The following is a 288,358-nucleotide window of genomic DNA, read 5'->3' on the forward strand; positions in this document are numbered from 1 at the left end:
AGTACACATGTGGTAAATTCAATTGATTGGACATGATTTGGAAAGGCACACACACCTGTCTATATAAGGTCCCACAGTTGAGAGTGCATGTCAGAGCAAAAACCAAGCCATGAGGTCGAAGGAATTGTCCATAGAGCGCCGAGAGAGGATTGTGTCAGGGCACAGATCTGGGGGAGGGTACCAAAAACATGTCTACAGCATTGAAGGTCCCCAAGTACACAGTGGCCTCCATCATTCATAAATGGAAGAAGTTTGGAACCACCAAGACTCTTCCTAGAGCTGGCTGCCTGGCCAAACTGAGCAATCGGGGGAGAAGGGCCTTGGTCAGGGAGGTGACCAAGAACCCGATGGTCACTCTGACAGAGCTCCAGAGTTCCTCTGTGGAGATGGGAGAACCTTCCAGAAGGAAAACCATCTCTGCAGCCCTCCACCAATCAGGCCTTTATGGTAGAGTGGCCAGACGGAAGCCACTCCTCAGTAAAAGGCACGACAGCCTGCTTGGAGTTTGCCAAAAAGCACCAAAAGGACTCGCAGACCATGAGAAACAAGAATCTCTGGTCTGATGAAACCAAGATTGAACTCTTTGGCCTGAATGCCAAGCGTCACGTCTGGTGGAAACCTGGCACCATCCCTACGGTGAAGCATGGTGGTGGCAGCATCATGCTGTGGGGATGTTTTTCAGCGGCAGGGACTGGGAGACTAGTCAGGATCAAGGGAAAGATGAACGGAGCAAAGTACAGAGAGATCCTTGATGAAAACCTGCTCCGGAGCACTCAGGACCTCAGACTAGGACGAAGGTTCTCGTTCCAACAGGACAATGACCCTAAGCACACAGCTAAAACAACACAGGAGTGGCTTAGGGACAAGTCTTTGAATGTCCTTGAGTGGCCCAGCCAGAGCTCGGACTTGAACCCGATCGAACATCTCTGGAGAGACCTGAAAATAGCTGTGCAGTGACACTCCCCATCCAACCTGACAGAGCTTGAGAGGATACGCAGAGAAGAATGGGAGAAACTCCCCAAAAACAGGTGTGCCAAGCTTGGCTGTAATCGCTGCCAAAGGTGCTTCAACAAAGTACAGAGTAAAGGGTCTGAATACTTATATAAATGTGATATGTTTTTTATTTGTAATACATTTGCAAATTATGGAGTATTGTCTGTAGATTGATGAGGGGGAAAAAACTATCTAATCCATTTTAGAATAAGGCTGTAACGTAACAAAATGTGGAAAAAGTCAAGGGGTCTGAATACTTTCCGAATGCACTGTAATGATAATCATCTATGAGAGGAGCAGGCTATGCAGACTGCAGAGGTGACTTGTTACTTGCATTTACCATTGCAACACAAATATATCTGATGTTCCAAGGACAGTTGATCTTGGGTTTCCGACCATCTTTGACCACAGGAGGCAAGAAATGACAGGATGTTCAAAGGTCTCAATTTATACTTGTTGATAACAGTGTTACTGTGTCATTCATTCTTTGTAAGGAAGGATGAGCTATCATAACATTTTCACTGTCACTCACACACTTTACAATATGTGTGTTATCATTTGTTATTGTATTTGTAGTAATTATATGTAATTTTCACAAGTGTGTGGTGAATTTTCTTTTAACTCTTAGTAAAAAACTTTGAAGTGGTAACACGTCTTATATTCAAAACATTTTATTGTGCATTCATTTTTGTTTGGTGACATCTTTCACCACACAACCGTTGTCCAAAATATAAGTTTACTGTGAAATACCATGAGAACATTGATTTAACCACCAAAACACAACATACAGTGGGGAAAAAAAGTATTTAGTCAGCCACCAATTGTACAAGTTCTCCCACTTAAAAAGATGAGAGAGGCATGTAATTTTCATCATAGGTACACGTCAACTATGACAGACAAATTGAGGAAAAAAATTCCAGAAAATCACATTGTAGGATTTTTAATGAATTTATTTGCAAATGATGGTGGAAAATAAGTATTTGGTCACCTACAAACAAGCAAGATTTCTGGCTCTCACAGACCTGTAACTTCTTCTTTAAGAGGCTTCTCTGTCCTCCACTCGTTACTTGTATTAATGGCACCTGTTTGAACTTGTTATCAGTATAAAAGACACCTGTCCACAACCTCAAACAGTCACACTCCAAACTCCACTATGGCCAAGACCAAAGAGCTGTCAAAGGACACCAGAAACAAAATTGTAGACCTGCACCAGGCTGGGAAGACTGAATCTGCAATAGGTAAGCAGCTTGGTTTGAAGAAATCAACTGTGGAAGCAATTATTAGGAAATGGAAGACATACAAGACCACTGATAATCTCCCTCGATCTGGGGCTCCACGCAAGATCTCACCCCGTGGGGTCAAAATGATCACAAGAACGGTGAGCAAAAATCCCAGAACCACAAGGGGGGACCTAGTGAATGACCTGCAGAGAGCTGGGACCAAAGTAACAAAGCCTACCATCAGTAACACACTACGCCACCAGGGACTCAAATCCTGCAGTGCGAGACATATCCCCCTGCTTAAGCCAGTACATGTCCAGGCCCGTCTGAAGTTTGCTAGAGTGCATTTGGATGATCCAGAAGAGGATTGGGAGAATGTCATATGGTCAGATGAAACCAAAATAGAACTTTTTGGTAAAAACTCAACTCGTCGTGTTTGGAGGACAAAGAATGCTGAGTTGCATCCAAAGAACACCATACCTACTGTGAAGCATGGGGGTGGAAACATCATGCTTTGGGGCTGTTTTTCTGCAAAGGGACCAGGACGACTGATCCGTGTAAAGGAAAGAATGAATGGGGCCATGTATCGTGAGATTTTGAGTGAAAACCTCCTTCCATCAGCAAGGGCATTGAAGATTAAACGTGGCTGGGTCTTTCAGCATGACAATGATCCCAAACACACCGCCCGGGCAACGAAGGAGTGGCTTTGTAAGAAGCATTTCAAGGTCCTGGAGTGGCCTAGCCAGTCTCCAGATCTCAACCCCATAGAAAGTCTTTGGAGGGAGTTGAAAGTCTGTGTTGCCCAGCGACAGCCCCAAAACATCACTGCTCTAGAGGAGATCTGCATGGAGGAATGGGCCAAAATACCAGCAACAGTGTGTGAAAACCTTGTGAAGACTTACAGAAAACGTTTGACCCGTGTCATTGCCAACAAAGGGTATATAACAAAGTATTGAGAAACTTTTGTTATTGACCAAATACTTATTTTCCACCATAATTTGCAAATAAATTCATTAAAATTCCTACAATGTGATTTTCTGGAGAAAAAAAAACGGAGTACCACAGTATGAGTCATAATACCCATAAGACCTGGCAGTAAAACCCGGAAATGGTTCCAATTGTTTTTCCACCATTCATTTTTCCATAGGGGATTTTAGAACTACTTCATATAAGGTCTGTGTTTTGTGTAGACTTACCCTGGCATGATAACCGCGCAAATCTCTCTTGGACAAGGTAACTTTTACCAATATATTCGCCTGTAGCCCCCAAAAATGAAATGCTTATTAGCCGCCAATGTGGCTTTCATACAGAACTACACATCCTGTCACAAGCTTTGATGTCATCATTCAAGACCCAGGGTGGGGAAAACCTCCACATTTCTCCATGCAAACTCTCATCAACAAGTAGCAAATTTTGGCACTTTCTTTATTCTGTAATATGCTTTTTCTTATTCAATTATCTCATTTAAAATATTTGGTTATCAATTCATTTAAATGGATTGCCAGTAGTGTAATGTACTCAAGTAAAAATAGTTCAAAGTACTACTTAAGTCGTTTTTTTGGGTCTCTCTACTTTACTATTTATATTTTTGAAAACTTTTACTTCACTACATTCCTAAAGAAGATGATGTACTTTTTACTCCATACATTTTCCCTGACACCCAAAAGTACTCGTTACATTTTGAATGCTTGTCTAATTCAAACACTTATCAAGAGAACATCCCAGGTCATCCCTACTGCCTCTGATCTGGCGGAATCACTAAACACATGCTTTGTTAGTACATTATGTATGAGTGTTTCCCCCTGGCTATCCGTAAATAAATACATAAAAACAATAAAATGGTGCCGCCTGGTTTGCTTTATATTACATTTGTAATGATTTATACTTTTACTTTTGATACTTAAGTATATTTAAAACCAAATACTTTTACTCATGTAGTATTTTACTGGGTGACTTTCAGTTTTACTTGAGTCATTTTCTATTAAGGTATCTTTACTTTTACTCAAGTATGACAATTGGGTACTTTTTACACCACTGTGGATTGATAAGTGATGACGAAACATTCAACCACATACAAGTGCACACATTAACTTACACAACATAAGTGCACTTTACCTATAGTAGATTTTCTCATTCACGCAATCGAAACACTTATGGATAAAGATAAACAACTGACCTGAATATTGCTACACATGTAGAAAACAAATAAACATTACATTCAGTTTCAAAACAGTAGTGCAGCCATGAAATTGTCACTCTCTCTTGCACCTGCACTGCCTGCACTGAATACATTTGACACAGGCAGGGAGCACAATTTTACACAAAACCAGTAACACGTAAAACAAACTCAGAAACCTCAAAAAAATGGATTCTTTATGAAATTACTAATAGGAAATCATGTACATTTACTCAGAAAAAAGTATCTATGTGACTTGTAAAATAGTTTTCACCACAGCTAGCATAAAGCTAACATACACTCACTCACTCATTAATTCATTCATTCTCAGTCACGTTCTTCACTCACTCAGTTTGACACAAAAATAACACATACAACTTTCCCCAAACATGATCATCCCTTTACTGGTTTGTTACCCAGCATGTTATGACGTTCTTTCGATATTAGAAAGTTAAAATGTGCTGTTACCTACCTGTAGTGATATTGAGAAACGGACACAAAAGTTATTGTCTTGACAGTTCTGGCACTTTCTTTATTCTAAGGAGTGGTGCGCGCATGGCCAGAACTGGTTGCTTTCCCCATTACCACAGTGCAACAGCGCCATCTATTGGACTAAATACTGCTAAAGCGTATAGAAAATAAGAGTTTGATAAGACACAAACTTTTTTTTTTTATCAAGGGGTGTCTATTTTTAGTGACAGTTTTTCAACCTATTACACTAACAAGCTATTTTGGTTAGGTCAATGATCTGTGGTTAGCTAGATACTTATGAAAATTTGCTAGATAATCACCGACTGTAGTTATGTGTACAACGCACGTTACAAAGCATGTTCCTTACAGGTAAAAAGAAAACCAGCATAGGCTAGCATAATGACTGTTGTGACCTTTCATTATTGGCAAGTCCTTTGTGAGCTAGCCAGCTAGTTAACTTTAGCTCACGGTTTGTGTAGTCATACTTTTTCACGTGGTGACATGCTATCCCACCAGGTCAGGGATATAGCCAGCTAAATATCGCCTGGTGGGCTAGCTAATTAGGCACCTTGGTTGTCTAGTTGGCTATATTTGCTAGCCAACGTTGCACCGTATCCCACGGTGGTGTAGTCGGACTTACCCGACAGGCGGTGACAGGCTAGCGAATGTACCTAACGTTAGCGATTAGCGCTAACTAGCAAATGTTAAATATCCCTGACCTGGTTGACTAGCTAACATGTCACCACCACTGGGGAAATGTCTGACTACACGAACGATGAGCTAACGTAACTAGCTAGCTAAACTTTAGCTAAATATCCTGGTGGGCTAACATTAGCTAGCATGTCATCTCGTAGAAAAGTGTGACTACATGAACGGTGAGCTAACGTTAACTAGCTGGCTAGGTAGCTCACAAAGGACGTATGGGCTCAATGTTTTCCCATACAAAACACAAATGGTTTTTGTTCCATGAGTGCATCTGTTGTACATGACTAATCAAATGACCTGTGAAGTCAGTTGTACATGTCAGCAGGGATGGAAATTAAGCCTGAGGCTAGTACTTTTCAGACTGGGTTAGTAGACAATGTGCCAAACTAGCCCGACACAGCAGTGAAATGGCTAGTAGAAAATGTGCCAAACTAGCTTGACACAGCAGTGAAATTTTGCCTTTACAAACATCGCATGCCACTAACAGTGTTGCACAGATTTAGGACCTGAATGCTAGTAGAAATTGTGGTCTGCTGGCCATTGCCCAAAATCATTATGTTCCATCCCTGCATGTCAGTCCATTTCAGACGATCCCCCGATTACTGTTGGTCCTCCTCGGTGACCTCACGGCTGAGGGTTTTAACTTTCCTCTTGAGAATTAGAATCAGAAGTACAGTCTAGCGCAACACAATACTTCACCTCTTCGGGCAAATAGTACCCTAGACTGTCCTGATCATCTAGTTTAGCATTCCAGATAATTATTCCATCCCTGCAGAAATGTGCTATCCACATAGTAGGATTTTAGATGTGCAGATAGACCAAAACTCTGTCTATTTTACCGTTACTACAGCCAAGTCTTTTGGTTATGGCATTTTAATATAGATGTTACCATTTTAGTAATCAACTTAGCTAGCTAGTAAAATTAACTTTTTACTTTCAGATGGGCAAACTGGAAACACAGTGACAACACTCTGGTCTGCAGCTCTCATTTTCTGTTGGGAAAGATAAATGGCCCTGTATTTACCAGAAAAGGAAGCTCATCCACCATGGTAGAAGAGGAAGATCCAGACTGTTGATTGGGGACAAGAACAAACAATGAGGTATGAGGATTGGGTGTTGAGGGACCACTTGTCACATTGTCCAAGGTGTGTTTGTGTTATGATAAACAGTGTGTTTTCTGTCCAGATAAAGATGGCGATACAGCATTGAAAAATAAAAATACCTACCACTGACCAAATGTCTCCAGTCGAACAGGAGTGTATCCCTCAGACCATCCGGTGCATGGACATCCTGTGCCAGTGTGATGCGAGTGTCCTGTTGTGGAGACTACAGCACATCGGGCCTGTGGACGGACAGGTCAGTAGCTCATCAAATATGATACAATATTGTGTAAAACATTGAATTTGTAGATGCATTGACATTTTTACTTTATGTCCCATTTTCCCCATATTTTAGACATGAGGCATGACATGCAGAACATCAAATCAAATCAAATTGTATTGGTCACATGCGCCGAATACAACAGGTGCAGACATTACAGTGAAATGCTTACTTACAGCCCTTAACCAACAGTGCATTTATTTTTAACAAAAAAAGTAAAAATAAAACAACAACAAAAAAAGTGTTGAGAAAAAAAGAGCAGAAGTAAAATAAAATAACAGTAGGGAGGCTATATATACAGGGGGTACCGGTGCAGAGTCAATGTGCGGGGCACCGGCTAGTTGAGATAGTTGAAGTAATATGTACATGTGGGTAGAGTTAAAGTGACTATGCATAAATAATTAACAGAGTAGCAGCAGCGTAAAAAGGATGGGGTGGGGGGGCAGTGCAAATAGTCTGGGTAGCCATGATTAGCTGTTCAGGAGTCTTATGGCTTGGGGGTAGAAGCTGTTGAGAAGTCTTTTGGACCTAGACTTGGCACTCCGGTACCGCTTGCCGTGCGGTAGCAGGGAGAACAGTCTATGACTAGGGTGGCTGGAGTCTTTGACAATTTTGAGGGCCTTCCTCTGACACCGCCTGGTATAGAGGTCCTGGATGGCAGGAAGCTTGGCCCCAGTGATGTACTGGGCCGTACGCACTACCCTCTGTAGTGCCTTGCGGTCGGAGGCCAAGCAGTTGCCATACCAGGCGGTGATGCAACCAGTCAGGATGCTCTCGATGGTGCAGCTGTATAATCTTTTGAGGATCTGAGGACCCATGCCAAATCTTTTCAGTCTCTTGAGGGGGAATAGGCTTTGTCGTGCCCTCTTCACAACTGTCTTGGTGTGTTTGGACCATGATAGTTCGTTGGTGATGTGGACACCAAGGAACTTGAAGCTCTCAACCTGTTCCACTACAGCCCCGTCGATGAGAATGGGGGCGTGCTCAGTCCTCTTTTTTTTCCTGTAGTCCACAATCATCACCTTTGTCTTGGTCACTTTGAGGGAGAGGTTGTTGTCCTGGCACCACACGGCCAGGTCTCTGACCTCCTCACTATAGGATGTCTCATCGTTGTCGGTGATCAGGCCTACCACTGTTGTGTCGTCGGCAAACTTAATGATGGTGTTGGAGTCGTGCCTGGCCATGCAGTTATGGGTGAACAGAGAGTACAGGAGGGGACTGAGCACGCACCCCTGAGGGGCCCCCGTGTTGAGGATCAGTGTGGCAGATGTGTTGTTACCTACCCTTACCACCTGGGGGCGGCCCGTCAGGAAGTCCAGGATCCAGTTGCAGAGGGAGGTGTTTAGTCCCAGGATCCTTAGCTTAGTGATGAGCTTAGAGGGCACTATGGTGTTGAATGCTGAGCTGTAGTCAATGAATAGCATTCTCACGTAGGTGTTCCTCTTGTCCAGGTGGGAAAGGGCAGTGTGGAGTGCAATAGAGATTGCATCATCTGTGGATCTGTTGGGGCGGTATGCAAATTGGAGTGGGTCTAGGGTTTCTGGGATAATGCTGTTGATGTGAGCCATGACCAGCCTTTCAAAGCACTTCATGGCTACAGACGTCAGTGCTACGGGTCGGTAGTCATTTAGGCAGGTTATCTTAGAGTCCTTGGGCACGGGGACTATGGTGGTCTGCTTGAAACATGTTGGTATTACAGACTCAGTCAGGGACATGTTGAAAATGTCAGTGAAGACACTTGCCAGTTGGTCAGCACATGCTCTGAGTACACGTCCTGGTAATCCGTCTGGCCCTGCGGCCTTGTGAATGTTGACCTGCTTAAAAGTCTTACTCACATCGGCTACGGAGAGCGTGATCACATAGTCATCTGGAACAGCTGGTGTTCTCATGCATGCTTCAGTGTTGCTTGCCTCGAAGCGAGCATAGAAGTGGTTTAGCTCGTCTGGTAGGCTTGTGTCACTGGGCAGCTCGCGGCTGTGCTTCCCTTTGTAGTCTGTAATAGTTTTCAAGCCCTGCCACATCCGACGAGCGTCAGAGCCAGTGTAGTACGATTCAATCTTAGCCCTGTATTGACTCTTTGCCTGTTTGATGGTTAGTCGGCGGGCATAGCGGGATTTCTTATAAGCGTCCGGGTTAGAGTCCCATCAAGCTCACCCCACGAGAAGCAGTGCATGATCAACGCCATCCTCAGCAAGGAGATCTGCTAGAAGTGATGTTCTCTCTCACTCTGGGGGTAAGACATAATTTAAACATCACAGATATAAATTCGCACTGTGCCCATGATAAAATGAAATGTAAATTGTGTTGTACTACTGAATGAAACTGTGAGGGGATGCACTCAGACCAGCCTGTGATTGAACTTACGTTAACTATATTACTTTGGTTGGCTGCTTTGAGCAAAACTTGAATGTTATATAACCTTTTCTAATAACCTATTGTTTGTGTATGATCTTTATTCATTGTTCACTTGTTTTTCAACAATGTCAGGTACAGGCAGAGATGACTGGGGCCTTCAGCAAGTAAGACACAGGGGGTAAGAAATCATCTGAACCACAGATATAAATTCCCACTGTGCCCATGATAAAGTTAACCACATTACTTTTATTTGTATGTAGTATAACCTATTCTGGGAGCCTAGTGTGTGTGTATGAACTATGTGCAATATTTTTGGACCATTTGGACCACAGGTACTGACAGGAGGACAGGAGGAGCAATAGGAGTCTGTCAGAGGTTTCTGGATGGGGATGGTGATGGAGGCTTTGGTGGTCCACACCACAAAGAAGTAGGTGTCCCTTCCAGTAATGTGGAGCTGACCTTGGACCTGGTGCCAGTAAGGATGGTCTTTACGGAGGCGGTAAGACCCTACCTCCTTGATATAGAAATCCTTCAACTTCACTGCCTCTTCAATGGTAAGGTCCCTTGCACCATAGGGACACTTGACTTCCACCACTGCTGTGGCACCACTGCTGTGGTGCCCACCAGACCATCTGGTGAGGCACCCAGGATCCCAGACTCTGTGACCCAAAGCCCTGACTCCTACAGATCCATCCCTGTAGCCATTTTGAATGACTTGAGGCCCTCCTCTTCGTTATCTGTGCCCCACTTTACAGACAACACCCCATCCAATGACTGTGATCTGAGGACCCTTTTTAGCAGCGATGGAGTAATGCGCTTGGCCCTAACCACTGCTCCATAATTGCTGGCCCTAACCACTGCTCCATAATTGCTGGCCGTCAACCTCCCTTCTCCTCATGGTGTGCCAGTTGGGGTTGGTGCGCCCTTGTTTTTTAACAATGTCCGGTACAAACAGGGATGGCAGGAAGGGTAGCGAATGTTCTGGCTCAGGTTCAATGAGACATGACATTCCACTGAACCTGCCCCGGATACGGTTCCTTAGCCATTGAAGATCCTCCTCTGTTGGATCTCGGGACAGAGGGTTGTAGTCTTTGGCCGGGTACAGGTCCTCCACTAACTGCACCTGGTTGGGCACGGCTGGCTTCCTCCAGTGGCCTTCCACATCCGTACGGCCGATATTGTGAACTGCCAAAATAGGCTGCATGGCTACACTTATGAGCTCCACGGAGGCATTTGCATGTGGTAGAGAGAATCTCCTGGTCACATATAGACACCTGCCAAGAGGAATGATGTTAAGTGCCACATGTCTTTCAATGCATGACTTTGAACACATTGAGATGCATTTGTTGTAAGAAATGTGATATTTAAATAAAGTTTGATTTGATTGATAACATTACAGCTGTAGAATATTTAATAAACTGTAATTTTCACGAGGATAAGTGCAGTTTTTCCCTAAACTTTTAATTGATAACTTGGGATTTTATCACTTGGCATATAAATCGTATAGTGGGAAGGATCCTATAAATCAAGACTGTGTGAATAAATAAATACTGTGCCTTTGAAGATTTGTCATGCAACTACAATACAGGCTGGATGTCTAAACAAAGTCAATTCTGAATGTCAATAGATTTTTTGATTCATTCTCATCATTGACAACATTCTAGGACTGAGTTATCACTCATCTACATCTGGTATCCAGGGTAATCTGGTTAATGATTATATAGTTGATTAAGTGGCTCTTTCCTTGTAGAATGTTGACAGCTGTATAGAACACATTGTATTGCTAATATGCTCAAACTTAACTTAGATACACTCACTGACACAGGATAAACTTTATCCCTCATGCTGGCCCTGACCAAACCAGTAAGTTGCCCCTCACTATAGCTGCTCTTCTCCACATGGCCAGACTTGTAGTGGTGTTCTCCCCTTTTAATGCTCTTATGTTCATCCTTGAAAAATGCCATAAGGTCTAAACTAGACACCAAAGTCGACATACTGTACAAACACTTATCTTGGCTGATTTTTTGATCTACTGCTCTGCTAACTAGCTAGCTAAAGTGTGGTCAGTGGCAAGCGAAGACAGAGAAAGGGGATGGAAGAAGTTCAACACTTTATTCAGTTCATTTTAATACAGCTCATGGATTGGGCACAGGTCTCTGATCACGTTGGTGAACGGTAGCTGACAGTGTTGGCTAGAGATGACGTGCAGGAACTTCCTGCAGGAATTTTTTGTCTTGCTGCGGTTTTCTCTGTTGCTAATTAGCATTTCAAAATGTTCAGAGTAAATTGAGGCAAAAATATTGATAAAACTCACCTTGTCCAAGAGAGAATAACACGGTTATCAAAACGTCACACCAAGGTAAGCCTACACCAAACACATACTTAATTTGAAGTGCTTGTAAAATTCACTATGTGAAAAATGAATGGTGGAAAGACGATTGGAACCATTTCTGTGTTTGACCGCAAGGTTTTATGGGTATTATGATGTGTCCACTGTGGGGCTCTATAGAAAGCAATAGTAATGGCATATTTTTGTAGGCACTAACTCAGCCATGGCTTCTTGGCCAAAGCCTACGGGGAAATTAATGGAGTTTTTGGATAAACGCTGAAAATAAGGTCTGTGGTAAACATAGGCTTAGGAGATCTTATACGTTTTGTTCTATGAGATAATCTTCATCAGCTAACGTCACTTTTTGTGAATTTTGAAGCATTTATGTAATTTTGAAAAAGTACATTAAGGCTTCATAATTCATAAAGGTCATGTTTACTTAGCTACTGATATTATCTCATAAAACAAAACGTATAAGATCTCCGAAGCCTGTGTTAACCTCAGACCTATTTTCGCGGTTTATCCCAAAACTTTATTCTTTCAAATTAATTTTCCCCATAGGAATGGCTGAACGAAACAGAGTTTTTTGGACTACAAGCTGGCGACATCTATCCAGTCAGTGTGAGATCTACATTTACCCAGGTACCGCCTATTTTGAGTGACCGACAACTTCAATGGTATGTTATGAGACGAATTTTGTTGTCCAAACAGACTTGCATGATCATTGGGGTGGCTGAGCTGCGAGAGCCCTTTGCCGGTACCTAGAGGACTGCTGCTAGCTGGTGAACTAGCACTAGCAGCAATTCATACGATGTTTCCAGCTAGCAGATATTCAATTCAAGGTAAGTTAGCTTGCCAGTTTTTCACACGCCTGTCAATTTCCATATGTTCTCTGCCTCGCATTTTGACACGTATTGGTCCCCATAATTTGGCAATGATAATTATCAAAGGTATCTATAATTTGAGAGTGGCATGGACTAAGATTTTCTTAGTAAAGATGGTTGACATTAGCTTTGTGGAATCTTGAAACGCTAGCTCCAGTCTGGCACCGTCGTTGCCCAGTTTGCTAAGCTAGTTAGCTAGCTAGGTAGCTAAGCTAAATATAGGGCAAAGTCGAAATCAAATTTAATATAGGTCACATTAACGAGTCTTTTGGTCAGCCAATGTTATTTTAGTAGGTGCAAAACTAAAATACATTGGTACATTCACTCTTTCAGTGTGCGTTTTGAACTAATATTGAACGAAATTAATATCAATAGCAATGCACTTTTAAAAGTAATTGGCTTGCTAACTACCTAGCTAGCTTGACAGTGAGTGTCAATATTGACAGTTGTGACGTCAAACTGCTGACAAGCCAAGGCATGAATCATTTGTCTCGGAAAGCTAGCCATATTTGTTGACAGCTATAGATAACTTAACTGGCTGATACCAGTACTCTTTTGCTGACAATCTCATTACTTAAATAGACTTGGTTTACATGCCTATTGACAATTGCACACCAGTGGCGGTTGGTGCCGTTCAAGATTAGGGAGGACAAAGAAAACACAAAGAAACAAGTATATGGCCTTATTTCTATTACAGCATATTGGATGACTGTCATTCATATACTGTACCATTCACCCAGCTCAATCTAACATAGATGGATATACGCTTCTATGTGATACTAGAATTTGCCCTATACCCATCATGAGGTTGCTACAACCTAGCCTACAAATGAAAGTTCATAATGTAGGTGCACAGGTCGAGAGACAAATTGGAGTAATCAAGGTGACATAGTGACACATTCAATACCGACCTTGCACACTCTTGCCTGCATCTAGCTGATCTGGGGTGTAATTAGTCCAAAACGAGAGTTTCTATTGGACAAATTCAGGTAGGTCCCTCCCCGTTTCATTCCGTTTAAGAAACATTTTGCAACAGAATCGGCGGAGTGAATACCCCCGATCACCCACACACACACAGTTCACTTTCATAGCAGCCACATACAGCATGCATCAACATCACTTTGCTTGTTGTTGAATTCCTTCTCACATATACGCGCTCTTCTCCTCTCACCTTTTCCCTTCGCTTGTGGACTTCAGTGCACAACACAATAGCTGTCTGTGACCAGGTGCAAAAAAACTCTCCAAGCCAAACCTTCATACCATAACCACTACATAGCCTACATCGATGTTACCATACTAACGTTATAGTCAACAAACTAGAACTTAACGCGTTAGTAAACCCACAATCCATCTGTACAATCACGCAGTACAGTGTACAGCAAGCAGTTTAGCAGTTACACTGGCGGGCCCCAGTGGCAATAAATTAATAAAACCGAAAGCTTAGCTTAACTTGGAAGAGTTGCAGTGTTGGATAGCCTTAGCCTGCTAGCCAACGTAAATAGCATTCCTCTCTTTTTCAGCCAGGTTGTTGAGTAGGCTAAATTAGCTGCATTAGCTAAGTAAGTGAAAGGTAAACTAAGAGAAAAAATACAACAATGTAGCTATCTCTCTCTCTCTGCTGCTTCTCCTTAATTTTTGAATAAATTAATTTGTTCAAAACTGTTCAGCTATTGTCTTTCTCTCTCTTTGAGTCAACTACTCACCACACTATATGCAGTGCTAGCTAGCTGTAGCTTATGCTTTCAGTACTAGATTAATTATCTGATCCTTTGATTGGATTGACAACATGTCAGTTCATACTGCAATAGCTCTAATAGGTTGGAGGACGTCCTCCGGAAGTCGTTATAATTACTGTGTATGTCTATGAAAAGGGGTGCGAACCATGAGCCTCCTTGGTTTTGTATTGAAGTCAATGTACCCAGTGGACGATGAAAAATAGCTGTCCACCGGCTACACCATGGTGCTACCCTAGAGGCGGGTGAGGCTACTGTAGACCTTAATTGCCAAACAGTGTGTTTTAATCAGTTATTTGGTGACATGAATAATTTACTATAGTTTTATCTAAAAAATTATATCTTTTTTTTTTATCACTATTTTTATGAAATTCGCTGAGTAGGATGGTCCTCCCCTTCCCCCTGTGATAAACCTCCACTGCTGCATACACGCCCATAAAAATCTCATAGGCTGCTACGCAGAAGAATAGTGACACATTCAGTTGCAATGTATTATACAGTGTAACAGTTCTGCTGTATGACCCCACTTGAGTCATCAAGATAGCTGTAAACAAAGTAATATCTTGTTATTTCTCTCCTTCAGTTGTGATCCATCATAACCAGTGACATGAATTGCCCAGGCCACCATGAGTGTACTTTTAACTATGTGATTGTTAGTACTGTACATAAGGTAACTTGTGTACACACTCTGAAGCTATACAGTAGGACCTAACCTTATCAGCTTCCTCGTCAGTCCCAGTTGGCACTGACCGGATATGCCTTGTTTTTTTGCAGCCCATAGGTGTATACGAGCATTGAAAACAGTGCAAGCGGAACATGCACCTCCACAGCTCTACACATGGAGACGGAATTGCTCGTCTGCAGTGATGCCTCGCATAACATCACACTACACAATCTGTCCCAGGGATAAAGACCCACGATGGGAAGGTACTGTGTAATCCTCCTTACCCTTGGCACACTGTCTGAAATGGAATGTGTTATATTATGCAAGACCCAAACACCTTTGTTTTTCTCACCTTATACCAATGCTGATAACATTTGAACTCATCTCATATGTGAGAGGCGGGGAATATATTAGGTTTGTCTTCCTAAAACAAACATATGTGCAGTGTTTTCCTCTAGTGGTTACGCACTCCTTTTCAGCCGGGTACTTTTTTACAATTCGTAAGTCAGAATAAAAGTCAGCTGAGCCCTCTCCCGCTAGAATGAACGATATGAATTAGCTAGGCTACTTTTCAATTCTCAAGTCAGAAAAAAAGTCAGCCGAGCCCTCTCCCGCTAGAATGAACGATATGCATCTAATAGCGATCTATTCATAGGACAGGCGCCTGTCAGTCACAAAGTGAGCGATGACAGGGAAACATTTACATTTTAGTCATTTAGCAGACACTCTTATCCAGAGCGACTTACAGTGAATGCATACGTAGTTTTTTTGTTTTTTGTTTTTTTGTCCATACTGGCCCCCCGTGGGAAACGAACCCACATCCCTGCCGGCCAAACCCTCCCCTACCTTGGACTTACCTTAGACCACTGCGCCACTCAGGAGTCACTGCTGGTTTAAGTCTGCTGTCTGTCCCACTTCCCGGTACCTGTGTGTGTGTGTGTTGTGTACGCTGTGGTTGAAGTCAAATGTCTTTACCCGGAGGAGCATGATGCTCCTTCATCTATGTGAGTCAATTTGCATGTCCCATATAATGTGGTAACGATGAGTTGAAATCCATTTAGCCTATTGTTTTCTGGTAAAATAATGTATTTTCTTTAGCGTGTTACATATGCAGCCACGGAGTGCTGGCACATAGGCTTACTGTGATTTGATTGACGAACAGCAAGCTTGACTAGTTTATACATGCTGTCGAACTGACTGAATAAAATTGATCTCGTATACAGTATCCTTGTCATTCATAAATCATACAACGTAGTGATTATATGCCCATGGTATCACATCGGGACAAGTTAACAAACTATCTAGTTTGTATTTTCGATATGAAGCCCATCGGGACTTGCTAGACAGTGAAGTTAAAGTGAGTGCTCAATCTTCCTTTCATCAGACCAGAGAATCTTGTTTCTCATGGTCTGAGAGTCCTTTAGGTTCCCATTTGTCAAACTCCAAGCGGGCTGTCGTGCCTTTTACTGAGGAGTAGCTTCCGTCTGGCCACTCTACCATAAAGGCCTGATTGGTGGAGTGCTGCAGAGATGGTTGTCCTTCTGGAATCTTCTCCCATCTCCACAGAGGAACTATGAAGTTCTTGGTCACCTCCCTGACCAAGGCCCTTCTCCCCCGATTGCTCAGGTTGGCCGGACGGCCAGCTCTACAAAGAGTCTTGGTGGTTCCCAACTTCTTCCATTTAAGAATGATGGAGGCCACTGTGTTCTTGGGGACCTTCAATGCTGCAGACATTTTTTGGTACCCTTCCCCAGATCTGTGCCTCGACCCAATCCTGTCTCGGAGCTCTACGGAAAACCTCATGGCTTGATTTTTGCTCTGACATGCACTGTCAACTGTAGGACCTTATCTAGACAGGTGCATGCTTTTCCAAATCATGTCCAATCAATTTAATTTACCACAGTTGTACTCCAATCAAGTTGTAGAAACTTCTCAAGGATGATCAATGGAAACGGGATGCACCTGAGCTCAATTTCGAGTCGCATAGCAAAAGGTCTGAATACTTCTGTAAATAAGGTATTTCATTTATTAATTTTATAGCAAACATTTCTAAACCTGTTTTTTGCTATGTCATTATGGGGTATTGTGTGTAGATTGCTGAGGATTTTTATTTATTTAATCAATTTTTAGAATAAGGCTGTAACGTAACAAAATGTGGAAAAGGTCAAGGGGTCTGAATACTTTCCGAAGGCACTGTAGGTCTACTGATTTAATCCAAGTGTTGACAATGGAGTAGTCAAGTGCTGCTTTCAACGTAGCAAAGCCCATGATCAACATCTGCTTCATTCTTCAGTCATACCTTTTATTGAAGATAGCAGAGAAAATGCCTCTTAAAAGGAAGCTTGAAGCCTTTGGAAGTCGGCAGACTCTTACAAGATTCTTTAAGAAGAAGTTGTTAAACAAGTATTTTTTTTTGAATAAATGACATACTGCAATTCAAAGAGTTGCAAACACTTGTTGAAATTATTTCACTAATTGAACTGATGTCGTTCTATCTCTTCTCTTAACACGTATGGACCCAGAACTTAATTGAGTACCTACCCGTTTATTTTAGAGACCCATTTCAAAAAGTGCCCATCACACAATTTGTTTGATTTTTAAATTGAACCTTTTGATGTATTTATTTTTAAAGAAATTAAGTAAATAACCCAAATTCTGTTTTGATAAAAAACATAATTTGAAGAACAAAAATTCAATTCATATCTTGCAGTAAAATACTGTAATCTCGAAGACAGGTTAAATGTAAAAATAAAATAAAAGTTTAATGTTCTCTTACTTAATAAATAGTCCTGATCTTTTAGGCATATAATATTTATATAAACGAACAATACACTGAATTCATACATTTTCAGTAATTTAAATTGTAAATACAATACCACAACTAATTTGTCCAATCAGGGAGGTAAACTCAATAAAGTTTAAAATAATTTCGCTGTGTATTTCAGACGGAATTAAGGCATTAGAATGTACCAGAGGCCACGGCAATAGAGCTTGTTCGGCAATCCTGGGGGATATTGTCTGTCAACTTTTTCTATTTGGCTGGCTACTCATGTGCTTGTGGAAAACACTATTTGTCCTTAAATGTGCATCTATGGGATGCTGTTGCAAGTTAACGCTGATGTCAAAACTACAAGTTTCCACTTTTGACATTTTAGATAGTACTACATACTAATATTCCAGTTTGTCTTCATGGAGGCTTGTGTAACCTTGCCCGAGACCTGAAGACTTGCGCGATCTCCCCCAACATAATGACTAGGCTGTAGCTCAGTGGGCTAACACATTCTTGTGCCGCTCAGACGACCGAGGTTCCAAACCCAGTTGGTGACACATACCTATTTGTGTGTGGCGTTTTTGTCTCTGTGCAGGTGTGGAGATGGAGCGGTTTGCCGACGAGGCTGATGTGGTGATAGTGGGAGGGGGTCCCGCGGGGCTGTCGGCAGCCATCCGGCTGAAGCAGCTGGCCAAAGAGCAGGAGAAGGAGCTGCGCGTGTGTCTAGTGGAGAAAGCGTCTCAGATCGGAGCACACACCCTCTCCGGGGCCTGCCTGGAGCCAAGCGCCCTCAACGAACTCTTCCCAGACTGGAAGGAGAGAGGGGTATGTTAGTGTCATCTCATCTGTCTCTGTGTGGAGTCAAGTGTGTGTGTATAGGGTCTATAGGCTATCTGTCTCTAGCTTCAACTGTATCTGTTAGGCTTGGGCGGTATACCACGCAATGGTTTTTCAATACCGTTGAAACGATTTATTTTACATTTATTTATACATGTGAATATTTGTAGCAATTTCTAAAGTAAATACCTGCAGTCAACTTGTGCAATACATTAGGAGATAAAGAAGATTGCGTTCATTATGAAGTTTACAGGTAGTTGCTCTCTGTACTTTTGCTCCGTTAATCTTTCCCTCGATCCTGACTAGTCTCCCAGTCCCTGCCACTGAAAAACATCCCCACAGCATGATGCTGCCACCACCATGCTTCACCGTAGCAATGGTGCCAGGTTTCTTCCAGACGTGACGCTTGGCATTCAGGCCAAAGAGTTCAATCTAGCTTTCATCATACCAGAGGATCTTGTTTCTCATGGTCTGAGAGTCTTTAGGTGCCTTTTGGCAAAATTCAAGCGGGCTGTCATGTGCCTTTTTTTTACTGAGGAGTAGCTTCCGTCTGGCCACTCTACCATAAAGGCCTGATTGGTGGAGTGCTGCAGAGATGGTTGTCCTTCAGGAAGGTTCTCCCATCTCCACAGAGGAACTCTGTTAGAGTGACCATCGGGTTCTTGGTCACCTCCCTGACCAAGGGCCTTCTCCCCCGATTGCTCAGTTTGGCCAGACGGCCAGCTCTAGGAAGAGTCTTGGTGGTTCCAAACTTCTTCCATTTAAAAACGATGGAGGCCACTGTGTTCTTGAGGACCTTCAATGCTGCAGAAATGTTTTGGTACTTTTCCCCAGATCTGTGCCTCGACACAATCCTGTCTCGGAGCTCTACGGACAATTCCTTTGACCTCATGGCTTGGTTTATGCTCTGACGTGCACTGTCAACTGTGGACCTTTATATAGACAGGTGTGTGCCTTTCCAAATCATGTCCAGTCAATTGAATTTACCACAGGTGGACTCCAATCAAGTTGCAGAAACATCTCAAGGAAGATACTGAATACTTATGTAAATAAGGTATTTCTGTTTAGTTTTTTTCGCTTTGTCATTATGGGGTATTGTGTGTAGATTGAGGATACTTTTTTTTGGGGGGGGGGATCAATTTTAGAATAAATCTGTAACTTAACAAAATGTGGAAAAAGTCAAGGGGTCTGAATACTTTCCGAATGCACTGAATATCTACAGAAATAAGACAGATCCTGCTTCTATTGCCTGTTTGAGTGTTTGTTTAATAGCCTACTGATTCCGTGAGCACCAAGCCTCACGCAACCACATGTCGGATAAACAATTTCACAGATTTGGCTGATTTTCATCTTTGCAATGCTGTAATAAAGGCTTTACACTTTTGTTTCATTAGAACTACCTCTCTGGTATTACTTATAATTTATTTAGTGTTTACACTGTTCCAAACAGGAAAAACACTAAGTAATGTCATTATCATTAGTAGACTTATTATAGCAGCCTTGTATAACCACCATCGATCGAGCTGTAGGCCTAAGAGCGCATCCTGTTTAGTCCTAATACCGTAACTTACTTAGGCCTATATTTCAATACTTAGGCTACTGTATGAATCAATCATTCATTCATTCAAGTCATCACACAGCATACGAGTCATTCATGATTTTAAATTCAATCAAGCATTTTAGTTTGAAAATAACATTTATTTTGAATAATTAGCTGTAAACAATAAATAAACCGTTCCATTTTGGCAATTGCATTCACGAATGCTTGCGTTTAGTCTTTGCTGTAATAAAGCCTTTACAACAACAACAAAAAAATGTTACAACAGACTCTCTGGTACGCTTATCATTTATTTAGTGTTGACATTGTTCTAAACGGTCAGAAAAATTATATTATAATCTAACAGCACCTGTTTGGCACACACGCAGTGCTTGCTCCTTAACTTATTTTTCTTGATCTCCAGTATTTTCCACAACTAGTCAAATGTATTCCACACATCTGACTTCCCCTTTACCTCCTGAGCAACCAGTAAACAAACATTCCCCCATTTCGAGTTTGTCATGTCCTCTGCATCCATTTTGCTGTCACGTGTTACTGTGTTCAGAGTTTGTTATAACCAATTTATTGATGTGATTATGATATGCTATACGTCAGGCCCTATTGGTCAAGTGCATGTGATGCATACATGTGTCACGTAAAGAGAGCAAGGGTTAAGGTTATAGGGAATATTTGTCCTTAACAAATGAGGGATTTCGGTAACAGAACTTTTCAGTCAGAAATGGCTGTAATTATGTTGCAGCGTCATCAAGACGGACAGCGTGATAAACACTGATGTTCTGTGGTGGTTGCTGCAGCAGGGATGAGAGGGAGACAACGGGTGCTAGTCACACAATCACTCGCTGTTTTTTTTGTTTTTGTTTTTTTTACACTGCAAAGCAAGTCCAAGCCCGGCCCGCACAATCAAATCAATTGTGGTCAGAAGCCCTCTAGTCGTTTGTGTGTCTTAATTATTTCGTCAAACAGTGAGCTTAAAGCATCAGATATAGTTGATTAGATTAATACACAGCCCTACTCCACTCGCTTGCTTGCTCATGTGTGTATTCTTTCTTTTGGGTAATGTAGGTGGGCAGCGATATCAATAATTAGCTGGCAAGCCTTTAGGGTTATCAGGCAAACCTACTTTACTGGTGACATGCACTCGGGGCAAATTTGAATATTTCTGCAAAACTTTGATCTATGTGCTAATATTTTGATTTTCCTTATTTTATTCTGTTAGTTATAGCAGAGTTGGAGTCAGTGGGCCATACACAGTCATGAATTGAATTACACTCCTGTGGAGATGTGCCCTATCTAGTTCCACTGAGAGAGAGAGAGATTTATAAATGAAATGCACTCACATCGGAGGGCTGCTTCAGCAGGTCTGTTGAACATGTTCAAATGTCATTCAGAAGAAAGATGCATTTTCACACAGAGTTCACTCCGCAGGAGTTTCTTTCCACTGAGAGAGATTAAAATGAAATTGTCCACAACTCTGCTCTCTATTATTGAAGTATTGAGCACGTCAGTCTAAGAAAGGTTGTTAGTCTATGAAAGGTTGTGAGGGATATGCAGCATAATTCCTTGTTTTATTTTTTCAGTCTCAGACATTACATTTAAGTAATTTTAGCAGATGCTCTTAACAAGAGAGACTTACAGGAGCAATTAGGGTTAAGTGCCTTGCTCAAGGGCACATCGACAGATTTGTCACCTAGTTGGCTCAGGGATTCGAAACGGCAACCTTTCAGTTACTGGCCCAACGCTCTTAACCGCTAGGCTACCTGCCGCCATACCTAACTGCAGACATAACTATCACAGTACATCACAGACATAACAATGAGAGTACATCACAGTCCTAGACAACACTATTGTACTACCCAAGGGGACATCTTGCAAGCAACACCTAAGCTAAAAATAAAGTGTTGATGTTCTGTTATTTGTGTACTCTTCTCTTAGGCACCCTTGAATACACCAGTGACCGAGGATTTGTTTAGCATTCTAACCGAGAAATATAGAATCCCTGTCCCAATGTTGCCAGGTAAAGGCACATGCATGTTTACATGACATCTTTTCAAATGAAAACTCTAGCTTGTCACCTGTAAGCTCTGTCCTAAACATAAAGCTATTATGGTATTAGCCTTGACTGTGCAGTTTTTGTTTTTCATTCTATTAAATTTTTTGATTTTCCCATAGGTCTGCCCATGAACAACCATGGGAACTACATTGTGCGGCTGGGTCACTTTGTACATTGGTTGGGAGAGCAGGCTGAGGAGCTGGGAGTGGAGATATACCCTGGCTACGCTGCTGCTGAGGTGAGCACCGCCCACCATTCATGACAATTTCAGAAAACACAGGCCATTTTACTAATATTGGCGTGACAATACCATTTGACAAGGTACATTGATCTTTCCTCGAACGTCAGCTTTTTCTCAGTAAACATTTACATAATTGTATGCCATTGACCAGATATACAGTCGTGGTCAAAGGTTTTGAGAATTACACAAATACTAATTTTCTCAAAGTCTGCTACCTCAGCTTTGATGATGGCAATATGCATATACTCCAGAATGTCATGAAGTGATCAGATGAATTGAAATTAATTGCAAAGTCCCTCTTTGCCATGAAAATGAACTTAATCCCCAAAAAACATTTCCACTGCATTTCAGCCATGCCACAAAAGGACCAGCTGCCATCATGTCAGTGATTCTCTCGTTAACACAGGTGAGAGTGTTGACGAGGACAAGGCTGGAGATCACTCTGTCATGCTGATTGAGTTAGAATAACAGACTGGAAGCTTTAAAAGGAGGGTGGTGCTTGAAATCATTGTTCTTCCTCTGTTAACCATGGTTACCTGCAAGGAAACACGTGCCGTCATCATTGCTTTGCACAAAAAGGGCTTCACAGGCAATGATATTGCTGCTAGTAAGATTGCACCTAAATCAACCATTTATCGGATCATCAAGAACTTCAAGGAGAGGTTCAATTGTTGTGAAGAAGGCGTCAGGGCGCCCAAGAAAGTCCAGCAAACGCCAAGACCGTCTCCTGATTCAGCTGCGGGATCGGGGCACCACCAGTGCAGAGCTTGATCAGGAATGGCAGCAGGCAGGTGTGAGTGCATCTGCACGCACAGTGAGGCGAAGACTTTTGGAGGATGGCCTGGTGTCAAGAAGGGCAGAAAGAAGCCACTTCTCTCCAGGAAAAACATCAGGGACAGACTGATATTCTGCAAATGGTACAGGGATTGGACTGCTGAGGACTAGGGTAAAGTCATTTTCTCTGATGAATCCCCTTTCCGATTGTTTGGGGCATCCGGAAAACACCTTGTCATGAGAAGACAAGGTGAGCACTACCATCAGTCCTGTGTCATGCCAACAGGAAAGCATCCTGAGACCATTCATGTGTGGGGTTGCTTCTCAGCCAAGGGATTGGGCTCACTCACAATTTTGCCTAAGAACACAGCCATGAATAAAGAATGGTACCAACACATCCTCAGAGAGCAACTTCTCCCAACCATCCAAGAACTGTTTGGTGACGACCAATGCCTTTTCCAGCATGATGAGCACCTTGCCATAAGGCAAAAGTGATAACTAAGTGGCTCGGGGGAAAAAAACATCAACATTTTGGGTCCATGGCCAGTAAACTCCCCAGACCTTAATCCCATTGAGAACTTGTGGTCGATCCTCAAGAGGCAGGTGGACAAACAAAAACACACATTCGGACAAACTCCAAGCATTGATTATGCAAGAATGGTCTGCCATCAGTCAGAATGTGGCCCAGAAGTTAATTGACAGCATGCCAGGGCGGATTGCAGAGGTCTTGAAAAAGATGGGTCAACACTGCAAATATTGACTCTTTGCATAAACTTAATGTAATTGTCAATAAAAGCCTTATGGAATGCTTGTAATTATACTTCAGTATACCATAGTAACATCTGACAAAAAGATCTCATAACACTGAAGCAGCGAACTTTGTGAAGACCAATACTTGTGTCATTCTCAAAACTTTTGACCACGACTGTAGAATGATATTTTGAGCCAGCTCCGTTTTCATGCCCGATATCGATTTCACTGTGATATGTTGACGTATCGTGACTGGCTTTCATTGATCGTTTTTGCTTGAGGTGTCATTCTACTTTCAAAAGTGTTTAATTTCTGATTTTGTTTTTAAGGTTTTGTTTCATGAAGATGGAAGTGTGAAAGGAATTGCCACCAATGATGTGGGCATCGCTAAGGATGGTTCGCCAAAGGTAATCTTATGCAGATTTATGTCAATAAAATTGACTTATCACTGTACAGAAAGTCTAAGTTATTTTCCTTGGACAATCTACAAATGTTTTTCTCCTAGGTATGGTCATTTTGTACAGTAGAGTTTGACTGTAAAAACTGAGTTTCATAAAAACAAGGAAGAATCAGCACTGAATAGAATATAATTTGTTTTATGAAAACGACAAGTAGCCTCATCCCTGGTGTATCAGAATAACATGCTCCTCTCCATTTGCCTCTGCAGGATGTGTTTGAGAGGGGGATGGAGCTCCATGCTAAGGTGACCTTGTTCGGAGAGGGCTGCCACGGCCACTTGGCCAAGCAGCTCTACAGGCAGTTCAACCTCAGGGAGAACTGTGAACCACAGACCTACGCCATTGGCCTGAAAGAGGTAAAATTCCAAAGCTCCTATTGGTTGAGAAATAGTGTCTTTGTATTTGGACCGAATTAAACAAATCATCTGTTCTGTTTTTAATTAGTCATACAATACAGATATCTTAATGGAGTCAAATCAGAATGTCATATTCATTACATTTTTGTCATTTAGCAGATGCTTTATGCATAACGACTTACATGAATGGTGTTATTTTTCTGTCTAACCAGCTGTGGGTGATTGATGAGAATAAGTGGAGACCGGGCAGAGTGGAGCATTCGGTGGGCTGGCCGTTGAACAGGAACACGTATGGCGGCTCCTTCCTCTACCACCTGAACGAGGGCGAGCCACTGGTGGCCTTGGGCTTTGTGGTGAGTCCCGGTTATGGTGGCCATTTTGGCTCCTTGCCATTGTCAACAGGCAAACTACTAGCCATGCTAACACTTGGAAATGGTCTAAACTCTAAATGAAATAACCTTTGTAAAACTGAGGTCAGTGTATGTCAATGCACTATACTTCTACCTTATCTAATTGGCGTTTTTAAGGGGATGCTTCTCAGCTTATCTTGTGAAGCTTAATTAGGCCAACTTGGGCCTAAAGGGAAAACTTGGGATATGTGATAACTCAAACTTTTATGAAGATCATACATTGAGGTCAATGAGAGATTGTAGCAAAAACGGAATGCCGTGTATTTCCCCACTTCCAGGTTGGTCTTGACTACACCAACCCCTACCTCAGCCCCTTCAGAGAGTTCCAGCGCTGGAAGCACCACCCCTTCGTTGCCAAGACCCTGGAGGGAGGTAACAGAATCGCCTACGGAGCCAGGGCCCTCAACGAGGGAGGCTATCAGGTGTGTGTGTGTGTGTGTGTGTGTGTGGTGTGTGTGTGTGTGTGTGTGTCATGTGTATGTTACTTATGTATTACTCAAAGGTGTGTGCGGCTCTGCCAAGGTTTCCGTTAGCCGGTAATAGCCGGATTTCCGCCGATAAATAAAATCGCTGCCGGCCAATTGTCCGGGAGAAGAAGAAAAATCCCATTGCGAAGTAGTGCTTTTTAACCTATTCATTGATGGAAATACCAGTCAATGGAAATACATTTGACTGGTCATGCTTATCGTTCTATAGGTTAATTTGCATAATTCTGTGGAATTAAATTGGCGCGTGTGTACAGTGTTTTATGTATCTTATTTATCACATGCCTACAGCATACAGATACAGAACCTTTGAGCGGAAAATCTGTCAGACAGCACGAGAGCTGCTGCTACAGCATCTCAAACAGAAAATGCATATGCAACGGAAGGCAGGCTTCATCAGCGCGTCACACACCACTTTGCAATGAGCTGGAGGCAGTATGCATTTTGAAAACATATACTTAAACCTGAACGTTTTATTACATATTATGAGGCATGTCTTACCTTGCTTCAAAGTAGCCTAGCCAAAATCAGACCATATCCGTAGAGGCAATTATTTTATATCAACTTTCTCTCATTGTCCAGTAGCCAAAGGCACAATCCTAGTCATATTAGCAACCCATACTAGTTGTTGCATATTAGAGCTCCCCTCTTTCAACATTTCAAACAGATATTTTCATCTCTGTCACATGAAACCGCTTGCATGTGTGGTGCACTTTGACAATGGTGTTTTCCAATTGATTGCATTATGGAACGAACATTCGCGCGTAGCCTTACTGCCTTGTGCGCGTTGCTGCGTTTATCTAAAAAAAAAAATACTTTATCAACATTTTAAGCTAAATGTTCAGATCTGTTGCATCAGACTCATTGCTTTTTTAAAAATTTTATGTAGCCTAGGCCAACTGGTTGTATGAATTTGGGATCCATCGTCCCACAAATGTCCCAGAGTCTGTTTGGAATAGGCTGTTTCTTTCTCGAAAAGCTGACCAATAGAATAGGTCAACTTTTCTACTATGGGGGATAGTAGATTGACATAGGCTAGTGATTTTGCTGTTCTTTACTCATCTTGTTGGCTGAGGAAAAGTACATGTGGACAGTTATTCTAACATCTTCAAAATGTGCATCAGAATTCGGTAAGAAGGACCACACATCGTTGCATCCTCAACTTCCATGTTCTGTTAATAATCTAAATGTGATTTCTGTCATTCTGAGCACCGTGGATGGAAACCCTAATCAGGTTATGCACCCAATGCATATGGGTCTGATAACTTAAAATGCTGCCTGTCAAATGTCCAGTGCCACATTTTCGTAATGGAAACCCTGCTCTGTGCGTGCTTCGGTGACAATGTGTGTCTCGGCATCAAAAATGGGAAATGCATTAATCTTATGTCAGGTTTTCCACTGGTTCTTATTCAGTGAAAGCATTTTACCATTACATTCAAGATTACAATCTTTACCTGTCTGTTCCTCCATCCAGTGCCTCCCTAAAGTGACATTCCCTGGGGGGATGCTTATCGGATGCAGTCCGGGCTTCATGAATGTACCAAAGATCAAAGGCACCCACACGGCCATGAAGAGTGGCATGCTGGCCGCAGAGGCCATCTTCCCCAAAGTCACAGCCGAAGACCCATCATCTGAAACGGCAGGTAGGTTAAACCAGACCAAAACCTTTTCCATTTAAATGCTCCCTCACACACACCTCTCGCTAATTGTGAGGTAAAGGCATATTTCTACACTATAAAATATGCAATGAATACACTATTAAAGAGTGTAATTTGTTAGTAATTTATCTCTAATGCTAATAGGGAAAACAAACATGCTAATTTCTTCTCTCCAGTGTGTCATTTATATATGTACATGAATGGAAATTTATTTTATTCTATCAAATACACAAAAAGTAAATGAGCAATTTCATTTGTGGGTGCAAGATAATCTCTAACATTTTACTGTCATCCGAATACAATTATACTTCTTTTCTGGTAATTTGTCCTCCAGGACTTCACGTACCGGAGTATGAGGACAATTTGAAGAAGTCTTGGATCTGGAAAGAGCTGTACGCAGTGAGGAACATCAGGCCGTCGTTCCACAACTACTTTGGACTGTATGGGGGCATGGTCTACACCGGTGTCTTCTACTGGATACTTAGAGGGAAGGAGCCATGGACACTGAAACATGCAGGTACAACATATTGATGTTTTGTATGACATATGCATCATGAAAAATGTTTGTTTCTGTTTTAGCCAAGTTGTTATTGGACAAGGCAACAACTCAGTTTTGCTAAATGCACAACAAAATTGTGCACTCATGCTGAGAATTGCCTCAAGGAACAAACCAATGTTGTTTTATCTGGCCTGTAACCAACTGAGGTTTGATAACTCTTTTACCCTAGGCTTGGACTCGGCCCAGCAGAAACCGGCTAAGGAGTGCACGCCCATCGAGTACCCCAAGCCCGATGGCAAGCTGAGCTTTGACCTGCTCTCTTCTGTGGCTCTGAGCGGTACCAACCACGAGGGGGACCAGCCCCCCCACCTCACCCTGAAGGATGACAGCATCCCTGTGGCCAACAACCTGGCCATTTACGACGGGCCCGAGCAGCGCTTCTGTCCAGCAGGTACCACTGATGCACATTTACAAATCCTACCTCAGCCCATACACCATAGGCACTTCATTTAGATCTGAAAGGGTTGGATAGGTATAAGCAATAGGTAATTATCAATAAAACGTTACAATACGGTGCAGAGCATACGATCTGGCTGTTGGGGGGCAAGGAGACCCCCAGCTCCGCTAAAATCATTGACAATTACGTGCCGATTTTCAAGGGATTGCTAAATAAATGTTATAGCTACCTAGCTAACTATTTGGCTTTAATATAGTCACCTCTTGAAGAGCATAGTCAGATCTACACATTTCTGATTATTCCACATTTAGCTAGCTCTATCATCAGTGCTTTTCATGATCAGTAAACATGAATTGATCATGTAATTTTAGTGAGGATAGCCTATCCATTGGCATGTAGCTAGCTAAGCAAACAATGTGTCATTTAGTTGCTTCATCAGATTAGGCTTTTGGAAATAGCTTGACATTGGCAAGTCCACTATTGTCATCACCACTATACAGTGGGGGAAAAAAGTATTTAGTCAGCCACCAATTGTGCAAGTTCTCCCACTTAAAAAGATGAGAGGCCTGTAATTTTCATCATAGGTACACGTCAACTATGACAGACAAAATGAGGGAAAAAAAATCCAGAAAATCACATTGTAGGATTTTTAATGAATTTATTTGCAAATTATGGTGGAAAATAAGTATTTGGTCAATAACAAAAGTTTCTCAATACTTTGTTATATACCCTTTGTTGGCAATGACACAGGTCAAACGTTTTCTGTAAGTCTTCACAAGGTTTTCACACACTGTTGCTGGTATTTTGGCCCATTCCTCCATGCAGATCTCCTCTAGAGCAGTGATGTTTTTGGGGCTGTCGCTGGTCAACACGGACTTTCAACTCCCTCCAAAGATTTTCTATGGGGTTGAGATCTGGAGACTGGCTAGGCCACTCCAGGACCTTGAAATGCTTCTTACGAAGCCACTCCTTCGTTGCCCGGGGCGGTGTGTTTGGGATCATTGTCATGCTGAAAGACCCAGCCACGTTTCATCTTCAATGTCCTTGCTGATGGAAGGAGGTTTTCACTCAAAATCTCACGATACATGGCCCCATTCATTCTTTCGCTTTACACGGATCAGTCGTCCTGGTCCCTTTGCAGAAAAACAGCCCCAAAGCATGATGTTTCCACCCCCATGCTTCACAGTAGGTATGGTGTTCTTTGGATGCAACTCAGCATTCTTTGTCCTCCAAACACGACGAGTTGAGTTTTTACCAAAAAGTTCTATTTTGGTTTCATCTGACCATATGACATTCTCCCAATCCTCTTCTGGATCATCCAAATGCACTCTAGCAAACTTCAGACGGGCCTGGACATGTACTGGCTTAAGCAGGGGGATACGTCTCGCACTGCAGGATTTGAGTCCCTGGCGGCGTAGTGTGTTACTGATGGTAGGCTTTGTTACTTTGGTCCCAGCTCTCTGCAGGTCATTCACTAGGTCCCCCGTGTGGTTCTGGGATTTTGTGGTTCTTGTGATCATTTTGACCCCACGGGGGAGCCAGGGGGAAGGTATAATAACACAGGCAAACCAAGCGCACTTATGCAGAAGTTTAGCCTGGTTCAGGCTACAATGTCTGGTGTCCTTTGACAGTGAAGGGAGTTGAGAGAGGGAAAGGAAGAGGAGCCTCTAAAGAAGAAGTCAGAGAGAATTTGTAGGTGACCAAATACTTATTTTCCACCATAATTTGCAAATAAATTCATTAAAAATACTCAGTAGTATCCGGTCACCACCCATACCAGCCGCCAAATTCACTCATACACACAGACCCCACCCCATGCCACCGAAATGCCCAACAAAACATAATAGTTCAATGGAGCCCCCTATTGGCTCTCCACTATTTATACATTACTTCCATAACCACACCAGTCATGGTCTGATCACCCATCAAACCCCATCACATGATCAAACAACGGTATAACCTTAAACTCATATTCTCTACTTTCTCACCCATTACGTACGTCTACGTTCGGGTGAGCAAGTTCATACATATACATTTAGAAATGTATAGGTACCTCTCAAATAATCGCTTCGTGGTGTTTTTAGCCAATTCTTAATTGACACAAATCACTTCTTAGTCTTTCCTGACTCTCCAAAAGCCATACTCTCGCTGTCTCCAGCCCCTCCCCTCGCGGTTCTCCCTCCTGTGTCCAGTCGGAACAGGTTTTGTCTGTTTTTCGTTTTAATTTGTAATATTTGTCCGTTATTTAATTATTTAAAGTATGTCTATCTATTTATTTAAATCAAATTATTCCCACCTAATTAGTTAAAGTCGGTGCATATTTATATTTCAACGATAAACCAAATTATTTCAGTCTAATTATTTAACCAGTATTTTGCAGGGTCAAACATCAAACGTTAAATTAAATAATAAACCAAATTGCTTCAACTTAATTATTTAAAACCAGTATTATGCTGTGTCAAACATCAAACGTTACAGTTCAGTTATATCAGTTCAAACGTTTCAGTTTAGTCATACTAGTTATTCATTATTCTAATTGTTATTAACGGGTTATACGGTTTAAGCAACCACAGACTTAACTCCTAATTCGTTTTCTATCAAGGTATACAGGTTTATTAATTTTAATAACCCGCATTCACTCTTTTATTACACTGGTATCATTCGCACTCTCATGCATACAACACCCTACACTCTAAAGTGTCCCTCTGATCCTAGCCGTATCTAGCCCTCTGATACGTGTCAATAGCGTAACACTATTAAGCCAATAATTCCCTACGTCTCCAGTTCTCACCACTGGTGATCCTAGCCTGGAGTCGACTAAAATGTAAGTGTCCCTCTGATCCTAGCTATATCTAGCCTTCTGATACGTGTCAGTAGCGCAACACTTTTAGACCAATGATTCCCTATATCCCACAGTTCCCACCCCTGGTGGTCCTAGCCTGGGGATTTCAGTATTTTCCCCGATCCTAGCCGTACCTAGCCCTCTGGTATGTGACGGTGGAACAATACTCTATAATACCATGGTTTAACATCACATTCACCACAGGTTTGCATGTCACAATATGGTGCTTATCTACTCATAATAATTTGTATAATAATTCATAATTTAGTTCACTTACATCAGACAGGTGTTTCACAAAATTAATTTGGATAAAGCCAATGTGCAGAACTTTAGTTATATAACAATAGGTGTCTGCTTACCTGTTTTTAGTAGTCCGGACTCTTTGTGAAACACACGGTCCAATGACAGAGATGTCCAATGGGCCGGACAATACCCAGCGAAGTCCCTCTACCAGATCACGTCGGTGGTCACCAATTGTTAAGTTGCGTCAATTCAAATCTGGTATTTGAACAAAAAGAGGTCAATACACGTCTTCTAAAATAGACTAGTAATTTAATTAATGCAAAACACTTCAATGGTAAATATGATGTTCGTGATATACGGGTCCACTGAAAAAACCACGAGGGCAGTCAGAGAACTGGTCCATTGTTATAAGTTCTTCTTTAAATACTCTGACAGAGATAGTTCCCGCTCCCTGCTGGCCTATCAGAGTAGAGACTGAACGTGGTTTAGACTTACTCAGCCTATCGTTGGCGCACAGGCTGGTCCCAGCCCCTTGGCGCTTCACTGTTGCCAGGTGTCAGTTGTTTTCTCCACAACTTGTCCAGAGAGTCAGCACTTTTGCAGTACACATGTCCTTGAGCAGTCTAACAAAGAGGCTGTGTGTGTGTCACAAGTCTTATCTCATCCTACCCCCTAACGTTCCTCACATTAATCACAGCTTGTTATGTTAAACAGTCTATATCAGTTCAGCACAAACCTATTATGTTTAATCATTAATGCTTTCTTATTAAGCTAACAGCACATCTAAAATAAGAGAATAATTTCCCACATTACGTTACAGCCTTATTCTAAAATGGATTAAATAAAACAATTTATTCACCAATCTACACACAATACCCCATAATGACAAAGCGAAAACAGGTTTTTAGACATTTTTGCAAATTTATAAAAAACATTAATTTAAAAAAACATACCTTATTTGCATAAGTATACAGACCCTTTGCTGTGAGACTCGAAATTGAGCTCAGGTGCATCCTGTTTCCATTGATCATCCTTGAGATGTTTCTACAACTTGGAGTCCACCTGTGGTAAATTGAATTGATTGGACATGATTTGGAAAGGCACACCTGTCTATATAAGGTCCCACAGTTGACAGTGCATGTCAGAGCAAAAACCAAGCCATGAGGTCGAAGGAATTGTCCGTAGAGCTCCGAGACAGGATTGTGTCGAGGCACAGATCTGGGGAAGGGTACCAAAACATTTCTGCAGCATTGAACGTCCCCAAGAACACAGTGGCCTCCATCATTCTTAAATGGAAGAAGTTTGGACCCACCAAGATGATTCATAGAGCTGGCCACTCAGCCAAACTGAGGGGAGAAGGGCCTTGGTCAGGGAGGTGACCAAGAACCTGATGGTCACTCTGACAGAACTCTAGAGTTCCTCTGTGGAGATGGGAGAACCTTCTAGAAAGACAACCATCTCTGCAGCACTCCACCAATTAGGCCTTTATGGTAGAGTGGCCAGACGGAAGCCACTCCTCAGTAAAAGGCACATGACAGCCTGCTTGGAATTTGCCAAAAGGCACCTAAAGACTCTGACCATGAAACAAGATTCTCTGGTTTGATGTAACCTAGATTGAACTCTTTGGCCCGAATGCCAAGCGTTACATCTGGATGAAACCTGGCACCATCCCTACAGTGAAGCATGGTGGTGGCAGCATCATTCTGTGGGGATGTTTTTCAACGGCAAGGACTGGGAGACTAGTCAGGATTGAGGCAAAGATGAATGGAGCAAAGTACAGAGAGATCCTTGATGAAAACCTGATGAAAAATGTAATCAATTTTAGAATAAGGCTGTAACCGAACACTGAAGTTAAGAGGTCTGAAAACTTTCTGTAGGCACTGTAATAATAATTGCAGTTTACAACTTAAATGTATTCTGTACATACATTCCACTAGGGCTATAGCCTAATACAGAGTCAGAATGGGAACAAATTAAAAGCATGCAAGGGAGGCTAAATGACCAGTGACAAACTGAGCTACTGGGTGAAGACTAGTGCCTATGTCTGCAATGAGTCACATTTACTGGAGTACCACAATCTAAAACAATGTTGGTCCCCTTTAATGCATAACTGCTTGGCCTTGCATTCTGGTGCAACACAAACATCCACGTCATATGCTATTTTCTATCTTTCCTGTAACAATTTCTAGAGTATTCCTCCAGTACATTGATGTTCACCTTGGCTGCGAGGGTGTGTCTGCAGCCTCAGCAGCATGTTGTCCAGTCTCTCCAGCCCCTATCTGTCCTTGACACCTTGGACAGCTTCTATTGACTGCCTGGTGCACAGGTGACATGTCTACACCGTCCTCCTCCTCAGTCGACCAGTGTCCTAAAGACAATATACAGTATATAGGCCTAATAGTACATAACAATAATACTTTATTGATTGTTACCAGGTAGACCAGGAAGATTTAGGCTAGTTATGAAAGTGACTACCAGCCTGAGCGTTCAGAAGTTATAGCAATTAGCTAGCCAAATATGTAGCTAGTTAGCTATCTAGATGACAAATAATGATATGGGTATCATACTTTACTCGTAAAATACCAATCCTACAGGAGCCTTCTCTTGTGGCTGGCAAGCTAGAATCTGGCAAGCTACTGTAGAATTAGACATTAGCCAGTTAATTTTAGCTCTTAGCTAATAGCAATGACAAATGCTCTTCAATTGGACTATGAGCATTTTATTTTGTACACTTATCAAAGACGACAACATAAAGACGAGCGCTAAATCAAGTAGATAGCTACAGTAACGTTAGCTACCTTGCCTCGTTTTGGCTGACTGCCTACTACTCTGGTTATCAGAAGTTCATTTCACAGAATCATCTTATCAATCGGAAAAAATATTATAATAACCAACCAAAATGAATTGTATACAGTTACTTACCTTAATATTGTTGTCCTGATCTCAATTACAAAGCTGTCAAAGTTAGGAGAACCCTTTCAGGTCCAGTGAAGTCGAGGAGCCTCCCAGTGGCAACGCTCACTTTCAGTCCCTTGCCAAAACTCACAATTTGCTCAAACCTGCAAATGATGCATTGGCGTCAATGTTACTATGGCAATTCAAGATGGCACTACCCATACCTCTATTGAATTTGGTTGAATAACAAAATCCAAAAAATAGATGTTTGTTAAATTTACAGTGGATTGAATACATCTCTTTACTTCCTAAGAGTTTCCATTCCCCTTAAATGACGCCCTTCTTTCCCCCCTGCTAAATGTGTATGTGACCAATACAATTTGATTTGACTAGGTGTATACGAGTACGTTCCCCTTGAGACTGGAGAAGGTATGAGGTTGCAGATCAACGCTCAGAACTGCGTCCACTGCAAGACGTGTGACATCAAGGACCCCAGCCAGAACATCAACTGGGTAGTGCCCGAAGGCAGTGGAGGACCAGCCTACAACGGAATGTGATTTTCTTTTCCAGGCATATCATGAGGCACCAATTGTAGCAGTGAGATCAGAAAAACGATACAGACCCTCTCCGTGGAGATGGCTGCAAAAACACATTCAGGGCTTGCTGCCAAGACAGCTTTTAGAATCCGATACTGTGTGCCTAGATATGAAAGATGTCACCATATTCTTTCAATATGGGCATATAACATGTACAGTTTTCTGAAAGAATAATGCTACTAAAAAGTATTTTAGATGTGTATGCCATGAGCAGAAAAAGCTGCATTGACTGGATATGGATATCTTCTAAATAGACTAACAACCCACACTTGAATCTGTGCCTACATTTTCATTAGCTATTGCAGGTACCATTAGCAACAACAGTGTATGATCTGAGAGATACTGTACATAGTCATTAGTGGGAAAAATGTGTTGGTGAATAAACATTTGCCATGCCTCGGTGTCAACTTAATCCACAAATCACAACTCTCATTGAACGTACAGGTAGAATTTAATTGCACTGCATACAGGTGGAGTAGGCAAAGTCCAGAATTTGAGTCTTAACTAACCAACCACATTTCATCTTATGGCTTATCTTAAACATTCAGACAAAGGGATATTACAGTAGTTCTTTGTAAACATGAGTATCATTGACAGAACAACCCTCCAAATAAACGAATAGTAAAATGCAGACAGGGTTGAGCTTCCTCTTTACCCACACTTCATTTTCGGCTACCCTTATGTGCCACTCATAAAACATAAAAGGAACTTCCAACAACAGCCAATATTATACAGTGATGGTTTTCAATTGGGACCTGTATTGTAGCTAGCTGCCTTACAGAAATAACTAATTACTGGCGAGTGGACTTCAAGGGTAGGCCTATATCAAATGATTGTCTGATGATCTTCATGCAAACATTTTTGCATAGATTTGCTTCTCTTTCTCCTTTTCCTCCTTCACTTTCAACTGGACTCTCTTCATCTCGTTTCCGATCGCTGTCAAAGGATGAACAAGTAAATTCACTTGTCAGGCAAGGAAAACAACCTATCACGACAAAATTAGCAAATCTATGTTGCACATTATGTCATGAAGGGGTTTTGTAAATAAGTTATTTTGATGAGCATCATACTGCTCTCACTATGGACCATTTATTCTCAGTTATAGTTAGCCTTTAGAATATTGAAAAGAACACATGGCTAAATTTACACAGGCAGCCCAATTCTAATATTTTTTCCACTAATTGGGCAATAGATTAGACTTGGGCTGCTTGTGTAAATGCAGCCATAAGGACACATGATCCGCTGGATTGATTGTTACCGTAAAGAAGCAGTACCAACCTTTGTCCTCTGGTGCTATTTCTTGAGCTTTCTTCAGATCACTCTAATGGCAAAAGGTGAGAAACATTTCAGTGAGTCGACAGACAAGTCAAACTCCAATGAGCCAGTTATTGACCACTTCCTCCAATTCTGGATTTAAAGCTGGAATCCTCAGTTGCTACATCCATTTTTGGACGTATAAATTAATGATATATATACCCATTTCATTCTTGAAGAATATAATTTATAAATGCCTCATGAGCTTAGTTCAACTGTCGTACCCCATTAGAACCCAAAATACATGCTTGTTTTATGCCAATGTTTGTAAACGATGTAAAACACTGTATAGCTTCAGAACGTGGTTAAAATGATAATGTTGATATCATGGATGGTCAGTCCTTAAATCCATAGCCCTCTCTATGCATTTGAGTGGTTACATTTCTCCAGGCACATCCCTCAGCTTTTTATCAATACACAGGTGGAGTGACCATTTTGTTATTGTTTCAATTAAGGATTCTAGTGTTAAGAATCGATTCGCCCCAACTCTTTTGATGGCATGTTTTAGTGCAAATAACCCATATGAATTCTAATCAGTGGGGGAAAATATCCTTGTACCATAGGTTCCAGTCCAGAAAGAGAGCACATTTTTGTTAGGCTGGGACCAAGGCTACACATTCTGAAGTCAGATATATGGTTGGTATGATAACAGTGTATATCAACTTTTTTCTTTACCATGGCTTTACTGTACTCCTTCAGTCCCTGCCAGGCCTGGGCCCTCCTGAACAGAGCTTTAGTGTTTTTCTGGTTCAACTCCAGTGCCTGAAAAACAAACACACAGACTAAATAGTGACTGTTCTGCACTTCTGTGTTTTTTTCCCTTTCTAACACTGAATAAGAATGTATATCTACAAATGTAACTAGAAATATTACAGTACTCTACGAAAACAAGTCCTTAGTTGCATTCACAATCAGTTCCATACTTCTATAGTACTGACCACGAATGGCCTTTGAATCTTTGCAATTATTAAACAGTTGTACCGTAGCTTAGTGGTGGGAGCGTGATAGGGCTGGCTTCTAGGATTTCGGCTGGCCTAAAATACTTTTTCTTTCCATTTAAATTGTTTGCATCATTTCTAATCCCCCTTATTTAAAAAAAAAATCCCATGATTGAGTAGGTCTGACCCCAATTATTAGACTGGTCGATATGCTGTTGGTTGACCAAGATAGTCCCCTGTAGCTCAGTTGGTAGAGCATGGCGCTTGCAACGCCAAGGTTGTGGGTTCGTTTCCCACGGGGGGCCAGTATGAAAATGTATGCACTCACTAACTGTATAAGAGCGTCTCTGGATAAGAGTGTCTGCTAAATGACTAAAATGTAAAAATGTAAAATTTCTACAGATATTGCCCTAAAAATAAATACTTTACCCAAGAGTATAACGATATTTCCCATTGACTGATTGTGGTTTTTCGCATCCCTGAACAACACAGTTTGTAGGTCCATCTGAACCCTGATATTGTGACATAACCATTCCTGGACCTGACTCCAAAAATGAGCCACTAATGGACAGTTCCAGAAAAAAATGCTCTATTGATTCTGTTTCCTGGTGGCAGAGTCTGCACAGGACTGACTGTTCAATGCCTCCATATTGGCCTAAAATACTTACCTCGTCGCAGCTGTCCATGGCTTCCTGCCAGAGCTGCATTTTCAGTTTACAGGCAGCGGTGTTGAGAATGCAGCTCACCGCCGTGGGCTCCAGCTTCGCCTGGGCTTTCTCAATCTCCTGCTCGTCTCCGCCAACCGCCAGATACCTGGCAAGAGACACGTTTCACCATTTAGTCCTTTGCTAGGCTGGTCCCAGATCTGTTTGTGCCATTTGGCCAACTCCTATGATCATTGCGCATTCAAATGCATGTCATGCTGTGACACAAGCAGGCCTAATACACACACATACTGTAAGTCACAGTGAGAGTGGAGTGAGCCCTGGACAATGTTTCACCTGAGAGCTTTGGAGTACTTCTGGATTGCAGACTGCCAGTCTTGGTTCTTGAAGAAGTTGTTCCCAATATTCTTAATATCCTCAGCAACAGACAGGACTTTGTCAACCTAACCAAAAATACTTTTATGCTATTTTCACAATCAGTGCAGCGTCAGCATTTCACAATCACTGCAATGCATAGTTCATGACACTTTTCAATTTGACAGACTAAATCAATCCACATATTAGGGGTGTGAACATTTAAACGAAATTGGGATCCTTATCGTTAAGAAACACCCCTAACCACAAATCACAGTGCAGTTATCACAAAGCATTTTATTTTCCTTGTTATAGCCCAACTAGACAATAGACTATAAAGGCCTGGGGAAAGTTGTTTAATTTAAATAGAACCAGAGACGAAGAGGAGAACTTTAGGCACATTTTTGTGAATTTGCGAGACATGCAAGACAAGACATTGCGAGATACAGATTACCAAGACATATGCGTATGGTTCTTTCAGCCTGCCCCCTCCTCTCTCCCTCGCACTGGCTCGCCTGCTCTCTCTCTCTTTGCTAATGATGCCAGTGTGTGTTCAGTCTTCGGTCTGTTGCGTGTAGAACATCCTACCCTATTCATTAATGATAGGCCCTGCTTTACTGAAGTTGTGAGACATTGCAAGCCAAGACATTGCGAAATGCAGCATTCCATTGCAAGATACAGCTTTTAATTGCCGACAGATAGGCCTAGTGCACGGTTCTGACTGTCTGGCTGGTGGCCGACCTGCATATACTGTGCCCCTCCCCCCTCTCTCCGTCCCTCGCTAGCTCGTTATAAAATATGTGAGTGTTTGTGTTCTCGGCAACTAATCATTCTCCTCCGTTCCAAAAATACTGAATCTTAGTAGTCGATTCCTATCGGAATAGAATTTTGACACTCAGAATTTGGAGTCGACTCTCCACCACTACGTTATTGTCGTTGACATTTGGGAAAATGGCAGAGAAAGACAAGCGACAGCAGCGAAGTCCTGTATGGAAATACTTTGAGAAGTTAAATGAGAAGGAAATGCAAATGCGAGGTGGAATTGAGGTACAGTAATGGTAGTACAGGTGCAATCAGTGTTTCCCCTATATGAATTTAGCAGTGGCGGCCCACCACTCCAAAATATGGAAAACTCTAAAAACTAGAAAGTCAGGGACTTACTGTCTAATTCAGTTTAGACTTCCCATAACAGAGGCCGGTAATGTGTTTTAAAGCTGGAAAAACATAAAACTGTCGACATAATGAAATGAGACCACACCACTCAGTGCTATAATACCATCTGCTAGTTTGATCATATCAGGCATAGGGGCAGAAACAGAGAGGTAGCAGGAGTATCTTCAGAGAGAAAAATGTGGTAGTCCTACTAACATCTTTTAAATCAACGTCGGAGTCCTCTGGGTAGTCTGGATGGGTGTCCCCTGAGCCATCGTTCGGTGCTAATCCCCAGTCGTCTCCATCTTTATGCTCACCACACTCAGCAATTACACATGGCTGTGGGGAAAGAATCAGAGCAGTACTGTAAATGCATGATGCGCATTTCACAAGTGTCACACACTACAGAAAAATACTAGGTCATCTACCTGCTGCAAGGCAAAACATACAGCTTGCTGCTGCGTTAATGTCCCAATACAACCTCTGAAGACAATGTCATCACACACATTACACCAAACTCCTGCTACTGAATGTTATTGAATGTGGCAATAGAGTGGTAGTTCCTTTCATTGATTTACCTTGAGAGGTGTGTCCTCGTTGGTCTCTATGGCCTCCAGTGTTTTCACCAGCCCCATCCCCTTCAAGACTTGTCCAAAGACAACGTGTTTGCCATCTAGATGAGCAGTGGGCACAGTGGTGATGAAGAACTGGGAGCCATTGGTGGCGGGTCCAGAATTGGCCATACTCAGCAAGCCATCTTTGTCGTGCTGGAGAGGAGACAGACACCCACATGTTAATTCAATGATGACCAAGAAAACAGAAATGCTAAGGTTATGATAAGGGCCAGGAGTTTTTCCTATAACTAAAGCCCAGACTTTATACTGGTCAGGAAAATCTCCTATATGTTATGCCGTGCCATTATGAAAATCCTTACCTTGTAATGGAAGTTCTCATCTTCAAACTTCTCCCCATAGATGCTCTCTCCTCCAGTGCCGTTCTGGTTGGAGAAATCTCCTCCCTGGATCATGAACTGCTTGATGACTTAAATTGATTGACAGCGTACATGTTAGAGGTCATTATCTATCTTACTGCAGTTTGTTACCATAAAATGTATGTATTACTGCATTATTGATGTGATCTATATATAGCTATGTGTAGGCAGGGCAAACCAGTTTAGGTGATTTCTGGTATATCATCAAAATAAATAAATCACAGCACGTGTTTGGACTCATTCAGCATTTTTTACCTGATTAAGTACAATACCATTGGAAATTAATTTGAAAATTATGCTGTCGCTGCTTGCTGTTCACAAGACTTTGATAAATAGACCCTAGTCCAGCTGTAAGCAAGCAGGTAAGATCTGCTGGCTAACAAACAGTGGAAATCCAGTATACTTACTCCTGTGAAAAGGACATCCTTTGAAATGGAGTGGTTTCCCGGTGGTTTTGCCAGTTCCCTTCTCACCAGTACAGAGTGCTCGAAAGTTTTCAGCAGTTTTGGGGACAACATCAGCAAACAGTTCGAACACGATTCGGCCAACTGGTGACAAACAAAATATAGATATAGCATGACATTGTGTGGATAGCTGGTCTTTATACATGCAATTTCAAAGTAGATGTAGTAACTCATAAAATAAGCCTTTTAGTCCTGAACTAGCTAATCTGGTAGATACTGGTGTGTTGACCTTTTATGAAAGACATGACAGCACGTGCTTGTTACTTCGAACGTAATGTATCAAGCGAACGGAATGAATAGTAACAAAGTAGACTAACTGGTTAAATTCAGACAGTAAAACTATCTAACAATACAAGCAGCTAAATGGTTCAAAACAGCATGCGAATTGCAAATATTTACTAATATAATTGGTCGCTGTAACGTTAACAATGTAAGACCATGATAGCTAGCATGAATGCTTTTTCTAGAAACCACCCGGTGCTGCTAGCTAGCCATTAGCCTAGCGGGTCCAGTTGAATGACTTAAAGCCCTTTATTGAAAATATCCTAACCTCTTTCACCACCAATGTCTACATCAAAGAAGACACGGGGGTTCTCTTTGTTTGAAGGCTTGGTCACGGGTGTGGCGTTAGACATTTCAAAAATTCTAAATACCAGCTAGCTAAAGTTACTTTCACCGTACTCCTGGTTATCAGCGTGTCGTCAGCAACACTCAAAAATAACTTCCGGGTCACCGAATTTCGGAAAATTTTCCAAATAAAAGCCCCCCACGTAATAGTATGAAAGTGTAATTAACCTGTGTTTATTCATTATATATGGAACATTGTCTACACATTAATAATGATTCATATTTGTTCATATTTAAGTGACATTTGCATTAAATGTGGCTTTTAAAACATGTTCCAAGGTCAAATAAATGCCCCCAATGCAAGACTCTTATAGAGAGAAAACGATTCTAGGTGCCGAAGTAAAAGTGGGGTTAAGATTACTCACTAGGGTCTGTAGAATCTGTATATGGTGTTACTTCATGGGGGACTGAGGTCTATATGCCCAGCAACACTTTCTACTCCACCCACACCATTAATGTAATAAACTATAGGCCTATAAATTACATATTAGTTTATAGAGAAAACTATTCTAGGTGCCGAAGTAAAAGTGGGGTTGGGATTAATCACTATTTTTGTTTAACATTTAGTGAACCTTGATTTAACTAGGCAAGTCAATTAAGAACAAATTCGTATTTACAATGACAGCCAACCAAGAGGCAAAAGGCCTAATGCGGGGACCAGGGTTGGGATTAAAATAGAAATGTAGGACAAAACACACATCAAGACGAGAGAGACACCGAATCTGGTAAATAATATCTTGCGGCGTGTGAAGATAATGTGTCTTGAGTATAATTTAAAGTGTTGAGACAAGAAGGAGGGGAGAGGTGTGTGGCGAAGATATGTGCGTCTCTGTCCAGAATGCATGCACTCAGCTCTCCAGAATGTGCTCCACTGTCTCCTGCCAATTCATTGTTTCATTGTGTGAATTGTTTGCCTTTTGATTATTTATTTTTATCAGTTCTCCATTACATATGTAACCAGTAGGCCTAGTAAATGTACCGTTAATCCCCATCATTTGGTTACATTCATTTCCGTTAATGCATGTATTACAGTCATTTACCGTTCTCGTTCTTGGAGTGGAAACGTTGTTTGCAGAGTTCACGACCTGCTACACTTGTGAGAAATACGTTTTGGTTTATTTCATAACCATCATTTACTTAGTTGATGATGGAAGTTATAGGCCTACTGCTGCATTGGCCTATCTCTGAGTTCCATGCTCTAATTTCTTTAGCCACCAATGGATCAAGGTGTATCAATGTATCCATATGGCAAAGGCTGGTGCTGTTGCATTAGTTGAATTTTAACTAAAAAAAAAAAAAAATCATTTTAATTCAGATTTTTATGATTAACCAAGTGACAATATTTTTTGTAACGAAAACGTTATTATTAAAATGAAACTGTTCCACGAAAATGCGCAGTTAAAAATAATCATAACTGCCATGCAGACAGGTAAAAATTGTAGGATAAATTGTAAGCTTCCCCAAACTTGAAACTCACAAGCTGCCTATGGTCTTTAATATAACATCCATTATCCTCCTTAAAACACTTCAGCGAGAAGGCCTTTCTAATTGACCTGGCCCGGGTATCCTGGATGGAGTATGAAAATGTATGCACTCACTAACTGTAAGTCGCTCTGGATAAGAGCGCCTGCTAAATGACTAAAATGTAAATGTAAATATTGACCTCATTCCATCAGTAGAGGATAACTGGTTGTTCTTTAAAAGTGCTTTCCTCTCCATCTTAAATAAGAACAGATATAGCCTACTGCATTAGCATCGAACAGCCCCCGTGATATGCAACTTTTCAGGGAAGTCAGGAACCAATATACACAATCAGTTAGGAAAGCAAAGGCTAGCTTTTTCAAACATAAATTTGCATCCTGTAGCACTAACTCCAAAATGTTTTGGGACACTGTAAATGGAGAATAAGAGCACCTCCTCCCAGCTGCCCACCGCACTGAGGCTAGGAAACACTGTCACTATAATCGAACATTTCAACAAGCATTTTGCTACGGCTGGCCATGCTTTCCACTTGGCTACCCCTACCCCGCCCACCAGCTCTGCACCCTCCGCTGTAACTTGCCCATGCCCCCCCCCCCTGCTTCTCCTTCACCCAAATTCAGATAGCTGATGTTCTGAAAGAGCTGCAAAATCTGGACCCCTACAAATCAGCTGGGCTAGACAATCTGGACCCTTTCTTAATAAAATTAGCCACCGAAATTGTCCCAACCCCTATTACCAGCCTGTTCAACCTCTCTTTCGTATCATCTGAGATCCCCGGAGATTGGAAAGCTGCCGCGGTCATCCCCCTCTTCAAAGGGGGTGACACTCGAGATCCAAACTGTTACAGACCTATATCCATCCTGCCCTCCCTTTCGAAAGTATTTGAAAGCCAAGTTAACAAACAGATCACCGACCATTTCGAATCCCACCGTACCTTCTCCGCCATGCAATCTGGTTTCCGAGCTGGTCATGGGTGCACCTCAGCCACGTTCAAGGTCCTAAACGATGTTTTAACCGCAGTCAATAAAAGACAGTACTGTGCAGCCGTCTTCATCGACCTGGCCAAGGCTTTCGACTCCGTCAATCAACGCATTCTTATTGGCAGACTAAATAGCCTTGGTTTCTCAAATGACTGCCTCGCCTGGTACACCAACTACTTCTCAGATAGAGTTCAGTATGTCAAATCGGAGGGCCTGTTGTCTGGACCTCTGGCAGTCTCTATGGGGGTGCCACAGGGTTCAATTCTCGGGCCGACTCTATTCTCTGTGTATATCAATGATGTCGCTCTTGCTGCTGGTGACTCTCAGATCCAACTCTACGCAGACGACACCATTTTGTATACATCTGGCCCTTCATTGTAAACTGTGTTAACAAACCTCCAAACGAGCTTCATTGCCATACAGCACTCCTTATGTAGCCTCCAACTGCTCTTAAACACTAGTAAAACTAAATGCATGCTCTTCAATCGAACGCTGCTTGCACCCGCCCGCCCGACTAGAATCACTACTCTCGGCGGGTCTGACTTAGAATATGCAGACAACTACAAATACCTAGGTGTCTGGTTAGACCGTAAACTCTCCTTCCAGACTCAAATTGAGCATCTCCAATCCAAAGTTAAATCTAGAATCGGCTTCCTATTTAGCAAAAACAAAGCCTCCTTCACTCATGCTGCCAAACATGCCCTCGTAAAACTGACTATCCTACCGATCCTTGACTTCGGCGATGTCATTTACAAAATAGCCTCCAACACTCTACTCAGCAAATTGGATGTAGTCTATCACAGTGCCATCCGTTTTGTCACCAAAGCCCCATATACTACCCACCATTGTGACCTGTACGCTCTCGTTGGCTGGCCCTCACTACATATTCGTCGCCAAACCCACTGGCTCCAGGTCATCTATAAATCACTGCTAGGCAAATCCCTGCCTTATCTTAGCTCATTGGTCACCATAGCAACACCCAACCATAGTCTGCGCTCCAGCAGGTATATCTCACTGGTCATCCCCAAAGCCAACACCTCTTTTGGCCACCATTCCTTCCAGTTCTCTGCTGCCAATGACTGGAACGAACTGCAAAAATTTCTGAAGCTGGTGACTCTTATCTCCCTCACTAACTTTAAGCATCAGTTGTCAGAGCACCTTACCAATCACTGCACCTGTTCACAGCCCATCTGTAATTAGCCCACCCAACTACCTCATCCCCATATTGTTATTTATTTTTCTAATTTGCACCCCAGTATCTCTATTTGCACATCATCTTCTGCACATCTATCATTCCAGTGTTAATACTAAATTGTAATTATTTTGCACTATGGCTTATTTATTGCCTTACCTCCATAACTTACTACATTTGCACACACTGTATATAGATTTTCTATTGGGTTATTGACTGTACGTTTTGTTTTACCCCATATGTAACTCTGTGTTGTTGTTTTTTATCGCACTGCTTTGCTTTATTTTGGCCAGGTCGCATTTGTAAATGAGAACTTGTTCTCAACTGGCCCGCCTATAGAAATCAAATGCCCGTCCAACTGATTCGTTCTGGGGACCGGCCCTGGCATGGATATGTGCTGAGAGAAGGTTAAGGGCAGATAAAGCTTGTTGGACACTAAGAAAACTTTGTTGTAGAGCGTTTAACACAAAATCCGGGAGGGGCCAGCTGAGTATAAGACTAACATCTGAAAATAAATAGGCGAGAGCGCTTCCTCCTGCCTGAGCTATGTTGTCATAGGGTCTGTACAATCTATATATGGTGTTATTTCATGGGTACGGAGGTCTATATGAACAAAAGGGTGCAATGGGTTCGCACTCAAAAAGATGTCGCTTACAGCTTACTTAATTATTCAATGTTATTATTATTATTTTCACTGCATCAGGGATAGCGTACACAGACGTTTCGGCTTTACAGCCTTCTTCAGTTTGTAAGTAACATTTTCTTTTAATTCAAAACAGCATTTGTAAAGAACAACGGATGAGCAGCAGGTGCTTCAGGGTTGCCACTCATCTGCCAATCAGGGATGTGGCTTTTCTGGTCTATCTGTATACAAATTAGTCACAAATACCCTATAATTCTGTATGTATGGGAGCGGGCATGCAGGGCAACTGACAAATCAACCGTCCCAGGTGTCCGCTCACCTAAATACATCATATCAATTCATGAGATAGCCCACCACAAAGGACACCAGGCACAGCCGTTCATAAATATGTGGAGCCAACTCATAAACAATATCCAAAATCTGATATGGCTTATAGGAAGGAAGTGAAATCTAATTATTTGTTTAAACCGTGTGGAGATACAGAATTGAATTGATATATCCACATGTCTTCTCTTTGGAGTAATGTGTTGTCATAGTCACCTCCTCTATGTGGTGGATAAATGTTTTCGATCCTGACGCAAGGCAATTCATTAACATAATTATTTTGTTCTATAAAGTGTCTCGCAACTGTTGAAGTGATATCTTGACATCTAATAGTGGATTTACGTTCTCCAAGGCCTACTTTCAAGCCACCGGATGTTTTCCCCAATATAAATGTTATTACAAGAACACTAACATATAAAACATATTGCAAGTAGTGCAAGTTATACTTAAGCAATAAGCCCTGGGGGGGTGTGGTATATGGCCAATATACCACGGCTAAGGGCTGTTCTTAGGCACTATGCAAGGCGGCCATATACCACAAACCCCCAAGGTGCCTTATTGCTATTATAAACTGGGTACCAACGTAATTAGAGCAGTACAAATAATTGTTTTGTTATGCCCCTGGTATATGGTCTGATATACCACGACTGTCAGCCAATCAGCATTCAGTGCTCGAACCACCCAGTTTATAAATGACTTTATCTCATAGGTCCTAGAAGTCTGAGGGCATTCTAAGCTAGAACATTTCCTTATGGTGCTAGAAGAGGTACATGATCTACAGGGGAAGCATCCTTTATCCTCTCTGACCACATCTGATTGAACCAATATGTTTGATAGATTTCTTGCTCTACTGACAATTGAGATGTACAAACTACGGCATAAGGGGACGACCAGCGGATGAGAGGCAATCTGTAATTTCAATTAAGACATTAATGAGCGAGCTGGACGGACATATATAACTATTTGTTCAGCCCTTTTGAAATGTACAGCGACATAATTCAGAACATGGGCTGTTCTTACAGTGTTCTTTCTCCCTGTACACCAAGTCAGAACCGTAGGATAAATAAAGGGGGCATATAAGCAGACAATGAAAGCTCTTACAATATTAAATGATGACATTTCTCTAAAACAGGTTATAGGCTACATGTGCACCACCAAGTCGGAGCAGTAGGCTAAGTTATGAGGGGAAAAGGGACCAAATTATTAGGGTGAGGCACATGGGCTATGTCGTGGAAATTCTAATCAACAATGAGGAGAGACAAGGTCTATTATTTTAACAATCTAATTTCCCGTAGGGTAAAGTTAAAACACATCAGATGATACAGCGTCCCGTTAAGCAGAACAAACACCTTCTAAAATTAACACCCTTTCCGGAAATCTTGTTATTGTTAGGGCGGCAGGTAGCTTAGTGGTTAAGAGCGTTGTGCCAGTAACCGAAAGGTCGCTGGTTCTAACCCCCGAGCCGACTAGGTGAAAAATCTGTCGATGTGCCCTTGAGCAAGGCACTTAACCCGAATTGCTCCTGTAAGTCGCTCTGGATAAGAGCGTCTGCTAAATGTAAAAATGTAAATGTAACCTGTTGCATTGATTTAGTAAGAATATAAACCTGTTGATTAACAAATCTAGAACCTTCAACAAGTTGGTGTTGTCTCATCAGCTTAATAGTCAAAACTAACTGTAATCCACTTCAATTACTTTACACTGTTCCACGTAATGGAAACAGATTATCGGTTTAGAATACATTAACTGTTTGCTTAAATCACTGGTGTTACCCAAACTATAGAACTGAGTAATAATAATGATAAATTATCAAAACATCTCCGCATTCAACTTAGTCAAAACGCTACACCAAACTTAACCCACTTCATCCCTTACAGCCTGCTCGAGTTCAAATGATCCATAAACAGACCACTCTGAACCTCTCAGAATACTTTGTACACCCCTTACATACGTCTACGTATGGGTGCGCAAGTTGGTATATTATTATTATACATTCCATTATTACTCATCAAATCTGTAGTAATAGATTATACACACATACAATTTGTCATATCTTCATATATTCACAGAATCTATACATAAGATTAGAAATCTTAGGTACTCACATCCACCACTCCATGTGCGTTTTCAACGACTCTCCATCACCACAAAGCAGCTCCAAACATACTCCCAGCGGAAAAAAAACTCACGTTTCCCGGACGCTGCCCTGCGGGTCATGGGAATAATGCTCCACAGGTATCCTCAACGGTTCTCTAGACTCACTTGCCGCTACTGTTCTAAAATAACATCATGCGCTCAATACCACCCCGTGATATTCTATGATGGGCAGTGATGGACGGAACCAAAAAAAAAAACACTATACAGTATATCGGAACTTATTATCCAAATTTAAATAATCTTATCATGCACATTTCTATATCTTATTATCCAAATTTAAGATTAACACTTATTTCTACACTCACAACTCTCATATCACATTCACAGAATACCACAAAGACTCACAATAACATCTAACAATAGTAACCCAGGGCATAGATGTTTACCTCATTTATCAAAACATTTCCTCAAAACAGGGATGTAGCTCAGTTGGTAGAGCATGGCATTTGCAACGCCAGGGTTGTGGGTTCGATTCCAGTATAAAAAATAAAAATGTATGCACTCACTAACTGTAAGTCGCTCTGGATAAGAGCGTCTGCTAAATGACTAAAATGTAAATGTAATTACACATTATAATTTAAACGTCACCAAGTCAGATACCCTTGCAAGGTGTCACCTGCACTCTAGTTCCTCGTTCAATACATTAACCTCACCAGTCCTACTGTGATCAACCCAGTAACACGGATCTGGACTTTTGGTTGCCCGCAACTGGCTAATTTAACAATTATGTCTAAGGATACCTCACTTAAGAACAATCCTATCAACTCAACACAATCCTGCTAGTTAACCCAGCTGTGGCCCCCTTAAGGAGGACCTCGCTCTGGGCATACAACAGGAGCTTTTCTTATTTCTTTTTTTCTTATCTTTTCATCACTTATTGATAGATTGTCCAAGCTCACCTCTCAGTACTATGTTCGGGATCTGGCATCCACCCGAGCCCGCTTCCTCTCAGATCTTAGGCGGGTCAACAGGTGAAGGTTTTCCCTGAGATCCCAATTTCTGATCTCCTGTGCACAGTTTACCCAGGTCTTCAGCAGCGGTCAACAGGTGAAGTGCAGATCCCATCCTCGTCGCCAAAATTGTCATGGAAATTCTAATCAACAATGAGGATATTACGTTATTCAAAACGTATTAATAAGGTTGGGTCGAGAGCTCTGACATACAGACAATGCAAAGGTATTTTATTGCAACAATCTACATGACAAACAGCAGATGGTTAGGATTTGTATGAAATAAATGAATAATTCACAGCAGACAGTATCTGCTATGAAGACTGTTCTCATTGTATGGAAACCAGTGTTTGGCCCCCAAGACAAGGTTCTTATCATCATTATATTATTTATCCATACCCGAGCCATCTCTCCCTGGTACCTTACATTACACAAACACCGACTCATTCTATGAAAATGCAGGCTCAGTCAGACAAGAGACATCTCCCTCTCACACAACATTAATAATTAAATGGAATGTGACTGTTAGTTTTAGCACCTAGCCATCCCTGAATCAATTGTTGGCCCCCCGTGGGAATCGAACCCACAACCCTGGCGTTGCAAACACCATGCTCTACCAACTGAGCTACATCCCTGCCGGCCATTCCCTCCCCTACCCTGGACGACGCTGGGCCAATTGTGCGCCTCCCCATGGGTCTCCCGATCGCGGATGGCTATGACAGAGCCTGGATTCGAACGAGGATCTCTAGTGGCACAGCTACTAGAGATGTGGGCAGTGCCTTAGACCACTGCCCACACATTTTCTAGAGGATTGAGGTCAGGGCTTTGTGATGGCCACTCTAATACCTTGACTTTGTTGTCCTTAAGCCATTTTGCCACAACTTTGGAAGTATGTTTGGGGTCATTGTCCATTTTGAAGACCCATTTGCGACCAATCTTTAACTTCCTGACTGATGTCTTGAGATGTTGCTTCAATATGTCCACATAATTTTCCTTCCTCATGATGCCATCTATTTTGTGAAGTGCACCAGTCCTTCCTGCAGCAAAGGACCACAGCATGATGCTGCCACCCCTGTGCTTCACGGTTGGGATGGTGTTCTTCGGCTTGCAAGGATCCCCCTTTTTCCTCCAAACATAACGATGGCCATTATGGCCAAACAGTTCTATTTTTGTTTCATCAGACTAGAGGACATTTCTCCAAAAAGTACGATCTTTGTCCCCATGTGCAGTTGCAAACCGTAGTCTGGCTTTTTTATGGCGGTTTTGGAGCAGTGGCTTCTTCCTTGCTGAGCGGCCTTCCAGGTTATGTCGATATAGGACTTGTTTTACTGTGGATATATATACTTTTGTACCTGTTTCCTCCAGCATCTTCACAAGGTCCTTTGCTGTTGTTCTGGGATTGATTTGCACTTTTCGCACCAAAGTACGAAAAGACAGAACGCGTCTCCTTCCTGAGCGGTATGGCGGCTGCGTGGTCCCATGGTGTTTATACTTGCGTACCATTGTTTGTACAGATGAACGTGGTACCTTCAGGCGTTTGGAAATTGCTCCCAAGGATGAACCAGACTTGTGGAGGTCTACAATTCTTGGCTGATTTCTTTTGATCTTCCCATGATGTCAAGCAAAGAGGCACTGAGTTTGAAGGTAGGCCTTGCAATACATCCACAGGTACACCTCCAATTGACTCAAATGATGTCAATTAGCCTATCAGAAGCTTCTAAATCAATGACATCATTTTCTGGAATTTTCCAAGCTGTTTAAAGGTACAGTCAACTTAGTGTATGTAAACTTCTGACCCACTGGAATTGTGATACCGTGAATTATAAGTGAAATAATCTGTCTGTAAACAATTGTTTGGAAAATTACTTGTGTCATGCACAAAGTAGCTGTCCTAACCGACTTGCCAAAACTATAGTTTGTTAACAAGAAATGTGTGGAGTGGTTGAAAAACGAGTTTAATGACTCCAACCTAAGTGTATGTAAACTTCCGACTTCAACTGTACATATGGGTTTATAGAGAGAAACCGATTATAGGTGCCAAAGTAAAATTGGGGTTGGGATTACTCACTAGGGTCTGGAGAATCTATATATGTTGTTATTCCATGACGGACTGAGGTCTAAATGCCGAGTAACACTTTCTACTCCACCCACTCCATTCACTGCAATGCAATACACTAGGCCTATTGGTGATTAGTTACTTTAAATACACTTTAATGACCTAGATGAACTTAATGATGATGAGCCAGTTGTGTCTTTTATATATTTAAATCAGCTCAAGGCCAGCCTTGACCTGTGCCCAAAAAATGCATCTTGGCCTGACAAATAACGTCAAAGACTTAAAGTGGAGCCATTGGACACTATACGGTACAAATATTGCACTGTATAGGCAAAACGATCCATTGTGTGTCCAGAAAACCAGGGTCCAGTCTACTCACTAGAGTCCCTCGAATACAAAACAGCCAATCCCTTCTTCAAGTAAACAGATGAGGTCCATCAATGCCAGAACAGCAAGGCTCATTAACAGCACCTACTCTGAGGCCGGTGAACTCATGTTGAGCCTAAATCATACTTATGCATTGTTGTACTGTCACTTTAACTCTCTGCTGACTAATTCAGGACTATATCTACATTTTAGTCATTTAGCAGACGCTCTTATCCAGAGCGATTTACAGTTAGTGAGTGCATAAAAAAAATGTATACTGGCCCCCCGTGGGAATCGAACACACAACCCTGGCGTTGCAAACACCATACTCTACCAACTGAGCTACACGGAGCTCTAAATGACAAAACAATAAATTAACTATTTTAGCTTTCTCTTTGTTTGCTTCCAGTGTGAAATAAAACGCCATTCCAAACCAGACTTGCAGTCATGGCGTGCCCTATAATGTAGGTAAAAAATTCAGACTATTAGCATGTGATTAGGTGAGTACTAACTGCTTCAAAGAAACAATGGAAACTGCTGTATGTGATCAGTAGATGGGGTGTTAACTGGCTGGCATACCTGTAAATGACCCACATTATCCTAATGATGATGAGCAGGTTGCAGACTTTATACATTTAAATTAGCCAAGGCCTTACATGGTCAAACATGCATCAGGTCAAGCGATTTGGCTAGACAATTTTTTTTTTTTTTTTGTATCATAGTAAGATCATGCTGCTATAGATTAGTATCACTCCAATTATGCCTATAGCTTATCAACGGTTATCACCGAGGTTAACAGCGCTTTTCTTCAACCCATCCTGGTCGCAATTAATCAAAAGGTTTGCATCTTGGATATGGGTTTTTTGACTGAAAGTAGCAGGGATGTGGGTTCGAGTTTTTGTGATTGTGTGACATATTATTGCCTTGTGCTCACCAGATAAAGGTAGACTGGACCCTGGTTTTATGGACACACAATTTATACTTTTGCCTGTACAGTGCTATATTTGTACCATATGGTGTCCATGTCTCTATTTTAAGCTATTTCACCACAGTAAAAAGTCCAACAACACTTGTTATGACCTTGATTTTTGTTCAGACTCACCTGTTTTGGATTAGAGGGACTCTAGTGAATAGACTGGACCCTGGTTTTATGGACACACAATTGATTGTTTTGCCTGTACAGTGCTATATTTGTACCGTATAGTGTCTAGGGGCCCCATGCAAACCTATTTGCTCCACCTTATAATATTATTTATCTTATATAAATGAGTAATTCTCTTTCGTTCAGATTTCCCTCCATGTAGTTATACCTTTTTTACATAATGCAAAAAGATTATCACGCTGCAGTTAGCGTTTTACCGCCGACTTTTATTTTGATGGCAAAAATCCAAAAACCGGAAGTTTTAATGTTGCTGCCGGGAAGCTAATGTTGCTGACTTGAAACTAAAGCGCTTCAATCTCGGATATCGTGAAATTTAATTTCCTATATTTAGATGCGCAGATACGTTGTAAAACCGGGAACAACACTGCTGTCTACTGAGTTGGATGTGGATTTTTAAGGAGGTGAAACTACCAAAAATTAGTAGCTTTTCCAAAATGTTTAACTAAAATATGTTATATCCACATTGTTCTGTGCCCAATCCTAAAGTAGTGAACCCCTTTGCCTAATCCCATTCCATTCAACCACTGCTATAACCTACCTGAATAGTAGATATGTCCCAAAAGTGTGCATGTGAATATGTTGGCCATGTATTGATAGAAAATCACTAGAAAAATATATGCAATTTCTGTATTGCCACAAGAGGCCTTAGAAAGGGTCAGCTATTAAATGGAGGCAAGATTACCACCAAATTGAAGTTGAGCTAACAATAATATGTTGGTGTGCCTCATTACATGACATTTGGAATTCTCCGGTGCGGTAAAGGCTCCTTTCCCAATCTATTTGAGTCAGCAGCAGTTATCTGAGCTAGACTTTGGCGAATGTAATTGCTTTTGCTCAGGGGATGGATTATCTTCACACACACTTGTTATCAAAAGTTAGAATCTTCACACACACTTGTTATCAAAAGTTTGAATCTATGTCACAAGACAGGAAAGACCTGGGTCCCGGACCTGTGGTATCCAATATTGGTGTCCAAGTCATCCTTGGTGAATTGCTGTTTTTATTCTCGAGGTTCCCCATGTAGAGCTAGCAGAGCAGAACAAATCTTTGAGTACTTTTAGATAAGTGGCAAAACTTTTGAGATTTTAAAGCAAAGCCAATGGACTTAACCAAAAATGTATGGTTTACATTTTGCTATACTTTCACTTTTCAGACAAAACTTGGGAGATATTTTAATCTCATCAAATCCTTGTTTGAGGATTTAAAGAATTGCTAATTTACTGTAAATTGTTGCTGCACACTCCCCTGCGTCGGAGGACCCAGAGGTGGTGGTCTCACTTGATGCAGAAAAAGCGTTTGACCGCGTTGAGTGGGATTACCTAACAGCCACCCTTTATAGATTTGGCTTTGGCCCCAAATTCATTGCGTGGATAAAGATTCTTTATTTTTCCCCCATGGCTTCGGTACGGACTAACAACTTGTCCTCTGACTATTTTCCCTTGCACACGCGGATCCAGACAGGGCTGTCCACTCTCCCCCTTGTTGTTTGCTTTGGCAATCGAACCTCTCGCCATTGCATTACGCTCTAATGATGCCATTCAAGGAATAATCCGGACGGGCTCAGAGCAGAAAGTCTCGCTATATGCGGATGACCTCCTTTTGTTTATCTCTAACCCTGATACCTCATTGCCACGCGCCTTATCTGTTCTTAAAAGGTTTGGATCAATCTCAGGGTACAAGCTGAATCTAGGCAAGAGTGAGCTTTTTCCTGTAAACAAGGCTGCTTTAAAGTGCTCTTTTACAAGCTCTCAGTTTAGGATTGTCCGGGATCAATTCACCTACTTGGGAGTTAAAGTGACAAGGAAATATTCAAATCTGTTTCAGGAAAACTTGGTTGCTCTAGCAGACAGTTTGAAACAATCTTTTGCTTTTTGGAATGCGCTACCTCTTTCTCTTATCGGAAGGATTAATGTCATTAAAATGAGTGTGTTGCCCAAATTTCTATATTTATTTCAATGTCTACCCATTTTTATTCCAAAATCTTTTTTATTTCACTGGATCAAACATTCATGCATTTTATTTGGGATGGCAAGGTACCACGGATTGGTAGAAAACATTTACAGAAGCCTAAGTCATTGGGGGTTTAGCTCTACCAAATTTTCAGACATACTATTGGGCTGCAAATTTCAGAGCCCTTCTGTACTGGCTGCAGACTGATCCTACTGGCCCTAGACCAATCTGGGTCCAGATGGAGTCTGAATCGTGTAAACCTGCTGCACTTTCTTCTGTGTTGTGCCTGTCTCTCCCAGTGTCCCTAGGCAAAAGGTGTGTCAACCCAATTGTAAAGCAGTCTCTTAAAATTTGGAATCAGTTCCGCTTAGCCTTTGGCCTCCGAGGCTTTTCTCTATCAGGCCCAATCAATCAGAACATTTTATTTCCTCCATCTTTGAATGATGGGGCTTTTGACATCTGGCACTCACTAGGCCTCTCCTCACTAGCCCAATTATTCTTTGATGATACATTTGCCTCTTTTGCTCAGCTACAGGAAAGGTTCAACCTCCCCCAATCCCACTTTTTCCGCTATCTCCAGACTAGGAACTTTGTCAGAGCTAACACACCTGAATTTCCCCATAGGCCTGTGAATACAGCTATAGAGAGCATCCTGGAGCTGAACAAGCTTCCTAGGGGCGCAATTTCAGATGTATATACAATCATTCATGACTTACAGAACCCTTCTTTGGTGCCTTTAAAGACTCGATGGGAAAAGGATTTGGGGGAGGAACTTGGGGAAGACACCTGGGAATCTGTGCTGCGCAGGGTGCATTCGTCCTCTTTTAGCACTAGACACAGCCTCATTCAATTCAAGGTGGTTCACCGTATCCACTGGTCTGGGGCCAGACTTGGAAGAATATTCTCTGATTTTGATCCTACCTGTGTCAGATGTAAAATTGAACCGGCCACACTGTTGCATATGTTCTGGGGCTGTCATAAACTGTCAGGTTTCTGGGAATTAATATTTAAATGTTTCTCTGATATATATAACACTGTTATAGATCCCTCTCCCCTTACAGCCCTTTTGGAGTACTGCCCATAAGCACCCCCTGTCAAGAATCCAGTCGGACACTGTTGCTTATACAACTCTTTTAGCTAGACGGCTAATACTACAGAACTGGAAGATGGCAGCTCCCCATCTTATAAATATTGGGTGAGAGACGTGTTGTGCTCTCTGAAACTAGAAAAAATTAAATTCAATTCACGTGGGAACCCCAAACTGTTTAATGAGGCTTGGGCTCCATTCCGGTCTTACTTTAAACAGTCCATCCTCGGATAGCATTCCTATTAAAACCAAAATAAGTCTGTATTTGACCCCCCTGTGACTTAGGGGTTGGATGAGCATTTCTCTGTGTTTTTTTTCTGGGGTGGGGGTGGGGGCATTAAGGTTGATGTGCTTATTGATTGTGACCTGCGGATGCCTTGTTCATCTCGCCCGGGCAGAGACTAAGGTGTGAGCTTGTTTTTCCCAGTTATTTTTATTTTCTAATTCTGTTCACGCCTACATAAAATTATCAATATTCATTTTTTATTTTAAAGCATTGTAACTTTTTATTTTTGGTCCAGTGGATGATTGGTCTGTGGCCTTGACTGTCTGTGAGTGGTTGCATTTCTCCACCCCATCCCTTAACTGTTTACAGGAACAATGGTGAGGTGTTTGCTCTGTCCCTATACTATAGATTGCCCTTTAACCTTTTGTAGCCTTCTGCCTGGTGTGTTTAACTTGTCTAAAGTATGGTATCTTTAAAGTTATTATTATTATTATTATTATTTTTTATTATTTTTTATTTTTTATTTTTTTTTATTTTATATATGTATTATTTGTACTTTTGTCTAGTTGAGTATATTATTTATATTGCTTTGTCTTGTCTGTGTGTGTGTAAAACTTAATAAACAGAGTTCTCAAAAAAAAAAAAAATTGTTGCTGCACAGCTAACTGCAAAATACACCAGTGTAAGGGTGTGGTATAGTAGCCTACTTGCAGTGCTCCTAAACCGTTTCAGTGAAATAGATCATGCAAATTACTCACGAGAGTTGTAATTGAGTACTGACAGAGAGTAAAATGGTTTTATTCACTTTTGTATACAGTAGGTGACAAGGTGGTGTTTATCAGACACTTGGTCAGGTCTTCAGGACAACACAGCTGATTGAATCATCTTCCGTTCTTCACCCAAACTATTTCAGGGGAACTAATTTGTGAGGCACCTGCAGCTTTTCTCTGAACGAGTTAATCTCTCTAGGAAGGGAAAAACAAAGAAGCATTTATGAGTTGTAGGTATTTGTCAGGCAAAAATATCATAATAACCCTTCATAATAATCCTTCTAATGAATACTGTTCACTAAAAATACTACACACAGAAATGGTCAAGCATGATGTGTGGTTTGAATGGGTTCATTCACCGACCAAAAAGTGCCTTGCAAAATTATTCATAACCCTTGGATTTCTTCACATTTTATTGTGTTACAAAGTGGGATTAAAATGGATTTTAAAAAATGACAAAATCAACCATCTACATAAAATACTCTAATGTGAAAGTGGAAGATAAAAAAAAAAACTTTTTAAAAAGATGAATAGAAATTAAATAACTAAAATATAGTCGTTGCATAAGTATTCAGCCCCCTGAGTCAATACATGTTAGAAACACCTTTGGCAGCGATTACAGCTTTGGAGTCTTCTTGCGTCTTTTAGAGCTTTACACATTGTGCAATATTAGCCCATAATTCTTTTCATAATTCTTCAAGCTCTGTCAAGATGTTGGGGATCACGGCTGCACAGCAATTTTCAAGTCTTGCCATAGATTTTCAAGCAGGTTTAAGTCAAAACTGTTACTTGGCCACTTAGGAACATTCACTGTCTTCTTGGTAAGCAACTCCAGTGTACAGTAGATTTGGCCTTGTGTTGTAGGTTATTGTTCTGCTGAAAGGATAATTCCTCTCCCAGTGTCTGGTGAAAAGCAGACTGAAGCATGTTTTCCTCTAGGATTTTGCCTGTGCTTAGCTCTTTTTATCCTGAAAAACTCCCCAGTATTTGCCGATGTCAAGCATACCCATATGATGATGCAGCCACCACCATGCTTGAAAATGAGGAGGCAGTTACTCAGTGATGGGTTGGATTTGCCCCAAACATAAGTCTTTGCATTTAGGCCAAAAAGTGTATTCCTTTGCCATGTTTTTTTTTTGCAGTATTACTTTAGTGCCTTGTTGTATACAATATGCATGTTTTAGAATATTTTATTCTGTATATTTGTATTATTCTTTTCACTCTGTCATTTAAGTCATTGTTGTGGAGTCACTACAATGTTGTTGATCCATCCACAGTTTTCTCCCATCACAGCCACTCTGTAACTGTTTTAAAATCACCAATGACCTCATGGTAACATCCCTGAGCAGTTTTATTCCTGTCCTGCAGCTCAGTTCAGAAGGACTGACACTTTGATGTGTCTGGGTGGTTTAATACATAATCCACAGCATAATTATTAACTTGACCATGCTTAAAGGGATAGTCAATGTCTGATTTGTTATTGTTACCCATCTATCAATCACTGCCCATCTGTATGAGGCTTTCCAAAAGCTCCCATGTCTTTGTAGATGAATCTGTGCTTGAAATGCAATACTTGACTGAGGGACCATACAGATGTGGTATGTATGGGGGACAAAGGAAGGGTTAGTCATTAAACAATAATGTCCATGTAACTTATTATGTGATTTGTTAAGCAAAATTTGCCCTCTGAAATAATTTAGGCTTGCCTGAAGATAGGGGCTGAATACTTACGCAACGACTATATTTTAGCTATCACATTTTTATGAATCTTTAAAAGATGTTACAATTTTTCTTCCACTTTGACATTAGAGTATTTTGAGTAGATTGTTGAGAAAAAAATGACAATTAAATACATTTTAATCCCACTTCGTAACAAAATAAAATGTGAAGAAATCGAACGGGTATGAATACTTTTGCAAGGCACTGTATCACGCATGGCCCTGAAACTTTATAATGAATTTGCATCACATGTTCGAATTCCTCAAATGCTGTGGCTATAGTTTCATAATACAAAAAGTGACATATCAAATGAGAGGTCAGATACGCCCTGAGAACAAGGCCTATGCAGAAATAGGAGTGCGTGTCAAAAGAGGGGCCCCTCATCCTCTCCCTTACAATTGGGTTTACTGGGTCAAATATATCTTCCGTTATGCAATGTGTCCTTCATACTGGTGTTTGAAGGGAGGAAATGTCCCATTTCTGTAGTTAATGACTTGCCTGTTGAGAAGGAACTGTTTGTTGTTATCTGGGATGTAACAGTCGTACTTGTTGTGTGTCCATGCGAGTTTGCTGCGGGCTCCAACAGATTGCTTATCTAGAAAGTGGGGCGGTGCGTGCCTGCAAAAGTGGAAGTGGTGAATAATGGATGGAAAACAGTGCACCTACGTTCACTCAACACTCCACAAGCCTGCTGTGATGCTATCACTTTCTCATTGGAAATGTGCACAGCGTGCAGGTAAAGTGATTCTGACTGGCTGAAAATAAAATACATTAAATAAAGTGTGGGTTACCACATGTGGGGCCTACCATGGGTTTTGATATCTGTGGGTGACTCTGTCCTCAAGGGCTGAGCAGAATTCAGCTCTCTGTAGGAACAATATGGTCTGAGTCACTTTGTATGTTATAACATTTGAACGAATATAATAAATTGTCACAATTTAAGTGGCTTGTCTTAATACCGATGTAATGCCGGCATCAGAATGAGAATGTGTCAGAATAGGGTCATGAGTCATGACAACTTTGAGAATCGTGATTAGAGTATTGTTGTCTTCTGACAACATTCAAGCACTGTGGCATAATTTGTTGAGAATCATGATTACAGTTTTGAGCATTGTGACAGGTGATCGTAGTGCTTGACTTAGACTGAAATAGGTGCCGGTTCTTATTTTGGGTGCCCGTACTGTTTACATTTATAGATGCAGGAGCTCCACGATACTTTTGAGCTAATATTCTATAAGAGGAACAGGAGCTCAAGCAGTAGAAAATATGAGGTGCCGGTACACAGCTCTGGTGAGCTATGACTTCATGACTACAGTATTCTCTTATGACATCATTCTGGCCATAGTGACAGGTGAGTATAATAACCATATCATTATTAATTAGAATAGTAGAATGGACATTAACCTTATTATGAAGGTCCAAAGGTCAGCCATGTTGGTCAGGGAGTTGGTCAACCATGGTTTGCCAGTGCTGTGATACGATATTGTGTAAAACAATGAATGTGAAGAATGTATCTGCACTGTATGTGTGTTAGCTAACTAGCCAGCCAGTTTTAGAGGAATGATCCCATTAATTTTTCAAATGAACTGCCAATATGCCAACATTCCATTCAAAGAATGCAGTCCATCCATAGCCATACACTGGCTCAAATCAGTTGATGATAGGACTTGGACAAGTTGTAAATGCAACAAGTACTGATATTGTATCATATAATAGCACTCACATAAAACCCATATAAACTGTATTTATAATTATATGACAATATTTTAGGTTGACTATAATTCCATTAACAAATGTTGATAGATCACATGCCTTACTTTTAATTTCCTGCATAAGTAAAAGCAGGAAATGCATCACCTATGCCTCTCCTGCCATTCATTCCAATTAGACTGGTTTTGGATTTCTCCCTGACCAAGATGGCTGCCATTTTCACCCCATTATGGAACTTTGAGGGCTTATGACATAGCCCCTCTAGTAATTTAAGAGGATCTCTATGATTATAAAATCATGATTACACTATTGTTTTGTGACAACATTCTTACCATTGTGGCAGGTAACATCAATAATGTTACCATGAGCCATTTAAACATGCTGCATGACTTTTCAATGAGAACAAACTAACTTGTCTTAAACATAAGACAATACTCATATAGGTCTTGATAACACAAGGTTACATTTGCATATGTTGCATTTCCATTATGTCATACCACAATAAAATACATGATGCGGCTAATCTACTAAATGTTCAACAAGGTCGCCTAACTCCCTCCTTTATTAATAATCTAATTAACATCCAGCTCACAGGCTTCATTTGGGCCCCACCTTAATTTGCATATTGCTGTGCAGCGTCCTACTGTTCAACAGCTGGTGATATTGCATGCCCCATCCCACCCCTCCAATGTAGCACTGTTTGGGCATGGGGGGTGGGGTGCAGGGAGCAGGCCGGCACAGGTAATTCAAATCGCTTGTACCCTCAGGTGACAAAGGGCCATCGCCAATGTAGCGGGGAAAGTCGATCAATCTTGCCCTGTAGTCTCCAATTCCATCTGGACCTTATTAGAATCAACATAGTGAAATGTGAGAACCATTCATAAAATCGTGAGCAACACAGAGCCCTAGTCTAAAGGTTTGTTCTATCCGGAATCCTTGGGACGTCCATACCCTAAACCCTAACCCTAACTTTAAACCCTACCCTAACCTTAACTCTTACCTAACCATTACCCTAACATTAACTCGTACCTTAACCATTTTAAATGTGAACTTCCATGGGGTGACGTCAGAGTTGGGATGTCCAAAGGATCCCGTTTAGACTTTTCCCTAGTCTAAAGTAGTGCCCTAAGGAATAGGATGGTAGGGTGGTTTCATTTTACACACAGAGAGTGCATTTGCCAATGAAAATGCTGTGTCAAGTATCTCTCATCCACTCACCCCAGCAGTTTCTTGTCCTGACCTATCTATATGTCATTGAAATCACAAAATACCAATATTCATATCATGACAGACCCCTAATGTATAATTTCCAAAATAGGCCTAATTATATACACCATGAATAAAATGGAACATACTGTAGGCTACACACAATAGACTATGTAATAAGAGGTGATTGTTGTAACCTATTTCTACCCTTGTAACATTCTACATCAAACCCAATAATTATGTGACACATACCTGTAAAAAGCATCCTTTGTCCATAGGCTTGGGGGAGCCTTCCTTGTACCATTTTGCTACTCTCCATTGGAACTGTTATTTTTGGACTAGATACCAGCACCGGGTACACGGTTAAACAGCACGCCCGCGGGCGATAATGTGAGCCCAGTGCGCGCTGGTCATGGGGTCAGTGAGCTGTTGCCATGCGACTCATGGTTGTCACAGTGTCAGTGTTTGAATGCTTTAGTGCCGCGTTCTCGTACTAGTCGGAACTAGGAAACTCGGAAATGTCTGACTTGCTGACTCCACCTGCCGTATTTAACGAACTAGCAAGTTGGACATTTCCGAGTTTCCTAGTTCCGACTAGTATTTGAAAGCGACATTACTTAACTCGGTTGTGTCATAATGACCTGCAATTCGGTGTCCAATTTTACAAAATGTAAATGTACCATGGTCCACCAATTTTTCTTGAAAACCTTGAACAGCACTGGAGCATGTCAAATATAACACGTTGTTAGAATATAGTAGAAATAAGTATAATATAATTAAATGGAATTGAATAGAATAGTTTTTTTTCTCATTTCCTATTCATACAGTTGGCATTTTCCTCCATAGATCAAAGCGGAATGAAATTCCAGTCAAATAGAGCTTCAATAAATAGGCCCCCCAAACAATTAATTATAACAATGAATTATTCCTACATTTGCATTTGAGTAGCCTATTTTCTCCTTGAGTAGCCTATCTGTATGTGTTATTCCACTTTCTGTCATTGGATGGCGACAAATGATAGCTTTGTAGGCCACAATGCATTGTCCTCCGGCTCCATTTTTGGAAATGGACTCGCCCATTAGCCTCCCCTTGTGTCAGTCACCATGGTGGCATACGGCAGAAAGCTGTGGCGGCGGACCCATCGTCACTTTTAAACCCATCATAATGCTTTTTTAAAGGTTGCCTTTGTGCATGTAGCCTATTCATTTATTATAAAAAATGGACAACCGGTTATTGCCAGGATAGATTAGTAGTTTACTATTTTATTTGAAGGCGGATACATGGAATTGTGGCAAAATCAAGAATGCTGAAGATACATGTATTTGCTTTTAGCGTCGGTTTAGATAAAGGAACAGTTTTTCCATAATACAACTGTATAGCGACAAATCTACTGGGATTTGGATTCAGGATTCTTCGAGCCGCACCTTAATAGCAATTGTTTTCGTTGGGACCGGTGGCAGCCTTTTGGTATCGGTTTGGGGACAGAAGAAACCCCGAGGCTCACATTGTGGCCTGGCCATTGTGGCCTTTAGACCACTGGAGTTCTCTTATTAGTGGTTAACAGACTCCGATTGTGGCTTGGTCTGTGAATATCCAGACCGCAAATATTTACAAATTGTCAACAAGATAAGCAATTTAATTATTTTAAACTTGTCTTCAAAACAATGGCGTCTTATGTCGATAACAGCTTTCGTCAAGCTGTGATGATGAATCCGGCAGAAAGAACGCAACAGGTCAGTATAATTATTTGATAAGCCTTAAAATACTAATCTCGAGATGATGTGAAACCACTCGGTTACTGTGACAGTGTTCTATCATTTCCCGCTGCCACTCCTTCGCTACATTGTTACATTATTTCAATGTGTTGCCATTCTGCTACAGTGTTACGTATCCTGGCTACATCCCGCTAACGCTCTATCAAGGGAGATAATCTCGAGCTACTTAACATAACAGGATTTGATAGTAACCCAGCCACTTAACGTTATGTCACGAATTTATTCAGACCTGGCACATCAAAGCAAATGTTTCCTGTTTTCCAAACGGCTATGTAAACATTCGTAGGCTACATTGTTTCACAAATAGTCAAATACCAATTTGCTAGATGTAAATTACGATTTTTAAGAAAAAACAAACCTTCAAATCAATTTTTTTTGGTCACATGGGCCGAATACAACAGGTGTAGACCTTATAGTGAAATGCTTACTTACACTAATGCTATAGGCGTAAACCAAGTCTAAACAACCCTTAAATGTGTCATTAGGCATATTGAGCTTGCATGGACATTTGATACAATAGTGTGTGTTGATTAATAGACCATTATCAATTCTGATGTACACTTTAGGCCTCTCCTATAAGTGATTTGAACATTCAGGATTCCTAATCTGTAGCCTCTTGTAGGCTATATCAGGTATTGGCCTGTATTGCCTTGATCATGACTCTCAGTTCCCATTACATTACACATAAGAGTCATTGGACAAAGGCGTTTCTGTACAGGGGAATTTTGTTAAGAGCCCCGACGCTCAGTCAGAACATAGTGTCAGAACATTAACAGGCATTGCTTGTGGTACGGTTTTGGAAGCATAAGGATCTTTCATATTAGCAAAAAAAAAAGGTTAAATTGATAGACACCTTTTTTTAATAGGGTTAGTGTTCCCACATGGTAAAATCTCCATGTCACAGCGCTTGTTTATGGAAAACAGATGGAAGACAAGCGGCAACCACCTGCGCTAATTGGCTATCTAGCATGCCCCGAACACCTGTGTGTAAGCGTAACTCAGGAAGTGTAGTTTCGTTGGGTAAGTGTAGTTTCGTTGGATGGCGGCACCCATAGCTGTATGAATCTGTGCAAAACTGCTACATTAAGTGTATCTTGAAAAAGTATGAAAAATGTATGCACTCACTAACTGTATGTCGCTCTGGATAAGAGCGTCTGCTAAATGACTAAAAATGTAAATGTATCTTTTATTTGAATGATTCTTTCTCGCTTATGAAAGATAGGGCCATATGTTTCGAAAGCCGTATTGCAAGCGATCATTATTAATGTTTCTAAACTTTAAAATACAGCGCCGGGATTGTAGTTCACATGAGCCAGTTGTGGGCGAAGCTAACGGCTGAAAACTGTAGGGAGAAGGCAGAATGCCACCTAGAGTTTACAAGGGCTATCTGTAGCCTAATAATGTACTGTTAAGGAGTGTTGGCGAGCCTACCATTACGTCTTAACATCCAAGGACCTTATAATGCATGTTATGTTGGAGGGAGACTGGCTCTGGGAGCCAAAACAGTCAAATACTCCATCTCAACATGAATCGATTTTTAATTGCGATATGCTTCTAGAAACATAAAACCCTTCACTTTGATATCACATCAAAAATAATTTCACATGCAAAATATACACTTACAGTACACTGTTTGAACCAGGTTTAACACCGTTGTAGCTGACCGTATTTTTCAGTTAAACACTTTTCCTTCCGTTACACACAGTTGTTCCCTAGCAAGATAGATAGCTAATTAGCACAGGTGGTTGCCTCGGTCTTCTGTCCGTCTTCCGGCTAAATCCATTTGAATTCAATCAATTTTTGACTGCAACCCTTTTGACTTGAACGAAACCTTCCATACATATTCCATTGTAGAAGTGCTCAGAAAGTGATGCCAAAACATTAGAGGTAAAGGTTGATCTATCAATTAGTTAGTGTTTTTACTGATATCAATTTGTTTATGAATGATTAAGTGATTAAAACTAAAATCAGTAACAGAATTTCCTAAAAAAAAAACTGAATTGTGTACAATCATGGGAAATCATAGTAGTCACAAACCACAGTTGGGTCACCTGCTACTGTCCTCCCATCCCTGTCCACTGGCAGACTGTCATGTTCAGCTGATAACACTGGACGTGCATGGACGTTGAAAAGTAGTTGACATTTGGTCAGTCCGCCCTGGCCTTGATTTCAACGTCCACAGATGTCCTTTTTTGGTCTGGTCCGGACCTGCCTTAATTTCAATGTCCACAGACATCTGGACCGGCCTTCATTTGGCCCAAACATAGACGTCTATGTTTGACAAGTTGGACAGCACAGTACAGTGAAGTAGGGCACACTAAAGAAAAGTAGAGGGTAGTTCAGTATAGTAGAGGAGTAGAGTTCAGTACAGTAAACATTAGAGGATGGGGAAAGGGGATACCTAGTCAGATGCACAACTGAATGCATTCAACCAAAATGTATTCCGCATTTAACCCAACCCCTCTGATTTAGAGAGGTATGGGGGGCTGCCTTAATCGACGTCCATGTCATTGGCGCATAGGGCACACTAAAGTTGAGTACACTATAATGTACTGTACTGAACGATACTCTACTTTACTGTATTGTACTGAAATCTACTGTACTGAACTATACTCTACTTGACTATACTAGTGTTGCACGGTATACCGATACTTTTTCTATACTAGAACATACCAAACATCTATACCAAAAACTTTATTAATTCACTTAATTGGTCTCTCTGTCACATCTCTCCATCAGCCAAAGATGATCTATTGTCTCAGCGAACACTGTGTGTGTGAATAGGGCTCCAACGGGCCGCACCCGTCTTGCCTCGTGATTGACATCATTACTGGTTAGAGACAGCGCACTTTTATAAAATAAGCTACTTCTATGCAAATATTGATCAGTACAATAAAAGTCCCAAATGGAAGGGAAACAGATTGTTTGTCATTTGTAGCCCCATGAAAGCAGCCAAAACAAGCTCCATCAATCAATGCACGCCCACAGTCCTATTGAATATGCGTTCACCTGTATTGTGAATAGGTCTGGGCTACATCTTGATTCACCCAGTTTATCATTAGATTTACCATTCAAATAAATGATTACCATTATGTTATGTAGTTAGATTGGTGATAACAAAGTCAAATTGATTGTATAATTTATTCATCAATGGCTGTCTCTGAAACATTTTGACGTAAAACATTTCAAATGTAATGCTATTGAACTCAAAACATGCCCAACGATTGAACAAAGCAGTAGCTGAGTTTGTCTGGATCAATTACCAATATTTATTTTGCTGTGGTATCATTTTGGTTTTGAGTATCACAATGTTACCCAGTATCGTGATACTAAACCTGGTATCGAAGTCAAAATTCTTGTATCATGAAAATACTCTTCTGTGCTGTACTGTACTTAAAAAAAAAAAAAAAGGTATTTGACCATTTAAAAAAAACAATATAACCACACGTGGATACAGTACAATGCCATTAAAATCATCGAGGATGACACAAAAAAGTTACACGTATTTCCATCGTTGTCCTCATGAAAATACATAAAAACAAAATATACACAAGATTGTACTCTACTGAGCTGTTATCAAACTTTGCATCTGCACAGTTCTTCCAGTAATTGTGTTTTCATAATGTCCTTGTGCATAGAGTTGTATGGTTCGTTAAACTTTGAAATCAATGGATTTTGTTTGGCATACATTTATAAGTGAAAAATCTGTATCTGCACAATTGCACTACCGTGGAATTGCCCCCATGCAATTGTTTATTGCAATATTTTCGCTTCTTATTCCCAGCACATTTCAACCATTAGGCAATGGGCCCTGCGGTTTGATGGCAGCAAGAGATACGCACAACAATAGCCTAGAGAATCGATAGTCCAACAATTAAAATAGTGGGTGAGCTGATGGTGACACAGCCACATGTTGATGTATCTGTCTATCTGACATTGAGGAAACAATTAAACGGCTGTCAAGTGTTATCATTGATAACTCGTTAACCGTGTGCTAGTATGCCAACACATTTCATGCATGTTTCATTAAACCTCATAGTGGTGGTGCATACCATTATGACATGAGTAAAGAAGTGTTTGAAAAATGTGGACTGACCACAGTCACCACACAAGTTCTCCTTGAAATATGTCCAGAATGTTTTGAATTATAACTTGACAGGCCCCCCTTGCACTTTAGTTTTGGAATTGTAACTTGTTAATCATTCAAATGTTCAGCTAGTAGTGTCCCCCATTAGCAACTGACAGTATTTGTCCTATTGGAGATGGCATGGCTTCTTGGGATTAACACCGGGTTCGGACTGGTGTGGATTTGGCCATCTTAAAGCCCTAATCGTGACCTGGCGTGCATGGTGGTAGCCTACTGAGACAGTGTGATTTTCCATGGCACTGTTGCCTTCGCTTGCCTAGGTTGCTGTTCAGTACTTTGTGGCGAATGTATTACACAAACCACCATATACACACACAGTATGATTGTTTGATAATGCGTTATGTTGATTGGGCACCTACAATATTTTTATTGGGGAAATGGAGAGGAAAGATTAAAGCTATAATTAGAAACGCACAGGCTACTTTTTCGCCTAAGATGCAGGAGCCATCCAAGAAGGGACAATGAGTCAAAGGCTTGTCTGCTCCTTGTAATTGTTTAGGCAGGGGCAAAGCCCATGAACACAGTCAGCAAGACCTCTGGCTAACAGTGAATCATATAGCTCAAACGTCAGAGCTCAGACAGTGTCCTTGTGTGCTGGATTTAGCAAGGGATTAGCATAGTAGTCAACCAGTGGCTAGGAATATCCAAGTGAAAAGGCAGTGAGGAGAAGAAGGTGGAGACAGGAGCCCGGGAGGCCCAGAGAGAGGGTGGAAGCTTGTTTCTCTCTCTAGTGAACAGCATCCTGCCCGGTGTGCGAGTGGAGAAGCAGGCCGGCAGGAAGGACTGGCTGATGGCAAAAGAAAGGAGAGGACATTTTTTAAGTGACTGTTTTTATGCTGCTTGTTTGTGTGTGGTTTATGGTTTGTGACTGCCGTCCTATTTTGAGCACCCAGTCAGAACAGAAGCATGTGAGACGGGCTTTGATTGAGAAATAAAACGGATTGCGAATCACTTTTGTCTCATGCTTTTGTTAGCTTAGCAGTTCGCTTCTGGGTAAATCCATTTGAATTCAATCACATTTTGACAGCATCCCTTTTTATTTAAACAAAACTTTCCATGCATGTTTGCCCATGGAAGAAGTGCCAAAACATTCTGGAGATAAAGGTACTCAAGGTTGAGCTGTTTGGCATACCCCACCATACCATGAGACATCACTGGAAAAGATCAACGGTTAAGTTTGGTATCATTTAAAAGCTTATAGAGATGTCAAACAATTTGAGTATATATATATATTTTTAAACCTTTATCTAAAAACGTTTTTTTCTTTTTTCTTTCCCATATGCCATATGTTGTAGCTTAGTCCCTATTTCACATCACCTGAGTATTTTGTGTTGTGCCCACCATCGGTTGAGACAACATTCTCTTGAATACAGGGTGGGTGTTATTTCAATCTTAGAAATATAATTCACGGGCCTCCCAAGTAGCGCAGCGGTCGGGAGGCGTCACTACAGTCCCGGGTTCGATCCCAGGCTGTGTCGCAGCCGGCCGCGACCAGGAGAACCATGTGGCGGCGCACAATCGGCCCACCGTCGTCCGGGTTAGGCCGGGGTAGGCCATCATTGTAAATAAGAATTTGTTCTTAACTGACTTGCCTAGTTAAATAAAGGTAAAAAAATAAATAATAATAATAATTCAACTCAACATTATCTGATGTGTGGACCTCCAACCATCTTCGTGGGATCATTTTGAAAGTAGAAATGTAAATGTTATTCCCATTTTAGTACATGTATCATCACTTCTACAATGTGAGACCATGGGACTATAAGGTTCTATTGGACATGTTTGTAAAAAATTAGTTAATAATTTATATACAGTACCAGTCAGAAGTTTGGACACCTACTCATTCCAGGGTTTGTCTTTATTTTTACTATTTTCTACATTGTAAAATAATAGTGAAGACATCAAAACTATAAAATAACACACAGAATCATGTAGTAACCAAAAAAGTGTTAAACAAAAATATTTATATTTGAGATTCTTCAAAGTAGCCACCCTTTGCCTTGATGACAGCTTTGCACACTCTTGGCATTCTCTCAACCAGCTTCATGAGGTAGTCATCTGGAATGCATTTCAATTAACAGAAGATTAACAGAAGATAGCCCTATTTGGTAAAAGACCAAGTCCATATTATGGCAAGAACAACTCAAATAAGCAAAGAGAAAAGACAGTACATCATTACATTAAGACATGAAGGTCAGACAATCCGGAAAATGTCAACAACTTTGAAAGGTTCTTGTAGTGCAGTCGCAAAAACCATAAAGCGCTATGATGAAACTGGCTCTCATGACGACCGCCATTAGAGTTACCAGCCTCAAGTAACAGACACATCTCAACATCAACTGTTCAGAGGAGACTGTGTGAATCAGGTCTTCATGGTGAAATTGCTGCAAAGAAACCACTACTAAAGGACACCAATAAGAAGAAGACACTTGCTTGGGCCAAGATACACGAGCAATGGACATTAGACCGGTGGAAATATGTCCTTTGGTCTGATGAGTCCAAATGTGAGATTTTTGGTTCCAACCGCTGTGTCTTTGTGAGACACAGAGTAGGTGAACAGATGATCTCCGCATGTGTGGTTCCCACCGTGAAGCATGGAGGAGGTGTGATGGTGTGGGGGTGCTTTGCTGGTGACACTGTTATTGATTTATTTAGAATTCAAGGCACACTTAACCAGCATGGCTGCCACAGCATTCTGCAGCGAAACGCCATCCAATCTGGTTTGGGTTTAGTGGGACTATCATTTGTTTTTCAACAGGACAATGACGCAACACACCTCCAGGCTGTGTAAGGGCTATTTGACCAAGAAGGAGAGTGATTGAGTGCTGCATCAGATGACCAGGCCTCCACAATCACCCGACCTCAACCCAATTGAGATGGTTTGGGATGAGTTTGACCGCAGATTGAAGGAAAAACAGCCAACAAGTGCTCAGCACATGTGGGAACTCCTTCAAGACTGCTGGAAAAGCATTCCAGGTGATGCTGGTAGAGATAATGCCAAGAGTGTGCAAAGCTGTCATAAAGGCAAAGGGTGGCTATTTGAAGAATCTAAAATATATTTTGATTTGTTTAACACTTTCTTTGGTTACTACATGATTCCATATGTGTTATTTCATAGTTTTGATGTCTTCACTATTATTCTACAATATAAAAAAATTGTAAACATAAAGAAAAACCCTTGAATGAGTAGGTGTGTCCAAACTCTTGACTGGCAGTGTATATAATAGATCTTTAAATGGTTCTTCATATGTATGTCTATTTAGTTAGATTTCTGAAATGTTAAGTAAAAAAAGAAGAAAAACTAGAAAGTTCTCTGCATAAACCCATTTGAACTTGGCGCTATAAGGTTTTATCTGCAATCCAATCGCAAGCCTGAACAAATACAGACGGACCAATCAGAACACATGTCTTTGCCATCTCCCTCTATAAGTATGGTGTAGGCTAGTCTAGCCATAAAAAAACAACAACTGTCAGAAATCTTAAAGTAAATGATGTTGTCACATCGTTGTTCAGAGATAACAGTTATTTTTCTGATCATAATACATTTCTTAATCTATACTGAACAAAAATATGAATGCAACATGCAACAATTTAATCGATATTACTGAGCCCACGTACTGGGGAGCCAGGCCCACCCACTGGGGAGCCAAGCCCAGCCAATCAAAATGAGTTTTTCCCCACAAAAGGGCTTTATTACAGACAGAAATACTCCTCAGTTTCATCAGCTGTCCAGGTGGCTGGTCTCCGATGATCCTGCAGGTGACGATGCTGGATGTGGAGGTCCGGGGTTGGTGTGGTTACGCGTGGTCTGCGGTTATGAGGCCGGTTGTACGTACTTCCAAATTCTCTAAAATGACATTGGAGGCGGTTTATGGTAGAGAAATTAACATTCAATTTTCTGGCAACAGCTCTGGTGGACATTCCTGCAGTCAGCATGCCAGTTGCACGTTGCCTCAACTTGAGACGTCTGTGGCATTGTGTTGTGTGACAAAACTGCACATTTTAGAGTGGCCTTTTTTTGTCCCCACCACAAGGTGCACCTGTGTAATGATCATGCTGTTTAATCAGCTTCTTGATATGCCACACCTGTCAGGTGTATGGATTATCTTGGCAAAGGAGAAATGCTCACTAACAGGGATGTAAACAAATTTGTGCACAACATTTGAGAGAAATTAGCTATTTGTGCATTTGACACTTTGCGTTTATATTTTTGTTCAGTATATTTGATTTGTTCTGACTCTATCTTGGTAAAATAGTGTTATTCTATCATTTATGTATTCCCATAGCTATACTTTTCCTAAACTGATTCAGAAGAGTCATGGCTGAACCCAGATTGACATTTCAGAGCCAAAAGGTTCTATCTTGCGATTGCACCCCCCTAAAAAAAACGATTTACATATGATTTTGAAACAATGCGCTTTAGGTGGAAGAAGTAGATTAATGTGTTATGAAATAAGAATTCACTACAAAAGTTAATAAAAACAGACTTTGCTATTGCGCACCACTGCATAGAAGCCAACCATGGCTCACTTTCCTCCCTGCGCTTTGTAGTCATAGAAGACGTCCAAATTTCACCCAAGAGGTGGTGACATCATTCGTAAACTAAAATGAAGAGAGGCATTCTGGCAGTACTCCTTAGACAGTGGATCCTAAGGGGCTAAACGATTATGTTTTCACTGTCCTCATTTCTATTATGTTGTTGCCTGGATTTTTTGGGTCTCTGTGTCTCCGGATTCACAGACACCCAAATATCATCTGTATATTTTGACATGGCCTATTGATTAACGAGACACACTATTTATTATTATTATTTTGTGCTATAATTTGCCATTTACCTTGAAACATAATTATTATGTTCTTACATTGTTGTCTCAATGGGCCACTACGCTATAAATAGGAGCTAAGTGCAATGGTCAGGTCACTCTGAGGAAGACGTCAGCTTGACGTTGAAACATCAGTCACCTAGGTGTTCGCATCCTGTACAATTGATTTATTTTAGCTCACTTTAATCCATCTCAGCTTTTTTTTGTTGAGCGCTCCAACTCCTTTCTAACTCAAATTAGTATTTTTGGAAGTTTTTCTTGGTAAGCCCTTCTCATGATTTTTGTCATTGTTGTTGAACACCCCTCCTTTCTTTGTTTACTGAAGCGTGAAGGCCCACCTGAACTCTCACTACAAAACAGTTCTGAGATCTGGGATGTGAAAACTTTTATGCTCAATATCTCCGAACTATGCTTTGTGCAGATAGAACCTTAAAGACCCAATGTCACTAATGGGCAAGCAGGAACCTTGTAGTTTGCCCATAGAACATATAGCATTGACTATTTGCTAATAGGATAAATGCTTCAAACACCCAGTCCATGAACACAAAAGCAACTTTTCTTGGTCTCCTTGCTCCGCTAACCCTGTGGAATTTAAGTGATGTCACATGTTATTCTTATATTGAAAGTGGTGGCCGAGCTCTGGCTAAAGTGGTTACACACATCACGGTTACATTTACGTATTCATCACATTTTAAATACAAAGGCAACATATTTCAAGGGAAAAAGGTGAAGAAAAGCACAAAATGCACCAATGAACGATGCCCACGCTAGCTCAGAGCACAACATTTAGGCTAAGGCAGTCCCACAATGACTAATGTATTTTAGCTCATAATGACAAATGAAATGCTTACTTATGAGCCCTTAACCAACAATAAATAGTTTTTAAAAAGTAAGTTAGAAATGTTCTAAATAAAGGGAAATTGTAACACAATAAAATAACAATAACGAGGCTATATACAAGGTGAACCGGTACCGAGTCAATGTGCAGGGGTACAGGTTAGTCGAGGTAATTGAGGTAATATGTACATGTAGGTAGGGGTAAAGTGACTATGCATAGATAATAAACAGAGAGTAGTAGCAGCGTATGTGACGAGTGTGAAGGAATGTGTGTGTGTGTTGGCGTGTCAGCGTAGTATGTGTGATGGCGTGGTTAGAGTCCTGTGAGTGTGCATCGAGCCTGTGCAAGAGAGTCAATGAAAAAAATTGTAATAAAATAAGGGGGTCAATGCAAATAGTCCGGGTAGCCATTTGACTAACTGTTCAGCAGTCATGGCTTGGTGGTAGAAGCTGTTAAGGAGCCTTTTTGTCCCAGACTTGGCGCTCCGGTACCGCTTGCCGTGCGGTAGCAGAGAGAACAGTCTATGACTTGGGTGGCTGGAGTCTTTGACAAGTTTTAGGGCCTTCCTCTGATACCGCCTGGTACAGAGGTCCTGGATGGCAGGAAGCTTGGTCCCATTGATTGACTGGGCCGTACGCACTACCCTCTGTAGCGCCTTGCAGTCAGATGCCGAGCAGTTGCCATACCAAGTGGTGATGCAACCAGTCAGGATGCTCTTGATGGTGCAGATGTAGTTTTGAGGATCTGAGGCCCCATGCCAAATCTTTTCAACCTCCTGAGGGGGAATAGGCGTTGTCATGCCCGTCACGATTGTGTTGGTGTGTTTGGACTGTGATAGGTCCTTAGTGATGTGGACACCAAGCAACTTGAAGCTCTCAACCCGCTCCACTAAAGCCCCGTCACTGTGAATGGGGGTGTGCTCTGCCCTCCTTTCCTGTAGTCCACATTGAGCTCCTTTGTCTTGCTGATGTTGAGGGAGAGGTTGTTGTACTGGCATCACACTGCCAGGTCTCTGACCTGTTCTCTGTAGGCTGTCTCATCGTCGTCGGTGATCAGGCCTACCACCGTTGTATCGTTGACAAACTTAATGATGGTGTTGGAGTCGTGCTTGGTCACGCAGTCGTGGGTGAACAGAGATTACAGAAGGGGACTAAGCACACACCAATGAGGGGCCCCCGTGTTGAGGGTCAGCGTGGAGGATATGTTGTTGCCTACACTCACCACCTGGGGGAGGCCTGTCAGGAAGTCCAGGATCCAGTTGCAGAGGGAGGTGTTCAGTCCCAGGGTCCTTAGCTTAGTAATGAGCTTGGACGGCACTATGGTGTTGAATGCTGAGCTGTAGTCAATGAACAGCATTGCCACGTAGGTGTTCATTTTGTCCAGGTGGGAAAGGGCAGAGTGGAGTGCAATAGAGATTGCGCCATCTGTGGACCTGTTCGGGCGGTATGCGAATTGGAGTGGGTCCAGGGTTTCTGGGATGATGGTGCTCATTCACCCCCCCCTCATCTCCCATGAGCATTTAGCTCATCTGGTAGGCTCTCGTCACTGGGAGCTCGCGGCTGGGTTTCCCATTGTAATCCGTGATAGTTTGCAAGCCCTGCCACATCCGACGAACGTCAGAGCTGGTGTAGTAGGATTCGATCTTAGTCCTGTATTGATGCTTTGCCTGTTTGATGGTTCGTTGGAGGGCGTAGTGGAATTTCTTATAAGCGTTCAGATTAGTATCCCGCTCCTTGAAAGCGGCAGCTCTAGCTTTTAGCTCAGTGCGGATGTTGCATGTAATCCATGGCTTCTGGTTGGAATATGTACGTACGGTCACTGTGGGGACGACCTCGTCGATGCACAGATGAATGAAACCGGTGTCTGATGTGGTATACTCCTCAATGCCATCGGATGAATCCCGGAACATATTCCAGTCTGTGCTAGCGAAACAGTCCTGTAGCATAGCATCTGCTTCATCGGACCACTTCCATATTGAGCGCGTCACTAGTAGTGTACTTCCTGTTTTTGAGTTTTTGCTTGTAAGCAGGAATCAGGAGGATAGAGTTATGGTCAGATTTGCCAAATGGAGTGCAAGCGAGAGCTTTGTATGTGTGTCTGTGTATGGAGTAAAGGTGATGTAAGAGATTTTTTCCCCTCAAGTTGCACAAGTTTCAGTTTTCCTGCATTAAAGTCCCCGGCCACTAGGAACACCGCCTCTGGATTAACATTTTCTTGTTTTCTTATGGCCTTGTACAGCTTGTTGAGTGCGGTCTTAGTGCCAGCAGTGGTTTGTGGTGGTAAATAGACCGCTACAAAGAATATAGATGAAAACTCTCTTGGTAAATAGTGTGGTCTACAGCTTATCGTGAGGTACTCTAGCTGAGGTGAGCAAAACCTCAGAACTTCCTTAATATTAGACATCGCGCACCAGCTGTTGTTGACAGAGAACCCCCCCGATCTTACCGGAGGCTGCTGTTCTGTCGTGAGATGCACAGAAAACCCAACTAACTGTATATTATCCATGTCCTTGGTGAAACATAGGATATTACCGTTTTTTTATGTCCCGTTGATAGGATAGTCTCGATCGGAGCTCATCCAGTTTATTCTCCAGTGGTTGCAGGTTTACATTTAAGTCATTTAGCAGACGCTCTTATCCAGAGCGACTTACAGTTAGTGAGTGCATACATAATTTTTTATACTGGCCCCCCGTGGGAATCAAACCCACAACCCTGGCGTTGCAAACGCCATGCTCTACTGAGCTACATCCCTGCCGGCCATTCCCTCCCCTACCCTGGACGACGCTGGGCCAATTGTGCGCCGCCCCATGGGTCTCCCGGTCGCGGCCGGCTACGACAGAGCCTGGATTCGAACCAGGATCTCTAGTGGCACAGCTAGCACTGCGATGCAGTGCCTTAGACCACTGCGCCACTCGTTTGCCAGTAGAAAGGTGGATTATCCCCTCGCTGACGCAGTCTCGGCAGGCATCCGGCTCGTCGACCTCTGTAATGGCGTCTCCTCTTCATACGTGTGATGGGGATTTGGGCCTGGTCCAGGAAGAGCAGTATATCCTTCGCGTCCGATTCATTAAAGGTAAAATCCTTGTCCAGTTCGAGGTGAGAAATCGCTGTTCTGATGTCCAGAAGCTCTTTTCGGTCATTGGAAGCGATGGAGGAAACATTACATACAAAGAAAGTTTAAAACGGCGCAGAACCCCTCTCAAAATAGCACAGGTGGTCAAGAGCCTGTAAAACGGCGGCCATCCCCTCCAGCGCCATTCTCTTCAAATGATGTGAAATCCGTGACCTAGTGGGCAGCCATTCGTTTTCTGTAACAGACAGTAGCAATAGAGGACAGGCAAATAATACGGCTGAATTCCTCATTTTGCCTGGTTTGAATTGTGGTCTACATTTGAGTTCCAGGTACTAGAGTATCTCACTGGAATACCAGGACGTTGTGTGCAAGGGTGCTCGTGTTTGACTGTTAGTAAACAAATCTAATAATGAGAAGGCCAATGAGGTAGGCCTATCCTCTATATTCAAATCCACCACAGAGACTGGTCACAAGCTTTGCAATTTGGCACACAATTTGACCACACTGGACTGCTAGAAACAAATCTGAAGTGCCACTCTCTTGCTACCTTGTCTGTACCGCTCTGATTACAGGCTACTGTATAGTTCCATCTCTGCATTACAATCTGTTGGAAGTTAATTGTTTCTACTCTGTTCTTAACAAAGGTAAGATCAGAATCCATTTGTCTCATTTTAAGGCAGTAATATCCAATATGGTTAATTATGAAATATCTGGGATACCTATACAGTGGACTAAATAATAGGCTAAATCTAAAGAATACATAGGCCTATCACTTGCTAATACCACTTGCTCTCTGTGTTTCATAGATATCTTTCAGATACAGTACTGTTATTGGAGAAGGAAAGGTGCAAATCAAGCATGAATATTCAACATAACCTTCATTCAATGGACTGGATGCTAACCAATAAGCAGTTAGCATCCAGTGCGCCCTCTGTACTTTCTTTCATCTTCTGGTCTAATGCTCGTGTGTGGAGGGCACACTCCGGGTAATGCCCCTCCACACAGTAGCTTTGAAGTCTGCCTGCTCCCATCTATCACATTGCAAAACATGTTTCTGTGATCTGCTTCCATAGATTGTACACTTTGGTCTGCAGCCATACTTACTCAGGGCAGTACAAAGACAAGACTTAGCCCCTGTTTCTTTGTATGTGTACTCACTCCTCTTGGAGTGAAAACACAATTTTCCTTGCGCTGCATGATTCCCATATCTGTCAGTGCTTGAAATATAGATGGATCGCAATTTCTTTGACAGTCATGCATTTGTCAGGCATGACTCACCGTCATTGTCTCATGGCAAAGGCATGTGTCAGATCCTTATGCTCGCGTGCCTCATGAGATATTTTTAAACGCAAAGAAAACATCAGACATGAGTCAAGGCCCCACAGTGTAAGTTCCATTGTCCTTCACTGCAGAATGCAAGAGATCAACATATCACTGAACACTACACGCTTTACATAACTTCCATTGACCTTGGCATTGCGCAAAGGGTGGAGAGAGAATAAACCCATCCACTTGCCCAGACACGCAATATTTACATTTTTGCTATTGTATTACTTGGCTCACGCTGTGCTTGAAATTGAATCTAATGCAGAACGTTATAGCGTTAGAAGAAATCAAGCACCAGAATGGCTTATGATTGAAAATTGCCTTTTGGCCTCGATCCCTACTGCACAGGGTAATCCTTCCTGTTTGTGAACTGGCCAGACATGAAGTGGATAGAACAGTGAGCTGATTAGTTGCCTGATTAGAAGTCTGTAAATCCAAAGGGGCTATAGTCCTCTATAGAGCTAATGCTTGTTTACAAAGTTTTCCATATTAGTGTCAAGGGTCATTGTCTGGGCACAGATGAAATTGTATTGTACTGGCCAGTTTTTGTCTCGACTTTTGGCCAACCTGGGTCACCCTATCCATTTGCCACTTTCCAGTTGTTGGACTACCAGCAGAAACCTTTGCCAGATGTCCACTCCTAACATATTGGCTCAAGGAGGCTCATTATTTAGATGAACTACCCTAGCACTGGTGACTGGATACATGTTGCGCCTTTTTAGTGTCTTTGAATGATCAATGTCTAAACAAACACTAAGCCAAAATGCATGCTCATCCTTCATCCCTCAGCCTACTTGCCTGAACATTTAAATTTGTCTTCTGTCTTTATACGAAACTAGAGCATTGATTGGGATAGTTCCACTATCTCTTCTGCGCAGATAAAATCAAAGCAGACTATATTTTACTTCCTGCTGACATTATGATAAAGACATCCGATCTGTCTTGTGAGTGACAGTCACAAATCTTCAATATGCTTTTGACCTATGCTCTCCCTCGCAAGTAACAGTGGAAAGACCGATCTAGCCTACTAGGGAGTGAAACTGTATTGCCCTCCCTCCATCTCTCAACCGGCCTATGGCATTCAGCCAAAGTGTAAACTAGCCTCCCTATTATGCGATGATGATAAGCTCATCTCTGTACAGCATTAGAGTTGTGACCTATATGGTGATCATCACATTTCTGTAGGTTTGTTCTAGTCGAGCTCCTGAAATGTGAGTTGATTTGCTAGACCATCTGGTGGATTAAGCGTTTCTCTCAAAAGTGGAGATGTTAACCGCACAGCATGCTATCATGGTCATCTAATTATCCCCAACTTGAAATGGACACAATCACTACTCATTCATCTACCTTCATAGCCAATGCGTGGTGTGGATTCTGTTGCAAGATGGCTACAGTGCATCACCCAGGGGGTTGCTAGACATCAATGTTGTATGGTGGGGGAGTTTCTCTTCCCAGACAATGTAAAGGGCTTTGAGACCTAGTCTAAATTAATTAAGTTGGCTTGTCATACCATATGCTAAGTGTTGTATCCACTGTGCTGTGGAGGGTATGACTGCTTGACATGTGAACAGAAAAAGCTGATTCACATCCGTTTCTTTACGAACTAAGCACAAGCATGAACAGCTGCCTTTTGTTAATGGATGCCATTGTCAAAAGAAAAACTGCAGGAAAAAACTAAAAGGAGGTTTTGACATTTTATTAAAGTAGACAACTGGACAATAAAATAATGGGGCTGGGCATTTCCATCGAAAAGGAGCCATGAGCGCCAACGTGAAGTTCAAAGGAGCATATCAAATTGGGAAATTAAGGCATAGATTAATTTTTCTACCATTTCTGTAAAGACAAATTAGGCATAAGGAAAGGCTTTGATTTCTGAATAAACCGATGGAAATGGGATCTTAAACATCTGCCAGAAAAAGTCTTAAGGTATCAGAAATTCATCAATGCACAACATTGTTGACGTAAAGACGCCTGCCAACTAATATCAACACTTATATTTAGTTTTGGAGAAATTGTTGACCTTCTGTACGTTTAAAAAATATTGCCTTGTGCCTTGTAATTCCGTTAGCAAAAACCCACATACTGTATCTTTGAGATTTTCTAATGTCTACATTATAAGGAGGGAGGATTATGAAAGTTCACAGAAGTAACAAGTAAAGGTAGACCTACCAATTAGTTAGTGTTTTTACTGATATCAATTTTCTTTCAGTTATTAAGTGATTAAAACTCGTAATTCCGTTGCCAAATTGGTAACTGAATTACCAAAAAATCTGCAACTGAATTGTCTACAATAGGAAATCATAATAGTCACAAACCACAGTTGGGTCACCTGCTACTGTCCTCCCTTCCACTGGCATACTATTATGTTCAGCTAGTAACGGTTTCTTTGTCTTTCTGTTGTCTAGTCAAACCAAGAGCATTAAAACAGTCTGAGTCTGCACAACTGCTCCCTCTCTCTCTCTACGCCTCACTCACTCACTCACTCACTCACTCACTCACTCACTCACTCACTCACTCACTCACTCACTCACTCACTCACTCACTCACTCACTCACTCTCCCGTTATTGTCACCTCCCCAGCTCTCACTGACACATACCCATGAACCCCCTTTCTTTCTATTCACTGTAACCAGCATTCTCACCCACTGAGCACCGGACGTCCATGGACATTGAAAGTAGTTAATTTGGTCAGTCCACCCTGGCCTTGATGTTAACGCCCTCATAGACTGTCTTACACGTTTAGATAGCACATTACAGTGAGTAGAGTACAGTACAGGGCAACACTTTTATTTGGATTGTTCATCTGTAACATTTCAACTATCTACTAACCCTAACCTTAGAAAGCAGTTGCTTATCAACAGATAGTTTGTTGATAGTATGACCATCTGTAGAGCATCTACAGATGGAAAATCAAGACTATCCAAATAGTGTGACCCAGTACAGTGAGTAGAGCACAGTAGAGTATACTCCTGAGTGGCGCAGTGGTCTAAGGCACTGCATCGCAGTGCTAACTGTGCCACTAGAGATCCTGGTTCGAATCCAGGCTCTGTCGCAGCCGGCCGCGACCGGGAGACTCATGGGCGGCGCACAATTCGTCCAGGGTAGGGGAGGGAATGGCCGGCAGGGATGTAGCTCAGTTGATAGAGCATGGCGTTTGCAACGCCAGGGTTGTGGGTTCGATTCCCACGGGGGGCCAGTATAAAAAATAATAATAAATGTATTCACTAACTGTAAGTCGCTCTGGATAAGAGCGTCTGCTAAATGACGTAAAATGTAAATGTAAAAATGTAGAGTAGTCTAATCCAAAACAGTACAGAAAAGTAAAGTACAGTATAATGTACTGTATTGTACTACACTGTACTCTGCTGTGCTGCGCAGTGATGCCCAATCTTGTGAAACATGAGGTGAATGACATTCATATCCATAATTATGCATTTCTGTGTAGTACAGATCAGGGACCCATGATGTCATTCCGTTACTGTAATGCCGTTACCGGGTGTAAATCCACTTCACTTAATGGCATTCAATAACCAAAATAGATTTTTCCAAACTAAAGGTGCCATGTCATAGCTGACACCCCATTATTTCTGCAGACATATTTGAACCTTAATTCTGAGCAGATGTTTAAGAGTTTTTGGAAAACGTGGTATCATAAAAACCTGAGGGAGATTTTACTGTAATTCTTACATCTGTACAGTTCTTCGACTAAATTTGTTTTAGTAAATTTTACAAATAGTTAAGTAAGCCTTACAATATATAGAGTTGTATGGTTTGTTAAACTTTGAAATCATTGGTTTTTGTTTGGCATACATTAAAAAAATTAAAAAACTGAGTCAAAGCGTAATTCCGTTACTTTGGAATTGCCCGCCTACATCAGTTGTTGTTGTTAAAGTTATGCATGCTCCTTAGCGAAATGTAAAACGATGAAGTCCACTTTTGAGTAATCAGCCTGCAACATTTGTTTTCAAATTGCCTACCCTTGTCATTTAGGCTCCAATTGCAGTACTAAAACGGTAACTAAGCCCAGCATTGTTATATTTAATCAGCAATGAGAAATCCTCAGTTGTTCCTATGGTTTCTTGTGCACTGCACAGCGGATTGGAATCAAGGTGTAGGGTATCCCTCTATTTGAAACCCTATCTGTGTAATAGGTCCCTGAGGCATTGTCTGACCTGTGGCTGGTCACGTTTCCAAGACCCTGTCCCTCTTCTTCACATCGGAGAAAATATCCTGAACCTCCGCTGCCCCGGTCAACTGTAAGCGCTGTTATTGTGAAGTGGAAATGTCTAGGAGCGTTCTCTGTAGTGATGAATCACGCTTCACCATCAGGCAGCCCAACGGACGAATCGGGATTTGGCAGATGCAAGGAGAACGCTACCTGCCCGAATGCATGTGCCAACTGTAAAGTTTGGGGAATGAGGAATAATGGTCTGGGGCTTTTTTTGATGGTTCGGGCATGGCTGCTTAGTTCCAGTGAAGGGAAATCTTAACGCTACAGCATACAATGACATTCTCTACTATTCTGTGTTTCCAACTTTGTGTCTACCGTTTGGGTAAGGCCCTTTCCTGTTTCAGCATGACAATGCCCCCGTGCACAAAGCGAGGTCAATACTGAAATGGTTTGTCGAGATCAGTGTGGAAGAACTTGACTGGCCTGCACAACCCTGACCTCAACCCCATCGAACACCATTGGGATGAATTGGAACACCGACTGCGAGCCAGGCCTAATCGCCCAACATCAGTGCCCAACCTCACTAATGCTCTTGTGGCTGAATGGAAGCAAGTCCCTGCAGCAATGTTCCAACATCTAGTGGAAAGCCTTCCCAGAAGAGTGGAGGCTGTTATAGCAACAAAGGGGGGACCAACTCCATATTAATGCCCATGATTTTGGAATGAGATGTTCAACAAGCAGTTGTCCACATACTTTTGGTCATGTGGTGTACGCTTGTAATGACACCTTCTCCAAGTCAACATTGATTTTGACTGCCTCTGTGACATCATTCAAGGATGCCCTACCTCTGTACTTTTAGGCTGAAGGGGAGGACGGTAAATCCTCAAGTGTGATGCGCTGTAAATTGCATGATGTACAGTGAGGGAAAAAAGTATTTGATCCCCTGCTGATTTTGTACGTATGCCCACTGACAAAGAAATGATCAGTCTATAATTTTAATGGTAGGTTTATTTGAACAGTGAGAGACAGAATAACAACAAAAAAATCCAGAAAAACGCATGTAGAAAATGTTATAAATTTATTTGCATTTTAATTAGGGAAATAAGTATTTAACCCCCTCTCAATCAGAAAGATTTCTGGCTCCCAGGTGTCTTTTATACAGGTAACGAGCTGAGATTAGGAGCACACTCTTAAAGGGAGTGCTCCTAATCTCAGTTTGTTACCTGTATAAAAGACACCTGTCCACAGAAGCAAGCAATCAATCAGATTCCAAACTCTCCACCATGGCCAAGACCAAAGAGCTCTCCAAGGATGTCAGGGACAAGATTGTAGACCTACACAAGGCTAGAATGGGCTACAAGACCATCGCCAAGCAGCTTGGTGAGAAGGTAACAACAGTTGGTGCGATTATTCGCAAATGGAAGAAACACAAAATAACTGTCAATCTCCCTCGGTCTGGGGCTCCATGCACGATCTCACCTCGTGGAGTTGCAATGATCATGAGAATGGTGAGGAATCAGCCCAGAACTATACGGGAGGATTTTGTCAATGATCTCAAGGCAGCTGGGACCATAGTCACCAAGAAAACAATTGGTAACACACAACGCCGTGAAGGACTGAAATCCTGCAGCGCCCGCAAGGTCCCCCTGCTCAAGAAAGCACATAAACAGGGCCGTCTGAAGTTTGCCAATGAACATCTGAATGATTCAGAGGAGAACTGGGTGAAAGTGTTGTGGTCAGATGAGACTAAAATGGAGCTCTTTGGCATCAACTCAACTCACCGTGTTTGGAGGTGGAGGAATGCTGCCTATGACCCCAAGAACACCATCCCCACCGTCAAACATGGAGGTGGAAACATTATGCTTTGGGGGTGTTTTTCTGCTAAGGGGACAGGACAACTTCACCGCATCAAAGGGACGATGGACGGGGCCATGTACCGTCAAATCTTGGGTGAGAACCTCCTTCCCTCAGCCAGGGCATTGAAAATGGGTCGTGGATGGGTATTCCAGCATGACAGTGACCCAAAACACACGGCCAAGGCAACAAAGGAGTGGCTCAAGAAGAAGCACATTAAGGTCCTGGAGTGGCCTAGCCAGTCTCCAGACCTTAATCCCATAGAAAGTCTGTGGAGAGAGCTGAAGGATCAAGTTGCCAAACGTCAGCCTCAAAACCTTAATGACTTGGAGAAGACCTGCAAAGAGGAGTGGAACAAAATCCCTCCTGAGATGTGTGCAAACCTGGTGGCCAACTACAAGAAATGTCTGACCTCTGTGATTGCCAACAAGGGTTTTGCCACCAAGTACTAAGTCATGTATTGCAGAGGGGTCAAATACTTTTAACATTTTTGACATGCGTTGTTCTGGATTTTTGTTGTTGTTATTCTTTCTCTCACTGTTGAAATAAACCTACCATTAAAATTATAGACTGTCTTTGTCAGTGGGCAAACGTACAAAATCAGCAGGGGATCAAATACTTTGTTCCCTCCCTGTATTACAGAGCATCATTTTTTAATAGCATTACCTCATATATCTGTCGTAGACCTGGTGAATTGACTCTTGCCTGGCTTGTCCTCAAGCTGCCATCCACTGCCAGAGGTTTCTCCCAGATGGCCTGGAATTTCCTTTGCACATAAACTGTTCCTGCTGAGAACAAATGCTTTGCATTAATCATCTTGTCATCATTAGTAGTCATGTTGCCTATGTGGTATGTACATAGTGTTGATGCAATATGGCCCAACAGCTAAGAATGTGGTCTTTTTTGTATAACACAATATTAGTAGTGCTTTCTCCTGGTAGATGTTTGTGCAATCTGCTTCTTTAGAAAAACATTGGGTGGAGTTATTTTGTTGTTCTCTCATAGAACTAGACAGACGGTCAGGATGGAGCTGGTGTTGCTGGCTGTCTCTCTGCCTTAAGGGCAAAGTGTGCTGCAGAGATGAGCATCAGCTGCTCCAATATGACCTCCGCTGTAAGAAAATCAATGGCAACACAATATTTATGGATTGCCATGATGCTAGTTATATGGTTAAAATCACATATCTGTTCACTTTACTTAGAATAGTTCTGTGGTCCTCCCACTACGACTCGGGAACGCATGCAGTTTATTAGGCTACAGATGAAATACAGTGGAGAGAAAAAGTATTTAGTCAGCCACCAATTGTGCAAGTTCTCCCACTTAAAAAGATGAGAGAGGCCTGTAATTTTCATCGTAGGTACACGTCAACTATGACAGACAAAATGAGAAAAGAAAATCCAGAAAATCACATTGTAGGATTTTTTATGAATTTATTTGCAAATGATGGTGGAAAATAAGTATTTGGTCAATAACAAACGTTTCTCAATACTTTGTTATATACCCTTTGTTGGCAATGACACAGGTCAAACGTTTTCTGTAAGTCTTCACAAGGTTTTCACACACTGTTGCTGGTATTTTGGCCCATTCCTCCATGCAGATCTCCTCTAGAGCAGTGATGTTTTGGGGCTGTCGCTGGGCAACACGGACTTTCAACTCCCTCCAAAGATTTTCTATGGGGTTGAGATCTGGAGACTGGCTAGGCCACTCCAGGACCTTGAAATGCTTCTTACGAAGCCACTCCTTCGTTGCCCGGGCGGTGTGTTTGGGATCATGTCATGCTGAAAGACCCAGCCACGTTTCATCTTCAATGCCCTTGCTGATGGAAGGAGGTTTTCACTCAAAATCTCACGATACATGGCCCCATTCATTCTTTCCTTTACACGGATCAGTCGTCCTGGTCCCTTTGCAGAAAAACAGCCCCAAAGCATGATGTTTCCACCCCCATGCTTCACAGTAGGTATGGTGCTCTTTGGATGCAACTCAGCATTCTTTGTCCTCCAAACACGACGAGTTGAGTTTTTACCAAAAAGTTATATTTTGGTTTCATCTGACCATATGACATTCTCCCAATCCTCTTCTGGATCATCCAAATGCACTCTAGCAAACTTTTATATATATAATCCTCATCTAATAATGTGATAGGAAGATAGTAAGCTAATTTGTAGACAATTTTGTAAATGTTCACTTCAGATGCCTGCCTGATTCTCAAATACAGACCAAAGAGTTTATTTTTTTAAATAATGGAGACCAGAGGTAGGTTATACTTATCATGCAATTGCCTATCTAGAAAATCTTCATAATTTATATACCCTCTTTAGTATTTGGATAAAGAAAAACATGCTGAGTTGGAGAGGAATCATTTCAGCAGGTTGGAGAGTAATGAGCTTTGGTATTGTGTAGGGCTGTCCCTGAAAAAAAAAGAAAATAATCTTGGTTGACCAAGAGTCTGTTTTTCCATATAGACACATCCTATGTGTTTTAATCAAATCAACTATATGCACTGAGCTTGTCTAATGCTTTAAGCAAACTGTTTGATTAAATAATTAAGAGCGACATGACTAGAGGGAGTCCAACTGCAATTGATTTGATTGTGCCACCTGGCTCAGACTTGCTGTGCTGTATAAAATATAAATAAAATAAAAAGACAGCGAATGACTGTGACTAGCGCACCCGTTGTCTGTCTCTCCTCCCTGCTGCAGCAACCACCACAGAACATCAGTGTAATAGTGCTGTTCATGTTGCTGAAGCTGCCATTTCTGACTGAAAATGTATGTTACCGAAATCCCTAATTTGTTTAGGAAAAACATTCCCTATTCCCTCAACCCTTGCTCTCTTTATGTGACACATGTATGCTTCGGATGCACGTGACCAATAGGGCCTGACCTATAGCATATCATAATCACATAAATAAATTGGTTATGACAAACTGGATGCAGAGGATGTGACAAACTCGAAACGAGGGAATGTTTACTGGTTGTGCAGGAAGTAAAGGGGAAGTCAGAAAATACTGGAGATCAAGAAAAAGAAGATAAGGTGCAAGCACTGTGTGCATATTAGGCCGACTACTCTTGGTCGATCAACATTTTTTTTGGTCGAGGACAGCCCTAATACACTCACACATACACCTCTCAAAACACTCCCCAATCCACACACACACACACACACACACACACACACACACACACACACACACACACACACACACACACACACACACACACACAGTAAATCCTGACCACCAACACTGAGCAGTACATAGAGGCATTTCAATTGCTCTACCTTCCATGTCAAGGTTACTTTCCTCCTGTCACCAACCATATGTTTAGTGTATTTCAAAAGGGGCTCTGACATCTGGGGGTTATCTGTGCAAGGACAACATGTTCCCAGTGATTTTAGGAGCAGGCCTGAAGCGAGATGCCTTTGCTAGTAACCAGATGACAGTCGCTAGAGTTCCTTCAACATTCCAGCGGTAATGGAGCTGGATCTCTCACCAGTCTCCTGTCTCTCACCTCTCTACCCGAGGGTATAATTGTCACCTACTATGTATTGTCAGTATAAAGGGGCAATGGCACTTTTGTTCCCAGTCTTTTAAAAACGTTCCTCATTGTATGCTGATGGTGTATTTGGTTAAAGTGCAAGTGTCATTGAGGTGGATACAGGAGCTGCCATGACCAAGAGACATTTAATACTTATTTAGGTTATTTCAGTGTGGCTTCCTGGCACAGGTAAAATGGCCCATTTTAGTGCCACAATTAATGAAGGCATATAACATGACTGCATCTGTTATTTAGTACTTAGTAGGAAGGCCACTACAAATCAACAGTGGTAATAAACATTAGCAATTACATTGGCCAAAATACAAAATGTGTATCATTATGCAACTGTTTAGAAAAAGCCTTGCTCTTGGAAATTAGAAATCAGTGTTTATCCAACAGACCTAGTTGGCTAACCCAGCTAGCCTTTTAATGTTCCTATACTTCCTGTTTAAAGAGTAGCCTTATCCCATCTAAGGCCCTAGCTCCTCAAAATAGGGCCCCGAACTACAGACGGTGATATTTCAAGCTACATCCTGAGGATGTTGTTTTACAAAAGAAACATGGTGGAATACATTTCACTATTGTGATCTGACGGGACCCAAGTCACATGTGTAGGCTTCCTTAAGCACTACTCATCCTGCCTAATCATGTTAGAAAAATGAAGAAGTTAGATCTTTCATTTGAGGGTAATTCTCAGAGTTTAGTGGATTTGGAAAATGAAGACTGGATATTGGTGAATTCTGCTGGTGTAGAGGAATCCATTTCAATGGGCGTTGCTGAAAATGTACTAGACTCTTATTTTTTTTTTTACAACCAATCTAAGCTTTACAGGTTGAGCAGGCCAAGGACAGATGTAGGCAACCTAGATTCAGCCGCGTGCCAATTGTTGTCGGCGTGGATGGCCAGGGGCGGGAAAATTACAATAATAATCATTTGTACACTGCAAATTGACCCCAACTAAGCCCAAAAAGAGATTGTATTTGAATATAACAACAATTTCATAACTTAATTACATTGAGACACAATCACGTCTCTTTTTTTATTTGTGGAAATACTTGTGAACAGATTTCCAGAATAAATCATTTTATTTCTGGTAATTTGAATTATTATTATTTTTTACTAAATGCTTTGGAGGGCCAAAACCAAAATCACTGTTGCCGACCCCTGGCCTAGGCTATGTGTGTTTAAAAAAAAATGATGTTTGGCATGGGTACAACCACAGTTGGTGGTAGCTGGGTAAAACCGTTACTACCAGTGTTGCGACAATGTAATTACCCTGATCATGATGGTTTTTGACAAGCAGAAGTTGGTTTCAACAGGAGGCCATTGTTTTGGGCCCACACTTGCTGGTTGGGACTCACAGTGCCAGGTTCAATGGGGAGGCATGCATAAATGGCTGTCGTCTTTCTCTCCAATTACAATCAATTACAGTCCTGATTAACATAATGCTCTTAAGTTCTCATTTAGTCCAAAAAAACTGTGAGCAAAAAATAAATCACTGCTGATTGTGAAGACAAACACATTATCCTCAAAGCAGGTAGTGTATAAAAAGTAGCCTATAATGTGAATATTGTGCCATGTCAGCAAGCTGAGTGAGTCATAGCGCTAATTAACCTCAGGTGGGCCATAGACCAAACACATTACGGACATACCCTCTACCACAACATGGCCTTTGTAATAGGCTACCCATGTGCACAAGCATGAAGACAATACCAAGGTGAAACACTGATTTAAATCCAACATAAATTGACATTGATCAATTAAAACAAATGGTCTTAGAAACCACATGATACTGTGTCTTTAAAGTGGTGTCAGAGCACAGCAAACAAAGCTGATATTAGGCCACACTTCAAGTCATTATAGTTACCCAATGGGACTGTAGTTCAGTCCTTGAGCTGTTCTTGTCTATTGATGTTATGTATTATGTCATGTTTTGTGTGGACCCCAGGAAGAGCTGCTGCTGCTGCTGCTTTAGCATACTAAATAAAGCCCCCAGGACTACATCCAACCACCAACTGACACCACACAATTGTCCCCTTGTATCATGTCTCACTTCAAGGAACTTGACAAAGTACACAATGTTTTTTTCTTCTCCCTGGTCTGCAAATTGGGTTACTCCCACGTAATAAATAATTCACTAGACTGATCACCACTAGACTGTGACTGACTTGGTTAAAAGCTCTGTGGTGGTCGGTAGGTAATATGCAAATTACCGGATGCAAACTAGCTTAGGTTAATTAAGTTCATTAAACGTAGGGGATTATGCCTGAAATAGTCCTACGGTCACAAAATGGAACTTAATGTGACAGGGTAAAGCCTGGCAGTCATGGTGTACAAGACACCTGTCTGATTCGCGCCTGTCTGAGTGGACTGCTCCATTGTGTAGGCCGTTGGGATGGCACAGGCCATCAGTCGAAGACATGTGCTACTGGAATTGTATATGGTTATATTATGTAAGAACAATGGTGCAACACAAATACAAATTATATTACTTTATAACAAATGCGCTTTCTCCCGCGTTGGATAGCGGTCGCTGTCCGCGGTTCTGAAATGCATCAGTGCGCTGTTGAATTGGCGCCTTTTCCTAGACCATGTTGCTATGTGCATAATAGCAAAGTTAACAAGAGAATAATTGTTTACACTAATTATTCAATGGTCACTTTATTTTATTTTAAAACTAAAATGCTTAATTGCATTTCACATCATGAATGACTCGTATGCTGTGTGATGACATTAACAAATAAATAATTGATACAGTAGCCTATATAAGTATTGAAATATAGGCCTAAGTAAGTTACAGTATTAAGAACAAACAGGATGCGTTCTTAGGCCTACAGCTCGATCGATGGTGGTTATACAAGGCTGCTATACTAAGCCTACTAATGATAATGACATTACTTATTATTATAATGATGATCATAATAATAATAGTAATAATAATAAGGAGATCAAGAAAAAAGGAGGGTTATTATTATTATTATTATTATTATTATTATTATTATAAAGAAATAAAAATCGGACAATGTGGAACAGTGTAAACAACACTAAATAAATGATAATTAATACCAGAGGCTGGTCTAATGAAAAAGTGTAAAACATTTATTACAGCATAGCAAAGATGGAAAAACAGGCGAATTTGTGAAATTGTTGTGTGAGGCTTGGTTAGGCTATTAATTTATAGACCTAATTAAGTTGGGTTTTCCTCCTCACCTTTCTTAGACAATTAAGGCAAGGGCTGTTTTTCTCATCTCCTAACTCTGCTGCTGCCTCTGCCGCATTGTTCTCAACACCAATATGCTGGCTAACTTTGCTATTATGCACATAGCAACATGGTCTAGGAAAAGGCACCAAATAAACAGCGAACTGATGTGTTTTAGATCCGCGGACAGCGACCGCTATCTAACGTGGGAGAAAGCACATTTGTTATAAAATAATATTTGTATTTGTGTTGCACTATTGTTCTAACATTATATAATCATATACAATTTCAGTAGCACGTCTTAGACTGATGGACTTTGCCATCCCAACGGCCTCCACAATGGATCAGTCCACTCAGACAGGAGCCAATCAGACAGTCTTTTACACCATGATTTTTTATTATTTTTTTTGCTACTGCTCGTCTAAAGAAATCTTGGTCGACCAACAGCCTATCGACCAAATAATCGACCAGTCGACTAAATGGGGTCAGCCCTAGTGTGTATAGAGGCGGAGTGATTTGGGAGAGGGATGCATTCCTTCTCTAAATGATAAAAATGATCAGTTGTGAGCAGGCCCATCTCTGTCGACCTGCATATCATAAAGGATATCTGAAGCCCCCCTGTCATTGACAACCCATCAACGAGATGAGAGAAGAGCTCGCCTCTCATCAATCTGAAGATGTCACAATTTGCCACCTTAGATTTTCTACCCCCTGCAATTCCATGTCCATCTGGCAAGGGGAGAGAGTTTTTATGCCCTTGGGGCCCAAAATATTCCCCCCTAACGAAAGCCATGATCATAGCGAAGCTGGTTTTACTGGTTGTTCTCTAGCAGCTGGGGCAAGATATCATCATAACATGGCTGGAATTGCCTTTCAGAGAATGGTGAGTGGAGAAATTGCACGGAGTAAGGAGATTGATTTTTGGATTCCATAAATACCCAAGTGGAGGCCTGAAAATATGCACTGGAGGATAGGTTGAGGATTAATGGCCACAGGAGCGGAGAGAATGGCCGAAATGCATTCAGTCACAACAGCACTGTATCGAAGCCCAGTAGAACCCAGACCTGACCTTTTTATTATTTTCATCCCAACTAGTTCTGATTCACGACCTTGGCCCAGCCCGCCCATGTTTGTATATTTAATAGGATTTTTTTGTGCATGTTTGACCCCATACAGCATATAATTTGTTTGGTCAGATAGATTTGAGTACAAATTCACCTTAGTTATTGTATCATTCTACCCAGTTTGCTTCATTTTGGGGTGGATTAGCATGAATTTATCTTTATGGGATGTTGGGTAACTTTGTGACGGTTACCCTGCACCTTTCTTTTGAAGGCTTTGTTTGGGTGAAATGGAGCGGATTTTATTTGGCCGGGCAGTTGGCTTTGTTCCCAGCTCGGACCTGCTATGACATGGTTGAATGACAGTGCTGAATGATCTTTTTTTTTTTAAACAAGTGTTCAGAGTCCACGTTTAAATCCATAATGGACCATTGTGGTAAGGTTATAGGGTTGGGCAACAGTTGTGTTGCAGTTATGAATCATGATAATAGGTTGTGGATAAAGTTCTGGTTGGCTATACGGTTAATGGTATCTCTGTGGTCACAGAAATTGTGGTTAGAGACTGGTGAGAAGTTGCTAGGAAGAGTCATGCAATTGTTTGAATTTGAGTCAGTTTGCTGCTAGTCATGGTGATTGCTGTCAGAATGGTTGAACTTGGAGGCTGTGTGGTTAGTCATTGGAGTTTGGGCAACACTCATATCCTTGTGTAGCACCTTTGTACTGATTTTAAAAAAATGTTTTAATAGCTTGCTGTCAGTTAGTTGAGGTCACTTTTTTGGACTAGTTTGGACTAGGTTTTTATTGGCTAATTCACAGATAACTGTACTTTTTAAATATTGCCATGTCTAACCATTAGGGCTGACCCCATTTAGTCAACTGGTCGATTGTTTGGTTGATAGGCTGTTGTTCTACTGCGTTTGAATTGGCGTCTTATCCTAGACCATGTTGCTACAGTGGCTTGCGAAAGTATTCACCCCCCTTGGCATTTTTCCTATTTTGTTGCCTTACAACCTGGAATTAAAATTTGATTTTGGGGGGTTTTGTATCATTTGATTTACACAACATGTCTACCACTTTGAAGATGCAAAATATGTTTTATTGTGAAACAACAATGTCTCTATAAGCTTGGCACATCTAGCCACTGGGACTTTTGCCCATTCTTCAAGGTAATTGCCCGTGACTTCTGAAGGTAATTGGTTACTCCAGATCTTATTTAGGGGCTTCATAGCAAAGGGGGTGAATACATACAGTGGGGAGAACAAGTATTTGATACACTGCCGATTTTGCAGGTTGTCCTACTTACAAAGCATGTAGAGGTCTGTAAAATCACATTGTATGATTTTTAAGTAATTAATTTGCATTTTATTGCATGACATAATTATTTGATACATCAGAAAAGCTTTATATTTTGTACAGAAACCTTTGTTTGCAATTACAGAGATCATACGTTTCCTGTAGGTCTTGGCCAGGTTTGCACACACTGCAGTAGGGATTTTGGCACACTCCTCCATACAGACCTTCTCCAGATCCTTCAGGTTTCGGGGCTGTCGCTGGGCAATACGGACTTTCAGCTCCCTCCAAAGATTTTCTATTGGGTTCAGGTCTGGAGACTGGCTAGGCCACTCCAGGACCTTGAGATGCTTCTTACGGAGCCACTCCTTAGTTGCCCTGGCTGTGTGTTTCGGGTCGTTGTCATGCTGGAAGACCAGCCACGACCCATCTTCAATGCTCTTACTGAGGGAAGGAGGTTGTTGGCCAAGATCTCGCGATACATGCCCCATCCATCCTCCCCTCAATACGGTGTAGTTGTCCTGTCCCCTTTGCAGAAAAGCATCCCCAAAGAATGATGTTTCCACCTCCATGCTTCACAGTTGGGATGGTGTTCGTGGGGTTGTACTCACATCCTTCTTCTTCCTCCAAACACGGCGAGTGGAGTTTAGACCAAAAAGCTCTAATTTTGTCTCATCAGACCACATGACCTTCTCCCATTCCTCCTCTGGATCATCCAGATGGTCATTGGCAAACTTCAGATGGGCCAGGACATGCGCTGGCTTGAGCAGGGGGACCTTGTGTGCGCTGCAGGATTTTAATCCATGACGGCGTAGTGTGTTACTAATGGTTTTCTTTGAGACTTTGGTCCCAGCTCTCTTCAGGTCATTGACCAGGTCCTGCCGTGTAGTTCTGGGCTGATCCCTCACCTTCCTCATGATCATTGATGCCCCACGAGGTGAGATATTGCATGGAGCCCCAGAACGAGGGTGATTGACCGTCATCTTGAACTTCTTCAATTTTCTAATAATTGCGCCAACAGTTGTTGCCTTCTCACCAAGCTGCTTGCCTATTGTCCTGTAGCCTATCCCAGCCTTGTGCAGGTCATTTAAATTACAGGTTGTAATGCAACAAAATAGGAAAAACGCCAAGGGTGATGAATATTTTTGCAAGACACTGTATGTGTGTAATAGCAAAGTTAACCACCATATTGGTGTTGAGAAAAATATGGTGGAGGCAGCAGTGGAGTTAGGAGACAAGATAACAGCCCTTGCTGCTGAGGAGAGAGGAAACCCCAATTTAATTAGGTCTATAATCAATAGCCTAACTGTTAAATGGGCCTGGCTTTATAAATCATCCATGTACTGTATATCTACAGAAAGAAGAGAGATCCTGCTTATGTTGCCTGTTTGAGTGTTTGTTTAATAGCCTACTGATTCCGTGAGCACCAAGCCTCACACAACCATATGTCGGATAAACAATTTCACAAATTCGACTGTTTTTCATCTTTGCTATGCTGTAATAAAGGCTTAACACTTTTTTTCCCCGTTAGAACAGCCTCTCTGGTATTACTTATAATTTATTTAGTGTGGTTTACACTGTTCCAAATTGTCAGAAATTATATTTATTATAATATTAACCCTCCTTTTTCTTGATCTTCTTATTGTTATTACTATTTTTATGATCATCATTATTATTATTATTTTTATAATAATAAGTAATCTCATCATCATTAGTAGGCTTAGTATAGCAGCCTTGTATAACCACTAACGAGCTGTAGACCTAAGAGCGCATCCTGTTTAGTCTTAATACGTAACTTACTTAGACCTATATTTCAAAACGTATTATATAGGCTACAGTACTCTATCAATCAATCATTTATTCGTTCATGTCATAACACAACATAGGAGTCATTCATGATTTGAAATGCAATCAAATAACAAAGCGACCCTTAAATAATTAGTGTAAACAATAAATAAACCGTTCCATTTCGGTAATTGTATTCATGAATTAATGTGACTGCTTTTAGTCTTTGCTGTAATAAAGACTTTACAAAAAAAACTCTCTGTTCTACGCTTATAATTTATTTAGTGTTTACATTGTTCCAAACAGTCAGAGAAATTATATTGTAATCTAACAGCACCTGTTAGGCACACACAATATGCATGCAGCTCTTGCTCCTTAACTTATTTTTATTGATCTCCAGTATTTTCCACAACTAGTCAAATTTATTCCACAACCAGTAAACATTCCCCCATTTCGATTTCATTTGTCACGTCCTCTGCATCAATTTTTCTGTCACGTGTTACGGTGTTTGGAGTTTGTTATAACGAATGTATTGATGTGATTATGATATGCTATACGTCAGGCCCTATTGGTCACGTGGTCGATTGTTCGAAAGAACAGACAACTCTGTCGACCAATATTATATATTTTTTTGGACAGCCCTACCATGCTTACATAATTGTGATCTATAGTTACACACACTATGTATTGTATGTATTGGTCATTTAGCAGACGCTCTTATCCAGAGCGACTTACAGGAGCAATTAGGGTTAAGTGCCTTGCTCAAGGGCACATCGACAGATTTTTCACCTAGTCGTCTCGGGGATTAGAACCAGCGACCTTTCGGTTACTGAAACAACGCTCTTAACCACTAAGCTACCTGCCACAACTCACACCCTGCTCAGAGCATAAAATGCAGTGCTAATTAGATAATTGTTGAGTTCCTGTATTGATGTCGCTTGACTAATGTTGTGTGGATAACGTTAAAATAACACCAGACTGAAGACCTGTGGGCAAGCTAATGCTCATTTAGCGTGGACAGATTGGCTCTTTCGCACCCAGAGGCATAGCAGGGCTACAATGTCGTGTCCTCACAATGCATAATCTGATATTCAGTGATTGGTTCACCCCCTGCATTATTCAACATGGACACTCTTTTCACTGATGTTACAACCCCCCAACAATCATACCAGCCCCCCACTCCCCATCCCCATAATTCCATTGTCTATACATAGGCTTAGCATTTCTGTTTCCCGACATTCCCCCCAAATAACATTGAAATGTTTACTCACAAACAGGACTACCGCTGCCATCTTTATTACCTCTCTGAGGATCCACTCTGAGGAAAGGTGAACATGCTCATGAATTATGCATACATGTTTATTTACCACATAAATTATTCAGAAGATATCAGTTGCTTGGGTTTTGCCAGGGGGGCTGTAGTTTGTGGAGAAACAAAAAGACAACAATAATGTTGGCTGAATTTAGCTTTCTGAACAAGAAATGATGGCTTATGAGTTTTATGAGTACCTGATGATATTGTACATGGAATTGTCTTTGCTGTTTTCAGTAATAATAATTAAGTAATAGTAGCTCTTACAAAAAGAACTAGCCTACTTATGGAAAATATTCCTCTATGCTGAAGACAACCTTTGCAAAAATGCCACTATCCCCAATAGAAGGTTTTTTGCAGTATAAAATGTGCAAATTTCCCCACCATGAAGCCTAAGGAATGTTTCGCCGAATACGCAAAACTGGAAGTTATTACCGTTATGCCAGCACAGGCAGACCTCCGGTCTCATTTAAAGTTCCTATCCCCTAGTTGTCTGCCTGAGGGTATGAGAGATGGATAGATGGTCCCGTGTGGCTCAGTTGGTAGAGCATGGTACTTGCAACGCCAGGGTTGTGGGTCCGATTCCCACGGGGGGCCAGTACTAACAAATATGAAAATGATTGCACTCACTACCTGTCAGCATAGCTTCTATTTTACATTTTAGTTAACAGTTGAATCCATTTTACCATCAGATTGTTACACATAAACAAGTGTGCCGTGTTGATAACTGAAGCTTCTCTGGTTATTTTTACCTCAGCAGCTTATTGTTATCTTGTTATTATGAGAGCATGATCTTTATGATCGTGAGATATGAATTCAGTCCCATTTAGGTAGTATTGACTACAGCCAGGTATTAATACTAAAGCTGCTATAGGTAATGTGGTTGCGGTCCCATAAGAATGAGATTAATGCAGCCATGGACAAACACACGTACACACACATACTAAATCAGTGCTGGTCAGACGTGGCGACTCAAAGCGGACAGTTGGGAGGTCAGTTGCCCTCTTCCTCCATTTTGACATGGCAAGCACTGAGAGAAAATGGGCTGTTGCCTTAGAAACGGGCCCCATTTATTGTTCACTAATTTAGTTTTGGGGATTACGATCAGTAATTAAGCACAATGTTTTTAACTCTGCACCCTCTCACCCTGCCCATAACCAACAGATGTAATCCCTAATAATTACCTCCTTATGTGACGAGGCCTGAAAGACTGCTTCAACAGCCGTGTTCACCGAACCACCCTACAGCTAATATGAATATTCAATGCTTCCAAACATGTAATTTTTGTGTCCTTTTCTACCTCCATGGTTTTCCATTCTCTTTGATGAATGAATGCAGTGTAACGGTGAATTGTACCTCTCCTGGTCCTTTTGTGATGCTTACATAGAATATTAGCAGTGCGCAAGCATTACCATGATAGCTAGTGCAGTGGTCACCAATGGTCATCAATCAAGTCCTGCACACCCTATTGGCCCCATTTGTCTATATCTTATGAATAAATGCATTGAAGATTCCTACTTGTAAATTGCTATTTAGAATGCAGAGTAGCCAATTTTGATTTACAGCTCAAACCTGATTTAAGAAATATGAAAAGGTAGTCCAAAGTGTGATTCACTACATACCACAGACCGCTCATTTTAGCGTAGCAGCATGCATACTATTTACATGCTTAAAGAATCTCACTCCGCTTTTGTTCTTAAAGGCTTTATCCTGGCAGCTGAATTGGAGGGTGCTAAGCTCATTCACATGCCTCCCTGATTCCTGTTACGGAAAGCCACAAACCCCTCCTCCCACCATTAACACAAACAGGTTGTGAAGCACTGCTAGAGATTGGGTATTCTTGAAATTAACGATTAGTATTTCCAATTTCCAGTATGTTTGACGTGACGAGTTAGCATCTGATTTGCTCTCTTACCTTAGCTTGTTGGAGTTAGCTAGCACAACCCTGCTAATGCAGCTACTAGCTACTTAGCTCTGTGAAGTGTGTGTTGGTGCCAACCTCCAATTATTTAGCAAATCATTTTAAGAGTGCACCAGGGGGGAAAGTGTTGGCCCACACCAACATTCCTACCATAGTGTAACGCACATGGAGTTTTGAAAACAACGCAGTTGGCTGTCTCTTGGCCAGGACACTCACTGAAACGGTGTGTAGCGCCCAGCTCCACTGTGACCTTGCGCTCCTACATAAAGGCTCCACTTGCTGCCTGGCTCGCACAAGGCAATTGATAAAAATACTCCTCAGGCCCCACACTCTTTGTCAATAGAGATTCAAGGACGGCAGCCAATGTCCCTTCACAGGAATATGCGCACACACACACTCACACACTGCACACATTAATGATGTAGCTTCCACAATGACAGGCCTCCTGTAGCTCAGTTGGTAGAGCATGGCGCTTGCAAAGCCAGGGTTGTGGGTTCGATTCCCACGGGGACCAGTATGAAAAATGTATGCACTCACTAACTGTAAGTCTCTCTGGATAAGAGCGTCTGCTAAATGACTAAAATGTAAATGTAAATGACACACACTTGCACAAGCGTCATGGGCCAGCCTGCCTGGGGTGTGTACATCTTCTGCAACATTTTGAATAAGTTGCTATCCTTGCTATTTTGAATGGGCTGGGGGCCTCATGACTCCAGCTTGGGACGCTGACAGAGGGCTGTGGCGTGTTTGTGCTGAACCCACAGTATAAACCTTGTAAATGCCATTTGCACATAATGCACTGTAGGAAACACTGACCTGGTGACCTTCACCTCTGTCTGTCTGTCTGTCTGTCTGGCTGACTCACTGTCCCCTGCCTCTCATTATACACTCATACCCTAACCCCAGTCTGCTGCCTTTTGCTAAATACTGATTACATTAAAGCCACTTATTTTTTTCTTATGTGTTTCAGCCCAATGGCATTAATATAAATGAGCATTGTACAGCAGGACATATTGCAGAATATGCCTTTTTTAAAGATGTATGTGGAGCATATGGGCATGTTTGGCCATTTTAGTTATTTTCACTGATGGCTAATAACACTGACTATTAGACTTGACAGTGAGTGAGTTGTCTCTGGCAAGCCCCAGGAGGCACCAGACCTGTTGTAACAAATGGCATTTTTCCTATTTTGTTGCCTGCAAAACTGCTCCAGCTCCTTCAAGTTGGATGGGTTCTGCTGGTGTACAGCAATCTTTAAGTCATACCACAGATTCTCAATTGGATTGAGGTCTGGGCTTTGACTAGGCCATTCAAAGACATTTTAATGTTTCCCCTTAAAACACTCGAGTGTTGCTTTAGCAGTATGCTTAGGGTCATTGTCCTGCTGGAAGGTGAACCTCAAATCGTCCCAGTCTCAAATCACCATCCATCATTCCTTCAATTCTGACCAGTTTCCCAGTCCCTGCCGGTGAAAAACATGGGGATGGTGTTCTCGGGCTGATGAAAGGTGGTGGGTTTGCGCCAGACATAGCATTTTCCTTGATGGCCAGAAAGCTCAATTTTAGGCTCATCTGACCAGAGTACCTTTTTCCATATGTTTGGGGAGTCTCCCACATGCCTTTTGGTGAACATCAAACGTGTTTGCTTATTTTTTCCTTTAAGCAATGGCTTTTTTCTGGCCACTCTTCCGTAAAGCCAAGCTCTGTGGAGTGTACGGCTTAAAGTGGTCCTATGGACAGATACTCCAATCTCCGCAGTGGAGCTTTGCAGCTCCTTCAGGGTTATCTTTGGTCTCTTTGTTGCCTCTCTTATTAATGCCCTCCTTGCCTGGTCTGTGAGTTTTGGTGGGCGGCCCTCTCTTGGCAGGTTTGTTGTGGTGCCATATTCTTTCAATTTTTTAATAATGGATTTAATGGTGCTCCGTGGGATGTTCAAAGTGTCATATATTTTTGTCAGATCTTTTTTTATAACCCAACCTTGATCTGTACTTCTCCAAAACTTTGTCCCTGACCTGTTTGGAGAGCTCCTTGGTCTTCATGGTGCCGCTTGCTTGGTGGTGCCCCTTGCTTAGTGGTGTTGCAGACTCTGGGGCCTTTCAGAACAGGTGTGTATATATGCTGAGATCATGTGACAGATCATGTGAAACTTTGCACACAGGTGGACTTTATTTAACTAATTATGTGACTTCTGAAGGTAATTGGTTGCACCAGATCTTATTTAGGGGCTTCATAGCAAAGGAGGTGAATACATATGCATGCACTACTTTTCCGTAATGTATTTTTTAGAATTTTTTGAAAAAAGTTATTTTTTTCATTTTACTTCACCAATTTTGACAATTTTTTTGTATGTCCATTACATGAAATCCAAAATAAAAATCCATTTAAATTACAGGTTATAATGCAACAAAATAGGAAAAACACGAAGGGGGCTGAATACTTTTGCAAGCCACTGTAGATGCCTCTTCCTCCCGGCATGTCATTCCTTCCATAGGTTAAGGAGTGGCGGGGGAATAGCATAGGCCTAGTGTGTTATTTGTGTGGACACAGAGACATTATTTTGGCAGTGTCATCTGAGGAATGCAGGCCTCAACCCTGGCTGACACACAAGATGACCCCTCTACTGTCACGGTAAGGGGATCCATTGACACCTTGACTCGGCCTGGTGGGATGGACTACCCTGTTAAAAAAGGCCCAACGGGGTAAAGGATAAAGGTCGGAATTCAAAATGGTGGCAATCAGACTGATGATAGTGTTTTTTTCCCCTCTTTCTTTTTTCGTTCCACTGCATCACCGGTCACTAGGTTGAGCTTTGAACTCGCTGCCACGAGTCTCATTGCTCAGTGTTAGCCCCCCCACCCACCCCAAAAAAAACTCTGAAGATATGGGGAAATCATCACCCTCAGTCGCTGACAAGTGAGCAATTGTTGTGAATCTAGGTCGGCTCTGCTTCGAGTCGCGGGGGATTAATTTGTGCTTTTCTCCGAAAAAGAACCATAACAAATCCTCTCTGTGCAACGTGGCCCCGATTTTAAGGCGCCCTACATTGTGTTGATGGAGCAGAGAACCAGTCTCATCAGTGACAGACCCATGCCTCAGCACAGGTGGCCTCACTTTTGGCATATCTCTCTGTCACTTATGGCCAGTATTTATGAGTGAATGTCTCCTGATATACTTTTAAAATACATCCATACTTCTTTCCTTCAAGGTGATCACTGATCTGCTATAGAGGTGAATCCCGTTGACTGTCAGATCTTTAAAATATCTATGCTACGATGCATTGGATCAGGGCTTACAGCAGAATGATTGAGGTTATTATGGTAACACTGTTTTACATAATGCCTACATAGCTCATATCATTGATTTACTTCCCTTTGTGAGGTCAGTGCACCCATTGAAATGCTCATTACACTCATCCCTTTTATGTCCAAATAACATCATATAATTGTAATATACTGTGCGAACCAAAGATCGCATATTAACTACTGCCTGTCTCATGGCACCAAACAGAAAATCGAACATGTTACACATTACAAATTCTCACAAAACACTCATAAATATTGTATCATTATAATATATAGGCTATTATAAAGTGGGTGGTTCGAGCCCTGAATTCTGATTGGCTGACAGCCGTGGTATATCAAAACATTTATTTTTACTGCTCTAATTACGTTGGTAACCAGTTTATAATAGCAATAAGGCACCTCGGGGGTTTGTGGTATATGGCCAATATACCACGGCTAAGGGTTGTGTACAGGCACGCCGTGATGCGTTGTGCCTAAGAACAGCCCTTAGCCATGGTATATTGGCCATATACCACACCCCCTTGTGCCTTATTGCTTAAATATACCACAACATTGGCAGTATCTTAGGCTAAGCCAATGAGGTTTAAGAAGGTCTTGGTCAGCAGACTTGTACTGTCCTCTTTGGAGGTGATGTCCACCTTTACCTTCCCCACAGGGCCTCATTGTCTTTTAAGGTTGTGACCCCACCCTTGATGTTTTATCTACAGTATCAGTGTGATAAGATGCAGGGGGTTCTGCATTCACCCCGACCCAAATTAATCCAGGCCAATAAAGGCAGCGGACAATGAAAGCTCCCTCTTGTTAGCAGACACAGCATTGGTTTCGAGATACAGTGGGGAGAACAAGTATTTGATACACTGCCGATTTTGCAGGTTTTCCTACTTACAAAGCATGTAGAGGTCTGTAATTTTTATCATAGGTACACTTCAACTGTGAGAGACGGAATCTAAAACAAAAATCCAGAAAATCACATTGTATGATTTTTAAGTAATTAATTTGCATTTGATTGCATGACATAAGTATTTGATACATCAGAAAAGCAGAACTTAATATTTGGTACAGAAACCTTTGTTTGCAATTACAGAGATCATACGTTTCCAGTAGGTCTTGACCAGGTTTGCACACACTGCAGCAGGGATTTTGGCCAACTCCTCCATACAGACCTTCTCAAGATCCTTCAGGTTTCGGAGCTGTCGCTGGGCAATACGGACTTTCAGCTCCCTCCAAAGATTTTCTATTGGGTTCAGGTCTGGAGACTGGCTAGGCCACCCCAGGACCTTGAGATGCTTCTTACGGAGCCACTCCTTAGGTACCCTGGCTGTGTGTTTCGGGTCGTTGTCATGCTGGAAGACCCAGCCACGACCCATCTTCAATGCTCTTACTGAGGGAAGGAGGTTGTTGGCCAAGATCTCGCGATACATGGCCCCATCCATCCTCCCCTCAATACGGTGCAGTCATCCTGTCCCCTTTGCAGAAAAGCACCCCTAAAGAACGATGTTTCCACCTCCATGCTTCACGGTTGGGATGGTGTTCTTGGAGTTGTACTCATCCTTCTTCTTCCTTCAAACACGGCGAGTGGAGTTTAGACCAAAAAGCTCAATTTTTGTCTCATCAGACCACATGACCTTCTCCCATTCCTCCTCTGGATCATCCAGATGGTCATTGGCAAAATTCAGACGGGCCTGGACATGCGCTGGCTTGAGCAGGGGGACCTTTCGTGCGCTGCAGGATTTTAATCAATGACGGCGTAGTGTGTTACTAATGGTTTTCTTTGAGACTGTGGTCCCAGCTCTCTTCAGGTCATTGACCAGGTCCTGCCGTGTAGTTCTGGGCTGATCCCTCACCTTCCTCATTATCATTGATGCCCCACGAGGTGAGATCTTGCATGGAGCCCCAGACAGAGGGTGATTGACCGTCATCTTGAACTTCTTCCATTTTCTAAAAATTGCGTCAACAGTTGTTGCCTTCTCACCAAGCTGCTTGCCTATTGTCCTGTAGCCCATCCCAGCCTTGTGCGGGTCTACAATTTTATCCCTGATGTCCTTACACAGCTCTCTGGTCTTGGCCATTGTGGAGAGGTTGGAGTCTGTTTGAGTGTGTGGACAGGTGTCTTTTATACAGGTAACGAGTTCAAACAGGTGCAGTTAATACAGGTAATGAGTGGAGAACAGGAGGGCTTCTTAAAGAAAAACTAACAGGTCTGTGAGAGCCGGAATTCTTACTGGTTGGTAGGTGATCAAATACTTATGTCATGCAATAAAATGCAAATTAATTACTTAAAAATCATACAATGTGATTTTCTGGATTTTTTTAGATTCTGTCTCTCACATTTGAAGTGTACCTATGATAAAAATTACAGACCTCTACATGCTTTGTAAGTAGGAAAACCTGCAAAATCGGCAGTGTATCAAATAATTGTTCTCCCCACTGTAAGTGGCTGCCATTTTAGAATTCAGATGATGCTGTGTTGTTCCAGTGTCCCTTCCCATTTTCTTGAAAGTGAAAGGGAGCGAGTGGAGGATTGCTTTCTGGAATCTCTAAAATGTGTGATGAAAAGGTTGTAAATTCTTCACCCTCGACTGTTACAGTGATGGAAAAAGTATTTGATCTCCTGCTGATTTTGTACATTTGCCCACTGACAAAGAAATGATCAGTCTATAATTTTAATAGTAGGTTTATTTGAACAGAGACAGAATAACAACAAAATAATCCAGAAAAACGCATGTCAAAAATATTATAAATTGATTTGCATTTTAATGAGGGGAAATAAGTATTTGACCCCCCTCTCAATCAGAAAGATTTCTGGCTCCCAGGTGTCTTTTATACAGGTAACGAGCTGAAATTAGGAGCACACTCTTAAAAGGAGTGCTCCTAATTTCAGTTTGTTACCTGTATAAAAGACACCTGTCCACAGAAGCAATCAATCAATCAGATTCCAAACTCTCCACCATGGCCAAGACCAAAGAGCTCTCCAAGGATGTTAGGGACAAGATTGTAGACCTACACAAGGCTGGAATGGGCTACAAGACCATCGCCAAGCAGCTTGGTGAGAAGGTGACGACTATTCGCAAATGGAACACAAAAGAACTGTCAATCTCCCTCGGGGCTCCATGCAAGATCTCACCTCGTGGAGTTGCAATGATCATGAGAACGGTGAGGAATCAGCCCAGAACTACATGGCAGGATCTTGTCAATGATCTCAAGGCAGCTGGGACCATAGTCACCAAGAAAACAATTGGTAACACACTATGCCGTGAAGGACTGAAATCCTGCAGCGCCCGCAAGGTCCCCCTGCTCAAGAAAGCACATATACAGGCCCATCTGAAGTTTGCCAATGAACATCTGAATGATTCAGAGGAGAACTGGGTGAAAGTGTTGTGGTCAGATGAGACTAAAATGGAGCTCTTTGGCATCAACTCAACTCGCCGTGTTTGGAGGAGGAGGAATGCTGCCTATGACCCCAAGAACACCATCCCCACCGTCAAACATGGAGGTGGAAACATTATGCGTTGGGGGTGTTTTTCTGCTAAGGGGACAGGACAACTTCACCACATCAAAGGGACGATGGACGGGGCCATGTACCGTCAAATCTTTGGTGAGAACCTCCTTACCTCAGCCAGGGGGTATTCCAGCATGACAATGACCCAAAACACACGGCCAAGGCAACAAAGGAGTGGCTCATGAAGATGCACATTAGGGAGCTTATGGTTCGAGTTGCCAAACATCAGGCTCGAAACCTTAATGACTTGGAGAAGATCTGCAAAGAGGAGTGGGACAAAATCCCTCCTGAGATGTGTGCAAACCTGGTGGCCAACTACAAGAAACGTCTGACCTCTGATTGCCAACATGGGTTTTGCCACCAAGTACTAAGTCATGTTTTGCAGAGGGGTCAAATACTTATTTCCCTCATTAAAATGCAAATCAATTTATAATATTTTTGACATGCGTTTTTCTGGATTTCTTTGTTATTCTGTCTCTCACTGTTGAAATAAACCTACCATTAAAATTATGGACTGATCATAATAATAATAAATAATAATATGCCATTTAGCAGACGCTTTTATCCAAAGCGACTTACAGTTATGCGTGCATACATTTTTGTGTATGGGTGGTCCCGGGGATCGAACCCACTACCTTGGCGTTACAAGCGCCGTGCTCTACCAGCTGCTCTACCAGCTCACATCATGTCTTTGTCAGTGGGCAAACGTACAAAATCAGCAGCGGATCAATAACTTTTTTCCCTCACTGTATAGGCCTAGTTCTCCTCATAACTTCAATCCAATCCAACATGCATTGGGTGAGGTAGGATGTCAGTGGACGTGCATTGTTTAGCTAAACATTGCCACTTCCTCCTTGAATTCTGTCTGCCCAACTAATTGTCATGTCGCTCAACACAGAGTTGGAGTTGCATAACAACCCATAGAGAATGGAGACTGGAGAGGCAGCCTCAGTCATATTGTGTTTGGCCCCCAAAACAGGGAACACAAGGCTATCATTGTTAGCTAATGCCCTAATGTCCTCCTGGGAGGAAATACCTCTGATAGTTTGCCTACATTATGGTACGGTGCACTGCTACTGTCTGACTTGGACCCAGAGGTGTGGTGAAACATTATATCCCCCTAACATATCTGGTTTCATTAAGGAAATGGCTAGAAAGTGGATGGTTTGATATCAAAGCAAAATGTCCCAGACCCCATAAAGACTAGGGGCCCCGTGTAGGTCAGTTTGTAGAGCATGGCGTTTGCAACGCCAGGGTTGTGGGTTCGTTTCCCACGGGGGGCAGTATGAAAAATGTATGCACTCACTAACTGTAAGTTGCTCTGGATAAGAGCGTCTGCTAAATGACTAAAATGTAAAATGTAGAATATTATGAATCTGGAATTTCAAAAATGCAAAGGGTCAGAATGAGTACCTTTTGTACAAGCAGCTTTGAAGGAATCCTAAGTAATGTCTTAACAACAACAGCAAGTCATGGTGGCCTGGTTTATTTGGCTCCTGGAGGGGTCCACCGGGGTTCCTGGAAGGATCACTTTTGAAATGAAAACCTGGAATTTACAGTTGGTGACAGCGGTGGGATGTTATGCTGTTGGAGCTCTGGTAGCCTAGTAATTTGAAGCAGCTTGGCCCACCTCCTTTTGATCTGTCCAGAGTTGCCCCGCTCTGGATCATAACCATGTCAGTGTCTGTGAAAGGCTTTTGTACTCGGTCAGGAAATGAATATAAGATGGATGTAATTTCAACAACACCAAAGCCTAGAGGAAACATGGTGTAATTGTTAGGCTATAGCCTACTGTTAGGGTGAAATCATAGGCTAGACCTTTGTCGCAATTCCTGACAACCTGATTTGTGCTTGAAATAGCACTGTTATTAATAAACCCATCACACGCTTGCCCGAGCTTTCTCTCTCTCTCTCTCTCTCTCTCTCTCTCTCTCGCTGTCTCGCCGTCTCTCTCTCGCTGTCTCTCTCTCGCTGTCTCTCTCTCTCGCTGTCTCTCTCTCTCTTGCACACACACACATACACACATCTTACTTTACATTGCTTCACTCTCATCCCGCTCTCATACAGAGTGTATCATTGCTTTGAATATATGATACAAGATGAACTTAGAGATATCCTCTCTCCGTGTTTTTGCAGTCGGCCCCAACGTCTCAAACATTATCCGATGTAAAAACACAAACCGGAAAATGAAAGTGCATGGGAGCGAGAGGGAGTGGAAAGATGGGGTCCCTCGCATTCTTTCCATGGAGCCAATCTCAAGAGACAATTTCAAATATTTAAGACAGAAGCCACAATTGATGGTTACGAATATTTGTCTCTCTCACTGGAGCTCCTGAGTGGTGGCGCTGTTTCCCACACTGTGTTTATAGGAAAACCGACAGTAGCATGCCACCTAGTGGTCGTTCTTGGTAAGGTCTAGTTCTCTGTGTCAATGGGCCTATTGGACTTGTGCTCTAGTGTTTTGAATCCTTCTTACCACCCTTCCTTGACGTTATAGTCGCTGTTACTGTATGTGATTGGATAAGTCAAAGCAAGGTTTCCACCTTAGTGGGTTCACCTACCCAACCTCTCAAATCTGTGATTAGGCCTGGTTGTTAAAATTCTAATACATTTTACATTTTAGTCATTTAACTCTTATCCAGAGCGACTTACAGTTAGTGCATACATATTTTTATTTATTTTTCATACTGGCCCCCCGTGGGAATCGAACCCACAACCCTGGCGTTACAAACGCCATGCTCTACCAACTGAGCTACATCCCTGCCGGCCATTCCCTCCCCTACCCTGGGCCAATTGTGCGCCGCCCCATGGATTTGAACCAGGATCTCTAGTGGCAAAGCGATGCAGTGCCTTATACCACTGCGCCACTCTGGAGACTAATAGTTGGACTAACTTCAGTTTATGTGACAAAACATGCAAGTATAGTGTAGAGAATCATTGTACCATCTAAACCGCTGTGAAATGTATTTTCTATAACCAAAAATATTGTATTTTCAGCTGTTTGAAACTGATTTACAAAAAAACAAAAGTAAAAGATGTAAAAATTTAATGTAATACTGGGAAGCATAGAAATAGCGCACATAGAACATATATACCGCTTCTTAGTTTTGCTTTCAATGAGAATGACATATCTATAACTTACATTTCTATGTGAATTTGGTCGGGTCACCCAAAAAGGAAGGGAAGGGAAGACTGAAGGATGTCACTTAAGCTTTCAACAGGGCCTGTGCCTCCCATGTGAATCAACAGTGGTGGAAAAAGTACTCAATTGTCATACTTGAGTCATTTTCTATTAAGGTATCTATACATTTACTCAAGTGAAAGTCACCCAGTAAAACACTACTTGAGTAAAAGTCTAAAAGTAAAAAAGTAAAGGTTGTCAAAAATATAAATAGTAAAGTACAGATACCCCAAAAAACTACTTAAGTAGTACGTCAAAGTATTTTTACTTAAGTACTTTACACCACTGTGAATCAGAATGTTCAATGTTCTGTGTTTCCCCTATAGTCCCCAATAATGTAGCTCAGGGTCTCCAACAGGTATCGTGAGCCCTGGTTAGCTACTATTGGCTTAAAAATCCAAACGTAACACTATCTGCCAATTAATTTCCAGCAATTTTTACCCCCGTCTGTCTTTTTGGTGCTCGCGTTTGTCTATCACTCTGTATGTAGCCAGTTAGCGATGCTAATGGTAACCGTCTTGTGGGTAGACAAAGACCTTCCCCAAAAACCTTAATTAAATGTTAACTGCAAAGTAGGCTTACCACATGATTATTTTTATAAATTAGGTGGCGATTGTTTTGCTAAACCTGCAGTGAAATGTGTTGTTGTAAAAAGGGTCAGCCATAGTAGTACGGCGCCCCTGGAGCAAATTAGGGTTAAGTGCCTTGCTCAAGGACACAAATAAATACTTTTTTACCATGTCGGCTCAGGTATTTGAACCAGCAACCTTTCGCTTACCGGCCAAACACTCTAACCACTAGGCTACTTGCTGCCCTAGAGACAACCGCTATTTACATTTTAGTCATTTAGCAGACGCTCTTATCCAGAGCGACTTACAGTTAGTGAGTGCATACATTTTCATACTGGCCTCCCATGGGAAACGAACCCACAACCTTGGCGTTGCAAACGCCATGCTCTACCAACTGAGCTACACGGGGCCAATAAGGATATTTCAATACATCTTTGGTGTTATCAATTTATATTGATATATCAGCTTGCTGGATGATTTGTTTCAATGTACTGTACTATTTTATTACGGTAAATCCCAAATGAAATGGCCTATCCTGTCCTTTTACAGTAGATGGCGCCAGAGCCCAGACGGTCTCCATGCGGAATTCTCAGGCCTACACAGTGAACAAAACAGTAGGCAATTTCATAACATAAGGCTTCAATTAGGCTGGGGAAATCACTGTATGATGTAACATGGGGTGAAGTAACCCAGTCTATGGAGCTTTGAAGACCAACCTAGTTTTTTAGTTCTAATTCAACCAAATTGTCTAAACCGTGTTTTGTATTGCATGCATGCTGTGTATTTTGAGGGGATATAGGGCTTATCTTTGATACCCTATCTGCAAATCCAACTTTGCATAATAGCCAATAGGCCTTTTCTGTTCAACATGCACACATTCAAATGTGCAATTGTTCTAATAACAACTTGCAAAAGATCAGATTTCAGCTTTGATCTGTACATCTTGTGTTTGATCTATGATTTGTGTTTGAAGTAACTCACGCTTTGGTAGGTGTTTAGTTGGTGCGACCCATGGGTCATTTTAACCAAACATTCCCTCTCCTTTCTCAATCTTTGACCTCTAACCGGAGTTGCTTCAAACCTGTTGACTCCTCCATTCCTTCCCCCTTGGTGTCAGACGGTCTCAGAGCCCAGAACATGTTGTCAGCTGACAAAGTCAAGACAAATGAAGGGAAGCACCACCCGTCCAGTTTTTTTTTTTTTTGGTCTCTAAAATAAATATTTATTAGATTACGTGCTTCTCAGACATTTTTTTCTGGGTTTCTGTGAAGGGGTACTATGTTGCCCAGAATGGCTGAGGTGTGTCTGTGTCTAGGCCTAAATGTGTCTGTACCTCTGTCTTTCCATGTATGTGTGTGTTTATCTATGTCTGTGTGTACATGTGCTTCTGCTCCTGTGCATTAGGAAGGGGCAGGATGTCTGGCAGGCAGGAAGAGTTTTGCGTCGCCAGGGCCCCAGGGCTGTGTCACATGGGCTGGCTGGTGGCTGAAGAGTGGGACCTCTGTCAAAACACAGACCCTCTCTTGTTCCCCCCAATACCCCATCCTTCACTTTCAATGGACTCTATATACACACACACACACACACACACACACAGACACACAGACACACAGACTCAATACCCTCTGCACACTGCTCCAGTGAGCACCCACGCACAGTGGCTATGCTGTGTGGACTGCATGGGCACTTTGTTTCACCTCCATCTTGGAAGAGTGCAACCGACCAAGTAGAGCCTGGACGATAAACTGAACATTATAGACACCGACCATACCGGTTACTTATCTCAGGCATTTTGCCGATATCGTTCATTACAATAAGTAGCCTATACTAGAGAAATGTGAAGTTTGAAATGAAATAAGTTTGCTAATATGGGTGATTGTTAATGGGGCAATGGATGGCTGCAACCATCAAACTATACTGAACAAAAATATAAATGCAACATGTAATGTGTTGGTTTCATGCACTGAAATAAAAGATCCCAGATATTTTCCGTACGCACAACAAGCTTATCTCCAATTTTGTGCACAAATTAGTTTAGATCCCTGTTAGCGAGCGTTTCTCCTTTGCCAAGATAATCCATCCACCTGACAGGTGTGGCATATCAATAAGCTGATTAAACAGAATGGTTATTACACAGGTGCACCTTGTGCTGGGGACAATAAAAGGCAACTCTAAAATGTGCAGTTTTGTCACACAACACAATGCCACAGATGTCTCAAGTTTTGAGGGCGCGTGCAATTGGCATGCTGACTGCAGGAAAGTCCACCAGAGCTGTTGCCAGAGAATTGAATGTTAATTTCTCTACTGTAAGCCGCCTCCATCGTCGTTTTAGAGAATTTGGCAGTATGACCAACCGGTCTCACAACTGCAGACCATGTGTAACGACGCCAGCCCAGGACCTTCACATCTGGCTTCTTCACCTGCGGGATCGTCTGAGACCAGCCACCCAAATAGCTAATGAAACTGAGGAGTACTTCTGTCTGTAATAATGCAGTAGTTTATGTGTCGGGGGGCTGGGGTTAGTTGGTTATACCTGGAGTACTTCTCCTGTCTTATCCAGTGTCCTGTGTGAATTTAAGTATGCTCTCTCTAATTCTCTCGTTCTCTCTTTCTCTCTGAGAACCTGAGCCCTAGGACCATACGTCAGGACTACCGGGCATGCTGACACCTTGCTGTCCCCAGTCCGCCTGGCCTTGCTGCTATTCCAGTTTCAACTGTTCTGCCTGCGGTTACGAAACCCCTACCTGTCCCAGACCTGCTGTTTTCAACTCTTAATGATCGGCTATGAAAAGCCAACTGAGAGACCTGAGCCCTAGGACCATACGTCGGGACTACCGGCCGTGGTGACTCCTTGCTGTCCCCAGTCCGCCTGGCCTTGCTGCTATTCCAGTTTCAACTGTTCTGCCTGCTGGTTATGGAACCCCTACCTGTCCCAGACCTGCTGTTTTCAACTCTTAATGATCGGCTATGAAAAGCCAACTGAGATTTATTCCTGATTATTATTTGACCATGCTTGTCACTTATGAACATTTTTGAACATCTTGGCATGGTTCTGTTATAATCTCCACCCGGCACAGCCAGAAGAGGACTGGCCACCCCTCATAGCCTGGTTCCTCTCTAGGTTTCTTCCTAGGTTTTGGCCTTTCTAGGGAGTTTTTCCTAGCCACCGTGCTTCTACACCTGCATTACTAGCTGTTTGGGGTTTTAGGCTGGGTTTCTGTACAGCACTTCGAGATATTAGCTGATGTAAGAAGGGCTATATAAAATAAAATTGATTGATTGAAATTGATTTTGTCTGTAAAAAAAAAACTCATTCTGATTGGCTGGGCCTGGCTCCCCAGTGGGAGTGGCCTATGCCCTCCCAGGCCCACCCATGGCTGCGCCCCTGCCCAGTCATGTGAAATCCATAGATTAGGGCCTAATGAATTTATTTCAATTGACTGACTTCCTTATATGAACTGTAACTCAGTAAAATCGTTAGAATGGTTGCATGTTGCGTTTATATATTTGTTCAGTGTAGTGGTAGTTTCAAGGATCATCAAAAAAAAAAAAAAATGTAGTTCCCAAAATGCTTTAAAAAAAAAAATATATATATATATATATGTTATAAACATATCGTTCTATTTATCATTATTGCATAAATTCAGGCAATTTATGGTGATATGGATTTATTTTCAGATCGCCCAGCTCTACGACCAAGGCTCAACCTGAGACTTCAATTGGACACTGAATAGGGAGTTTGTAGTGGTACCTCTCGTCTTTTCCCCAAGCAGTAGGCTACTATTCCCCTGCCTTTCTATAACCACTCCCTCATATTTAGTCCAAAGACCTATGTGTGAGGGACAGTAATGTCCATAAAAAATTGTGGGCGCATTGAACTGCTGATTCTTCATGGCTGACCTTTTTTCCACGATATTCATACACGCGGTAAAATCTGCTAGACTACCTTGAATGATTCTAAATGTTAAAATGCAACTGCTAATAACTGACCGTCTCCTCTCTTTCCACAGGACCTGGAGATAGTCTACTCCTATCTGCACGGGATGGAGGCCCTTTCTAACCTCAGAGAACACCAGCTGAGGTGAGAGCTCCCCCATTGATTCACATTGATCACTTGAGTTGAAGTTAACAAACATTTATTTACACATGAATAGCTAATTAATTAATTGTTACAGTGCATTCGGAAAGTATTCAGACCCCTTCCCTTTTCCCACATTTTTTTACGTTACAGCCTTATTCTAAAATTTATGAAATAATTTTTTCCCCTCATCAATCTACACACAATACCCCATAATAAAAAAGAAAAAATAGGTTTTTAGAAATTTTCACATACCTATAAAAAAACAAAAACAGAAATACCTTATTTACATACAGTACCAGTCAAAAGTTTGGACACACCTACTCATTCCAGGGTTTTTCTTTACTTTTACTATTTTCTACATTGTAGAATAATAGTGAAGACATCAAAACTATGAAATAACACATATGGAATCATGTAGTAACCAAAAAAGTGTTAAACAAATCAAAATATATGTTATATTTGAGATTCTTCAAAGTAGCCACCCTTTGCCTTGATGAAAGCTTTGCACACTCTAAATGGCTTATTATTATTATTATTATTATTATTATTATTATTATTATTATTATTATTATTATTATTAGCATTCTCCCAACCAGCTTCATGAGGTAGTCACCTGGAATGCATTTCAATTAACATGTGTGCCTTGTTAAAAGTTAATTTGTGGAATTTCTTTCCTTCTTAATGCGTTTGAGCCAATCAGTTGTGTTGTGACAAGGTAGGGGGGATACAGAAGATAGCCCTATTTGGTAAAAGACCAAGTCCATATTATGGCACAAACAGCTCAAATAAGCAAACAGAAATGACAGTCCATCATTACTTTAAGACATGAAGGTCAGTCAAAAACCAAAAAAAGTTTCTTCAAGTGCAGTCGCAAAACCCATCAAGCGCTATGATGAAACTGGCTCTCATGAGGGCCGCCACAGCAATGGAAGAGCCACAGTTAACTCTGCTGCAGAGGATAAGTTCATTAGAGTTACCAGCCTCAGAAATTGCAGCCCAAATAAATGCTTCACAGAGTTCAAGTAATAGAGATCTCAACATCAACTGTTCAGAGGAGACTGTGTGAATCAGGCCTTCATGGTCGAATTGCTGCAAAGAAACCACTACTATACTAAAGGACACCAATAAGAAGAAGATACTTGCTTGGGCCAAGAAACACGAGCAATGGACATTAGACCGGTGGAAATCTGTCCTTTTGATCTGATGAGTCCAAATTTGAGATTTTTGGTTCCACCGCCGTGTCTTTGTGAGACGCAGAGTAGGTGAACAGATGATCTCCGCATGTGTGGTTCCCACCGTGAAGCATGGAGGAGGAGGTGTGATGGTGTGGGGTTGCTTTGCTGGTGACACTGTCAGTGATTTATTTAGAATTCAAGGCACACTTAACCAGCATGGCTACCACAGCATTCTGCAGCGATACGCCATCCCATCTGGTTTGCACTTAGTGGGACTCTCATGTGTTTTTCAACAGGAGAATTACCCAACACACCTCCAGGCTGTGTAAGGGCTATTTTACCAAGATGGAGAGTGATGGAGTGCTCTATCAGATGACCTGGCCTCCACAATCACCCGACCTCAACCCAATTGAGATGGTTTGGGATGAGTTGGGCCGCAGAGTGAAGGAAAAGCAGCCAACAAGTGTTCAGCATGTGTGGGAACTCCTTTGAGACTGTGGGGAAAGCATTCCTCATGAAGCTGGTTGAGAGAATGTCAAGAGTGTGCAAAGCTGTCATCAAGGCAAAGGGTGGCTATTTGAAGAATCTCAAATCCTTTAGTAGGGGTTTCTTTGCACTATTTCGACCATGAAGGCCTGATTCACACTGTCTCTTCTGAACAGTTGATGTTGAGATGTGTCTGTTACTTGAACTCTGTGAAGCATTTATTTGGGCTGCAATTTCTGAGGCTGGTAACTCTAATGAACTTATCCTCTGCAGCAGAGATAACTCTGGGTCTTCCATTCCTGTGGTGGTCCTCATGAGAGCCAGTTTCATCATAGCACTTGATGGTTTTTGCGACTGCACTTGAAGAAACTTTCAAGGTTTTTGAAATGTTCCATATTGACTGACCTTCATGTCTTAAAGTAATGATGGACTGTCACTTCTCTTTGCTTATTTGAGCTATTTTTGCCATAATATGGACTTGTTCTTTTACCAAATAGGGCTATCTTCTGTATACCACCCCTACCTTGTCACAACACAACTGATTGGCTTAAACTCATAAAGAAGGAAAGAAATTCAGCAAATTAACTTTTAAGATGGCACACCTGTTAACTGAAATGCACTCCAGGTGACTACCTCATGATGCTGGTTGAGAGAATGCCAAGCGTGTTTAAAGCTGTCATCAAGGCAAAGGGTGGCTATTTGAAGAATCTCAAATCTCAAATATATTTTGATTAGTTTAACACTTTTTTTGGTTACTACATGATTCCATATGTGTTATTTCATAGTTTTGATGTCTTCACTATTATTCTACAATGTAGAAAATAGTAAAAATAAAGACAAACCTTTGAATGAGTAGGTGTGTCCAAATATTTGACTGGTACTGTAAGTATTCTTTATTAGAGTTCAGGTGCATCCTGTTTCCATTGATCATCCTTGAGATATTTCTACAACTTGATTGAAGTCCACCTGTGGTAAATGCAATTGATTGGACATGATTTGGAAAGGCACACACCTGTCTATATAAGGTCCCACAGTAGACACTGCATTTCAGACCAAAAACCAAGCCATGAGGTTGAAGGAATTGTCCGTAGAGCTCTGAGAGGCACAGATCTGGGGAAGGGTAACAAAAAAAATCTGCAGCATTGAAGGTCCCCAAGAACACAGTGGCCTCCATCATTATTTTTTATTTTTATTTCACCTTTATTTAACCAGGTAAGCCAGTTGAGAACAAGTTCTCATTTACAACTGCGACCTGGCCAAGATAAAGCAATGCAGTGTGATTGAAAACAACAACACAGTTACATATGGAATAAACAAAACGTACAGTCAATAACACAATAGATCATCTATATACACATTCTTAAATGGAAGAGGTTTGGAACCACCAAGACTCTTTCTAGACCTGGCCGCCCAGCCAAACTGAGCAATCGGGGGAGAAGGGCCGTGGTTAGTGAGGTGACCAAGAACCTGATGGTCACTCTGACAGAGCTCCAGAGTTCCTCTGTGGAGATGGGAGAACCTTCCAGAAGGACAATCATCTCTGCAGCTCTCCACCAATCAGGCCTTTATGGTAGAGTGGCCAGACGGAAGCCACTCCTCAGTAAAAGGCACAAGACAGCCCGCTTTGAGTTTGCCAAAAGGCACCTAAAGGACTCTCAGACCATGAGAAACAAGATCCTCTGGTCTGATGTAACCAAGATTGAAATCTTTGGCCTGAATGCCAAGTGGCACGTTTGGAGGAAACCTGGAACCATCCCTACGGTGAAGCATGGTGGTGGCAGCATCATGCTGTGGGGATGGTTTTCAGCAGCAGGGACTGGGAGACTAGTCAGGATCGAGGGAAAGATGAACGGAGCAAAGTACCGAGAGACCCTTGATGAAAACATGGTCCAGAGTGCTCAGGTCCTCAGACTGGGGCGAAGGTTCAACACACAGCCAAGACAACACAGGAGTGGCTTCGGGACAAGTCTTTGAATGTCCTTGAGTGGCCCAGCCAGAGCCCGGACTTGAACCCGATCAAACATCTCTGGAGAGACTTGAAAATAGCTGTGCAGCGACACTCCCCATCCAAACTGACAGAGATTGAGAGGATCTGCAGAGAAGAATGGGAGAAACTCCCTAAATACAGGTGTGCCAAGCTTGTTCGAGGCTGTAATCGCTGCCAAAGGTGTTTCAACAAAGTACTGAGTAAAGGGTCTGAATTCTTATGTAAATGTGATATTTCAGTTTTTGATTTTTAATACATTTGCCAACATTTCTAAAAACCTGTTTTTGCTTTGTCATCATGGGGTATTGTGTGTAGATTAATGAGGGGATAATTTATTTATTGTTTAATCAATTTTAGAATAAAGCTGTAACTTAACAAAATGTGGAAAAAGTCAATGGGTCTGAATACTTTCCGAAAGCACTGTAAATTCTATACAGTTATTAGCGTTATATTTAGCTAATGAATGATGGGTTATGCATAACCTTCTAACTTATAGCCTATGTCTCTTGTACAATTCACACCTCCTCTCTCCTTAAAATACGCTTCTTAGCTTTTGGAGTCTCAGGAAAAGCTAGACTATAATTTCTTGGTTGGACATTTTCTTATAGCAGATCTTATACTAATAGACTGTTTGATGAAGGATGTGAGCTCTTATTTGCTGAATGTTAACTCCTGGGAAGTTTGAAAGAAGGGAGAACAGGCGATGGCAGTAGGCTATACCAGTTATTTATTCAGAACCATGACAATTCAATCTTCGTGAAGAGAAATGTAGGCCGTCAGCATCTTATTCTAGTCCTCTATTATTCAAGCATGTCAATACAATGATGACGATAAGGACAACAAAACTAATTTAATTTAACTGTTGAACACGAGGACGGATTGAAGCAACAATGGAGAGAAAGAGGTAGGCTAATAGGCAGGGGAAATATTATGAAAGGTATATATGCGTCAGCCTACTGAATTATAAAAATGTAAAATAGGTCCTATTCCAAAATTCTAATCAAATTCGCTAACCTATAATTGTAACTTTGTAAGGCTGCATATCCTGCACCAGCATTGCATGTTCTCTCCCAGCTTCATGGTTTGTGCGCAATTCCAGTCCATATAATACAGTATAATACAATACAGTAATACAGTCCACACTCAAAAAGATTAGCCTACTGGAGCTTGTAAAAACTTGTTTACCCAGGAGAGCATAGCTACATCTATGGGCTTTTATGTTTTTCTGTCTTGCGTAATGTGCTATCCATGTGCTGGAGAACGGCAAAATCATTTGGGCTTTTTTGGGCTTGGGCTCAATGTTTTTAGCTCATAAAATATATTTTAATGTATGTCTAATCAGGCTTAAATTTTCATGTCGATCAAAGCTCTAATCAAATTCAGACATATTTATATGCTTTAGAATGACACTTCTGGTTTTGGCGGGAAATACTGGGTTACCCGGGAGAAAAGTGATTTATTCTCGGGATGGAACATTTGTAAAATACCGGGAAAATATTAAAGCCTAGTCCGCTCCACTCTATAAACAGTCCTTAGTCTGTGGTCGGTTCCCATCAGGCCATGTGTGCATACATGTCGATTACACTGCTGGGGAACAATACCAGAGCACATGACCCAAGCCTACTAGAACATTCCAGAACTTGACCCCTTCGCTCCCTCCTTCTCCTCATACGAGCGCGTTCACGCGCACACACGAGCGCACTAACACACACACACACACGAGCGCTAACACACACACACAAGTGTGCGCTCAAAAACATACAAGCGTGCGCTTACGCACGCACACACAAACCACAAGCCCCCCTGCTTGCCCTTCTGATTCCCAAAGAATGTCCCCAACGCCTGTGGTTGAAAAGACCAATCCAGCTAGTCTTAAACATGTTAGCCCTTTAGCAAAAATCCCACTACCCTACAATCACACTAACTATGGGATAAGCTATAGGTTTTTATATTTTCTGTCTGTATGAAAGGAATGTGTTGTTTTCCTCTGCGGTAGCTAGTTCTCAGGGACCCTTTTTTTCTCCCGCTTGTTTTGAATCCTTGAGCAACAAAAACATGCATGACAAACGCTCAAAGCTATTTTGGGAGTTATATCGCTGTTTACTACGGTAAAGTTGCACAAACTCAAAGCCACTTGAGTTACTTTTTTCAATACTTTTATTTGAATGACATTTCCATCCTCTCAAAAAGGTTAGACTCTGTAGTGAGCTGCTAAAAACTAAATAAACTGAACTTAGTGGACCCACCCATCCATCTGTTCTATTGTATTTGGTAACTCGTATATCTGACTGTTGTGTTCTCCCTTCTCTCCTCTCTCCCCTTCTTTCCTGCAGGATAATATGTGAGACAGTGCGCTATGAAAAACACGAAGCCAATGAAGTGCTGTACTAGTAAGTACCCACGTGCTCGTGTGTGTGTGTGTGCATGTTTTCTTAATACATTCATTATTAATAAATCATATCTAGATATTCTCTGCCAGATGCCTTTACACTAGACATGGTCAAAGTCCAACTTATTGACATGCAGCGATTAGGCCCCCAATGCCGGCACAGCACAGAGATGAATGATTTAATTGACTAATGAAAACAAATGGCCGTGAGCATCGATGCGGTCACCAGATACCCTCTCAGTGCTACCTATGAGTGATTCTAAACCACTCTGCTGCACCGCTGAAGCAGAGACCTGCAAGGTATTCTGGAAGAATTGAATTTGGCCTACTCTACAAGTCATTGAGTTGTGGATTGATAACGAAGTGTAGATTTAATGGCTTCGAAATCGCTCATCTTGGGTCGTTAGCTCTTGGCTAGCAAGGCTATTTGAGGTAATGCTTTGAATTCTGTCTTCCAATTCAGACTGAGATAAGATAGTGGTGTGCCTTGAGAGAGTTGAAAATGCTTAGCACCTCCGTGTGTGTGTGCATGCGTGTGTATGAGCTTTTGAGCGTGTGCGTGCGTGCATGTGGTGTTTTTATGGAGTGTGTGTGTGTGAGAAGAAAGGGCCCCTCTGGGTTCCCCTGGCGCAGTTTAGTGCTCCCGTTGGCAGGGGCCGCTCATTGTCCTGCCCCAAGACATCCTGTTATGAGGCTAAGAGCCACAGAACGGACAGACGGACGGACGGACACACACGCACACACCTATCCCTCAAGTAGGCTTCCCCCAACTCTGCTGATGGACAGTCCCAGTGATTTCACACTTGATATTTGTTTCCAAAGGGAGCGTGCGCAAAAGAGATCCTCCAAGCTACCCTTACCACTCCATTAAGAGTTCATTCTTCTCCAATATCCCTACTAGATGGGAATTGTCCTCTAAAACTAAGTGACAGCAGAAGCGATTGACAGGCTAGGAGTAATGATCCATTTAAAATGATTTTTGTATCATTTGCTGTTTGAGTTGTTAATTATTAATCTAATTGTTAGCGAATGGTAATGTAGGATTTGGTTGAACAGTGGAGAGATTATATCTTTCATTTTATGGATATAATGGTGCAGCTTTTGTGCAATTTATGTAGATAAATGTTCTGTAAATGTGGTTGTACCTATTTTATTGGTATTAGGACTTACGTCATATCGAAAGGTTGAACTGTTGTCAAACATCTCTGAAGAGAAATAATGACCTTGATAGAAAATCACTTGTTATCGCTTTATCAACAGTGGCTTTAAGGTGAGGAAAAGGTCAATGAATTAACCCTATCGTTTCCTCAAAAGCCAAGAGTGGTCTAGATCCCCATCAGCTCCCCTCTTCTTTCCTCTGTGTCTGTGCACGCGAACGTATAGGAGCAGGAGCGGCTCAGCATCTCATTAAGAGCGACGCGGGAGCTGATTAAACAAACGCAATGCAGATTAGCCAGTATAGTCGTGTTATTGGAGCCCCTCTCACAGAGACCCCCTCTCACAGAGACCCCCTTAGGGCTAGTGTGGAGACACTTTCAGCACTCGCTTGCATGAATATTATTGGGCAGGGTAGGGGATTCCTCTTGTAGACATTCAGACTGGGGTTCTTCCTGGATAAGTACTGGGGACAAACAGTGGGGAAATCAGATACAATCTCCCCCTGTGGAGAATCTGATTTATGGATCTTTAGCTGTAGTGGTGCCCTTTTTACTTTTCTACCTGGGGACTCTGAGGCGTTAAAGCCAAACACTGTAAGATGTAAATACTGATGGCCCCTTTTTTAAGGTAAACCCCCATTGCTATGCACAGTAGTGCCGGGACGATACCAGTATTGCGATACTCGTTTGTACCGTGGCAAGGAAACAAAACACAAAGCAGATTTAACTTCTTTAGGAAAACAGTCCTAATGTCGGAAACAAACATTATGTTGTCATCCAGAGTCGCAGTTACTTATTTTCCAAGCTATAGCACACAACATTTTACATACAGCAGGTTTTTAAAGGACCAAAGAGTTTGGTCTGCTTCGTGTTTTCATTCTTTGCCATGGAAAACATATTGCGATACTGGTATTGTCCCAGCCCTATTTGCACAGTTCCTGAGATAAAGGCATAGACGGCACATTTTGGATTGGGAGGTGAAGTACTGTTATTGTTACAAGGCTAAGCAACTCCTATCTCACTTCCAAACCAATTCTGTCCAAACCTGAAACCCCAAAGTGAGGTTGATAGTGTGCATGCTACAGGCAACACACCGCCATCTTTGTACATCACAGTTCACTTGACAGGAATTGATTATACCCCCCAGCAGTCCTCATCTCTGGGTTTCCCTCTTCCCTGATGTGGGTCTGTGTCTGTCTTCCACTGTATGCATGTGTGTCTAACTTCCCCAGTGTTTCTGTGTGTGTGTGTGTGTCTCCCTGTGTGTGTGCAGTGCTCACACGCAGCTGTCGGAAAGTTTTCCCCACCCCAGCTCCTATTCCCACCAGGGTCCTACTGTAATCAGCTGGGAACGTGCCCGCTTGCCTCTGGAAACAAGGTCATCCGATCAGGGATAACCACTGGGAAAAATTGTATGTTACAACCAGACAACGCTCAGGGAACATTGTGTTCACATCCTCTGTTCTAGGACCATTGCATTTACAGCCTTCTGTATGTGCAGATCTAGATTGAAAACGATTTAGTTTACTATGAGAAATATCACTAAAGAACAAAACACACTGTAAAGATGGTTGGAGAAAGACGGTTGATTCAATGTGTCAACTGATGCTATACTGACTAATCGCAATGAGAGTGATGGTCTCTGTAGGAATTGGGAAGAGTCATATCAGTATTGGGGTTAACAATATTCTGTAGTAAGAACCATCATCTCTCTGTCTCTCTGTGTGTATGTCTCTCTGTGTGTCTGTCTGTATGAGACTGAGTTCAGACTGTGTGGGTACATAGGCTTACGGTATGTGGCCTTCAGATTGCAGGCCTGCCTAAGTAGAGCAAAACAACTGGCTAGGTACTGCTCTGTTTCAGCTGTTATGGGCAGTCTAGCTGTGTGGAGGAGAAGGTGCTTTTTGTTTCCTTAAGTGTCCTTGCATCAACAACCTTTGAAATGTTGAATCCTTTATGATGTAATGTGATTTGTGGATTCAAATCAAGTATTTAAAGTGTGTGCCTGTGTATAGATGTACTTGTATGTTCACATGCGCGCACGTACTTGTGCACTTGAGTGTGCAATTGCATTTGTGCTCGTCTCTTTGTTTGGGCATTCATTTATCCACATCTATCCCTCCTCTCTAAATGGGAGTGGAACACAAACCTTTGGCATGCCATATTTGCCATCGATTGATTTCCTCCAGACTACCTCTCGCAGCCCCATCCCCTGGTGGGACTTGGTAAACGCACCGACCAATAGTTACACACGACTGCCTGATGTAGCACTAGATTTTAATGGAGCCCTATGGTAAGATAAGCACATGAAGCATGCGCAGGGAGAGTCATGTCAGTATTGAGGTTATTCATATTCTGTAGTAAGAACCATGATATCAAGCACACTTTAAATGCACAGTATATACACTATACTGTAGTTAGTAGACCCGCCCCTTTAGAAATAGTGTCGGGTCATTGGTTTGACTACCCCTCCCCCAATCCCCCCTCTCACTCCAACATCATTTGATCATCATCATTTCATAAGGAAGGGTGTGTCTCATGAAAATATTGATGGTTAAACAATTTCCTCTCCAGCTTCTAACACACCCAGACCCTCGGCTCCTCTCCTACCACCTTTCATCCTGTCTCTAGATGCTTCCCGGGGGCTTGTCGTCGCCAAGCGCTTTTCCGACGATCGTTTCCCCAAAAAATGCAGGTGACCCAGTTCAGTCAAGCTGTCGTGGCGCATAAGACTCCTGTCTTTTTCTACTTTTAGTTCTCTGCTCCTCTCCTCCTTAACTAGGAGCGAGGGGGCGCCTCTGCGTGCCAGCGATTAATAATTGAACATTTCATTTGTGACTGCGATGGAGGAGAGGAGGACGATGAAGGGGCAACGAGTGCATCAGGGGAAAGGAGGGAAAACAGAAGCAGAGGGAGGGAGATGGAGAGGGAGGGATGGAGATGGAGAGGGAGGGAAGGCGGATTCGCGCTGCGTCAGTAGGGTGTGCTATACTCAGCCTCATTAGCTCCAGAATGAAGGTGTGGAGAGAAGGAAGGAGGGAGGGGGATGGGGCGAATACTTTGTTCTCAGAGAAACTCTCACACTCCGCATATTCTCTCTCTCTCTCTCTCGCTCTCTCTCTGTAAGTGTGTGTGTGTGTGTGTGTGTGTGACTGTGTGTGTACACGTACATAGGCTTACGGTATGTGGCCTTCAGATTGCAGGCCTGCCTAAGTAGAGCAAAACAACTGGCTAGGTACTGCTCTGTTTCAGCTGTTATGGGCAGTCTAGCTGTGTGGAGGAGAAGGTGCTTTTTGTTTCCTTAAGTGTCCTTGCATCAACGACCTTTGAAATGTTTGAATCCTTTATGATGTAATGTGATTTGTGGATTTAGATAGTCTTTAAAGTTTGTGTATAGATGTACTTGTATGTTCACGTGTGCACATACTTGTGCACTTGAGTGTGCAATGTGCATTTGTGCTAGTCTCTTTGTTTGGGTATTCATGTATCCCCAATGATCCCTCCTCTAAATGGGAGTGTAACACAAACCTTTGGCATGCCATATTTGCCATTGATTGATTTCCTCCAGACTACCTCTCACATCCCTCCCCTGGTGGGACTTGGTAAACGTTCTGACCAATAATTACACACGACTAGCCGATTAGCACTAAATTTAAAGGGAGCCCAATGGCAAGACAAGCACTTTAAAAGCACATGAAGCATGCACAGGGAGAGTGTGCTTACTCTGAAGAACAGCAATAGCACTGTCTACTCTGTAGTTTATGTAGGACAGAACTGTGATGGAGAAGCACAAGTATATTCCTTGTTGTAGTGTCATATGGTAGAGACTAGGGGAGTAGGCCCATAGCAAAGTGAAACCAGTGTCCATTGAACTGAGGTCTCGCGTGAATTCATATGGCTAAGCCAAAATTCCTTCCTCAAAAATAAAGCCATGTCACATTCTTATGCTCTATTTAGATGAAGGAACAACAGTGTTGTCTGACTGGAATGTGTCTGTACTGGTGTTTCCTCCTAGATCTGTGCTTCCTCGTTATCAATGTGCTGTTTTGTGTTGGAACTATTATTTGAATCGTTTTCTTGGCAAGCCGTGGTTCTGTGTCGGAAAACCCTCTCAATGGACTATTGAATCCTCCCTCATTAGCTAGTGTACTGTAGTCCTTTGGTGCTTCTGACTACTTTAAACTGCAAACCTGACAGTATCTTCACTGGAAATGCCAACTAGGCAGTTTTGATTTGGAAGCTGGACAACCGTGTGTGTGTGTGTGTGTGTGTGTGTGTGTGTGTGTGTGTGTGTGTCATCCGCTATGTTGTAATAACTTGACAGCAAGCTGAACTGTTTAGGGTCAGTGTGAGTTTGCTGTAGCATGCTGTCTGTGTGTTTTCACTTGGGTGTGGGCGGGTTTGGATATGTGATTCACCGGTTCAATTCTTTGTTTTCTCTTTCACAGCCCGGACGACGTCGGAAGCTGCTGGTTTATCCTACTGTCTGGGTCCGTCTTCATCAAGGAGTCCATGTTCCTGCCAAGAAGCAGGTACGAAAAACAGCAAGTTGATGCTGTGTTTAATCAAATTGTCGACCATTTTGTAATCATGTTTTTGACCCGAGGGTGACTTATATTTGCCTGACGACGTATCCTGAATTTCATTTGGCTGCTCTATCGATCACTCCATACGTCACTCTAAACCTGCTATCCTAGAAGTTCTTTGTGCTGATGTCAAAATTACGCGAATCGGTTTCTGGGACCAATCAGAACGGTTTGAATGTGTTCGCATTCGAGACGTCGTCAGGAAGGAAGCAAATCCAGACTCATCATGGAGAAGATGCATTATTGGGCGTGGCATTTGGCCGGCGCGATGTGGATGAATAGCCAGGCAAGTCTTATATCAGAGTAGGGCTATATGTCCAACAGACTACAGACACTATAGGTGGAGACAAGTTAATACAATTATGATGAAGGTCTATGACTGAAATGTTAGTCTCAACACCTGAAATGTTCATCCCCCGACTGAAATGTGAGTCTCAATTAATAAGCTCTGTGATGTGATCCAGTCTTGCACATGGGATTCACTTTCCCGACTGTGGGCGTCTTGAAACAACGCTCCTTTATGTAACAGACTGGCAATACAAGGCGTATACAACAGTGACTTTAGAAGCTTAGCACTAATTATTCTCCCATACCTCAGGGTCAGTATCGCACATACAACGCTCATAGCTCATATGCAACGTTTCCACAGAGTGGCACAACGCGGGCCTATTGGGAAAAGTGCCAGGACTCAGACGGCTACTCCCACTTGCTCAAATTTAAACTTTTCCGTTTTTCAAGGTGAAAGTGTGTGAGGGATTTGAGGATATTGGCAGATTAGACTTTAATGCTTGAGAGGTAACCACTAGGGAGAAGGGGTCTGAAAATGTTTACTAAGCGTATGTTGCAGGAACCATGCAGAGATGCACTTAGTCGTGCAGGAGGAGCTATATGGGTTGAATATTAGCCCACTTGTTTTCTGAACTATGCTGTTTCAACCCAATCTTTACAAAACATGCAGTGAAAGATGCTGTATGTACATCTTGGGTAGGTCTTGGAATTACTAGTGTATGTAGCTAGTATGTATGCACTTTAATAATTTGTGAATCATATGTTGTGCACGCAACTCCCAAATATACAGGCTCACATAAACTCTCCATAACAGCCAACCAACATATGGCTCGCATCCAAAGCAAGAGTGACTGACAAGTTTTTGATGACCCACAATATAAATTATTCCCCTCATCAATCTGATTGTAGGCTGCTAGAGGTCACGGCACGATAAATCATCACCACAGTTACCGTGTGACCTTACGCCGTCGTAGGCCAGCAACCAGCCAATCAGCGTTCGGGCACTGCATCAAGCCAGTCCGTTAACATGTTACCGGCGAGGGCGATAACGCGCTTCGGGCGGGCTAAATTGGTTGTGTCACGATGAACTTGAATAGACCCGAAATGGGAGTTCCTGGAGCTTTTAAAGACCAGGTGGAATGGGCCCCACTCTTCATTTCAACACCACCAGGCATGTTGGGAGAACCTGATATGCCTTCAATCTCTCTTGCTCTCTCAATCTGGGTCTCTCGCTCTTGCTCTCTCACACTTACTCGCTCTATCCAGTTTCCCCTCTCCCTCTCTCACTCAATCGCTCACTCTCATTCACGCTCTCCTCTCATTTACACCTTAATTCTCTCTCTTTCATGTTCTCTTTCTCTCACTCTCGCTTTGTCTTTATCTTGCGTTCTCTCTCTCTCTCTCTCTCTCTCTCTCTCTCTCTCTCTCTCTCTCTCTCTCTCTCTCTCTCTCTCTCTCTCTCTCTCTCTCTCGTATGCCAATAGGCCATTTCATTCAGAGAAGGAAGGATGACTCAGACAGTCATTAAATGAAGAATCACAAGAGCAGTCTGCCCTATTTAAATGAGGGTATACGTGAAATTAAAGACAAAGAATAATTAGTTTGGGTATGAATAGCACATTCTAAATGTTTTGGCTGGCATACATTTTGACACGTGCAAATGTCAAAAGCGTCACAATCTTTTTTTTGTTTTAGAAAAAGTAAAGGTTGAGTCATATTGACTTGTACAAGCGCTGGGGGTTTTATGTTTTCCTGATGTCTACTCCACTTCTGTCCAAATCTTAAATCTCTTGCCAAATCTCTCATTTAATATTTATATAGCCTTTCATTTCTTTTCGGAGGAGGTTTGAATATCTCCATTTAGTATTAACTTTGTATAGTCACAACCCTTGACTTTTTCCACATTTAGTTACATTACAGCCTTATTCTAAAATTGATTAAATAATTTTTTCCCCTCATCAATCTACACACAATACCACATAATGACAAAGCAAAAACAGGTTTTTATACATTTTTGCAAACTTATTAAAAATAAGAGACGGATACCTTTTTTTATATTAGTATTCAGACCCTTTGCTATGATACTCGAAATTGAGCTTAGGTGCATACTGTTTCCCGTGACCATCCTTGAGATGTTTCTACAACTTGATTGGAGTCCACCTGTGGTAAATTCAATTGATTGGACATGATTTGGAAAGGCACACACCTGTCTATATAAAGTCCCACAGTTGACAGTGCATGTCAGAGCAAAAATTAAGCCATGAGGTCGAAGGAATTGTCCGTAGAGCTCCGAGACAGGATTGTGTTGAGGCACAGATCTGGGGAAGGGTACAAACAATTTCTGCAGCATTGAAGGTCCTCAAGAACACAGTGGCCTCCATCATTCTTAAATGGAAGAAATTTGGAACCACCAAGACTCTTCCTAGAGCTGGCCGCCCAGCCAAACTGAGCAATCTGGGGAGAAGGGCCTTGGTCATGGAGCTCAAGAGTTCCTCTGTGGAGACCTTCCAGAAGGACAACCATCTATGCAGCTCTCCATCAATCAGGCCTTTATGGTAGAGTGGCCAGACGGAAGCCACTCCTCAGTAAAAGGCACATGACAGCCTGCTTGGAGTTTGCCAAAAGGCACTTAAAGACTCTCAGACCATGAGAAACAAGATTTTCTGGTCTGATGACACAGATTGAACTCTTTGGCCTGAATGCCAAGCGTCATGTCTGGAGGAAATCTGGCACCATCCTTACGGTGAAGCATGGTAGTGGCAGCATCATGCTGTGGGGATGTTTTTCAGCTGCAGGGACTGGGAGACTAGTCAGGATCGAGGGAAAGATGAACGGAGCAAAGTACAGAGAGATCCTTGATGAAAACCTGCTCCATAGCACTCAGGACCTCAGAATGGGGCGAAGGTTCACCTTCTAAGAGGACATCAACCCTTAGCACACAGCCAAGACAATGCAGGAGTGGCTTCGGGACAAGTCTCTGAATGTCCTTGAGTGGCCCAGCCAGAGCCCGGACTTGAACCCGATCGAACATCTCTGGAGAGACCTGAAAATAGTTGTGCAGCGACGCTCTCTATCCAACCTGACAGAGCTTGAGAGGATCTGTCGAGAAGAATGGGAGAAATTCCGCAAGTACAGGTGTGCCAAGCTTGTAGTGTTGTACCCAAGAAGACCCGAGGCTGTAATCGCTGCCAAAGGTGCTTCAACAAAGTACTGAGTAAAGGGTCTGAATACTTATGTAAATGTAATATTTCCGTTTTCTATTTTTAATAAATTGGCAAACATTTCTAAAAACCTGTTTTTGCTTTGTTATTATGGGGTATTGTGTGTAGATTGATGAGCTATCCATTTAAAAAAAATCAATTTTAGAATAAGGCTGTAACGTAACAAAATTTGGAAAAAGTCAAGGGGTCTGAAAACTTTCCGAATTCACTGTAACACAGTCCCAGCCAGCAGATCTAGAAAGGGTTAATGGAGGCAGTGCCCTATATTAACCCTTTATTGATCACATTTCCCCTTCGATTTGTCATCACTTCCCCATATTATCACCTGAACTTAGCAAACCGCCAACACTGTGTGTAAACCTTATCGCGAGTAAAAACGGACTCCTGCCTTTGTCCCAAATAGTGCCCCGTTTCCCTATGTGTGCACTACTTTTGACCAAGAGCCCACAGGGCTCTGGTTAAATATAGTGCACTCAATAGGGTAAATGGTGCCATTTGGGACAAAGCCCTTCACTCACTGTAACCGGAGTCATTTCCTAATGAGAACCAGTCACGCCTTTGTCCGATGAACTTCTCTAAAGCCTCAGCAAGACATACAATGACAAGTCTGTGACAGAAGAACGGACTTGGCACATTCATCCAGTTTTGCTGTTGTGGGAGTTGCATAATAACTTGACCATTAGAACTCAACAAATATATGTTGTTAGAATTGTTACTCACTAAAGCAATGTTGTTGCCCAACCCTTGTTTTGAGGTACACTATATATACTGTACAAAAGTATGTGGACACCTTTTTTAATAGTGGATTCGGCTATTTCAGCCATACCCGTTGCTGACAGGTGTATAAAATCGTGCACACCGACATGCAATCTCCATAGACAAACATTGGCAGTAGAATGGCCTTACTGAAGAGCTCAGTGACTTTCAACGTGGCACCGTCATAGGATGACACCTTCCCAACAAGTCAGTTCGTCAAATGTCTGCCCTGCTAGACCTGCCCCGGTCAACTGTATGTGCTGTTATTGTGAAGTGGAAACGTCTAGGAGCAACAACGGCTCAGCCGCGAAGTGGTAGGCCACACATGCTCACAGAATGGGACCGGCGAGTGCTGATGCGCGTAGCGCGTAAAAATTGTCTGTCCTCGGTTGCAACACTCACTACCGAGATCCAAACTACCTCTGGAAGCAACGTCAGCACAAAAACTGTTAGTCGGGAGCTTCATGAAATGGGTTTCCATGGCTGAGCAGCCGCACACAAGCCTAAGATCACCATGCGCAATGCCAAGCGTCTGCTGGAGTGGTGTAAATCTCGCCGCCATTGGACTCTGGCGCAGTGGAAACACGTTCTCTGGAGTGATGAATCACGCTTCACCATCTGGCAGTCCGAAGGACGAATCTGGGTTTGGCATATGCCAGGAGAACGCTACCTGCTCGATTGCATAGTAACAACTGTAAAGTTTGGAGGAATAATTGTCTGGGGCTGTTTTTTATGGTTCGAGCTAGGCCCCTTAGTTTCAATGAAGGGAAATCTTAACGCTACAGCATACAATAACATTCTAGACGATTCTGTGCTTCCAACTTTGTGGCAACAGTTTGTGGAAAGCCCTTCCCTGTTTCAGCATGACAATGCCCACGTGCACAAAGTGAGGTCCATACAGAAATAGTTTGAGATCAGTGTGGAAGAACTTCACTGGCCTGCACAGAGCCCCATCGAACACCTTTGGGATGAATTGGAACGCCGACTGCGAGCCAGGCCTAATCGCCCAATATCAGTGGCTGACCTCACTAATTCTCTTGTGGCGGAATGGAAGCAAGTCCCCACAGCAATGTTCCAACATCTAGTGGAAAGCCTTCCCAGAAGAGTGGAGGCTGTTATAGCAGCAAAGGGGGTACCAATTCCATATTAATACCCATGATTTTGGAATGAGATGTAGTGTACGTACTTTTGGTCATATAGTGTACGTCATTTTTGCTGGTGGTCACCACTCAAACTGCATAACTATTAGAAAGTTTGTCGATTTCAGCCAGTAAATCAAAACCTGATTCATGTGAGCGGTCTGCAGGGTGTGGGGGGAGCAAGGGTCACCATCTCACTTTCACTCCCACCACCCCACCCCTGGCCAAACTCCTGGCTTGTCTGCTCCCAGCCCTGCAGGAAGTGAGCCGTGCTCTGGTAGTTTGTAGCTGAAATGAAATGAGCCGTGCTCTGGAATGTTGGCTGGAGTCCGCACAGCGTAGCCAGAAAGAGGCAGAGACAGAAGCTTCCACACACACCCTCTGACACACTCACTCAAACACCAGAACGAGGGTGCGACTGCAAGCGGAGCGAAATGCTGGGATTCATCAGAACTTCCTGAACTGGATATAGCTACACTTCTAGGACTAGTTCTACACTCAGGAAGGCTTTTGAAAGAGTGGTTATACTACCAAGTGTCAACCCTCTGACAAGTTTGGAACCAAGGGGTAAGTGTCCATTGAGCTTTTCTTGACTTCCAAGCACCAGGCTTGAAGTTGTGAGAGCATATGTTTTCCCTAGGAGTAACAGTGTATGGTAGCACAGTAGTAGGTTGTAGCTGAAATTTTGACATCTCCAGCAAGGGAGCTGGTAGCTATAAAACATTTCAGTATATGAAAGATGTCAGGAATGCGAGAGATCTCTTTAATGTTTATTTTGGTATTATTAGCGAGCAAACTGTGCCGCCAGTTCAGCTCACCAGAGAGATTTGTGGGGTCGAGAAGGTTATACATCAGTTCGAAAACTTGGAGAGGGAAACTGACTACATGTACCCTCATACTTTTGAATATGTTTGGGAAATTTGTGATATGAGTAGGCTGTAGGCGTGATTGATGTCTTGTAAAGTGTCTGAGGCACTCCACCCCAATGGATGCCCTCTACTCTATTTCGGCACCATTCAAGCATCGTCAAGTCATATTTCGGGAAGCAAAAGTCACAAGTCACTCGTGAATTCTTTGCCGGGATGTCAGCGGCTATTTCCAGTTCAGGACGTCTACTGTGTGCCAGAACATTATTTGTTTGTGTTGGACGGACAAAAAGTCATCCGACTCTCAGCACCTTTTGATGCCCTCTAACCATCCAACTTTCTTTTTAGCAGTTGGTTGGTTGGATTCTGTAAACCATTCCTCTCCCGGTCGTGTTTTCAAAGGCTCTCCTTCCGCCCACCTCCTTTGGCTTCACCACCTCCAAGCACCAAATGTGTTGTGTAACCTGGGGTTTAATCTTTGTCTGGCTTATGGGCCATGGACGGTTTAAAAAAGCCATTCCACCCTGGCTCTCATCCCTCCCTGTCTCCTGGTTAAAGGGCTTAGCTGAGTGTGGAGACCCCACTGTAGGTTCAGTTCACACAGTCCAGGGCAGGGGATTTGATTTGGCCCAACCAGCCAGGGAGTCTCTATGTAGCTTGGGGGCCACAGACGGGGGGCCGGCGATTTGTGTGGAATGGCATGGAATGACATTCCAGAGGCCCCGTGTGTTGTGAAACGCAGGAATGCCGAATAGAGGCCGCCGGAGCAGGGGAGATGATGTCCGTCAACAGGCCAGGAGAATTCCTACGCACCAAGGCTAATAAAGGAACTAGTGGCGCTCTGGCATGCAGGGAATGATAATGATAGCCAGAGCACAATGGAGTCCTATGTCATATTTACATTGCATCACAGTGTTTGAACAGACGCTTACAGTCAGTCACTTACAGCTAGACAGTCAGCTCACACACACCGGCCACATTCAAACATAGGAAACGTGTGTATGCAAACAGAACTTTGTTAGCACTAACCTACTAGAACTGAGACTGGAGTGCTTCTCAGCTTTCTAATTAAGAGACATCTGAATCATTTTCTATGTAATCCTTGCTTTTTACATAACGCTTAATCACATCCCATCCTTTACAAGTAACAAGTTGTCAACCTGTGTCATGTCTTCACAGCTTATTGAACTCTTAACCTCTATTGTGTCCATCTACTTATTTACATTCCCGAAGAGCAAACACAGCATTGTTATATGACTGGTCTGGCCAGGTGGGGAAAGTTGTAGTGGATTGATCCCTAAACAAGTCCTACATCCATAATCCATTCTTAGTATCTCACCTACTGTAGCATTTGCAGGGTAGAAAGAACACTATGAAATGGCGTGTCAGAGTACTTGTGGAAAGGAGTGTAAACAGAAGGGCATTATTGAACACGCCATTTAGTGTTCTCCCATTATGGTGTAATATATAGTGCACAGTGCATCATGTTTGTCCGCCCGGTGTGTGTGTGTGGGCCACAGCTAATAGTGCATTAAGCTGCAGCTCAGTCGGTCACATGACCAGTCAAGTCAAACAGGAATGATCGGCATTAACCCCACACAGCTTAACACACTCGACATACAGTAGCTCTGCACATCATTTCTCCTTTAGAACAAGTTTGAACACGCTTTTGAACACTTTCTTGTCACTCATCAAATGTAACCTTGAAATGGTAAATACCAGCTTTTAGGATTAATGGGAACAAACAGGAATGTGAAAGGAACATTGAGAGGGTCACACGCTTGTAAGAACATTTTTGGAGTGGCAACTGCAGCACTGACAGAGAAAGAATTGAGTGATGGAGGAAGGGAATACTAAATCCCAGTCAGGTGAAGGCTAGCAGCGAGGCACATGGCTTGAGAAAGAGAGCGAGAGAGCGAGGGGTGGGTGGGTGGGTGGGTGGGTGTAGGCCTATTTCCCTCTGGGGTACACACCGATAGACTGCAAGCCAGACGAAGGCCGCCCGGCAACATGTCGCCACGGGCCGAGGGCTCTAAAACATTTGAGAAATGCCTGGCCCGAGGTCCCCACCTGTCAGACCTGACTGTGTTCCTGGGGGCTATGATGGATGGGCATACTGCCCCACTGGCCTTGGTGCAGTTAGACGCTGCACTAACCGACTTATGAGCATTGAGAGACTATGGGTTGAATGGAGAATAGTTAGCCCAGCACTTGACCTCAAAGCACCCAAATGACGGAATTAATGGTGTTTTAATGGCGTTATACATTTTAATTAATGGACCATAACAAATTAATTGAATGCGTGGTAATTCTTTGGTCATTATTTTGTAACTAATTGACAGGTATCTTGTTTATTAGATTGTAACATGCACCATTAAAAGATTGGATTAAAGCAGGGGTTCCCAAACTTTCTTGGTTCACGACCCCATTTTGATATTTCCCAAAATTCTCACGACCCATAACCATGTGAAAAAAATTATCTAATTAACAGGCAATGTTTACTTTGTTATTTTGGGCTATGGCAGTCATTTGAAAACCATTCTAACAGTATTTCGGACTGTCTTCTCAACTCATCATCACATACTTTTAATGTGGGGCTATGACAGTCAATTGCAAATTAGTCTGACATAATATCTTATCTGAGCACCACTAATGAGATGGGTGTTTGATGCATGTTGCGTTGGAGCTTCTCAAAGTCAGGGGGTGTGGTCGACAGTGAGCACCTCATCTCTGCTATCACATTCAACCTGGATCGATATTTGGTTTTATTGCAGACGAGAGCACTGAATCCAGCTTCACACAGATATGAACTGGCGAAGGGTACCATACGTTTTATGGCGCTTTCACGACAACTGGGAAATACGAGGTCAAATCATTGCGTCCGTGATCTACAGGTCGGAAAGTCGGAGCTCTAAAAAGAGGCCTGAGTTCCCGAGTTCGAATTCCGAGTTGAATGACCATTCAAAACTATTTTTCCCAGTCGGAGCTAGTTTTTTCCCCCTGAGTTCCCAGTTGTCTTGAAAGCTCAGGAGTCTGAGATTTACGAGTTCCCAGTTGTTTTGAATGCGGCATTAATGCTAAGAGTGAGAAGGCATGGTATTCCCTTTGAGTCAGGAACCGAAACTCCTCCGTAGTGACCTGTGAATGCGAGTTGTTCAGTCAGTTTCCTCTTGATTGCTAGAAATAGCATAGATTCTTTGTTTAACAGTGTTGTCTGACAAAGGTATTGTGAGTTTCTGTGCACACATTGTTTTCACCATATCAATTATGGCCGGTAATATCAAAGTCTCTGCAATAGTGTGTGATTTCATAGCCTAGTCATACACCGTGGGAATGATTCAAGTGCAACGGTCAAGTGTGACCTTTTCCCGTGATCTAAGGGCGCTCTCTGGTTTAATTTTATCTTTTAGATTTGAATAATTTTCATTTAGATTTTTAAGGTTAACCACATTATAATGATTTTGAGATACAAAGACTATAATTTATTTATACAGTACCAGTCAAACGTTTTTATTTGTACTATTTTCTACATTGTAGAATAATAGTGAAGACATCAAAACTATGAAATAACACATATGGAATCCTGTAGTAACCAAAGAAGTGTTAAACAAATCCAAATATAGTTTATATTTTATATTCTTCAAAGTAGCCACCCTTTGCCTTGATGACAGCTTTGCACACTCTTGGCATTCTCTCAGCCAGCTTCACCTGGAATGTGTTTCCAACAGTCTTGAAGGAGTTCCCACATATGCTGAGCACTTGGCTGCTTTTCCTTCACTCTGCGGGCCAACTCATCCCAAACCATCTCAATTGGGTTGAGGTCTGTTGATTGTGGAGGCCAGGTCATCTGATGCAGCACTCCATCACTCTCCTTCTTGGTCAAATAGCCCTTACACAGCCTGGAGGTGTGTTGGGTCATTCTCCTGTTGAAAAACAAATGATAGTCCCACTAAGCGCAAACCAGATGGGATGGCGTATCGCTGCAGAATGCTGTGGTAGCCATGCTGGTTAAGTGTGCCTTGAATTCTAAATAAATCACTGACAGTGTCACCAGCAAAGCACCATCACACCACCTCCTCCGTGCTTCATGGTGGGAACCAAACATGCGGTTGGAACCAGACCAAAGGACACAGTTCCACTGGTCTAATGTCCATTGCTCGTGTTTCTTGGACCAAGTAAGTCTCTTCTTCTTATTGGTGTCCTTTAGTATAGTAGTGGTTTCTTTGCAGCAATTTGACCACGAAGGCCTGATTCACACAGTCTCCTCTGAACAGTTGATGTTGAGAAGTGTTTGTTACTTGAACTCTGTGAAGCATTTCTTTGGGCTGCAATTTTTGAGGCTGGTAACTCTAATGAACGAATCCTCTGCAGCAGAGGTAACTCTGGGTCTTCCATTCCTGTGGTGGTCCTCATGAGAGCCAGTTTCATCATAGCGCTTTTTGCGACTGCACTTGAAGAAACTTTCAAAGTTCTTGAAATGTTCTGTATTGACTGACCTTCATGTCTTAAAGTAATGATGGACTGTCATTTCTCTTTGCTTATTTGAGCTGTTCTTGCCAAAATATGGACTTGTTCTTTTACCAAATAGGGCTATCTTCTGTATATCCCCCCCTACCTTGTCACAACACAACTGATTGGCTTAAACGCATTAAGAAGGAAAGAAATTCCACAAATTAACTTTTAAGAAGGCACACCTGTTAATTGAAATGCATTTCAGGTGACTACCTCATGAAGCTGGTTGAGAGAATGCCAAGCGTGTGCAAAGCTGTCATCAAGGCAAAGGGTGGCTATTTGAAAAATCTCAAATATATTTTGATATGTTTAACACCTTTTTGGTTACTACATCATTCCATATGTGTTATTTTTTATGTTAGTTTTGATGTCTTCACTATTATTCTACAATGTAGAAAATAGTAAAAATAAAGAAAAAAACCCTTTAATGAGTAGGTGTGTCCAAACATTTGACTGGTACTGTGTGTGTGTGTGTGTGTGTGTGTGTGTGTGTATACATGCATACATACAGTTGAAGTCGGAAATACATCCACTGGTACACCTCCTATTGACTCAAATGATGTCAATTAGCCTACCAGAAGCTTCTAAAGCCATGGCATCATTTTCTTGAATTTTCCAAGCTGTTTAAAGGCACAGTCAACTTATTGTATATATATATAAATATATATATATATATTTTTTGCTGAACTTCTTCTACTCTCAACCTCTCCGATCATTTTCATGATGTCCATCCGGTTTGCTTCTATATGCCATATCTTTCTAACTGTGCTCTTTCCCAAAAGCTCCCAACATACAACCTATATACACTGCTCAAAAAAATAAAGGGAACACTAAAATAACACATCCTAGATCTGAATGAATGAAATAATCTTATTAAATACTTTTTTCTTTACATAGTTGAATGTGCTGACAACAAAATCACACAAAAACTATCAATGGAAATCAAATGTATCAACCCATGGAGGTCTGGATTTGGAGTCACCCTCAAAATTTAAGTGGAAAACCACACTACAGGCTGATCCAACTTTGATGTAATGTCCTTAAAACAAGTCAAAATGAGGCTCAGTAGTGTGTGTGGCCTCCACGTGCCTGTATGACCTCCCTACAACACCTTGGCATGCTCCTGATGAGGTGGCGGATGGTCTCCTGAGGGATCTGCTCCCAGACCTGGACTAAAGCATCCGCCAACTCCTGGACAGTCTGTGGTGCAATGTGGCGTTGGTGGATGGAGCGAGACATGATGTCCCAGATGTGCTCAATTGGATTCAGGTATGGGGAACGGGCGGGCCAGTCCATAGCATCAATGCCTTCCTCGTGCAGGAACTGCTGACACACTCCAGCCACATGAGGTCTAGCATTGTCTTGCATTAGGAGGAACCCAGGGCCAACTGCACCAGCATATGGTCTCACAAGGGGTCTGAGGATCTCATCTCGGTACCTAATGGCAGTCAGGCTACCTCTGGCGAGCACATGGAGGGCTGTGCGGCCCCCAAAGAAATGCCACCCCACACCATGACTGACCCACCGCCAAACCGGTCATGCTGGAGGATGTTGCAGGCAGCAGAACGTTCTCCACGGGCGTCTCCAGACTCTGTCACGTCTGTCACGTGCTCAGTGTGAACCTGCTTTCATCTGTGAAGAGCACAGGGCGCCAGTGGCGAATTTGCCAACCTTGGTGTTCTCTGGCAAATGCCAAACGTCCTGCACGGTGTTGGGCTGTAAGCACAACCCACACCTGTGGACGTCGGGCCCTCATACCACCCTCATGGAGTCTGTTTCTAACCCGTTTGAGCAGACACATGCACATTTGTGGCCTGCTGGAGGTCATTTTGCAGGGCTCTGGCAGTGCTCCTCCTGCTCCTCCTTGCACAAAGGCGGAGGTAGCAGTCCTGCTGCTGGGTTGTTGCCCTCCTACGGCCTCCTCCACGTCTCCTGATGTACTGGCCTGTCTCTTGGTATCGCCTCCATGCTCTGGATACTACGCTGACAGACACAGCAAACCTTCTTGCCACAGCTCGCATTGATGTGCCATCCTGGATGAGCTGCACTACCTGAGCCACTTGTGTGGGTTGTAGACTCCGTCTCATGCTACCACTAGAGTGAAAGCACCGCCAGCATTCAAAAGTGACCAAAACATCAGCCAGGAAGCATAGGAACTGAGAAGTGGTCTGTGGTCACCACCTGCAAAACCAGTCCTTTATTAGGGGTGTCTTGCTAATTGCCTATAATTTCCACCTGTTGTCTATTCCATTTGCACAACAGCATGTGAAATGTATTGTCAATCAGTGTTGCTTCCTAAGTGGACAGTTTGATTTCACAGAAGTGTGATTGACTTGGAGTTACATTGTGTTGTTTAAGTGTTCCCTTTATTTTTTTGAGCAGTGTACTTATTATGGACACAGTATGCTTACATTATTAGCTATCTTTGTTATTATTTGTTGTTAAAGAGTTAATCAGGGTGATTTTTCCACAAATTGACAGGTATTTTCCTTTCCATGGTAGTAAGATCTTATCTATTTTTGCTAACTTTCTATTAAAATGTATTGAAGTGAGATCATTTATTTCCTTTGGGATATGTATTCCGAGTATATCCACATCACCATCAGAACATTTTATTGGTAAACGACATGGTAATGTAAAAATTGTATTTTTTAGTGATCCAAGATGTCCTAACAGACTTGCCAAAACGATAGTTTGTTAACAAGAAATTTGTGGAGTGGTGAAAAACGAGTTTTAATGACTCCAACCTAAGTTTATGTAAACTTCTGACTTCAACTGTACATACAGTGCATTCGGAAAGTTTTCAGACCCCTTGACTTTTTCCACATTTTGTTACGTTACAGCATTATTCTAAAATTGATTAAATAAATGTTTTCCCTCATCAATCTACACACAATACTCCATAATGACAAAGCGAAAACAGGTTTTTAGTAATGTTTGGAAATTCTTCCATGACCCCTAGTTTGGGAACCGCTGGATTAAAGATAGGCTGCCATAAGTCAAATATTTTGTAAATGTGATGCCTATTCAAATGCGTTAGCATCAGAACATGACAAGAAAAATGGCTTCTGCACAGCATATAAAACATATATTCCAAACTGGTGGATATTTCCCAGACCACTATTTGAACATACTCAGTAACCAGAGTTTATCTTGAATAAATAATCAAGGAAAATCTATTTGGGGATCACATCAACACACATTTTGGTGTTGATGATAATTTTGTAAATACAGTACAAGGGAGCCCTTGACTCAAATTTAGGTCTGAATGCATCATACAACTCTTGCAGTCTTGAATCTTCATCCAGCCCTGGGTTTTTAAATTTTTTTATTTACCCTACTCATAATTTCCATGGCTGCTGCCCCATTTCGAGACTTTTGGTTTTTCCACTTTAATATTCTACACCCCTCCTCACTGGAGAGCACACATACTGTACAGCCTGTGATGTCACCAAGTAGACTTTTCCACTTGTGGTGTTTTTTTGTGGTGTATTTTTACTCTGAGGAACTTCAGGGAGGAACTTTAGAGTGAATCTTCATCTGTCTGTTCCATCGTTGGAACAGGAATAACAGGAATTCCAGATTGAATCCCAATGATGCCAAGTGAACGGCATTAAAAGTGCTTTTTCCTGCCCTAAACTCTTCTTTCTTCTCTCTGTACTTTTCTCTCTCACCAGTTTTGGAAAGCGTTCTGCAGGGAGCCTGAGACGCGGATGCGAGTGCATCGTTCTGGAACCTTCCGAGATGATTGTGGTGAGTCCTGCCGCCATTGCCGACTTTACCACAGTGGCGTCACATCAGGCAACAGCACACCACACTCACTTCATACGCTGATGTACTGGGATGGGTGGTTTACAAAAGACGCGACTTAGGACATGACTTAGCAATGACCTAGCATGTTTAATGAGGACTTTTACACCCCACCTAATTTAGGTGCCACAATTTTAGGTATACTTAAGGATCTTTATTTTCTATTTGATGTGGAGTAACATCAACTACAAGTAATGCTAGTGCTTCTGTTGACAAATGCATACATTCAGCTATAGTACTTGCAGCTGTTTTCTTGTTCACTGGGCACTCGCATACTTGGCTAAATGTAATGAATATAATAAAGTGCTGCAGTTATTTCCACAGTTATTTTTCACTCTCTCCAGTCAAAGGCTACAGTCAGTGATATAAAGTTTGACCCAGTTTTATGGTAACATCAAATGTTGGCACAGACCTTATAAAAAGCAAAGTTGAATACCAATCAATCCAGCTTTACCAGAACATAAAAGTAGCAGCACAATGCAAACTGCTGTCGAACAGGAGGCCTTGGAGGCGTGCTAAATCTCTAAAGATATGAAAGCCCACTGTCATTTTCTCTCGTGACGTGTGCGTGCACACACACCACACATAATCACACACACGCATGATCAATCACACACACATAATCAAGTGTGTACACAGACACACACATCACACACTACAATTTGACACAGATTCTATCACCTAAAAAAATCGCTCTGTTTCAATAGAGCAATCATACATAACCAGTTACATCATGTTACTGTTAACCACCAACTTTCCTACAGTATGGCTGCCACAAAGATATTCTCTGTAATCATAGTGTCCTATGAATGTCTACAATAATAATCATATAGATGGCACCTTTTTGTTAAATGTGGCTCCAAAAGCTAAGCTTCAGCTCTTCTAATAGCCTTCTCTCCTCCTCTCTGTCCTACTGTTGATCATTACCACTTCCTGGCATAGCCTCCGCTATTATGGGAACAACAAGCACCCTATAATTACTGGGAGGATGGCTTTGGGGTGCTATGCTACTAAGACACCAGCAGCTCTCGCTCTTAAGCCCCCAGTCTCCCAACACATACTTAAAGTGATACACGCAAGCACACTTAAACTGATACACACGCAAACCAAACTGATACTCACACACCGACACATGCACTCAAACCGATACATACGCACTCATGCACAGTCAACACACGCACACTGAAACTGATTGATACACTCAAACCGAACCTATACACACAAACTGATACCCACAGCACATGCACTTTCTCTCTCCTCTCTCCAACACAACTCTCTCTCATCCACCACGGCTCCCCTGCCGTTGCCATAGCAGCAGTTGGTGAGAGAGAGGGAGAGAGGTAGAGAGATTTGATGTGTAATCCCAAAGGCTGAGTGCTGTGAAATGTGAAGCTGCAGTGAAGAAGCTTGTGAGGGAGGAGTGTGTGCCAACTGGAAATGCCTTAAATTTGTCATTCTAGCACCAGGCCTATGTCATCAGGCTACTGCACATGACTGTTAAGTATCAAGTCGTTCAAATGCTTTTTGTGAGCAGAGAAAATGCAATATTTTGCAGGCAGAACATGTATTTTTCTCGCTTTCTCTTCAACGGCAAGTTGTATTCATAAATTGAGGCCAGTTGTGCCATTATCCCATATTACGACTGTCATTTTGTGCCATTTCACGGGGCTGAGACTCCGGAAGGTGATTGACAGCAGGAGCAGAGTGATCATAAGGGAGGGAGGGCAGCATCTGACTGAATGACTGAACTCAAGACTGAATGACTGCATGACTGAATCTGAATCACATCAGGGCAAGGGGCTGGTATCTCTCCTTTTCTCCATCTCTCCTTCCATCTCCCTCTGTTTATGTTTCCCTTTATTTTCTATCTCTCTCACTCCATTCCTCCCCTCTCATGTTTTCTTTCTCTCTCTCTCCATCCCTCTCTTGAGCTCTTCCTCTGTTGTATTCCTCTTCCTTTCACACACTTCCCTTGCCAATTCTTTATGTACCTCTCTCTCGTTCCCCCTCTCCTGGAGTTGTGATAGCTCCCTTTGATGTCGGAGAGGAGTGTTGAGGCGCAGCCCACACACGCTGCAATTTTTACGCAGTGAGAGGGGCAGGAAGAGGAGGGAGGGAGGGAGGAGGAGGAGGGGGCGAGGAAAATAAGAGACAGTCACTCCTTCCTTTCCTCCTACCCCATTTCCCCAGGTGGACTATATGGATGAAAATGAGGAGTACTTCCAGCGGCAAGCATCGCACCGACAGTCCCGCCGGAGGTTCCGCAAGATCAACCAGAAGGGCGAGCGGCAGACCATCATCGACACGGTGGACCCGTACCCCACCGGCAAGCCGCCCATAGCCAGGGGATACCATACGGTGAGTCACCATTTAGCTACGTGGCTCTTCCTCTGTTTAGTTAGTAACTAGGCTGTTTTGTGTTGCTGGACACTCATTTGGCGTCCAGTTTGTGTCGTTTGAGCTTCTGTGTTGGCCTAACTTACTCCTTACCTTGCCTCTGCTTGTGTCGGCTAACGTAGTCCTTGTCTTAGCTTGTCGGACGCTTTCCTATGTAGCCTACTAATTAGTACCTTATACCCTGGTCTGTGTAGCCTACTAGTTATTACCTTACATGTATACCCTGGTCTGTGTAGCCTACTAGTTATTACCTTACATGTATACCCTGGTCTGTGTAGCCTACTAGTTAGTACCTTACATGTATACCCTGGTCTGTGTAGCCTACTAGTTATTACCTTACATGTATACCCTGGTCTGTGTGCACCCTTGTTTCTACTTTGCTGTGCTGTATAGTTACATTGTTGTCAATGTACCGTGTTTGCTGTAGGCATGCTGTGCCTTGTTTCACCATTTATATTATTATTCTACCCTTCTGGGTACCTGTACTCAAAACGTATTGTTCATGCTGTGCACCCTTTTGCTATCCTCGCTGTAGGCTACCTTGTATATACCTTTCTCTACTCCCTCTTGTGCACCATTGCTACACCCTCACAGTTAGACCTTAGTAGACTATATATAGGCTATACCCTCCTGTGTCATCTTTGGGCCCTTTCTCTGAAACGAGTGCCTCTATGCAACACCCCCTAAACCCACTCCCTTTACATCTTTCCTTCACCCCATAACCCCTAGTGCAGGGGTACTCAACTCTTACCTTACGAGGTCCGGAGCCTGCTGGTTTTCTGTTCTACCTGATAATTAATTGCAGACACCTGGTGACACAGGTCTAAAGCAGTCCCTGATTAGAGGGGAACCATGAAAAAATGCAGTGGAACTGGCTTCGAGGTCCAGAGTTGAGTCTGAGGGCCCTAGTGCATATTTACTGTGTGTCCCCTATCGCTCCAGTCGGTGTCAGTGTGGTTGTTATTCTACACAGTGTAGCTCTAGGAATACCATGTAGTTGAAGGGAGAAGCTGTGTTGAGTCACCCACCAGGGGTTGATGTGGATGGTAATTATAGAGCCAGCTGGTTTCTCCAGAGAAATCAGCAGGAGGATGACTGGAAAGGAGAGAAGAGGAGAGTGAAGGGAGAGAAGAGAGCAGTCAGTGTGGAAGAGAGAACAGGGGTCCTTTTCATCATGTGGTCCCAAAGCTGTGCCTATCTTTATGCAAACCCCTCCCCCCAAAATATTCTAAAAGGGTAGCATGTGTGGAGATGGAGAATCTCTCTTATTTTCCAATGGAGCACACCCCATATTGCTATTCATGGTAACCCATGTTCACTCTCATGATGTGAACGCACCCCATGCCCCATGTTATTTTTCATGAGCCCCAGTTCTGCCCTATTTCAATCCATTCCTCCCATTTCTGTAATTCCCAAGGGATGGTGTCAACAAGAGTACCCTGGCTTGTTTGCAATATCATGGAATAATCTGGGTTTGCCGTACAAAGCGGAAACGCACCAGACGTCATCCACCCCCCCCCCAACACTGCCTCCTAATTTCAGACTGGCTCTGGTTTTTACATAACAGGACACCCTGAACTTTCTCATGGCCTGACGACGCCTGTCACAAAATTCTAGTTCTCCTCAGAGGCCCTGTGGGAAGAATAAGTGGGGTGCCATGGTAACAAGTAGTCCCAAGTGGTGTAGAGTGCACTTGAAGTACAGTAGTGCGTAGAGGGAATAACTTCAGTTGAGACTATACTGCTGAGCGCATATGGGGAAAGCTGGATGGGCTGGGATGCTAAGCTGACATGTAGCACGCTAATCTCCCGCATTTGGAATGCCAGGCTGCGCTGGGATTTTCCTTCTCAAACCCTAAGGCGCATTTAGAGGTGAAAAATGCACCAGGGAGATGCATTTGGCAGAGGAATAGAGGGAGAGCAGCGGAACAAGCCAAGAGCTTGGGTTTGTCTTCGTAACTCACATTTACATCCCTTTAAATCTCACTTGGTAGACATTCGGAAAAGGTGTATTGCATGGACATTGGTCTTGTGTATTGTAAGGACATTTTGTTTTGTGGGGTTATCCCATTTACAGCAAGGGGCCTTTCATTCAAGGTATCTATCTACCTATGATGACACTGATCCAAATATATCTGCTCTGTCTCCACTTTCACATTTTCTTCAATAAAATGTGTATATATATATATATATATATATATATATATATATATATATATATATATATATATATATATATATATATATATATATATATATGTTGCCAATCATCTATGGTTGATAGGAGCATGCTTTATTGAAAACAATATACAGCACCCTCCCTTTAAGTGTGGGCCTTCCTTCAGTGGGGTCCATCCCCATTGAAGGCCCTCTAAGCAAAGAGATGGTCCCAAGCCTTTGTTCCCCCACCAGTGGACCTGATGTGATGGGATGTGACCAACATCTACTGTGTCTTACTACATTTTAACTGGTATACTGCCAATGGCATGCTAACCTAGCACTAGTGGTCTCCTTGGGACGTCTTGTTCTGTGTGTAGCCCAATGTCCTGTTCTTCCCCTGAAAAAGACACTTCCATGGGCAAATACGTCATTAAATAATGGATAGTTGTCACTTGCCAGACATCCATTTTACCTCAGTCCTAGAAAGCAAAAAATGATGTGGTGCTTCACCAAATGAAAAGCCTAGAATAGCCTGGCTGTTACATAAGGCTAAGGCTAATAGCTTCAAAGGCAAAAGCCAAGCTACTGAAACAATAGCAACGCTAAAGGACAAGTTCCAAATGAAAATGCAGTTAAACAGACTTAAAAATGGACGTCAAATCAGCCATTGTGGTTTAGGCTATCTGTGAGCCCTGCAGCCGACGCTATCAGACATCTTAGAATGCATCACACACCGCCCGTACGCGCTCAGACGAGGTCGGCCACACTGACTGAGCCCCTTCTGTCCTCAGAATGGGCACCACCTATTCAGTCTGGCTCTCTTTTTATCCTATTTCTCCTTCTCCCTCTTGCTCTCTCTCTCTCTCTGTCTCTGTCTCTCTCTGTCTCTCTCGCTCTCTGTGTGTGTGTATTTATAACCACTCAAAATCTGCCGAAAAGGCCTGTAAACTAGTCAGTTTCCACATTTATACAATAAACCCTTTTTCCATAACGTTACCAAGCCAATTAAGAAGGAATATCGACGTAACTTGTAATGACGTTAGAAGCATTTTCATCAAAATAATTATTGCGAGCTATGATGTGGCCATAATAAAGGAATTTGAATATGTAAAATAAAATAAAAAAGAAGCCCTTATTAAACTTTCCAGATCATTTTCCATCAATGGATGTCAATTTAACTTGTTTGACTGCAATGCTTAAGCAATAAGGCAGGAGGGGATATGGTATATGGCCAATATACCATGGCTAAGGGCTGTTCTTAAGCATGATTCAATGCGGAGTGCCTGAATACAGCCGTTAGCCGTTGCTATTATAAACTGGTTAGCAACTTTATTAGAACAGTAAAAATAAATGTTTTGTCATTCCCGTGGTATACGGTCTGATATACCACTGCTTTCAGCCAATCAGCATTCAGGGCTCAAACCCAGTTTATAATTAAGCAATAAGGCCCGAGGGGGGGTATGTGGCCAATATACCACGGCTAAGGGCTGTTCTTAAGCACGACGCAATGCGGAGTGCCTGGATACAGCCCTTTGCCGTGGTATATTGTCCACATTCCACAAACCCCAGAGGTGCCTTATTGCTATTATAAACTGGTTACAAACATAATTAGTAAAAATAGTAAAAATATTTTTTTTGTCATACCCGTAGTATACTGTCGGATATACCACAGCTTTCAGCCAAAACAGCATTCGGGGCTCGAACAACCCAGTTTATAATTAAAAATATACCTTTTGGGCAGAATTACCATGATTCCATGTACCTGCACTAGCAACACTCAAAGCTCAGTAATATATTAAACTCAATCTGCATTCAGGGCTTGAACCACCCAGTTTATAATTGTAATTCCTTTTACATGTTTTTATTTTTTTATTTTATTTTTGGTCATTTAGCAGACGCTCTTATCCAGAGCGACTTATAGTTAGTGAGTGCATACATACATTTTTTCATACTGTCCCCCCGTGGGAATCGAACCCACAACCCTGGCGTTGCAAGCGCCATGCTCTACCAACTGAGCTACATGGGATCCCTTGTATAATAAATCCCTTGAGCATATGCATAACAATAGAAAAATCCAACAGAAGAGTTTGATTGATTGATGAAAGTTGGACAGAGGATCTCCATCTGTGTGCAAGAAACACTTGGACGAACTTAAAAAAAAACAAATGTTAGTCTATTTTCTGGCAATTGTGCCGTTATTATGTGCCAGATGTTAAGACTAAAAAACAGTTAGCTGTAAATGGCCCATTTGCGAGATTGATATCAACTTTGCCATGGTTTGCTTAGCTAGATGCAGGTAGCCTATAGCCCCTGATTGGCCTACATATAATTTCAGATAGCCTACAGGAGCCTAGGCAATGTAAGCTGAACAATTTAGCAGCTTGCTTAGTTCAAATTGACAGACTAATTTATTAAACATGAATAGCGAGGCGATTTCAAAGTAAGAAGTGCTTCTGTTTCCCAATAGCCTGCTGTAATAGGCAACTGAAGATGGGGTTGTAATTTCAATCACTGAATGAAACGTTAATATGTGTATGAACTGAATATGCTTGTCAACAACAGCCAGTGTTTCTGTTTTTTTTTTAACCTGTAGCCTAATCTGAATGACTATTATTGTCAGTCTAATGTGTTCTAACTAATCGACAATTGCGATAGAGCTTTCATAACTTCCAATTTAATGCTACAACAACAATAAACTGAAGTTATATGCTATTTATTAAATCCTTTTGCCAGCTCCAGGTCGGCTACACAAGTGGCCCAAATTGAATTGCATTCACTCCAGTGATAACATCGTTTCAACATATTTGTGTCAAATGGTAGCCTACAATAGCATATAAATGAATAGGCTATTTGATGGCCAACAGATGCAAACGTATCATTCTTCACATTTAATGTCAGTTTCATTGAGGACTGTTCCCTATAACAGAAGCACGATGGAGTTCCAAACCTTCCATTTCAAATGTACACTCGCACAGCCCCCTAGACCCAAGAACTGAGCATGAGTAAAACACTTCGCTTGATACCGTTTTCCATAAACAAAGTCAACATTAGAATGGAGTTTAAAACACCTCAGAGAGAATGTATCTAATGCGCCCAAAATAGTTTTGGTGCTTTGTCGATGTTATATCTTGATGCGGATCAGTTCTAGCGTGTTAATGTTTTATAGAAAAGGGGTTGGAAATGGGTGTCTCCATAATGACAATCTAAACACCTAGCTACAACTGGTAAAAGGTTGTCACGATAAGCATGCGTGCTGCTCCGTAGCCTCTCAATCACGCGACTCAGCCAATAGTGGACTAAGCTACCTGCTGTAGTGCTCTCTCAACATAAACACACACCCCTCCGGCGCCCTCCCCACTACTCACTCACTCACTCACTCAGCAACAGCCTGGCTCACTGCCTGATAGTCATCAGCAGGTCACAGTGAAATAGATTTTTCTTTTTTAAGATTAATTCCAATGGCGGCTGCGGTGCAATTTAGAAGTAGCCCAAAAACCCACAACCTGCGACCAATACATTTTCACCCGCGATATCGTTTTCAAAGTAGCTCAATTTGTGGGAAAAACACAGACATGGCAACCCTGGGTTGGATGGTTTTATCTCTGTGATGATGGTGTTTGTCTCTCTTTCTTGCTCTCTTAATTTCTCTTCATCACTCTCTCCATTTTACCATCTTTCCCTCTCCACCCGAATGGATGAGAAAACCCTCTCTTTGGGGTCTGCCCGGTGGCTGCCAGTGTCTTGCCTAGGCCCTGAGCAGCTGTTCCCTAATTTCAATGTTGCGACGTACACGGCCGGCGGCGGCCTCAGCGAATCAATGCCCCTCAGTTCAACCTCACCTCTCGCCTCCGTCTCTGTATCCAACCAACCACGGGTTCATTTGCTTCCGTCATTGGTGTTAATTGTTTCAATGTAAAATTGAAACTCCCCAGAGGGGACTGAAGTTATTGCGTCTAATGATGATTCCGAAACCGTTTTGTCTCACAATATGGGCACATATTTGACTGTGCCCTCGCTGAATGCAATTAGGGCTTTCTTGCAATTTCTCGATAATGTTTTAGTGTGTGTGTCTGTCTTTGTGTGTGTTGAGGCTGAGTGAGTCTTGGTATAAGGTCTCTTTAATGCCCAACCAGTGAAAGATAGCTTAGTTGTGATGTGAAACAGGTAAAGGAGGATGGAAGTGTTTGGCTCAATGAATAATGTACATGTTTGTGTGTTTCTACCCCTGCCCAACTGGCACAGGATAATGCTTTTTAACAGCTGTCCATTGCAGCTACTGAAGCGCCAGGCCTAATTCTCTCTCTTCATCACTGAGTGACGTGTGGCCTGTTTAATAACTCCCATCTTCCTCTCTGCTTCTTCTTTTCATGCCGTTCATTTCATCCTGAATGCTCCCAGGAATGCATTAAAGCTCAGGTACTGTGTGTGTGGGTGTGTGTGTGTGTGTGTGTGTGTGTGTTAGTTAGAGTTAGAACAATGTATTTAAGTGTCACTCCACAATGATAAAATAATACAAAATTAAAACCACATTGTGGACCATTCAAAATGAGTTTTGACACACTAAAAACCATCATGGTCTAACATGGTACAGGTGTCATCTATAATACATTACATCTATACAAACAAAAACAAAAACAAAAAAGTGTGTGTTCGCTAACCTGTGCACTGCAGCTGTCTGTGCTAGTTCTATTTTTGTGTGTACATGATGTGCCTTTGTCTGTCTCTCACTTTCATGTCTGTAGGTAGGTTTACCTTTAGGTAGACTTACATGCCTTTCATTTGATGGTGTCTGGAATGATAACGTTTTTTTCCCCCCTTTATCCCTGATAAGAGGACAAAAATGCAATTTTTTTTATTTATTATTGAGACATGAAATGGAAAAGCAATTGTGGTTGTATAGAGTTTCACAATTTCACATCTGAATATGAGTCTCTACCCTGATATGTTAAACAGCAAATGTAAATATGTTAAGTTAGAGATACAACGTGAACATGGAATATGGTCGTAATCACATAGCCTACAGTGCAGTGAGCATGATAGTGAGGATTGCCTTACCATTTTAATGATTATAAACCGAGATAATGAGCGCAATTTAATTGTTGGAGGAACATTGAATCTCAACCGCTGAACAATGTTAGAGTGCTGTTCAAGATGGTAAAATCAGAAGCCAATAATACATGTTAATTCTGCTGTTACTTTATATCTGGGTTTAGACAATCATGATCCAATCCAAACCAATAAGTGGGTTTGTGAAGTTTGACAAAAACAAAAACAATTATTTTGCAGTATCTGAGTGCGTTTTAATTGATGTGTGATTGGGTTGAGGTTTTTCCAGTTTTTATCTGGGAACATTGCTGTGTTGACTATACAGTACATGAACCCAAACCATGAGTTGAGTAGCCTTCAAGACTATTCGTTCTTGCATAGTAAAATGCTTTAGTGAAGAAGGGTGAATCCATTTGAATTCAATCACTTTTTGGCAGCATCCCTTTTGTTTTAAACAAAACTTTCCATACATGTTTGCCCATGGAAGACGTGGTCAGAAAGTGACTTTTTTTTGGGATCTGAATGCCAAAACATTCAGGAGATAGTTTACCCATTTTGGATATCCCACCATACCATGAGACATCATGTCTTCATCACTGGAAAAGATGAACGGTTGAGTTTGATATAATTTAAAAGCTTAGTGTATTTTATTCTTGAAAAATTGTTTATTTATAAGAATTGACATTTTTAAACCTTTAACGTCATATATCTAAAAACACGTAAACATGTTAGCATATGTTATTGCTTAGACCCTATTTCATGTGTGGTGTTTGTGTTGTGCCCGCCATCGGTTGAGACACAGTATACTCTTGAATACAGGGTGGGTGTCATTTCAATCATAGAAATAAAATGGACCTATCCCTTCAGACCACTGCAATTTAGCTCGTACACCATTTGACATTTTCATTGAATTTATATTTGATCTTCTAATTGCTACCACAAAGATCCACCCACCAGTCCACCCACCGTCGAATGTCAACTTAAATAGTCATGCCTATTCTGTTATCCATCTTTCTATGATTTCAATAGGTTTACTATTGAGGATTGACAGTATGATTTAAAACAACAGATAATCCCATTCATGTTAACATTCTCTGATGTGTGGACCTCCAGCCATCTTTATTGTACCATTTGAAAGTTGACATTTTGATTTTATTCCCATTGTATTACATTTATCAGCCAAAACATGTATTCAAGACCATGTTGTCTTAACCAATGGTTGGCACAACACAAAATGTGTATCTGAAAAAATATATATGAGTTTACGCGTTTTTGCATAAAGTTTAAAAAAGGAAATCATTTTTATGTATAAAAAAAAATCTCCAGAAAATATATTTTCGGGATGGAAAAACCATATAAATAGAATGAATAGAATGTACTTGTAACCTCTAACTCTGGCAATAGATGCGGTAAAGGGGTCAATGGAACGCAGACCGTTCCATTGACCAGACAGGCACACATTCAACAAATCTGAAATAACAAAGTTTCATCCATCATGATTTATGTATTGTAGCAGGGCCACAATGTTGTTACTTAAGTCCGATTTGGATATATTGGGCTGTTTTCGCTGCATAACATTTAGAAGTTTTCCCTTTACCGGTTTAGAAGAAGTGACTGCTAAATGCTAACTCTTGTTCGTATAAGCTGGTTAACATAGCTAGCAAACAGAAATCGGTAGTGGTAGTCAGTCGTTTTTAACTGTGACTATGACACGAATATTTGTTGGGGTTGACATCCATACAAGCATTTAACTCCAATTTTTACCTCAATGAAATACACATATAAACAATAGCCTAAATGTTGGCTATTTTTGCTGGGAGGAGATTCGGGATCTTTCGAACGGCCCTTTCCCCCACGCATTTCCATGGCAATTCCATTGTTTTGGTCGAGTTCGATTGATCCCTTTACCGCATCTATATACTTATTTTTTTTGGAACCATTATTTTACCAGGTAAGTTGACTGAGAACACATTCTCATTTACAGCAATGACCTGGGGAATAGTTACAGGGGAGAGGAGCGGGGATGAATGAGGCAGTTGGAAGCTGGAGATGATTGTGGCCTTGACTGGTAAACTATTTGACTGGTAAACTCATGGTTACACTCTCAATGGCTGCCTTGTATTGTGATGCAATAATTCCCATGGTAGTGTAGAATGTTCATTCAAATGATGCTAACTGATGTGGCTCATGCAATGGAATGTATTTTTTGTAATGTCAGTTGAGTTGTTGAGCTAGCAGTATATATTTTATTTAAGTGATAATGCCTGAGAAGCCAGTGTTTGGAGGATATATTGGCACGGGTGTTGTTAGGCCCAAGACGAAGTCACCGGCTTCGAGGGCATTATCACTTTTATACAATGGGTTACCAACATGGTGATGAGACAAGATCGTAATTGGATCGCAATTGGATATCACGAAATTGGGGAGAAAAATGGGGTAAAAAAATAAGTTATTTTGATGAATTTATTCATGCTATTTCATCCTTCCACAAGATATAGTCCTGACACAAATCTAGGTTTGCTACCCAAGCCGGCTGGTAATTTGTTCTATCAGTTCGGTTGCTAGAGACGCGACCCAGTCTTTCAGTCTTTTTGTTCTGTATCTATGGACGTGACCCAGTCGTTCAGTACGGCAATGTTCCATTGCCGTACTGTCTGGCAACCTTCTTATCCTTTGCTTGCTAGCTAGCCATCTACGGCTAACTTATAGTCACGTCAAAAAGTGCAGCCAGAATAACAGCAAAGTAGCTGCATTGCATTTGTTTAAGCTGTTTTCTAGTGACATTTATTTGGATACATCCGTAACAATGAGCTAATGAGGCGCGATTTGGCATAATGTATTCACTCATCAGGACACTGTTGTTCAGAGGAGCTAGCCAACAACACAGCTAGCACAATCACTTCAAACTGAAACTAGAAAGACTGCAAAGTAGCTGCACTTTTTTCAATTGACATTTCTTTGTATATATCCATAAAAATTATGCCAGCTGATTCATGATTTCGTCTGGCTGAGAAACGCTTCCTTTCCTGTCTGTCTCATCCCGACTCCCGACACGTTCATTACTATGGGACAGCTGGAGATTGAATTTGAATATTGAAACAATGTTGCAAATGTCGGAGAGACAGACAGCAAGGTTTATACAAATCTCCACTGTTGAAAACGAAATGTTAGTCTAAAAGAAATGTGAGATAATGTCTAGATGCTTTTTATAGTGGAGATCAAGTTTATAACTTGCCTGCCTGGGCTGATGAGACAGTGGATTGCACAGTCAGATGGAACAGAGTAAATAGGCATTTTAACGTCATAGATTTAGCGTGTGGTAACTTGTGGAATAGACATCGGCTTGAATGCAGTTTTAACGAATCAGCATTCAGGATTAGACCCACCCGTTGTATAATTTATTATGTTTGAACAAAAGAACATAGCATTAGCCATAGCAAAATGCAGAGTTGCAGGAAATGTGCTTTAAAACTGCAAAATGTTCTCTCAGCTCCATGGCAGAATATGTAGAATCGCATGAAATTAGCTTTAAAACGTCTAACATTTCTCTCAGCTCCTTGGAGAAATTTGCAGAATTGTAGGAAATTAGTAAAAAAAATCCTAAAATGTCACTACACTTCCAAAATTGTTCTCTACAATTCAGCTGCTCCGAAGGGCCGACCGCCCCCATTGTCATGCCCCCTGCCACGGCCACTACCTAAGCCCCTTTTTGATCCAGAAAAAACCCTGATATCAGCCATTTATATTTTCCAGTGATGGATGTCTCATGGTATGGTGGGGTATGCAAAATGGGTCAACTTTGAGCACCTTTATCTCTTGAATATTTTCGCATTCCGGTCCAAAAAGTCACTTTGACACTTCTACAATGGGCAAATATGTATGTAAGGTTTCATTCAAATCAAAAGGGATGCTGTCAAAAAGTGATTGAATTCAAATGGATTTACCCAGAACAGTGTGTTTGTGTTACCCAAGCTGGCTATTGCTTTAGATTGAATACCACTCCTTAAATATAGTATCCTCAGGTACTCTATCAGATGTTCCGATACTCCAGTATTCTCATATCCTGATTTGACTCCAGGATGCTGCTGGCTCCGGACGAAATCGGATTAGAGATGGTGAAAAAATAGGAGTGCTAGGTGAACATTCAGTTCAGAGATGAATGAGAGCGAGAGAGATGAGTGAGACGAACCTGTCAGACACGCCCGTGGAAAAGCAGGGGTCCTATTTTTAGAGCTGTCCTTTGTGGTGGCCTGTTCTGCTGTGTCTAGGTTCAACTGCTGCATGGATACAAAAGCCCCAGGTTAAAAGGATTTACACAATATCATAGAGACACACAGAGACGGATCCAACCACTTGCTTCTGTAATGACCGACCAGGGAGAACACATCTTCAATTTATTTTTTGCTGGCTATGTAAGGAAGTTATGGTAAGGGGGCACTTTATCCTAATGTAATCATAACAGTTTTGAACGGTCACAATTCCCATGATAAGCATGTATAGATTGTTATGTAGCCTACATTTGTAACTATTGATTTGCATGAAAACTGTTGTCCTAAACATGGACTGATTTGGCATTCCCTCATATCACTGACTGTTGGGAAGAGTTTGAACTTCCAAAACAACAGTGTTGAGTAATATGCTTACAGACATTTGAAGAATAGTAGAACGAGTAGGCCTATGGAGGGAAATTGGCTCTAGTAGGGGTCATATCATGCCATCTAATCTCCCTCACTGTCCCCTGTCTCTGTCAACATTGGACGATGACATCAGCATATTGTGCCTGTTTTGTGACTTTCTCGGTACTCTTCTGCTCCTTACTCAATCTCATGTAGTCAGTCAGTCACACACACTGTCTCAGTTTTGACGGGTGAGATGAAATGTTATGCAGCCAATATAATGGGGAGGTTGAATATTCTGTGGTGTTCACCAAGCCACATTCATTTCCAGGCTTAAACACTTCAACTACCGATCTTGTTATTACATGGACCTTATTGTACAACACTCAGACCCACTTTCACATGTTCCAATGGCCATCAATCATACACTCGGTCTGCAAAATGTATCTGTTAAACGACCAAACACCTCACCGTGGCCCTGACACACATCTTAAAACAGAGGCATCTCCACCTATCCTCCAGGGCCCGGTTTCCCAATAGCGATGTAACTTAGGCTTACGACTGTTTTAACGATGCATCGTTCCAACAACGGCCGAAGATGTAACATGCATTTCCCACTCAGAGAGTGTTCGCTAAGTGCATCGTTGGAGCATGTGTCGATACTCATAGGTTCAAAAGAAAGGAAGCACTGCTCTCAGATCAGATTTCAACATTCAAATATTACCTTAACATTAGAATTATTCCATAATACTAGAGAGATATTATCACCAATATGGCTGCAAATATTGAGGCAGCTTATTCTAATGTTTGGCACATAATTGCGTTGTTACACATCATAAAATACTGTACATACATACAGTACCAGTCAAAAGTTTGGGCACACCTACTCATTCCTGGGTTTTTCTTTATTTTTACTGTTTTCTACATTGTAGAATAATAGTGAAGACATCAAAACTATGAAATAACACATATGGAATCATGTCGTAACCAAAAAAGTGTTAAACAAATCAAAATATATTTTATATTTTAGATTCTTCAATGTAGCCACCCTTTTCCTTTGATGACAGCTTTGGACAATCTTGGCATTTTCTCAACCAGCTTCACCTGGAATGCTTTTCCAACAGTCTTGAAGGAGTTCCCACATATACTGAGCACTTGTTGGCTGCTTTTCCTTCACTCTGTGGTCCAACTCATCCCAAACCATCTCAATTGGGTTGAGGATGGGTGATTGTGGAGGCCAGGTCATCTGATGCAGCACTCCATCACTCTCCTTCTTGGTAAAATAGCCCTTACACAGTCTGGAGGTGTGTTGGGTCATTGTCCTGATGGGATGGCGTATCGCTGCAGAATGCTGTGGTAGCCATGCTGGTTAAGTGTGCCTTGAATTCTCAATAAATCACAGACAGTGTCATCAGCAAAGCACCATCACACCTCCTCCTCCATGCTTCACGGTGGGAACCACACATGTGGAGATCATCCGTTCACCTAATCTGCGTCTTACAAAGACACGGCGGTTGGAACCAAAAATCTCACATTTCCACTGGTCTAATGTCCAGTGCTCGTGTTTCTTGGCCCAACCAAGTGTCTTCTTCTTATTGGTGTCCTTTAGTAGTGGTTTCTTTGCAGCAATTCAACCATGAAGGCCTGATACATGCAGTCTCCTCTGAACAGTTGATGTTGAGATGTGTCTGTTACATGAACTCTGTGAAGCATTTATTTGGGCTGCAATTTCTGAGGCTGGTAACTGTAATGAACTTATCCTCTGCAGCAGAGGTAACTCTGGGTCTTCCTTTCCTGTGGCGGACCTCATAAGAGCCAGTTTCATCATAGCGCTTGATGGTTTTTGCGACTGCACTTGAAGAAACGTTCAAAGTTCTTGAAATGTCCCATATTGACTGACCTTCATGTCTTAAAGTAATGATGTATTGTCTTTTCTCTTTGCTTATTTGAGCTGTTCTTGACATAATATGGACTTGGTCTTTTACCAAATAGGGCTATCTTCTGTATACCACTCCTACCTTGTCACAACACAACTGATTGGCTCAAACACATTAAAAAGGAAATAAATTCCACAAATTAACTTTTTACAAGGCACACCTGTTAATTGAAATGCATTCCAGGTGACTACCTCATGAAGCTGGCTGAGAGAATGCCAAGAGTGTGCAAAGCTGTCATCAAGGCAAAGGGTGGCTACTTTGAAGAATCTCAAATATAAAATGTATTTTGATTTGTTTAACACTTTTTTGGTTACTACATGATTCCATATGTGATATTTCATAGTTTTGATGTCTTCACTGTTATTCTACAATGTAGAAAATATTACAAATAAAGAAAAACCCTTGAATGAGTAGGTGTCCAAACCTTTGACTGGTACTGTACATACATGTTGTATAGGTTAAACTTTCCAGTTGCACTGACTCACCCAATGATGATGAAGCGTAGGCTGCTCACAGTTAATGGCCGATGCGCTCATGCCTATAGCCTATCTCAAGATAATCTACTTTGAAAAACAGTGCTGTTCGCTCAGAATTGCTCAAAAGGTGAGAAATAAATGTTGCTTCTATAGACAGATTAGTATTTTCAGCAGTAGGCATTTATTTGCTTTCCAAACTGTACGTTTTTCTCGTGATTTGTATTTAGAAATTTGCAAAAGGCAAACTGACAGCCACAACCAACCATAGAAATATAATCAATAGATGGCAGTTCCCATTCAAGTCAGGACTGGCAGCCATTGCTAGTGTACCCCTGATTTTAACAGTCAATTTGCCAGGGTTATAGGTTCCAAAACCATTCTATGGATTATATGTCTATGGCCATAACGCAACAAGTGGTTCTATATTTGGTGCGCATGCTGCCCAAATTGCGGCCTTCTCGAATGTTAGTGCTTGTGATAAAACTTCACCCACAGAATCTATTGATCCTCTGTGGCTAAATTATGCTCTCTGGTGTAGTATTTTGAATGATTTTATTTGTCTGTTCAGACAGGAGTAATATAGTTTTTGAAATAAATATTATTTCTATAATTTTGGGGAAATTACTTCAATTTCAGGGGATGCTGCAGCATCTCCAGCACCCCTACTTCCCGCAGTTATGGCCTTAAGATGCTTTTGGGAAACCAGACCCTGGCTGTTTTGACACCGCTTACTTGCCCTACATCCTGGGAGGAGTCTGAGCCCATTATTTCAGGCCTTTCCTCTCCCTCTTCCTGGTCCTCCCCATCCCTCTCCTCATATTGTCTGTATCAGAAAAGTTGATGAAAACAAAAATGTTTTAAGATTAGGCATAAGGTTAGCACTGTGGTTAAGATTAGAGTTAGGTTTAAAATCAGATTTTAAAAAGATAAATTGTAGAAATAGGCAGGGTTTAATTATGACTTTGTGGCTGTGGTAACCTTGTTTGGCTCGGAAAGCCTCTCCAATTCCTGCCCGGACAGGAAATGTGCCCACGCCAACTCGTGCCAACAGCAACACAATACCTTGATACCTCTTGAACTGGCATAGGTGGCGTGGGAACAGCAGTGTCAGGAAAGAGGCGTGAGCCCCTTTTATTTCCCCACAGGAAGTCGACCCTAGAGGAGGAGATGGTAGCAGGGTATTAGCAACTTATTGATATGCACAGTCTGCTATTTAACAAGGCTCTAGACTCTCTCACGTATACTAACATTAGGAATTACACCGTCATGATCGGTATTGGTGTCACGTTCGCTTAAGGAGGACCAATGCGCAGCGTTGAATGCGTACATATTATTTATTAAACAGATCCCACGATCAAAACAACGAACGAAACGTGAAGTCCTTCGATACACACAAACCAAAAGGAACAAGAAACCACAAACCAAAGTGAAAAGACCGATAGTTAAATATGGCTCCCAATCAGAGACAACCAGCTGACACTCGTTGCCTCTGATTGGGAGTCACTCAGGCCAACATAGATATACAAAACATAGACTTACACACCCTGGCTTAACATAACATAGTCCCCAGAGCCAGGGCGTGACAATTGGCAGGCTGGTAGCGTCCGTTTTAGCTGCTTTGGTTAGCTTGACTGATGCTAATCGCTTAGCTAGTTAGCTAGCTTAATCGGTTTTATATTAGTTGTTGAAATAATCAACAGTGTTGCAAAACTAGAGAGAAACCGAGATTTAGAGCCAGGCATAGTATATATTGTATTATGTGCTATTGTCCTATTTTAGAAATGGCCAATGCTACCCAATGATAAGAGCATTTGCATTGGTTAACCTTTGAAATGTGTCATTTCAGTGGTTTAACTGGCTCTGGCGGTATCTGGCGAGGTGTTAGTACCGGTATTTGCTTTGACTGGTACATATTGACTTGTAGGAAGATGCAGAGGGGGAGAGAGGAAGGTTTGAGCTCTTAGTCTTTGTCCAGCTACTAGACTGTGTGTGAGTGGGAAAGGCCATGTCAGATTTGATGTTTATAGTAACTTGATGGATTCACAATATTAGTTATCCTTGATACAGTAGCCTTGTGGAATAGACTGGGTTTTTAATTTGGCACTTTCTTTTGTCCTAATTTTCTCGTTTTCTTTGGTTCATCGTGTGCAGTCGTGCTAGTAATAAAACTAACTGTAAATTGCTTTTATCTAAAGACAGTAAATGACTATTGCTTTTATGTGCTTGTTATGTCTGCCTACAGCATGCACCTGTGTATGTCTGTACACATACATGTGAGTTTGCTTTTATCTTCCCTACCGTGGTAATGAACTTTTTACGACCCTAATGCTATGCATCCCGAGCCCATAATGTTTGGAATAAACTTATAGCCACAGTGGTTAGCAAAGAACAATACAAATGGCTGATGTCGAAAGGCTTACCGGCCCCCTCAATTGAATCTGAATCCATTAATGTTACGCTGCACTAGGATTGTTACATCAGTGTTACAATCAACTAAAATCAATGCGCCCCTGCCTTTCCTTTGCATTTAGATTGAGGTTGTTCAGCAGAATGTCAACCCCATAGTCTATGTCCCAAATAGCACCCTATAGGCCCTGGTTTAAAGTAGTGCACTATATAAGGAATTGGATGCTATTTGGGACCGAGCCATAGTCTCGTTGTCGCTGGGAAGCATTGAAGCGCGACCAAGAGTGTCTGGCTGTGGTCCCCAGACACGACCCCCCGCCCCCACCGCCCCACTCATTGCCGTGGTGATGTAATGACATAATGATGCCCTGGTCCCCTGACGATTGTTGCCAACAATGCTAATGACACCGTCATCAGCACCAGAAGCAAACACCTGAGCTTGTTTTGGTGATGCATTATATCATCGCCTGGGGCCTAGAGAGGGTGATGGGAATGATGTCACAGTGGGTATTCTCATGTTCCATTGGTCGGATGGAGGCCGACCAGCCAATAATAAATACAACCCCTGCTTTGGAGGCATTGTCTCTATTACCGCAGTAGTTATAGAGTGTATATGTGAACAAATAGCCCTCTCAAGCACGACTCAATACACACAACGTGTAAATGTAGTGTATACTATTCCATTGACCTACATTGATCTGCATCAGAGAGCCATATATAGATATACTGTACATACGTATGTTCAGAAGTTGTTGTTTTCCTATCCAACACTGCAATAAGAATCACTCTAGGTCACTTTGCCACAACCCATCCAAGGCTAATGTAAGGATGGTGTAAACAGAAAAGTTGCAAATCTGAAGGCAGCACCGGCAACACATACATTATATATACAAAAATATGTGGACACCTCTTCAAATTAGTGGATTTGGCTATTTCAGCCTTACCCGTTGCTGACAATTTCCATAGACAAACATTGGCAGTAGATTGGCTGCGAAGTGGTAGGCCACACAAGCTCACAGAACGGGACCGCCGAGTGCTGAAGTGCGTAGCGCGTAAAAATAATCTGTCCTCGGTTGGAATACTCACTACCGAGTTCCAAACTGCCTCTGGAAGCAACGTCAGCACAAGAACTGTTCGTCGGGAGCTTCATGAAATGGGTTTCCATGGCCAAGCAGCCGCTCATAAGCCTCAAGTCACCATGTGCAATGCCAAACGTCGGCTGGAGTGGTGTAAAGCTCACCGCCATTGGACTCTGGAGCAGTGAAAAAGCGTTCTCTGGAGAGATGAATCACGCAGTCCAACGGACGAATCTGGCGGATGCCAGGAGAACGCTACCTGCCCCAATACATAGTGCCAACTGTAAAGTTTGGTGGAGGAAGAATAGTGGTCTGGGGCTATTTTTCATGGTTTGGGCTAGGCCCTTGAGTTCCATTTGAAGGGAAATCCTAACGCTACAGCGTACAAAGACATTCTAGATGATTCTGTGCTTCCAACTTTGTGGCAACAGTTTGGGGAAGGCCCTTTCTGTTTCAGCATGACAATGCTCCTGTGCACAAAGCGAGGTCCTTACATTGTTAGTGTAAAAAAGCTATTTGTCTTTGACGGTCATTGTAGGAACACTGCTGGGTTTTCCTATTTGCCCGTTGGGGCTTTGATTCTCATTTGAATTACCAGTTTATTATTGTGCCACTTGGAGATAGTAATATCAGCTCCGAGTCACTCGGCTGCCTATTGTTCATTGTTTTGTGACGCGTCCCAAATGGCACCCTATTCCCTATATAGTGCACTACTTTTGACCAGGGTCCATAGTGATTATGTAGGGAATAGGGTGCCATTTCGGACACAGCCTTTTATTGCCCTTTAAGCAATTGTTCGCTGTGCCTTTTGTCATTTAAAGCGCTGTTCTTCTCATATCTCAGTGTCCGTCACCAAGCCTGGCCCACTGGCCTCATATCTGACTGGGGCCCTTTGTGTTGCCAATAACCAGAATCCCCTAGGGCAGGGTTCCCTAACTGGTGGCTATTTGGCCCACCAAGTTTCCTGGAGGGGGGTGGGATTTGTTCCAAAGTATTCCCACACATAATAGAGAGATGCACAGTATGTGATTGTGTACAAATGTGAGCAAGGTTTGAAATTAATATTAATAATATATCCGTTTGGGCTTCTTGCAGTCCATTTGCAGTCTACAAATTATTTGTAATTATATTCTGGCCCCCTGACCATCCGCTCAAGACAAAATCGGCCCCTGGCTGAATCTAGTTGTTGATCCCTGGCCTAGGGGAATGGGCGTCCCCTGTACACACACACACACACACACCATGCACGTATGCACACATGCACTCATCACCCAGTGGTATATTGTGAAGGGTGGTTATGGTGTGTGTGTCCGTGCGCGTGTGTGCGCTTGCGTGTCATCATTTGAAAGATCCATCAGCCCTGTCTGTGATGTGATACCACAGCCCATGCTTGATGGGGGCCTACTCTGGGGAGAGGAGTCGGTGACTAGATGGCTACTGTCTCTGACACAAATGTGTGCCCCCCCCTCCCCCTGTCTCTCTCTCTCTCTCTCTCTCTCTTTCTACCTCCTCCATCTTTCCGTGTCTCTATGCTTCTGTCGCCACAGCAACCACCAAAGGCCCCGTGGGGGCGAGTCATGCTCAGTCGCCGTGGTTACTATACTCCAGCCGCGTGACAGCGGTGACATCATTGTCATACCGATTTAAGTCGAACGCCGTTCGTCTCCATAGCCATTTTATTACCCACTGTCTTTGAGCAAGTCTTTATCAGGCCCACCTTTCCTCTTTTCTCCTCTCTCACTGAAGAGGATGCGCCCCCCTCTCTCTCCCTCTCTCGCATTCTGTCTACCACCCAGGAAATTGCTTTCCTGGTTCCGTTACCATGCCAACTGGCTGCAGCCGCCGTCCTCCCGCTGAAGTGAGCGTGATAATGGCATTATTCTCGCTGGGCTCGCCGCCTCTCTCCTCCCTTTCTCCCTAGTATCCTTTTGATTTCTCTCAGCGTTTTGCTCTCCTTTGCGTCCTCCATCCCTCTTTTTCTCGATCTCCCTGTGTATCTGTTTGTCTGACTCCAGCTAGCCTATTCATCCTTTATCCCTCTATCTCTTTTTAAGCCGTGTAGACTGTGTGAGTAGAACAGCAGGCACCACCGGCTGCTCTCTCAGCATCAGTGAGGAAGGGAGGTCCCTATTCAAGTCCCCCCCCCCACCCCCATCTCTCCCCAATACACACACTGACACACACACGTCCCCGTGCTTTGGTCCACAAATTAACCGAGAGTAGTGTTAACAAAGCCAGGATCGTGGTGGCTGTGGCTCCTAGGTCTCAGACTAATCTAATGGTGCGTAAAAGCCGAGTCGTTGCGTGCGCGTAGGCGTGCTTGTTTGTGACAGCCAGCCTACCATCGGCAGCGAAAGAGAGCAGAGCAGGGAGGGAGAGGTAGGATGAGGGAGCGAACGTGAGTGAAAGTGCTGTCAGCCATTTTAGCCTTTTCCCCCCCTTATTTTCCTGCCGTATTATCCACACACCGGAGCTCACTGGAGGAGGAATCTATCTAATTGGCATCAGCGTAAAAAGAAAACGCACGACGAGCATCCTCAGTCGATTTTTTTTCTCTCCCTCTTCCCTTTTATCCATCCCTGTGCTGCAAGACCATAGCGGGCGCTGGGCAATGCAGGCTGGGCTGTTCTCTCGCTGGAGTTAAACCCCGATGCAGGGCTGCTGGTGCGTCTGAAACCGAAGCCGGCTTCATTCAGCATCACCCCCTCTCTTCCCAGAACGAGAGACAGCCCGGTAGATAGCTGAGAGAGGGGAGGAGGAGGAGGAAGATGGGGGAGAGGCGCGCTGTAGCATAGAGAGCTGGACTCAGGATGTTACATTTTAGCCCGGTGTATATTGTATAATTATGAAACCATTAGCAACAGCAGCCAGCCATGGAGTCCCGAGCCAGCAAGATAAGAACCCGGTAAGTGTCGACGTGTGCATTTATTTTTTGCTCTATGACCCGATCTCTGGATATGATTAGCTACCCTATAGTCTAATGGATGCTCATCAGGTTTCTCTCAAGCCGCGCTTAGATGAATGAATACGCCGGGCCCAGCCCATTAGGCAATAGCCCAGCGCCAGACAGGAGCGCGGACGTCTTGAATCACAACCTTATTTATCCGTCAGTCCGTGTAGCCTGTGTGTCAGCAGTGTTGTAGGCTAGTCACCACGGCCATGTGCTCGCTGTCACACGCTCCCGTTGCAAGGCGGGTGGAATGGTTTACAACTGTGACTCGAGAGTATCTGGGTTCCTCATTAAGTTTTACAAGGCACTTACGAGACAATACTTTGATTGCATCTTTCTGCACGATGCGCCCTTATAAAAGAAAGGTTAGCCGACGTCTTGTGCAAATGCAATACAGGTGTCGTAGATCATATTTTTTTGCAAGGGTGGGTGTGTTGTGACGTGCGGTTTGATGGAGGCAGCCTTGTGTGGGGTGCTGTCCATGGTGCTAGTAGTGACAGCCAGACTAGAGACAGCGATCAGGCAGACATTTGTAGGCTACTGAGTGGTCTGCACATGAGCTGTAAATGAATTGATTGGCTGTCAGCGACTGCTGGCATCACTCAACCCTCCGAAGCCTTGTGCCTATAGCTGTAAATCACAGTGGTATACAGATTGTGGAGGGTAAGTTACATCTATGTAGCACACAGATTTAGCCTACTTTCTTTCTCTCGCTCTTCCACCTCAACAAGCAAGAAGTATGCAAATATTTATAAGTGAATACAGTGGGAGACAGCAATCAAAGAAGAGTATCATATTTCTGGAGTAGTGTCGTCATGCCTGTGACTAATACGGGGAAATTGCATGGCTATTTAGTGAGAGTAGGTAGTTGTCATAGTAGCATGGCTGTTATGAGGTAGTGCATCATTGTTGACCCTTCTCTCTCCCTCTTTCTCTCTCTGTCTCTTTCGCACCCTTCTAAGATATGATTACTGTCCATTTAAAGGCTCTGGACAATGCCCCATTTTTTAAACGATATTAGATTACAGTATGAGTATTTGGTGATTGTCAGTGGCAAAGTTATATTCTAATGGATGTCTTATGTGTTGGTTGGTAAGACTTTTATCTCATGTTCTCTCTCCCATCTCTGTGCCATGCCAGCCATGTTGTGTGTGTGAATATGTGCTCTGGTTGTGTTCACAGGGCAGAGTGGGTAAGCCTTGTCAGAGAGAATATCAGGTCTGTTTAATCGGACACCCAGCCCAAACGGCTTTAATCTCTTGATCCACCCGGCTCAGGAAAGCGAGAAGCCCCCACCACCAAGGTCTGGGACTAGGGAGAACTCTGGGAATAGCGCCTGCCGTATTTGGTCTTCCAACATCAGCATTTTCACACCTCTCCAAAACTCAATTTCCCATCTACCTTAGTTAAGCCTCTTTATTTATTCTCCAGGTAGAAGGAATAGCCTCCAAGCTAGGTCATCCAAGTCAGACAGTCACAGACCTAGTTTCACGGTTCACCCTCTGCTGTATACCGAAATCCCCATAAAGGGGTTGAGACCTAGTCAGCCCTTCCATCCACATCCACGGGGCTGCCGCCAGTGCGGCAATCTAGGTCATTAGGTCTACAGTGTAATTTTAAAAGCGCCACATCTGCTCACCATGAAAGGCACAATTGGGAATGCAGTGTTGTGGCTCGAGCATTAGAGGATGCAACTGTTCTAATCCTGTCATGACCAGCTGATTGTAAATATTTTTGGCTACGGATTGGAAAGAGCTGATTTCATTATTTTGATTTGTCCTGAGAATATCTAGAACAGAAGGGAGTGTCACACAAGGCCTAAATATGGATTAGGCAAATTGTGCGTTTGGATTTATTTATTTTTGACCTCGAGATATTGCATGTTAATGATTGCGCACATCCTTAGAGAGTTTGAGAAGGGGTCGCTGTAATGACACGTCAAAAATGTATAGCGATTAGCATCCTAGCAGCAGCGCTGATTAGAATAGCTTAGCGAGCCTTGTTGATGTTGTTAGCAGCCATTTTCTCAGAACTGGCCATGCCAATGAACTGGAGGGGGGGGTCTAGCCAGTTGGTTTAGGGTGGGTGGGGGGATACAGCCTGGATATTGCTATTGACATGTGGCTATCGGCCGTGTGTACTACTACCAACCTCTGGTCGCACATGTGGTTATTGATAAACCTCCCGTTGCTACATGTTCAGGGTTGTTTTCTGTTTGTCCACCGTGCCATGCACTTCTATATCATGATGGAATCAGCAATCTGCTCCACCAAACATTCAAAATGCAGGCTCTCTCAAGCTAGTCTATAGGCAGCCTTGATTTCTTTTCACCCAGAATTCTTAGCAAATAGGACAATAACATTGTGCGCTAGTCTATAGGTAGCATTGATTTTTGCGCGCAATGTTTTTTTGAAATGAAATGATACAATAGCATTGCCCCTTGTTCTATAGTGCCATTGACTGTCACTGCTGTTCAATGCATACTTTAATACAGACTGCAATTGTAGTCAGTGTGTACCATTGGAACACAATTCAGTGTCCAGTCATACAAGACGGTAACATTTCCACTTAATATATAGTGCCAAGGAATGTCATTCAGTTTGTTCAATGCAGACTGCAATTGTTTAAGATCTTCATTGTTGTAACACAATTCAGGGTCCACTAATAATCTTTCTCCACTTTGCTGGAGGGGGTTCAGATGAGAAGATGGGGAGAGTGGCTCTACCAGGCTGAGGGGCCCTGGCTCTAGCCCCCTTGGTGAACCATTTGGTTCTGTGCACCGATCCGGTTAATGAAATGTGATGGTCGTCTTTGATACACTGTAATGACATCACATTCACAATCGTATTGGGGTGTGAATGTATTGGGTGTGGGCTAGCTTTTTACTCTGTGGTACACAACACACACACACACACACACACACACACACACACACACACACACACAAACAAATGCATACACACATTCACTCACATGTGTACACACACACACTTCACAGCATGATTAGTTGCCCCAAGTTGATTCATATTTAAAAGTGTGACTTACAATTCATTGCAGTTCTACACCAACACTTTTTAAATTCCTTGACATAGTTTAGTATCTACTACAATTCTGTGGTGGTTCCTGTCAAAAAATTTATATAGCCTAATGTAAGTGTTGAATATTGAGTGATTTCTTAACCAAAAACATATTCTCCATGGAATATGGAGAATTTGGAAGTGTTAATTCCAGGAGCAGAACAGTCATCACTTTTCCCACCTTTAAAAGCTGTTGATTAAGTAATTCAAACCAATGTTAATACCTCTCCTCCTCAGCCTCACGCTCTATCCCTACACATGGAGACTGAGATTGACTATGCATACATATCGGGGGAGATGAGTCAAACCGATTTAGTTGCAAATTAACCTCGAAATGTATTATACATCCAATGTATTACATTTGTCAACCATTTGAGACCTCCAGAATTACTCTTATTGAAAGTGTTTCTCCATAATTCATCAGCGACAAAGTGGTTATTTAAGTTCAAGCATGCATCTGGGGCAGATCTTTTGTGCAGTTTCATGACTGTTGTGCAGTTTCATGACTGTTTTACGTGCGTGAATGTATTTGGTGGTTGTGAATAGCATGGTTCGGTGTATAGGCCTAATATCTGGAGCAGTACTATTTTCCTGTTCTAGTTTGTATTCAAATTTCTTAGCTGAAGCACTGCCAATGTTCTTCTTTTCACATTTTCTTTCCAGCAGTGACGCCCTGATTGAAGCAGTTTAATCACATGCACTGTGCTTTTAGGTGTGAAGATTTAAATATTCATGCACTGTCGCTGCCAGGGGTTGGGTTTAAGGAGCAACTGCCTCCCTTAAAGCTTTGAGCATGGTAATAAATAGATAAATAAAACATTAAAACTCAAATATTCTTATTTAACTATGCCTCTTGGAGTACTGTGGCCTCTAATCTCCTTTTGATACATTTAATGATTTTTCTACTCCTTACATAGGCTTGTTTCTGTTCGGATAGATATGCTTGTGGATTCATGCTCCAGAATGCTAATAGCAGTTGTTGTTGTTGTTTTGTTATTCTAGCTAGCCCTTTTGAGATTTTGCACCATTTTGCACCATTTTCTTGCATTAGCTTTAATGCTAATTCTGCCCTGGAAATTCTGGTGGCGGTGCGTCTCTCAGTCATCTCCATATAGCTTGGAAATTGGGTCATATTCATTTTAACTGGATCTAGTAGGCACTCTTCCATATTAAACACACATAATGATGGGCTACTTGAAGCCTCAATGTTACATTCACTGCCTCATGATGAGTCTATGTGTGACTAACACCACAGAATGTTTCTGGGAGTCAGGTAGTTATACATGCTTGTTGCCATTGGTACTGATGTCTTGTCAAGGCTTTAGCTCAACAGGCTAACACAATCTTGTGACATGCTGGAGACCCAGATTTGAATCCCAGTCGGTCACACCAGCACGCAAGACCCAGTACCCAACTACCCTCACTGCTTGGCCTATGGCTACTTTCTATACACACAAGATGAGCTCAGCAAATATGGACACGAAACAGAACGGCAAAGTTTGCCTACCAAACGCTGCACTTTCAAATAGAATTTGCATTTTAGTCATTTAGCAGACGCTCTTATCCAGAGCGACTTACAGTTAGTGAGTGCATACATTATTATTTATTTTGTATTTTATGTTTTATATATATGTTTTTTCTTTTCTTCATACTGGCCCCCCCGTGGGAATCGAACCCACAACCCTGGCGTTGCAAACGCCATGCTCTACCAACTGAGCTACAATTGTGCGCCGCCCCATGGGTCTCCCGGTCGCGGCCGGCTATGACAGAGCCTGGATTTGAACCAGGATCTCTAGTGGCACAGCTAGCACTGCAATGTAGTGCCTTAGACCACTGCGCCACTCTGGAGATAATTGACAATAGATCTTGGTTTTATGTGCACTTAAAAGCATTGAGTAAATGGCACTATTGCAGGGGGGCTTAAAATGTCAAGACATTTGAAAATATATTATTATTTTAATGTTAGATAAATACATGTTGTTAAACTCCATAAATGTTCCCCACGGATACCATAAAAGTGGGAAATGTTATTAATTAATTCATTTGATTATGAATTATTTGGAAGAAGTTTAGCATTAACTCACAGGCTTCATTAGTATTCTTTTCATGCATGTTCTATTAAGACTGCTGTGTAATCACAGGAGAAGGAGATGGGTTAAATTAATTTAAATGAGCTGAAGATGATGAATCATTTCCATCTAGAATCAAAAATCACTCTGGGAACTCAGAACTCGCCCACTGGCAATTCACAGGGCATTCAGCGGCAAAATAATTTCAACATCTCAAATAATTTCTACATTTTCGCTTTGGGAACTCTGTGCTCCCACACGTTCCCCTACCAACTCCACTCGTTCCCTGGCCACACTAACATCTAATACAGACGGGACTCTAATTTGATTGCAATGTTTTGGTAATGGCTAAACAAGTGCTGCACCCACCATGGAGCCAAGTGCCTTTTAAACGCCGGACAGTCGTGTGTCGGTGGTGTGAGTGGGTTGTGACTGGTGAAACTGACCATCTGTCTGTGTGTGTGTGCAGCTCCCTGCAGACTTCAGCCGACTCCACCTGGCCGACGGCTTGCACCCACAGGTGACCCACGTGTCCTCCAGCCACTCAGGATGTAGTATCACCAGCGACTCTGGAAGCAGCAGCCTGTCAGACATATACCAGGTAAGCACAGGCCCCCCCCCCCCTCGTAACGTCCTCGTAACGTCCCTACAACATCCTCTAAATGCCTGTAGAGCAGTCCCCCTTCCAACCCCCCCACTCTGAAAGTAGCAACCTACCAGGTAAGCAGGCCTCCCTCAAATGTCCCAGCAATGTCCCCCCCAACGCCCTCTAAATGCCCATAGAACAGAACAGCCCCCCCCCCCCCCCCACACTCCACCATCTCGTGACTGTAGTCAGGCCCCAAAGCCAATCGCACCTAATCCTCTTACCACACACAGGCACCCCATTGGCTCCCGGCGTCATCACCTGCTGTGTGTGTGCATCTGTGTGAGTGCGCTGTGCGTGTGTGCATTAGTCGGTGTCAGTCTGTTGCCATTTCTGTGTGTGCACGTGCACAATCTGTGTACAGTACATACTGCGTGTGGGGGGGTGGGGGCAGGTTATGCCCCTCATCCAGTCTTAGGGCCATCTGGTAGGTCGTCATTAACAGGTCTGCTGTAGCGGCCCCATTAAAGTCTACTGTTCTCCTTCGCCAGTCCGCCTCTCTCTTTATGATCTATCTGTCCATAGCTTCTCATCACTATCTTTTTCTCTCTATCCCTCCCCATTTCTATTCAGTCTTACTCGCTCACTAATGGAGGTGACCCAGACCCACCATCACTTAGTCTGAGAATGTTAGATTTACCGTCTTCAAAGCTTAGAGAAAATGGATGACACGGTAGTAGTTCCTTCCTGGACAAGCATGTTTGGGTTAATAGCTGTCCACATCATCAGGGCTGGAGCATAGAGTGAAGGAGGGTTGATCCAGCATAAAAACACAGGCCTATTTAGTCAGTGTGTAACAAAATCATGAGACTCGAATTAGATTTGTCCCGCAGCTGCAGACCAGTGACTGTGTTTGTTGCTTCAATCTCGATGATGGTGATAAGACCAATTCAAAGAGATTTTACATGATTAAAGAACAATAATTAGACAATATTGTCTATTAATAAGACTGTATGTCTATGATTAGACAACTATTCACATTTCTGAGTGTTCTTGACAGATGTCTACCAGGGTAAAGCGCTTGGCGATGCTACTCTTTCCTTTCATCCACGAGCCGTGTCCGCTGGAGTGCCCCATTGTCTTTCTCCCGGGCCAGAAGAATGGAGCTGCATCCTCACTGTCACTGCCTTGCAAACATGGCCGACTGTTTTGTGTCTGAATAAATCATGAAATTGGTTCTTCAGAAGGACACTTGAAAGCATTGATCCAAGAATAGCCCTTTTGAAATATTAACTACCCCCCCTTTTTCGCTCACCACACATTTATGGATCATACATCATACACATGCGTACACACATACACAGAGGGGTTCTGAGTTTCTCTGTATTTTCGAGATAACATTTTACATTTTTGATTAGATTTTAACGGTTCAGAATTCCCAGTGTGTTGGTAACATTGTGTAACTCATTGGAAATGTTGTCCGAATCAAATCCGAAGGTGTTGCAATCTCCCTCAGGCACACACTTCTAAATTATGATCAGCACACCACTAACAAGCATTTAGTATATTACAAGCCTGAGGTGGGTGGCTAATATGGAATTGACATACAACAATATTTAATCAATGAAAGCTACTGTGAGGACATATCTCTGCTATTTTAGGACAGTGTCCTCCTGAGGTTTGAAGCATGCCAACAATGTTTTATTTTTGTGGAATGTAGTTGTTTTCTACTGGGTTTCGGCATCAGTAGACATTCACATCAAGGTGAAGCTGAAGACAGATAGCTGTTTTCAATGCTGCTGAGATTTCCAGATATTTTCAAGACAGTTTTCTAAGATTCTCCATCTCAGCAACTCGGTTATTCCCTGTCGCATGGAAAACCGACATACCTCGATCTTCAGATTTTCCGCTGTTTCACTCCTCCACATGTCCACACTTTACCAACCCCTTCCCCAAGGGAATAACCCCGCCCCCTTTGCGCTCTCGCCCCATCAGGCCCCTCTGGCCCGCCCACCTCGCTGACCTCATGACGCCTGAGTGGCTACTCAGACGGCACCCTGAATCATTAATGAGACGTTTCCACCTGGTGGTTAAGGAGAAATGACAGGACTACGTTCTGTGAAAGACGGGGACTCTTTGAAGCTCTGAAAAATTTAAACACGACTGGCAACCCGGGCGGTAAAGATGCGTCTCGGACTAGGCTTCTGCAGGCAGTATATGAAGGCAAGATTGTTTTTAGCTCTCTCTTTGAAAAGGCAGGAATTTAGGGACTGCATTCAGGTAAGAAGAGTTGGTTAGCACTCGACACATCTGGGCCAGGATTGTTTTTAGTTTTCATCTCCCTGTGTTTCATGCGTGGTTTTCGTTCTCAAGGCGGAGCTCGTGTTGAGAGCGCAAAACATGCAATATGGCCTCTCAACGATATTTATAGTGTTTGAGAAGCCTTGATGGATGCGCAGCGCCAAACGTTCTATTAATATCACTGTGACATTGTCAATTGCATTTATTTCGCTCCTAGTTTTTCTCTCTTTCCTCCATATTTTCTCTCACTCTTTCAAAGAGGTTGTCAGGCTCTAAAGGGGAGCTGGAGAGGGAGAGCGAGAGAAAGAGTTGTGAGAAAATTAGCTGGGTGTTTTATGCATGGCAGGATGCTTGATATGCAGTGTCTCTCACATACACCAAGACCTATCAGTCTTACTGAACAGGCTAGGTGTTGAGAATACTATTGGCACTGGTAGTTTCTTTCCTTGGTTGTACTCTGTTACAACTGACATTGTCACTTTTGATGCATTGCATCGATGCAGGTTCTGCTTATCACCATTGTTAGTTTTTTTTGCCAGCCATTATGTGTAGTTATTGCACCATATTTACCAACCTCTAATCTCAGCCCACCAGTTTGCAGCTTAGTGCAGACCATTGACCATTTTCCTGCACTCATGTTACTAAAACTCACTGGTTAAGATTGATGGTTGTTGTTACGATGGAGAATACTGTTGTGTTATTGTTGTTCCTGGATGACTTGATCCAGGATGACTGACCGACATCCTTCCTCTACTTTGACCCTCAGGCCACGGAGAACGAACCGGGCGACATGGACCTTAGCGGGCTGCCCGAGACCAACGTCGACTCAGAGGAGGACGATGACGAGGAGGACATTGAGCGAGCGTCGGACCCCCTCATGAGCCGCGACATTGTGCGGGACTGCCTGGAGAAGGACCCCATGGACCGCACCGATGACGACATAGGTGAGTCCGTGCTAGCACACAGAATGTTCCTCTAACATTCCCTAAAGGTTCCCCTTTGATTGTTTGAAAAGTAACTTTCTCACAACGTTCTGGGAACCAAAATGTATTTACCTGGTAGTGTGCCAGTGTTTCCCTACCGTTATGTAGGCACTTGGCAGGGTGCCCCCCCTCCCTTCCCTGCTTTGCTATGTTGCTTCCTGCCTCAGAAATTGGCTCCTAATTGTTTTAATAGATGATTTTGGCACAGAAAGGGGCACCCAACGACTATTCCACACTACAATTGAACCCTTACGCTAAATCTAGAAACAACTGTTAATATGCCTATTCCATTGTTTAATTACAGTACTACTGCTAAAATACCTTGTAAGTGTTTGCTATTTTTTGGCAAGACATTTGAAAAAGCAATGGGAGCAAATAGGCTTAGTTCACAAAGGGTTAATCCTACCCAGAGTTCCCATTGTAGGCTCATCAGTTTAATCAAGCATTCATGATTTTAGTCAAATAATCTACAGCCACGCCCCCTCTCCCAGTGCCACGCCCTTAGTTTTGCTCTGCCCCGCCCCTCTGTATTAGCTAGCTACCGTGAATTATGTGCCAATCTGCAGGCCTTTGTGCTTCACTGCTTTCATTAGGTGAATTTATTTTAGCCCGGAGTGATATTCTGTCTGTGCCACACAAAGCCTGTGATATCATAGGCCTGTTAGCAGCAATACAGTGATAGTGATCCAAAGAAAAGAGACTAGTTCACAGTTACTCACATTTTAAGCTTAGCTATAGATGTGGTGTGTGGATGATATAGTGGATACAAATACAGAAAGAGAGAGTGAGACAAAAAGAGAAAATACACCCACCACCCCTTCTCCTCCCCTCGACGAACCCCCAACCTCCCCGCCTCCCCTCCCTGCTCTCTGTGCCGGCAGGCTTTTTTAGGTCAACGCCGCACATCCTCTCCTCTCCCGACACATTAAAGTTTCAGTGCTTCCGAAGGCTTCACACATGACACTGTTTGCCATGCCAAGCACAGCACCCTAGACTTGCTTTAGGTGCCTAGCAAGGGGAGTCCTTTCCTGGTTCCCGGTTTAGTCCAAAATCACCCCAAAACGCCACAGCGAACTATTTCAAGGAGCCAAAAAAATGCATGGCGCAGGAATCAGGATAGGCAATGTCCTATACAGCTGAGCTGAAAGCCCCAATGTGAATTAAGGTTGACACACTGTGGAAGTGAATTTTCTTTTGAACGTCGATCACAAAATGTTTACACTCAAAAGGTTGCGAAACGCAGTGTCTGCTTTTACTTTTATGCTCATGCACAGATTTTTTTTTTTTTATCTCTATGAAAATGAAATTGATAGTTTGCCTTAGTGTACTTAAGATAATAATCCCTTTGTTGGGTACTCATCACTATTGTGGGGTTGAATTTAATTCACTTTCTCTCGCGCTAGCTGTGCCCTTGTCCAAAGCCGCAGAGAAGTTGAAGGACTGCCAAGTCCACCTATGCTCGTCCTCTCTCTCTCTCCTCTGTGTCAACCTTCCTAACCTCCTCTCCTCCCCCTCTTCAACCTTTCCACAGAGCAATTACTGGAGTTCATGCATCAGCTGCCAGCGTTCGCCAACATGACCATGTCGGTGAGGAGGGAGCTGTGTGCCGTCATGGTGTTTGCTGTGGTTGAGCGCGCCGGCACCATCGTCCTCAATGACGGGGAAGAGGTGTGTGTGGGGAGGGGGATGTGTGTGTCTTAAGTGTCTCTCTTATGTCTGTATTGTGTGTGCCTTGAATGTGTCTGGGTTTGCACATCTATGGCCTGGGCATGCACTTTGCCCTTGCCATTACCAATGAAGGTTTCTGATGTTTTTTTCCCTATTAAACATGAATGACTGCCATCTCCAAGAATCTCGGGATCATAAGATTCCCTAAGGGGACCAGAAGAGAGATCACTTATCTACTTTCTCTACAGCCTGGACAGGCCCTGGCTTTGAATTAAGCCATTTTTCCACTGCGATGCACCCAAACAATAGAGTGAAGAGCCATACCCTTAAGGGCAGTTCACTTCTATGGCAGTCCAGTCAATGAGAAATAACATCCCATTGAGCTGATTTGTGTTAGTAACATGTCCACTATAATGCCTTAGTGCATTGTCAGATTTATATGTATTGTTGATGATGCTATAGGGAAGAAATAGAGGGAGAAATCGATCTCTTGGTATAAAATATGATTTGCTTTTACTTCCATAATAAAAGGGTAAAAGCTTAGTTATTATTGTAGCGTTAAAACTGGAGTTTATTATGCTATTGAAACATTTGTGACCAGTGATTTAAAGATATCACCTGTCAAAGAATGTGATGCTCATCATCTTAGTTCAATTTGATTCCCTGCCAAAATATAGCATTAAACATCGATCCAATCCTAAATCAGACATGGCTAATGGCTAACTAATCGCTAATTGTGATTAAACAATGTGTTTAAAGGATCATTGTGGTGATCATTTCCTTTAACATTGATCCTAGCCTGATATTAAAACCATTGATGTCCACTGAATGATCACTGAGTACTTCTGACCCCCTTAGCTGGACTCGTGGTCAGTGATCCTGAACGGTTCAGTGGAGGTGACGTACCCTGAGGGCAGGCCTGAGATCCTGTGTATGGGGAACAGCTTCGGGGTCTCCCCCACCATGGAGAAGGAGTACATGAAGGGAGTAATGAAGACCAAGGTGGACGACTGTCAGGTAAGGCCCAGCACTGCGACTGGCTCATATGATGGACGATTGGTCGATGGCCCATCATAGGGGCCTTATTTCCATCAGATATATTGATCTGTATGATTTACTGGACCCTGTTATTTACTTGTGCAATTAGTCAGTTGCATTTTAAATCAAGCTTGAATTAAGTATCTAGTTATAATTTGCCAATAATTCAAATTAAGACACTGGGGTTAATTCTCTAAGAGATTGTATTTATGTCAATGGTATCATAAAATAGATTTGCTCAAAATTGATCTCAGCCATGCTGGTCTAAAAAAGATTGTGTCCCCAAGCTAACTACTTCTCCTCTCTCTCTGCTCTGCTCCAGTTTGTGTGCATAGCGCAGCAGGACTACTGCTGCATCCTCAACCAGGTGGAGAAGAACATGCAGAAGGTGGAGGAGGAGGGCGAGATCGTCATGGTCAAGGAGCACCGCGAGCTGGACCGCACTGGCACACGGAAGGGACACATCGTGATCAAGGTGAGTTCATTCATTCTTCAATAAATGCTATGTATACAACTTTGAGTGTTACCTAAAGGATTCTATTCTAATCTCTATTATCTTTGTAAATGGAATAGAACAGAAAAAAAGTATTGTCCACAAAATGTGGAAAGTTGCCTTTTGGTGTCTTCACAGTGACATGATACACATGAGACTCAAAACAAACATTAAAACGCTTCTCCTTGTACACCATCTCCCTTAGGGCACGACGGAGCGTCTGACCATGCACCTGGTAGAGGAGCACTCTGTGGTGGACCCCACCTACATCGAGGACTTCCTACTGACCTACAGAACCTTCCTCTCCAGCCCCATGGTCGTGGGCAAGAAGCTCCTCGAGTGGTTCCACGACCCAAGCCTCAGGGACAAGGTCCGCTCCCAGTTCAAAAGCTTTACTATCCATTTCAGTAAAGCATTTCAGTCATTGCATTGTAATGGAAGCTAGACAGTACTTAACATCCGTCATAGTAAACGCATAGATAATACCACATAGATCACAGATGCATGCATGCATACACTCTTACCAATGTGACCGACTGCCTGTTTTTTATATTGGATAAAAGTAGAGACTCAGAGCTAGAAAATGGTATATCATAGACTGCAGTTGAGGAACAATGGGAAAGTAATTCTGCTTTGAAAGTTGATAAACTTGTAACCTCACTTTTGAGAAAATGGTCCTTGAACGTTTTGGTACACCTACTGGAGAGCTCTTCTTTGTCTACACCCATTCAGCATCGTTCACAACCTCTTAAGCCTTAGCCCCACCCATCTCGTTAAGGATTCACATGTGAGGCCATGTGGTAAACACACGCTATATCAAATAAAATCTAAGTTTATTTGTCACATGCACAGGATGCAGAAGGTGTAAATGGTACAGTGATGGTACTTGCATAGTATCAATATCAAAAACAGAAAGTGTGCAGATAAAAATATTTTATATTTTATCATTATTAGATGACGCTTACCTGACACATTTGTCTAAATTGATGGGTCATGTGAAGCAAATGCTATAACCACCCCTCGCCCACATCTAGCTAAGTGGATGGGTCACTAATGTCTAGACATGTACACATGTTCATGAAATACAATCGATGGCCGTAATCACCCCCAGACACACCTGCTAATTTGATGGGTCATGTAATAATCCGGCCGAAGTGGAGTCTTTTGTTTAGACATGTAGCTAGCTAGGTAGCTAGCTAGCTAAACAATGAACCGGCATAACCCCAACTCATACTACTACCAATACAAACATTGTCATAGTTGTAGTATGAATCTGCAGGTAGCTGAAGCTAACAAACTAGGTTCAATGTTAACTAGCTAACATTAGGCTATAACTAGCAATGCAAATGGATTTCTGATTAGAATAATATTACTACACAGATCATACACGTAACGTTAGCTAGCGAGCCAGCAAGCTAACGTTTGCTAGCTAACTAACAGTATGCTTTAATTTGCAATAAAAATGACTTTCTGACTAAATTAGAAACGGACATCTGGAAAATGTAGCTAGACTCTTACCCGTATACATGGATGAACGCTTCACGGCAGACTGAAACCATTTAACTCTGTTTTGTTTGTAGCTTCATCTTGTTTGGCCAGCTTTGTGTCAAGTCACTCCGGTTCACACTGACCGTGGCATGTGCAGAAAGTAGCCCATCACTTTTTCCTACTGATCTGTCGATAGCGGCTGCTAAATTCAGGGCCTCAATTTTGTTGAGAAAAGTAGCAAAACTTTTGTAGTTCTCGATGGCTAACATTATCTTTAAAAAAACGGCGTGGTAGAAAGGACTGTCAACACATATTGAACAGCTCACGTTATTGACAGAAGCGTGCTACGTGGCATACCAATCCAAACTCATCTCCCGGCATGTCCAGCCCATACATTATCTCAGCCAATCATGGCTAGTGGGAAGGTTCCTGTCTTTTTCCATGGCTAAACAACTAGGCTCGTAATATAACAATTTTATTCGTATTTATGGATGTAATACAAGTTTGTTATTAAGGCACCTGAAAGTTCACATGTTCCAGAAGGCATTTCTGCCAAAAAAACGCATTTTGATAAAAAATAAAGTTTATGTTCAAATGCCTCTCCTGTGAAGTAGTGATGTGCGACATACGCCTAGTTTCCTGAAACAAGTCACATATATGGAGATTAATACATATTTGCGCACAAACACACATACATACACAGACCTAAGTGTGAGGAAATGCATCTAACTAGCTGGCATTCAATCCAAGCCATTTTTTTGTTTTACTGTGAGTGAAAATGAACCCTTCTTCTTGCATCCCCAGGTTACACGGGTAGTCTTGCTGTGGGTGAACAATCACTTCAATGACTTTGAAGGCGACCCAGCAATGACTCGCTTTCTAGAAGAGTTCGAAAACAATCTGGAGAGAGAGGTCCGTGTCTCAGTTAAGCATAGCATGTTTCATATCCAGTTCAGCCATTACTCCTCCTTTGCCTTCATTATACACTTCCAGTCAAAAGTTTGGACACACCTACTCATTCAAGGGTTTTTCTTTATTTATGATTTTCTACAATGTAGAATAATAGTGAAGACATCAAAACTATTAAAAAGTGTTAAACAAATCAACATATATTTTAGATTCTTCAAAGTAGCCACATTTTGCCTTGATGACAGCTTTGCACACTTGGCATTGTCTCAACCAGCTTCATGAGGAATGCTTTTCCGACAGTCTTGAAGGAGTTCACACATATGCTGAGCACTAGTTGGCTGCTTTTCCTTCACTCTGTGGTCCAACTCATCCCAAACCATCTCAATTGGGTTGAGGTCGGGTGATCTGATGCAGCACTCTCACTCTCCTTCTTGGTCAAATAACCCTTACACAGCCTGGAGGTGTGTTGGGTCATTGTCCTGTTGAAAAAAAAATGAGAGTCCCACTAAGCGCAAACCCGATGGGATGGCGTATCGCTGCAGAATGCTGTGGTAGCCATGCTGGTTAAGTGTGCCTTGAATTCTAAATAAATCACTGACAGTGTCACCAGCAAAGCACCATTACACCTCCTCATCCATGCTTCACGTGGGAATGTAGATTATCTGTTCACCTACTCTGCGTCTCACAAAGACACGGCGGTTGGAACCAAAAATCTCAAATTTGGACTCATCAGACCCACGGACAGATTTCCACCGGTCTAATGTCCATTGCTTGTGTTTCTTGGCCCAAGCAAGTCTTTTCTTCTTATTGGTGTCCTTTAGTAGTGCTTTCTTTGCAGCAATTCGACCATGAAGGCCTGATTCAATCAGTCTCCTCTGAACAGTTGATGTTAAGATGTCTGTTACTTGAACTCTGAAGCATTTATTTGGGCTGCAATCTGAGGTGCAGTTAAATCTAATGAACTTATCTTCTGCAGCAGAGGTAACTCTGGGTCTTCATTTCCTGTGGCGGTCGTCATGAGAGCCAGTTTCATCATAGCGCTTGATTGTTTTTGCGAATGCACTTGAAGAAACTTTCAAAGTTCTTGAAATGTTCCGGATTGACTGACCTTCATGTCTTAAAGTAATGATGTACTGTCATTTTGTCTTTGCTTATTTGAGCTGTTCTTGCCATAATATGGACTTTTTCCAAATAGGGCTATCTTCTGTATACCACCCCTAACTTGTCACAACACAACTGATTGGCTCAAACGCATGAAGTAGGAAAGAAATTCCACAAATTAACTTTTAAGAAGGCAAACCTATTATTTGAAATGCATTCCAGGTGACTACCTCATGAAGCTGGTTGAGAGAATGCGAAGAGTGTGCAAAGCTTTCATCAAGGAAAAGGGTGGCTATTTTGAAGAATCTCAAATATAAAATATATTTTGATTTGTTTAACACCTTTTTGGTTACTTTGTGATTCCATGTGTGTTATATCATAGTTTTGATGTCTTCACTATTATTCTACAATGTAGAAAATAGTAAAAATAAAGACAAACCCTTGAATGAGTAGGTGTGTCCAAACTTTTGACTCGTACTGTATATTCAGTCAAACATTTGCCTTGCGCTACTCTCTTATTTCACAATAAAAATTCTAAAATGTTTTTTCTTTTTCTTTCACATTGTAACAAAGTTGAGATACAAACACAAACCCTGAATTTAGCAAAATACTAAACATTCTCAATTTCCTTTACAGAAAATGTGTGGCCACCTTAGACTGTTAAACATTGCCTGCGCTGCTAAAGCCAAACTGCGTCTAGTGACACTGACCAAGCCGTCGAGGGAGGCCCCTCTAGCCTTCACCCTGCTGGGGGGCTCCGAGAAAGGCTTCCGCATCTTCATCGACAGCGTGGTGCCCGGGAGCAAGGCCGCAGAGGCCGGCCTCAGACGAGGAGACCAGGTGAAGTAACAAGAATGTTCTTTATATAGTGTTTTTTCATATGTTCAAAATGCTTCACGTAGAAGGAAGTGGTAAGGAAAACTTCCCTCATCCAATACCAGTGTATGTGTTGCACCCACCTGATTGATGGTATGGCACTGTTTTGTGCCAGAAAGATCACCACATATTAGACAGCAATGACAGTGTAGAAGTGAGGAGTGCTCATTCACTAGTTTACTCAGGAGTGATTTTTCACACTTTGCCCCAAGGGTTCCAAAGATCATAGGTTAAATCCAGGATGCCAGCTTGGAAACCCTGCTTGGCTGGGCTTTGGTGTAGATAAAATGTATACTCCTTAAACACTTCCCTGCAGCTGCTTCCCAAATGAAATATGAACCATAGCATCCTGCAAAGCATTTTTACTCTTACAATTCTCCTGTCAAACCTTCTCATGTATTGCCATATACACAGTGAGTGACTGTCTAACAAGAGCTCAAATACCCTTATCAATCTCCCTACCCTTTTCATCGGCCCATTAACGAGACCTCTTAGCCGAATTTACGACCAGTGTTTCTTTAATAAGGGCTGACCCAGAAACAGCCGTTAGACCTGATTTGCACCATCAGCACTGTGGTAATGACTGCAGAGGAAGGCCCCTCACTCACAGAGAGATCAAAGGTAATTTCCTGGTTCACCCAGAGATCACTTCCTGGTTCACCCAGAGGAAAGGAGGATGACTCGGTAGCACGCTCATGTGTAAACACAAAGTCCTCTCCCTTTCATGACAAGGCAGCACCTGCTACGAGGAAATAGAGACAAGTAGTGTAGTAGTGTAGCTGTTAGAGAGATGGGCATGGGAAGGGGGGATGGTTCCAACACCTGGGAGGATATGTATGAGTTTCAGTGTCATGTAATTTAATAGTTCACATGGCTCAGTAAGTTGGAGTTTGGTGCCTACATAAGAGTTGTGGATTTGACTCTTGCATGAATTAACGGGATTGAGGATGTGGATGATTACTGTATGTAATGTTTGTGGTGTCTTTGTTTGACTTTGAACAGATTCTGGAGGTGAATGGGCAGAACTTTGAAAATGTCCAGCTCACCAAAGCCAATGAGATCCTGAGGAACAACACCCACTTGTCAATTTCTGTGAAAACCAATCTTTTAGGTGAGAATTGAGGGCTAACTATAACTACGAATGTAATACTATACTGAACAAAAATATAAACGCAACATGTAAAGTGTTGGTCCCATGTTTCATGAACTGAAATCAAATATCACAAATTGTTCATATGCACAAAAAGCTTATTTTTCTCAAATTGTGCACACAAATCAGTTTATATGCCAGTTAGTGAGCATTTCTCCTTTTCCAAGATAATCCATCCACCTGACAGGTGTGGCATATCAAGAAGCTGATTAAACAGCATGATCATTACACAGGTGCACCTTGTGCTGGGGACAATAAAAGGCAACTGTTAAATTTGTCACACAACATAATGCCACAGATGTCTCAAGTTTTGAGGGAGCATGCAATTGGCATGCTGACTGCAGGAATTTCCACCAGAGCTGTTGCCAGAGAATTTAATGTTAATTTCTCTACCATAAGCCACCTCCACAATTGCATTTTATCAATGGCAAATTGAATGCACAGTGAGACCGTGACGAGATCCTGAGGCCCGTTGTCGTGCCATTCATACGCTGCCATCACCTCATGTTTCAGCATGATATTGCACGGCCCCATGTCGCAAGGATCTGTACACAATTCTTGGAAGCTGAAAATGTCCCAGTTCTTCCATGGCCTGCATACTTGCCAAACATGTCAACCATTGAGCATGTTTGGGATGCTCTGGATCTACAGTATGTTCCAGTTCCCGCCAATATCCAGCAACTTTGCACAGCCATTGAAGAGGAGTGGGACAATATTCCACAGGCCACAATCAACAGCCTGATCAACTCAATGTGAAGGAGATGCGTCGCACTGCATGAGGCAAATGGAGGTCACACCAGATACTGACTGGTTTTCTGATCCACACCCCTACCTTTTTTTTTAAGGTATCTGTGACCGACAGATGCATATCTGTATTCCCAGTCATGTGAAATCCGTAGATTAGGGCCTAATTAATGTATTTATTTAAATTGACTGATTTCCTTATATGAACTGTAACTCATCTTTGAAAATCTTTTAAAATTGTTGCATGTTGTGTTTTATACTTTTGTTCAGTATAATAACTAATACTAATATTAATAATATAAGTAACAGTAACACTATCATGGAAGCCTTGTGTTTCACACAGTATTGAAGAGGACCAAGTAAGAAATACTAATCCGTTTCCCCCCTTTCATCCACCCAGTGTTCAAGGAGCTACTAGCCCGGCCGGAGCGCGACCACGAGGCAGAGGGTGAGGAGCCACCAGAGGTGGACCGCAAGAATGGCGCCCCGGCACACCTGCCCAAGATTGGGGACATCAAGAAGAGCTCGCGCTACTCCATCCCTGACCTGGCGGTGGACGTTGAGCAGGTGATGTATTATGATGGACTACAGTACCCATAATGCTTTGTGTATGGTATCAGGCACGTGTTCATTAGGCACCAAACAGAAGAAAACAGACTGAAACAGGAAGGGACTACCTGACATTGTCCAATCAGAAATGCTTGTTTTCGTTTTCTGTTGCAAAATGTTTTGCTACAATGTGCCCTAATGAAAATGTCCCTGGTTTTATCTTAGTAAAGACATTCCTAAAGCCTAACCTAATGGTGTCCCGTCTCCTCCTTAATGCAGGTGATGGGCCTGGAGAAGGCCAGTAAGAAGGCCAAGGCCAACACTGTGGGAGGAAGGAACAAGCTCAAGAAGATCTTCGACAAGACGCTCACCAGCATCCTGCCCCCAAAACCGTACAAGTAAGAGACGAAGGGAAAATGTTGCTTCAAATTTAGAGAGGAAAGGAGAGTGGAAGAAAAATAATAATAGTGGAGTTGAAGAAAATAGGAGAGGAGAGTGTGGAATAAAATGGGGTTGGGTTATTACTGTTTAATTTGTTGTATTTCTCAAGATGTATTGAGCTCTTTCCATGACATAGACTGACCATGTGAATCCAGGTGAAGGCTATGATCCCTTATTGATGTCACTTGTTAAATCCACTTCAATCAGTGTAGATGAATGGAGACAGGTTAAAGAAGGAGTTTTAAGCCTTGAGACATGGATTGGGTGTATGTGCCATTCAGAGGATGATTTAAGTGCCTTTGAATGGGTTATGGTAGTAGGTGCCAGGTGAATCGGTTTGTCTTAACATGGACCAGCTTCCCCGTGGAACGCTTTCGACACCTTGTACAGTCCAAGCCCTGATGAATTGAGGCTGTTCTGAGGGGGTGCAACTCAACATTAGGATATTCTTAATGTTTTGTGCACTGTGTACTTTACTGTACAAACATCGCCCTCTATCCTCTGAAAGTGGAACTGCTTCTAACCCCTCCCTCTGTGTTTCGGTAGCGACGTGGGCGTGGGCCAGTCGCAGGACGATAGCATTGTGGGCCTGAAGCAGTCCAAACAGATTCCGGCCGCGCTGCCAGTCAGCGGCAACCTATCGTCCAGCAACCCTGACCTGCTGCAGTCCCACCACCGCATCCTGGACTTCAACAACCAACCGGGTGAGGACAGAGACACCCCTATTTGAACCTCTAATATACAACTGAATATTATACTGAATATTATACTGAAACTGAATATTATAAAGCATACATTACACATCTATCCGTGGTCCGTGGTCCTCTGTAGCTCAGCTGGTAGAGCACGGCGCTTGTAACGCCAAGGTAGTGGGTTCGATCCCCGGGACCACCCATACACAAAAAATGTATGCACGCATGACTGTAAGTCGCTTTGGATAAAAGCGTCTGCTAAATGGCATATTATATTATTATTATTATATAAGCACAACTTGGCTGTCTTCAGCTCTCTTGAAGCCGTCTAGTTCGCATGCATTTATATACATTGCCAACCGTGCACATACTTCGCCAGATGTCTGGCATCCAAGTTTGACACACCCATTAACGTTCTCCTACACACACTCTTTGTGTTCTTTCAGCCCCAGTCGTGACAAGTGAGTATTGCTCTGCTGCTCTGCCCACGGCAACGCTTGTCCTCTTTGCCAGCTAACTGCTTTTTCGTTTACAAGCTTCCTATGGTGTTTCTAAAACTGCTCTCTAAAGGGCAAACTTTTAACTGTGGTTATGGTCTGGTCTTGTCGGTCTTGATAAAAGCAGGCATCAAATCAGTGTGTTTTAATGGGTAATGCATGCCTGAATCTAACTGGAGTACATTTTGAAACAAATCGAGTATAAGCAGCCAGCATTACATTGACCAATTCATTCTCTGTGCATATTGGTGTGTTGCATTGTAATCGTGGTGGTATGTTGACATCAAAATGATTTAGGTGGGGATGCCATGATTTTTTTACCTTGGGGGGAAAAAAACACTGGTACTTGAATTATGTGACTGTGCATGACAAAATTGCTGAATTCGGACATATAATTGTTCAGGTAATTTCAATGCAATTAAGTGATCTACATATCCCAAATGAGGATTCCGCCCCTAATGTTTGTCCAACATTGTGTTGACGTTGTACCTCTATCCCCCCCCAGACATGTCCGACCAGGTGCTGCGGGTGTTCAAGGCAGACCAACAGAGTCGATACATCATGATTGGTAAGGACACCACGGCCAAGGAGGTGGTGGCCCAGGCCATCCGGGAGTTCGCCCTGACCGCGGCGCCCGAAGCCTATTCGCTGTGCGAGGTGTCCGTCACGCCGGAGGGCGTCATCAAGCAACGGCGGCTACCAGAGCAGCTGTCCAAGCTGGCTGATAGGATACAGCTCAGTGGCAGGTAAGGACTGGTTCTATTGATTTAATTATTTCAATTATTTATAGAGTTTTGTTCCATCTCTTGTACAAAAGATAGCAAATACTCTCAAGTCTTCCCTTCCTGTTGTGCTGATGTTCTCATGACCATTCCTATCTTAAAACCTGTTCTCCCATTGTCCCTTATTAGTAAAGACCTTGTCTTTTAATATTTTTATTCAAGTCACATTATAGTCATAAAACATCAGGTGCTTGTTAATAGTTACTCAACTTGATACTATGAATAACTAACAAAAACACTTGAATATGTGCTTTGTGTGATCTGATTCTACTGGACGAACAAAATGGAGACAGATTATCTATGTACAAAATAATACCTGCGTGTAAATACTAAAGGAACTCCCTGCTCTTCCCCTCTCTCTAGATACTACCTGAAGAGCAACATGGAGACAGAAACCCTCTGTTCAGACGAGGACGCCCAGGACCTCCTTCGTGAAGCCCAGATCTCCCTCCTCCAGCTCTCCACCGTGGAAGTAGCCACGCAGCTCTCCATGCGTGCCTTCGAACTCTTCTGCGCCATCGAGCCCACTGAGTACATCGATGACCTGTTCAAGCTCAAGTCCAAGACGGGCTCATTTTGCCTCAAGCGCTTCGAGGAGGTCATCAACCAAGAGACCTTCTGGGTGGCGTCGGAGGTGACCCGGGAGCCCAACCAACTCAAGCGCATGAAGACGGTCAAGCACTTCATCAAGATTGCTCTCCATTGTAGAGAGTGCAAGAACTTCAACTCCATGTTCGCCATCATCAGGTGAGGTGGGAGAGGAGGACGACAAGAGGAGACCCGGTGGCCATGTTGTATTGTTGTGATGTAGATGTATTAAACCAATTTTGAAGAGTTTTACACCAAATCCAGCAGTTAGGCGGAATCAGCTGTGTTTGTGTGGGGTTGGATGAAACCTTTTCATCCTCTAGAACCAGAGTTAACCCCCTAACCCTAATCCCCAGAGGTTAGCACACCCCCTCTACAGGATCAGCCTTCTAACTTCACTGTCTGTCTGTGGTCCTCCCCAACAGTGGTCTGAACCTGGCCCCAGTATCTAGACTCCGGGGCACGTGGGAAAAGCTGCCCAGTAAGTACGAGAAGCTGTTTGGGGACCTGCAGGACCTGTTTGACCCGTCCAGGAACATGGCCAAGTACCGCAACGTGCTCAACAACCAGAACCTCCAGCCGCCCATCATCCCCCTGTTCCCCGTCATCAAGAAAGACCTCACCTTCCTGCACGAAGGTAGTCAATGACACACTTGGTCATTTTGTATCACAAAATGTGTTCAAAAACATTAATTTTGGAACCCAGAACCAAATCTTAAGGAAAATAAACCCCCACCCTTCTCAAAGCTTCTGCCAAAGCCCATCCCCAGCCCCTCCCCTCCCATTTCCACTGTTATAACAAATAGTCTCTCTCGTCTTTCCCCAGGGAACGACTCAAAAGTGGACGGCCTGGTGAACTTTGAGAAGCTGCGTATGATCGCCAAAGAGATCCGCCACGTGGGTCGCATGGCCTCCGTCAACATGGACCCTGCGCTCATGTTCAGAACCAGGTAACATCGGGAAAAACACAGAAAACCAATATTCCCAGAAGACTAACAACGCTTAACCATCCCCTACACATCCAATCAAATCACTGTAGATTGTCAATGGTTGTTCACATGTAGATTGTCAATATTCCCCGCTTCCACGCTTTTCCCTTGAGCAGCCATTTCCCCGGGCAACCCAGCTGTTTCCTGTATTCTGTACTGTCCACTTATCGTTGGCATAAAACCACAGTGCTCATGTGAAAGTGTGTGTCTGACTGTGACTATGTACAGTTGAAGTCGGAAGTTTACATACACTTAGGTTGGAGTCATTAAAACTCGTTTTTCAACCACTCCACACATTTCTTGTTAACAAACTATAGTTTTGGCAAGTCGGTTAGGACATCTACTTTGTGCATGACACAAGTAATTTTTCCAACAATTGTTTACAGACAGATTATTTCACTTATAATTCACTGTATCACAATTCCAGTGGGTCAGAAGTTTACATACACTAAGTTGACTGTGCCTTTAAACAGCTTGGAAAATTCCAGAAAATAATGTCATGGCTTTAGAAGCTTCTGATAGGCTAATTGACATAATTTGAGTCAATTGGAGGTGTACCTGTGGATGTATTTCAAGGCCTACCTTCAAACTCAGTGCCTCTTTGCTTGACATCATGGGAAAATCAAAAGAAATCAGCCAAGACCTCAGAAAAATAATTGTAGACCTCTACAAGTCTGGTTCATCCTTGGGAGCAATTTCCAAACGCCTGAAGGTACCACGTTCATCTGTACAAACAATAGTACGCAAGTATAAACACCATGGCACCACGCAGCCATCATACCGCTCAGGAAGGAGACGCGTTCTGTCTCCTAGAGATGAACATACTTTGGTGCGAAAAGTGCAAATCAATCCCAGAACAACAGCAAAGGACCTTGTGAAGATGCTGGAGGAAACAGGTACAAAAGTATCTATATCCACAGTAAAACGAGTCCTATATCAACTTAACCTGAAAGGCCGCTCATTAAGGAAGAAGCCACTGCTCCAAAACCGCCATAAAAAAGCCAGACTACGGTTTGCAACTGCACATGGGGACAAAGATCGTACTTTTTGGAGAAATGTCCTCTGGTCTGATGAAACAAAAAAAATAACTGTTTGGCCATAATGACCATCGTTATGTTTGGAGGAAGAAGGGGGTTGCTTGCAAGCCGAAGAACACCATCCCAACCGTGAAGCATGGGGGTGGCAGCATCATGCTTGGGGGTGCTTTGCTGCAGGAGGGACTGGTGCACTTCACAAAATAGATGGCAACATGAGGAAGGAAAGTTAAGTGGACATATTGAAGCAACATCTCAAGACATCAGTCAGGAAGTTAAAGCTTGGTCGCAAATGGGTCTTCCAAATGGACAATGATCCCAAGCATACTTCCAAAGTTGTGGCAAAATGGCTTAAGGACAACAAAGTCAAGGTATTGGAGTGGCCATCAGAAAGCCCTGACCTCAATCCTATAGAAAATGTGTGGGCAGAACTGAAAAGGCGTATGTGAGCAAGGAGGCCTACAAACCTGACTCAGTTACACCAGCTCTGTCAGGAGGAATGGGCCAAAATTCACCCAACTTATTGTGGGAAGCTTGTGGAAGGCTACCCGAAACGTTTGACCCAAGTTAAACAATTTAAAGGCAATGCTACCAAATACGAATTGAGTGTATGTAAACTTCTGACCCACTGGGAATGTGATGAAAGAAATAAAAGCTGAAATAAATCATTCTCTCTATTATTCTGACATTTCACATTCTTAAAATAAAGTGGTGATCCTAACTGACCTAAGACAGGGAATCTTTACTAGGATTAAATGTCAGGAATTGTAAAAACTGAGTTTAAATGTTTTTGGCCAAGGTGTATGTAAACTTCCGACTTCAACTGTATGTCCACCATGCTGTGATGTCACTTCCGGGTGTCGGTGGTTGTTATCAATGTTTGTCTCTTTCTCTCTATTGTGGGCCTCTGGTAAACTTGCTCATCTTGGTGGCTCTCTGTGGTCTATCCTGTCTAAGCTTGTCTCCCTCTCTTTCTCTCTCTTTCTCTCTCTCCCCGTGCACTCTTTGCCCTCCACGCTTCACTGTTCATGGCTATCCCTTCTAGGAAGAAGAAATGGAGGAGTTTAGGGTAAGTTTTTGGTGACCGACCTTTCCATGCTTTTTTCTTTTACCCCATTTGCTGGCTCCCTTCCTTCCTCATTTCGGACACCTCGTTTGTTTGTTTTTAGTGCTGATTTTACATTTGGTTTGAAACCCTTCTAACACTGCTTGGCTCTGGCAAAAATATTTTTCGAAATGGAAATGAACATCACTTTTGCTTTTTTCAGGTCAAACTACAATTTTAGAATTCTCAAAATAATTCGCAATTATGCATTAAAACTGATATAGTGATCCATGAACTAGCAAAAGTGATTACTTTGTGTTTTCCCAGCTAAGATAGCCTACTTACCAATAATGGCATGCCTACTTTTGTTTTGGATCCGTTTGGATTTATCAGCCTCCAGACTGAATAATAATGATAATAATAAATATCTTCTTAAACATGAAAGTCTGTAGTGTGCTACAATGACAGCCAAACAGGGCATAAAATGAACACCTGCCAAATGCGGGTAGATTTAGGTATTGGCAGGTAAGAATGTCTATTTCACCAGCCACAATGGCGGGTGGTCAATTTTCAGGGCTCTACAATGCGAGCATTAAATATGCGAATAAAAAGAGTCAAAAGTCAAGTATGAGCACGTGCAAGTTTGGGTTAGAGAAATGCTGCAGTAGCAGTTTTCCAAGTATTTCTGCTGTTGTGTTTCATAGTTGTTAATTGCACAAGGAAATATGAATCCTCGGGCAGCAACACTGGCAGGGGAGTGAAGTGCTGAGATTTGTTTTTGGAGGCGCTGCGCACAAGAATTTGGACTAATTTACTCAAGTCTACAAAGTGAGACTTTGTCCTCTTGTTTTTTTAGCTATTTACATAGTTTTGTTCACAAGCTCGGTCGTTTTTCAAGACGCATCGAGTGGTCCCGTTACCTCCAGGCCTTAAAGGGGCAGCTGAACATTTTGTCCCTGATATTTTGGTTAAAAGTCTCTGGTCACAAGAAATGAAATGGAGCAATATACCACATTTACTTCTTACTAATACATTTCTTGTTTTAGAAAAATGACCAAGCATGTTCATCTGTAAAAAAAAAAAAAAATTGTAATTATGTCACAAAATAAATGGCTGGTAAAGAATCTGAGTGGATGGTAGGTTTTTTCATCTACCTGCCATAGTGGCTGGCGGACCAAAAAGTTCATTTTAGGCCCGCAGCCAAACTAGTCATGCTTTACATTACAGTGGCCAAGGAGGTACTATACAGAGCATTCATTGAGTTCAATTCCACCATACTATGCATGTACTCTGTATGTACCATAGTTTCTGCTGAAAAGGCATTTCACTAGAACTACCTTGGTGTTTACCACAGAAATGACTATACATCACTATTTGAACCCCCAACACACACACACACACACACACATCCCCTGTTTCCTGACTGATTGACCCCCTGGCCCTATTCCCTCCCCTTCTTCCTTGGAATGCATGGAATGTTCTGGAGCTGAGAGGAATGCCCCCAAAGCCTCTCGGTCTCTGCATGTCTGCCTCTCAAACGACCGTCTCAACTACCTTCCAGGAATAGTGCCCACACACCTAAATATTAGTACACACACATGGCCATAGTCTGATGGTGGTCTCGCTCTCCCCTCTCCATTTCTATGTGTGTGCGTGCCTGCGTGTGTGTGTGTGTGTGTGTGTGTGTGTCTGTGTGTGTGTGTACGCATGTGACCAGGTCTCTTAGCCAGGGCAGTGCCAACGCGGCGGTGCTAGACGTCACCCAGACGGGCGGGCACAAAAAGCGGGTGAGGCGCAGCTCCTTCCTGAACGCCAAGAAGCTGTATGAGGACGCCCAGATGGCCCGCAAGGTCAAGCAGTACCTGTCCAACCTCAGCCTAGAGACCAACGAGGAGGCGCTGCAGACCCTCTCAATGCAGTGTGAGCCCTCCATCAACACACGTAAGTGTTGGATAGAGTACATGCTGTGCACACACACACTTGTGTTCTCTAACTGCAATGTGAGCCCTCCATCAACACGTGAATGACGCACACATGCATGCTGTGTATACACAAGCACACCAGGTGGCCATTTTGACTCCGCAGCAACACTCAGTTTGTTAACGCACCACATTCTCCTTCAACCCTTTCTCAGTGCCCAAGAATGCTGGTGGCGGTAAGAGGCCAGACACGTCTCCGGTGGTGTCCAGAGCTGCCAGCCAGCAGAGGGGCCAGCTGCAGAAGGGAAACCAGGCCCTTCAGGTGCCCGCCGTAGCCCTCTACCCCTCCCGCAAGAAAGTGCCAGTCAAGGACCTGCCACCATTCGGTAAGAACCTGCGCTAGATAAGGGGAAAATCATACAGTTGAAGTCAGAAGTTTACATACACTTAGGTTGGAGTCATTAAAAATCATTTTTTCAACCACTCCACAAATTTATTTTTTACAAACTATAGTTTTGGCAAGTCGGTTAGGATATCTACTTTGTGCATGACACAAGTAATTTTTCCAACAATTGTTTACAGACAGATTATTTCACTTATAATTCACTGTATCACAATTCCAGTGAGTCAGAAGTTTACATACACTAAGTTGACTGTGCCTTTAAACAGCTTGGAAAATACCAGAAAATGATGTCATGGCTTTAGAAGCTTCTGGTAAGCTAATTGACATCATTTGAGTCAATTGGAGGTGTACCTGTGGATGTATTTCAAGGCCTACCTTCAAACTCAGTGCCTCTTTGCTTGACATCATGGGAAAATCAAAAGAAATCAGCCAAGACCTCAGAAAAATAATTGTAGACCTCCACAATTCTGGTTCATCCTTGGGAGCAATTTCCAAACACCTGAAAGTTCATCTGTACAAACAATAGTACGCAAGTATAAACACCATGGGTCCACGCAGCTCTCATACCGCTCAGGAAGGAGACGCGTTCTGTCTCCTAGAGATGAACGTACTTTGGTGCGAAAAGTGCAAATCAATCCCAGAACAACAGCAAAGGACCTTGTGAAGATGCTGGAGGAAACCGGTACAAAAGTATCTATATCCACAGTAAAACAAGTCCTATATCGACATAACCTGAAAGGCCGCTCAGCAAGGAAGAAGTCACCGCTCCAAAACCACCATAAAAAGCCAGACTATGGTTTGCAACTGCACATGGGGACAAATATCATACTTTTTGGAGAAATGTCCTCTGGTCTGATGAAACAAAAATAGAACTGTTTGGCCATAATGACCATCGTTATGTTTGGAGGAAAAAGGGGGTTGCTTGCAAGCCGAAGAACACCATCCCAACCGTGAATCATGGGGGTGGCAGCATCATGCTGTGGGGGTGCTTTGCTGCAGGAGGGACTGGTGCACTTCACATAATAGATGGCATCATGAGGAAGGAAAGTTATGTGGAAATATTGAAGCAACATCTCAAGACATCAGTCAGGAAGTTAAAGCTTGGTCGCAAATGGGTCTTCCAAATGGACAATGACCCCAAGCATGCTTCCAAAGTTGTTGCAAAATGGCTTAAGGACAACAAAGTCAATGTATTGGAGTGGCCATCAGAAAGCCCTGATCTCAATCCTATAGACAATTTGTGGGCAGTACTGAAAAAGCGTGTGGGAGCAAGGCCTACAAACCTGACTCAGTTACACCAGCTCTGTCAGGAGGAATGGGCCAAAATTCACCCAACTTATTGTGGGAAGCTTGTGGAAGGCAACCCAAAACGTTTGACCCAAGTTAAACAATTTAAAGGCAATGCTACCAAATACGAATTGAGTGTATGCAAACTTCTGACCCACTGGGAATGTGATGAAAGAAATAAAAGCTGAAATAAATCATTCTCTCTACTATTATTCTGACATTTCACATTCTTAAAATAAAATGGTGATCCTAACTGACCTAAGACAGGGAATCTTTACTAGGATTAAATGTCAGGAATTGTGAAAAACTGAGTTTAAATGTTTTTGGCTAAGGTGTATGTAAACTTCCGACTTCAACTGTACTTGATGCAATTATGCATGTTTTAGAAGATTGTATGGTGTCAGAAAGAAACAATCTGTGATTCCTTTCAGGAAAACACAGTTTCAGTTTCAGGTAAAACGTACCTGATCACAATGTTGCTTGTAGTGTGGGTAGCTAGCTTAGTTAGACAATATGGACTGGAGATTCTAAAGATTAATCTGCGTCTGGGAAACTGGCCCTTGCTGAATGCTAATGAGCAAATGCTAATGAGCAAATGCTAATTTTGGCTATTGTTTTGTTTTGAAGGCACGAGTTCCCCTCAGTCGCTGAAGAAGATCCTGTCGCTGTCGGAGGAGGCCAGCGAGCGTCACAAGCGTCAGACGGAGGACACAGTGTCTAATGCCTCCTCGCAGCGCTCCTCCCCTCCCACCTCTCCCCAAAACTCTCCCAGGAAGGGTAAGATAATAATCCCCTCAATCCAACCTTAGCCCAGTTCCCCCCTCACCCATACAGATACTCAGCAGATTACTGCTGACACCTAGTGGTCATAGAGTGGAACTACTGGTTCCGCCTCCTGTGATGTCATAATGTCATTCTGATATAGCAACAGTTACTCAAGGTTTTTGGGGCTATGGGACACTGAAAGGGTTTTCCTCTGACCCATGAAAAAGGAAAGTTGTGCTTTACTTGTGGAGTTACAATACATTAAAAGGCACACGCCACAACTAGGGCTGGGCGATATGGCCTAAAAATCGTATTGCATATTTTTTTCAAACTTATGGGCGGTTCACGATATATATCTCGATTCTCTTTATGTTCTCTCTAAGCGTTGTTGTACAATTAAAGGTCAAATACACTGCATTTCAAACAATCAGCAATAATCTAATGAATTCAGGGCTTTTAAAGTTATACCTAGGCTAAATCTAAGCCTTCCACAATCATAAGACCAACTAATCATTTAATTATTTTTTCAGAATAGTTTAGCCTGCTTTTTATAATTTTTTATAACCACTGATCTGGCTATCAAGTCTGTCTATGAAAATGCCCTTTTATGTTACAAATGTAACTAGAACCATGAATAAACACATTCACTAATGACTAACTTCTTATAGCAGGCTATAGAAAATTAACATGGGTCTCATCAACAATCTCTCAAGCCCACGTGCTAGTGACTAGCCAGCTAATCTTTAAATTTCAAGTTTAGCCAACTTGGATCTACAGTATTTGCTAGCTAACAAGGTTGAACAGTTGAATTGTTATGAACACATCCTTCTGTGTCCAACTGTTTGAAAAGTATGTTAGCCTGTCCACTTTGTTCAGATGTTGAAATCAAGTGGCCTACCTTATTTCTCAGAATGAGAACGAGTTGCCAGTTCCTTATATAATAGTTTTTTTAATGCATATTGCACATTTATAAAACAGACTAGACAGCTAGTATAACAGTCTTTGGCTAAAATGCTTCTAGCGGTAGGTGGTACCCAAATGCCACACGTGACAAACTGAGCATTCATTTTCCAGAATCAATGTTCATTGATACTCTCGTTTTAGTAGTGTCTACTCTGCGCGCAATGTGAATATTTGAGACATAAAAAGGGTATCATTCGAAAAGTTATCTTCTCCTCTATTACAGTAAAATGTCTCAATGTGTTTTGGTGTTCATATGACCGATTTCTGTTGGACCAAACCTCAAATGCAAATAGCGAGTTGAAACCACTTGTCAGAGATGAAAATGTCATCTGTCAACTTTGTTGGCGGGAGAGGTAGGGGGAGGGGCTTGGTGTGTGTGTGTGTGTAAACCATAAAGGAAGAGGTGAAAAAACCTCTCACCGAAATCTGTCCAAAATAAGGCCAATGCGTTTCTATGGGCTTATTTTGGCGCTTGTCGCCTGCCTTCCCGCCTTTGGGACACTGACTCCCATTGTTAGGGCGGAGACATGAGCATCTCGTCATTCTATACTGATTTCTGGTGTAAATGGGAAGGTGCACACAGCACAGAGGAGCGAAAGACACGAACCCAAATACAGCATGAGAACAAGCGGACATAAACGCTCATAAAAACTAAAAAGAACAAAACCTTGATTCTTGCGATACAGGCATTTGGAATATCGCGCAAAAACAGACATTCAAATTAACCAAATTCGATAGATCGCCAAGCCCTAACCACAACACTAATCTGTCCCTTAGCCATTCTTAGAGACCGCCTACACTGGTCCATATTGGAATCCGTTATCCCCTGAAACTTACACAGCAACCATCCCAGTTGCCCCTACCTCCCATCCCAGTTGCCCCTACCTCCCATCCCAGTTGCCCCTACCTCCCATCCCAACTACCTCAACCCGTACATACTGTGTTGCTGTCCTGTGTTCTATCTGTGTGTGACAGTCTCTTTGCCTTGCTGCACGTAGGGCTCGGGACACTGCAGGGCCAAAGTGTCCGGAAGGTTACCTTTACCAGTAAACAGACAGCCACAGGTAAACTGAGCCCGGCCATAAACCTAGACAGAAGCTGCTGGCCTAGAACACATATTGGGGCTCCCCCAATGATGCCCCCCTATACATGCAGGGTATTTGTTGTTCACAGCCAACCAAGTCTTAAATGATGATGACTAATATTACAACATTATTGATTAAGTAACAAATCAGGGTCGTGTTCATTAGGCACCAAATGGAAGAATATAGATTGAAACAGGGAGGGACTACCTAAACATGTCCAATAAGAAACACTCATTTCTGTTTTCCGTTGCAAAACGTAAAAAAAAAAACGTTGCGTGCCCTAATGAACACGACCCAGTTGATCTTACAAAGAGGAACTGGTTGGACCCTGTATATATAGGGGGTCCAGAGGGCTTGTCGCCCCGCTTGTCTTAGTAGCTGAGTTGCTGCTGTGATGTGTAGTAGTATTACACGTAGTACGGCAGTTGCTTCAGAAGATGGAAAAGCTCAGTTGCTGCTTCTTCACCGACATCCACTACTCCGCTTGATTCATGTCAGTGTGCTTAGAAGCCCTTCGGTCCACTGGGTAAAATCTAATTCACTCATTATTGGATGGGTTTCAGAGACTGCCTTGACGCTAGTCCACCGGACTTGGAATAGCACTCCATTTTTTGAATGGTAGCTGGAGGTTGGTTTGCCCAATGATTTAATGTCACAGAAGACTCCAATTTTGATGACTGGTGCGCAGAGTGGGAGAGGAATTTGATAGGATGACTCTGAGATGGGGTTCTTGATGTGTGTGAATGGGATTGCTTTGTAATGTCAGTCATTGTGACTCCAGGCTAAAGGTGTGAGGATCTTTGTTTTTTGGATTGGATCGCTGCCCTGAAGCACGTTCTGAGGTTTGTTATAGAGTTAGGGCTTGCTGTGTATTTCCCCTATCCTTTTCTTAGGCTTGTGATTCTAGGTGTGTAGTGGGTTCTTTGAATATTTTTCTCATGACTTAGTACTTAGGTCACAGAGGATGATGATGATGTTAAAGTTGTACGTTCTCTGGTGTGCTGAGTGAAGGTGGTGCAGTTAGAGGTGCAGTTTTGTTTTCGAGGTGCAGTTAGAACATCTCACTACAAGAAAAGTATCTCTGTCTTCTCTTATTTTGCCTGCTGTTAACCCATGCTAGGAGGTTCTGAACGTTTCAACTCTCTGAACACAACCCCATGGACTAGTAGATTGGAATCAGTCAGTTAATTGTGACTACCCCCTCCTCTCTCCAGGGTACCCCAGAATGGGAGACACCTACTCGGACTCGGGTCACAGCGAGATCTCGTCACGCTCCAGCCTGGTCAGCAACTCCTCCTTCGACATGGCCCAGGAGGAGAGGAGGGGGCTCAGGCACTCTGGAGGGGTGGGAGACCCCCACGCTGGAGGGGTGCGTCTGGAGAGGAGGGCTACGACCGACCCTGACCAGTACAGCCTCGGGTATGAATCAACTCTGCCAATTTCTAATGATTATCATCCCAAAAACGTTGTTTAAAGGGATAGTGTACCCAAGTTATACAATTGTTAAGTGGTGGTTAACTTGAAAATATAGTGTTTGGTACACATCCTATTTTAAAAGCTAGTTGAAGTGTTGAGTTTAATTTCAAAAGTTGAGAACGGAAGATTTCTCATCCCAGCCCTTTATTTCTCTACCTGTCCACTGTGTTGTTGATGAATGGAGAACCCATTGTAAAGGTATAGCTTATCTCTTATCCCCCTCCCACACAGTTCCTACTCGTCCATGCAGGACTGCCGTGGCCTGTACGCCTGCGCCATGGTGCTCTCCTCCCCCAGCTCGGAGGAGCTGACCCAGGACCAAGGGGACCGCGTCTCCCTGGACGCCGCCGATAGCGGCCGCGGCTCCTGGACCTCATGTTCCTCGGGCTCCCACGACAACATCCAGACCATGCAGCAGGGACGCAGCTGGGAGACCCTGGCCTTCGGACCGGGGGGTGTTGGTGTCCACCCTCCCGGGGGGCCTGAAGCGTTACTAGGGGGCCCCGCTGGACTGTGGGCGTCTCAGGCTAGAGGGAGCTGGGCATCGGCCTCTTCTTCATCTTCCTCTGCGGCGTACTGGGGCGAGGACTCCGAGGGCGACACAGGAACGATTAAACGGCGAGGCGGGAAGGACGTGAACACCGACCCAGAGACGAGTAGTATCACATCGATGGGGTCTGACGAGGCCAAGCAGCACGGAAGGCCTTCGCCATCACCCATCACCGCCGGCAACAAGGGCCTTATCAGTGAGTTGACCTCTGAACTTTGTTTGTCTGTTCTGTTGATGGAAGGGTTTAGTAGCCCTCATAGGCAAATGTTCCTCAACAAATAAACAGTGTCCTGGTGAAAGGGCTGATTTTAGAATGTTCTGAAAATACCAAACCTTGTGTATGCATTCATGCTTTTTACGATTTGCGTACATCCTTGGAGCGAAGTGCATGTCAGCTGAATTATGTCCACGTGAAGATCTCCACACCAACACTTTTTCTAGGTGTGTGTGTGGCGCAGATGGGTAAAGTATTAATTCCGTTTAACCCCATCATCTTTCAACCCCCCCCCCTCCTTCAGCGCGAAAGGAGAGCCGGTACCGCGAGCCCCCTCCAACCCCGCCGGGCTACACCGCCCTGACAATCTCTGACTTCAGCGAAGGCCAGACGCAGTCGCCACCCCCACCCACGGCCCCGGCCCACTCCAGCCGCCGCCCGCCCGATTACACCACGGCCCTGCAGCGCTCGCGCATGGTCAACCAGTCGCCTGACTCCCATCACCACCACCAGGCCCAACAACATGCCAAGCGCCAAGGGCTCCACCGCACCCGCTCGCCAGGCGAGGAGGAAGAGCCGGAGGAGGAAGAGGAGGGTGAGTCCTTGTCTCCCAAACTAGTCGCTCTGAGGAAGACAGTGGCACACACAACACCAGAGACAACCAGGCCATGAGATGAGAGTACAGGTTACAGGACAGGCCCCCTCAGGCTGAGGTAAATGACTGATTTATACCAACAATAACCTGCATGCCCACCAGGAACAACACAGACTTGAACCACTACCCCCATATCCACCGCAAACCTAGTCCGGTCCCAGATTTGTTTGTGCCGTCTTGCCAACTCCTATGGGGAATGGGCATTGAGATGTCAAGACAGCACAAACAGATCTGGGACCAGGCTAGCACAAACCCACCACGGCATCTCATGTGCATGAAGTCATCATGCTTGGACCAAAGCTTACCAAGCTCACCAGGCATTAGTGACATTTTGCTCCTCACTCTCTCTACTGTCTTTCACATCACGGGCAGTGTCGAATGGCATTCATCTGCGGGCACAGTTGTGTTGACGATGCTTGCACACATGCACCTCCATCCCTGGCAGTGTTTTTCACACTTTTTGCACTTAACATTGCTGTTTGTAGCCAATATGCGTATTGTTCAGTTTTGATAGTCGTTCATAATACGGTAAGTTCACATAGAAGACAGTTAGTGACGTTTTTGTGGGGGTTTCTGCCTCTGTGATGCTTTTACAGGATTTTACCATCGTGGTAACCAACATTGCTATTTTTTTCTCTTTCTCTCTCTCCAGAGGATGAACAGGTATCAGCAGTCTGAGAACGGTCTTCTGCTGGATGTCCTTTGCAGTGACTTGAAGTACCTTCCATGGGGGCGGAACAAGAGAGACTGATTTGATTGATTGATGGACAGACAGACCAATCCAGTACGTACGTGCCTGCCTCCTCTGCTGGACTCTCCCTCCTGATTGGTGGACTCCTCTGCTCGTATCCCCCCTGCCTTAAAGCATCATGGGGGGTTGAATGACCCTGCATGCAAAAAAATACTGTGAAGAAGTAGAAGAGACAAGTCAAACGGTTTTGCTGAAAAAAACACAGCGACGTGCGACAACCGCGCTCACACAAACACACAGCTGTCCTGGAACAGCTTTCCAAGACTATTAACCCCCTATCCCAACCCCACCTCGCTTTACACACAGCATCATGATGTGTTGAGCTTTGTCTGCACTTTTTAATTTTCTACTTTATAAAACGAGAACAAAACAGACGATGATGGAGGGGGAAAAAAGAATATTGATCAATTTTGAACTTCCTGCTAGGTTTTTTGGGGTCTTCTTTCCAGAACTATTGCACTCTGGGGGTAAAAGCAGCTATACCCAAGTATCATATCCCTGTGTGGACTCTGAAAAACAGATCTGTCAAAAGAGTGTTTTATTCCACAATTACAGTATTATCTTGTCATTCACATATTAGACATGACCTAGTGGTGGCTCAACCCCACTGCTAACTGGACAGTCCCAATGAGAGAAATCAGTTGGGGTGACCAATATGTCATTTGGGTGACCGACGTGTCAGTTGGGGTAACCAACATGCACCTTCATAATCTAATGTGCTGACACACACTGGCAGTCTGGCTTCAGCACTTTTCAGTGAAACCTTAGGTTTTAGTGCAACCCTCCATTCCCAACCCTGGCCTGGATATCAGTCTATTTCCGATATGGCCAGCCACAACTTCAGTTCTAGGTCATATACAGTATGTGGCAGGTTTTAAAGCTGTGGAGCATAGCAGTGGCCCAACTAAAGAGTCAATCTGGCTATTTGATATCCATGTTTTAACCTGGAGGGTCATCTGGTGACTTATATTAATTCTGTATTTGGACAGCATTGTAGAGGACAACTACAGGAGATTTCTCTTGGCTTAGTCTTGTCCCTAATGGATTGTGATGTTAAAAGATAAGCACAAAGGGTTTTTATACCTGATTGGCAAATCAACCAACTCTGGGAACGTGTTTTAGTTATGCACCCCAAAGGCAGGTCAAGTCTTAAATCCTATACAGGTGAATGGAGTTTCAGGTCTTTCAGTGGTGCTACATAACCAAACACTTTCCCTGGGTTCTGTCAACCATTTAAAGTAACTGTCCAGTGAAAATCTCACTTTTAATAGTTCATATTTTGTTAACTCATGCCCAAATAATGTTGTTGACTCATCCTATACTCGTATTTGTCGCCAAAACATGAATTGGAGGGAAAACACTTTTTTTTTTAAACACCTCAAACTTGTATCTCAAACAGACCATTTAAAAAATGCTTGCTATTTCATCATAGAGGATGATGTCATCCTTGCATGAATATGTTTTATGACAGGTATATGCCCACACCATTCTGTTGTTGGGGTACACCCATACCATTCCAACACAGAAAAGCTGCTTTTCTTTTTCTTTTTTTTTGTTGTGGAAGGAAAATGATTTTACTCATATTGTAATTATTATAGGTCAAATTTCATAGAAATCTGGAAACGAAACACTGGACAGTTACTTTAAGACTGAAGTAGAATATACCTTCTCTCCTACCTTGCTGTCGGATACATCCTCCTCTTCATTGAAAAGTCCTCCACTGTTACAGGCATCAAGATCAATGGATTTGTATATTACTAGGCAGTGCTAGCATAGAGCAACCTGTTTTCCACCATTTCTCAACATCATTGGACTTGACTGAAGAAAATGATTGAATATGTTTATTGTTTTGACTCCGGTGAGGAAGTTACCTAGATGAAACTTTGAAGGCTGCCAATCAGAATTATTAGTATAAAATGGTGTTAGTGTCAAGTTTTTGTTTCCTTTTCACTGAGTTGCGCTGATCACATTGATCAGTAGTTAGAAACGATCGACTAAGAAGAAGAAAAAGCAAGTGCTGTGTTTTTCACTGTGGTCTGTTACTACATTATTATAATTTCTGTCAATTCTTTAAATTTTTATGGCAGCCGATAGATTGTCGATAATGCGTTTAATACAATGGTGACATGAATCATCATTCACTCTCATTCAACTCTGAAGATTATGTGCATATTAGCAGGCCAAGGCCTATTTCGAAAAACAAAAAGTTGCACAACATTGTACAAGCATAAAGATAATTGTAGGAAGTAGAATTGCTACTCCGTTTTGATGTGATGTCAAGTGAGAAGTGTACATTTAGCTGGTGATTTCTCATACTTTCTTCTACTACTTTGACCTGTATGTCTTTTAAAAAGACAATCGGTGGAGTATGTTTCGGTTGTTTTTTTGTATTTTTAATACAATAATTGTAAATATTGGTTATATTTTTGTTGAAATGTACTATGTTTATGCCTCAACATCCAGCTTGTATGAAGCTGGGAAATCAATAAATACTACAAAAGTTATCAACGCATAGGTTTAAATGCACTTAGTTTTTTCCTGCATTTTGAGGTTTCCTCTTTTGAATATTGTTCCTTTCCAAGACCTCTCCTACACACCATCTAGTGTTTGCATAAGATAAGACATGGAAGCAACTTGAAATGTGTAACTCATATTTTTGTATGTCAGATATTGTTTTGTAATTTTTTATTTTTTGTACATTTTATTTGAATAGTTATGACTTACAATTTTGTTATGTTCACTGATCATATTTCTTACCAAAAATATTTTTTAAACACCGTACAAACTTTTCATAACTAAAGTTGTTCATGAACATTGACTGGAGCCTGCCCTTAAGCAAGGTAATATGTGCAAGGCTTCTTGAAGACCCCTTGTTTCTTTGCGTTCGAGTACCTTCAGACCCTGCATTAGACATTGGTTAAATTCTATCCACTGTGAATGAGGAAATGCTTTAACAAAGCAACTATTTATTCAAATCAGTTCATTTCTTTCAGTCATACATCAATGATATGTTTTCAGGCTGGGGTGAGAGCCAAGTAGACAGCCTACCAAGTCTGGTGTGCAAGGGGATAGTGTACTGATACAGTGTAAAGAAATCACATGATAATCCATCTCTACAATCCATACTGTAGGCCCATGTTCAATCCTTCTTTAAATTAGAAAAGGGGCAGAGAGGAAATCTTATTATTTTTACATTTTTAGTAATTTAGCAGACGCTCATATCCAGAGCGATTTACAGTTAGTGAGTGCGTACATTTTCATACTGGCCCCCCGTGGGAAAAGAACCCACAACCCTGGCATTGCAAGCGCCATGCTCTACCAACTGAGCTACACAGTAAACTATTCGTTTATGGAAATGCACAAACACTTATCAACACTGTTTTAAAGTGAAAAGCTGCAAAACAGCACCAGGACAGAAGAGATCCATAAGCAGGTATGAGTTGACTTCAGACAGCTGAAGTCTAAATAGAGGGTACCTGAGCCCCTCATGCAGTGGGAAGGCGACAACGTGCGCATCCTTCCTCCCTGTGTGACATGAGTGAAGCCAATGCAACTGCTAAGGTTAGAAGTAGCTCACTACACATCAACACATTGAATTAAGGCTCCAATATGCTGCTCCTTCCTCTCTGTGTGTCCTGAGGCCGTGTCTAGACTTGACAGTTCATGCAGCTTTTTGAATTCTGATCATGGAATTCAGCTTTTGTATTCTGAGTTCTGAGCATGGCATTCTGAACAGGTCATGCATCTACATTAACATTTAAATGTGTCCATGTCCACATTGTGTCCGTTCCTGTGCTATATTCAAATGCCAGTATACATTCTACAAACAGTGGAATAGGCAACATATGATAACACAACAGCTGATGGCTGTAGCTAAGTAGCCAAAGCAACGCTAAAGGGATTGCAAACGAGTTAGCATAACTCTAACCAAACAAACGTTTTTTTTCTAAATATTAGCTAGCTGGCTAGAATTTGAGGCCTGCAAACACGTTCCCCACACGCTAGGAATGTATTTCTTCCAACCTTATGAAAAGGTGCCTCTCGGTCCTAAAACGCATGTTTTCTGGAGACTTGTGGGAGGAGTGCTGATGACGTCGCCCATTGTATGCGCTTTCGGTGGCCTGATTGCGTCCAGACTGAGGAGAAATCCACACATGTCCCTGACCATGTCCTGAAGTGGTCAGACAGATCTGAACACAATCAGACTTCAAAGTGACTTTTGTGCGTCCAGACCTGTCTTTTCAATGAGCGCTTTGTATTCATATAGCAGAAGTGGCATGTAAGTATCAAGTGTAGACACGAACTGAGTAAATCCAATGCAGCCATTAAGGGTGTAAGTAGCTCACTACACATCAACACAGGATAGAAAGGCTCCATGATGCTCCTCCTTCCTTCCTGAGTGAAGCCAAAGCAGCCACTATGGTTGCTAGTAGCCATCGTATACAATTACAGCTATATAGGCTATGATACACAATGTAAGCAGTAATCGGCACTATTAAGTCCCACAGGCAGTACAGTATAGAAGACAACAGCTTATATACAATGACAACTATACTGAACAAAAATATAAACGCAACATTCAACATTTTCAAAGATTTTACTGACTTACAGTTCATATAAGGAAATCAGTCCATTGAAATACATTAATTAGGCCCTAATTTATGCATTTCACATGACTGGGAATACAGATATGCATCTGTTGGTCACAGATACCTTTAAAAAAAAGAATTAGGGGCATGGATCAGAAAACCAGTCAGTATCTGGTGTTACCACCATTTGCCTCATGCAGAGTGACAAATATGCTTCGCATAGTTGGTCAGGCTGTTGATTGTGGCCTGTGGAATGTTGTCCCACTCCTTTTCAATGGCTGTGCGAAGTTGCTGGATTTTGGCGGGAACTGGAACACGATGTCGTACACTTCGATCCAGAGCATCCCTGACATGCTCAATGGGAGACATGTCTGGTGAGTATGCAGGCCATGGAAGAACTGGGACATTTTCAGCTTCCAGGAATTGTGTACAGATCCTTGCGACATGGACCCGTGCATTATCATGCTGAAACATGAGGTGATGGTGGCGGATGGATGGCATGACATTGGGACTCAGGATCTCGTGTCACGGTATCTCTGTGCATTCAAATTGCCATTGATAAAATGCAATTGTGTTTGTTGTCCGTACCTTATGCCTGCCCATACCATAACCCCATTGTCACCATGGGGAACTCTGTTCCCAACATTGACATAAGCCCACACATGGTCTGCGGTTGTGAGGCGGGTTGGACATACTGCCAAATTCTCTAAAATGACATTGGAGGCAGCTTATGGTAGAGAAATGAACATGAAATTCTCTGGCAACAGCTCTGGTGGACATTTCCTGCAGTCAGCATGCAAATTGCACGCTCTATCACAACTAGAGACATCTGTGGCATTGTGTTGTGTGACAAAACTGCACATTTTAATGACCTTTTATAGTCCCCAGCACAAGGTGCACCTGTGTAATGATCATGCTGTTTAATCAGCTTCTTGATTTGCCACACCTGTCAGTTGGATGGATTATCTTGGCAAAGGAGAAATGCTCACTAACAGGGATGTAAACTAATTTGTGCAAAACATTTTTCGAGAAATAAGCTTTTGTGAGTATGGAACATTTCAGGGATCTTTTATTTCAGCTCATGAAACATGGGACCAACACTTTACATGTTGCGTTTATATTTTTGTTCAGTGTACATACATTGACAGAAGTAGTCGGCCCTTCAGAGGTGTCAGAGGAAGGCCCTAAAAATGTACAAAGACTCCAGCCACCCAAGTCATAGACTGTTCTCTCTGTTACCGCACGGCAAGCGGTACCGGAGCGCCAAGTCTGGGACCAAAAGGCTCCTGAACAAATCAAATCAAATCAAATTGTATTGGCCACATGCGCCGAAAACAACAGGTGCAGACATTACAGTGAAATGCTTACTTACAGCCCTTAACCAACAGTGCATTTATTTTTAATAAAAAAGTAAAATAAAACAACAACAAAAAAGTGTTGAGAAAAAAAGAGCAGAAGTAAAATAAAATAACAGTAGGGAGGCTATATATACAGGGGGGTACCGCTGCAGAGTCAATGTGCGGGGTCACCGGCTAGTTGAGGTAGTTGAAGTAATATGTACATGTGGGTAGAGTTAAAGTAACTATGCATAAATAATTAACAGAGTAGCAGCAGCGTAAAAAGATGGGGTGGGGGGGCAGTGCAAATAGTCCGGGTAGCCATGATTAGCTGTTCAGGAGTCTTATGACTTGGGGGTAGAAGCTGTTGTGAAGTCTTTTGGACCTAGACTTGGCACTCCGGTACTGCTTGCCGTGCGGTAGCAGAGAGAACAGTCGATGACTAGGGTGGCTGGAGTCTTTGACAATTTTGAGGGCCTTCCTCTGACACCGCCTGGTATAGAGGTCCTGGATGGCAGGAAGCTTGGCCCCAGTGATGTACTGGGCCGTACGCACTACCCTCTGTAGTGCCTTGTGGTCGGAGGCCAAGCAGTTGCCATACCAGGCGGTGATGCAACCAGTCAGGATGCTCTCGATGGTGCAGCTGTATAATTTTTTGAAGATCTGAGGACCCATGCCAAATCTTTTCAGTCTCCTGAGGGGGAATAGGCTTTGTCGTGCCCTCTTCACGACTGTCTTGGTGTGTTTGGACCATGATAGTTCGTTGGTGATGTGGACACCGCTCTCAACCTGTTCCACTACAGCCCCGTCGATGAGAATGGGGGCGTGCTCAGTCCTCTTTTTTTTCCTGTAATCCACAATCATCTCCTTTGTCTTGGTCACGTTGAGGGAGAGGTTGTTATCCTGGCACCAAATGGCCAGGTCTCTGACCTCCTCCCTATAGGCTGTCTCATCGTTGTCAGTGATCAGGCCTACCACTGTTGTGTCGTCGGCAAACTTAATGATGGTGTTGGAGTCGTGCCTGACCATGCAGTCATGGGTGAACAGGGAGTACAGGAGGGGGACTGAGCACGCACCCCTGAGGGGCCCCGTGTTGAGGATCAGTGTGGCAGATGTGTTGTTACCTACCCTTACCACCTGGGGCGGCCCGTCAGGAAGTCCAGGATCCAGTTGCAGAGGGAGGTGTTTAGTCCCAGGATCCTTAGCTTAGTGAAGAGCTTTGAGGGCACTATGGTGTTGAATGCTGAGCTGTAGTCAATGAATAGTATTCTCACGTAGGTGTTCCTCTTGTCCAGGTGGGAAAGGGCAGTGTGGAGTGCAATAGAGATTGCATCATCTGTGGATCTGTTGGGGCGGTATGCAAATTGGAGTGGGTCTAGGGTTTCTGGGATAATGGTGTTGATGTGAGCCATGACCAGCCTTTCAAAGCACTTCATGGCTACAGACGTCAGTGCTATGGGTCGGTAGTCATTTAGGAAGGTTATCTTAGTGTCCTTGGGCACAGGGAGTATGGTTGAAACATGTTGGTATTACAGACTCAGTCAGGGACATGTTGAAAATGTCGAGTGAAGACACTTGCCAGTTGGTCAGCACATGCTCGGAGTACACGTCCTGGTAATCCGTCTGGCCCTGCGGCCTTGTGAATGTTGACCTGCTTAAAAGTCTTACTCACATAGTCATCCGGAACAGCTGGTGCTCTCATGCATGCTTCAGTGTTGCTTGCCTCGAAGCGAGCATAGAAGCGGTTTAGCTCGTCTGGAAGTCTTGTGTCACTGGGCAGCTCGCGGCTGTGCTTCCCTTTGTAGTCTGTATTCGTTTTCAAACCCTGCCACATCCGACGAGCGTCAGAGCCGGTGTAGTACGATTCAATCTTAGTCCTGTATTGACTTTTTGCCTGTTTGATGGTTCATCGGAGGGCATAGCGGGATTTCTTATAAGCGTCCGGGTTAGAGTCCCGCTCCTTGAAAGCGGCAGCTCTACCCTTTAGCTCAGTGCGAATGTTTCCTGTAATCCATGGCTTCTGGTTGGAGTATTTACGTACGGTCACTGTAGGGACGACATCATCGATGCACTTATTGATGAAGCCAGTGACTGATGTGGTGTACTCCTCAATGCTATCTGAAGAATCACAGAACATGTTACATTTAATTAATTAATTAAATGTTCCAGTCTGTGCTCGCAAAACAGTCCTGTAGCTTAGCATCTGCGTCATCTGACCACTTTTTTATTAACCGAGTCACTGGTGCTTCCTGCTTTAGTTTTTGCTTATAAGCAGGAATCAGGAGAGCTTTGTATGCGTCTCTGTGTGTGGAGTAAAGGTGGTCTAAAGTATTTTTTTCCTCTGGTTGCACATTTAACATGCTGGTAGAAATTAGGTAGAACGGATTTAAGTTTCCCTGCATTAAAGTCCCCGGCCACTAGGAGCGCTGCCTCTGGATGAGCGTTTTCCTGTTTAGTTATGGCCTTATACATCTCATTCAGTGCAATCTTAATGCCAGCATTGGTTTGTGGTGGTAAATAGACAGCTATGAAAAATATAGATGAAAACTCTCTTGGTAAATGGTGTGGTCTACAGCTTATCATAAGATACTCTACCTCAGGCGAGCAAACCTAGAGACCTCCTTAGTATTTGATTTTGTGCACCAGCTGTTGTTTACAAATATACACAGACCGCCACCCTTTGTCTTACCGGAGTCAGCCATTCTATCCTGCCGATGTAGCGTATAGCCCACTAGCTGTATGTTGTCCATGTCGTCGTTCAGCCACGACTCGGTGAAACATAAGATATTACAGTTTTTAATGTCCCGTTGGTAGGATAACCGTAATCTTAGGTCATCCAATTTATTCTCAAATGATTGAAGATTGGCTAATAGGATTGATGGGAGAGGCAGTTTACTCGCTCGCCGTCAGATCCTTACAAGGCACCCCGACCTACGTCCACGATATCTCCGTCTCTTTCTCATGCGAATGACAGGGATTTGGGCCTTGTCGGGTGTCTGTAGAATATCCTTCGCGGCCGCCTCGTTGAATAAAAAATCTTCGTCCACTACGAGGTGAGTAATCGCTGTCCTGATATCCAGAAGCTATTTTTGGTTATAAGAGACGATGGCAGAAACATTATGTACAAAATAAATTACAAATAACGCGGAAAAAGAAACATATTAGTACAATTGGTTAGAGGGCTGTAAAACGGCAGCCATCTTCTCCGGCGCCATCTCTGCATCAGAACAGCTTCTACCCCCAAGCCATAAGACTGCTGAACAAATTAAACAAATGGCTTCCTGGGCTATTTTCATTGTCCCCCTTTTTATTTGCACTGACTCTCTTGCAACGGCTCTATGCACACTCACTGGACTCTACCCACACATACTGCACTGACACTCCAACACACACACACACACACACACTACATACACTCACACACTCACACTCTTCACGTACGCTGCTGCTACTCTGTTTGTCTATCCTGATTGCCTAGTCACTTTTAGCCCTACCTACATGTACAGTGAGGGAAAAAAGTATTTGATCCCCTGCTGATTTTGTACGTTTGCCCACTGACAAAGAAATGATCAGTCTATAATTTTAATGGTAGGTTTATTTGAACAGTGAGAGACAGAATAACATCAAAAATATCCAGAAAAACGCATGTCAGAAATGTTATAAATTGATTTGCATTTTAATAAGGGAAATAAGTATTTGACCCCATCTCAAGCAGAAAGATTTCTGGCTCCCAGGTGTCTTTTATACAGGTAATGAGCTGAGATTAGGAGCACACTTTTAAAGGGAGTGCTCCTAATCTCAGTTTGTTACCTGTATAAAATACACCTGTCCACAGAAGCAATCAATCAATCAGATTCCAAACGCTCCACCATGGCCAAGACCAAAGAGCTTTCCAAGGATGTCAGGGACAAGATTGTAGACCTACACAAGGCTGGAATGGGCTACAAGACCATCGCCAAGCAGCTTGGTGAGAAGGTGACAACAGTTGGTATGATTATTCGCAAATGGAAGAAACACAAAATAACTGTCAATCTCCCTCGGCCTGGGGCTCCATGCAAGAACGGTGAGGAATCAGCCCAGAACTACAGGGGAGGATCTTGTCAATGATCTCAAGGCAGCTGGGACCATAGTCACCAAGAAAACAGTTGGTAACACACTACACCGTGAAGGACTGAAATCCTGCAGCGCCCGCAAGGTCCACCTGCTCAAGAAAGCACATATACAGGCCCGTCTGAAGTTTGCCAATGAACATCTGAATAATTCAGAGGAGAACTGGGGAAAGTGTTGTGGTCAGATGAGACCAAAATCGATCTCTTTGGCATCAACTCAACTCGCCGTGTTTGGAGGAGGAGGAATGCTGCCTATGACCCCAAGAACACCATCCCCACCGTCAAACATGGAGGTGGAAACATTATGCTTTGGGGGTGTTTTTCTGCTAAGGGGACAGGACAACTTCACCGCATCAAAGGGACGATGGACGGGGCCATGTACCGTCAAATCTTGGGTGAGAACCTCCTTCCCTCAGCCAGGGCATTGAAAATGGGTCGTGGATGGGTATTCCAGCATGACAATGACCCAAAACACACAGCCAAGGCAACAAAGGAGTGGCTCAAGAAGAAGCACATGAAGGTCCTGGAGTGGCCTAGCCAGTCTCCAGACCTTAATCCCATAGAAAATCTGTGGAGGGAGCTGAAGGTTCGAGTTGCCAAACGTCAGCCTCGAAACCTTAATGACTTGGAGAAGATCTGCAAAGAGGAGTGGGACAAAATCCCTCCTGAGATGTGTGCAAACCTGGTGGCCAACTACAAGAAACGTCTGAACTCTGTGATTGCCAACAAGGGTTTTGCCACCAAGTCATGTTTTGCAGAGGGGTCAAATACTTATTTCCCTCATTAAAATGCAAATCAATTTATAACATTTTTGACATGTGTTTTTCTGGATTTTTTTGTTGTTATTCTGTCTCTCACTGTTCAAATAAACCTACCATTAAAATTATAGACTGATCATGTCTTTGTCAGTGGGCAAACGTACAAAATCAGTAGGGGATCAAATACTTTTTTCCCTCACTGTACATATTACCTCAACTACCTCGTACCCCTGCACATTGACTCAGTACTGTTACTCCTTGTATATAGTCTCATTATTGTTATTTTATTGTGTTACTATTTCCTTTTAAATGTTTTGCTAATTTCTCTTACTTTTTACTCTGCATTGTTGGGAAAGGGCTTGTAATTAAGCATTTCACGGTAAAGTCTACACATGTTGTGCCAAATAACATTTGATTTGATTTTGATTTGATTTGATTCTAAGACCACAGTATAGGCTAGTAGGCAGCTGCTACGTACAGTACAATGAAAGCTACACACAATTAAGCAGTAGTCAGCACTATTGAGACCACAGGCAGAACAGTATAATTGTAGACAGTGCTAGCCTAGGCTACTACAGAACACACAAACTAGACGGTGCTACTAACATTGTCCAAAAGTAGTCGCCGCTACTGAGACCACAGAGTGAGTAAGATTTCTAATGTATCGCCTACTACAGAACATAGCAAAACAACTTCACACATTAAAAATGTGCTCTTGGCTGGATAGACTGAGAGAAGATACTGAGTAGGTGATTCGCATGAGGTCAACTCTTCAATTCTTCTCTTCAGAGGGCACACTGTACCATATCATCTTCCAGTGGGGACTGAGAGAGACAATTGTGTGCTGTTGGTTTTGTGACTGCATTTGAACAAACATCAAAGCTTGATGACTCATTGTTTGAATATTGTGCTACAGTGTCAGTGAAAGGGGTCATTCTAAGAGTTGGACTTGCACAAAGAGTTGCACACAAAGGTTTTGGCCTATCTGATGGAGTCAAGACCGTAGGAGTTGTCATATGAGTTGGCATGACAATGACCATAGGAGTTGCTATAGGAGTAAGCAGGACAACAACCATAAGAGTTGGCAAGACAACACAAGCAGATCTGGGACCAGGTTACAATGGTGGTGAATGGGAAGAGTAACCACCAACCATCCTGTAGACACAGTTAATATATCTGTCTATATCTACACTATTAGAATAGGAGAACCCTCTTTGTTTCCAGGTAGAACCCTTTGGTTTTCCATGTAGAACCCAAAAGGGTTCTACCTGGAACCAAAAAGGCTTCCTCAAAGGGTTATCCTATGGTAGTAACCACCTTAGAATGTAAAGCACTTTGAGACCTACTGTATAGTTACAATTGAACAAACACTCCTACAATATAAACTCATACACACTAGTCCAAATATACAGTAAGTCTCTCTAAGCAGACATTTTGCACTGTCAAAAAACCTCTAAGGCCTTAATCTTACATCAAAAACCATTCGCCCCCCCCCCCCCACTTGATGCGCGGATCCAGCCGTGTGCCGACCCCGGCCTCGGGGACGGCCAGGAGGACGCGGAGTAGGGAGGGTTGGATGACTCTGGTGGAAATCCCTCAACATGGAGGGATCTAGGATGTCCCTCCTAGGGACCCTGCACCGTTCCTCCGGACCGTACCCCTCCCACTCCACGAGATACTGCAGGCCCCCCACCCGACGCCTCGAATCCAAGATGGAACGGACCGAGTACGCCGGAGCCCCCTCGATGTCCAGTGAGGGCGGAGGAACCTCTCGTACCTCAGACTCCTGGAGTGGACCAGCTACTACCGGCCTGAGGAGAGACACATGGAACAAGGGGTTAATACGGTAATTAATAGGAAGTTGTAACCTATAACAAACCTTGTTCAATCTCCTCAGGACTTTAAATGGCCCCACAAACCGCCGACCCAGCTTCCGGCAGGGCAGGCGAAGGGGCAGGTTTCGGTGGACTCTTGGAAGAACAGACATTTCTCCGCCTTCACATACAGGTCATGCTCCAACAGTCTACCAAGCACCCGACGAACCAGGGACACATGCTCGGCTCGTGTAACGGAGTATATTAGAATGTCATCGATATACACCACTACACCCTGTCCATGCAGGTCCCGGAAAATCTCATCAACAAACGATTGGAAGACTGAAGGAGCATTCATCAGACCGTATGGCATGACGAGGTACTCATAGTGCCCCGAGGTGGTACTAAATGCTGTCTTCCACTCATCTCCCTCCCGAATATGCACCAGGTTGTACGAGCTCCTGAGATCCAATTTAGTGAAGAAGCGCGCCTCGTGCAATTACTCCGTCATACTAGCAATCAGAGGTAGTGGATAGCTATATTTTATTGTGATCTGATTTAGACCACGGTAGTCAATGCACGGGCGTAAACCACCATCCTTTTTCTTCACAAAAAAGAAACTCGATGACGCAGGGGAAGTGGACGGCCATATGTATCCCTGTCTCAGAGATTCGGTGACATATGTTTCCATAGCCGCCGTCTCATCCTGTGACAGAGGATACATGTGACTCTGGGGAAGCGCAGCGCCTACCTGGAGGTTTATCGCACAATCCCCCTGTCGATGGAGTGGTAATTGAGTCGCCTTCTTTTTACAGAAGGCGAGAGCCAAATCGGCATATTCAGGCGGAATGTGCAAGGTAGGAACCTGGTTCGGACTCTCCACCGTAGTTGCCCCTACGGAAACACCTACACACCTCCCCAAGCACTGATCAGACCATCCCTTGAGAGCCCTCTGTTGCCATGAAATAGTGGGGTCATGAGAAGCTAACCAGGGAAGCCCCAACACCACGGGAAACGCAGGAGAATCAATCAGATTCAAACTAATCATTTCCTCATGACCTCCTGCGTCTTCATCCTGAGAGGCGCTGTGACTTCCCTAATCAACCCTGACCCCAAAGGGCGGCTATCTAGGGCATGGATAGGGAAGGGCACATCGACTGGCACAATAGGAATCCCTAACTTATGGGTAAACTGACGTTCAATAAAGTTCCCAGCTGCGCCTGAATCTACTAGCGCCTTATGCTGGGACTGAGGAGAAAACTCGGGAAACACAACATTCATACACTTATGCGCAACAGGGAGCTCTGGGTGAGTTGGGTGCCTACTCACCTGAAACGGCTCATCAGTGCGCTGCCTACTGCCTCGACTCCTAGGAGGCCCTACCCAGCACCGACCAGAAGTGTGTCATCTGCGGCCACAGTTGGTGCAGGGGACAGCCCCTCTACTGGTCTCCCTCATAGCAGCACCTCCGAGCTCCTTAGGGGTAGGGTCTGAGGTGCTGGGGGATGGAATGGACGGCCCCGGATCCGGACGTCCGCGGGTAGCCAACAGGTTATCTAGTCGAATGGACATGTCCACCAGTTGGTCCAGGCTTAGGTTGGTGTCCCTGCAGGCCAATTCCCGACGAACGTCCTCCCTCAAGCTACATCGGTAGTGGTCGATGAGGGCCCTCTCATACCATCCCGCGTTGGCAGCCAGAGTCCGAAAGTCCAGTGCGAATTCCTGCGCGCTCCTCTTCCCCTGTCTGAGGTGGAATAGACGCTCACCCGCCGCTTTCCCCTCTGGTGGATGATCGAACACCGCCCTAAAGCGGCAGGTGAACTCCGCATAGCTGACAGTTGAGGCGTCTATCCCCCCCCACTCGGCGTTGGCCCACTCCAGCGCTTTACCGGACAGACAGGAGATGAGGGCGGATTGGTGGATGGTTGCCAGGTAGAGTTCTACCTGGAGCAGAAAACCCTGACACCCGGCAGCTGTGCTGAAACAATGGGTGAAACAATGGGTATCGATGTAGGTGGTGGTGTCATCGGAGGAGGTATAGGAAGACCTCCTCTCTCCCATCGCTCCATTGTGTTAACCACACGTTCCATGGCGGTGCCGAGAGCCTGGATCATGGCCGCTTGTTGTTGTACGCGTTCCTCCATCGATCCGGCTGGCACCGCTGCTCCTGCTGACTCCATGTAGGGTGTGTGATTCTGTCAAAGGCGTCAGTGAAATGCGGTGGGCGAAGTCAAACGCAGGACACAGAGCTGATCAGAAAACATACTTTACTAGAAAGTAATCTGAGAATACACAATCTCCACACAGGGAGGAAATAACCCGCACACTAACGACTGCCGATAACAATAACAATCACACACAACACACAGTGTAAGACAGAGGGTTAAATAGGGAAGACAATACTACATAATGGGAAACAGGTGTAACCAATCAAGACAGAACAAGTCGAACATAGAAACATAGATCGGTAGCAGCTAGTACTCCGGTGACGACGAACGCCGAAGCCTGCCCAAGCAAGGAGGAGGGGCAGCCTCGGCTGAATCCGTGACATGGACGAATCTGGGTTTGGCGGATGCCAGGAGAACGCTACCTGCCCCGATGCATAGTGCCAACTGTAAAGTTTGGTGGAGGAGGATTAATGGTTGGTGCTGTTTTTCATGGTTCGGGCTTAGCCCCTTAGTGGCCTAGCCAGTCTCCAGACCTTAATCCCATAGAAAGTCTGTGGAGGGAGCTGAAGGTTCAAGTTGCCAAACGTCAGCCTCAAAACCTTAATGACTTGGAGAAGATCTGCAAAGAGGAGTGGAACAAAATCCCTCCTGAGATGTGTGCAAACCTGGTGGCCAACTACAAGAAACGTCTGACCTCTGTGATTGCCAACAAGGGTTTAGCCACCAAGTTCTAAGTCATGTATTGCAGAGGGGTCAAATACTTATTTCCCTCATTAAAATGCTAATCAATTTATAACATTTTTGACATGCGTTTTTCTGGATTTTGTTGTTGTTATTCTGTCTCTCACTGTTCAAATAAACCTACCATTAAAATAATAGACTGATCATGTCTTTGTCAGTGGGCAATCGTACAAAATCAGCAGGGGATCAAATACTTTTTTCCCTCACTGTATATCTATGACTTAATGGAACTCTATTCCACATCAAGTAACTGATGCAAGCAGTAAAATTTGATTAAAAAAACAGATAAAAATACACCTTATGGAACAGTGGGGACTGTGAAGCAAAAACAAACATAGGCACAGACACATGCATACACACACCGATAACATACGCACTATACACACACATACAGTGCCTTCTGAAAGTATTCAGACCCCTTGACCTTATTCTAAAATGTATTAAATAGTTTTTTCCCCCTCATCAATCTTCACACAATACCCCATAATTGCTCATTTATTAAAATTTAAAAAACGGACATATAACATTTACATAAGTATTCAGACCCTTTACTAAGCACTTTGTTGAAGCACCTTTTGCAGCGATTACAGCATTGAGTCTTCTTGGGTATGACAATAAAAGCTTGGCACACCTGTATTTGGGGAGTTTCTCCCATTCTTCTCTGCAGATTCTCTCAAGCTCTGTCAGGTTGGATGGGGAGAATTGCTGCACAGCTATTTTCAGGTCTCTCCAGAGATGTTCGATCGGGTTCAAGTCCGGGCTCTGGCTGGGCCACTCAAGGACATTCAGAGACTTGTCCCGAAGCCACTCCTGCATTGTCTTGGCTGTGTGCTTAGGGTCGTTGTCCTGTTGGAATGTGAACCTTCGCCCCAGTCTGAGGTCCTGAGCGCTCTGGAGCAGGATTTCATCAAGGATCTCTCTGTACTTTGCTCCGTTCATCTTTGCCTCGATCCTGACTAGTCTCCAAGTCCCTGCCGCTGAAAAACATCCCCACAGCATGATGTTGCCACCACCAAATCAAATCAAATCAAATCAAATTGTATTGGTCACATGCGCCGAATACAACAGGTGCAGACATTACAGTGAAATGCTTACTTACAGCCCTTAACCAACAGTGCATTTATTTTGACAAAAAAAGTAAAAATAAAACAACAACAAAAAAGTGTTGAGAAAAAAAGAGCAGAAGTAAAATAAAATAACAGTAGGGAGGCTATATATACAGGGGGGTACCGGTGCAGAGTCAATGTGCGGGGGCACCGGCTAGTTGAGATAATTGAAGTAATATGTACATGTGGGTAGAGTTAAAGTGACTAGGCATAAATAATTAACAGAGTAGCAGCAGCGTAAAAAGGATGGGGTGGGGGGGCAGTGCAAATAGTCCGGGTAGCCATGATTAGCTGTTCAGGAGTCTTATGGCTTGGGGGTAAAAGCTGTTGAGAAGTATTTTGGACCTAGACTTGGCACTCCGGTACCGCTTGCCGTGCGGTAGCAGGGAGAACAGTCTATGACTAGCGTGGCTGGAGTCTTTGACAATTTTGAGGGCCTTCCTCTGACACCGCCTGGTATAGAGGTCCTGGATGGCAGGAAGCTTGGCCCCAGTGATGTACTGGGCCGTACGCACTACCCTCTGTAGTGCCTTGCGGTCGGAGGCCAAGCAGTTGCCATACCAGGCGGTGATGCAACCAGTCAGGATGCTCTCGATGGTGCAGCTGTATAATTTTTTGAGGATCTGAGGACCCATGCCAAATCTTTTCAGTCTCCTGAGGGGGAATAGGCTTTGTCGTGCCCTCTTCACGACTGTCTTGGTGTGTTTGGACCATGATAGTTCGTTGGTTATGTGGACACCAAGGAACTTGAAGCTCTCAACCTGTTCCACCTCACCATGCTTCACCGTAGGGATGGTGCCAGGTTTCCTCCAGACATGACGCTTGGCATTCAGGCCAAAGAGTTCAATCTTGGTTACATCAGACCAGAGAATCTTGTTTCTCATGGTCTGAGAGTCTTTAGGTGTCTTTTGGCAAACTCCAAGCGGGCTGTCATGTGCCTTTTACTGAGAAGTGGCTTCTGTCTGGCATCTCTACCATAAAGGCCTGATTGGTGGAGTGCTGCAGAGATGGTTGTCCTTCTGTAAGTTTCTCCCATCTCCACAGAGGAACTCTAGAGCTCTGTCAGAGTGACCATCGGGTTCTTGGTCACCTCCCTGACCAAGCCCTTCTCCCCGGATTGCTCAGTTTGGCTGGGCGGCCAGCTCTAGGAAGAGTTTTGGTGGTTCCAAACTTCTTCCATTTAAGAATGATGGAGGCCACTGTGTTCTTGGGGACCTTCAATGCTGCAGACATTTTTTGGTACCCTTCCCCAGATTTGTGCCTCGACACAATTCTGTCTCGGAGCTCTACGGACAATTCCTTCGACCTCATGGCTTGGTTTTTGTTCTGACATGCACTGTCAACTGTGGGACCACATATAGACAGGTGTGTGCCTTTCCAAATCATGTCCAATCAATTTAATTTACCACAGGTGGACTCCAATCAAGTTGTAGAACATCTCAAGGATGATCAATGGAAACAGTATGCACCTGAGCTCAATTTCGAGTCTCATAGCAATGGGTCTGAATACTTATGTAAATAAGGTATTTCTGTTATTAATTTTTTATAAATTTGCTAAATTTCTCAAACCTTTTTTTGCTTTGTCATTATGGGGTATTGTGTGTAAATTGATTAGGAAAAATATTTATTTAATCCATTTTAGAATAAGGTTGTAACGTAACAAATTATTTAAATAGTCAACGGGTCTGAAAACTTTCCGAAGTCACTGTACACATGGATTTTGTATTGTAGATATGTGGCAGTGGTGGAGTAGGGGCCTGAGGGCACACAGTGTGTTGTGAAATCATGAACTTTACCCAGTACCAGGATATTTTAGCCAAAAACATGGTTGACTCTGCCAGCAGGCTGAAACTTGACCCCAAGTGGATTTACCAGAAAGACAATGACCCCAAAGCACACATCAAAATCCACCAAAAAATTGTTCATTGGCCACAAAATCTACATTTTGCAATGCCCTTCTCAGTCTCCGGACTTGAAACCCATTGAAAACCTGTGTTTTGAATTGAAGAGGGTGGTCCATAAAAGCAGACGAACAATATCAAGGATCTGGTAGGATTTTGTATGGAGGAAGGCTCTACGATTCTGCCCAACTTGTTCTTCAACTCATAAAACATTTTAGAAAAAGTCCTCGCAAGTTTGATAATGTCAATAATTTTGACCCCTACAAAAAATAAATGACTACTTGTTAAACAAAATATTTTTCTCGGAGTAATTGTATTAGTATACAAATAATAATATAATGTTCAAATGTTTTTTCTTTCCATGACTTAGACTGACCAGGTGAATCCAGGTGAAAGCTATGACCCTTATTGATGTCACTTGTTAAATACACTTCAATCAGTGTAGATCAAGAGTGGTTTACCACGCAAAGGACATCCAGCCAACTTGACACAACTGTGGGAAGCATTGGCGTAAACATGGGCCAGCATCCCGTGGAATGCTTTCAACACCTTGTACGGTCCATGCCCCGACAAATTGAGGCTGTTCTGAGGGCAAAATGGGGGGGATAAACGTTGATCCCTTATAATTTCATTATTTTAGTTTGTGTATCAGCTAGGCTACTTAAAAAGTGTGCGTTTGTGATACAGTATATTATTATTAATGAAACCTACTGTAACAAAATTTACACTCATTAGTGAGTTTTCGTAATGAAACTTTCTGAATCACAGAGCTGTCCTTCAGCACGACGAAATTCGCCAGCATGACCACCCGTAGTCTCTATACCTGCCGTTTAGCCGCGCTGTCCTTTCAGCACCGCACACCCACACTGAAGATGCAGACCATAATATGAACATGAACAATTGAGAATGATATAGTAATATTTTAAATATCGATGTGTACAACTTCCATGTTTATTCATACAATTTCCTCATAACTAATTGGAGGGAAAACATATGAATGCATTGAGAATGTAATATTGTTCGCTAAAGCCAACCCAATTGGTTAAGTTTTCCTCCTCTAAAATTACAAGTTTACCCTTTGTTTTCCAAGCTTTCTAAGCCTTCCAAATTCAGCCTCACATTATTCCTTCATGAACCATGGAGGGTTACTACTTTGTGGTATCGGAAGTTCAAAAAGTTGCTTCTGTAAATGGTGGTGTCATGCACGAGGGGGCACTGTTTTCTAAAGTATCGAACAGTACAACAGCAGCCAACATTCAGATTGGTCATAGACTCTCCCTCTCTCTGGTCTATTGACGAGTTAGGGTGGAAGCTCTGCAGTAGCAAAATGACAAAATATTAAGAGGTGGAAAAAATACCCAAAGAAAAAGTAGAAATAGCTTTAAAAAGCAGGCAAAGGTTTTCATTTGGATAAGGTTGACTAAGTAAGAGAACCACTCCACTGCCCCTTGTGCCCCCTACTGCTGGTCAGGTGTATTTATTTGAATGATAGGTATGATGTGCAATTAATAGATTGTTTTAATGTGAAATTAATATGGTTGATTTTTAAGGTTAGGGAAAAGTGCAGTGAATAGTGCCACTTTTTAGGATGTCAATATAAATGAATGTATTTATGATTGTTTGTAATTTTGTCTTGCCTTTTAATCATTATATGTGTTATTGTTTTTACCATCGAGGACCACTTTGGAAACAAGCGTATTAATTAATACTTTCAAGTGATATCCTCTGGGTCCACATTGTGCATTTTGTTTTATATGTCTGTTACCCCAAATAAATTCAATTCAACATTCATACTTGAGTAAAAGCAAAGATACCTTAACAGAAAATGAATCAAGTAAAAGTGAAAGTCACCCAGTAAAATACTACTTGAGTAAAAGTTTAAAAGTATTTGATTTTAAATATACTTAAGTATCAAAAGTAAATATAATTGCTAAAATGTACTTAAATATCAAAAGTAAAGGTAAGAGTATAAATAATTTCAAATTCCTTATATTAAACAAACCAGACTGCACCATTTTATTGTTTTTATTTTAATTACGGATAGCCAGGGGCACACTCCAACACTCGGACCTCTTTACAAATGAAGCATTAGTGTTTAGTGAGTCTGCCAGATCAGAGGCAGTAGAGATGACCAGGGATGTTCTCTTGATACAGAAGTTTACATACACTTAGGTTGGAGTCATTAAAACTCGTTTTTCAAACACTCCACAAATGTCTTGTTAACAAACTATAGTTTTGGCAAGTTGGTTAGGACATCTACTTTGTGCATGACACAAGTCATTTTTCCAACAATTGTTTACAGACAGATTATTTCACTTATAATTCACTGTATCACAATTCCAGTGGGTCAGAAGTTTACATACACTAAGATGACTGTGCCTTTAAACAGCTTGGAGAATTCCAGAAAATGATGTCATGGCTTTAGAAGCTTCTGATAGGCTAATTGACATCATTTGAGTCAATTGGAGGTGTACCTGTGGATGTATTTCAAGGCCTACCTTCAAACTCAGTGCCTCTTTGCTTGACATCATGGGAAAATCTAAATAAATCAGCCAAGACCTCAGAAAAAAATGTGTAGACCTCCACAAGTCTGGTTCATCCTTGGGAGCAATTTCCAAACGCCTGAAGGTACCACGTTCATCTGTACAAACAATAGTACGCAAGAATAAACACCATGGGACCACGCAGCCGTCATACCGCTCAGGAAGGAGACGCGTTCTGTCTCCTAGAGATGAACGTACTTTGGTGCGAAAAGTGCAAATCAATCCCAGAACAACAGCAAAGGACCTTGTGAAGATGCTGAAGGAAATAGGTACAAAATTATCTATATCCACAGTAAAACGAGTCCTATATCAACATAACCTGAAAGGCCGCTCAGCAAGGAAGAAGCCACTGCTCCAAAACCACCATAAAAAAGCCAGACTACGGTTTGCAACTGCACATGGGGACAGAGATCATTCTTTTTGGAGAAATATCCTCTGGTCTGATGAAACAAAAATAGAACTGCTTGGCCATAATGACCATCGTTATGTTTGGAGGAAAAAGCGGGTTGCTTGCAAGCTGAAGAACACCATCCCAACCGTGAAGCACGGGGGTGGCAGCATCATGCTGTGGGGGCGCTTTGCTGCAGGAGGGACTGCTGCACTTCACAAAATAGATGGCATCATGAGGAAGGAAAATTATGTGGACATATTGAAGCAACATCTCAAGACATCAGTCAGGAAGTTAAAGCTTGGTCGCAAATGGGTCTTCCAAATGGACGATCACCCTAAGCATATTTCCAAAGTTGTGGCAAAATGGCTTAAGGACAACAAAGTCAAGGTATTGGAGTGGCCATCACAAAGCCCTGACCTATCCTATAGAACATTTGTGGGCCGAACTGAAAAAGTGTGTACGAGCAAGGAGGCCTACAAACCTGACTCAGTTACACCAGCTCTGTCAGGAATAATTCACCCAACTTATTGTGGGAAGCTTGTGGAAGGCTACCCAAAACGTTTGACACAAGCTAAAGAATTTAAAGGCAATGCTACCAAATACTAATTGAGTGTAAGTAAACTTCTGACCCACTGGGATTGGGATGAAAGAAATAAAAGCTGAAATAAATCATTCTCTCAGGAATTGTGAAAACAGAGTTTAATTGTATTTGGCTAAGGTGTATGTAAACTTCCGACTTCAACAGTATGAATTTGACAATTTTCCTGTCCTGCTAAGCGTTCAAAATGTGACGAGAACTTTTGGGTGTCAGGGAAAATGTATGGAGTATAAAGTACATTATTTTCTTTAGGAATGTAGTGAAGTAAAAGTTGTCAAAAATATGAATAGTACTTTACACCACTGAATACATTACAAACGTAGCTTTTAGTGAAGCTCTTCAACACCTGCTCAAAAGCATTATAGAACTGAAAATCCAGTACTTATAGTGTTATTACTTTTAATCTGATAATACTACCCATAGGCTGCTTCTTCTTCTTACATTTACGTCATTTAGCAGACGCTCTTATCCAGAGCGACTTACATGAGCAATTAGGGTTAAGTGCCTTGCTCAAGGGCACATCGACAGATTTTTCACCTAGTCGGCTCGGGGATTAGAACCAGCAACCTTTTGGTTACTGGCACAACGCTCTTAACCGCTAAGCTACCTGCCGCCATTCTTCTTCTTCATTAGATTTGATTTATACACTGCTATAGGCTACTATAGCTATTACCTTGCTACTCTGACTAATTTGAGTCAATGTTTCTGTCTTTCTGTGAGTTAAAACAGACAGGGACACACGCACACACACACGAGTTGCTGTTGTGCCGATGATGAGAGTCTGTGGGCCTGTTGTGGCCTTCTGTACCCACAGAACTCGTGGAGGTGTCAGTCCAGGAAATGTGCATAGTCTACGTATGTGGTAGTCTAGTGTGGTGTGGGCTACAGTGAGTGGACAGCATCAACCCTTTGACTTGGAATATGAGCGGACATACTGTATCGGCAGCATCATTTGAGTACTGCAGCAACTGCAGCAACTTCAAATTAAATTTGAAAACAGTATTTTGAGTTTGTACTCATTATCCTTGATCTTAACCTTCAGTGTGTTTTGATATTGTGGTAAACCATCATTTTTCAGTTCCTTTAAACCTTGGAATTTCTAGAGAACCTTTTCAGGTTACAGGAAACGCAAACGTCATCATCATTCTTCTCTGTCCATTTGAAAAGCCGCCTTGAGATACAATGTACGAAATACTTGAGCTACACTTAGGTTTGATCCTGGCTGTAACCATGAAGGACCCAATAACATAACAAAGACCCATATGCTGGCATTGGAGCTTAGATAGATTATGTTCCTTTCTGTTTGCGGTCTTGGGTAATAAAACATTCCAAAACTAAACGGTGCATCTGTTCAGTTGTCTTTGTATGCTGTTCTATAATGTAATGTGAAGGACAGTGTATAATGCCACCTTCATTCCTCAATTGGGAATACAGCGCCACATCTTGAACATATGTTGTTCTCAAATCCAAAGGTTAAGATTTGTAGTGCACTCGTGTTTTCCTTCTATAGCCTTTGTCACAATCTCAATGTTACTCTTCATTGTGGTGTTGAATGATAGTCTCCATAATAACACTGGCTGTAGCAGCTTGCTAGTTATTATGTGGCCAAGTGAATGAGATTTGGCTCCATCAAGTCTTCAAAGGGGATGTGATTCAATTTAATCACAGTGTGACGCTAATAAACATGATATCCTACATAAGGTCTTGCTTCAAACTGAGCCTTTGACGTTTGTGACACACAGGCTGCCAAACAACTTATTTCGTCCCTATCCCCATGCCAAGGCCAGCCCATTTCATTTCAACCATGGATGTGCCAGGGGACTATGGCATTGAGTGAGTGTGCGTGTGCTTGTGTGTGTTAGTGTGTTGATTGTGGGCCCTAGTACAGTAGCTGTTGTAATTGTGTCGGATAGCGGAGTGTGTTGGAGGAGTGTGTGTCTGTGATGGAGTGGGTTCATAATGGGAGCTAATCAGGATTGGGTGTGTTGGGAGTAGGAAGTGAATAACAGGAGCCAGATGAAGAGAGGGAACAGGAGGAGAGACTGTGGAGAAGAGTGAACAGTACGTGAATCGAATGTGTGTGCCTGTGAGTGTGTGAGAGAGAGAGACAGACAGAACTCATCTGGCAAAGTCTATTTGGTCAACCATTAAAAACTTTCTCCACTCCTCTTCCCAGTAGAAATGTTCAAGGAAACATAATGAATATACTGTAGACAGAACTCTTTTGTTTCAGGCTGTTGGGAGTAAATAAGGGGAGGTGATGTAGGGAAATAGGTGACTGGTCTTTGGGGTTAGATTTCTCCTGAAAACTCTATATCCAAGGAAAATGTGTGTGCTATTTGATAAACATATACTTTTTATTTTTTTAAACATTTAGCAGACGCTCTTATCCAGAGCGACTTACAGTTAGTGCATACATTATTCTTTTTTATACTGGCCCCCTGTGGGAATCAAACCCCCAACCCTGGTGTTGCAAATGCCATGCTCTACCAACTGAGCTACATCCCTGCCGGCCATTCCCTCCCCTACCCTGTGCCAATTGTGCGCCGCCCCATGGGTCTCCCGGTCGCGGCCGGCTACGACAGAGCCTGGATACGAACCAGGATCTCTAGTGGCACAGCTAGCACTGCGGTGCAGTGCCTTAGACCACTGTGCCACTCGGGAGGCCCTTGTCTTGTATCCATTGGAGATAGCCTTGTAAAATTGACAGAAGGAATATAACAAAATATATTGCATCTCAACCCAAACATCTCTATTGTGTAAAATCACTATTGTGTCAACAACATTCTTAATTGCATGTTCTGTTATTTTTTAGTGGATGGCTATCCTAGGAAATGAAGAACCGTCTAAAAAGCTGTTTCAGGTAATTCAACAGGAGTATATCATTTTGCTTATGTTATGGCCATTGGTGATAGATAGATAGATAGATAGATAGATAGATAGATAGATAGAGCCCTATGTACAAGATGAGTTTCAATGAGTCATTGATGGTGAGAAGGGCTTACCAAGAAATACTTCCAAAATGACTAATTTGAGGCAGAAAGGAGTTGGAGCAGAAAGGAGAGATTTTCTTTTAGCTCACTTTAATCCAATGTACAGGATGCGAACAGGTGACTGACGTTTCGATGTCAAGCTAACGTCTTCCTCAGAGTCCTTGATGGTGCTTAGCACTGAACTATCAGTGGCCTATTTTCTAACAGCACTCATTTCAGTCCCCTGTGTATGATACAATATTAATCATATATATCAAGAGATTTCTCCTTAGGCACTTCTGTCAGCTTCTATACAATTTCCTAACCTGATACGTGAGTTCCACATGTATTTTCACTGAACATTTTGCAACCCCAACCGTTGTTTCCTAGGCAACATGTAGACCTTTGAATACCATTGCCATCTATTGCACATGAACCATGCACATGAACACGTTTTAACAATTCAATATGAACCCAATGCAATCCGGTTTTGCTCTTACTTGGGTACAGTGCTTGATGTATTTAGAAAGACTGCATAGATGTACCTATTTTCCACATGTAGTGTGTACTCCCCACCAAATAGAGGCACTGTTTCCCAGTAAATATTGTCTGGGTGAATAATCAGTCCCTCTGCCAGCAGGCCTTATCATGAAGCACCAGACATCCACATTACTCTACAGAGCAATGACCAGTTATGTGTGTAAAGCCTGGGCTCTAGCATTGTTGGCTGTGTTCAATGGGCATACTCTGGGCAGTATTATGGGGATGTCTGGGAGCCGTTCATGCTAAATTGGATGAAGATGGCATCACTGGAGCTGAAGAGAGCTGAGAGTGGAGATGTCAAGTCCTTTCACCAGGCTCTGTCTGAAGGCCAACTAGAGAAGGAAAGCAGTCATGCAATGTTAAAGTATGCATCGTTATCCTCAAAGCTAGTAAGTATATCCTGGTACATTAGTCTGAAGGCACCCTCAGCGGCGTTGGTAGAAAGCGGATGTTTCTGGTTTTCAGGGATACAGTATTTTCGACCTAACTTACATTTCCCCTGAAAAACGGAAGTGGGGACTCCGCTCAGGCATCTTTCTACGCCTGCTACATTAGGTTAGTCTGAAGGTACAGACAACAAGAAGGCAGCAGGCTGATTCATTCCCATTCTGTTTCTCTCTCACATATCCCCTCTCCCCACCCCGCTCTCTGACTGAAGTGGACTGTGGTCCCTCTGTGACAAAGCACCTGAAAATGTGCTGAGATAAGAAAAGGGGAAAAACAGATGACAAAACCCATCCTCATATAACATTCATATTAGTTACAGTCAGGAACTGTGGACATCTCTCTCTCTCTCTCTCTCTCGCTCGCTCGCTCGCTGGCTCTCTCTCTCTCTCTCTCTCTCTCTCTCTCTCTCTCTCTCTCTCTCTCTCTCTCTCTCTCTCTCTCTCTCTCTCGCTCTCGCTCTCGCTCTCGCTCTCGCTCTCGCTCTCTCTCTCTCTCTCTGACTTACCGTCTGTGCGACCACAGCTCATACTCCTGCCAGTGTCACAAAATACAAAAATATATACAAAAAATATATAAATCTATGCCATTTGCTGCCTTCTTTCCTCACGGTGGAGTGCTGACTTCATGGAACCTGTCAGCCGTTGGAGTGGCCTCATAATGTGTCTTGTCTTCCATGGGATTTGCGGAATAAATCTGAAAGAAAGGGTTTGGCATCCATCTTCGGAGCGTTTGCTTTTTCAAGTGAGGATTTTTCACAGAGAATGACAGACGGAGGCAGAAATTATTTTTTATTATCGATATGCAATGGAGGTGAACTGTGAACTTTCAAACTCAATAAACACTTAATCACAGTGTATTTTCCCTGACTGTGTCAGAGAAAACGGCTATTTTTTTACATTGGGAGAAGGGAGGATCCTATTTCATCAACAGCTAAGCAGAGAATGTAACTCAACCTGCCATGCAACAATGTTTTGAATGGTTCTGTTCTTGAAATAGCATGGCTGTTTACTTTTTAATGTGAGACGTAGCCTAGGTAAGACAGCCTGGAAATGTTGACCCTCCCTTCAATCAAATATATGTTTACCCGAGCCTCCCTGAGCACTTGAAAAAAAAACAAGTGACCCTCCCCTGTACCCAAAATAATATTTACAACATAAAGTGGATAGAAGAGAACATGTCTAACATTTACCCTCACTCCTAGGACAGACCAGGGCTGGGTTTCCCAAAATCATCATATAACTAAGATCATCTTAATTCCATTGACACTAAATGGACGGAATATTATCTTAGTGCTACAAAGCTTTTGGGAAGCCCAGAGCCTTAGATATGCCGTTTTAGAAGCTGTTCTTCATTTTGAAAGCCTTATATGGCAAAGTAGCCAGAGGTTTGTGGATTCGCAGACCACCGCAAACAAGGGTAGGGGTGAAAAGATATCCATTATAATAAAAGCACTGCATGAATCTATCATCTTATTTGCGGTCTGAGAAGAAATGGCCTTTTATAAACGTATTTAATGCAATTGTACGTCATTTTACATGACTGGAGACAAGCATGACAACGAATGAGCGCATGCTGTAGCACCGGAGGCATTTCGATTTCTATACAGGCCATTGTTAAAAAAGGGGATAGTCTACGTTTGGAACAGTGCTAAAGTTGTCTATCAACTGTCAAAATTGAGTGCAACAGAACCAGTTACAACTGAAGTATCTGATCGTCAATGAATTTGAGAAAAAGCCATTAGTTGTTTAACACAGAAACCGCCTATCATCAGTTAGGCCTATATGCATTTGTAACCTTTTTCATTTGGGAAACTATCATTTTCAAATGTATTCTATTTTATTCCATGATATTGTTGTTACAAAATAGATTTGTGTTGTCTGTGATTAGGGCATGGGAATATAAGAGCTAGGCTAAATGAACAAACTAGGCATGCATAGCTCACTGCATGATCCTCAAACCAAAGACTGGCCAAACTCGTGTTTCTAAAAGTGAATTCAAAGGCATAGCCTAATAAGGCATTTAATTCTAAGTCATTCTTTTTTTAAATGTCATTTTATACAGCCTAAATGCCAAATTTAAAGGCATGTTGTTGAAGTATTGTTGTTTGATGTGTTGTTGAAATGCTGAGCGCTCCTTCCAGCCTATAGTGTGTCACAAATGCTTCACAATTATTTTCTTAAATGGCAGACTATAGCCCTGAAATAATAATAATAATAATAATAATAATAATAATATAGCCTAAATAATTCATTTGTATTCCTACTTGGGCTACCTGCCTTGCTCCTGACTGATTTAGAGTTAGTATGTTGTTTAATAGCCTGTTTAAAAGTTGACGGTCAATTGATAGTGACTGAATCACACATTACTTCCCATGCAAAGTTTAGAAGGTTGTAGCGCAGCCTCTGAATGTCATAGAGACAAAACAAAGATATCCCATATGCATTGGAGTCTTTCTCCGACATTTTACAGCTTGTTTCTAGCATTAAGCATTGTGGACTAAAGCGTTGTTATTGATCACTTTTAATTTGTACATTTAAGGGGTAGGCCATGCTTTAGCAATTTTCTTTAACAAAAGCCACAATACCCTCACAAACCCCCTCAATTCGAGCCCTGGTTTTAACTTAACACACAAAATCTATGGATAGTAGTCTTTAATTTCATCGGTCAAACAGGTAGGCCTACCTCTTATTTCTTGAATAGGAAGGAATAGGCTCCAACACAAAGCCCTCTTGTTGTTAGTAGCCAAAAGTCTATTAAAATGAAGACTGTTTAAATGAATAAGGCCTTCTCAAATTAGCCTACTTTCAGCAACCATGCGCTGTCCATCTCCACGGCTGCCACTTCATAGTAATGTAAGGTATGTCAATTACTCGAATATGGCTCATTGTGAGGTCAATTACTCTGATAAATAGCTTAATTATGGGCAACGAAACATATTGTTTTTATTCAAATCAATTATAGCAGTAGCAAGCTTACCTCCGATCCTCCTCATCTTCGCACTCTCCCTCTCAAACTGAACAGGACATCAGTAGGCCTAGTCCGGGTGCACAGAATGATATTGAATTTTTTGGATAAATCAAATATTATTTTCGGAAGAATCCTTTGAGCCTCCTCCTGAAGTGCCACCGTACACAGGGTTTACATCAGCAAGAGCAGGGCCGGCCGGGGCTCACAAATGAAGCAGAGATGACAGAGAAAACTTTACAGATGTCAAGTAGACTGAAGCATTCATTCTAGCGATTTATGATATTCTGGTGAGCAAGGGTTTATTTACTCTTCTAGGGCAACATATGATGACAGAAGAGAAGCTGAATGTATCTAATTGTAGACAAGTTGACTAACAAATAGCCTACCAAAATGTTGGAAATTATAAGCAAAAAAATATCTAAATCAGGCAAAAACAATCCTGCACCCCCTGTCAAAAAAATCGTTCCGCGCAGCACTACTGGCTAACAAAATAAAGTGCCAGTTTCCTGGACACAAATTAAGCCTATTCCTGGAGATTCACAATTGAGCATGCGTTGTAGTCTAGGAGTAGGATTAGGGGCTAGATTCAATCAGATCCGCTTTAGCCAACATCCGCAAAGCGGTGTAGGCGGTGGAACTGTGTTAGAGCTGTCAAATCCACAAGTGGCATTATACCTAAAGCGGACATTGCCATTGGCTGCACAGAGTCGCATGAACAGAAATCCCATGCAGCCTTGTTTACAAATTTGAACACTGGAATGAGAGATGTAATCTAGTCCTCAATTAGGATAATAGAAATCCTCATTATTTTGTTTAATGATTTTTCAATTTGAGCGTAGTTATCTCTATATAGCCTACACTTTCTCATTCTGAATTTCTAAAACCAGTGGGACGGGTGTGGCTTCACGACAAAGATTGCAAGAGCAGCATGTTCACTGATTTGACGCAGTTCCACCTCAGACACAGCCAAAACATCCACTATGCGGGTGTCTGCTATTGCTGGTTAACGCTTGATCTGACTGAATCTAGGCCCAAGTCCGGGAAACTGGCCCTATATGTTTGGGCCACCTTGACTCATGAAGACCATCCTGAACATTCTCTGTTACTTCTTTAAGGGCCAAAATAAGCCCAGTCTTACTCTGAGAAAAGGACATGGGACGTCATATTCTGCTCAGTGTTGTACTGTTTTATAAACTTCATACTAAACTTCTTTACTGATTAACATGCATTATGTTATGTTTTAATATGATATTCTCTCATATGTTACTTCATTTCTCATGGGGTAAAACGTTTCTAAGGATATAGAGTACTGTGCCAGAGACTTTAAGTTTGGGAAATCTTCTGTAGAAATAGTCCACAGAATGTAATCTTTAAAAATACATCTGAAGGCATACACAATCAAATAATGAGTGCCAGATTTCTTTAATTTCTAACCATATTTGATGAATTGTCAATTAAATAAAGCCTTACAACTGAGTCTATGGGTAAGGAATATAAATTGATAACAGAATATTTTAGAATTTCATTGACTTTTAATGTGCAAGCCATTTTTCCATTTCAATATGCCTCTATATTCAGGTAGCGTGCAACAGCTAAGAGAAGAACTGAACAACCAAGTAACTCAATAAAATGTCAGAAATGTAAACATAAATAATCATTTTAAAATAACAACAGTTTAAAGAACGTTGGCTAATCCTTAATTGGTGTTTATGTCATACCCAGAAAGAATATGCATGAAATACAGGAAGTCTTCTGCCGGATAGAAAATGATGGACAGCGTTTCTTATCTTCAGTGAAAATGCTGTTTTACCCTTCAAAGGCTTTGCATAATGAATATTCAACATGTGATTTTATGCAAGGATGAGCTGAAACTGAGTGTACTTGTGAAACTGGGCTACACCACAGTGACATAGCATAAATGCCATGATTTCATAAATCAAAAAGCCCACTTCCAAATGGTCAATCATTTATTACGGTATTAACTGTGGCATAATTATACTGTATGTGGATTAAATTATATCCACCGCTGAAACCAGGGGAAATTAGGCATAAAGTAACATAAGGGGAGGTACTGTGTATACGTGTTGACTAGCTATGTACACCTGTTTCAAAACTAAATAACGTTTAGGTGCATGAGGCTGGTGAGCTTATTCGGTGTGTGGGCATTTCATTTACAGTAATTATCTATATTATCTTTTTTAGCCCAGCACTGGTATACTCAAGTTTAGGATTTGAATATCACCCTCCTATCCTTCATTACTTACAGTAAAAGTCAGAAAAAGTTTGTTTCATTTTCACAATGCACCCCTTCTATATTGGACCTGTGAATTTATAGTTAATCGTTTAAACTTCTTCAGCATCTGCTATTGCTCAGTGAACCTTAAGGTATTTCACAATTGCCTCAGTTCAATCAGAACTGCCATCAATCTTCGGTGTGTACTTTTTATCTAGCCTTTCACTTGAACCAGGCTTCTTCCTAACTCCTACTAGGATCCCTCAAAGATAACATCTGGACTCTACGAGAGAAAGAGAAAGAGGAAGAGGAGGAGCTATGACAGCCCCCCTTCAGGAGAGTTGACGCCGAGTCCTAGTTATCATCATCCTTCCAGCCTCCTTATTGCCGCTGCCTTTTCACAAGCTGTTTGCCTCATTCACCAAAAGACACAGCTAGGAGAAGTGCACTCAAACGACTCCTTCTCAAGACTAGTGGGAATGCAATTAAGGCTAGAAACCCCCTTCACACTGCATTAGGCCAAATGGGAGATACTGGATGCTGCATTTTACAACATAATCATCACATTTAGCTGTGTTTGAAATTCTACTGTAACACCAGGTTTTTTGAAAAGCCCTTCAGAGTGCTGATCTTAGGCTGATGTTAATTGTTTTGGAATGTGCTCTTACTTGTGTGGAGATTGTGAAATGGCTATAGAAATCACAGAATGGGCCTTTAAATCACAGAATTGGCCTAGACCTTGTACATGAAATATGTTAAGGGCCACATTGGACTAGGAGGGTACAAAATTACTTGTGACTAAATCGTATTGTCTGCCGATACATTTGCTTGTACAGAGCAATAGTTACCAGTAAAAATGCATAAAAATCAATGCCATCCACATAATCGTGTAGCCTATGTGTGTTCAATGCAGACACTGTTCCTATAACTTGCCAACAGGCTGGTACAGCTTGATACATGGAATGATAAAATTTTGCTGCAGTGTGAAGAAAAAACCACTGAAAGCCCCAGAGAGGGGGAAGAGAGTGGGATGGAATTGCTCAGCTTGAAACGAGTACTAAAGCGGCTTTTGGAGCCAACTGCACTGTTTGCGGCCATCACTCCCAATAACAGATGTACCTCTCTCTCTCTCTCTCTCTCTCTCTCTCTCTCTCGCTCTCTCTCAGCAGTCCTATCGAGCACCGGTAAGAGCTGAAACAGTTTGGAGATCACAAAACAGTCAAATTGATTTTATCAGAGAAGTCCCGTAGCAGCTCATCAGCAGTAGGCTCGGATGGTGGAGCTGAGCTCACTGTGGAGAACTTGTAGAAAACTACCCAGGGAGGAAGCAATAACGATGGTGGCAGTTGAAAACTATTTTCCCCTCACTTTTAGTTCAAACACAAGCCGTGATATCATATTGTTAGAGAGTGAAACTGACTGGATGTCTTTTTTATAAAGTGTTTTGGTCAGCAGCATATATTGTGGAAGGAGTTCAATAAAGTTATTCTGGAGTTTTGACAGCCATTAGGCTCTAGCACTGGGGAGATCATTTCAGTGTGTGTGATAACTTAGATTTGTAAAGAAACAAATGTTCTCATTATGGTTTGAAATGGGCCTAGGGATAATAATAATTATAACATTATTTCCAGAGTTTGAGAGGGGACTCTGCAGCAGCCAATTTGAGTAGCTTATTCTTCCCGATATTAATGAAGAGTAGAATAAACAATTGAATTACCCTTTGACATTATTGTAATAATTTAGTAATAGTCACTTTATGAAACACAACGTATTTTTTCCTTAGAAGGCCTACTGTGTATACATGCTTTAGTAATAATTCATAGGCAGTATTATACACTACGTGACCAAAAGTATGTGGACACCTGCTCGTCGAACATCTCATTCCAAATCATGGGCATTAATATGGAGTTTGTCCCCCCCTTTGTTGCTATAACAGCCTCCACTCTTCTGGGAAGGCGTTCCACTAGACGTTGGAACACTGCTGCGGGGACTTGCTTCCATTCAGCCACAAGAGCAATAGTGAGGTTGGGCACTGATGTTGGACGATTAGGCCTGGCTCGCAGTTGGCGTTCCAATTCATCCCAAAGGTGTTCGATGGGGTTGAGGTCTGGGCTCTGTGCAGGACAGTCAAGTTCTTCCACACCAATCTCGACAAACCGTTTTTGTATGGACCTTGCTTTGTGCATGGGGACATTCTCACGCTAAAACAGGAGAGGGCCTTCCCCAAACTGTTGCCACAAAGTTGGAAGCACAGAATCGTGTAGAATGTCATTGTATGCTGTAGCATTAAGATTTCCCTTCACTGGAACTAAGGGGCCTAGCCTGAACCATGAAAAACAGCCCCAGAACATTATTCCTCCTCCCCAGTTAGCACTATGATTTGTCTGTCGGACTGCCAGATGGTGAAGCGTGATTCATCACTCCAGAGAACGCGTTTCCACTGCTTCAGAGTCCAATGACAGCGAGCTTTACACCGCTCCAGCTGACGCTTGGCATTGCACATGGTGATCTTAGGCTTGTGTGTGACTGCTCGGCCATGGAAACCCATTTCATTAAGCTCCCGACTTACAGTTATTGTGCTGTCGTTGCTTCCAGAGGTAGTTTGGAACTCGGTAGTGAGTGTTGCAACCGAGGACAGGCAATTTTTACAAGCTACGCTCTTCAGCACTCGGCGGTCCCGTTCTGTGTGCTTGTGTGGCCTACCACTTCGCGGCTGAGCCGTTGTTGCTCCTAGATGTTTCCACTTCACAATAAGAGCACTTACAGTTGACCGGGGCAGCTCTAGCAGGGCAGACATTTGACGAACTGACTTGTTGGAAAGGTGGCATCCTATGACGGTGCCACGTTGAAAGTCACTGAGCTCTTCAGTAAGGCCATTCTACTGCCAATGTTCGTCTATGGAGATTGCATGGCGGTGTGCTCGATTTTATACACCTGTCAGCAACGGGTGTGGCTGAAATAGCCGAATAGACTAAGTTCAAAGGGTGTCCACGAAGCAATTTTTCAACAAATTGATCATTTTGAAGTATACAAGAATAATGAAATGTTGTTCTCTGTTATTCAAGGTCAATTCATGATTAAAAATAGATTAATTCCAATCAGTGGTTGTACCTTCCCTATTGACAAGTTACTTCATCACCTAAACCACTAGCATTGAATTCATCCTTGAAGTTGGGAGTCGAGTGTGAAGTTGGGGTTCTTGGATGCCTGGAAGGTTAGTTGCTATGTTTTACTGAGTTACACATGAGTTGGTTTTCCGTAAATGGTAGTCTGCCTTGGTTTGGTGTGTATTCCATCTCTCTTTCCCATTGTTGCCTAGTGTGGCCAGAAAAAAGTGTAAGGAACCTTTGAAATTGAGACCATTAGTTCTTATCAAGTGTAATTTTCATTTAGTTTGCAATTTCCAACTGACACCCTTTGTGGGAACAGCTTTAGAGTTTCTCCCCTGTTGTTTATTTTTGCGGTTAGAGTAAAAAGTAAGATGATGCTGATTCTCCATATGGCTCACAATTCCCTTGGTAGGTAATTCTCTATTCAACAGTTTCAAATTGTAATCAAAGTGATCGCAATACAATTAATACCCTTTCAAAATACATTATTTCAATGGAAACATTCAGGTCTGATAGGCTTTATTTTCTTGCATTTTCAGAGTGGAATACAACAATTTACATAAAACCATAAGAAATGATTGAGCAGTCCACCAGCAACTCCTACCTTCACTCCAACCTTTTTCTAACCTCTGAAGTGAGCTCTCGTTTGTTTCTTGCTGCAGTAAACATAATCAACCTTATGTAAGTATTTCTCATACTAAATTCAATGTCGATTAAGTCTAGGACTTAACCTTTATCTGCTTGTAGCCCATGTTAAAGGCCAAACATTGAACAAAATCAATACCATATCCAAATATGAAATCTGCGGTGAGGGTAAAACAAATGAACAAATGTCCTTTATGGTGGTGATTGTATCTTGTAATGCAAATGTAGTTGAAACGTTTTGTGATACCGCACCAAGGATCTACCTGGTATAAAAATCCTTCTGCTTTTGGCAGGAGGTGGGCCATATAATTATTGATCAACGTAAGGGCCTGCATTGACTATTACTCCTGTTCATGACTTGAAGACATTCTCAGATCAACAAAATGCTGTACATTTCTGTATGATTTAGTGTTTTCAATTTCCCAACAAATCCTGGACCATCTCAAGGGGTCTTAGATAATCCATTCAATGCGGATGAGTGTAGTCCCCTAGAATTTACTTTCAAAATATTTTCACCATACACATTCAGGAGTCATTTTCAACCGTTGGACCCTAACTCCTGGATGTGAAGTGTTCACACACTCTTCGACACAACCTGATTGCTGAATAATGATTGCTGTTTATGTGTGCAGTCGATTGCCCATTTGCCCCTATATAATGCTGACAACGGACAACAGTACACAATTCTCTATTTAAACCTTTCCCACTGATACTGGTAGGCCTACTCTCCACCATTTGCAGGTTTGCGACATTTGCAACGTCTTTTAATTCCACTACTTATAACTAATAATGTAACTCAAGTTTCCCTAACCTTTAACCATCTCTCATAAAACCAACAGCATGTCCATGTACCTCTTCTTAGCCAGTGATGGGACATAATCGCTCTTCCCTCCAAAACAGTTGTGTCACCAAGATGGCTGCCTTTTTAACGCATGACCACATGGCTGCTTTGTGGCAAGGAAATAGGGCTGGTGGGATAATTAGCCAGCAAGCGGATAGCTAGAGTGTCAGTGAAAGTCATGGTCTCCCTCAGAGCCGGTGTCTGTCGCATGCTGATATCATTGACATGCCCCCTTCTCCGTGGCTGTCTCTCAAACCCGCCGTTGCTTTGCAGACAATGGTTGAGGAAAGGAGACGAGGAGGAGGAGAAGAGGAGAGGAGGAGAGGGAGATGAAAAAGACGACAGTGACAGATGAAGTGATGGTTGACCTTCGCTCATTAGAGAGGTGACCTGCCATAATCGATGGGGCTGATTTGAGGCGCAGCCAACGCCACTCGCTATGTTTTGGCCCCGTTTCACTTAGTTTTAGAGGGAGCAGTGTAAGACATTTTGCAAACTGATTAGGCAATTGAGTGCCATTTTGATACATTAGGATTTTGTCTCGGCTTAGCTGTGAAGCCAATTTGAGAAGTCCTTACATGGCTGAAATATGTCATTCTGAAAAGCAACCCAGCTGTTTGATGTCAGGGATATATGCTTCCGTAAACTAAACTCTACAGAAAACAACACACATTCATCCATTTGACTAGCCTGTTCCAGTGGAGACGATAGATTGATTTTGGACTTACATTTTCAGAGTTTGTTGGAGAGAAATAGCAACACAAGTCTTACAAAATAATTCTGACCTGCGCATCATGCGCTGTATTCTTAGTTGTAGTGTTAACCACGGACTCTGCCCTTTACTTGTTAAGTGCTCTGTGGAGAGAAATGTTTGAGAACAGACGATTGAATATATTGACCTCACCCTGTCAAAGCCTAATCCCAGATGTCACGCCCTGGCTCTGGGGACTCTGAAATGTTGAGCCAGGGTGTGGATTTTCTATGTTTAGTTTCTCGGGGTAGCTTCTATGTTGTGTTTTCTATGTTTTGGGTTTTGTTCTAGATCACATAGATCTATGTTGGTCAGGGTGGTTCCCAATCAGAGGCAGCTGTTGCTCGTTGTCTCTGATTGGGAGCCATACTTAGGTAGGCTGTTTTCAGCTATTCTTTGTGGGATCTTGTTCTGATTTGGTTTGTGTTATACCGTAGACGTCACGTTATCGTTGTTGTTTTGATCGTGTGATCATTCTAAATAAATAATATGTTCACCTTCAACGCTGCGCCTTGGTCCGCTTCATCATGTGTCAACGATCGTGACAGAAGATCCCACCTTGACTGGATCAAGCAGCGTGACGAGGAGAGAGGATGGACGTGGGAGGAGATGAGTGCGAGTCTGGCAAGAGGGATGGAGGCCTTGGCCACGGGTAGGAGTGAAGCCCATACATTTTTTAGGGGGGCTAACGCCGTGGGACGACGGGGCAGCAGGAGGACGCCAGGTTACGGGAGTCACTGGTCACCAGGGGGAAGGAGGTTGTAGAGGCACGGCGAGAGGTACTGGCGTGTGTTGCCAGTCCGGTCCGGCCTGTTCCTGATCCCCACGTAGGGCCAGTGGTGTGTGTTCCCAGTACGGTCCGGCCTGTTCCTGCCACTCGCACCAAGTCAGTGGTGCGTTTCGTCAGCCCGGCGCGGCCCGTTCCTGCTCCCCGCACCAAGTCAGTGGTGTGCTTCGTCAGCCCGGCTCGGCCCGTTCCTACTCCCCGCACCAAGTCAGGGGTGCGCTTCGACAGCCCGGCTCGGCCCGCTCCTGCTCCCCACACCAAGCCAGTGGTGTGCGTCGTCAGTCCGGCACGGCCCGTGCCTGTTCCCCGCACCAAGTCAGGGGTGCGCGTCGTCAGTCCGGCACGGCCCGTGCCTGTTCCCCGCACCAAGTCAGGGGTGCGCTTCGACAGCCCGGCTCGGCCCGCTCCTGCTCCCCACACCAAGCCAGTGGTGTGCGTCGTCAGTCCGGCACGGCCCGTAGCCTGTTCCACCGGTGGCTGGTCCGGCACCCGGTCAGATGCTTTCACGTCGGAGCTAGAGCAATCCGCTCCACCAGTGGTCAGTCCAGCTCCGGCCAGCAGGGCCAGACCGGACCAGGGGTACTGTGGGGGGTTAGAGAGGGAGTGGGGATCATGCCCAGAGCCGGATCCGCCGCCAAGGCGGAGTGCCCACCCGGTCCCTCCCCTGTGGTGTTGTGTTGGCGCGGTCGGAGTCCGCGCCTTTGGGGGGGGGTACTGTCACGCCCTGGCTCTGGGGACTCTGAAATGTTGAGCCAGGGTGTGGATTTTCTATGTTTAGTTTCTCGGGGTAGCTTCTATGTTGTGTTTTCTATGTTTTGGGTTTTGTTCTAGATCACATAGATCTATGTTGGTCAGGGTGGTTCCCAATCAGAGGCAGCTGTTGCTCGTTGTCTCTGATTGGGAGCCATACTTAGGTAGGCTGTTTTCAGCTATTCTTTGTGGGATCTTGTTCTGATTTGGTTTGTGTTATACCGTAGATGTCACGTTATCGTTGTTGTTTAAATCGTGTGATCATTCTAAATAAATAATATGTTCACCTTCAACGCTGCGCCTTGGTCCGCTTCATCATGTGTCAACGATCGTGACACCAGAACTATGGGGACAAGGGTTGGCAACAGCACAACGCTCTCTGTTTACACCACTGACTAACAACTATATGGGGATATTTTGACATTTTTGTAGAGAACACACACAAACACACACTCAAACTGGCTCACACACACATTCAAGCAGGCAGGCACACATGCACAGGAACACAGGCAAATGAGCGCGCACACACACACTTTATCACAGTCCAGCCCATGCCAAATGTCCTTGGCCGACACATTCACTTTCCTAGACTAGTGGTGCGTAAGAAGCAGGCGGGCGGCGGACGACGCTCGGCTGAAGTATCCCACGCTGCCCTGAGAGAGAGGAGCAAGGCGACTGAGGCCAGGCGTGTGATGGCGAGGGCCAGCTGGCCAGCTGGGGCTGCTGGGAGATTTGGAGCGATGACAACGGGCAGCCCTGCCAGGCGTCACGTGGACATGCCAGGTGTTGCCCGACACCTGCCACCACGCCACTGAGGTGACTGCAATGAGGCCTGTATTTCTCCCTTCTTGTGCCCTAACAAATATAAGCTAATAATTCAATTACAGACCTAATTGGTATAGATTCTTGTTAAATGCTTCAGAATCTCAACGTTTGTTCGATAAATGCGAAAATGACAAAAATGTACATTGTCGACAAATAAGTCAATACGCTTGGCTGCTCGTTAGTGGCTTGAGAGAGGATCAGCTTTATTTGTTCCTAGGTTCATAAACCATAATTTCCTTCCAGTTGGTTGACAATTAAACACTAACTGTGCAACGTGTACATTCCACAGAAGCATTGGACCACCAATGAGACACATTGGGTTAGGTTATCTATTAGCCTAATGCTAGCACTCTGCCAAAGCCTGCCAGGGATATTGACCTAGGCTTTGGTGGGTCAATCTCTGGACTATTAAGTTGTTGAGCAATTTAGGAACACTGTAGATACTGTAGAACAGTAATTTAATGCAAGAGAATGAAGGAAACATTGTTTATTGTCTATATCTATGCACAGTGTTCAGTATTTCAATTTTTTTTACCTTTGAACTCAAACGGCAGGAAAATGTGCATGATGTATTCTGTGAATTTTGTTTCAATGCATTCTAAACTATTGCTTTGCCACATTCTGCATTCAATTTGCATACATTCTTGATAGAGAAGCCGTTTTGCTCTCAGTCTTTGTACTTGTAATAATAAAACTTGTTTGTGTGGCCATGCATGCTGCGTGCGTGTTTGTGTGTATGTCTTTCTGCATGTTCACGCTAGCGTGTGTGTGTGTGTTTGCATGCAGTTGTGTATGTGTGTGAGTGCAATTAGGCGCGCTGTGTGTTTTTGTGTGTAACCCCTTTAGGTTACATTTTAGTCATTTAGCAGATGCTCTTATCCAGAGCGACTTACAGTTAGTGCATACATTATTTTTTATTTTATTTTTCATACTGGCCCCCCATGGGAATCGAACCCACAACCCTGGCGTTGCAAACGCAATGCTCTACCAACTGAGCTACATCCCTGCCGGCCATTCCCTCCCCTACCCTGGATGACGCTGGGCCATGGGTCTCCCGGTCGCGGCCGGCTACGACAGAGCCTGCCAGAGGTTAGACATCTTAGCGGTGGATTATAGGTGTGCTGCATGTGGTGAAGGCTGACAGTAATCAACCCTCACCACCTGGATTTAATTGAATAATGGAGCATTTTCTCAATTCAAACATTCCCCCTGCAACTAGCCATGGGAGTTTAGAAGACTCCGGTGACTTCTAAATCGGGAACGAAGAAAGTATCGCCAAGTAAAAGTTGATCGAAAATCTGCTGCTTATGGCTAAATAGTAGTCTGTTATCAACAGTTATCATTGTTAATGATGGGAGCCACTGCATATGTGGATAACTCAAAAACTCAAAAATCCCCTTGTGACCTGTTAAGACTTTAAGAATGTCTGAATCTAAGGTACTGTCAGTCAACAAGATCCTAAAAGTCCCAAAGACCGCCTACCCATTTTGGCAGTTATAACTCAGAAAGGAAGTCCAGGAAGCTAAACATATTCAAGAGTTTCAACCAATAATGTTGGCCTATGTCACACTGACTCAATAGCCTGAGGGCTGTTTTTGAGTCGAAAAGGGAGCTATGTCATCAAAAGTAAACGGACCATGCCTCAGTTGCAAATTTGCCACTCATTTGTCCATCCCCCCCCTCTTCTGGTCACACTGTCCAATCTAGCTAGCTTTAACTTCTCTCTAACTCGGAGTTCCTTAACTCAGGTAGACTAAGCATAGCCAGAGGGGGGGATTTCTAAGCCCACTAGTGTAGAATGGGGACCCAGTCAAAGTGGCCTAATCTTCAGAGGCTGCCCGCTCTCCCTATGGTGGTGTAGTGTACACTAGGCTGGTGCTGACAAGAAGAAGGGTCCACAGGGATTTGTATGCAAATGCAGCCACTATTGCCATCTGCTAGGCTTCAGATTAAAGGTTTTGTGTTCTTGGTTGTTTTGCTCTGTTTTCTTGTGTGCTCGGCTGCTAAGGAAATAGCATATTGGCAGTTATGCGAGAGGCATAAACACATTCTCTCCTGTCCCAGTTTTCCTTTGTCCCCCCACCGCAACCCCTCTGACACACACATTCCTTTTGTTCTTTGTATTTACTTTTGCCTCATTATCTCTCTTTCTCTCACGCACGACCGCAGGCGCACACACAGTTTATTCACACTCATTTATGTAGAGTGTGCCTACATTCAATGCTAATATACAATGTACAGCTGTTGGAAGTGCACAAGATATTGATTAGCAAATGGTTGAACGGATTACAACCACTTGTCATTGTACACCGATTCCGTGTCACAAAGCTTAACAGCTGTTTACACACACTGTTGACATTTTAGACGGCCAGTCAATGTATGTTTTTTGGCTTGAAAATTGGTCTTAAGCCCTTAAACATGTCTTAAAGGTCACCAATGCGCTTTGTCAATATTTTGTATTATTACGTTTGTTGGAATTTGAAGCTAATGGTGATTATCGGATATAACATGGACACTTAACTATCATCATTATTAGCATCATAATTTTTTTTTCGCTTTGAGCGAGACATCCAATAACGTAGTCTTGAAATATCATTTTAGAAAATCACCACCATCTAAAAAAATCACCTTTCAACTGTTGATTGAGGTTCTATCTTGGGAATCAATGGGAATCAATGGTGAGACACCACCGGTTTTTAGTCCTTTGATTCACAGATGGCTCTATGAAAGGCAAATTAAATTGAACTATGAAAGGAAAACGATCCCACTTTGATCACAGTTTAAAACCGCTTCAGTTGGCACGCTTCTCTTCATGTCCTTGATGGGGATCTCCACACGTTGAGCCTGGGAACTGTCAGAGGGGGTGGTTGGGAGGTGGTGAGAGGGGGGAACAGGTAGCAGAGGAGCACCATCTGCACCTGCGTCTGTCATGGAAGCTGGGTACTCACACACATGAGAGAACACACTCTGTAGGGAAGCTTTACAACTGCTTTCAGTGTGGAAAGGTATTTACCCAGCTAGGGCATCGTAAAGACCATGAGATAACGCACACAGGGGAGAAGCCTTACCCATGCTCCCAGTGTGGGAAGAGATATTTCATGTCATGGACTTAAAGAACAAACACAGTAGTACCACAATTGTCTCATATTTTTGACTGTTTTTTGTTTATGTCATGAAATCAAAAGGAGTACGAAGCGGACGTTTTATTTCAGAACGAGCTGAATATGGAGTCAGTTTCAAACCTGGCATATTGACCGTCCTTACGGCTCAAGTACAGTGGAAATGGCACTGTGCAGACACACATACGCACGCACACACACACACACATACGCACGCACACACACACCCTTTGCATATAGTGTACGCGAGCATATCTATGGGCTCAGTGGGTTCCTCTTTGCTTATCTCTCTGTGCTATTTGGGCAGTGAGCCACTGCTGCCAAGTCCCCAGATGTGGCCCTAATAAGGTATGTCAGGCTGGTGCCAACCACTCACAGCCTCAATGCAGGGCCACACAAGCCCCTAATGAAAACATTCACATCAAGTTTGCACTTTTGCAACCACTCCAGCATTGTCAGCCCCATGGACAACTAAAACCAGATGCATCAAGGCAAACATTTGAGTAATTACTCTTAGATTAATAGCATAAGAATTATTTTGACACACAACACTTGACAACATAATAGTATTTTTGGGATTGTCAGACATATTTTTGAGAATTTCAGAATGAAGACACATTTCTGCTAATTAAGATTCATATCCTACCGGAAGCCTAAAAAAAGCATATTGTCCTGGCATGCTAGTGCAACACATGGCTGCCGATGGCTGACAGGGCTTCCCAGGGAGGATGGAGCGCGTATCTTTAGACGGTTATCTCATTAAGTTAAACTCATTAGCAGTATGTTCGACTCGTTTTGTCTCGGCAGGGTGTTTGGCTAAATTATGCTTCAAAGAAGATGGAAGAAAATGTTAGCTTTTCATCCCAAGCGGAAGCTCACTCTCAAAATCACTCTCGATTGAATGGCTCACATCTGTTGCATTTTCATAACAATCTCTCCGAAATTGAGTTGTTGTTCATCCCCACTGTGAAGCTATGTTACAAAGTACCCTAAGGATTGTACCACAACACCAGTCTAAAGGTATAATGCATTATAATGATGTAATGCATCGTAAGACTTATCATGTGCTTGTATGACCCCCTTATAATGTATACCTGCAGGCTTAAAGTAAAGTGTTACCGATTGTTTGACCCTTATTTTGATCATTTACATTATTTCATGCGATAGTGATGTCCAGCAAAAAAGTTATTGCACCTTTCAGTAGCCAATCACAACAATGGACGAAGCAATGAACTAATGAATGACAACCACACAGTGTGAGTCATTTGCACTGGCCTAATCACCTACATTTTCTACCTCAAGCTTCCGGTTTGAAATTCAACTTTATCCACATTCACTACATGACCAAAAGTATGTGGACACCTGCTCGAACATCTCATTCCAAAATCATGGGCATTAATATGGAGTTGGTCCCCCTTTTGCTGCTATAACAGCCTCCACTCTTCTGGGAAGGCTTTCCACTAGATGTTGGAACATTGCTGCGGGGAATTGCTTCCATTCAGCCACAAGAGCATTAGTGAGGTCGGGCACTGATGTTGGGCGATTAGGCCTGGCTCGCAGTCGGAGTTCCAATTCATCCCAAAGGTGTTCAATGGGGTTGAGGTCAGGGCTCTGTGCAGACCAGTCAACCTCTTCCACACCGATCTTGACAAACCATTTCTGTATGGACTTCGCTTTGTGCATTGGGGCATTGTCATGCTCAAACAGGAAAGGGCCTTCCCCAAACTGTTGCCACAAAGTTGGAAGCACAGAATCGTCTAGATTGTATGCTGTAGCGTTAAGACTTCCCTTCACTGGAACTAAGGGGCCAAGCCCAAACCATGAAAAACAGCCCCAGACCATTATTTCTCCTCCACCAAACTTGACAGTTGGCAACATGCATTCGGGCAGGTAGCGTTCTCCTGTATCTGCCAAACCCAGATTAGTCCGTCGGACTGCCAGATGGTGAAGCGTGATTCATCACTCCAGAGAACGCGTTTCCACTGCTCCAGAGTCCAATGGCGGCGAGCTATCAACCACTCCAGCCATCGCTTGGCATTGCACATGGTGATCCTAGGCTTGTGTGTGGCTGCTCGGCCATGGAAACCCATTTCATGAAGCTCCTGATGAACAGTTGTTGTGCTGACGTTTCTTCCAGAGGCAGTTTGGAACTCGGTAGTGAGTGTTGAACCGAGCACAGACGATTTTTACGCACTACGCGCTTTAGCACGCGGTGGTCCCATTCTGTGAGCTTGTGTGGCCTACCACTCTGCGGCTGAGCCGTTGTCACTCCTAGACATTTCCACTTCAAAATAATAGCACTTACAGTTGACCGGGGCAGTTGTAGATGGGCAGAAATTTGACGAACTGACTTGTTGGAAAGGTGGCATCCTATGACGGTGCCACTTTGAAAGTCATTGAGCTCTTCAGTGAGGCCATTCTACTGCCAATGTTTGTCTATGGAGATTGCATGACTGTGTGCTCGATTTTATACACCGTTCAGCAATGGTGGTTTTAGGAATATCCTGGTTTTTCAAGCCATGTCAGGCCTGCAAGACACATTATGCTGGCTTGCAAAATGATGTGTAATTCCTATTAGAATCCAGCCAGGGTTAGCATGACCAAAAAAGTGGAATTGTAATAATACTCTTTGCAAAAATGTTTATCTTTAATTTGCAATATGTAGAATCTATGAGAACATAAAGGTTCAGAACTTTTGTAAAACATCACAGTACAGTTGAAAAATACTGGATGGTGTTCAGAGATAGATGGGAGGGGTTGAGTGGAGCTGAAGAATTGGACTAAAAACCAACAAAAGATAACTATTGTAAACTATTGTCACGCCCTGGCTCTGGGGACTCTTAAATGTTGAGCCAGGGTGTGGATTTTTCCTTGTTTGGTTTTCTAGATTTTTCGTTCTAGATCGTGTATTTCTATGTTGGCCAGGGTGGTTCCCAATCAGAGACAGCTGTTGCTCGTTGTCTCTGATTGGGAACCATACTTAGGCAGCCTGTTTTCACTAGTCATTGTGGGATCTTGTTCCGTAAGGTTTGTTTTGGTGTTAACCTAGGACTTCACGTATCGTTTGGTTTGTTGTTTTTGTTCGTGTGTGTACTTAAATAAAATGTACGCATATCACGCTGCGCCTTGGTCCGCTTCATCGTGCAACGATCGTGACAACTATACTGTGTCTGTAAAATGTATATAGTATATATAAGCTGGGAGTAGAAGCCTAAGAGTTGTTGTCCATTAGTTTACTCCAATTAGATGAAGGATGTTAGGGTTAAGGGAAAATAATAAAGGAAAATTAAAATATATATACACTACCAGTCAAAAGTTTGGACACACCTACTCATTCAAGGGTTTTTATTACATTTTTACTATTTCTTACATTGTAGAATAATACTGAAGACATCAAAACTATGAAATAACACATATGGAATCATGTAGTAAGCAAAAAAGTGTTAAACAAATAAAAATATATTTTATATTTGAGATTGTTCAAAGTAGCCACCCTTTGCCTTGATTACAGCTTTACAAACTCTTGCCAATCTATCAACCAGCTTCATGAGGTAGTCACCTGGAATGCATTTCAATTAACAGGTGTGCCTTCTTAACAGGTGTGCCTTCTTGTGGAATTTCTTTCCTTCTTAATGCGTTTGAGCCAATCAGTTGTATTGTGACAAGGTAGGGGGGTATACAGAAGATAGCCCTATTTGGTAAAAGACCAAGTCCATATTATGGCAAGAACAGCTCAAATAAGAAAAGAGAAACGACAGTCCATCATTACTTTAAGACATGAAGGTCAGTCAATATGGAAAATGTCAAGAACTTTGGAAGTTTCTTCAAGTGCAGTCGCAAAAAACATCAAGCGCTATGATGAAACTGGCTCTCATGAGGTCCGCCACAGGAATGGAAGACCCAGAGTTACCTCTGCTGCAGAGGATAAGTTCAGAGTTACCAGCCTCAGAAATTGCAGCCCAAATAAATGCTTCACAGAGTTCAAGTAACAGACACATCTCAACATCAACTGTTCAGAGGAGACTGTGTGAATCAGGCCTTCATGGTCGAATTACTGCAAAGAAAACACTACTAAAGGACACCAATAATAAGAAGATACCTGCTTGGGCCAAGAAACACGAGCAATGTACATTAGACCGGTGGAAATGTGTCCTTGAGTCTGGAGTCCAAATTTGAGATTTTTGGTTCCAACCGCCGTGTCTTTGTGAGACGCGGTGTGGGTGAACGGATGATCTCTGCATGTGTAGTTCCCACCGTAAAGCATGGAGGAGGAGGTGTTATGGCATGGGGGTGCTTTGCTGGTGACACTGTCTGTGATTTATTTTGGACTCAAGGCACACTTAACCAGCGTGGCTACCACAGCATTCTGCAGCGATACACCATCCCATCTGGTTTGGGCTTAATGGGACTATCATTTTTTTTTAAAGGACAATGACCCAACACACCTCCAGGCTGTTTAAGGGCTATTTTATCAAGAAGGAGAGTGATGGAGTGCTGCATCGGATGACCTGGCCTCCACAATCCCCCGGCCTCAACCCAATTGAGATGGTTTGGGATGAGTCGGACGGCAGAGAGAAGGAAAGGCAGCCAATAAGTGCCCCGCATATGTGGGGACTCCTTCAAGACTGTTGGAAAAGCATTCCAGGTGAAGCTGGTTGATAGAATGCCAAGAGTGTGCAAAGCTGTCATCAAGACACAGGGTGGCTATTTGAAGAATCTCAAATATAAAATATACTTTGATTTGTTTAACACTTTTTTGGTTACTACATGTTTCCATATGTGTTTTTTCATAGTTTTGATGTCTTCACTATTATTCTACAATGTAAAAATGTATAAAAACCCTTGAATGAGTAGGTGTGTCCAAAGTTATGACTGGTAGTGTATATATATTTTCATATATTTTCCTATATTATTTTCCCTTAACCCTACCATCCCTACCCTAACTGGAGTAAACTAATGGAGAACAACTCTTAGGCTTCTACTCCCAGCTTATACATACTATATACATTTTACGGACACAGTATAGTTTACAATAGTTATCTTTTGTTGGTTTTTAGTCCCATTCTTCAACCCCTCCCATCTATCTCTGAACACCATCCAGTATTTTTCAACTGTACTGTGATGTTTCACAAAATAATGAACCTTTATGTTCTCATAGATTCTACATATTGCAAATTGAAGATAAACATTTTTGCTAAGAGTATTATTACAATTCCACTTTTTTGGTCATGCTAACCCTGGCTGGATTCTAATAGGAATTACACATCATTTTGCAAGCCAGCATAATGTGTCTTGCAGGCCTGATGTGGCCTGAAAAAACAGGATATTCCTAAAACCACCGTTGCTGAACGGTGTATAAAATCGAGCACACAGTCATGCAATCGCCATAGACAAACATTGGCAGTAGAATGGCCTCACTGAAGAGCTCAATGGCTTTCAAAGTGGCACCGTCATAGGATGCCACCTTTCAAACAAGTCAGTTCGTCAAATGTCTGCCCTGCTACAACTGCCCCGGTCAACTGTAAGTGCTGTTATTTTGAAGTGGAAATGTCTAGGAGTGACAACAGTTCAGCCGCAGAGTGGTAGGCCACACAAGCTCACAGAATGGGACAGCCACATGCTAAAGCGCGTAGTGCGTAAAAATCGTCTGTGCTCGGTTCAACACTCACTACCGAGTTCCAAACTGCCTCTGGAAGAAACGTCAGCACAATAACTGTTCATCAGGAGCTTCATGAAATGGGTTTCCATGGCCGAGCAGCTACACACAAGCCTAAGATCACCATGTGCAATGCCAAGCGATGGCTGGAGTGGTGGAAAGCTCACCGCCATTGGACTCTGGAGCAGTGGAAACGCGTTCTCTGGAGTGATGAATTACGCTTCACCATCTGGCAGTCCGACGGACTAATCTGGGTTTGGCAGATGCAGGAGAACGCTACCTGCCCGAATGCGTAGTGCCAACTGTAAAGTTTGTTGGAGGAGGAATAATGGTCTGGGGCTGTTTTTCATGGTTTGGGCTTGGCCCCTTAGTTCCAGTGAAGGGAAATCTTAACGCTACAGCATACAATCTAGACGATTCTGTGCTTCCAACTTTGTGGCAACAGTTTGGGGAAGGCCCTTTCCTGTTTGAGCATGAAAATTCAAGAAAAACCCTTGAATGAGTAGGTGTGTCCAAACCTTTGACTGGTACTGTATATGTTTAAAAAATGTTTTATGGGGGATTGGAAATTATGCAGACAATTACATTGATGGAAGCCACAATCTATCTGCAATATTAATGCTGATCTACCCCCTTACATATTTGAAAAAAATGAAAAAAAACAATTGGAATTGTTAATGAACAGCAACCTGCATTCAGAACGACTGCCAGGGTAGGGAAGATTGAATGCTGAGACTACCTCAATCATCTAAATTGGAACAACCATCTCAGTAACGGGTGCAATAAATCCAATTACTAACAGAATGGATTAGTCTAGAAAACTGCATGTTATTTATCTTTATGTAGCATAAAATTAATCAACCAATCAATGTACATGCAATAGAGCATGCTGGGAACTATTATATATGATTCTACGTAGAACCCTTCTTGCCTTCCAAATAATCGTTGCCTTCTAAAGAATTATCAAAGAACCCTTTCTTCCAAAAACGGTTCTTAGGATGTTAATGGTTCTAAGTAAAACCCTTTGCCTTACAAAGAACCTTAGTCTTCCAAAAAGAGTTATTCTCATCAAAACGGTTCTTGGTAGAACACTATCCCTCCATAAAGAACCCTTTTGAAACCCTTTTTTCTTAGAGTGTACAAATACAATTATTTCAATGTTATTCACATCATCCACAGGTCAATGTCTTCTGAATCTGCACAAAGTCCATAAATTCCAAGTCTCATGAGACCTTTGCGTTAAGCAGGTCAATGTAAAGATTCTGTAATAAAGTCCTACTTTACAGTCCTATTGTTCTCCTAATCCTCCTTACACATAAGGGTTGGACCTCTGCTATTCATTCTCATTCAGATTTTTAGCATGCCTTTACACTCTGCTTGTTCCTACATTCAGGTAATTACCATTTACTGCCCTCCTGAAGGCTCTGGGTGTAAAATTCAATCAGCAGCCAACTAAGATTTAACTCCCAAATTCCCATATGTTGAAGCAAGCCCAGCTCGGGATATTGATTTAGCTGTTACACCCCACTCGCTTTTTGTCTCCTTTCATCACCATCCTCATCGCACAACTAGTGTGCTTGGACAGTTCTCTCTCTCTCTCTCTCTCTATTTCGAATACAGGGAGTATTGGCAAAAGATTGACATTGTTCGAGGGAACAGCCTTGGGAGGGATATACATGAGGTGGAGATTATTATAAGTATAATCAGTCGGTTCAAGTGGGTCCATCGCTGTTTGATTTAGTTATTCTCAAGGGTTCGAATCAAAACAGTGAACACAATCGCTTGAGTCGTTTTTTTTTTTTTAAGAGAGCGTTGCTATGAAGAGGATTTATTAGAAAGCCCACAGTGAGGCTTCCTCTCTAGCTAAAAGGCCTACTATTTGGAGAGTCACAAAACATTTGGAATTCAATAAGTTTTTCTTGGAACCAAATAAATGGCATTGGCTATGTTTGTTTGGGTTATAAAACATGTTGGAAATGCTTTTCTTTTAACCAGAATCCAATTAGAGAAGGAGTACCATGGAAACGGCTGTCATAGCTCCAATGAGAATGCACTGTTAGGTGTGAAAAATTGCATTTTGTCACGATCGTCTGAAGAAGCGGACCAATACGCAGAGCGTGGAGTGAACATGATGACTTTATTTAATAAAGCAACCACGAAAAACAACAAATGACGATAGTGAAGTCCTCTGTAACACTGACAGAAACATGGAACAAAAACCCACAATACCCACGAGAAAACACACAGTATAAATATGGCTCCCAATCAGAGATAACGAGCCGACAGCTGTCACTCGTTACCTCCGATTGGGAGTCACCTGAATAATCACGAACAATCACCACACATAGAAATGAAACAACCAGAATACCCAACATAGAAATACACCCAAACAAGGAAAATGAACAACCTGGCTCAATAATAAAGTCCATGGAGCCAGAGTGTCACAGTACCCCCCTAAAGGTGCGCACTCCGGGCGCACCAGCATACAGTCTAGGGGAGGGTCTGGGTGGGCGTCTGTCCATGGTGGCGGTTCTGGTCCAGGTCGTGGTCCCCACCCCACCTTAGTCACTATCCGCTTCCGTAGCCCCCCTCCACATGACCACCCCCCAACTAAACCCACCTGGATTAAGGCGGCACCGGACTAAGGGGCAGCACCGGACTTAGAGGCAGCACCGGACTAAGGGGCAGCACCGGACTAAGGGGCAGCACCGGGCTAAGGGGCAGCACCGGGGGGGGCAGCACCGGGCTAAGGGGCAGCACCGGACTAAGGGGCAGCACCGGACTAAGGGGCAGCACCGGGCTAAGGGACAGTACCTGACTAGCTGGCGGATCCTGGCTGGCTGGCTCAGGCGGATCCTGGCTGGACGGCTCTGGCTGATCCTGGCTGGCGGAAGGCTCTGGCTGATCCTGTCTGGCAGAAGGCTCTGGCTGATCCTGTCTGGCAGAAGGCTCTGGCTGATCCTGTCTGGCGGAAGGCTCTGGCTGATCCTGTCTGGCGGAAGGCTCTGGCTGATCCTGTCTGGCGGAAGGCTCTGGCTGATCCTGTCTGGCGGAAGGCTCTGGCTGATCCTGTCTGGCGGAAGGCTCTGGCTGATCCTGTCTGGCGGAAGGCTCTGGCTGATCCTGTCTGGCGGAAGGCTCTGGCTGATCCTGTCTGGCGGAAGGCTCTGGCTGATCCTGTCTGGCGGAGAGCTCTAGCGGCTCCGGTCTGGCGGACGGCTCTGAAGGCTCATGGCAGACGGGCGGCTTTGCAGGCTCAGTACAGACGGGCAGTTCAGACGGGCGTTGGGCAGACGGACAGTTCAGACGGCGTTGGGCAGACGGGCAGTTCAGACGGGCGTTGGGCAGACGGGCAGTTCAGACGGCGTTGGGCAGACGGGCAGTTCAGGCGCCGTTGGGCAGACGGGCAGTCTCGGCGCCGTCTGAGGCCAAGGCCGGGCGTGTGCCGGAACTGGCCGGGCGAGGAGAAGGGCTAGTGCGGGGAGAAGCAACAGGGCATGCTTGGCCCTGGGGGACGCACCGTAGGCCTGATGCGTGGTGCCGGAACTGGAGGTACCGGGCTGAGGACACGCATCTCAGGGCTAGTGCGGGAAGCAGCAACAGGGCATGCTTGGCCCTGGGGGACGCACCGTAGGCCTGATGCGTGGTGCCGGAACTGGAGGTACCGGGCTGAGGACACGCATCTCAGGGCTAGTGCGGGAAGCAGCAACAGGGCATGCTTGGCCCTGGGGGACGCACCGTAGGCCTGATGCGTGGTGCCGGAACTGGAGGTACCGGGCTGAGGACACGCATCTCAGGGCTAGTGCGGGAAGCAGCAACAGGGCATGCTTGGCCCTGGGGACGCACATAAGGGCTAGTGCGGAGAGCCGGAACAGGGCATGCTGGACCCTGGGGACTCACATTAAGCCTAGTGCGGAGAGCAGCAACAGGACGCACAGGACTCGGGAGACACACAGGAGGCTTGGGGCGTGGTGTAGGCACTGGTGGGAAAGGGCTGGCGACGCGCACCGTATCCCTGGTGCGAGTGGCCGGAACAGGCCGGGCTGGGCTGGCGAAGCGCACCGTATCCCTGGTGCGAGTGGCCGGAACAGGCCGGGCCGGGCTGGCGAAGCGCACCGTATCCTTGGTGCGAGGGGTCGTAACAGGCCGGACCGTACTGGAGGCCACACCACTGGCTCTACCCCGGGAACTGGAACGGGCCGGACCGGACTGGATACACACCTCAGTCTCTCACGCCGTGCCTCTACATCTCCTTTCCCTACTTTGGCCAGTGACCCCGTAACCTGGTTGCCTCTTGAATTCGCCCCTTCTCTGCCTCCGTTAGCCCCGTCGTCCAAGCCATGTGCCCCCCCCAAAAAACTTTTTGGGGTTGCCTCTCGTCCTTCCAACGATGATGGCCCTGCTGACGCCGTTGCTCCTCTCTCGCCAGGGCCTTGATCTTCCCCCAAGGTCCCTTGCCCCCGAGCATGTCCTCCCAGGACCACGATTTGCCCACCTGGGCCATCGCCAGCCTCTCGAGCTCCTTACCAGGCGTTTCCTCCCATGTCCAGCTGTCTTGCTCCTGGACACGCTGCTTGGTCCTTCTATGGTGGGTTTTTCTGTCACGATCGTCTGAAGAAGCGGACCAATACGCAGCGCGTGGAGTGAACATGATGACTTTATTTAATAAAGCAACCACGAAAAACAACAAATGACGATAGTGAAGTCCTCTGTAACACTGACAGAAACATGGAACAAAAACCCACAATACCCACGAGAAAACACACAGTATAAATATGGCTCCCAATCAGAGATAACGAGCCGACAGCTGTCACTCGTTACCTCCGATTGGGAGTCACCTGAATAATCACGAACAATCACCACACATAGAAATGAAACAACCAGAATACCCAACATAGAAATACACCCAAACAAGGAAAATGAACAACCCTGGCTCAATAATAAAGTCCATGGAGCCAGAGTGTCACACATTTATTGGTTTGAATTTGAGATGACACTTCACCGTAAGATAAATGAACAAGGAGGAGGAGAGACAGGAAAAACTGATTCGTATGAGAAGGTGAAGATGAAGGGGGGCCATTTAATACTTAACAATGTTAAAGAGCAACTGAACGTAATAAGCAACCTATGTGGCATCGATATGAGTCAGAAACATTTATTTGAATGTCAAAATTTACTACAACGTGTAAATAGGATAATTTTGAGTCAGTCTCGTCCAAAACTGAGATTTGCAAGATAATTAGGAAAAATAATTCTGTCACATAATGAAGGGTACCGTAACTGTTTTCCTTGGGTTGGGTTAATTTCAAGCCTGCCCACATTCCCACAGCTGGCAGAATCAAAGTAATCATCAATTCAGAGCGCAGCTACACGCGACCTATCATAATGCCCCACAGACAGACTATACAAAGTCAAACCAACTTTGCCATTGTCACACACCGGCTGGCTGTAGGTAAATGGCTAAATAAATTGGCTAACTTGCTTGCTAGTCTAGGCTACTTCCAGACACAATACCTGGTTAGACTGTTTCACGTTACCTAGAAGGGTGAGTGACTATAACTGTGTACCATTAGAGGCTGGTGGGAGGAGCTATAAGAGGATGGGCTCATTGTAATGGCTGGAATGGGATTAATGGAACGGAGTCAAACATTTGGTTTCCATATGTTTGATGTGTTTGATACCGCTCCATTTATTCCATTCCAGCCATTACAATGAACCCGTCCTATAGCTCCTCCCACCAGCCTCCACTGATGTGTACTGTTTTGGCAGAGTGAATGTACAAACGCTTCCCACATTCGAACACACACACAAGACACACCCACACCAAAGCACACCTCCAAAACCCACATCTCATTTTCAGTCGCATTTCCTAATGAAGAGAATTAAAACCGATGATTACATCCGCAGTAAATGCCTTTTCACACCAACAGGGCTGGATTAAGTAATCATAGGCCCCGGGGCTTTGTATTTTTTCGTCAGCAAGGTAAAATATACAATGCCTTCGGAAAGTATTCAGACCCCTTGACGTTTTCCACATTTTTTTACGTTAAGGCCTTTTTCTAAAATGTATTAAATAATGTTTTCCCCCTCATCAATCTACACACAAGAGATTTTTGTTCTGACATGCACTGTCAACTGTGGGACCTTATATAGACAGGTGTGTCTTTCCAAATCATGTCCAATCAATTGAATTTACCACAGGTGGACTCCAATCAAGTGCTAGAAACATTTCAAGTATGATAAATGGAAACAGGATGATGCACCTGAGCTCAATTTCGAGTCTCATAGCAAAGGGTCTGAATACTTATGTAAAGAAGGTATTTCTGTTTTTTATAAATTTGCAAAACTGTCTAAAAACCAGTTTTTGCCTTGTCATTTTGAGGTATTGTATTGTCTGTAGACGCTGTGGATTTTTTGTTTGTTTAATCCATTTTAGAATAAGGCTGTAATGTAACAAAATGTGGAAAAAGTTGAGGGGTCTGAATACTTTCCAAAGGCTCTCTCTCTGTCTCTCTCTCTCTCTCTCTCTCTCTCTCTCTCTCTCTCTCTCTCTCTCTCTCTCTCTCTCTCTCTCTCTCTCTCTCTCTCTCTCTCTCTCTCTCTCTCTCTCTCTCTCTCTCTCTCTCTCTCTCTCTCTCTCTCTCTCTCTCTCTCTCTCTCTCTCTCTCTCTCATATATATATGCTTTGTGGACTTTACCGGATAGACGTTGCTGTCCGGTTTTAACTGTGATTATATATAACAAACAGCTGCATGACCCAGGCTACACAGCATGGTCACACTATTGATTCAGGAGGACCACGGACAGTTACCATCTGCACAGGCTTCGCAAAGAAAACAAGAGAGCAGGCCTGCGCTGCCTCCGCCATTTCAGCACCACCAGCTGGCTGGACAGAGCCTCTACAGCCGTCTACAGCGGATGAGCAATAGGTCTTATGCAGTACATACATTTATTACAGAATCCTTAAAAACATTTCTTCCTCATTTTCAAAGCAGCATAATCTGCAACTATGTCGTTGAAATCAAGTGCCCTGAGTACATCATTCTGAAGAGCCATAAGATTCAAATGGTTCAGTCTTTCCTGTCCCATTATTGATCTCAGTCTGTTTTTGACAAGAGCCAGCTTTGAAAAGGACCACACCCCTGATGCATTGGTAACAGGTAAACTCAAGAATATTCGCAAGGCAATGTCAATATTGGAAAAGACTGCTTGTAGATTATTCTGTCTCAACATGTGAAGCAATGCCCTGGCAGATGTGTTTTTCTCACTTTTTATAAATTCTTTAAACTGGACGATTTCATCTGGAAAATAATGTTGCAAGTCAGATTGATATTTCCTCTGAAGGTTGAGTGCAGTTGAATGTAGGTCTTGTGAGGAAAGTGAAGGCATATTGTTACAAATCCAAAGCAGTTGTTTAGCTCTTTGTATGACTCATACCTACTATCCAACTTGGCAATAACTGTGTCAATCACAACAGTGAACACACCGCCAGCACATTTCTGCTGACCTGTCATTGATAAACGACAGTCAGGCTCTGCCTCTGACGACTCATCAGTGTGCTTTTTCTCTTCTTCTCTGTCGTTGTGTGTCAGGTTTGTAAAGCGTTGAAACGCTTGGTGACATGTCCTTTCCTTTTGCCTCAAAGCTATCAAACTGATCTCGGAGCCCAGCCACAAAATCTCTCAAGGAAGCTACCAAAACGAACAGCGTTAGACAGCTCCAGTTGGACTGCCTGAAGTGCAGTGCTTGTATTCTGAAAACTTTGGAATTTGTGTTCCACAAGTTACAGAGAAAAGCAATCTCAAGTTTATCCATTTAGGTATTGAGCCTTAGCTTCGTTTTGCTTGACCAGAGTTAGATTTTAGTCCTCAGATACTTCTAGAAGAGACTGACTAACATTGGCATAATTGAGGCATAATGCTTTTGTGACTTGTGCATGGGCAGACCACCTCGTACCGGAAAGAGATTTGATGGTTTCAATTTGACTGTTTTCATTTGGTTGTAAACTTGATATAACAATCCGCCATCGGCAAGTGGATTTGGAGCAAACGTTAAATAATTGACTGCACAAACGGGAAAAATTAATCTGTCTCAAGGCAGCAGTTCACAGTATTTACCCCAACCAAATTCAGAGTAAATGCAACGTAAGGCACCCACTCTGCCAATGGGTTGATCTCTCGTATGTTTCATTGCAGGCCTTTGGTTGTTGTTGTGCTATGTGTCTTTGTGAAACAAGTCAGTTTGGTTATTTTTTGTTTAAGTTCTTGCTCCTGCTGTTGTTTAATTTTTTTTAATTTTATTTTCCGGGCCCCACTCAAGTCACTCTCACTTTTACCCACCATTTTCAGTAGGCAGGCTAGCTAGCAAGATTTCTGTAACCACATTACACCACGTACATGTCATATGCCATATTTGGTAACAGCTTTCTGATTGGATTATGAATGACACATGACTCACAATTGACCAGTTGCATTTATTTATTATGCAGTGTATTTTTTTATTTTTTATTAACCATTTACCCAATCAAGGCAGGGCCCCCCAGTTACCCATGTGGGACCCCTACCTCCTCTCCTCCATCCATCTGATGATTAGCAGAGCGCCAGCAGGCAGCAGCAGGATGTCTACACGCATTGAGAGCGGGCTCCTGAGCCCTCCTGTGGTTGGCGGTTGCCAAAAATAAATAAATATAGATCTCCTCTAGAGCAGTGATGTTTTGGGGCTGTCGCTGGGCAACACGGACTTTCAACTCCCTCCAAAGATTTTCTATGGGGTTGAGATCTGGAGACTGGCAAGGCCACTCCAGGACCTTGAAATGCTTCTTACGAAGCCACTCCTTCGTTGCCCGGGCGGTGTGTTTGGGATCATTGTCATGCTGAAAGACCCAGCCACGTTTCATCTTCAATGCCCTTGCTGATGGAAGGAGGTTTTCACTCAAAATCTCACGATACATGGCCCCATTCATTCTTTCCTTTCCACGGATCAGTCATCCTGGTCCCTTTGCAGAAAAACAGCCCCAAAGCATGATGTTTCCACCCCCATGCTTCACAGTAGGTATGGTGTTCTTTGGATGCAACTCAGCATTCTTTGTCCTCCAAACACAACGAGTTGAGTTTTCACCAAAAAGTTCTATTTTGGTTTCATCTGAAAATATGACATTCTCCCAATCCTCTTCTGGATCATCCAAATGCACTCTATCAAACTTCAGACGGGCCTGGACATGTACTGGCTTAAGCAGGGGGACACGTCTGGCACTGCAGGATTTGAGTCCCTGGCGGCGTAGTGTGTTACTAATGGTAGGCTTTGTTACTTTGGTCCCAGCTCTCTGCAGGTCATTCACTAGGTCCCCCCGTGTGGTTCTGGGATTTTTGCTCACCGTTCTTGTGATCATTTTGACCCCACGGGGTGAGATCTTATGTGGAGCCCCAGATCGAGGGAGATTATCAGTGGTCTTGTATGTCTTCCATTTCCTAATAATTGCTCCCACAGTTGGTTTCTTCAAACCAAGCTGCTTACCTATTGCAGATTCAGTCTTCCTAGCCTGGTGCAGGTCTACAATTTTGTTTCTGGTGTCCTTTGACAGCTCTTTGGTCTTGGCAATAGTGGAGTTTGGAGTGTGACTGTTTGAGGTTGTGGACAGGTGTCTTTTATACCGATAACAAGTTCAAACAGGTGCCATTAATACAGGTAACGAGTGGAGGACAGAGGAGCCTCTTAAAGAAGAAGTTACAGGTCTGTGAGAGCCAGAAATCTTGCTTGTTTGTAGGTGACCAAATACTCATTTTCCACCATCATTTGCAAATAAATTCATAAAAAATCCTACAATGTGATTTTCTGGAGAAAAAATATCTCAATTTGTCTGTCATAGTTGACTTTTTAAGTGGGAGAACTTGCACAATTGGTGGCTGACTAAATACTTTTTTCCCCACTGTATAATGTATACTGTGTATATATAATATATACTATATATTTCCTTTATTAAATTTTCTTTGCTGCCTCTTGGGCCCCCATGTCCTGGGAAATATTTGCATAACGTCAAAAACGTGGCTGCTGTGGTCATTCTCTTGCTTTTGAGAAGGCAGTGGCCATGGCAATATGTTGTTCAAAGTTGCTAAAGAGGACAGCGTATTGGGAGATAAATAATAAAGGCTACTGAAAATATTACAGGAGCGTTTGCTTTAGTTGCGTCCCATTAAAAAGAGAGGAAACGCAAAAATGGCACCAGTCGTCAGACTCGTCACTCCCTGCAGATATGCTGATCATCACTTGTCTACATTTTTGTTATGCTCATTACAGTTATACCAATCATTCCTCCTCTCTTATTAAAGAGATGGAGTACAGATAGGATAGCCTACTTTAGGAAACTTTCTGAATGTAGCCTACATAGAGAGAATTAGCGAACTCACACTTGCGGACCCATCAAAAGGACCCATCAATCAAAACCAACAGCGCATCAGACATGAGCAAATCACATTTCTTCTTCCCTAAAAATGTATTAAAAAGCTAGGCCTACCTTTAAATCCTGGATGTAGGCTATCAGAAAGTAGGCTACATTAGAATAATGCTAAAACAATGTAGCCTATCAAATTAATTGACAAGGAAAGTTTGAAAGGGGGAGAGAGAGACATCTATGCGATAGTAGGCCTAGGCCATATGAAGATGAAATTGACAACCATTAGAAATATAGAAACAACACGCAACCTGTCCATAGCCTAATGATCAGCCGTTGATCCATTTTAGTTTAGCAATGAGTGAGTGTAGTCCTGTATGATATCTAAATCTGTGTAATATGGTCAAACCCCGGCTGATATTTGTTTTGTCGCTGTCTGTCAGTTTAGATCCTTCCTAGATATGTGATGTATTCTAAGTGTTCACCACACTGGTTTCAGGCCGGGTCATAGCACCATATCTCTCCTGCAACCTTGGTGTTAAATTATGTGGTAAAGGCTATGGATAGGAGGAAACACTGTGCTGCCCTCTTAATTGACGTACGGAAGGATTTCGATACTGTTGACCACTCTATTGAGTCAAAGATTGTCTGCAATCGTTATCGATCAGGGTATCATATAATTCTTTGGAAAATTACTTTAGTCCTTCAGTACTATACATGTCCACGGAACAAAAATAACGGAACATGCAACAATTTCATACATTTTCTGAGTTACAGTTCATATAACGAAATCAGTCAATTGAAGTAAATTCATTAGGCCCTACTTTATGGATTTCACATGACTGGGAAAACAGATATGCATCTGTTGGTCACCGATACCTTTTAAAAAAAGGCAGAAAGCCTTTGTTGAACTCAAAATGATACGTAATGCAGGTAAAACTAAGTATATGTTATTCTCCAAATCACGTACAAATGTATATGTTAATTTATGCATATGTACATTGGATGGTGCCCTCATTGATCATGTTTCCGATTTAAATATCTGAGCATCTAGATTGAAGAAAAGCTTTCTTTCAAAAACCATGTTGATGAGTTGGTTAAGACATTAAGATTTAAAATTGGTTTATTTTATAGGAATATGTCATGCCTTCCATTAAATAGCAGAAAACAAATAATTCAGTCGACATTCATACCGGTTATAGACTATGGCGATATTGTCTATATGAATGCAGCTGCCACTGTATTGAAGGTTCAGTACACATAACTGCAATCTGTATCAGAAAGTAGGATGGCCCTCTTTGAAGTCTCGTAGATCGAAGCATTGCACTCTTTTTGTTTATAAAGCCCTCCTGCATAAACTTCCGCTGTAACTTACTTCATTGTTAACTTACAGACGTACGAGATACCAGACCCGGCCTTAGGGATGGCTAACTGGAGATCACTTTGATGTCCGCTGAGTTAGGTAAATCTGCTTTTAGTTTTTTTGTGCCTTACTTGTGAAATATTCTCCAAGACTTTAAAAAATGTGATGAATTGGTGACTCTAGGGGAATTCAAAAGGCAGATTGAGGACCTTTTCTACTGAAGCATGTTTTTTTTTCTATGATTGCTTTTTTCGTTTCACGTTTCCCTGTCCTCTCTCTATTGCTTTATTGCTCTTGCACGACTAATCTCATGTGAGTCCCAGGAATAGCAATAGGCCTATAGTTTGGCCACTTATTTTGAGCAGTTTTTTAAACTAATATTCAAGTAGAAGATGCACTCTTGCTTGCTGAATAAAAAATAGGGTACATCGTTGTCAATGAACTGGTAGGGAAGTTTGAATGGCGAGAGCATGTAGCTCTGGTGTGATGTGAACACATAGGCTGGTGGTAATAAATTGGGTAACACTTTATTTGGATGGTCTCAAGTAGATGATTTGTAGATGGTCAGTAGATGTTCAATAACTGTCAACAACATTTCAACTAAATATCCACTAACCCTAACCCTTTCCTCATGGTTCTATTTATAGTCATGTTCTCAAATTGTTCCAAGAACATTAAGAAACAACATTCTTCTCTGAAAATGTCAGTGCTTCAGCATAATGTTTCCTACAGGCTTCCTTATGGTTCTATTTAAAGTCATGTTCTCAAATTGTTCAGAGAAGGTTAAAGGGAAATTTCAAAATTGTTCAACTTCATGGTGCTATTTAAAGCAAGGCTGCCCAATCCTGTTCCTGGAGGGATGAAACACTTCTGGTTTTTATTTCTACCTGGTAGTTAATTGCACTTACATGGTGTCACAGGTCTGAATTTGTCCCTGATTAGAAGGAGAGGATGAAAACCATAAGTGTTTTGGCTCTCCAGGACCGGAATTGGGCAGCCCTGATTTAAAGTAATGTTCTCAAATTGTTCCTAGAACATTAAGAAACAATTTACTTCTGTGTGAAGTTCAGTACTTCCACAGAACATTCCACAGAAGTTCCGATTCGGTTCTATTTAATGTCATATTTTTAGTACATCCTGGGAACATTCTAGCAAGATGGCGCCGATAGACATGGTTCATGGCTCCTAAGCAACTTTGCAGTTAAAAAAAATATATATTTTAAAAATCTCTCCTTATTAGCTCAGAACGCCCTTTGCATTATTACATACAGCCGAAAATAATCTTTGGATATTAGAGCGGCGGTAACTCACCAGTATTTCGACCAGAAATACGACTTTCCTGAATTGGATCCTTTGTTCTTACCCCTCAAGGCAATTCCACTTATCGCAGAGACTGCTCCAAGACGCCGGCGGAGGAGAAGAGGTATTCGGAGTGGACTCTTAGTCCGACTCAGGAGGCATGTGTACCACCCACCGCTTCTGAGTATATTACTCGCTAATGTTCAGTCCCTGGACAATAAAGTAGACGAGCTCAGGGCAAAGATCTCCTTCCAGAGAGACATCAGGGACTGTAACATGCTCTGTTTCATGGAATCATGGCTCTCTCCGGATATACTGTCCCTGTCCATACAGTCAGCTGGGTTCTCAGTACGTCGCGCAGACAGGAATAAAGAACTCTCTGGGAAAAAGAAAGGAGGAGGTGTATGTTTCATGATTAACTACTCATGGTGAGATTGTGGTAATGTACAGGAACTCAAGTCCTTTTGTTCACCCAACCTAGAATACCTCACAATCAAATGCCGACCGCATTGCCTCCCGAGAGAATTGTCTCCGGTCATCATCACAGCCGTGTATATTCCCCCTCAAGCCAATACCACGACGGCACCACGACGGAAATACACCGGAAACCGCATTTCCGGAGGCCTCATTTATTATGGCTGGGGACTTTAATAAAGCAAATCTGAGGAAAACAATACCAAAGTTCTATCAACACATCACCTGCGCCACTCGCACTTCAAAAGCTCTCGACCATTGCTACTCTCCCTTACGGGATGGCTACGAGGCCCTCCCCCACCCTCACTTCGGCAAATCAGATCACGCCTCCATCCTGCTCCTCCCTTCCTATAGGCAGAAACTCAATCAGGATGTACCCGTGGTAAGGACTGTTCAATGCTGGTCTGACCAATCGGAATCCATGCTTGAAGATATGTTCCGTGTTGCCTCTGAGAATCACATTGACTTATACACTGACACCGTGAATGAGTTTATCAGGAAGTGTATAGGGGATGTTGTTCCCACTGTGACTATTAAAACCTATCCAAACCAAAAACGGTGTATAGATGGCAGCATTCGTGCAAAACTGAAAGTGCGAACCACCACATTTAACCATGGCAAGGTGACTGGGAATATGGCAGAGTACAAACTGTCCAGTTATGCCCTCCATAAGGCAATCAAAAAGTGCCTTCTTCGCCTGCTTCGAGGGAAACACAGTGCCACCAACGAGGGCCACCACTGTTCCCGTGGACTGTGAGCTTTTGTTCTCCATGGCCGACGTGAGTAAGACATTTAAGCGTGTTAACCTTCACAAGGCTTCCGGTCCAGACGGCATCCCTAGCCACATCCTCAGAGCACGTGCAGACCAGCTGGCTGGAGTGTTTAATCTCTCCCTATCCCAGTCTGTTGTCCCCACTTGCTTGAAGATGTCCACCATTGCTCCTGTGCCCAAGAAAGTGAAGGTAACTGAACTAAATGACTATCACCCCGTAGCACTCACTAGCACTCACTTCTGTAATCATGAAGTGCTTTGAGAGGCTAGTTAAGGATCATATGTACTGACCTTGCCTTCCGGATGGTAGAGTGGTGAACAGGCCTAGAACCACTGCAATTTGCATACCGCCCCAATAGATCCACGGACAATGCCAACACACTGCACACTGCCCTATCCCATCTGGACAAGAGGAATACCTATGTAAGAATGCTGTTCATTGACTACAGCTCAGCCTTCAACACCATAGTACTCTCCAAGCTCATCATTAAGCTCAGGGCCCTGGGTCTGAAATCCACCCTGTGCAACTGGGTCCTAGACTTCCTGACGGGCTGTCCCCAGGTGGTAAAGGTAGGAAACAACACCTCCACTACGTTGATCATCAACACAAGGGCCCATCAAGGGTGCATACTCAGCCCCCTCCTGTACTGCCTGTTCACCCATGACTGCATGGCCACGCACGTCTCCAACTCAATCATCAAGTTTGCAGATGACACAACAGTGGTAGGCCTGATTACCAAAAACCACAAGACAGCCTACAGGGAGGAGGTGAGGGCCCAGGCGGAGTGGTGCCAAGAATATAACCTCTCCCTCAACGTCAACAAAACAAAGGAGCTGATTGTGGACTTCAGGAGAAAGCAGAGGGAGCAAGCCCCCATCCACATCGACAGGGCCGCAGTGGAGAAGGTGAAAAACTTCAAGTTCCTCGGCGTACACATCACTGACAATCTGAAATGGTCCACCCACACAGACTGTCTGGTGAAGAAGGCGGAACAGCACCTCTTCAACCTCAGGAGGCTGAAGAAATGTGGCTTGGCCCATAAGACCCTCACAGACTTTTACAGTTGCACCATTAAAAGCATCATTATCATCACCTGGTACGGCAACTGCGCCGTCCGCATCCGCAGGGCTCTCCAGAGGGTGGTGCTGTCTGCCCAATGCATCACCGGGGGCACACTGCCTGCCCTCCAGGACATCTACAGGACCCGTTGTCACCGGAAGGCCAAGAAGATCATGAACGACCTCAGCCACCCGAGCCATGGCCTATTCACCCCGCTACCATCCAGAAGACAAGGTCAGTACAGGTGCATCAAAGCTGGGACCGAGAGACTGAAAAACAGCTTCTATCTCAAGGCCATCAGACTGTTAAATAGACACCACTAGCCCCTGCCCAGTACCCTGCCCTGAACTTTAGTCACTAGATGGCTACCACCCGGTTACTTTACCATGCACCTTAGAGGCTGCTGCCCTGTGTACATAGTCATGGAACACTGGTCAGTTTAATAATGGAACACTGGTCACTTTAAATAATGTTTACATACTGTTTTACCCACTTCATATGTAAATAATGTATTCTAGTCAAGGCCTATCCTATTTAACTATTGCTGTACATATACTATTCTTCAGATATACTCCATATTCTATTCATATACTGTTCATATTGTGTTACACACTGATCTGTTTCACCTGACTTGTGATTGTCTCCAACCCCAACCAGGTGTCTCCCATTACCTCATGAGGATTTATACCTGCATTTTCTGTTTGTTTGTTGCCAGTTTGTCTTGTCCTGGCAAGTCCTACCAGCGTGTTCCCGTGTTTCCTGTGCTCTAGTTTTAGTTTTTCATAGTATTCCCAGTTCTGAGCCTGCAACGTGTGATCATTATTGCAAGCCTTTCTTTTTTAAGTTAGGGTGTTAAGCTTCACAACCTTTTTTTGTACATAAAAGTACAGATCAGAATCCAGAATTTGCTCATTTGTGAATATCTTGAGCAAAATGCAGGGAAAGATAATGAAAGCTCTTCTTCTGACATAAGCAGTGAGTTCTACACTCTACCCCCCTGCCAGCCATTCTCACACCCTACAGTGCCTTGCAAAAATATTTTTCCTATTTTGTTGCATTACAACCTGTAATTTAAACGGATTTTTATTTGGATTTCATGTAATGGACATACACAAAATAGTCCAAATTAGTGAAGTGAAATGAAAAAATAACTTGTTTCAGAAAATTCGAAGGAATTAATAACGGGAAAGTGGTGCGTGCATATTTATTCACCCCCTTTGCTATGAAGCCCCTAAATAAGATCTGGTGCAACCAATTACCTTCAGAAGTCACATAATTAGTTAAATAAAGTCCACCTGTGTGCAATCTAAGTGTCACATGATCTCAGTATATACAGTCGTGGTCAAAATATTTGAGAATGACACAAATACTAATTTTCATAAAGTCTGCTGCCTCAGTTTTGATGATGGCAATTTGCATATACTCCAGAATGTCATGAAGAGTGATCAGATGAATTGCAATTAATTGCAAAGTCCCTCTTTGCCATGAAAATGTACTTAATCCCCAAAAAACTTTTCCACTGCATTTCAGCCCTGTCACAAAAGGACCAGCTGCCATCATGTCACTGATTCTCTCGTTAACACAGGTGAGAGTGTTGACGAGGACAAGGCTGGAGATCACTCTGTCATGCTGATTGAGTTAGAATAACAGACTGGAAGCTTTAAAAGGAGGGTGGTGCTTGAAATCATTGTTCTTCCTCTGTTAACCATGGTTACCTTCAAGGAAACACGTGTCGTCATCATTGCTTTGCACAAAAAGGGCTTCACAGGCAAGGATATTGCTGCTAGTAAGATTGCACCTAAATCAACCATTTATCGGATCATCAAGCACTTCAAGGAGAGTGGTTCAATTGTTGTGAAGAAGGCGTCAGGGCGCCCAAGAAAGCCCAGCAAGCGCCAGGACCGTCTCCTAAAGTTGATTCAGCTGTGTGATCGGGGCACCACCAGTGCAGAGCCTGCTCAGGAATGGCAGCAAGCAGGTGTGAGTGCATCTGCATGCACAGTGGGGCAAATACTTTTGGAGGATGGCCTGGTGTCAAGAAGGGCAGCAAAGATGCCACTTCTCTCCAGGAAAAACAGACTGATATTCTGCAAAAGGTACAGGGATTGGACTGCTGAGGACTGGGGTAAAGTCATTTTCTCTGATGAATCCCCTTTCCGATTGTTTGGGGCATCCGGAAAACACCTTGTCCGGAGAAGACAAGGTGAGCGCTACCATCAGTCCTGTGTCATGCCAACAGTAAAGCATCCTGATACCATTCATGTGTGGGGTTGCTTCTCAGCCAAGGGAGTGGGAACACTCACAATTTTGCCTAAGAACACAGCCATGAATAAAGAATGGTACCAACACATCCAAAACTCACTGACCAGGCAAGGAGGGCATTACTCAGAGAGGCAACAAAGAGACCAAAGATAACCCTGAAGGAGCTGCAAAGCTCCACAGTGGAGATTGGAGTATCTGTCCATAGGACCACTTTAAGCCATACACTCCACAGAGCTGGGCTTTACGGAAAAGTGGCCACAAAAAATCCATTGCTTAAAGAAAAAAATAAGCAAACAAGTTTGGTGTTCGCCAAAAGGCATGTGGGAGACTCCCTGAACATATGGAAGAAGGTACTCTGGTAAAATGAGACTAAAATTGAGCTTTTTGGCCATCAAGGATAACGCTATGTCTGGTGCAAACCCAACACCTCTCATCACCTCTCATCATCCCGAGAACACCATCCCCACAGTGAAGCATGATGGTGGCAGCATCATACCGTGGGGATGTTTTTCATCGGCAGGGACTGGGAAACTGGTCAGAATTGAAGGAATGATGGATGGCGCTAAATACAGGGAAATTCTTGAGGGAAACCTGTTTCAGTCTTCCAGAGATGTAATGCTGGGATGGAGGTTCACCTTCCAGCAGGACAATGACCCTAAGCATACTGTTAAAGCAACACTCGAGTGGTTTAAGGAGAAGCATTTAAATGTCTTGGAATGGCCTAGTCAAAGCCCAGACCTCAATCCAATTGAGAATCTGTGGTATGAATTAAAGATTGCTGTACACCAGCGGAACCCATCCAACTTAAAGGAGCTGGAGCAGTTTTGCCTTGAAGAATGGGCATAAATCCCAGTGGCTAGATGTGCCAAGCTTATAGAGACATACCCCAAGAGACTTGCAGCTGCAAAAGGTGGCTCTACAAAGTATTGACTTTGGGGGGTGAATAGTTATGCACGCTCAATTGTTTTGTTTTTTTGTCTTATTTCTTGTGAAATGGCCACGTCCATCGTCCCTTTGATGCGGTGAAGTTGTCCTGTCCCCTTAGCAGAAAAACACCCCCAAAGCATAATGTTTCCACCTCCATGTTTGACAGTGGGGATGGTGTTCTTGGGATCATAGGCAGCATTCCTCCTCCTCCAAACATGGCAAGTTGAGTTGATGCCAAAGAGCTCGATTTTGGTCTCATCTGACCACAACACTTTCACCCAGTTCTCCTCTGAATCATTCAGATGTTCATTGGCAAACTTCAGACGGGCCTGTATATGTGCTTTCTTGAGCAGGGGGACCTTGCGGGCGCTGCAGGATTTCAGTCCTTCACGGCGTAGTGTGTTACCAATTGTTTTCTTGGTGACTATGGTCCCAGCTGCCTTGAGATCATTGACAAGATCCTCCCGTGTAGTTCTGGGCTGATTCCTCACCGTTCTCATGATCATTGCAACTCCACGAGGTGAGATCTTGCATGGAGCCCCAGGCCGAGGGAGATTGACAGTTCTTTTGTGTTTCTTCCATTTGCGAATAATCGCACCAACTGTTGTCACCTTCTCACCAAGCTGCTTGACAATGGTCTTGTAGCCCATTCCAGCCTTGTGTAGGTCTACAATCTTCTTCCTGACATCCTTGGAGAGCTCTTTGGTCTTGGCCATGGTGGAGAGTTTGGAATCTGATTGATTGATTGCTTCTGTGGACAGGTGTCTTTTATACAGGTAACAAACTGAGATTAGGAGCACTCCCTTTAAGAGTGTGCTCCTAATCTCAGCTCGTTACCTGTATAAAAGACACCTGGGACCCAGAAATCTTTCTGATTGAGAGGGTGTCAAATACATATTTCCCTCATTAAAATGCAAATCAATTTATAACATTTTTGACATGTGTTTTTCTGCATTTTGTTGTTGTTATTCTGTCTCTCACTGTTCAAATAAACCTACCATTAAAATTATAGACTGATCATTTCTTTGTCAGTGGGCAAACGTACAAAATCAACAGGGGATCAAATACTTTTTTCCCTCACTGTATACATTTTATGGACACAGTCAAATTCTACAATAATTATATTTTGTTTGTTTTTACTCATGAACTTCCTCCGATCATTTTCATGATCTCCATCTGGTTTGCTTCTATATGCTATATTTTTCTAACTGTGCTCTTTCACAAAAGCTCTCAACCTATAACCTATATACTTATTATGGACACAGTATGCTTTACATTAGTTATCTTGTTGTTATTAGTTGTTGTTATTAGTCCCATCCTTCAGCTCCATTCAACACCACCCATCTATCTCGTAACACCATCCATATTGGATTTCTGGGGGCGGCAGGTAGCTTAGTGGGTAAGAGCGTTGTGCCAGTAACCGAAAGGTCGCTGGTTCTAATCCCCGAGCCGACTAGGTGAAAAATCTGTCGATGTGCCCTTAAGCAAGGCACTTAACCCTAATTGCTCCTGTAAGTCGCTCTGGATAAGAGCGTCTGCTAAATGACGTAAATGTAAATGTAAAATTTCTATTTGCTATATATTTTTCAACTGTACTGTAATGTTTTACAAAAGTTCAGAACCTTTCTATTCTCATTGTTTCTACAGATCGTAAATTGAATATAAACATTTTTGCTAAAAGTATTATTATATTATTGATCGATTGACTATGACTTTTCAGATCACCCAGTAGTGCTATCTGCAGGGTTAGCTCCAGGTAAATATTGCAATCCTTTAGCCATTCCTGGACCTGTGTCCAAAAACAAGCTACAAATGGACAGTACCAAAACAAATGATCTAATGATTCTGTCTCTTCGCAGCAAAATCTGCAGAGCTGGGAAGATTGTATCCCCCATATAAATAATATTCTATTGGTAGCAAGAATTTTATATAATAAATTACATTGAAAAATTCTAAGTTTTGAATCCAGTGTCGTTTTGCGTATCAATTCATAAACACTATGCCATGGAATAGGTACGTCAAAAATCTCTTCTCAACTATTTTGCAGTCTATATGGGACGGCTGTCAATCCTTTGGTCCTTAAATGAAACTGGTATACTTTTTTATTTATCACAATTTTCTTTAACCAATTATATTCTTTAATGCAAGGCCGACAGACAAGTTCCTTACTTTTTCCCCCTTCCACTTTCCTTTTCCATTTTTGCAGTAATGCTGCAATTATTTGGTTGTAATTTTGGGTAGAGCAGACATTTCCATATGTTTTTGTTAGCTGCATGTGCGACATGACTCCATAAGTCCTACCGATAATATCATTTACGAAGATTATACCTTTTTAAACATTTTGTCAAAAAAAAAAGTTTTTTTATCAATTAGTATATTTGAGTTTAACCACAATATTTGTAGCATTATTTGTTCTGTCGTTTCTGGACGATTAAATTGAAATTGCAACCAACTTTCTATGGCTTTTTTTTTTTGAAATAGTGATATTTGGGAGATTATTTCCTTTTCAAATAACTTAAAGTGAGAGGTTGTAATCTGAATAAAGGGAAAAAGGCCATTCTTGAACATTGGGTGAGACAATCTTACTAATTTCCTAGAGAACCAGTTCGGATTTAAATATAACTTTTCTATGACTGAAGCTTTTAGTGATAGGTCTAATGCTTTAATATTGAATACTACAGACTCCCTGGTTCGATTCCAGGCTGTATCACAACCGGCCTTGATTGGGAGTCCCTTAGGGCGGCACACAATTGGCCCAGCGTCGTCCGGGTTTGGCCGGTGTATGCCGTCATTGTAAATAAGAATTTGTTCTTAACTGACTTGCCTAGTTAAATAAAGGTAAAAATAAATAAATAAATAAAAATAATAATAATTTATTTCCTCCGAATTCATATTCATTATATAAATAGGCCTGTTTAATTTTGTCTGGCTTGCCGTTCCAAATAAAATGGAATATTTTTTTCTCATATAATTTAAAAAACTGTTCACTAGGAGTAGGCAAGACCATAAGCAAATAGGTCAACTGGGATAATACTAAATAGTTAATCAAGGTGATTTTTTTCACAAATTGACAGGTATTTACCTTTCCATGGTAGCAAGATCTTATCTATTTTTGCTAACTTTCTATTAACATTTATTGGAGTGAGATCATTTATTTCATTTGGGATATGTATTCCGAGTATATCCACATCACCATCAGACCATTTTATTGGTAAACTACATGGTAATGTAAATGTTTTATTTATTAGTGATCCAATACATAATATAGTACATTTATCATAATTTGGTTGTAATCCAGAGTGGTTAGAAAATGTATCTAGATCCTCTATGAGGCTGTGGTGGGATTCAAGTTGTGGATTTAAAAGAAAACATGAATCATCAGCATACAATGACACCTTTGCTTTTAAGCCCTGGATTTCTAATCCATTGATATTATTGTTGGATCTGATTTTAATAGCTAACATCTCAATGGCAATAATAAATAGATATGCCGATAGTGGACAACCTTGTTTCACTCCTCTTGACAGTTTAAAACTTTCTGAGAAATAGCCATTATTTACTATTTTACACCTAGGGTTACTATACATGATTTTAACCCAATTTATAAGAGATTATACAAAATTGAAATGATGCAGGCATTTATATATAAACCCCAGTCGTACTTTATCAAATGCCTTTTCGAAGTCTGCTATGAATGGTCGGCCTGGTTTCCCAGATTTTTCATAGTGTTCTATTGTTTCCAGTACTTGCCTTATATTATCTCCAATGTATCGCCCATGTAAAAAACCTGTCTGATTAGAATGAATAATGTCCGACAATACCTTTTTAATTCTATGCGCTATACATTTTGCTAGAATCTTTGCATCACAACACTGAAGTGTAAGGGGCCTCCAATTTTTTTAATGGACTAGATCTTTATATTTTCCACTTGTATCCTGTTTCAGTAATAATGAAATCAGACCTTCTTCTTGAGTGTCTGATAATCTACCATTTACATAGGAGTGGTTAAAACATGCTAATAACGGTCCTCTGAGTATATCAAAAAAAGGTTTGGTATACTTCGACTGGTATGTCATCCAACCCTGGAGTTTTCCCGGATTTAAAGTCTTTAATTGCATCCAGAATGTCCTCCTCTGTAATTTCACCTTCACATGAGTCTTTCTGCATGGCTGTTAATTTTACATTATCAATAGAAAAAAAATCTCTACAATTTGCTTCAGTTAGAGGAGATGGAGGCGACTGAAACGAAAACATATGCTTAAAGTACTTTGTTTCCTCCTTCAAAATATCATTTGGTGAATCATGGGTGACTCTTTCATTTGTAACCAGTTTCAATAAATTCTTTTTGGTAGCATTCCTATGTTGAAGATTAAAAAAGAAGTTGGTGCATTTTTCCCCATATTCCATCCAGTTTGCTTTATTTTTATAATATATTACACTTGATCTTTCTTGAATAAGTTTCTCAATTTCTTTTAGTTTTTCCTCTAATTTATTCTGAGCCTTTATGTTACAGTTATTATTGCTATCTATCTGTTCTGTTAGACTTTCTATTTCCTTTGTTAGTATGGACTCTTTTGCCCTAAATGGCTTTTGTTTTCGAGATGAGTACTGAACTGCATGGCCTCTAAAGGCACATTTAAAGGTGTCCCATACAATAAGGGGATTTGCTGTACCTATGTTATGTCGGAAAAAATCTGTTATAAATTCCTCTGTCCTAGTTAAAAACAAGTTATCATCCAATAGGCTTTGATTAAATTTCCAATATCCTCACCCACGTGGAAATTCAGTAAGAGTAATGTATATGCCAATTATATGATGGTCCGACTGCATTCTGTCCCCTATCAACACTTTTTAAACCTTTGGTGCCAATGAAAATGACATAAGAAAGAAGTCAAGACGACTAGCTTGATTGAGTCTCCGCCATGTATATCTCACTAGATCAGGATATTTAAGCCTCCATATATCTACTAGTTCTAATGTATCCATGATTTTCACGATTTCCTTAAGAGCATGAGGGTGATTGTTTGTAGTGTGATTTCCTTTACGGTGCATTGAGCTATTTCAAGGTATTATAATGTCCCACCATAATTATAGAGTCTTGAATTGCTTGCAGAGTTGATAATTTTTTATACAGTGGGGGAAAAAAGTATTTAGTCAGCCGCCAATTGTGCAAGTTCTCCCACTTAAAAAGATGAGAGAGGCCTGTAATTTTCATCATAGGTACACGTCAACTATGACAGACAAAATTATTTTTAAAAAATCCAGAAAATCACATTGTAGGATTTTTAATGAATTTATTTGCAAATTATGGTGGAAAATAAGTATTTGGTCAATAACAAAAGTTTCTCAATACTTTGTTATATACCCTTTGTTGGCAATGACACAGGTCAAACGTTTTCTGTAAGTCTTCACAAGGTTTTCACACACTGTTGCTGGTATTTTGGCCCATTCCTCCATGCAGATCTCCTCTAGAGCAGTGATGTTTTGGGGCTGTCGCTGGGCAACACGGACTTTCAACTCCCTCCAAATATTTTCTATGGGGTTGAGATCTGGAGACTGGCTAGGCCACTCCAGGACCTTGAAATGCTTCTTACGAAGCCACTCCTTCGTTGCCCGGGCGGTGTGTTTGGGATCATTGTCATGCTGAAAGACCCAGCCACGTTTCATCTTCAATGCCCTTGCTGATGGAAGGAGGTTTTCACTCAAAATCTCACGATACATGGCCCCATTCATTCTTTCCTTTCCACGGATCAGTCGTCCTGGTCCCTTTGCAGAAAAACAGCCCCAAAGCATGATGTTTCCACCCCCATGCTTCACAGTAGGTATGGTGTTCTTTGGATGCAACTCAGCATTCTTTGTCCTCCAAAAACGACGAGTTGAGTTTTCACCAAAAAGTTCTATTTTGGTTTCATCTGACCATATGACAATCTCCCAATCCTCTTCTGGATCATCCAAATGCACTCTAGCAAACTTCAGACGGGCCTGGACATGTACTGGCTTAAGCAGGGGGACACGTCTGGCACTGCAGGATTTGAGTCCCTGGCGGCGTAGTGTGTTACTGATGGTAGGCTTTGTTACTTTGGTCCCAGCTCTCTGCAGGTCATTCACTAGGTCCTCCCGTGTGGTTCTGGGATTTTTGCTCACCGTTCTTGTGATCATTTTGACCCCACGGGGTGAGATCTTGCGTGGAGCCCCAGATCGAGGGAGATTATCAGTGGTCTTGTATGTCTTCCATTTCCTAATAATTGCTCCCACAGTTGATTTCTTCAAACTAAGCTGCTTACCTATTGCAGATTCAGTCTTCCCAGCCTGGTGCAGGTCTACAATTTTGTTTCTGGTGTCCTTTGACAGCTCTTTGGTCTTGGCCATAGTGGAGTTTAGAGTGTGACTGTTTGAGGTTGTGGACAGGTGTCTTTTATACTGATAACAAGTTCAAACAGGTGCCATTAATACAGGTAACGAGTGGAGGACAGAGGAGCCTCTTAAAGAAGAAGTTACAGGTCTGTGTGAGCCAGAAATCTTGCTTGTTTGTAGGTGACCAAATACTTATTTTCCACCATAATTTGCAAATAAATTCATTAAAAATCCTACAAAGTGATTTTCTGGAGAAAAACAATCTCAATTTGTCTGTCATAGTTGACGTGTACCTATGATGAAAATTACAGGCCTCTCTCATCTTTTTAAGTGGGAGAACTTGCACAATTGGTGGCTGAATAAATACTATTTTTTCCTCACTGTATATATTGTTAAAGAAATGTGGATCATCATTATTTGTTCAGTAAAGGTTAATGAGCCATATCTGTTTATGGTCCAATAACATATTTAAAATAATCCATCTATCTTGTGTATCTGTTGGACAATTTGCACATTCTGATCGAAATTACTGTTAATTAATATCATCACCCCTTTTGAGTTTCTTTGCCCATGGGAGAAGTATAGCCACCCTTTGCCTTGATGACAGCTTTGGACACTTTTGGCATTCTCTCAACCAGCTTCATTAGGTAGTAACCTGGAATGCATTTCAATTAACAGGCGTGCCTTCTTAAAAGTTAATTGTGGAATTTCTTTCCTTCTTAATGTGATTGAGCCAATAAGTTGTGTTCTGACAAGGTGGGTCAGAAGTTTACATACACTAAGTTGACTGTGCCTTTAAACAGCTTGGAAAATTCCAGAAAATGATGTCATGGCTATAGAAGCTTCTGATAGGCTAATTGACATCATTTGAGTCAATTGGAGGTGTACCTGTGGATGTATTTCAAGGCCTACCTTCAAACTCAGTGCCTCTTTGCTTGACATCATGGGAAAATCCAAAGAAATCAGCCAAGACCTCAGAAAAAATATTGTAAACCTCCACATGTCTGGTTCATCCTTGGGAGCAATTTCCAAATGCCTGAAGGTACCACGCTCATCTGTACAAACAATAGTGCGCAAGTATAAAGACCATGGGACCACGCAGCCGTCATACCGCTCAGGAAGGAGACGCGTTCTGTCTCCTAGAGATGAGCGTACTTTGGTGCGAAAAGTGTAAATCAATCCCAGAACAACGGCAAAGGACCTTGTGAAGATGCTGGAGGAAACAGGTACAAAAGTATCCACAGTAAAACGAGTCCTATATCGACATAACCGGAAAGGCCGCTCATTAAGGAAGAAGTCACTGCTCCAAAACCTCCATAAAACAGCCAGACTACAGTTTGCAACTGCACATGGGGACAAAGATCGTATTTTTTGGAGAAATGTCCTCTGGTCTAATGAAACAAAAATAGAACTGTTTGGTCATAATGACCATCGTTATGTTTGGAGGAAAAAGGGGGTCCCTTGCAAGCCGAAGAACACCATCCCAATCGTGAAGCACGAGGGTGGCAGCATCATGCTGTGGGGGTGCTTTGCTGCAGGAGGAACTGGTGCACTTCACAAAATAGATGGCATCATGAGGAAGGAAAATTATGTGGATATATTGAAGCAACATCTCAAGACATCAGTCAGGAAGTTAAAGCTTGGTCGCAAATGGGTCTTCCATTATGAACAATCACCCTAAGCATATTTCCAAAGTTGTGTCAAAATGGCTTAAGGACAACAAAGTCAAGGTATTGGAGTGGCCATCACAAAGCCCTGACCTCAATCCTATAGAAAATTAGTGGGCAGAACTGAAAAAGCGTGTGCAAGCAAGGAGGCCTACAAACCTGACTCAGTTACACCAGCTCTGTCAGGAGGAATGGGCCAAAATTCACCCAACTTATTGTGGGAAGCTTGTGGAAGGCTACCCGAAACGTTTGACCCAAGTTAAACAATTTAAAGGCAATGCTACCAAATACTAATTGAGTGTATGTAAACTTCTGATCCACTGGAAATGTGATGAAAGAAATAAAAGCTGAAATAAATCATTCTCTCTACTATTACTACATTTCACATTTTTAAAATAAAGTGGTTATCCTAACTGACCTAAGACAGGGAATTTTTACTAGGATTAAATGTCAGGAATTGTGAAAAACTGAGTTTAAATGTATTTGGCTAAGGTGTATGTAAACTTCCGACTTCATCTGTACATACCTCAACCAGAAGCCATGGATTACAGGCAACATTCGCACTGAGGCAAGCAACACTGAAGCATGCACGAGAGACTTTTAAGCAGGTCAACATTCACAAGGCCGCAGGGCCAGACGGATTACCAGGACGTGTACTCCGAGAATGCGCTGACCAACTGGCAAGTGTCTTCACTGATAATTTCAACATGTCCCTGACTGAGTCTGTAATACCAACATGTTTCAAGCAGACCACCATAGTCCCTGTGCCCAAGAACACTAAGATAACCTGCCTAAATGACTACCGACCCGTAGCACTAACGTCTGTAGCCATGAAATACTTTGAAAGGCTGGTTATGGCTCACATCAACACCATTAATACCAATATCCCAGAAACCCTTGACCCACTTCAATTTGCATACCCCCCCAACAGATCCACAGATGATGCAATCTCTATTGCACTCCACACTGCCCTTTCCCACTTGGACAAGAGGAACACCTGTGTGAGATTGCTATTCATTGACTACAGCTCAGAGTTCAACACCATAGTGCCCTCAAAGTTCATCACTAAGCTAAAGACCCTGGGACTAAACACCCTCTCTGCAACTGGATCCTGGACTTCCTATCGGGCCGCCCCCGGGTGGTAAGAGTAGGTAACAACACATCTGCCACGCTGATCCTCAACACGGGGGCCCCTCAGGGGTGCGTGCTCAGTCCCCTCCTGTACTCCCTATTCACCAATGACTGCATGGCCAGGCACGACTACAACACCATCATTAAGTTTGCCGACGACACAACAGTGGTAGGCCTGATCACCGACAACGATGAGACAGCCTATAGGGAGGAGGTCAGAGACCTGGCCGTGTGGTGCCAGGATAACAACCTCTCCCTCAACGTGATCAAGACAAAGGAGATGATTATGGACTACAGGAAAAAAAAGAGGACTGAGCACGCCCCCATTCTCATCGACGGGGCTGTAGTGGAACAGGTTGAGAGCTTCAAGTTCCTTGGTGTCCACATCAACAACAAACTATCATTGTCCAAACACACCAAGACAGTTGTGAAGAGGGCATGAAAAAGCCTATTCCCCCTCAGGAGACTGAAAAGATTTGGCATGGGTCCTCAGATCCTCAAAAAGTTATGCAGCTGCACCATCGAGAGCATCCTGACTGGTTGCATCACCGCCTGGTATGGCAACTGCTTGGCCTCCGACTGCAAGGCACTACAGAGTGTAATGCGTACAGCCCAGTACATCACTGGGGCCAAGCTTCCTGCCATCCAGGACCTCTATACCAGGTGGTGTCAGAGGAAGGCCCTAAAAATGGTCAAAGACTCCAGCCACCCTAGTCTTAGACTCTTTTCTCTGCTACCGCACGGCAAGCGGTACCGGAGCACCAAGTCTAGGTCCAAACGGCTTCTTAACAGCTTCTACCCCCAAGCCGTAAGACTCCTGAACAGCTAATCATGGCTACCCAGACTATTTGCATTGTCCACCCCACTCCACGCCACCCCACCCCCTCTTTTACGCTGCTACTACTCTTTTTATTATCTATGCATAGTCACTTTGACTATTTTATTTTACTGCTGCTCTTTAATTATTTGCTATTTAAATTTGTTACTTATTTATTCTTTAATTAACACTTTTTTTTATTTTCTTAAAATCTGCATTGTTGGTTTAAGTAAGCATTTCACTGTAAGGTCTACACATGTTTTATTGGGCGCATGTGGCAAAAATAATTTGATTTGATTTGAAATAAAGTAGTGGGTGGGAGGGATAGGGAACAGGTCGCTTCTAAGCATAGAAGTAGTATATCAAGGGTTAAACTGATCCAAAAGTTGGTAACAGGCAAAGAAACGTGATTTGGCAATTTAAAGGTGCTGCATATAAAATGGATTAAGCAAAGGGTTCGTGGTTCTTGATACATGTCTCAAAAGACAATATCACATTTGTATTGAAAAAACTCACCTCACCATACGGTCTACCAGAGTATGGAGCTGGCCCTCAGGAATGAGCATTAGAATACAATGCACATTTAAAGTTATACATAGAAAATATATGGTCAACTCACCCAAGCATCAGAGTATCTGTATTAGCAGATAAGATATATTGTCGGAGACAAAACTATGTCTTATGGTATTAAACATTATGTAATTGACAGTACAGCCCTTGCGGAAAAACTACAACATTTTATGTGAAGTTAATCTTATAACGTGACAACATGTAAAAGCAACGTGATAACATGAAACTACACATGTAAAAACATTTGAGCACGTGACATTTTTTTGACAACATTGGGATGCAAAATGTAAACGTGATACCATGAAACTACACGTGACATTTTAACGTTTTCCACATGTGAAAAAGCAAATTCGATTTTCACATTGAATACAGGTGAACATATGGTTTCACATGTGAACATGTCTGTTTTGTTTTCACGTGACAATTTCAGCTTAACATGTGAAAACAGTTATTTCACGTTTTTTAGTAAGGGAATGAATGAAATGGTAAGTCTTTAATCAATGACTATTTGACATGATCACTTAGTACTGACTTTTCAATACAACCCCACATGGGATTTGAACTTGCAAACTCTGGTTTTGTAGTATGCTGATCTTTCTGCTGTGTCACAAAGTCTGTAGCATTCTCAGAACTTCCCTAAACATTCATTACCCATAATACATCTCCTCACTTAGCAAAAGAGTGCCATCTGCACTGCTATTTTAGTTATCAATTAATCTGAGGATTCTCTAAACACTGATTTAATTAACTTATTTCAGCAATTTGACGGTTTTCTCTATAGTTGTCTAATGTTGGTGGGGCATATTATTCTGTCACTCCTGAACCACTATGATGCATACTATATAATAGTTTTTCTTGAGTGTATCATTCAAAGCTGAGATTTACTCTGAAGTCCAAAGTGTAAGAATATAGGTGAAATCAGACGTTGGCACAGACATGGTGGAATAGCAGGATGATTGGAATGTCGTGAACCAGGAGGTTGTGAGTTCAAATCCCATTTTGAACAGTAATTACTGTATCAATAAACATACACAATGTGGTCATGTTTGTCAAATGTGTTAGTTGCGGCTATTTCGTGATGTTCCGGAGACATCCTAATGACTAATTTGTGTTTGCAGGGCATCATGGGAAAATTTGAATCCACAGGGTTATGTGATCAAATGTGAAAATCCACATGTGAAACTTCATGTGGAATATAATCACATGAAGTTTTCCAAAACCACATGGTTTCACATGATTTCACAGTGTGCAAAACATGTGGAAATTTCACATGTGAAATCATGTGGGGGGTTTTCGAAAGGGAGGGCTCTAAAATATACACTACCGTTCAAAAGTTTGGGGTCACTTAGAAATGTCCTTGTTTTTGAAAGAAAAGCAATTTTTTTGTCCATTAAAATAACATCAAATTGATCAGAAATACAGTGTAGACATTGTTAATGTTGTAAATGGCTATTGTAGCTGGAAACGGCAGATTTTTTATGGAATATCTACATAGGCGTACAGAGGCCCATTATCAGCAACCATCAGTCCTGTGTTCCAATGGCACATTGTGTTTACTAATCCAAGTTGATCATTTAAAACACTTTTGCAATTTTGTTAGCACAGCTGAAAACTGTTGTGTGATTAAAGAAGGAATAAAACTGGCCTTCTTGAGACTAGTTGAGTATCTGGAGCATCAGCAATTGTGGGTTCGATTACAGGCTCAAAATGGCCGGAAACAAATAACTTTCTTCTGAAACTCGTCAGTCTATTCTTGTTCTGAGAAATGAAGGCTATTCCATGCGAAAAATTGCCAAGAAACTGAAGATCTCGTACAACGCTGTGTAGTACTCCCTTCACAGAACAGCGCAAACTGGCTCTAACCAGAATAGAAAGAGGAGTGAGAGGCCCCGGTGCACAACTGAGCAAGAGGACAAATACATTAGAGTGTATAGTTTGAGAAACAGACACCTCACAGGTCCTCTACTGGCAGCTTCATTAAATAGTACCCGCAAAACACCAATCTCAATGTCAACAGTGAAGAGGCGACTCCGGGATGCTGACCTTCTAGGCAGAGTTGCAAAGAAAAATGGCCAATAAAAATAAAAGATTAAGATGGGCAAAAGAACACAGACAGTGGACAGAGGAAGATTGGAAAAAAAGTGTTATGGACAGACAAATCGAAGTTTGAGGTGTTCGATCACAAAGAAGAACATTTGTGAGACGCAGACCAAATGAAAAGATGCTGGAGGTGTGCTTGATGCCATCTGTCAAGCATGGTGGAGGCAATGTGATGGTCTGGGAGTGCTTTGGTGGTGGTAAAGTGGGAGATTTGTACAGGGTAAAAGGGATCTTGAAGAAGGAAGGCTATCACTCCATTTTGCAACGCCATTCCATACTCTGTGGACGGCGCTTGATTGGAGCCAATTTCCTCCTACAACAGGACAATGACCCAAAGCACAGCTCCAAACTATGCAATAACTATTTAGGGAAGAAGCAGTCAGCTGGTATTCTGTCTATAATGGAGTGGATAGCACAGTCACCGGATCTCAACCCTATTGAGCTGTTGTGGGTGCAGCTTGACCGTATGGTACGTAAGAAGTGCCCGTCAAGCCAATCCAACTTGTGGGAGGTACTTCAGGAAGCATGGGGTGAAATCTCTTCAGATTACCTCAACAAATTGACAACTAGAATGCCAAAGGTCTGCAAGGCTGTAATTGCTGCAAATGGAGGATTCTTTGACGAAAGCAAAGTTTGAAGGACACAAATATAATTTCAATTAAAAATAATTATTTCTAACCTTGTCAATTTACATTTTAGTCATTTAGCAGACACTCTTATCCAGAGCGACTTTCAATTAGTGAGTGCATACATTTTTCCCCCGTGGGAAACGAACCCACAACCCTTGTGTCACGATCGTCGAAGGAGGAGGACCAAGGTGCAGCGTGAAATGCAAACATACTTTATTATCAATAGTGATAACAAGAACAAAACAACAAACGATAACGTGACGTCCTAGGTCTAAACACAACCAACACGGAACAAGATCCCACAACTACTGTGGGAAAACAGCCTGTCTAAATGTGGTTCCCAATCAGAGACAACCAGCCACAGCTGACACTCGTTGCCTCTGATTGAGAACCACACTGGCCAACATAGAAATAGAACAACTAGAATCTACAACATAGAACATAAACACATAGAATTTACACACCCTGGCTCAACATATAGAGTCCCCAGAGCCAGGGTGTGACAGTACCCCCCCCCCCCAAAGGCGCGGACTGCGACCGCGCCTAAACACAAACCAAACAGGGGAGGGCTGGGTGGGCATTCCTCCTCGGAGGCGGTTCCGGCTCCGGGCTAGACCACCACCCTTCAACCATCCCCCCGTAGCGCCCCTGGTCCGGTCTGGCCCCGCTGGCTGGAGCTGGACTGGACATCGTAGGAGCGGATACCTTAGGCTCCGGTGTGGAGCAGCTGACCGGTACCTGACCAGGCACCGGTGACCCAGGCACGGGTTGTGCTGGACTGACGATGCGCACCCCTGGCTTGGTGCGTGGAGCAGGAACGGGCCGGACCGGGCTGACGATGCGCACCCCTGGCTTGGTGCGTGGAGCAGCAACGGGCCGGACCGGCTGACGACGCGCACCCCTGGCTTGGTGCGTGGAGCAGGAACGGGCCGGACCGGGCTGACGATGCGCACCCCTGGCTTGGTGCATGGAGCAGCAACGGGCCGGACCGGGCTGACGATGCGCACCCCTGGCTTGGTGCGTGGAACAGGAACGGGCCGTACCGGGCTGACGACTCGCACCCCTGGCTTAGTGCGAGTGGCAGGAACAGGCCGGGCCGGGCTGGCGACGCGCACCGTAGGCTTGGTGCGGGGAGCAGGAACAGGCCGGGCCGGGCTGGCGACGCGCACCGTAGGCTTGGTGCGAGGGGCAGGAACAGGCCGGGCCGGGCTGGCGACGCGCACCATTAGCTTGGTGCGGGGAGCAGGAACAGGCCGGGCTGGGCTGGCGACGCGCACCGTAGGCTTGGTGCGAGGAGCAGGAACAGGCCGGGCCGGGCTGGCGATGCGCACCGTAGGCTTGGTGCGAGGGACAGGAACGGGCCGTACCGGGCTGGCGACGTGCACAATTAGCTTGGTGCGGGGAGCAGGAACAGGCCGGGCCGGGCTGGCGACGCGCACCGTAGGCTTGGTGCGAGGGGCAGGAACAGGCCGGGCCGGGCTGGCGACGCGCACCATTAGCTTGGTGCGGGGAGCAGGAACAGGCCGGGCCGGGCTGGCGACGCGCACCGTAGGCTTGGTGCGAGGGGCAGGAACAGGCCGGGCCGGGCTGGCGATGCGCACCACTAGCTTGGTGCGGGGAGTAGGAACAGGCCGGGCCGGGCTGGCGACGCGCACCGTAGGCTTGGTGCGAGGAGTGGAACAGGCCGGGCCGGGCTGGCGACGCGCACCGTAGGCTTGGTGCGAGGGGCAGGAACAGGCCGGGCCGGGCTGGCGACGCGCACCATCAACTTAGTGCGGGGAGCAGGAACGGGCCGGACCGGACTGGTGACACACACCACTTGCTTGGTGTGAGGAGCGGGACTGGGTTTCTTCATAACCCTCCGCTCCCTCAGCTGCCTACACAGTTATTCTCGCCGTGCCTCTACTTTCTCCTTCTCCCTTATCGCCTCCAGTAGCTCCTCCCTCTGAACCACTAACTCCTGCTCCCTCTGGACCAATAGCCCCCTTAACCTGGTGGCCTCCTCACCTAACCTCCCAATACGCCCTGTAGCTGCCTCCTGCTGCCCCGTCGCCCATGCCGTGTGCCCCCCCCTAAAAATATTTTGGGGTTGCCTCTCGTCCGTCCGCCGACAACACTGTTGACGCCGTTGCTCCTCTCCTGCCTGGGTTTCCCCCTTCATAGCCTTCCGGTACCGGACGGCCTCCTCCTCCGTAATCTGCCCCCAACCGAGGAGGACATCCACTAGAGTTACCTCCTGCGTGTGTTCCTGGACACGCTGCTTGGTCCTGGCATGGTGGGATCTTCTGTCACAATCGTCGAAGGAGGAGGACCAAGGTGCAGCGTGAAATGCAAACATACTTTATTATCAATAGTGATAACAAGAACAAAACAACAAACGATAACGTGACGTCCTAGGTCTAAACACAACCAACACGGAACAAGATCCCACAACTACTGTGGGAAAACAGCCTGTCTAAATGTGGTTCCCAATCAGAGACAACCAGCCACAGCTGACACTCGTTGCCTCTGATTGAGAACCACACTGGCCAACATAGAAATAGAACAACTAGAATCTACAACATAGAACATAAACACATAGAATTTACACACCCTGGCTCAACATATAGAGTCCCCAGAGCCAGGGTGTGACACCTTGCATTGCAAGCGCCATGCTCTACCAACTGAGCTACAGGAGGGCCAATAATGACTACATTTCCTATTCATTTTTCTATATTTCCTATTCAAACTCATTTCATGTATGTTTTCATGGAAAACAAGGACATTTCTAAGTGACCCCAAACTTTTGAACGGTAGTGTATTTGTCTCTTCCCTCTCTCTTTAAAAGGTCTTGACAGTCAGATCCTCCTGTTCAGGCTGGAGAAGCTCTCATCTTTAAGTGACTGTACCTAACTTCCTCCCTCAGGCCATTTAGAACAAAATAACCCATCTAAGGGAGGAAATAAAAACCCTTCCTTCCTTCTTTCCTTCCTTCAACCTCATCTCCTCATCACCCTGAGTCCACTACACTACACCACTATCCACTATGACAACTAACCGGTTCCGATGGCAAACTTGCAGACTTTGTGAGGCAGCGATCAAGCTGTCAGTGGCAAACTGGATTTACTTCACAACGAGGACCAGTACTGTGCAATGTGCAGGTAGTCTTGGGTGATGCTTAACATTTTAGTAGAGAAGCTGGGGTACACTAGGGAGAATGTCTTTGATGCTGAGCACCATCTCCAGAGAATTTCATCTCTAATTGCTTCAGAGATCCGTCTCTCTCTCTCCCTCCCTCTCTCCCTCCCTCCTTCATCCCTCCATTTCTCACCCACCTATGAGCCGTTCTGGGGTTTGCCAAAAGAAAGCCTGTTTCCTGCCAATGTTTGAAATCCACTTAATTTCATTTCAAGCTGCAGTTTGATGGGAAAGCACTTGAACAGCCAGCAACTAATGACTACCCGAAATACATAATGTTCATCTACAGCACTGACTGCACAGTGCACATACACATGAATCCACAGCACTGACTGCACATACACATGAGTCCACAGCACCGACTGCACATACACATGAATCCACAGCACTGACTGCACATACACATGAATCCACAGCACCGACTGCACATACACATGAATCCACAGCACTGACTGCACATACACATGAATCCACAGCACCGACTGCACATACATATGAATCCGTAGCTGCGGAACAAAGTGAGAAGCTGAGAAGCCCAAGACAATGAAACTTGACTCGTCACACCTTCAACATTCTTTCTTCAACTCTGACTTTTAAAAAGTGAGTGAGCAACAATCATTTGTGAACTTATTAAAAGTATGTAGGGTCTTTAAGATGTCCAGTAAAGGTAATTCAGTCACTCCAATCTTCCACAATGAGCTGTGTTTTCAATCTTGATCACTCTTTAATTTTCGAACGATGACTCCAGTCAAGACTGACGTACGACAACTAATTAACGTTTAATGAAAGGGATCCTCTCTGAACCCCTGGTTTTATATTCACATATAATTACGACGCCCCCACACCTTAGTGGAAAGCCATGCAGCGTCCCACGAAGCAAAGAAAATGAAATTGTCAAGATATCACATTTTAAAAATTATTTTCTTTGGTGCCATCTTCTCCCAGTCATTTACAATGTGCCCAGAATTTGTCGATGCATGTGGAGTGAGGGGGGTAATCAAACTCATCCCTAACACCCATTGTCTGTCAGTTGAATTTAATTCCACATTAAATTGAGTGAGTGCGAGCAGCGAGTGAATCGCCCTGCTACAGACCCCACCCGTTCATTGTTCACAGCCAGACTCATTAAATCTTTCAAATGCCCATTTCCCTGTTCCGGCTTTGTGCCCTCATATTTTAATTAATTGCCAGGCAATATTATGGTAGTTTATAGTTATAAATGGGTGTGTTGCCAGGGTTGCAGTGGGGTCTTGACAAATATCTTGATCATTATGGCGAAGTAGCCCATTTATGAAAAACTAGTAAGATAGCGCATTGTGTTGAGGGATTTTACTGTGTTACATTAAATGATGTGTCGTATTGCATGCATGGACCAATCATATTGTAGTTTGTCTCCCGGATTGTTGACTGCATCCTCAAATTGGGGGCCATATAATTCAAATGAATGGTTTGGGATGTACATACAGCTACTACTACATCCTTCCTGAATAAGTGACAACTAATACATACACTAGTACATGTCCATGTTATTATACAGAAGCCCCAGTAGTTACAGTGCCTTCAGAAAGTTTTCATATTGTGATGAGGTGATTTCGAAGGAGTCAGGCGCAGGAGGGAAAATCACAGAATAACAGGATTTATTCCGGAACACAGAGTTACGCAGTAATGCGTCAAAACACTCCAGTGGTAAAATAGGCGCACTGGAAAATACAAGGTACACGGGGAAATATCCTGCCGATACAAAATACACGGAGCTCCACCGAGCTTATCTATCCTCCACAATAAACAATCACACACAAAGACAAGGGGGCAGAGGGAACACTTATACAGGTACTGATGAGGGGATATGAACCAGGTGTGTGTAATAAACAAGACAAAACAAATGGAATGATGATATGAGGAGCGGCAGTGGCTAGAAGGCCAGTGACGATGAACGCCGAAGCCTGCCCGAACAAGGAGAGGAGGCAGCTTCGGAGGAGGTAGTGACACATTTCCCTTGACTTATTCCACATGTTGTGTTACAGCTTGAATTCAAAATGTATTAAATATATTTTTTTCTCTCACCCATCTACACACAAAACCCGATAATGACAAAGTGAAAACATGTTTTAGAAATGTTTGCAAATTTATTGAAAATGAAATACAGAAATATCTTATTTACATAAGTATTCACACCTCTGAGTCAATACTTTGTAGAAGCACATTTGGCAGTGATTACAGCTGGTAAGTATCTCAGAGATTTCCACACCTGGATTGTGTAACATTTGTCAAGAATTTATTTATAAATTCTTCAAGCTCTGTCAAATTGGTTGTTGGTCATTGCTAGACAACAATTTTCTGGTCTTGCCATATATTTTCAAGTAGATTTAAGTCAAAACAGTAACTCGGCCACTCAGGAACATCCACTGTCTTCTTGGTAAGCAACTCCAGTGTAGATTTGGCCTTGTGTTTTAGATTATTGTCCTGCTGAAAGGTGAATTCATCTCCCAGTGTCTGGGGGAAAGCAGAATGAACCAGGTTTCCTTCTAGGATGTTTCTTGTGCTCAGATCCATTCCATTAATTTTTTATCCTGAAATACTCCCCAGTCCTTAACGATTACAAGCATACCCATAACATTATGCAGCCACCACTATTCTTGAAAATATGGAGAGTGGTACTCATTAATGTGTTGTATTGGATTTGCACCAAACATAACACTTTGCCACAAGGCACTAAAGTAATACTGCAAAAAATGTGGGAAAGCAATTCACTCTTTGTCCTGAATACTAAAAGGATGCATGTTTTGGAATATTTTTATTCTGTACAGGCGTCCTTCTTTTCAGTCTGTCAATTAGGAGTAACTGATCCATCCTCAGTTTTCTCCTATCAGAGCCATTAAACTCTGTAACGATTTAAAGTCACCATTGGCCTCGTGGTGAAATCCCTGAGCAGTTTCCTTCCTCTCAGGCAACTGAGTTAGGAAGGACACTTGTATATTTGTAGTGATTGACTGTATTGATACACCATCCAAAGTGTAATTAATAACTTCACCGTGCTCAAAGGGATATTCAATGTCTGCTTTTTTTTTACCCATCTACCAATAGGTGCCCTTCTTTGCGAGGCATTGGAAAACCTCCCTGTTCTTTATGGTTGAATCTGTGTTTGAAATTCACTGCTCGACCGAGGGACCTTACAGATAATTATACAACTCAATATGAATAAGGTGTTCTTAATGTTTTGTACACTCATTGTATGTGTGGGGTACAGAGATGAGGTAGTCATTCAAAAATCATGTTAAACACTATTATTGCACACAGAGTGAGTACATGCAACTTCTTATATGACTTGTTAAGCACATTTTTACTCCTGAACTTATTTAAGCTTGCCATAACAAAGGGCTTGAATACTTATTGACTCAAGACATTTCAGCTTTTCATTTTTAATACATTTGTAGAAAAAAAATGAAAACATCATTCCATTTTGACATTATGGTGTATTGTGTGTAGGCATTGACAAAAAAAAAACTATATCTAAAACATTTTAAATTCAGGCTGTAACACAACAAAATGTGGAAAAAGTCAAGGGGTGTGAATACTTTCTGAAGGCACTGTATCTCTTCCCTAAAACCAATTGCATGCCTCTAAGGCACACGGGACACTTCAGGAACTAAAGAAAGAGACACTGAGATAGTGCCGAACTGCTCCAGTTTCTTTAGGCTACAAAATCAATTGACAACAGGGGGCTATTCATTTATTTTTGTGCTATTTAAAAACAAATTCACCCCATGTTTTTTTGCCTCACTCTGCTCCAGGGGATCGTTTCAACAACACTGTGTGTAGGCTATATATGCAGTGTTAGCGTTTGCATTTTTTATGTAATCTTCTGATGGAGAGCATACTAATAAATATTATTGTTACAGCTAGTACGGGATGTCCTAGCGAGCCCATTTCCACACAGCACCCCCATAAATGTCTTTCTTCCTGAAGACACAGTTGCCACACTTTGGAACTGTGTCAATAAACGAACCGAATGCCGGCCTTGTGCAAGGGGCAGAATTACAATTTATTTGTTGACGTCCTCCACAAATATGAGGTTTTACTCCCGTTCTTGTCTAAGGCGAGACATAAATCTAGCGAACACAATAAGGTAGAGGTGGTTCTCTTTAATGAGTTGTTCTTGAAATTGTTGACTGGCTGCCTCCAGTCATATATGTATTTGGCCCTGCAACAGCAGGCAATGAATGTTCCACAGAAAGTAACCGTTTTTTAAAAACTAGGTGTACATCGGTTTTCTTGCAACTAGGGGACGTGTATTGTGTAACAATCAGCTTGGAAGTTGGAACTCAAACCATTAAGGTCAGTTTATACTGTGTTAACCAGAGAGACAGCAATATGAGGCAACAAACAAACAGAACATCTGTGGTGAGTAGTAAGGCATTGTCTAGACTGTAGGAGGATCCCTCGCTGCCCAACCAGTCAAGTTTCAAGTTTTACTTGCACAAGTACAGTAAAATGCCTTTCTTGCAAGCTCTAACCCCAACAATGCAGTAATCAATAACAATGTAATACAAAAAATAACAAGGTAGAAGAAAAACACACAAGATATAAAAATAAGAAAGAAGAAGAACACGATAAAGTAAGTAAGCATACTATATACAGGGTCAGTTCCAGTACCATATTTACAATGTGCAAGGGGACTGGATCGATAGAGGTAGATTTGTATAGGGGTAAGGTGACTAGGCATCAGGATATATGATAAACAGAGTAGCAGCAGCGTATATGATGATTGTATGTGAGTCGGTGTGCTTGTGTGGAGAGTCAGTATAAGTGTATGTGCATATTATGTGTATGTGAGCACATTACAGAGTGACTGTTTGTATGTGTGTTGGAGTATCAGTGTGTGTAAGTGCCTAGGGCCTTGTGAGTGTGCATAGAGACAGTGCAAAAATAATAATAAAATACAATGGTCAACTCAGATAGTCTGTGTAGCCATTTTGTTAGCTATTTAGTTAGCTATTTAGCAGTCTTATGGCATGGGAATATAAGCCTTCAGGGGCCTGTTGGTGTCAGACTTGATGCACCGAAACTGCTTGCCGTGCGGAGAGAACAGTCTATGGCTTGGGTGGGAGGAGTCTTTAACGATTTTCAAGGCCTCCTTTCACACCACCTGACATAGAGGTCCTGGATGGCAGGGAGTTCAGCCCCAGTGATGTACTGGGCTGTCCCGCACCACCCTCTGTAGTGCCATGCGATCGAGGGCGGTGCTATTGCATACCAAGCATTGATGCAGCCAGTCAAGATGCTGTCAATGCTACAGCTGTAGAACTTCTTGAGGATTTGAGGGCTCATACCAAACCTTTTCAACCTCCTGAGTGGCCTAGCCAGTCTCCAGACCTTTATCCCATAGAAAATCTGTGGAGGGAGCTAAAGGTTTGAGTTGCCAAATGTCAGCCTCAAAACCTTAATGACTTGGAGAAGATCTGCAAAGAGGAGTGGAACAAAATCCCTCCTGAGATGTGTGCAAACCTGGTGGCCAACTACAAGAAACGTCTGACCTCTGTGATCGCCAACAAGGGTTTTGCCACCAAGTACTAAGTCATGTTTTGCAGAGGGGTCAAATACTTATTTCCCTCATTAAAATGCAAATCAATTTATAACATTTTTGACATGCGTTTTTCTGGATTTTTTTGTTGTTATTCTGTCTCTCACTTTTCAAATAAACCTACCAATAAAATTATAGACTGATCATGTCTTTGTCAGTGGACAAACGTACAAAATCAGCAGGGGATCAAATACTTTTTTCCCTCACTGTATGTTCTCAGAGGATGTGCAGAACAGCTGGCAGGCATATTCACGGTCATCTTCAACCTTTCCTTGTCCCAGTCTGTAATCCCCACATGTTTTAAGATGACCACCATCATTCCTGTTCCCAAGAACTTCATGCCACAATGACTACTGCCCTGTAGCACTCATATCTGTAATCATGAAGTGCTTTGAGAGGCTGGTTATGGCACACATAAACTCAGACACCCTAGACAACCCACTCCAATTTGCATACCGCCCCAACAGATCCATAGACGACGCAATCTCAATTGCACTCCAAACTGCCCTCACCCACCTAGGTAAGAGGAATACCTATGTGAGAATGCTGTTCTTTGACTACAGATCAGCGTTCAACAACATTGTCCCCTCCAAACTCGTCACCAAGCTGAACACCTCCCTCTGCAACTGGATCCTGGACTTGCTGATCCCAGATCCCATCCACGACCCATTTTCAATGCCCTGGCTGAGGGAAGGAGGTTCTCACCCAAGATTTGACGGTACATGGCCCCGTCCATCATCCCTTTGATGCGGTGAAGTTGTCCTGTCCCCTTAGCAGAAAAACACCCCGAAAGCATAATGTTTCCACCTCCATGTTTGACGGTGGGGATGGTGTTCTTGGGGTCATAGGCAGCTATCCTCCTCCTCCAAACACGGCGAGTTGAGTTGATGCCAAAGAGCTCAATTTTGGTCTCATCTGACCACAACACTTTCACCCAGTTCTCCTCTGAATCATTAAGATGTTCATTGGCAAACTTCAGACGGCCCTGTATATGTGCTTTCTTGAGCAGGGGGACCTTGCGGGCGCTGCATGATTTCAGTCCTTCACGGCGTAGTGTGTTACCAATTGTTTTCTTCGTGACTATGGTCCCAGCTGCCTTGAGATCATTGACAAGATCCTCCCGTGTAGTTCTGGGCTGATTCCTCACTGTTCTCATGATCATTGCAACTCCACGAGATGAGATCTTGCATGGAGCCCCAGGCCGAGGGAGATTGACAGTTCTTTTGTGTTTCTTCCATTTGCGAATAATCGCACCAACTGTTGTCACCTTCTCACCAAGCTGATTGGCGATGGTCTTGTAGCCCATTCCAGCCTTGTGTAGGTCTACAATCTTGACCCTGACATCCTTAGAGATCTCTTTGGTCTTGGCCATGGTGGAGAGTTTGGAATCTGATTGATTGATTGCTTCTGTGGACAGGTGTATTTTATACAGGTAACAAGCTGAGATTAGGAGCACTCCCTTTAAGAGTGTGCTCCTAATCTCAGCTCGTTACCTGAATAAAATACACCTGGGAGCCAGTATCTTTCTGATTGAGAGGGGGTCAAATACTTATTTCCCTCATTAAAATGCAAATCAATTTATAACATTTTTGACATGCGTTTTTCTGGATTCTTTTGTTGTTATTCTGTCTCTCACTGTTCAAATAAACCTACCATAAAAATTATAGACTGATCATTTCTTTGTCAGTGGGCAAACATACAAAATCAGCAGGGGATCAAATACTTTTTTCCCTCACTGTATACTCTGGAATACCATCGGTTCCCGCGGCCTTGTGGGTGTTGACCTGATTAAAGACTTTACTCACGTCGGCCTCGGAGAGCGAGATCACCCAATCCTCTGGGTCGGTGACAACCCTCACACCCAGCACGATGTTGTCATTTTCAAAGCTTGCATAAAATGCATTGAGTTCGTCTGGTAGAGAGGCATCGTTGGGCAGATCACGGCTGGGTCTTCCTTTGTAATCCATAATGGACTGTAGCCCCTGCCATATGCAGCGGGTGTCGGAGCCTGTGTAATATGACTCCACCTTATTCCAATATTGTCCTTTTGCTCGTTTGATGACTCTACGAAGTTGATAGCGGTACTTCTTGTACTTGGGCTCGAGTCAGCACATCAGTTGTTGTTGATGAAGAGACAAACCCCTTCCCCTCTCGATTTCCCCGACTCCAATGTCCTGTCCACACGATGAATGGAGAATCTTGTCCGAGAGCCATGTTTCAGAAAAACAGAGAATGTTGGAGTCTCGAGAGTCCCGTTGGTTACAAATTCGCGATTGGAGGTCATCCATCTTATTATCAAGTGACTACATTGGCCAGTAGAATGGAGGGAAGAGGTGTCCGGTTCTCCCTTCACCTTAATCTCGCCAAGATCCCCCTTCTCTTGCCTCTGTAATGTCGGCGTTTGCTCTTGGGTAGTCTGAAAATTGGGTTGGAATTACAGAAAGAGCCCAGGGCGATGAGTCGAAGTCAAATTTGAAGCCAGAATTTAGGTAAGTAACTGCCGATCTGATGTTCAAAAGTTATTGTTGTTGATAGCGGATACATTTTGTGAAAATAAAGTACAAATAAATGACAAAATAGCAAAGTTGGGTCGTAGCTTGCAAAACGACAGCCTGTTGTCCACATTGTTGCTCATCATTATGATTTTAACATTAAATACAGCCATGCCTTTTCTACCATCTGCAGATGCTCGGACTTGATTAAAACGGTTAGGCCCAGATTCAATCAGATCAAGCGTTAACCGGCAATAGCCGACACCATAATAGCTGACTTTTCAGGGGGCCATTATGAAAATGTATGCACTCACTAACTGTAAGTTGCTCTGGATAAGAGCGTCTGCTAAATGACTAAAATGTAATTGTCACAAAGCCACGCCAATCCCAATTGCCTTAGAAGTTCTGAATGAGAAAGTGTAGGCTATGGCTATACAGAAATAATGACGCTCAACCTAATCGAGGTGTAGATTACAAGGCTGCGTGGTATTTCTGTTAATATGACTCCGTGCAGTCAATGTCACAGGGGTTCCCAAACATTTTTGGCCCACGACCCCAGTAAGATATCTGAAAATTATCGGGACCCCAAATATGTGAAAAATATTATTTAATTAACAGCCAATGTTTACTTTTTTATTTGGGGCTATGGCAGTCAATTGAAAAACATTCTAACAGTATTTCTGATTGTGTTCTCAACTCACCATCACATATTTGTAATGTATTCTGACATAATGTCTCTTATCTCACCACCACTAATGAGATGGGCTTGATGCATGTCACATTGGAGCTTCTCAAAGTCAGGAGCCATGGTCGACAATGCACACCTCATCTCTGCTGGCACATCCAACCTGGATCGATATTTTGTTTTAATGCAGAGGAGAACACTCAATCCAGCTTCACACAGATATGAGCTGGTGAAGGGTAGCCTACCATGAGTTTTAAAGTGCTTTCAAGACAACTGGGAACTAGGAAAAATA

At 42.9% G+C, this 288,358-nt stretch overlaps 4 protein-coding genes and 1 long non-coding RNA gene across 22 annotated transcripts; 3 read left to right on the forward strand and 2 right to left on the reverse strand.

The window, feature by feature from the left end:
* The first annotated feature begins 9,048 nt into the window (after positions 1 to 9,048).
* On the forward strand, positions 9,049 to 10,596 carry LOC121537312. The gene is made up of 3 exons (XR_005995034.2): positions 9,049 to 9,178; positions 9,433 to 9,478; positions 9,633 to 10,596. It is a non-coding gene; the product is annotated as an uncharacterized LOC121537312 (long non-coding RNA).
* A 1,638-nt stretch (positions 10,597 to 12,234) lies between these two features.
* LOC121535598 (electron transfer flavoprotein-ubiquinone oxidoreductase, mitochondrial) lies at positions 12,235 to 35,185 on the forward strand. Its single transcript, XM_041842825.2, has 13 exons — positions 12,235 to 12,471; positions 15,021 to 15,173; positions 18,276 to 18,505; positions 22,008 to 22,089; positions 22,245 to 22,363; positions 24,220 to 24,297; positions 24,558 to 24,704; positions 24,917 to 25,057; positions 25,393 to 25,536; positions 27,074 to 27,242; positions 27,592 to 27,774; positions 27,986 to 28,207; positions 34,587 to 35,185. The coding sequence occupies exons 1-13, from the start codon at positions 12,441 to 12,443 to the stop codon at positions 34,748 to 34,750; spliced, it is 1,863 nt and encodes a 620-aa protein (XP_041698759.2). The 5' UTR covers positions 12,235 to 12,440; the 3' UTR covers positions 34,751 to 35,185.
* A 36-nt stretch (positions 35,186 to 35,221) lies between these two features.
* On the reverse strand, positions 35,222 to 41,382 carry LOC121535607 (peptidyl-prolyl cis-trans isomerase D). The gene is made up of 10 exons (XM_041842836.2): positions 41,218 to 41,382; positions 40,611 to 40,751; positions 40,147 to 40,253; positions 39,791 to 39,979; positions 39,429 to 39,551; positions 38,043 to 38,149; positions 37,710 to 37,854; positions 36,779 to 36,865; positions 36,068 to 36,110; positions 35,222 to 35,725 (listed from the first exon to the last, which is right to left on the reverse strand). Exons 1-10 carry the CDS (start codon positions 41,300 to 41,302, stop codon positions 35,637 to 35,639), a joined length of 1,116 nt encoding a protein of 371 aa, XP_041698770.1. The 5' UTR covers positions 41,303 to 41,382; the 3' UTR covers positions 35,222 to 35,636.
* Positions 41,383 to 56,655: 15,273 nt separating this feature from the next.
* On the reverse strand, positions 56,656 to 61,775 carry LOC121537301 (uncharacterized protein C4orf45-like). The gene is made up of 5 exons (XM_041844966.1): positions 61,527 to 61,775; positions 60,681 to 60,910; positions 59,166 to 59,224; positions 58,857 to 58,976; positions 56,656 to 56,834 (listed from the first exon to the last, which is right to left on the reverse strand). Exons 1-5 carry the CDS (start codon positions 61,591 to 61,593, stop codon positions 56,774 to 56,776), a joined length of 537 nt encoding a protein of 178 aa, XP_041700900.1. The 5' UTR covers positions 61,594 to 61,775; the 3' UTR covers positions 56,656 to 56,773.
* A 615-nt stretch (positions 61,776 to 62,390) lies between these two features.
* Positions 62,391 to 199,122, forward strand: LOC121535521 (rap guanine nucleotide exchange factor 2). Of its 18 annotated transcripts, none has more exons than XM_041842663.2 (33): positions 62,391 to 63,007; positions 111,945 to 112,015; positions 117,997 to 118,053; positions 123,658 to 123,741; positions 138,255 to 138,330; positions 140,578 to 140,745; positions 147,342 to 147,359; positions 167,066 to 167,197; positions 170,250 to 170,427; positions 171,998 to 172,134; positions 172,993 to 173,151; positions 173,495 to 173,647; positions 173,871 to 174,035; positions 175,958 to 176,077; positions 177,800 to 178,003; positions 179,042 to 179,150; positions 180,334 to 180,500; positions 180,762 to 180,880; positions 181,470 to 181,627; positions 182,062 to 182,076; positions 182,618 to 182,858; positions 183,258 to 183,641; positions 183,908 to 184,119; positions 184,309 to 184,432; positions 186,551 to 186,574; positions 188,268 to 188,491; positions 188,685 to 188,855; positions 190,787 to 190,936; positions 192,886 to 192,951; positions 194,187 to 194,391; positions 194,680 to 195,194; positions 195,517 to 195,925; positions 196,520 to 199,122. In XM_041842663.2, exons 1-32 carry the CDS (start codon positions 62,939 to 62,941, stop codon positions 195,882 to 195,884), a joined length of 5,043 nt encoding a protein of 1,680 aa, XP_041698597.1. In that variant the 5' UTR covers positions 62,391 to 62,938; the 3' UTR covers positions 195,885 to 195,925; positions 196,520 to 199,122. The 18 variants fall into 18 exon arrangements, with proteins under 18 accessions (XP_041698597.1, XP_041698669.1, XP_041698606.1 ...); XM_041842735.2 differs by having other exon boundaries at positions 195,517 to 195,807; XM_041842672.2 differs by having other exon boundaries at positions 188,277 to 188,491.
* The last annotated feature ends 89,236 nt before the right edge of the window (positions 199,123 to 288,358 follow it).

Source organism: Coregonus clupeaformis, chromosome 2, assembly GCF_020615455.1.
Source record: "Coregonus clupeaformis isolate EN_2021a chromosome 2, ASM2061545v1, whole genome shotgun sequence".
NCBI classification, from domain to species: domain Eukaryota; kingdom Metazoa; phylum Chordata; class Actinopteri; order Salmoniformes; family Salmonidae; genus Coregonus; species Coregonus clupeaformis.

What these genes read in the sequence shown, in the direction of transcription:
- LOC121535598 (XM_041842825.2), top strand. Translation starts at nt 12,441, where the DNA reads ATGTTTCCAGCTAGCAGATATTCAATTCAAG. An exon ending in CTGGCTACGCTGCTGCTGAG is followed by an intron (nt 22,364 to 24,219) that starts GTGAGCACCGCC and finishes TTTGTTTTTAAG; the next exon opens with GTTTTGTTTCATGAAGATGG. An exon ending in TGGTGGCCTTGGGCTTTGTG is followed by an intron (nt 25,058 to 25,392) that starts GTGAGTCCCGGT and finishes CCCCACTTCCAG; the next exon opens with GTTGGTCTTGACTACACCAA.
- LOC121535607 (XM_041842836.2), bottom strand. Translation starts at nt 41,302, where the DNA reads ATGTCTAACGCCACACCCGTGACCAAGCCTTCAAACAAAGAGAACCCC. An exon ending in ATGAGAACTTCCATTACAAG is followed by an intron (nt 39,980 to 40,146) that starts GTAAGGATTTTC and finishes TCTCCTCTCCAG; the next exon opens with CACGACAAAGATGGCTTGCT. An exon ending in CCATGGACAGCTGCGACGAG is followed by an intron (nt 36,866 to 37,709) that starts GTAAGTATTTTA and finishes TTTGTTTTTCAG; the next exon opens with GCACTGGAGTTGAACCAGAA.
- LOC121537301 (XM_041844966.1), bottom strand. Translation starts at nt 61,593, where the DNA reads ATGGAGAGTAGCAAAATGGTACAAGGAAGGCTCCCCCAAGCCTATGGA. An exon ending in ACAAAGGATGCTTTTTACAG is followed by an intron (nt 60,911 to 61,526) that starts GTATGTGTCACA and finishes GATTCTAATAAG; the next exon opens with GTCCAGATGGAATTGGAGAC. An exon ending in AAACAGTTCCTTCTCAACAG is followed by an intron (nt 56,835 to 58,856) that starts GCAAGTCATTAA and finishes TTCCCTTCCTAG; the next exon opens with AGAGATTAACTCGTTCAGAG.
- LOC121535521 (XM_041842663.2), top strand. Translation starts at nt 62,939, where the DNA reads ATGGCGTCTTATGTCGATAACAGCTTTCGTCAAGCTGTGATGATGAAT. An exon ending in GCCTGTCAGACATATACCAG is followed by an intron (nt 167,198 to 170,249) that starts GTAAGCACAGGC and finishes TTTGACCCTCAG; the next exon opens with GCCACGGAGAACGAACCGGG. An exon ending in AGGATACAGCTCAGTGGCAG is followed by an intron (nt 182,859 to 183,257) that starts GTAAGGACTGGT and finishes CCCTCTCTCTAG; the next exon opens with ATACTACCTGAAGAGCAACA.